Raw genomic sequence first — 288,358 nt, forward strand, 5'->3', positions numbered from 1 at the left:
GCCCTAACACACACCTCACCCATCTAGCGTGTGCCGGGGGGCGATTGTTGTCATGTCTCGAGCGTGAGGAGCGCGGTTCGGCCTGTGTGTGTGTTGACGATGGACGCGCTATCTGCTTGTTTGCTCAGTGTCAAATAGTGTTTGTGCGTTGCGGCGTGGAGATGTTATCTTCATGGCGAAGTTAATTATTAACTCGGTTGCGTCGTTTATCCTGCGTTGCTACCATCCCGTGGGTTGCCGTGTGCGACGTGGTTAATTGCATTTTTTTTGTTGTTGCTGCAAGGTGCCGTGTGCGACGTGGTTAATTGAAAAAAAAATTTTAGGTGTTGTTGCTGCATGGTACGACTGAGTTAATGGTGTGTCTGCCTGCAGCTCTGCTTGCTATTGTGCATAAATGTACGCTTGTGATCGCGATATGCTGACTGCACGTGCTGTTTACACTGTTCTGTACGGATATGGAGTGCGGTGCATTGGTTGACCATTGGGTTCGGGAGTGTTATTAGTTGTGCGTACCTGGTTGGAAATTGGTAAAATTCGGGGGGGGACCCAAAAATGTTGGTTTTTGGGTGTTCATGCACACGAGGTTGCGTGTGTGTTCATAGGTAATTGCGCTTGTTGAGAGAGAGAGGGCGCGCGATGACGCCATTGTTGCTGGCTCTGCTGTTAAGGGTGATGGGGCCATAAATTGCTGCCAAGTGGCGTCGCTCATTCTGTTGATTGCATGCGGTCAGGGATTGCTATGCGAGTTGGTGTGTGTAAGCAATGTGGCATGGTCAAATATGGGTAAAATTCCCCCGATACGACTGCTGTGCGCAGCGAGCTGCGGCTGTGCGTCCTATCGTGGGGGGGTTGTTAAAACGTGACGGGGGCGATGCGTGTTGTGACCCCCAGCAAAGGGCAGCTGGGGTGCACGCACGGGGAAAACTGGCGACGTGGTCACACGTTGGGGCCGCCATTTTGAGTGCGTGCGAGAAATTGCGGGGATGCACTTGGCGTAGGGTGCCGCCATTTTGAGCGCGCGGGAAAAACCTCGGTGGGGCAAATATTTCATCTGTATATGCCTGCCATTGTTGAGTGGGTGATGCACGAGTTGTGGTCACATCAGCCTATGGCTGATGGCTGACCTGACAAGCCCAGAGGCGAGACACTCCGTGGTATGTCTCGAACTAATGGGCCGTGTGCTCATATGGCTCGGGGAGTCGTGGTTCAGTTGTGCGGTGGCAGACTGAACCTGGTGTGCCGGGGGCTCACGGGATTCAGGTGTAGAGGTTCCGTTACGTGGCAGCGAACGGGGTGACCTGGCTAACATGGGGCGGGGATTCCCCTTGCGGGTCCTCCAGCGGGAAGGGCCGCGGACTTGTTCTGCTCTGGGTTAGGGCGTTATTGAATGTGTAGTGGTGATACGCGCTGGGGTAAGGATCGTGTGCCAGCGCGTAGTGATTGGCTGTGTGTGTTGGTGACGCGCGCTGACGGTGAAGGATCATGGGTCAGCGCGGGGTCATGGGTTATGAGGCGGTGATTGGCTGGGTATCGGTGACGCGCGCTGACAGCGAGGGGATCGTGTGGCAGCGCGTGGGGATTGGTCAACTAAGGGGGTGCTCACGTCGCGGTCCGCATACGCTCCATCTCCCGGGAACGGAGGCTATATAAGGCGGTGCGCACAGGCGCATGGGGAGTTGGTGACCAGTGAAGACAGAAGACGGAGGAGGAAGAGATAGGGCCCTGAGGCACCTAGTCCCGCTGTCCTTGTGGGGACCGGGGCCCTGTGTGGCTCAGAGGCGGGACCTTGGGACCCGGGGCCGAACGTCCGTGTGAGGGCCGGCCCGCGGGACCCAGAGGTCGTGACCCACGCCCAAGCTGGGGTGGGTCGGTAGGCTCCACGGACGCTACGGGGCTGGAGTGCCCGTGAGCGTGCACCGTGAGCGTGTAGCGTGAGCGTGCAGCGTGAGCCGTAGTAACCACACGTGTCAAGTGGAATGTGCAGCGTGAGTTGTAGTGACCACACGTGTCAAGTGGAGTGTGTAGTGTGAGAAATAGTGACCACACGTGTTATTGTGGAAAGACAAGATTTAATAAAGTGTGCTACCCGTCAAGTGGTTTCCCGCCGTCATTCCGAATACTTCAACTGGCGTCAGAAGTGAAACAGTCTTCCAGGCATGGATACAAGGAAGACTCATCAGACTCACGGGATTGACCGCGAGGATAACCTCGACGACTCGGGCCAGCTGGCATCAGGGGGAGAGGACGAGGAGATGCCAACGCCGCAGGACCCACCGAGGGCGCCCGACGAGCGGCTGGGGGCTGATGCCGGACTCCGCGAGGCACACTCCCGTCTGGCAGAGCTGCTACTCGCCGCGGCGTCCATCCTGGCGGAGATCACCACGTCGGGAAGAGCGGGGACGTCGGCGGACATTCAACAGGCTCGCCTCACAGATTCCCGCTAAAATGACTTGGCAGTTCCCGCCATTTCAACCACGTGGACATCTTTTGGCGGGAACGGCGAGCAACACGTGGCGGGAGTTCTCCAAGCGCGCCCGCTTACGTCATCAGCGCGCGCTACGGACCGCCATCAGCCACCCGCCATAGGGGCCGCCATCTTGCAGACCGACGGTGCGGCGGAGAGGAACCACGTGGCAGAGGACGACTTCATCTTCCAGCAGCGCCTTCCCACGTTGACAGCCTTCAAGGCGGAAGGCGGGGACTAGGGCGCATTCCAACGCAGGTTTCTGGCGCATCAAGAAATGTCGGCCTGGTCCGATGCTACGGCGCTGCGGGCACTGCCTGCCATGTTGGACGACGACGCGCTCGCAGCCTTCAGGTCCACACAGAGGTCGGACCGCTCCACGCTTAAGGCTGCGTTGGGCCTCATGGCCAAGGTCTATGGACCTCCTTAGGCTTGTCGCCATCAGTTTTACGAGCGACGGAAGGCGGACACGGAGACCGCGCTCGCCTACCGCACGGCGTTGTTGGCTCTCGCCGACGTCGCATTCCCTCGTATGGACGAGGAGGGCCAGGATGCGATGGTCTTGGAGCAACTGCTCAAGTTGGCGCAGGACCTGGGGGTCCCCATCAATACGGCCGACGAAGTCGACATATCTTCATTGCGGGTCGCAACAAGTATACAGGCGTACGAGGTCCTCAAGTGTAAACAGGGGGTCGTCTGCACTGCTGCCGTGGCCTCAGCTCCGGGCCCGGTGGTCACCGAGCCCCAAGTCGTCTGCCCACGGGAGGAGGCGTTCACCGCTGGACGACCGGGGGACTGGAGGTCGGGGGGTCGTTCGCCTCTGCGATCGGCCCGCAAGCTGGAGCAACCGAGACCTCCGACGTCCCTCATCACGTGTTACAACTGCGGCCTCCGGGGCCACGTGGCGTCCGGTTGCCGCGTTCCATGTCAGCGCGCCATGGGACCTCGGCTGGACGACGACCAAGGCCCCAAGTCGTCCCTACTACCCCCGGCAAGTCGCGGCACTTCACATGCTCGGCCTACATGCACGACACACATGGGCCGTCGCTTTGCGGCGGAGGAGCGCCGATTAGGGGTCGGGGATTCGGTTCGGAGAGGGGGGTTCGTGCGGGACCGAGGGGACATTAAATGGTCTGAGTTGGGTCACAGAATAATGGCTGCGTCGGCGGGTTCATCGGTCGTTACGGGATTCATAGACGGGGTCGAGGTCAGGGTGTTAGTGGACACGGGGGCGTAGGCGACTATAATTTCAGACCTCATTTACAACATTCTCCCCGTCCAATGTCGACCTCTGCTTCCGGTGGACGTGCCTTTTTACGCGGCAAATGGGGGCTCTTTGGGCATTGTCGGGCAGATTCGGGCGTCCATTTGCATAGGGGATATTAAATTGTCGGGACCTGTTTTCGTCTCCTCTTCCTTAGTGGTTCCTTGTCTGTTGGGCACAGATTTTTTGGCTAAAATGCCCATTAAAATTCTCATCGATAAACGTTGCATTGAGCTACCATCGGGTCGCCGTATTTCTTTTTTGTCGAATCCTACGGAAATTCGGACGGCGTGCGCTACGATACAAGCGCTGGCGACACAGACCGTGCACGTGCCCCCGGGTTCGCAGATGTTGATTCCCCTCCGGTTGAGGAAGCCATTGGATGGGGAGACCTCGGAACAGGGCGTGCTTTTGGGACCATCAAATAGGGCTGTCGGAGGTCTGGATTTGTCGGTGGCTCACACGTTGGTTCGGGCTGACAAGGACCCGTTCGTTATGGTTCTAAACGCTGGTTCGCGGCCGGCCGTTATTCAGCAGGGCACTGTGCTTGCTCACGCGGCACGGGTCCCTGCGGAAGAGCGCCTTGTTGCGCATGTTGATCCAGTCCCGGCGCAGAAAATTCGATCGGGGGAGGACCTTGAATGGGTTTATTCGCTGTGTGCGGACTCAAAGGATTTGTCAAGGGTACAGTTGGGTGCGCTGCGTGCTTTGCTGATAGAATTATCTGATGTGTTCAGTAGGCACAAATATGACATTGGGTGCACGGACCTGTTGCGCCACCATATTGAAACAGGCGATGCGGCACCGGTCAGGCAGAATCCCTTCCGGCTGAGTCCTGCTGAGAAGGAACACGTTCAGTCGGCCGTCAACGATATGCTGGCGGCCGACATCATTTCGCCTTCTTCCAGTCCTTGGGGAGCACCTATCGTGCTGGTTAAAAAGCAAGAAGGGTCCTTGCAATTTTGTGTAGATTTCCGTCGCCTGAATAAAATCTCCGTGGCTGACGCGTATCCGCTCCCCAGAATGGACGAGTCCCTCGATGCATTGTCTGGTGCGCGATATTTTTCTACTCTTGATTTATTATCGGGATTCTGGCAGCTGCCACTCGACGACGAGTCTAAACCTAAGACAGCATTTCGGACTCCAGGGGGCCTGTTCCAGTTTAACCGGTTACCCATGGGACTTCACTCCGCTACCGCGACGTTTCAGCGCCTTATGGAGTTGGTTTTGTCGGGTCTGCAATGGGATACTTGCTTGATTTACCTAGACGATGTCATTGTTTTCAGTAAAACGTTTGAGGAACACCTCCAGCGGTTGAGAGGGGTGTTCTTGCGGATGCGATCGGCTAAATTAAAGTTTAAACCGGCCAAATGCCACCTTCTTCGAAAGTCCGTGAGATACTTGGGCCACATTGTCGATTCTTCGGGGATCTCTACCGATCCCGCGAAGACGAACTGTGTCAGTTCATGGCCAACGCCCACGTCGGTTTCTGATGTACGCAGTTTCATTGGTTTTGCTTCCTACTACCGCTGATTCGTTGAGCATTTCGCCACCATGGCAAAACCCTTGCACGCTCTAATGGCAAAAGGAGTCAGGTTACTATGGGGACCGGAGGAGGAGGCCGCGTTCTGCTCCCTCCGGGACGCCTTGGTGGGTGCCCCGCCCTTACGTTATCCTGACTTTACAAGTCCCTTTTTGCTAGATACGGATGCTAGCAACACGGGCATTGGGGGGGGTGCTCTCACAGGTCGTTGGGGGAGTCGAACGGGTGGTCGCCTATGGTAGCAGGGTTTTGTCGCCGGCGGGACAGCGCTACTGCGTCACCTTTCGCGAGTTGCTGGCTATTGTTTTTTTTGTACAGCAATTTAGACCGTATCTCTATTGCCGTCATTTTACGGTCCGGACGGACCACGCGGCGCTTCAGTATTCATTGAGGGTCGCCCAACCCTCGGGCCAATTGTCACGGTGTTTGGAAGTCCTCCAGGACTATCAGTTTACGACCACTTACCGTAAGGGGTTGCGCCACACTAACGCGGATGCCCTGTCGCGATTGTCGCCTTGTCCCAAATGTGCGTGCTTAATGGGGTCGGCGCGTTGTAAACCGCCAGCTGCTGTAAGCGTGGGTGCGTTGGCCGCGACCGCGAATGCGCCGATTGGTGACGTTCCCGCTACCCCTGAGGGAGGGGACTCGCTGCTCTCACTGTCTCTGATTGAGTAGGGCCGTCTCCAAATGGCTGACAGCTCCCTGCTAGCGTTGCGTCGCAGGGCGGGGGATCCCGAGGAGGGCCGGAAGCGAACTGGCTCCTGGCTGCTCAAGCAGGGCCTGCTAATGAGATGGGACAATTTGTCCCGGCGGCACGCACTCGTGGTGCCTTCCGCTATGCGGGGAAAAGTTGTTCTGGCCGCACACGAACGCCTCTTGCATTTGGGGGTAAACGAAACGCTTGCTCTGCTTCAGCGTGACTATTATTGGCCGGGGATGAGGAGCGATGTGGTAAATATACTAAAGGGGTGTGTAGACTGCGCCAGACGGAAACCACCGCCCGTGGCGTCAAATCCACCGCTGCAATCTATTCAGGTCTCGCACACTAACGAGCTCGTTGCGCTTGATATTTTGGGGCCTTTTCCAGTCACGCCTAGGGGTAACAAGTACCTGTTGGTTGGTGTGGAATACTTTACCCGGTTGGCCTATGGCGTGGCCACTCGCCAACCAGTCGGCGGCGGCTGTGACGGACGCCTTTGTCCAGGGCTACGTTCTGGACAAAGGGGCTCCCGAACGCTTGCTGACCGACCAGGGAAAGAATTTTTCGAGTAAATTGCTGCAGGAGGTGTGCGACCTTTTGGGTACTAAGAAGGTGCGTACCTCCCCGTACCACCCACAGACGGACGGGATGGTGGAGCGACTCCACAGGACTTTGACTTCTATGCTGTGCCAGCAGGTGTGCGAGGCACATGTTGACTGGGACCTGCAGGTCCCGGGGTCCTCGCCGCGTATAGAATGGCCCCCCATGCAGCAACGGGATTTTCCCCATTTTATCTGATGTATGGTCGGGAGGCCGACGCGCCCATGGAAACTCAGCTGGGTCTTTCCGCGCCACGAACGAATTCAAAATTGGCCGAACATATTACGAGCGCTTGCGTGCATGGAAGGTGTCCGTGCACGACTGGAAACCGGGCGATAGGGCCTGGCTGCACTGCCCTCAGGCACCTTTGGCTACGTCGCCTAAATTGTTGAGGCCATGGCGGGGACCCGTGGAGGTCGTGCGGGTTGCACGCCCCCAGTGTGTTTAGATAAAGTGGGGAAAGTGCCATTGGTACGGCTGAAACCGTTCTCGCCTCCGTATGGCCTCCCTTTGTGTCGTGAGGACCGAGCATGTGACGTGACCGACGACCCGAGGAGGGAAATATCTCCGCCTGATCCTCACATGTCTCCGCCTGATCCGCTCCCAGGTGGCTCGGAATTGACAGCTGCCGACCACCGGCGGCCGGATCCCCGCGACACGGCCAGTCCTTCCAGGCCCGATCCGTGCCTTCTGGGGCTGCCGGAGCCACCAGACGGTCGTCAGCGTCCCGTCCCGTACGATGGACCGGCCAGGCGGACTCGCGCTAAGTCGCGCAACTTTTCCTGACCAACTGAATGATGGGCCGACGCGGCCGGAGCGTCTCGTCACTGCGTTCCCCATCCGCTCGACCGCTCTATCACCCCGGTTGAGGAGCGAGCGGAGGGGGGGATCGATAGTTACAGAGACACTGGACACGTTTTTTTCTTGGAATTGCTTTTATTGTGTTGTTCGTCGGTTTGTACATAGCTTGTTGTCTGGTGTTGTATGTTGTTGTTGACTTTTTATTGTGTTGTTCGTCGGTTTGTACATAGGTTGCTGCCTGGTGTTGTGTCGTTGTGTTGTTGTTGTTGTGTTACGGAGCACACTGGGGGGTGGGGATTTTGCTGTTGTTATTCTTGTTGTTGTTGTTTAGCAGCCAGGCCGGCTGCGAGCTATGTGGGAGGGGGTGATGTAGTGGTGATACACGCTGGGGTAAGGATCGTGTGCCAGCGCGTAGTGATTGGCTGTGTGTGTTGGTGACACGCGCTGACGGTGAAGGATCATGGGTCAGCGCGGGGTCATGGGTTATGAGGCGGTGATTGGCTGGGTATCGGTGACGCACGATGACAGCGAGGGGATCGTGTGGCAGCGCGTGGGGATTGGTCAACTACGAGGGTGCTCACGTCGCGGTCCGCATACGCTCTGTCTCCCGGGAGCGGAGGCTATATAAGGCGGTGCGCACAGGCGCACGGGGAGTTGGTGACCAGTGAAGACAGAAGACGGAGGAGGAAGAGATAGGGCCCTGAGGCACCTAGTCCCGCTGTCCTTGTGGGGACCGGGGCCCTGTGTGGCTCAGAGGCGGGACCTTGGGACCCGGGGCCGAACGTCCGTGTGAGGGCCGGCCCACGGGACCCAGAGGTCGTGACCCACGCCCAAGCTGGGGTGGGTCGGTAGGCTCCACGGACGCTACGGGGCTGGAGTGCCCGTGAGCGTGCACCGTGAGCGTGTAGCGTGAGCGTGCAGCGTGAGCCGTAGTAACCACACGCGTCAAGTGGAATGTGCAGCGTGAATTGTAGTGACCACACGTGTCAAGTGGAGTGTGTAGTGTGAGAAATAGTGACCACACGTGTTATTGTGGAAAGACAAGATTTAACAAAGTGTGCTACCCGTCAAGTGGTTTCCCGCCGTCATTCCGAATACTTCAAATGTATAAGGGAACATTGCCCCGTGGGGGGTTGATGGTGTCTGGCCTTGCCGAGGGATGAACCTTCCCTTGGCTATAAAGCGGCAGACTATAAGATGCTAGTGTGTGTCCATCGCTGATGGGATAGTAAGGGAGGAGCATGGCTGAGTTGTTGCTCGTCCCCGAAATTGCACTAGCCGAGTGTATGGTCAGTGGATGTTGCTGTGGTTGGACGACCACGGTGAGGGTGAAGGCGGGTTAAATGTTACCGCTGGGGAGCGTGGCTCTCTCCACGCGAGGATGTGCTGCTGGGGGGCTTTGTTGAGAGTGACAGTGAGTACATGCTGTGTACGTGAGATGGCTGTGCTGGTCCTCAAGGGAGGACTGCTGGTGGGCAAGAGCAGGATATTTTGTTGTTGTTGTCACGTGTAAATAATATTGTTCTTAAAATGTAAATACTGGGGCATCCATCGCGTCTATTTTGGGTATTTATTGGGCTTTTCCTTAAGCGGGCCGGATTTACATCATCTCCACTACCCTGGGGCCAGGTGGCTGTCGTGTATGACATGCGGATGTGCGTTTTGTTGTATTGTGCCTCAGGGGGTTGGATTCTCCTTCTCGTCACAGATCTTCAGCGCCTGCCACACTGGGTGTTACTGGGCGTGCTAACCGGATGTGGACTTAAAGGAGGAGTTGCTCTCTGACGTTGGACTCGAGCCGAGCGGATGGAACAGCAACACGGACACGCTCTAAGACACCGCATTCCTGGGTTATGCACGTCGGCCGTTCTTGCTTGTCAGTTGCCGTTGTTGTGCATTGTTCCATTCTTAATTCTTGTTGCTTGTTGCGCGGAGGACGGGCCGGTGTTCTGTACTGGATCCTGATCCCTCCCCTTTCGTTACTTGTGTTGTTGTTATAATCTCCGTTGTGTCTGGGGTGATTCCTCATTGTGATGCCTTCGCTCGCATTATTTTGTCCTGTTTTAGCCGAGAACGGCTGGATTTTTCGTTAGGCGGGGGGGGGTCATGTAATGCGAGCGTAAATGGGAAGGCCGGATGTGACGATCCGGGAGGGAGGAGTCAGGGTCACGTGGGGGAGAGGTTATAGGAGAGAGCCCGGAAGACATCTGGGGAGTCGAGGGAGTGAAGAGGCGAGACCACGTTGGGTGGCCGCCGTGCCAGCAGCCACAGGGCTGACAGGATGGCACACCGCCAGGTAGCGGTGTGCGGAGAGAGAGCAGAGTGTGCGGGGCGCACAGGGCGTGCGAGGTTGCACGGGGCTAGCAGAGTGGCTAGCAGGACCGTGCGAGTAGCACGGGGCTAGCGGAGGGCTAGCAGAGGGTGCGAGGTTGCACAGGCAGCAGAGTAGCTGCATAGTGCGCGGGGCGCGAGGAGAGACGACGCTGGGCTGAGGAGGAGGCCAGCGGGGTGCGGAGGAGAAGAACATCAATAAAGGACCAACGGAGAGTGACATCGTGTGCAGGAGTCCTTTATTACATATGTCACTCGATGTTTGTGTGTGTAAGTCAATGCGTATGTGTGAGTCGATATGTGTGTATTAATCCATGTGTGTGTATCTAAAGTAGATGTCTGTGTGTCACATTCCATATGTGTATGTGTGTGTGTGTAGGGCAATGTGTGCGTCAGTCTATGTATGTGTGTGTAAGTCCATGTGTGTGTGTTTTGGTCGATATTTGTGTGTGTAAATACATGTGTGTGTGAGTCCACGTATGTCTGTGTGTGAGTCCACGTATGTCTGTGTGTGAGCCGCTGTATGTGTGTACATCGATATATGTGTTTGTAACTCCATGTGTGTGTGTATCTAAAGTGGATGTCTATGCGTGTGTGAGTCCATATGTGTGTGTAAGTCCATGTGTTTGTGTGTGTGAGTCGATATGTATGTGTGTGTCAGTCCATTGGCGTGTGTATTAGTTGCTTTGTGTGCGTGGCTCCATGTGAGTCAGTGTAAGTCCATTTCTTTGCGTGTCTGTAGGTCCATGTGTGCTTGAATGTATGTGCTTTATTGACCTGGTCAAGGGCCTATGATACCATCAATAGGCCTGGCCTCTGGATTGTTTTTCATGCTTTCGGAGTCCCTCACCCTTTGCTCACGATCCTCAAGGACCTTCATTATGGTGAGCGGCCACGCGTCAAACTACATGGCCGTCAGTCAGAGCCATTATCCCTACACCTTGGGGTTTGACAGGGATGTCCTCTGGCTCCCACATTATTTAACATATATCTTGACCACGTAGTTTATGAAGCCTTCTATGGCTGTACCGGAGGAATTACCATATTGTACAGATACAATGGGAGGCTGACCGATGCCCAGGTGCGGTCAAGGGATGCCTCCCTATTGCTGAACCATGTTATGTATGCCGATGCTCTGATGATTGCTGCCCACTCAGAGGAAGAGTTGGAGGCACTGCTGCTGAACCTGGAGCTTGCCACTAAGAGGTGGGGCCTTACCAACAGCCCCACTAAAACTATGCACCTGCCTGGGTATATTGTACCATCGGCCAATCCACCCCCACAACTCACATTTGGTGATGGGCCAGTTGTGGAGAGAGTGGAGAGTTTCCCATACCTTGGCAGTGTGCTAATGACAGCTCCGGTGTAACAGCAGAGGTCTCACTCCCAATCAGTCGAGCCACATTATCTTTTCATCGCCTGCGTTACGCTGTGTGGAAGCTACTTGGTCTCTCGCTCCGCATGAAGCTCCAGGTCTTTTCGGCTACGGTAATTCCCTCCCTTCTCTACACTTGCGAAACGTGCACCACCCTAATGGAACATATTCGCCGGTTAGAAACATTTAGGCTGGCCTGCTAACGATCCATCCTGGGTTTAACCATATGTGTGTGTGTGCGTCTAAGTCGATGTGTTTCTATGTGTGTGGGTCGATGTCTGTGTGTAAGTCCATGTGTGTGTCTGCCTTTTTCGCCCGGGCAACGCCGGGTACTTACCGCTAGTCTAACCTATAAAAGTAATTTTTTGTCTGTCTGTCTGTCTGTCTGCGTACGCTCACTTGCGGGGGATTTGGCTCTCGAAATGTATTTGCCGGGAGGCACGCCCCTAGCCCCGCGGTGGGAATAGGCATTTCCGTTTTTTCGTCCCTAAACTTTAAAGTGGTTTAATTATCGATTTAGTGCGATTTCTCTTTATTTTTTTATTTACTTTTGCCGACCGGCGCGCGACAAAGCACGCCGTTGCGCATGCGCGAGACGCTGACCAAGGGTTGCCCCTGGCAACGGGCAGCACGCCGTCGCTGCAGGGTGGACGCCATTTCTCACTCGCATTAAAAATATGCACACGCATTAACACGCGACGCTGAGGTAAATTCATCAAAGTTTCACGTCCTCTTATCTCCCCCCCCCCCACCCCAATGTGTGCAATTACTATTATAGGGTCGGTAGATAATAAAATTATAGCGATTAGATAGTATTATTGTAGCGCGGGGGGGGGGGGGGTGTAGCGGCCCAGCCCCCAGCCTCGGCCGTTTGGGGAATCTAGGCGAGGCCGGAGGATCTGCACAGTACTAGGCCTCAACACCCCACTCTTGTCAGGCGACGACTTTGTGCTATAGAGTCGAAATATCCCGAGTTGCCCGGGGCAAAAATATATTTAAAAACTTCTGAAAACTTTAAAACATAACATACCAATGAAAATAAAACTCAGTAAATAAAAATTTAACCCAAGCGCGCCAAGAATCGATTCTTTAGATGTAGACTGTACAAATAGTTATTAAGCTGGGTGAGTGGACTGGCAGTCTATAATGCAAACTGTAGCCTGGTTATTAAGCTTGGTGAGCGTATTGGCAGTCTATAATACAGACTGTAGCCTCGTTATTAAGCTCGGTGAGTGTACTGGCAGTCAGTAATGTAGACTAGCCCGGTTATTAAGCTGAGTGAGTGGACTGACAGTATATATTGTAGACTGTAGCCTGGTTATTAAGTAAAGTGACTGTACTGGCAGTCTATACTGTAGACTGTAGCCTGGTTATTAAGTAAAGTGAGTGTACTGCTAGCCTATAATGCAGACTGTAGCATGGTTATTATGCTGGGTGAGTATACTGGCAGTCTATAACGTAGACTGTACAAAAATAGTTATTAAGCTGGGTTAGTGTACTGGCAGTCAGTAATGTAGACTGTACAAATTGTTATTAAGCTGGGTGAGTGTACTGGCAGTCTATAATGCAGACTGTAGCCTGGTTATTAAGTAAAGTAGCAGGTACCACCACAGTCAGTATGCACTGCTGTAATCATAGCAGGTACCACCACAGCAGTATTCACTGCTGTAATAGCAGGTACCACCACAGTATGTAATGCTTTCATCATAGCAGGTGCCACCACAGTATGTACTGCTGTCATCATAGCAGGTACCACCACACTCGGTATGTACTGCTGTCAATATAGCAGGTATCGCCACAGTATGCACTGCTATAATCATAGCAGGTACCACCACAATATGCACTGCTGTAATCATAGCAGGTATCACCACAGTCAGTATGCACTGCTGTAATCAAAAGCAGGTACCACCACAGTCGGTGTGCACTGCTGTAATCATAGCAAGTACCACCACAGTCAGTATGCACTGCTGTAATCATAGCAGGTACCACCACAGCATGCACTGCTGTAATCATAGCAGGCACCACCACAATACGTACTGCTGTAATCATAGCAAGTACCACCACAGCAGTATGCACTGCTGTAATCATAGCAGGTCCCACCACAATATGTAATGCTGTTATCAAAGCAGGTACCACCATAGTCAGTGTGCACTGCTGTAATCATAGCAGGTACCACCACAGTCAGTATGCACTGCTGTAATCATAGCAGGTACCACCACAGCATGTACTGCTGTAATCATAGCAGGCACCACCACAATATGTACTGCTGTAATCATAGCAAGTACCACCACAGCAGTATGCACTGCTGTAATCATAGCAGGTCCCACCACAATATGTACTGCTGTAATCATAGCAGGTACCACCACAGCAGTATGCACTGCTGTAATCAAAGCAGGTACCACCACAGCAGTGTCCACTGCTGTAATCATAGCAGGTACCACCACAATATGTACTGCTGTAATCATAGCAGGTACCACCACAGCAGTATGCACTACTTTAATAGCAGGTACCACCACAGCAGTATGCACTGCTGTAATCATAGCAGGTACCACCACAGTCAGTATGCACTGCTGTCGTGAAAGCAGGTACCACCGCAGTCAGTATGCACAGCTGTAGTCATAGGATACCACCAGTCAGTATCCACTGTTGTAATCATAGCAGGTACCACCAGTCAGTATGCACTGCTGTAATCATAGCACGTACTACCACAGTATGCACTGCTGTAGTGAAAGCAGGTTCCACCACAGTATGCACTGTTGTAATCATAGCAGGTGCCACCACAGTCAGTATGCACTGCTGTAGTGAAAGCAGGTACCACCACTGTCAGTATGCACTGCTGTAATGATAGCAGGTACCACCTCAGTCGGTATGTACTGCTGTAGTGATAGTAGATACTACTATCGAGTTGGTAGATACTGCTATGTAGAGTTAGTATATATGTAATAAAGCTCGTTGAGGCGACTTCTGGAATCCGTCTTTTATTCAACTTGTATTACAGCTTTCCTTCACGCTGCTGACAGGCAGCGTGAGAGGGACAGATAGAGAGAGAGACACACTGCCACGTGGCAACCCGGAGCCGGGCTCCCGCGTGGCCCCCTTCCTCTGTTCGTTCCCGTTCTGACCACGTGTCGTTCGTCTCCACCCCTATTTAATACCCAGGTCACATTGTACGTTTCCACCAATCCTGGTTAGCCTCTATGGAATATTCCAGAGGCTCCTGGGACCACGCCCCTGATTTTTCTCCCCATTGGCTGTGGCTAAAGCCAGCAGAACCAATCCTCTACAACCAGCTGTCACCTTTCCATTATGTCAGGGCCACGCCCCTAGGCTTCCCCCCATTGGCTATGAACCAGGACTGGCAGAGCCAATCGTTGTAACGAGTTGTAATCCGTCAACGACCCGGATATAACCTCACATTACATCTACTAAAACAGTCAGTATATACCACTACAGTCAGTCAATACTGCTACAGTCAGTATATACTACTATACAGTCAATACATACTGCTACGGTGAGTAGCTACTAGAGTCAGTAGATACTACGTTAGAGTGAGTAGATACTGCTATAGAGTTAGTAGTTACTACTGTTGAGGAGCTGGCGACGACTCACTCAGAGACGGAGGTGAGGTTAAGCGCTTTCACCGTATATTAAAGGGCTACACAAGACACGGGGGGGGGGGGGTGGTGAACCACTTCCACTTCCCAGGGGTTAGGGGGTGTATCCCCCAGGGTAGATAGAACATGACGTTTGAGCCGGGATGGGGGCACTATCCACCGCCGGCGACCGAACCGAATCCGGACGCATTGCGGCCGGCGGACCTCCACAACCTCCACGGGGCCCTGCCAAGGGCGATGCAATTTGGCCGATGTGCCAACGGGGACCTGGGGACAATGCAGCCACGCTTTTGGCCTGCTACCCACGGGAGGCCAGCTGCCTGGTGTTTGGGCAGTCGCTCAATAGCCGCCTGCCGGCTGGCGGAATTCTCGGCAGCGGCCTGTCGCGCCTCGCGCAGCCAGTCTAGCGCGACCTTCAAAGGGGCCGGCACCGCCGACCCCTTCCTAGAGGAGCCAACATCCATCTGGACATGCACCGGGGGCTCCGGTTCCCTACCGTACATCAAATAAAAGGGCGAAAATCCCATGGAGGCATGAGGGGCCAACTGATATGCCGCCAAGACCCCCAGGACGAACAGGTCCCAGTCTGACTGGGACGTGTTCACCTGGTGGCACAGCATGGATGTAAGGGTGTGGTTCAAGCGCTCTACCATCTCGTCTGACTGGGGGTGGTAGGGCGAGGTGCGGATTTTCTTGTTGCCAAGGAGGTCACACACCTCCTTGAGCAACCTAGACGAGATATTCTGCCCCTGGACAGTCAACAATTGTTCCAGCGCGCCCTTGTCAAACAGGTACCCCTGAATGAAGGCCTCAGTGATAGAAGAGGCTGACTGATCGACCAAAGGCCATGCCATGGGCCAACGTGTGAGGTACTCAACGCCCACCAAGAAGTATTTGTGGCCCTGTTGGGATGCAGGGAATGGCCACAAAATGTTGAGTGCCACGAGCTCATTAACGCGAGAAACATGGATGGACTGCAGCGGGGCCCGGTCCCAACGCATGAGGAGTCCGTCATGCATGGCGATCGCCGGAGCAGCCGACGAAACTGAGCTCCGGGCCTTATGCCAGACGTGGCACCGTAGCTTCAGCAGAGAGGAATCCTCCATCTGAAAGCTGGGCCATACCTCCCGGGGGAGTCCAAGGCTGAAATCCGCGGGCGCCGCCACACCTGGAGGGGTGGCCGCCTCGGCCGACGCGACCAACTGGGCCACGACGCCCCCTGGGGCCTTGCAACGGCTAGACCCTAGGGCGCAAGCACACCCACCGCCTGCCGGCAATCGGGATAAACCGTCCGAATTTCCATGCTGTGCCCCCTTCCTGTGGATTACGTCAAAGGGGTAATCCTGTAGCACCTCGAGCCAGCGGGACAGCTGACCCAAGGGCTGACTAATCCTCAGCGAATATTGCAGGGCCGCGTGGTCGGTTCGGACCGTAAACTGCCTACCGTACAAATAGGGCCTATACAACTGAACAAAAAAAAACTATGGCCAAAGCTCCCTCCCGGTCACACAATATCGCTGTTCCGTCGGAGACAGAATGCGACTGCCATAAGCTACCACCCTCACAACCCCGTCGACCACCTGGGCCAGGACAGCCCCAATGCCCGTGTCGCTGGTGGAAAGGGGATGCAGTGGCTTCGCAATTTTCGCAAAATCGCGGACAAACCGGCGATAGCACGATGCGAAGCCGACGAAGCTACGCACCTCCGCGACAGATGTGGGAGTCGGCCACATCCGGACATAAGCCTTTTTATCTGGGTCCGTGGCAACACCTGACGTGCTAACAATGTGTCCCAAATACTTCACCGATGGTTGTAGCAAGTGTCATTTCTGGGGTTAAAATTTCAAGCCAGCAGCACGCACTTTGACGAACACCACCTCAAGGCGTTGCAAGTGCTCGCCAAACGTACAGCCAAAAACAATAACGTCATCCAAGTAGATTAGACAAGACTCCCACTACAGCCCCGCCAAGACCATCTCCATGAGACCCTGGAAGGTGGCTGGGGCCGAATGGAGACCCATAGGAAGCCGATTGAACTCAAACAACCCCTGGGGCGTGCAGAACGCTGTCTTGGGTCTAGAGGCCTCATCCAGTGGCAATGCCAGAAGCCGGAGATCAAATCTAGAGTTGAAAAGAACCGCGTGCCCGAGAGGGCGTCCAGGGAATCATCCATGCGAGGCAATGGATATGCATCAGCCACCGAGATCTTGTTCAATCTACAGAAATCTACGCAGAACCGGAGACTCCCGTCCCGTTTCTTGACTAGCACAATGGAGGCACCCCAAGGGCTAGTAGATGGGGAGATGATGTCCGCCGCCAACATTTCGTCGACAGCCGAGCAGACATGATATTTTTCCGCTAGGCTAAAGCGGTGGGAATTAAGTCGAATAGGGGCCGCGTCGCCCGTGTCTATGTGGTGGTCCAAAAGAGTAGTGCGACCCAGATCAAACTTACTTTGGCTGAACACATCGGTGAACCGCTCGATGAGGTCGCCGAGTTGCCGATGTTCCCAGGAGGACAACGAGGCATTCTCGTCGCACAATGTGGCGATCCACGATGCGTCGGGGTCCCCCGTGCGCATCACGCCCGCCACGACCCCTCCATCCGGGGCAGCGCTCTCGGGTGGAGGAGCCGGGGTCGCGTGCGCCAGGACGGCGCCGGCCGGGACTATGACCGGCGCGGGCCCCGAATTGAGGACCTGCAAAAAAAGGTCCTGGCCCCCCGACACGGCTGTCAAGGCACCCACCAACCCCTTCGTCCTTGAAAAGTAGCTCGACGGGGACAGGGGGATACCCGTCTCCGTGGAGCCCATTTCGAGCGGTCTGCGCAACCTAAGGGTAGCAGGATTTGTGACGCTGGCGGTACGGTCACCGGCGCTTTATTCAAGGCCCGTACACTGGCGACCAAGGGAGACAGGACGGTAGACGATTGTAGGATATGCAGCCGCCTCCCTGACGGCATTTCCACACAGCCCTGGTCAACGAGAATTTGGATGGGCATCCTAGACAAAAAGTCGGTCCCCAAGAGGCATGGCACTGCCAATGTCCTGGAGAGCAAAATAGGCCCGGCCAACTCAATTTCGTCAACCCGAACCAACGCTACAACGTGGCCCAAGATGCCCAAACTGCCGCCGTTCACGGCGACACAAGCCCCTTGAACCGGCCTTAATGGACCAACGCTGTCGGGTACCAGCCCGAAAATGGCCTCAGAAATAATGGTGGATGACGCCCCCGTATCCACCAGGAGGCGAACGTGCACCCCTTGCACGTATCCCGCCACCGCTGAGGAGCCGGCAGCTGCCGCCACCATCCGATGCGCAAGCGCATCCCAGTGGCGGGTCTGTCTGGGCCATTGAGCGGATGATGACGATGGTGCACCCGACCCTTCGAGGACAACCTCATGACGATGGGCCCTAGCCCCGCAAGATGCATGAGGTGAAGGGAGTGGCCACGCAGGTGATGCGTCGCGACTCGCCTGGGGCCCTGGACCCGATGCCGACGAGGGTCCGGGAGAAGGTGGAGACCCTTTCCCGAAGGCCCCCGGGGCATTCAGGCAGCCCTACTCAATGTGGCCCCGCTGACCACAGCGGAAGCAGGCCACCGTGGCCGACTCCTGCGGATGGGAATGTCCCGGCCGCTCCCGCTGCTCCGGACGGCGACCACCCACCCCCCTTCCTCGACGATCGGGCATTGCCAGGGCCGCGAGGGTGTCCTCCCCCTGAGAGGCGGCCCCCCCGCCCGGCGCCAGGACCCCTGAACATGCCGCCATCCGAGGCTGTTGGCGGAGGGAGAGGTGCGCCTGAATGTTTTCGGCGACCGTCAAGGATGTGATCTGCCGATCATTGTTGATCGACAGTGCAATTCCTAGCTCCCTTGCCAGGTCAAGCAGCTTCCCCAAGGCCATAGAATCAAGTACCCTGCCATACAGGTCAGGGAATTCAGCCTGCGCCAGGGCCAAAAGCGAGCAGCGGAAGGCCAGCGGCAGTTCCCCCTCCTCTCGCCGCCGCAGCGAAAACTTCAGCCGCGCGCAGGACGGCGGCTCAAAAACGTTGGCCATTTGGATATTGGCCACCGGGAGCGTAGCCCGATCGGCCAGAGGGATGGACTTGAAGGCCTGCAGAGCCCTCTCATCCAAGCAGGTCGGAAGCGCCGGCAAGGCCTCCTCCATGGACTAGCCAAACGACATGTATGCCGCGTCAAACCGGTCCTGGAAGGCCGACCAGTCGCCCCCTTTCGCGACAAACGGCGCGACGTGGGGTAACCGGTGCAGCCATTGGCCGCGCGGCGCCGCGAGGTATGGAAGCCCAGCGGCACCTGCGGGCCACCCGGCGGAAGCGACGTGGTGCAGCGGTGGCAGCGTTGCGGCACCCGTGGGCCACGCCGGAGATGTGGCAAGCGGCGGGTGTGTTGCGGCACCCCCCGGCCACGCCGGAGACGGAGCGAGTAGCGGCCGCGTTCCGGCACCCGCGGGCCACGCCGAAAAACGCGTCCAAGCGATGTGCAGTTGGGTTCTTACGCTGTGTGCCCGATTTAGACATTGTGGCGACGGTGTAAAACTTCTGACACCAGTTGTTGAGGAGCTGGCGACGACTCACTCAGAGACGGAGGTGAGGTTAAGGGATTTCGCCGTTTATTAAAGGGCTACACAAGACACGGGGGGGGGGGGGTGAACCACTTCCCAGGGGTTAGGGGTCCCGGGCTAGGTTCCACTGGGTCCCGACACAGCCGGCTGCCCTGTGCTGTCTCCTCTGCGCCGGCCGTGGGATCATCCAACACGGCCGACCGAGGAGCACAGCCACGTCCAGCCCTGGCGCTGTGCTATATCCACTATCCCAACCCTCTTGACCCTGGCTCCCCGTTTAACCCTCTCTCGACCCTTGACTCCAGCTATGACCCTGCTTACGTCACGGGGTCCCCCCTTTATCCTCGAGGAGCTGTGTCGTCATGTGCACTGTCCAGCGCGCGTGACCCCACGTCCCGTGACGCCATCGCACCGGGCAGCGCACACGACGCCACTACTCTCCTCTACTCCTCTACGCTACTATAGTCAGTGGATACTACTATAGAGTCAGCAGATACTACTATACAATTAGTCGTTACTACTATAAAGTCGGTAAATACTACTGTAGGCCCAGTAGATAAAACTACGGTAAGTCGTTACTACAATCAGTAAATACTACTACACAGTCAATGGCTACTACTGGCTCAGTAGATACTACTGTACAGTCAGTAGATACTACTACAGAGTCAATAGATACTACTTAATCTGTTGTATGTAGGGTGTGTAGGCACATATACCTACGTGGGGGTAAAGATATTTTTTGAGGGGGGGGGGGGTCCACAATTTTCGGAAACCTTTTACATCAACTATTTACCCCACACTTTTTGTAACTTTTTGGACTTGTGCAAGCCTCTTATAATGAGGCAGAGCCGTGCTCTGTCCACTGCTGCCCTGAGGGACCTCCGCGCTCTCCACTGCTGGCTTGAGGGAGAGCCGCGCTGTTTCCACTGCTGCCGTAAGTGTGCCAGACGCGCTCTCTCCACTGCTGCCCTGAGGGAGAGCCGTGTTCTGTCCACTGCTGCTCTGAGAGCCGCGCTATCTCCACTGCTGCCGTGAGGGAACCAGACGTGCTCTCTCCACTGCTGCCCTGAGGCAGAGCCGTGCTCTGTCCACTGCTGCCCTGAGGGATCCCCGTGGTCTCCACTGCTGGCTTGAGGGAGAGTCGCGCTGTCTCCACTGCTGCCGGGAGGGAGCCAGACGTGTTCTCTCCACTGCTGCCCTGAGGGAGAGCCGTGCTCTGTCCACTGCTGCTGTGAGGGAGAGCCGCGCTATCTCCACTGCTGCCGTGAGGGAACCATACGCGCTCTCTCCACTGCTGCCCTGAGGCAGAGCCGTGCTCGGTCCGCTGCTGCCCTGAGGGAGAGCCATGCTCTGTCCACTGCTGCCCTTGGGCAGAGCCGCACTCTCTCCACTGATGCCCTGAGGGAGAGCCGTGCTCTGTCCACTGCTGCTGTGAGGGAGAGCCGCGCTATCTCCACTGCTGCCGTGAGGGAACCATACGCGCTCTCTCCACTGCTGCCCTGAGGCAGAGCCGTGCTCGGTCCGCTGCTGCCCTGAGGGAGAGCCATGCTCTGTCCACTGCTGCCCTTGGGCAGAGCCGCACTCTCTCCACTGATGCCCTGAGGGAGAGCCGTGCTCCGTCCGCTGCTGCCCCGAGGGAGCCCCGTGCTCTCCACTGATGGCCGCCTTAGGCACGCGCTCCCGGGGTGCGCTCCGTCGCTTTAAGATGTTCTGTGTTTATATTTTGTTTGTTGCGGTTGCACCCAACTCTAGAGACGCATGTCTCACAGGGCTATACCTAAGCAATGTAACTTGAACCCTAAGACCCCTTAAGAGCTTCCAAATTATCCTAACAGTTCTTTCACTGATTAATAAGTCATAGCTCTTAGATGTTAATGTCAATATCACAACTAAAGTTTAGATACATTTTCATTCATTCACATTAAATTGACATCGCGGGATCGTCCAAAAAGGTATGTAGAGTGAAAGTTTTAAGTGAAAGCCGCCCCTCTTATTCGACTTATTAAAAGTCCTGAAGTACAGTGAAGCCGTTCGTATTGTTTTTGAGTTTTGTTTTATTGTAATTCACTATCAGCCATACATCCGATCGTCTCTCAAGCCATTAAGTTAAAATGTAGTTGAAGGTGAGTTCTTTAAAAATGTAATCTGACAAACAATGCACACGGTTACATAGTATGTGGTTGGGGGCGCCGCAGGCTGTGGTTGTTCTGGGGCGCCTCTGAGACCCCCGGTTGTTGGGGGGCGCCATAGGCGCGCCCCAACAACCTAGTATTACTATAATAATGTTTGTGTGCAGATAATAATTCACGTTCATTGTTTAATATTATGAAACAAGTAAGTTGGCAGACATTACAATAATTATGTTTGTGTGAAGATGAAAACTCAGGTTTATTCTTTACTATTATTAAACGAATAAGTTGACAGATGGTCTACTGCCAGTCTGTCATGTGGCCTGCTGCCTGCTGATTAATTTACGTCAGTGCCCTGGCACTTTATTATCTATACTGCTAATTTCGCTTTTGTCCATTATCAGTGTATGCCAGTCTATAATCTGATGCCTGCTTCTTTACCTCACTCAGTGTACTGCCAGCCTTTCATGTCCACTGTGTTCTGCTTTTTCAGCTGCGGCCCGTATTGCCAGCTTTTTATGGCGACTGTACCAATGTTTATGTCATTGAGTCGGCGTACTGGCAGTCTATAATCTATACTGTAGCCTGCTTCTCAAGTTATCTGTGCGTACTGCTGCTCTTTAATGCAGCTTATTTCTTCTATGCATTTCTATTGTTTCGATTGCTCACGTCAAGCTATTTACTTATACGTAATACTGCGATGCTGATTAATATGTTATACTGCTAAATACGTCGGACTTTCTTAGCTACAGCCCATTGCTTTTCGTATATCGTTTTGTTACATTGGTGGGAAGATCACCCATTTTAATTTTGCTGTTCCGCACCTTTACTTTGCACCAAAGCAGGGAGCACGCAGGGAGGTTCAATGCCCCAAATATTGTTCACCTTTCTTTCTTACAATGGATGAGGAAAATTGTGAGAGAGACATTGTTCTTCTTGGTTCTTTCGGTAAAGTCACGTAGAATGGAAATAATAAAATAATGAAAATAAAACAATAAAATAATTCTCACGACGTTTCGGCCACAACGCAAGCAGCCGTCCTCAGGTGAAGAACAGGTCTGTCAGAAAGACAGCGTCTGAATGAACACCACCAGGCTTGGCAGCGTATATTTAAGCTGGGTTGGAGGGGGAAGAGCACCTTGACAAAGGAATTTGCATATCAAGAGGAATTTAGCATATTTATGGGAAATGCAGGTATTTGATTAGTACTACTTATTCCCGTGCATTATGCAGGATTAGCAGCATCAAAGGGAGGGGATATGGGAAATGCAGGTATGTGATTAGTACTACTTATGCCCGTGCATTATGCAGGATTAGCAGCATCAAAGGGAGGGGATATGGGAAATGCAGGTATGTGATTAGTACTACTTATGCCCGTGCATTATGCAGGATTAGCAGCATCAAAGGGAGGGGATATGGGAAATGCAGGTATGTGATTAGTACTACTTATGCTCGTGCATTATGCAGGATTAGCAGCATCAAAGGGAGGGGATGGGGTAGCATTAATAAGGGGAAGTATTGTTAATAGTATGTAGCTGCAGTAACTACCACGTAAACAAATAAAGTATAAACTACATAGTATCATCAGTATACTAAATATACTCTACAATAACAAATAGTATAACATTTATATGCTTAATACAATGTACAAAGTAGTATATAGTATCGTAATTGTATAGTGAATATACAGCAGTGTGATATACATTAGGGTGGGTATAATAATACATAATGTTATATTACAATGTATAAGGTTTAGGGTGGTTTATAGCAATACAGTATATAATTTAATGTTGGGTTTGTCTATGGCAGTATATAGTACGGTGTAGACTCGTGTGATGTAAGAGAATAAAGTTTATATGGAAGCAAATTATATTTTTTACGACGTAGAATTGTAATGTATTACTTACTGTTAGTAACTCAGCTTATTGTAGAGTATATTTAGTATACTGATGATACTATGTAGTTTATACTTTAGTTGTTTACGTGGTGGTTTTAGTTACTGCAGCTACATACTATTAACACTACTTCCCTTTATTAATGCTACCCCTATCCCCTCCCTTTGATGCTGCTAATCCTGCTTAATGCACGAGCATAAGTAGTACTAATCACATACCTGCATTTCCCATATCCCATCCCTTTGATGCTGCTAATCCTGCATAATGCACGGGCATAAGTAGTACTAATCACATACCTGCATTTCCCATATCCCCTCCCTTTGATGCTGCTAATCCTGCATAATGCACGGGAATTAGTAGTACTAATCACATACCTGCATTTCCCATAAATATGCTAAATTCCTCTTGATATGCAAATTCCTTTGTCAAGGCGCTTTTCCCCCTCCAACCCAGCTTAAATATACGCTGCCAAGCCTGGTGGTGCTCATTCAGACGCTGTCTTTCTGACAGACCTGTTCTTCACCTGAGGACGGCTGCTTGCATTGTGGCCGAAACGTCGTCAGAATTATTTTATTATGTTTTCTTTTTATTATTTTATTATTTCCATTCTACGTGACTTTACCGAAAGAACCAAGAAGATGAATCCCTGCAGTCACGAAAGCTTTAAATAGAGACATTGTTCTTCCATACCAACAAAACACCATCGCACGATTTCCTGACAATAACAGAGCATACGATGCCCTACACATTTTCCTGTCGCAAGGCTGAGATGCGTAGCACGTGAAGATTCCTCCAATTACAAAGCTGTAGGGCAAAGACATCCTCACAAAACTGTCTCCTCTAAATAAACTTGTATTCCTTCGTGATCATGGATGGAGGAGGAAACCACATTTCATTGTGCGTCAACCTTTTTCACCAGCATGTTGTCGATGAGTATGCCAACATTGAAAGTGAGCGCCTTCTTTACATTCAACTGAATCAAAACCGCCTGCGTGTGAACAGTATGCTCATCTCTGGGATGCCATCAATGGCGAAGGAGATGCAAACGGTCACAATGTGGGCTGATTAGTTATTTTGCCTTCATCCTTCACAGCTCCACCAAGATACATGCATGAGAAGACTCAGGATGCCATGACGTACATCAGCCAATATGCCACGCCCCATCTCTTCATCACCTTCACTTGCAATCCCAAATGAAAGGAGATCCAGGTTTGCCTTTATCCAAACCAAAAGCCACCAGACAGACATGACATCTTAGCGAGGGTCTTAAAACTCAAAGTTTATGACCTCATGACGCTTATTACGACCAACGAAGGCAGCGTCTTCAGATAGTCAAGCAGTAACTTGCACACCATTGGATGCCAAAAACGTCGTCTTCCTCATGCTCACATTTCGCTATGCATAAGGGAATGCGAGTCACATTCATACATTTATCAGTGCTAAGCTACCTCACCCCCATCAAGACCCTGCCCTTGTTCTAAGTGGTCTGCAACCAAATGGTCCATGTGGCCAGTTCTATCCAAATGCACCATGTATGCAAGACCACAGGTGTACCAAGAGGTATCCATGGAACTACTTGAAAGACACTCAGTCGGTCCATGATGGCTATCCTCTATATCATCACAAAAATACTGAGCATGATGGATTTCAAACTACGCTCACACCTGCCACTAACTTGCTAATTTAAGTTCACAACCGGTGGATCGTTGCCTGCTGCCCTCTCTTCTGCAAGATCTTCCAGGCCCACTTTAATGTGATATTCTGCTATTCTAAAATAAGCCATCAAATATGTTTGCCAATACATTGACAAATGCTCTGACATGGCTGTATTTTCCTTACAAAACAGAGGGCCAAAGTGTGCATGAGCTCTAACTTTTTTTCCAAGGAACATACATCAGCAACAATGAGGCCATTTGCTGAATTATTGCCTTCCCCATCCATGACCGTTTCCCCACAGTCGTCCATTTGGCACTTCACTTCCAAAATGGTCAACGCATCTACTTCACCAACGGAAATGCCCAACTACAGGCCCTGGCTCCACAACATACCACCCTTATGGCGTTCTTTGTTTCGTGATTAAGTGACCCATTTGCTGCCAACCTGCTCAACCATTAAGTTCCCTCTTGCTATACATGGACTGCTAAAAAAAACTTGAAGCGACATGCTGCTGACGGTGAATCGCATGTCTTAGGACGGGTCTACACAGTTCATCCCAACAATCAGCAGTGCTACTTTCTCCTAATGCTTCTCCATGTTGCCAAAGGGCAGTAATCTTTCCAAGACCTCTAAACAGTGGAAGGAGTTGTCTGTCAAACATACAGGGAAGCTTGCAATCTTCGTGCAATTCTTGCACATGATCACCATCTTCATAAAGCTATGACAGAAGCTTCTGTTGGGCAGTCCCCTTTCCAACTGACATTGCTCTTCTGCATACATCTTCAAGTTTGCAGCCCATCTAAACCCATGGGACTCTGGCAAAAATACAAAGAAGGCATGAGTGAGGACATCCTCCACGGAGCTCAATGAGAAAATACAAACCTCGGCGTCAACTTTTCTGATGTCATCTTCAAACAGGCCCTCATCCTCCTTCACGCCAAACTGCACTCCATTGCTGGAAAATACCTCACGTCTATGGGACTACCAACCCCCTACACGAACAACCTGCATGCCTTGCTCAAGAGAACCTACGTGAAATATGCTATTATGCTTTTCAGCTTCTTTAAAAAAATATATGAAAATTAACCAAAGCTGATGCATGCAGAAATTGAAGCGTACACGAAAATCTTGGAAGACGTTGAGACTACACATCGAGTTTTTTTCCCTTAATGCACCTGCCAGTACTGGGAATACCTTTGCTCGCTAAGGCTCGCCAGAGAGAGAAAATTGCTCTAGCTGTGGCATCATCGGGGATTGCGGTGTCAGTCGATGTGTGTGTGCGTTTAGGTCCATGTGTGCGTGTAAGTCGATATGTGTATGTGTTTTTTTTTGCACGGGCAACTCTAGATGCGTGTGTGTATGTCGATGTGTGTGTGTAAGTCCAAGTGTGTGTGTCTTCGTCAATATGTGTGTGTAAGTGCATATGTGTGATTAGGTTGATGTGTGTGTGAGAGTCTACGTATGTGTGTGTGACTTGCTGTATGTGTGTACATCGATTTGTGTGTGTAACTCCATGTGTGTGTATCTAAAGTGGATGTCTGTGTGTGTGTCCATATGTGTGTGTGAGGTGGATGTGTGTGTGTAAGTCGATGTGTGTGCGTCGGTCCATATGTGTTCAGTTCATTTCAGTTCATGCATTAGGTATAGCCCTGTGAGCCATTCGGCTCTTGAATCGGGTGCAACCACAACAAAAAAATGAACAAGAAACATCTTAAAGTGACTAGGCGCAACAGAAAAATCCAGGAAAAAACAGCAAAGTCTTCCAGAAAAAGCGCCGTATATCAATGCTGTGTGAAAAAATCCCAGTGGGATGCATGTCAAATGAAAACAACCATAAGACAATTTAGATTCAAGTTATCATTATAACTCTGTACAACAACAAACAAATATGGCTAATCCAAATCTTTTAGAAATCACCAAAATAAAGCTATAAAAACAACGTAACAGTGATCATAGGAACTGTGATTCAAATTTAACAATAAACGATATACTGTACATAACATGTACGATCAAACTTTGCAGCCATAGCTGGCAGCATGAATCACTCCATAACAGCAGGAGTATCAGTTGGAGTATCAAATATTTTCAATGCACATTTAAAGATCAGCACACTATAATAAAAACTCAAGATCATGCTTTGCAGTGGTCATCCAGAATGATATATTTGATTTCAGGCCACTGAATAGCAGTGGCAGCTAGGGGTGTACAACTTCTCTAGAGAAGTTTTGAGTGAAGATCTCACAGGTCATGATCCAAGTTGCAGGTTTTTGGTATTCCAGACCCTGATGGCATCAATGTGTGTGTATGTCCATGTGTCTCTTAGTCGATATGTGTGTCTTTGTAAGTCCATATGTGTGTGTAAGTCTATGTATGTGTGTGTGTGAGTCGATATATGTGTGTAACTCCATGTGTGTGTGTCTAAAGTCCATGTCTGTCTGAGTCCATATGTGTGTGTATAAGTCGATGTCTTTGTGTGTGTGGGTCAATGTCTGTGTGTGTAGGTCGATGTGTGTGTCTGTATTTCTCGCCCGGGCAACGCCGGGTACTTACCGCTAGTTCCCTTATAAGTTGGGAATTTTTGCCTGTTTGTGTGCAATTATCAGAAATAAAGCATTGTTAGATATATATTCCTTATGTATATCCCTACGTAGTATTTGGGAGATCCAGAACGTGACGGACAGAGAATCGCACATGACCTAGATAGAGATATATATGTAGACTACCCACCGCTGCTGTTCCTGGTTCCTTCTACAATGATGCAGTTTGGTTAAAAAGTTCACTTCTACTGCCGCATTCTGGCTCTTAATTTTGGTAAATGTATATAGCTCCTTAAACAGTGGCATTGATACGTAAAAATGAAGAGGCAAGAATACAGGTGTTAAAATCCTTAAACACCAAATAGAGACCATTTATCAAAAGGCATCAAGTCTGCATTAACCACACAGCATGCTTGGAGTAAAACATGCAAACAAACATGTTCTGGCAGGAATGTATGCATTGTCCTTGAAACTGATTGGATTATATCAGAGACAGCCTTTATGGCCTTGTCTGAACAATGTTGTTAGACCAGAGAACACGAAAAGGCAAACAGCACAAACACAATGCAAATATTCTAGCTGAAAAGCGTAAAGCCTTTTTTACTTATCTTGATACTGCTATAAAGGGTCCCATACATAAAGAATTGAGTTATTAAAAGTGGTGGTGTAGATATGGTGACAGGAGGCCAGGTGGGAGTGTATAATGAGGGGTTGTGGTAGGCCTGGTCGCAGCTGGGGGCGGCGGGTAGGGAGTACCAGTAGGATGGGCAAGGGGAGACGTGATGGGGGTTGTTTGATGGGAGGAACGGAAGCTGCAGGTTGTTATAGTGAAGATGGTTGCTCTGGATGCTGGGAGATGGGTCCAGTGGAGGGGGTCGAGAGAGGCGCAGGAGCTAGAGAGCGAGCCGGGTGAGGGAGGCACAGAGACGGGCCGTAGAGACTGGGAGCGTAAAGGACGGCATGGGACAGAGTCAGATAGACTGGAGTGAGAAGTTGACACAGACAGGGATCCAGCGGAGTTGGGAGAGTAGAGCAGAAGTGTGGGAATCCTTCCGGCCCATTTCCATCCCCGTGGTAGGGGCCCCACAGGGGTGACGTGCAAGCCGTCCCTCGCTACTCCTTCAGCAAAGTCCATTATTTATTAATTTATGTTTATAATTTATTGACTTTGCCATACCATTGGTCAACCACCACACTGCAGGTTCAAAAATACATTGTACACACCCTCCCATCGTTTCTTTTCCCAAGTTATTATTTTCACATTGTTCAGTTCAAGATATGTACGAACTCTCATTCATTTCATCGTCAGCAGCGTTACTTGTCACTGGCCGCTTGCCGTGTTTTGACCTCTAATTCACCATCGTAATGACAACGATTGCCTCGATTGTGCTGTCGGTGACATATCCCCATGCGATTGACCATTTAGATCTCTCGCAGTGCATTACAATCCTCTGTTTTGAGAGAGGCCCACTGAAACATATAAAAAAAATCCCTGCTGAGTTCCATTCACGTGACCTGTCCCTTTAACCCTTTGTGTAAAAGATTGGCCCAGGGAAGCAGATATCACAGCGCTATCTCTGAGAATCGCTTCACTCAACCTCTAGTCCACACAGCAGAGGGCAGAACTTTCCCACCCGCTCTACCACTCAGAGCAACGTTTATCACCTAATAGTCACAACAGTCAGAATTTAGATAAATTGAGGTAAAAAACTAATTTAAGTAATAGGCGTGGTTTTATGCTGTCATTAATGACCGCGTGCATGCTTGCTTGCGTACGTGTATGTGCCTGTGTGTGTGTGCGTTCCCGCTGGCAGGAACTCGTGCACAATGCGCATCAGCAAGGACAACTTCACACGGACCCAGCGCCTCTCTTGTTGCGTGTCCCTGCTCTTCCTCGTCATGATCACCAATGCCATGTGGTTCACGGTGGGGCGCGGCAGCAGTGCCACAGCCCTCCTGGGCAACGTGTTCATCGCGATCGTCAACAGCCTCATCGAAATACCCATCAGCATCCTCATCATCTTCATCTTTCGGCGACAGCGGCCGGCGGGCGAGCGGGCGGGCGGCGAGGGACTGCCGCGCTGGACCATCTACGTAGCATGGGCCCTCGTCTTCCTCGTCATCGTGACGAGCGGCTTCTTCACCGTCCTCTACAGCATGGAGTGGGGGCCCGAGAAGGCCAATCGCTGGCTCGTGCTCTTCCTGATGTCAATCAGCGTCTCCCTGTGTCTGGTGCAGCCCATTAAGGTTCGTGTGCACCTATGAAGGGGTTTGCCTCTCACTCTCCCATCCAACGTGAGTGCTTAATCGAAGTCCCATTCCCTCAACCTCCGGGGACCCGCCTCTCACCCTGCAAACGATGCTCCACTGTGAACCGCATCCGCACTTCTCGCAGGGAGGTCGTGTGCAAAACTGCTCCATAGACGGGCGATTAAAGAATCTCCTACGTGCCCTGCTCTGTTCATTCTCAGGAGGACTGCGTGGAATCAAACAATGACTATCTGTCGATTTATAGCTTTCGTGACTGCAGGGATTCATCTTCTTGGTTATTTCGGTAAAGTCACGTAGAAGGGAAATAATGCAATGCGCTCTCCTCCCCCGGACCCAGCTTAAATATACGCTGCCAAGATTGGGGGTGTTCATTGGGACGCTGTCTTTCCGACAGCTCTGTTTCTTCACCTGATGACGGCTGCTTGTGTTGTGGCCGAAACGTCGTGAGAATTTTTATTTTATTATATATTTATTTATTTATTTTTAATTTTCTCTTCTACGTGACTTTACCAAAAGAAACAAGAAAATGACTATCTCATTCTGAACGAAGACGTCGATTTCCATTTGCTTCGCAACATCTATATGAAAGAATAATCTGATACTTATTGTTGTTCTGTTGTGTATGACAATACGTCCAGGGGCTAGATGGCAATGCCTGTTAGCCATGACGAGAGGGGTTTAGGAAATTCTAGATATGAAGTTTTCGTGACTGCAAGGATCCATACTCTTAGATTTTTTTGGTAAAGTCACGTAGGTAAGAAATTAAATAAATAAATAATGATAACAACTAAATTAAATCACGACGTTTCGAAGGCAACACAAGCCTCCGTCATCAGGTGTGACTGCTCCAGCAAAATTACTGTAGCGTATAAAGAGAGCTATTTAGAGACGCATGTTTAAGTACTAGGGTGGGGAGGAGCCAAGTGGCCGAGGGGGAGAGGGGGCAGTTGGGCAAGGGATTGGCTGAGTTAAGCAAATAGATAAGCATAATTTCCTTTGTGATGCCGGGGGGAGGGTGAGGGTAAGAGGAGCGTCTGTACGTCGGATGGGTGGTGGAAATGGGGGGGGGGGGGGTAGGGGGGACGGGGGAGAGTGGGAGGGGGGGAACAATTTTTTGCGCTATTGAAACACTGTTGTACATCAAATATCTTAGTAATGATGGTGTATAAAGCTGGAAGACTGGAAATATGAATATAACTGTAAGCTATAAGGCAGCTAAAGTTAAACTTGGTAAATTACATCCTTCCAATGATTGCTCTCGGTTGAAGTTATGTCTATGTTTGTGTATCAGGATGACTTCATGGACAAATCTTTGGTAGTATCCAGGAGGCTTGCAGAGTACTTTGGTATCGGAGAACACAATATCACGAGAGCCTGCAGTGTTATAACAGTGGTCATCTACGGCCAAATAATTCGTTCTGCCATGTTTCAAATATGACTTGTGCTCGCGAATGCGGTCATAAATATTTCGTTTCGTTTCCCTGATATAACAATCACCACAGTTGCAACTCAGTTTGTAGACACCAGTAAGTCAGGAATGATATCCTTTGCGGAAGGGATCAGATCACAGATTTTGTGTACTGTACTGAATCGGACCTGGATCTTGTGTTTGTTTAGAATTTTGGAAATCTTTTTGGTAACGCCTGCTATGTATGGCAACGTAATGATTTTGATCGGAGTCTCAGGGGGTTGTTTCTCCACTGTAGGAGAAATAGCTTGGCGAATAGCACGGTCCGAGTATCCGTTCATCTTGAGGGCCAGATGTACATGTTCTAATTCACTGGCCAGGTGGTGTTGGTCAGAGATGCGGTGGGCCCTATGGCATAGTGTTTTGATGAGGGAATTATTTAGTGCCGGATGGTGGTGGGAATCAGGCTTCAGGTAGGAGTCTGTGTGGGTGGCCTTCCTGTAAACAGAATGTCCCAAAGAGCCATTGGGCCTCCTCTCAAACAGAACATCCAAGAATGGTAGCTTGCCATCCTTCTCCACTTCCATGGTGAATTTGATGGATGGGTGTATGGAGTTGATGTGGTCTAGAAATTGGTTCAATGCTGGGAGGCCATGTGGCCAAATGACGAAAGTGTCATCCACATATCTCTTCCACAGGGAAGGACGTAGGGTGGATGTCTGGATGGCATCTGTTTCAAATTTCTCCATGAAAACATTGGCTAACACTGGTGACAAGGGGGAACCCAGAGGGGTACCCTTATTTTGTTTGTAGAAGGTACCATTCCAGGTGAAGTACGTGTTGGTGAGGCAGTGCCTAACCAGCGCAGGGACATCTGGGTTCAGTCCATGTTGGACTAAGTCTTCAATTATTGTTATGGTGTCAGGCACTGGAACCTTGGTGAATAGAGACCACATGAAAGCTGACGAGGACATAATCAGGAGACAGTACAATGTCCTTGACTGGAGAGACCAAGTGAGTTAAGTACTGCTAAGGTGGTCTTGCCAGTGAAGGGCAGCAGAGTATCCGATAGAAAACGGGCTAGTTTGTAGGTAGGTGAGTTGATCGTGGACACGATGGGCCATAGTGGGGTACCTTCTTTATGGATCTTGGGAAGACCATAGAATCTGGGAGGTCTCGCAGCCGTGGGTTTTAGGGAGAGCCGTTTGATTGAGTTGCAGCTGTGGTGACTGTTACATTGGGGAAACGAAACGTCATGTCTCTGATCGTGTCCGCGAGCACAAGTCAGATTTGAAACACGGCAAAATTGAGTCTTCCGCCGTTGCTGATCATTGCTTCAACGTGGTGGGCTCCCATGATATTGTTTTTTCCGAGACTAAGGTGCTCTGCAAACCCTCTGGCTACCATCAAAGGTTTGTATATGAAGCCATTCAGATATACAAACACAGACATAATTTCAACCGTGATGAGGGGTACAAACCTAGTAATCATTGGAAAGATGTTATTAACCATGCAAAAAAGATTTAACTACACATTTTTTGACCATCTTATCTGACAGGCACTATTTTATTTTACCGAGTGTTATCATCCAACACTGGTATAAACATGAGCATTTTCGTTTCTTTTCTATCATATGCATCAACAGTGACAAACATGTCCACGTCGACAACGCCCACGAGCACCTCGTGCCCTCTTTTTGCCCCCCCCCCCTCCCGATACGTTCCATTCATTGGCTACCACATTCTGATAAGCTCCTCCCCCCCTCTCCTCCCCCTTAACTTGTATTTAAGAGCTTGCATCTTGAATCCCTGCCTCACTTGATGCAGCAAATCTGGCTGTGACGGTCCCACCTGATGATGGAGACTTGTGTTGCCTCCGAAGCGTCGTGATTTTATTATTTTATTTTTATTAATTTTAATTTTAATTTCATTTTTTACCTACGTGACTTTACCGAAAGAACTAAGAGTATATATGGTCCATAGTTTGAGATGCATGGCCACAATCACACTCGTGTGGCTTGTCTTTAATGTATCTCTATGAGTTTCATATCACTGAGTATATGTGTCAATGTATCTCCTATGGGTAGCTATGTATCTCTATGGGTCGCTATGCATCTCTATCTATTTCTATATGTCGCTATGTATCGCTATGGCTCACTATGCTATCTATATCTATGGGTCGCTATATGTCTCTATGGACCGCTATCTATCTATATGGGTCGCTATGTATCATTGTCTATTCATGAAGGAGAAGTGCACGCATTGGCCTGTTGATGTTCCGATGCGGCTGATGGTTCCACCAGTGTCTTTGGCGGATGTCAAAGCCGGGTGGTTGCGATGTTTGAGTCTAGAATTACCTGGTTATTGTTGATGTCACTCTTTGTTGTTGTCAGCGTGCAACTTCCCACTGCTGGATGAAGGCCTTCCTCCATTCCCTTGCATTCTTTTCCCCGGCTCCTTCCTGTCCAGTCGTGGCCTCCGAACTGTATGATTTTGTCTCTCACTGCTATCTGCTGGACCATCTTCCTCTGATTCCTTCCCTGTTCAACATCCGCGTTGTCGTTAACTCTGTCTATCTCTCGTCAACTGTTATCATCATGTGTCCTGCCTCTTTCCACCATTACTAAAGGTTCACTCGCCATTTTGAAACCGTTATTTTAGAAACATTCTTAAAATAACATTTTATTTCAGGGCCACACCGTGTATATTATTCATTGCAGTCTCAAACAATGATTCACTCCATCTCTCTGGCCTCTTTATCTCTCTTCTATGAAGAAGGCTCACTGCCCAAAACATCACCTCATATTTAATGTTCCTGTTGAAGGCGGAGTTCTCAAAGAATGTGAGTTTTCATCACGGATCGAGCGCCATTTACGATCTCTCTCTATGTTCGTTTCCCCCTGCCTGCAGCCTAGAATGTAGCCCATCTTGCTAGGTCTAAGAAGCCAAGCAGGCTTTTCCAGCCTGGACAGTGACAGTGCTTATATGCCCCTGCGTCTGTGGCCACCAGCCGCAGCGACCGGCAGGGTGAAGTATGTTCAACTCGCCCCTGCGAGCTGCACGGATTGGGGGGGTGGTCTTTTATCCAGCTAAGGATTGAATAAAGAGTTTTGAACGGACATCCCATGGGCCTTGTTACACGACTCGCACAAATGGCATCACTGAAGTAAAGTAAAAGGATATCTGTAGAGGAGAATGACAATCTTGATTGATTTTTGTTTTCAGGTGTCATTTTTAGCACTCAAAGGCCTCATCACTTCAAGGAGCAAGGAGAGCTATGGTGAAATGGAGCTGCAGCTATTTCTGGAAGAGTGGCATCCGGAAGAGAGAGAAGGACATCACTCGTGGAGCAATGAATCCAGCAGCTCTGGTGAGCGGCGTTTTAATAAGGAAATCACTCAACACAACCTCCATGCCGCATCTCCTCGTGAAAGTGAGGAAAGCCGCAGAGCTCTCCGCCGCATCTTTGCGCCGCACCACGCGTGGATCGCCACCACATCCGAGGTGGAACTGAATCTCAATCTGGTTCTTGAAGAGCTATACACTCTGGCAGAGTCATTATTTCATCGTCATTTAGGTGATATTTTCATCATATGCAGAACTCTTGTATCATCTGCTGCATAACTGGATCAGACGAAACATTAATGCAAGGAATACATATAAAATATATAATAGGCGACGCTTTGGGCAATGGCCCTTCCCAGCGCATAAAGAGCCATTTCCCAAAAAGTTGCATGTTAAATAAAGTATATTTTTTAAGGCCGCGCAGTGTTGCTATCGACACGGAACGTACTGCATTATTGTAAATTTTACTCGTGCACCGCTGCCAACACAGCAGCAGCAGCAGCCTCAAAGCACCCTTTGTTGCAGATGGGACGAGGGTCCTGTACTGGATGAAATAATTTGTTCGAAATGAAATTCAATTCAGTTTCAATTCAGCTCTCCCAGGACGTGGAACGAAATGTTGGACATCATGCCGAGCAATGCGTTGTGCAACCCAAAAATGGAAACGGGTCAGAGAGCTCCCCACAAACACAAACCGCGAGCACAGACACGCAGCAGTCATTAATTTGTGTCGTCAGCCGATTTGCCTTTCTGACCAATACCTCAATTGTAGGGGCCTTTGTCAATCCACTTCTGGACGAGAGTGGCCTCTCCACCACGTGCACGTCGTGCGTGGGGTTATATAGCTCTATACTCTATGGTTCTTTCGGTAAAGTCACGTAGGTATAAAATAAAATAAATTAAATCACGACGTTTCGGACACAACACAAGCGTCCGTCATCAGGTGGAACAACCACAGCAAGAAACAATTGCTGAAGTGGGCAAAAGGGCTGCCGTGATAAGAGCCTATATAGGTAAGAGTGGGGGGGAGGAGCCATGGAGGAGAGATAGAGTGGGGGGATGTGGGGTCGGGGGAGTGGAGACGTTGCTAGGGGGATTAAGAAATGAGCAAGAACAAAATGCCGGGGGGGGCGGGGAGGGGGAAGTGGGCGGGGCTGGGAGTGGGAAGCTGAAGTAGCTGAAGATGCGGAAATGACAGCAACACCATAAAGCAGTTAAGGTTTTACCTGGTTAATAATATCCTTCCAATGATTGCTCAATTTGTATCCATCTTCTCGATTAAAGTTATGTCTATGTTTATATATCTTGATGGCTTTGCAGGAGTGATGTAAGGGTGTTGTCACTCATCATTAAACAGCCTGTAGTTCCACTTACCGTCAATAGAGTGCAGAGGCGTTACCTCGCTAGGGCACATGCCATGGGCCAGAGAGGCCAATAGTGGATTCCAGTAGAACGGATCCTGGGAGACATTCCCCGGGCCCCCGGGTTGGGGGAAACAGGGGGAATGATGTCGCCTGAGAGTGTTCCAGAAGGACGGCGTGGCCAGAGCGGAGCCACCCATGAACCGGTATATATTATCTACACGCCAAAGACTGAAGACCGGGCTGGAGAATAGGACCCTGGACCCCGAGCTCTACAGTCCTTCTAAGGGCTGGAGCTCAGAGAGGCCAGTGATCAGGGGAGAATAGGTCCCTGGCAGAGAGGACCCTGGACCCCAAGCTCTACAGTCCTTCTAAGGGCTGGAGCTCAGTGAGGCCAGTGGTCAGGACCCACGGACCAGGAGGTCAGAGTCAGTTAGCCTCCCCTAGGTCCCAGCCGGAGGACGATAGGGAACGGGTTACCAGGGTAGGTCCCGTATAGTTCGGAGGCCATAGCTCCCTAGGAAGCGGGTGAAGGGACCGATATACCCTTCATGCTAGGGACCCTGTAGTAAAAGACGATAAACAACGTGTGCCTCATAAAGAAGTTTATTCGTCAATATTTACAACACTACAGCTTCATGAACAAACCTTTGATAGTAGCCCGACGGTTTGCAGAGTACCTTGGTCTCGGAAAAAACAATATCATGAGAGCCCACAGCGTTATAGCAATGGTCAGCCACGGCATAAGTATTCGTTCTGCCGTGTTCAGATCTGACTTGTGCTCACGAACACGGTCCGAGATATATCGTTTCCTTTCCCCAATGTAACACTTAGTTTGTAGACTGACATGCAATATCCTAGAGTCAGTTCGGGTTGGTGAAGGCATGGAGCATAGACGTAGGAGCATAGTAAATTACAACAATGAATTGTATTGCTTGCCCTCTGCTGACGACCACATAGCCCCGCAGCAGCCTGCATCCATCTGTACGTGATATCATATTCGACCATTCAAGCACGACCCAAACTCAAACCGGCATTTCTTGTGAGTGACAATGTCCATTCCTGCTGATTTGGAGCAGGGCAGACCAATATGACCCAGCAGCATTTTAGTCGGCAAACAATGTCTGGACTGGTTTGATCTTTAGGTTCTCATCAGCAGATTCCGGATTTTATAATCCAGGACGTATATATTATTATTATCATCATCATCATGCATGGGCAGATAACCCGTAGGTGTCCACTGCACATTTTCACTTGTTTCCACTTTCCTCTGTCTTGTGCCAATATTCTCAAGTCGTGCCACATCTTTCTGGTGCCAATCTCTGATGTAGTCAGAGATTGGAAGTAGTCTTCCTCGCAACAAGGAACAAGCTTAGGTTGTTAGTAAATGTGCGAATACCATCAACGGTTTAATCACAGGCGGCTGCCTCGAGACGAACCCAGGATTGGCGCTGCCACCTCAGGACTCTGACCTCTGAGCCACCCCGGCCACCCTCCAGGTGTCTCCTCATATCCCCATTAGGCCAACAAACAAAATTCCTCTGTGTTTCACTCAGTATTTTCCTGACGATGCCTTCTCCGTGTGACAATGACGCTGCAGCTCCTGCATTGCCTTCCATCAAGACCGGGAGTGCGGCCGCCACCGTGGAACTACAGCGCAGGATTTTCAAGCGCAGACAGGTGTCCTCCTTTCTGCTGGACACTGTGGTACACCTGTGCTACGTGGTGGTGCTGCTGGCCGTGGCCTATGGTGCCAGCGGCGGCAACGCCCGTGAGGCCTTCCTCGTCAAGGATTCCCTGGAGAAGATGATTTCCATGATGGACTTGGACAAGGTGAGGCTGCACTTTCGTTGTTTAATAACATTTACATCACTCTCTCTTGCCCAGATTTGTTTTAACAGTGCCATCGGTGCACCGTCACGAGTCGTTGTTTTTGCTGCCATTGTTGTTGCTGGCCTGTAACCTCCCATTTCTTGGTAGAGGCCTTCCCTTCCAATTTTCTTCCATTCCTCCCTTTCTTTCGTTGGTGCTGCCCAAAAGTGGCCTCGAACGTCGTTTATTTTAACAAAATGAGATAAAGCATAGATTCGGAACTATCGTGCAGAACTACTTCTGAGAACTGCGGAAGGAGATTTCACATATCTACTTCTGAGATCCCGACAAGTGTCCTGTTTAATTCATGTAAGGGGGGCATTTATTTGAACAGAAAGACTCTTTAAGACGTTACATTGAGATAGCCGTGTAGAAAAAGAGAGTCATAATGGCCATGTCACTGCCCTCAGATGACCATGCTAAGATCCAACAAGCCAATTTGCATCAGCCACGATCTATCCACTGCTGGATAACGGTGTCCCCAAGCTGTCGCCATCTATCGTGGTTTTCTCGATACAACATTCCATCTGGCTGTTGCAAATGAGATGATCTCATCGCTCCATCTCCACGGTGGATGTCTTTCAGGGCTATCCCTCTCCTTTGGCTAACACCGTCGTTAGTTTTTCCTTCACCGTCACTATGATTTGCCTAACTTACATTCTCCGATCCATGCATGTGTTTTTGTATGGCACTCAGTGCAATCCCAAGCACCGTGCCTCCATCTGCTTCTTTACACACCTGCGCTCCACCTTCGCACATCAGTATCCGTGCGTCTCTTCCATGTGTTGTGTCATATGCACAGGTCACATCGCGTCATATAAAACAAAAGCACGTGTACATCCTCCCGTAATTTACTCAGGTTCTCAAGGATAAAGAAGCTCTGTTGAGTTGGCGGCAACATTACCGAAGTATCTACACCATTCTAGGTGCGCCTTGAAGCTATGTCAAAGTGTGCATGGGCTTGGAAGCAGAGCCCAGGTGTTATGAGTTAACCGGCTGGGTTGGCTGGCATTTTAGATATCCTTCTCCTTCTTCCCATGTCATGGGTGTTGGACCTCAGAGGTGGCAAACCTCCCATTTAACTATTAAGTAATGTCCTCCACGTTGCCCTCATGACGCAGACACCACAGATATTGTTAACACAGCACATCACAACAAATGCCCAAACCCAAACCATCCCAAATCAGATCACTCTGGATGTCCCTGATCTCAGCAGATTTCTGAGGCTGAGCCGGGTTAAGCCTGATTAGTGATTGGACGGGCGGCCACCAGGGCATGCCTGGTGGTGTAGGCATGGGTCAGGAAATGTCACCGCGTTCATCCTGGTGTAAGTATGTAGTTTTCTCCGGGTCTTTCCCTACCACTTCCCAAACGTACCATCCCAAATCTTGAAACCTAGCGAAAGTTCTTGGGTGAGTAATTGGTGGTATTATATCAGAAATCTGTTTCTGCCCAGTGCCACATTTGGTTTGACGGGAGCTGTTTTAGTTTTGGGCACCCCTCTCTGGAAGTTCAATTCCTTTCCCTTGACTGTTTTACCACCACCCATGCCCGATTCCATTCCACTGTTCTTCCCCTGGGTTACTTCAATTATAGTGTTTACATGTGATCAAAATTGTGTATCTGAAGCAAAGTTAAATTAACAAAACAAGTTTAAATGTTTTCTGCAACTGACAGTAGCACACATAGTGATGCTATGGCTTTAATTACCAAATTACACAATGCAATTTACCAGTATTTGCACTTCTGTCATTATAAAGCAGTACGTATTGTTTATTAGCCGGGTCCTCAATAGCTGAGGCCCTAGGTGGTAACCCCTGATGCCCATAAAAAGTTAACCTGGTGTTGCTCCATGAATGACGTGACGAACCTTGCTACTCTGTTACGCAGGTTTTTGGAACGCAGTCATTCTGGCAGTGGGTCAACACCACTCTGCTCCCTGCACTTTACCCATCCACCTGGTACAATGGACGGAACCTCTCTACCGGAGAGCGGCGATTTACCTCTGACCTCAGCTCCTTCCGTGTTGGCACTCCAAGGCTCCGGCAGAAAAGATTCAAAGCAGGCAAGTCATCGGTGCTTGAAAACCTGCGGGTCGCATGACACTCAGCCAGCACCGCTCAGATCTTGAGTCGAACCCGGGCTTCAGCTGTTCCTCGATTTAGCCGGGTTCTCAAGTATGGCGAGGTTGACCGTCTTTGCCGCTGTCACCAATGACTGCACAAAAGAATCGGGCTGAATTTGGTTTTACACTTAATGCAGCAGAATTCCCACTGAATATTCAAAATGTTAGTTTCTGAGTATCATGCGACATGAGGCGTCCCCGAGTGTGATAGTGGCCACTTGGAATATGGCCTGGTGATGGTCTCCCCTTGGCCATCAATGACTGCTCCATTTCAATTATGAGACTAATTTAATTTAAAAACTGAAATAAACTATTTTTTATTTTATCCCAAAAGAACCACGAAGATATATATTTCTTTTTCAGAAGCGATCTGGCCACAAATGATAGCCCATTGAAGTGGCTTTATAGCAGCCAAATACTCTACATACATCTTTCTAAATGTGGGGAGAAAAACCAGAGGACCTGGAGAAAAATACACGCGACCACGGGAAGAACATGCAACCTCTAAATATACAGACATCATGGTCGGGAACGAAGCCACGGCCTCCAATTATACCAGGCAAGGTAGTTAACATCTCGCCACCACGGCATATAATATATACATTTATATGCGAAGCATGTCAAAGATACTGCTCCGAGTCATGTGGATAATGATGCCTCATGAAGAAGTGACTTCGCAGGTAGTTCTGCGACATTACGTTTGGGCCCCGATTTTTGGGCATGGAGTGATGATCTGTTCGCTGCAGAGATTTGAATTGAAAATGTGATCGCCCGATTTTAATGAAATTTGAGAAAAAAGTTAAATTCACATTGAGGTGGCCATGGAGTCCGTCCTAATACTATTAGAGACACGGAGCAGGCACTGATGAAATCCTATCACTCATGATGAAACCGCGTTCTCAAACGTAGTGAATGTATGCTCTAGGCCTCATTAAGTTGCTGGTGGGTAAAACATATATTTACCTATTCCAAAATTAGTTTAAGTGTTGTGCAATGATAACTGTTTGCAGGGCTGATACGGCTATTTTAATACACAATATACATGAAGGACAAGATCAAAGAGCTCGCATAATGCACATGCATAATGTACGTTGACTCAGTAATCCCCTTCCCCACTTTACGCAAGAGCGCAGAAGCGTGGTCACTACATCTACGCTTCCATATAAGGAACCAAACAGTAAGACTTCTCTACAAATCTGGATGTCGCCTGATGAAGCTAGTTGTAATTACTGGCGAAACGTCGTACTCAGATTGTAAATGTTGTGGCTTGACTCTTCAACACACCGTTGTGCTGTACTAGTGACGAATTGGCATGTTCTGTTTACGTGAGAACCTTTACTAGTTGGCTGTGTCGGGTGGTGGCGGGTTTTAACAACGCATATATATATTTATGCGATCTAACCCAAAAAAATTATTATGGATGATATTGGTCGCGAAAGCCAACGTGTTAAACTGAAGTAATAACTATTTGGCGTTTTGTTTATGTGACAAATCCCTTACTGATTGGCCGTGTTGGGTGGTGGAGGGTTTTGACACATTTATACTTACGCAATATAACTGAAAAACTGTATTATGAGCCTACACTTATCTTCATAACGTCACGAGATCTTTAATGCGCACTGGTGAATCAGACGGCTACACGAGTCTTTTTGTATAAAAAGCACACCGCAGTATTAACCGGGGTTACAGCTGGGCACGAACCGGGATTCTGGGCAACAAGCTGTGAATGCACTCCCGCTCGTCACCGTCATGCACTCACCCAATAAACACGCCAACGTCGTGCCAATGCTGGCATAAGGTTAGAAGCGTTGGCGCAACGTTGGCCCGAAGTTGGACTTCACGTGTCATATTTACTGGGCGCACTCTCTCTCTCGTGGGGCGCTGTGCCAGCAGGGTCTGGTGTGCACAACGGGGCACTGAACCCCCTTGACGCGGGCGTGGAGGGGAGCACGCAGTGGCAGGAAGACTCCTCGATGTACGGCGAGGCCTGGTCACCGTACACGCCCACGCAAGAGGAGATCTCCTCCTTTGCGTCGACCCCCGCATCGTGGTGGAGCTACTTAGACGAGGCTCCGCTGCCACTCGGTACGGGGGACTCCATGCATTCGCCGAGCATGGAACAGGTCCACACGCGCAGCCTCTTGGGTTGCTAATCATCCTGGTTTTCCTGCTGTCCTGGGAAATCTCCAAGGGTTTCCTGGACGTTAAAATTCCACGCTTTTGTCAGCTGTGTAATAACTGAACCTTGCACCCATGAGCACGGCGAAGTAGAGTCATACGACTCCCACGATTCAACACCTTTAACCTAAACCGGACCTTCCGCAGGAGGCATCGCCGAGTACCCGGGCTCGGGCTACGTGGCGACGCTGGGCGACAGCCTCGAAGACGGCGCCGACGTTGTCGCGGGTCTCCGGCGGATGTCATGGGTCGACTCTCGCACCGCGGTCGTCTTCATAGAAGTCTGTGTCTTCAATGCGAACCTCAACCTGTTTACCACCGTCACCATGGCCACCCGCTTTGCTTCCGATGGTAAATGGCGCTCGCAAACAACTCGGGTTGCCCAAAGGCGGTCAGGCGGCTCAGTAGCCACGTCGTCAGCAATCGCTTACTTTGGTCACAGCCTCAGTCCAGTCGACGACAACCTGCAGATTCTCAGTCCAGTCCGAGTCGATGGATTTCGTGGATTCGATCTCCAAGTCTCCTCGACTCCAGCTGCCAAGCTTTCATTCAGACACTCTCCTGAATGTTGGTGTGAGGGGCATTCAATCAACACCCCCCCCCCCAACCAATATTATCAACTTGGCGAATTGGTAATATAATATTTAAAATACAAATATAGCCAATGCCCGTTTCTGGCCTTCCTTAATATACTGCAATCTCTGATAACGCGACTCCAGAGGTAGTTAAATTAGGGTTGATTTCGACGAGGACAATCATTCTTCAAGAATACTCCCTTCATTCAAGATCTTTCTCCCAAGTTATATTCCAATTAAGTTTGCTCAAATAACCTGACACCACCCGATTACCATTCAAATTAGATAATAATCACCATCACGGGTTCCTCTTGGTGCAAATCAAGGGTGCGCTTTATAAGCAGTACACATTGTATAGTTGTACAAATGAGGAGGCCCGCTGCAAGCTTACGGTGAGAACTCTGGTTGCACGATTTGCGTCCCTCATTGCACGTATGCAGATGACGACCTCCCCTCCCACCGAGTCCGCGTCTTCCCCATTCCCCCGGCCTTGTCGTCGTGGCTGCCGGCGTGCGTGCTACTGGTGCTGTTGACGCTGGTGAAGGCGGCGCGCCAGCTCTTCCACTCGCTGAACCGCGACGGCCTGGCCGGCCTGCGCTGCCCAGTGCTGTGGCTCGAGGCGGCCGCCTGCGCCCTGCGCCTGCAGCTCGTCGCCGCGCACTTCCAGTGGGTGGACGCCGCCAAGCGCGCAATCAGCACCATCGCCACTGGCACTGGTGAGCACGAGGTGGTCGCCGTGGGTGCGATGATGGTGGTGACCGTGGGTGTGATGATGGTGGTGGTGGCGGTGGAGAAGGTGGTGGTGCTTTGTGCGCAGCTGGAGCATCAAATAGCTACCTGGTGCATTGCGAATTAAACATCACCACGGGAAAAACAAAGGAGGCCCAGGTGCGGTACTGGCAACCCATCCCCTCGTGTACCTTGCGGGCCTCCATAGGTGCTAGCTCACAGCACTTGCCCAAAAAATATGTTAAGGCTCTAAGTGGGATCTTTGTCTTTGGTAGTCATATGGGGAGTGGTGGTGCATTGATCAGCACACTGCGCTAGCAAACCTGTAACCCGAGTGCGATTCCAATAACCGGAGAATATTTGAACCGGTCCTGTGCCTCCTCTAGGTCAACTGAGCCTCAAATGAGTACCTGATGCAATGTGTAAATATCACCATTGGGGAGATAAAGGCGGCCAGGCGTGGTGCTGGCATCCCACCCCCCGTGTGTGCCGTGCTGGCCGTCATTGGCGCTCGCTTACAGCAATTACCCTAACAGTCTGTCGAAGGTTACACCGGGGGTTTTTGTCTTTGGAAGCCAGATGGTGGTAATGAGATGAAGGGAAGAAGGAAGAAAGTGTTGGCAATGAGTGCAGTGGAATTATTGGCATTTACCTCTTGAAGTACATGAAACAACTCTGACATGCCGATATTTCCGTATTCATAAAAAATGCAGCTGCAGGTGTCATTCAAGTATAAAAGTTACATTTCTATGAAAGGTTCTGGAGCCTAGATTAGTTTAATTGTTTTAAAACACAATTCGACAAATAATTGCATTCAGTAAAAACAATGTTGCCTCTCACCAAATCACCCAAAATGCACTTAATCTCGTCAAACTGCGTTAGCATGGATGGGCGAACAACATTTATAGCAGGGTTGCTAGAGTCTGCGGAGCTACTCGGCTGGTTGTCGAGTAAAATACATCATTTATGTTAACTACCTCACTTGATATACGGGAGGTCGTTGATTCAATACATATCCTGACGCCTGCTATTTATTTGGAGTTTGCATATAGCTCTCTCTCCCCGTGGTCACGTGGATTTTTGGACCGGTCCTCCGGTTTTTCCCTCCACATTTAGAAACATGTGTTTAGAGTATTTGGCTGCTATTAATTTCCACGTGATAAACCACTTTGTTGAGCTATTATTTGTGGCCAGGTCGCTTCTGAAAAAGAGCTACATAGCTCAGTGGGATTTACCTGGTAAAATAAATAGTGTCGTTTACACTGCTAGTATATTAATGAACCATAATTAGGTTCTCTCTACTGCACAGTGGACATTAAAGATCTCGCGAGGTTGGAACAGGGACAGCTGCCACTATGGGTCTCCTTGACTATACTGCAGCAGGGCACAGGACCGGTTTAGATGAGTTTCTTAGTGAGGCACTTTGAGTCGCCGAGGCATTCAAGCACCACCGTACAAGCACGTATCTTGTGCCACCCTTCAAAGCTCTATTCTCCTCTTCTGGCACCGCATTCCTCACCCAAAAACCCGCAGGAGTCTTTACAAGCTTCCAAGAGGTGGCGTTCTACGTCGAGCTGCTCCGCTTCTCTACGGCAACGCTCGTCTTCCTCGCCCTGCTGCGCGTGCTCACCATCGCCGGCGCCACCGTTACCCTCGCCCATCTCGGCCGGGCACTAGCAGTTCGTGTGCGCCGGCTCCGGGGCTTCGGTGCCATCTGTGCCTCCGTGGCCTGCGGCTCCGCGTTCTTAATGTGGTCCCTGCTCGGACACCGCCTCTACCAATTCCGGCGGTTCATTGGTAGCGCCGGCGTCGTCGCGGCTTCACCCACGATCCCAAGTGCCCGGGACCTCGGCAGAATCGCTGGCGCTCCAATGGAAGCTGCAGCGCGGCTGGTGCTGGCATTTGTTTTTCGCCTTTTGATGCCAATGTGCGCGTTTGTGGTTGCAGGGGGAGGGGTGCCATGGGCGGGCGAGGCGGGCGGCTCTGAGGCTGTTGGCGCAAATGACGTGCGGGAATACCTGCGGAGTGTCGCCACGTCTGGCAAGGCCGCCGCGGTGAAATTTGTGACGGCATGCAAAATGCGCATGGGCAGACAGGGCTTGTCAGATTCAGAACTGCTCCCAACCGGAACATCCGAGCTGGACAGGTGTGGGGTCATCAGAGCACGGGAGGTTTTTCCACTGGATATTTACCATGCTGAACCTGAACCGAACCACGCTACGCTGGCCTCACGAGATATTTGAATCCGGCCCAGGGGTGCAGGTGTGGGGCTGATGACGAATTCATTGCGTGCGATGTCAGCACACAACTCAAATACGGCATCGCCACGTCTCAATGCGTTCATTGTATGTGTAGGAGGATCTTAATTGTCACCAAAATGTTGGTCCCTGATTGAAGTGTTCGCTGACAAGTCAGCATTCATTTGTAAGATCAATCTTCACCGATTGTGTTTATCCCCACCTCGCTGCCCTGTACCTCCATCTCACTGAGCAGCTTCATCCAGGCACACGCCCACCACCTGCGGTATTGGCCTACCGTAGAGAGCGAGCAGTGTGGAGGCCAAAAAAAATTCGAATTGCAGCTTCGTATAAATAAACTGCATTGGCCATACTCTGCAACTCTGCGCAGCCAGACCATTGACGAGAAGGGAGGCAGAACTCAACGCAGAGGCATAGCACATCCACGAGAGCAGGAGCAGATCGGTTACACACATGACGTCAGCCAGTAGACTGAGGACACAGCGTCGTCATGTAATCTACACGCGACTCGATTTACATGATGTCGGCAGAATGATCTTGGCTTCTTCAGTGGAAAAACAACCTGGCCCTTTCTGGGCCGTGCTGGACTGGCTCAGCAGGCCTAAAAACACTCATGCTTGGACAAAGTGGGTGTCAGACCCATATTTACTTATTTTAATTCTTGAATAATTAAGCAAAATCAGATAATTACTTATTTCATGGAAAAACTTCTCAAGGATTAAAATCCACTTACAAGAGGTGGCCGGGTTTTCTCAGAGGTCAGAGCACTTAGCTGGTGATGATAAGAACTGGGGATAGAATTGGGTTTTTAACTGAATATATATAGTGAGCCAAACAAATTAACTGGTGATGCTGCTGCATTTGCAGTGATACAGAACACGTGTCAATAACACTATGGCCTTAAATGAAAAAGTAAACAATACGTATGTTGTGCAATGCCCCTTCTTCATAGCACACAGAGGCCAGAGAGGTAACCTCTCCTGTGAAGAAGGGCCATTGCCCCAAACGTTGCCAATTAAAAACTATTTCGTTTAAAGCAGAGTTATTGACGGATGTTTTTTTTTTATAAACGAGTTGTCACACTTTCCCAGGCCACTCTCTTGTGAGAGTGTTTGCCCATAACAATCAAACCAATATTTATGGATATGTCTTAGGTTGATGATATAGGCCCGATCACCAAAACACTCGTTTTGCACTTAATTTGTCTAAGTTCCATCTCTGAGACTAAAAAACATAATTTTGTTGTCATATGATTAACATTACTTTCTATAGCAGGGCAGGTGGGGAAAGTGCTGCCCCCAAGTGCAGATAAGAGGTCACTTGTAGTTATTTCAGAGGGAGCTCTGTGATATCCACTTCCGTGAGCATTTCTCTAACACAGGGTATTTCACTACTCTATCGTTATGTCAATAGGGCAGCCAGTTTTAAATCTAAGCAACTTCAATCTCAAATATCCAACAACTTTTATCGTCAGAATTCCAACAACAGTCCCATGGAAATATACGTGCTCATCAATCTGTAATGGATGATCATAAAAACATCAATGGTCAAATCTCAACATCACGTGGTTAAACCAGAACAATAGGCAACGCCTCAAAATGGCAATATTCGCACAGAATGCGTTCTCATTAAATGCGTATCAAATAGTTCGAAAACGTCAAGGCTGTCTCATAGTAACGCGACCATACACAATTCCCTTATCATGGTGTGTGAGGTATGCAAGCTGAGATCATTCTTGGCCCAAAATCTATACAAGGTACAGTTAAAAATTATGCGTGAGTGTAAAGTTAATGTTTCTTTCTGAGCAATACCTAAAGTCCCACAACGATTTGTAGAACGGCAGGCTTGGTCCACAGCTATAGTGCGCTTGCAGCCTTGCTGCTCGCTGCTGCTTCGCACTGTTTGTGCATCGTGATCGATCTACACTGGAGTGCTCGGGGCTCCCGAGTCAGCACGCTCGTGGTCAGCCATCAGCTGCTGCCATGATCTTGTGCAGGTTATCTTCACGCCAGGCTTGAGCTGCAGTTGGAGTACTGTGTGGCCACTCTGCTCCTCATTCCTTGTCAGCAGCTGCCTGCTTCGGGCGAGCACCCTTGGTGACCTGCCCTCACTCGAGAGGTCTTCTGCTCCTCGCTCACTCTCCAAAACTCATAAAAACTCTTATTATCAGAGTATCAGTCACTTGGACAACATAACTTTCCAGCCTATAGCTTGGACAACATTTCATGCACACTCCATATTGGTGTATAACTATAATCTTTACTTAACTTCTCACACGTCTTGGCTGATCACAGAATTATATGAAAATGCATTCGCACACATCTTAGCTTCTCACAACTCTTAGCTTAGTACAGTACAACTTCTCTAAGTCCTTGACTCTGCAAATTAATCAAAACATAAGGAAAAACGGAGAATAAAAACTTTCAGCGATACTCAGAGTCTGTCAGTGCAGAACTCAACACTTAGCAACACAGAGCCTTCTTCATGGTTCTTTTGGTAAAGTCACATAAAAGGGAAATAATAAAATAATAAAAATAAAACATAATAAAATAATTCTCACGACGTTTCGGCCACAACGCAAGCAGCCGTCCTCAGGTGAAGACCAGGTCTGTCGGGGAGACAGCGTCTGAATGAAACACCACCACGCTTGGAGCGTATATTTAATCTGGGTTGGAAGGGGAAGAGCGCCTTGACAAAAGAATTTGCATATCAAGAGGAATTTAGAATATTTATGGGAAATGCAGAAATGTGATTAGTACTACTTGTGAAATGCGTAGGAAGTGGGCGGGGGGTTTTAAAGTCATATTATGCCCGTGCATTATGCAGGATTAGCAGCATCAAAGGGAGGGGATAGGAGTAACATTAATAAAGGGAAGGAATGTTAATAGTATGTAGCTGCAGTAACTAAACACCACGTAAAAAACTACAGTATAAACTACATAGTATCATCAGTATACTAAACATACTCTCCAATAAGCTGAGCTACTAAAAGTAAGTAATACATTACAATTCTACGTCGCAAAAATATAATATGCTTCCAGCTAAACTTTATTCTCCTACGGGTCTACCCCGTACTATATACTTCCATAGACAAACCCAACATTAAATTATATACTGTACTAGCGGTTAGTACCCAGCGTTGCCCGGGCGAAAAAGGCAGACACATGTAGTTACACACGCAAATCCATTGATACACACACATAGAGTTACACGCACAAATGGACTCACACATACATACATAGACTGAACAACAACAACCGCCATTCGCCACTAAGTGGCGGTGACGTCACAACAACGCTTGTGCCAGGCTATGTGCACCTTGAAGCCATGTGAAGTGTCGAACGCCCGCTGGCAAGAGGTCACAGGGCACAGGTCGACTGACTGAGACGATGCACCACTTGTGGACCCTACTGTGGCAACTTTCTGTGCTTTCGCCACCCGGCGCTCCGCTCATTGTTGTGAGCGTCGCTCCTCCGCCCTCTGTTGTTGTTGGAGGGTGACTGCCTCCAACTGGCCAGTAGCGTCCTTCAGGAGCCTCCTCCACAGTGGCCGATCTTGACACGGCTGGTACCAGTCATCCGCAAGTGGACTCAGCTCCAAGTCCTCCTGTAGCACATCACTTCTCCAGCCCGTGCTGCGCCCGTTTAGCCCCCTTGATCCGGCGGAACAAAAGCTGTTTAGGCATGCGGTGGCTGGCCATGCGGGCTACATGACTCAGGCAACGCAGCCTTGCCTGCAGGAGGTCACCGATGGGACTTTGTCCACATCTTTCAAGGATTTGTGAGCTCCTCACACAATGCAGCCTGGTTAAACCCAGGATGGATCGTAGGCAGGCCAGCCTAAATCTTTCTAACCGGCGAAGATGTTCCATTAGGGGGGTCCAAGTTTCGCAAGCGTAGAGAAGGGGTAGAATGGCCATGGCCGAGAAGACCTGAAGCTTCGTACAGAGTGATAGACCAGGTAGCTTCCACACAGCGTTACGCAGCCAATGAAAAGATACTGCAGCTCGACTGATTCGGCATGAGACTTCTGCTGTTAAACCGGAGCCGGTCATTAGCACACTGCCCAGGGAAACTCTCCACTGTCTCCACAACTGCCCCATCACCAATTGGGAGTTGTGGGGGTGGAGTGTCCGATGGTACAAAATAGCCAGGCAGGTGCTTAGCTTTCGTTGGGCTGATGGTAAGGCCCCACCTGTTGGTGGCAAGCTCTAGGTTCAGCAGCAGCACCTCAAACTCCTCATCCGAGTGAGCAGCCATTAGCAGATCATCGGCATACATAACGTGGTTGAGCAATAGGGAGCCATCCCTTGACCGCACCCGGGCATCGATCAGCCTCCCATTGTATCTGTAGCAGATGGGAATTCTTCCGGTACAGACATTGAAGGCTCGACAAACTACGTGATCCAATGTGGGAGTCAGAAGACATCCCTGTTGCACCCCAAGGTGTAAAGTGAATGGCTCTGACTCACGGCCACGTAGTTAAGATGCGGGGCCGCTCACCATCATGAAGGTCCTTAAGGATAGTGATGAGTGGGTTCGGGACTCGGAAAGCACGAAGAGCAACCTAGAGGCCAGGCCTACTGATGGTATCATAGGCCTTGAGCAGGTCAATAAAGTACACGCATGGACTAAGATGCACACATGGACCTACAGACACGCAAAGAAATGGAGTTATACTGACTAACATGGAGGCATGCACACACAGCGACTAACACACACGCACATGGACTGAGACACACACACACACATATGGACTCACACACACATAGACATGCACTTGAGATACGCACACATGGAGTTACACACACATATCGACGTACACACATACAGCGACACACACACGTACATAGAGTGACACACACATTACCGTACACACACATACACATGTGGACTGTCACACAGACATCCATTTGAGATATACACACATGGATTTGTGTTGTATCTATGCCCCCCTCTTTTTTTACTAAGAATAATTCTGCCAATATATATAATTTTTTTAATAGACACGGGGGAAACTTGGTAGCAAACAAAGACGAGTGAAAAACCCGTTTCCCCACTTACACAACAGATGCGTGCACACCTCGCTTCAAAAGGCCAGAAAGCATGAAAGAGACAGCCATCAAATGTCATAAAACCTCCCCGAATTGCACACAAGAGGAAAAAGGGGGGGGGGAATTGCAAGAGGGTGTTAGGACAATACCGACACTTCAAAAGGCCCCCTCACAATACAAGAAACAGGCACCACAAGACACATATAATTATATTCTTAACGGCTAAAAAAAATTGGCAACAAAGAAGCCAACAGACGGGTTTTGTAGTTAAACAAAATTACCAACTTAGCCATGAAGATTAAGCAAACATTATCTATCCTCACTCCAATTGAAAACCAGACTACACTCTGCACGAGGGGGTCGTGAATCCTCATTTGTTAATTCAATACTGACATTATCTACCTTTAATAATTTTCTACGCGGCCTGACCGAAGCATCAAAGAATAATTATGGCAGTCAGGGTCGCTCCTAAGCCAAAAACAGATTCCCTAGCCCCGGGATATCAGATAAAATAATAACAGGCTAAGTCAAATAATAAGTACGAAATTAGAGTGGATCTCCTAGGAGAGTTAAGGGCGGAGAAGTCTGTCATAATTAACCAACATGCAACACTCCAGGGAAAGGGGGCTCACATCCGTCTTTGTCTTCCCGAGAGGAACGGCCACAGAGCAGGCACAAACAAAGCAGGGAAATGGCCCTCATAAAAGCTCATGGCGAGCGGGCAACAGTTCGAGAAAGGAAATCAACAGATGCCTCTATAAAAAAAATAAAACACACGCGCAGTGGCTCCAACGAAGGAGCACAGCCGTCTTTGTTTCCCCGCAGCACGGACAGCAAGAGTTGCGCACACGAGCCAATAACATTTCCCCATTAAAACAAATCAAACCACGATGGAAATACCGTGAACACAGCTACAACATACCTTGAATCACTTACAATCAAATCCTCCACAGAGGCCGATCTTGACACGGCTGGTACCAGTTATCCGCAAGTGGACTCAGCTCCAAGTCCTCCTGTAGCACATCACTCCATGTCTTCTCCAGCCCGTGCCGCGCCCATTTATCCCCCTCGATCCGGCCGAATAAAAGCTGTTTAGGCATGCGGTGGCTGGCCATGTGGGCTACATGACTCAGGAAACGCAACCTTGCCTGCCGGAGGTCACCGATGGGACTTTGTCCACATCTTTCAAGGATTTGTGAACTCCTCACACAATGCAGCCTGGTTAAACCAGGATGGATCGTAGGCAGGCCATCCTAAATGTTTCTAACTGGCGAAGATGTTCCATTAGGGGGGTCCAAGTTTCGCAAGCGTAGAGAAGGGAGGGAATGACCGTGGCCGAGAAGACCTGAAGCTTCGTATGGAGTGATAGACCAGGTAGCTTCCACACAGCGTTACGCAGCCAATGAAAAGATAATGCAGCTCGACTGATTCGGAGTGAGACCTTTGCTGTTAAACGGGAGCCGGTCATTAGCACACTGGCAAGGTATGGGAAACTCTCCACTGTCTCCACAACTGCTCCATCACCAATTGGAAGTTGTGGGGGTGGAGTGTCCGATGGTACAAAATAGCCAGGCAGGTGCTTAGTTTTGGTGGGGCTGATGGTAAGGCCCCCACCTCTTGGTGGCAAGCTCCAGGTTCAGCAGCAGCACCTCGAACTCTTCCTCCAAGTGAGAGCAGGAGAGAGAACGGAGAGACATAGAGCGCCGTTGATGGCAGATGGCGTGACGGAGCGAATGGGGAGACACGGAGCGGTGATGAGGAGAAGGTGTGGACTTTAAAGAGCAAATAAACGAGAAAGACAACCCGAGTACGAGTCCTACATATATATGTGTGAGTCCATTTGTGCGTGTAACTCTATGTGTGTGTATCAATGGATTTGCGTGTGTAATTACATGTGTGTCTGCCTTTTTCGCCCGGGCAACGCCGGGTACTAACCGCTAGTTAATAATAGAAATGGCACAAAAGTGTTAATGAAACTACTTTAACGTTTACAAACGGAATAGCCTATTCCCACCGCGGAGCTTAGGGCGTGCCGCCCGGCAATTTTTTTTCTACGTGAAGGCCACCGTCCGAGAGCCAAATCCCCTGCAAACGCGAGCGCATGGAGACTTTTATATATAAGAAAGAATGCACGACAGACAGACAGACAAAAAATCCCAAGTGGGCAGTGTGGAACATATTGTTCCTTCCTGTATAAGTAAACCGTGTACAGTATCATCGTGGCATAGTGGTGAGCGCTACAAATACCAGTGACGATTATCTGAACTGGTCCTGGGCCTCCCCTCGGTCGACTCATCCTCAAATTAGTACCTCGTGCAATGTGTAAACATGGCCACTTGGGAGACAAGGGCTGCTGGGCGTTGTGCTGGCCACCACCCACCTCTTCGTGTGCCATTCCAGCCGATTATAGGTGCTCGCTAACAGCACCTGCCCCAAAAGTATGCAGGTAACACAGGAATCAGGATTTTCAACGCACTGTTTGTCACAGCAGCAGCAAGTGGATTGTGCATCTTACTGTGCAAGTGAAAGCCTCCGAACTCCAAAGATCATCAGCACTGCGAGTTTACTGTGAAGAGAGCAAACCGGCACGTACATGATTCGCAAGGCAACTGTTTGCACTGCATCAGTTGTTGAGGGAAGCGTGCACCAGCTCATGAAGGAAACAACATAAATGAAAGTGCATGTTGTGAGTTTAGAACACAGTCAATGAACACTGCGATTTGGGAAAATGAGAGCAACATGCATCTAGCAAAGTCGCTGTGTATTGACAAAGATGGCAATGGATATGGCTTGTCTGACGCACAGTCTGTGGTTTTGAACGTGGTGTATGATGACAATATGCGTAAAACAAAGTCCATGAACGTATTTGAGGTAAATGGGAGATGTCACTTGCATGAAACAGACAATAGAAGGTGGCATAGATGATATTGTTTTCAATGTGTGTATATCGGAGTCTTGACTCTAGTGAGGATGAAGTGAAGCTGTAATTTTTACAGCAGGAGATTGAGAATGTCTTCCCTTTACTTCCAAACTCCTAACTCTTGTATTACGCTTTTTATTGAACCCATAACACAAACACAAGAGGGTAAAGAAATTCACATGTGGATGGAAGCTGTGGCCCTCTGGTCAATTCTCCCCCCAATGGGGGCCGGTTAAGGTTCACGGGGTTTTTTTTTCTTCCAACAGTAGGGTCAAAGATTGGAAGAGGGGGATTAAAGGTGGGAGGAGGGACGGGGGTGAGAGATGGTGGGGGGGGGGATAACGAAATAAAGAACAAGGAAATAAAAAGCACGATTCCTGGTTCTGCCTTTTTCCTTCCTCGGAACAAGTCACTCAGAATGTGATCGTGTGGTTTCTATGGCCCAGTCCTCCTCTAGCCCCTTGCTCACGGAGAATACTCTTTCTCCTTCCAGTCAGGTATTTCATGTTACACGGGTTTCTCAAGGAATGGGGTCTACAGTGAGGGGAAAAAATATTTGATCCCCTGCTGATTTTGTACGTTTGCTCACTGACAAAGAAATGATCAGTCTATAATTTTAATTGTAGGTTTATTTGAACAGTGAGAGACAGAATAACAACAACAAAATCCAGAAAAACGCATGTCAAAAATGTTATAACTTGATTTGCTCCTAATCTCAGCTTGTTACCTGTGAAGTATTCGGAATGACTGCGGGAAACCACTTGACGGGTAGCACACTTTATTAAAACTTGTCTTTCCACAATAACACGTGTGGTCACTATTTCTCACACTACACACTCCACTTGACACGTGTGGTTACTATTTCTCACACTACACACTCCACTTGACACGTGTGGTTACTACGGCTCACGCTACACGCTCACGGTACACGCTCACGGGCACTCCAGCCCCGTAGCGTCCGTGGAGCCTACAGACCCACCCCAGCTTGGGCGTGGTTCACGACCTCCGGGCCGGCCCTCATACGGACGTTCGGCCCCGGGTCCCAAGGTCCCGCCTCTGAGCCACACAGGGCCCCGGTCCCCACAAGGACAGCGGGACTAGGTGCCTCAGGGCCCTATCTCTTCCTCCTCCGTCTTCTGTCTTCACTGGTCACCAACTCCCTGTGCGCCTGTGCGCACCGCTTTATATAGCCTCCGCTCCTGGGAGACGGAGCGTATGCGGACCGCGACGTGAGCACCCCCTTAGTTGACCAATCCCCACGCGCTGCCACACGATCCCCTCGCTGTCAGCGCGCGTCACCGATACCCAGCCAATCACCGCCTCATAACCCATGACCCCGCGCTGACCCATGATCCTTCACCATCAGCGCGCGTCACCAACACACACAGCCAATCACTACGCGCTGGCACACGATCCTTACCCCAGCGCGTATCACCACTACATCACCCCCTCCCACATAGCTCGCAGCCGGCCCGGCTGCTAAACAACACAACAACAACAACAACAATAGTAACAACAACAAAATCCCCACCCCCCAGTGTGCCCCGTAACACAACAACGACAACACAACGACACAACACCAGACAACAACCTATGTACAAACCGACGAACAACACAATAAAAAGTCAACAACAACATACAACACCAGACAACAAGCTATGTACAAACCGACGAACAACACAATAAAAGTAATTCCAAGAAAAAAACGTGTCCAGTGTCTTTGTAACTATCGATCCCCCCCTCCGCTCGCTCCTCAACCAGGGTGATAGAGCGGTCGAGCGGATGGGGAACGCAGTGACGAGATGCTCCGGCCGCATCGGCCCCTCATTCAGTTGGTCAGGAAAAGTTGCGCGACTTAGCGCGAGTCCGCCTGGCCGGTCCATCGTACGGGACGGGACGCTGACGACCGTCTGGTGGCTCTGGCAGCCTCGGAAGGCACGGATCGGGCCTGGAAGGACCGGCCGTGTCGCGGGGATCCGGCCGCTGGTGGTCGGCAGCTGTCAGTTCTGAGCCACCTGGGAGCGGATCAGGCGGGGACATGTGAGGATCAGGCGGAGACATTTCCCTCCTCGGGTCGTCGGTCACGTCACATGCTCGGTCCTCACGACACAAAGGGAGGCCATACGGAGGCGAGAACGGTTTCAGCCGGGAGGGGTGGACGTACCAATGGCGCTTTCCCCATTTTATCTGAACACACTGGGGGCGTGCAACCCGCACGACCTCCACGGGTCCCCGCCATGGCCTCAACAATTTAGGCGACGTAGCCAAAGGTGCCTGAGGGCAGTGCAGCCAGGCCCTATCGCCCGGTTTCCAGTCGTGCACGGACACCTTCCGTGCACGCAAGCGCTCGTTGGCGATTTGGCGAGACCTCCAATTAAGCCGTGCGGCCGCCCGTGACTCGGTCAGCTTAGCAATGTTAAATTTAATATGTTCGGCCAATTTTGAATTCGTGCGTGGCGCGGAAAGACCCAGCTGAGTTTCCATGGGCGGGTCGGCCTCCCGACCATACATCAGATAAAATGGGGAAAATCCCGTTGCTGCATGGGGGGCCATTCTATACGCGGCGAGGACCCCCGGGACCTGCAGGTCCCATTCAACATGTGCCTCGCACACCTGCTGGCACAGCATAGAAGTCAAAGTCCTGTGGAGTCGCTCCACCATCCCGTCCGTCTGTGGGTGGTACGGGGAGGTACGCACCTTCTTAGTACCCAAAAGGTCGCACACCTCCTGCAGCAATTTACTCGAAAAATTCTTTCCCTGGTCCGTCAGCAAGCGTTCGGGAGCCCCCTTGTCCAGAACGTAGCCCTGGACAAAGGCGTGCGTCACAGCCGCCGCCGACTGGTTGGCGAGTGGCCACGCCATAGGCCACCGAGTAAAGTATTCCACACCAACCAACAGGTACTTGTTACCCCTAGGCGTGACTGGAAAAGGCCCCAAAATATCGAGCGCAACGAGCTCGTTAGTGCGCGAGACCTGAATAGATTGCAGCGGTGGATTTGACGCCACAGGCGGTGGTTTCCGTCTGGCGCAGTCTACACACCCCTTTAGTATATTTACCACATCGCTCCCCATCCCTGGCCAATAATAGTCACACTGAAGCAGAGCAAGCGTTTCGTTTACCCCCAAATGCAAGAGGCGTTCGTGTGCGGCCAGGACAACTTTTCCCCGCATAGCGGAAGGCACCACGATTGCGTGCCGCCGGGACAAATTGTCCCATCTCATTAGCAGGCCCTGCTTGAGCAGCCAGGAGCCAGTTCGCTTCCGGCCCTCCTCGGGACCCCCCGCCCTGCGACGCAACGCTAGCAGGGAGCTGTCAGCCATTTGGAGACGGCCCCACTCAATCAGAGACAGTGAGAGCAGCGAGTCCCCTCCCTCAGGGGTAGCGGGAACGTCACCAATCGGCGCATTCGCGGTCGCGGCCAACGCACCCATGCTTACATCAGCTGGCGGTTTACAGCGCGCCGACCCCATTAAGCACGCACATTTGGGACAAGGCGACAATCGCGACAGGGCATCCGCGTTAGTGTGGCGCAACCCCTTATGGTAAGTGGTCGTGAACTGATAGTCCTGGAGGACTTCCAACCACCGTGACAATTGGCCCGAGGGTTGGGCGACCCTCAATGAATACTAAAGCGCCGCGTGGTCCGTCCGGACCGTAAAATGACGGCCATAGAGATACGGTCTAAATTGCTGTACAAAAAAAACAATAGCCAGCAACTCGCGACGGGTGACGCAGTAGCGCTGTTCCGCCGGCGACAAAACCCTGCTACCATAGGCAACCACCCGTTTGACTCCCCCAACGACCTGTGAGAGCACCCCCCCAATGCCCGTGTTGCTAGCATCCGTATCTAGCAAGAAGGGACTTGTAAAGTCAGGATAACGTAAGGGCGGGGCACCCACCAAGGCGTCCCGGAGGGAGCAGAACGCGGCCTCCTCCTCCGGTCCCCATCGGAACTTGACTCCTTTTGTCATTAGAGCGTGCAAGGGTTTTGCAATGGTGGCGAAATGCTCAACGAATCGGCGGTAGTAGGAAGCAAAACCAATGAAACTGCGTACGTCAGAAACCGACGTGGGCGTTGGCCATGAACTGACACAGTTCGTCTTCGCGGGATCGGTAGAGATCCCCGAAGAATCGACAATGTGGCCCAAGTATCTCACGGACTTTCTAAGAAGGTGGCATTTGGCCGGTTTAAACTTTAATTTAGCCGATCGCATCCGCAAGAACACCCATCTCAACCGCTGGAGGTGTTCCTCAAACGTTTTACTGAAAACAATGACATCGTCTAGGTAAATCAAGCAAGTATCCCATTGCAGACCCGACAAAACCAACTCCATAAGGCGCTGAAACGTCGCGGGAGCGGAGTGAAGTCCCATGGGTAACCGGTTAAACTGGAACAGGCCCCCTGGAGTCCGAAATGCTGTCTTAGGTCTAGACTCGTCGTCGAGTGGCAGCTGCCAGAATCCCGATAATAAATCAAGAGTAGAAAAATATCGCGCACCAGACAATGCATCGAGGGACTCGTCCATTCTGGGGAGCGGATACGCATCAGCCACGGAGATTTTATTCAGGCGACGGAAATCTACACAAAATCGCAAGGACCCGTCTTGCTCTTTAACCAGCACGATAGGTGCTCCCCAAAAACTGGAAGAAGGCGAAATGATGTCGGCCGCCAGCATATCGTTGACGGCCGACTGAACGTGTTCCTTCTCAGCAGGACTCAGCCGGAAGGGATTCTGCCTGACCGGTGCCGCATCGCCTGTTTCAATATGGTGGCGCAACAGGTCCGTGCACCCAATGTCATATTTGTGCTTACTGAACACATCAAAGAATTCTATCAGCAAAGCACGCAGCGCATCCAACTGTACCCTTGACAAATCCTTTGAGTCCGCACACAGCGAATCGACCCATTCAAGGTCCTCCCCCGATCGAATTTTCTGCGCCGGGACTGGATCAACATGCGCAACAAGGCGCTCTTCCGCAGGGACCCGTGCCGCGTGAGCAAGCACAGTGCCCTGCTGAATAACGGCCGGCCGCGAACCAGCGTTTAGAACCATAACGAATGGGTCCTTGTCAGCCCGAACCAACGTGTGAGCCTCCGACAAATCCAGACCTCCGACAGCCCTATTTGATGGACCCAAAAGTACGCCCTGATCCGAGGTCTCCCCATCCAATGGCTTCCTCAACCGGAGGGGAATCAACATCTGCGAACCTGGGGGCACGTGCACGGTCTGTGTGGCCAGCGCTTGTATCGTAGCGCACGCCGTCCGAATTTCCGTAGGATTTGACAAAAAAGAAATACGGCGACCCGATGGTAGCTCAATGCAACGTTGATTGATGAGAATTTTAATGGGCATTTTAGCCAAAAAATCTGTGCCCAACAGACAAGGAACCGCTAAGGAAGAGGAGACGAAAACAGGTCCCGACAATTTAATATCCCCTATGCAAATGGGCGCCCGAATCTGCCCGACAATGCCCAAAGAGCCCCCATTTGCCGCGTAAAATGGCACGTCCACCGGAAGCAGAGGTCGACATTGGACGGGGAGAATGTTGTAAATGAGGTCTGAAATTATAGTTGCCGACGCCCCCGTGTCCACTAACACCCTGACCTCGACCCCGTCTATGAATCCCGTAACGACCGATGAACCCGCCGACGCAGCCACTATTCTGTGACCCAACTCAGACCATTTAATGTCCCCTCGGTCCCGCACGAACCCCCCTCTCCGAGCCGAATCCCCGACCCCTAATCGGCCCTCCTCCACCGCAAAGCGACGGCCCATGTGTGTCGTGCATGTAGGCCGAGCATGTGAAGTGCCGCGACTTGCCAGGGGTAGTAGGGACGACTTGGGGCCTTGGTCGTCGTCCAGCCAAGGTCCCATGGCGCGCTGACGTGGAGCGCGGCAACCGGACGCCACGTGGCTCCGGAGGCCGCAGTTGTAACACGTGATGAGGGACGTCGGAGGTCTCGGTTGCTCCAGCTTGCGGGCCGATCGCAGAGGCGAACGACCCCCCGACCTCCAGTCCCCCGGTCGTCCAGTGGTGAACGCCTCCTCCCGTGGGCAGATGACTTGGGGCTCGGTGACCACCGGGCCCGGAGCTGAGGCCACGGCAGCAGTGCAGACGACCCCCTGTTTACGCTTGAGGACCTCGTGTGCCTGTATACTTGTTGCGACCCGCAATGAAGATATGTCGACTTCGTCGGCCGTGTTGATGGGGACCCCCAGGTCCTGCGCCAACTTGAGCAGTTGCTCCAAGACCATCGCATCCTGGCCCTCCTCGTCCAGCCAACAACGCCGTGCGGTAGGCGAGCGCGGTCTCCGTGTCCGCATTCCGTCGCTCGTAAAACTGATGGCGACAAGCCGAAGGAGGTCCATAGACCTTGGCCATGAGGCCCAACGCAGCCTTAAGCGTGGAGCGGTCCGACCTCTGTGCGGACCTGAAGGCCGCGAGCGCGTCGTCGTCCAACATGGCAGGCAGTGCCCGCAGCGCCGTAGCGTCGGACCAGGCCGACATTTCTTGATGCGCCAGAAACCTGCGTTGGAATGCGCCCCAGTCCCCGCCTTCCGCCTTGAAGGCTGTCAACGTGGGAAGGCGCTGCTGGAAGATGAAGTCGTCCTCTGCCACGTGGTTCCTCTCCGCCGCACCGTCGGTCTGCAAGATGGCGGCCCCTATGGCGGGTGGCTGATGGCGGTCCGTAGCGCGCGCTGATGACGTAAGCGGGCGCGCTTGGAGAACTCCCGCCACGTGTTGCTCGCCGTTCCCGCCAAAAGATTTCCGCGTGGTTGAAATGGCGGGAACTGCCAAGTCATTTTGGCGGGAATCTGCGAGGCGAACCTGTTGAATGTCCGCCGACGTCCCCGCTCCTCCCGACGTGGTGATCTCCGCCAGGATGGACGCCGTGGCGAGTAGCAGCTCTGCCAGACGGGAGTGCGCCTCGCGGAGTCCGGCATCAGCCCCCAGCCACTCGTCGGGCGCCCTCGGTGGGTCCTGCGGCGTCGGCATCTCCTCGTCCTCTCCCCCTGATGCCAGCTGGCCCGAGTCGTCGAGGTTATCCTCGCGGTCAATCCGACAAGTCTTCCTTGTATCCATGCCTGGAAGACTGTTTCACTTCTGACGCCAGTTGAAGTATTCGGAATGACGGCGGGAAACCACTTGACGGGTAGCACACTTTATTAAAACTTGTCTTTCCACAATAACACGTGTGGTCACTATTTCTCACACTACACACTCCACTTGATACGTGTGGTTACTATTTCTCACACTACACACTCCACTTGACACGTGTGGTTACTACGGCTCACGCTACACGCTCACGGTACACGCTCACGGGCACTCCAGCCCCGTAGCATCCGTGGAGCCTACAGACCCACCCCAGCTTGGGTGTGGGTCATGACCTCTGGGTCCCGCGGGCCGGCCCTCATACGGACGTTCGGCCCCGGGTCCCAAGGTCCCGCCTCTGAGCCACACAGGGCCCCGGTCCCCACAAGGACAGCGGGACTAGGTGCCTCAGGGCCCTATCTCTTCCTCCTCTGCCTTCTGTCTTCACTGGTCACCAACTCCCTGTGCGCCTGTGCGCACCGCCTTATATATCCTCCACTCCCGGGAGACGGAGCGTATGCGGACCGCGACGTGAGCACCCCCTTAGTTGACCAATCCCCACGCGCTGCCACACGATCCCCTCGCTGTCAGCGCGCGTCACCGATACCCAGCCAATCACCGCCTCATCACCCATGACCCCGCGCTGACCCATGATCCTTCACCGTCAGCGCGCGTCACCAACACACACAGCCAAATCACTACGCGCTGGCACACGATCCTTACCCCAGCGCGTATCACCACTACACCTGTATAAAAGACACCTGTTCACAGAAGAAATCAATCAATCAGATTCCAAACTCTCCACCATGGCCAAGACCAAAGAGCTCTCCAAGGATGTCAGGGACAAGATTGTAGACCTACACAAGGCTGGAATTGGCTACAAGACCATCGCCAAGCAGCTTGGTGAGAAGATGACAACAGTTGGTGTGATTATTCGCAAATGGAAGAAACACAAAAGAACTGTCAATCTCTCTCGGCCTGGGGCTCCATGCAAGAGCTCACCTCGTGGAGTTGCAATGATCATGTGAACGGTGAGGAATCAGCCCAGAACTACACGGGATGATCTTGTCAATGATCTCAAGGCAGCTGGGACCATAGTCACCAAGAAAACAGTTGGTAACACACTATGCCCGTGATCACGTGGATCGCGCACGTTATCAAGCGGATCGTGCCCGTCATAACACGGAATCGCCCATTATAACCTGGTTTTTGAGCGGTCGAGAATTATCTACTTTCTTGAGCTGCGAGGATGAGTGGTGTGATACAATACACAGAATGATACAACAACGCTACATACCCTCAGTTATTTGTCCCGCCATCTCACTGAATGTGCGTAGTACATCATATCTCGCTGAACTGTATCGTTATGTTATTTATGGGGTTTTGTTTTTACTCCACACTTTTTTCGCTTAATGTGGCACTTCTCAGGAACGCATATACCGTTTTAAACGAGGACTTCCTGTATTATTTATTTAACTTTCTTTGTTTTTGCTTTCATCGTTTTGTGTGAGCCAGGTCACTCTTGTGCATGAGACACCTACCCTGGCCTCTCCCAGTTAGTTCAACAACATCAAGGTGAAACCTGGTTAGTTTGATTTGTGACCTTTGCAAAGATCATCAGGGTAGGAACTGATCTGGGAAACTGGTCCTATATCTCCTATCTTGACAAAACTGCACTGACCAGCGTGGTGAAGTATGGCCAAACAACCCACACGACTGAGAAGGCAATGGAGGGACTTCATAGTGTTTTGAACTGACAAAGCGCTGTAATAATGAACTGTAATTAAATACGGACAGTTCCAGACTTACGAACGTGTTCCTTTCCTGAGACCCATTCGTAAGTATAAAGGTGTGTAAATTGGAAGACAATAATGCACTGTATTTAAATGCCCAGGCGGTCACTGTGTAATAACACGCTGGAGACGGCTTGTGGAATCGGTCCTTTTATTTCACTTCTTGCAGTTCACAAACACTCCCCGTTGCTGGCAGGCAACGAGAAGCGGGCAGACAGCTACCAGAGACACACCGCCACGTGGCACCCGGAGCCCCACTCGCGCGTGGCCCCTCTCTCTCTTCGTTCCGTGTCTGACCACGTGTCTCTCCTCTCTCCCCTTATTTAATGCCTGGGTCACGTGGTACACTCCAGCCAATCCTCAACAGCCTGCGCCGAATGTTCTAGATCGCCCATCAACTCCCGAGACCACGCCCCTGACTTGTCTTCCCATTGGCTGAGGCCAAGACCAGCGAAACCAATCACCTAGCTGACATCCCATGATCACGCCAAGGCATGCTCCCAGGCTCTCCCCCCATTGGCTGTAAAGCGGGACCGGCAAAGCCGATCACCACGTGAATCCGACATAGGCTCTTATTACAACTGTGATAAAATGTGGTACGGTTCAACAAAAAAAGGAAACATAGTTAAACTCATAAATAAGAAATATTGTACATTTGCATGTAATGTAATAAATACTGCATAGTAAAACAAACAATAAATAAAGTAACATGAAACGAACAAAAACATTGGCTTAAAACTTTCGTGTCTGCAGGATTTCATATCCTTTGGTTCTCTCGGTAAAGTCACGTAGATAGAAGAAGAATAATAATAAAAATAAAGTTAATACAAATAAAAAATGAACATAAAATACTAATGTAGACTGTAGCCTGGTTATTAAGTTTGGTGAGTGTACTGGCAGTCTATAATGTAGACTGTAGCCTGGTTTTTAAGCTTGGTGAGCCTATTGGCAGCCACTGGAGCTACGCACTTTTAAATCATCTAGATTGACAAACTAATTTCTTTATAACTTCTTTTTGTGTTTAATTTGTTGTCCTGCACCTACAATTAGCACAGTTGGCTACATACATTGCGAAAGACCTTCAAAATACATACATACGAGAATATGACTTTATAATGTATTATCTATGTGCTATGAATAAGGGACATTGCCTGAAATATCACCCATTGTATATATATTTTGTTCCTATCAATGCTACGGTGTTATTGACGAATTTGCTTGAGTTTTTATATTTACACTTGCTGTATGCAGTATCATCAGAACCACATGTTTAGTTTCTTAAGAGCTGCCTTCTTTAACTGGCGTGTGCTCTCTCGTTCACACGTTCCTCTGTGCATGGTGATGCTTTTCCAATGCATTTGTCAATGTCTATATTTGTTAATCCATGTCATTGTGAGTTGTATGCACTGATTAATAATATTCTTCTTTCAGCACATACCCAGTGAACATGGAACAGTTCCAATCCCATGCCAACGTTGGGCAAACGTTGGCATTTTTACAGCGTAGTTTGTTTTAATTACTAAGCTCAGTTGACCAAACAAGGACATTTGATTTCATAGATTTTCTCCTGGTCACATTAAATAACTGGGTTTACAAAGTCACCGCATTCTCCAGCAGTGTTCTCTCTCACAGCTCTCTTCAATTATTCAGCGATCTCGTCTTTGGGTGACTTCTGTGTCTCGCTCATTTCTATATTGAGCCGAACTCCGTTGCCGTGTGCCGAGGAAGACGACAGCACAATCCGCATTTTGCGGACACGCGACACTCCTGTTGAAACAAGAACGCTGCTGTTGTACACAACGCACCCTAAAACAATGCCTTCGAATGTACATACAAAATGTGTGTACATATGAAATGAAAACCACAATAGGCGTCAATTTAGTTTTACAATGGAAAACCACAGTAAACTTTGCTGATTCCTTCCGCACGTTAATTAATGTTGACAATATTGCCGTGGTACACAATGCATGACCTGTCAGTCATATGTGGTCAGTTCATCTTCACGTCAAAAGCCCCCAGCAACCAAACGGGCAGATGGAAACACGTCAAGAATTAATGCGTCCATTGTTCCAGATTGTTACAGAATATTGACTGAGAGCTCAGCATGACAGAGGGGGGATTATCTGACTATAGCCGCGCCCTTAAGGCGCCGTGAAGCGCCGAGTATATAAACTTAGCGGGCTCCAAGCCCTGACAGGTCACCTCCTTGCGGGTCACATCTTGTTGCCTCTTCCGTGCTCCCGTGAAGGTTCACGTAAAGGTTCATGTCAAGGTACGTCGTCGCCAAATTGTGTTGAAACCGGCACCAGATTGGTGCCGTAGGCTTTCAGGATCGACTTTCATGACTCGTGACGCGTGTCCTTTGGACTCGATCTTCGTGTAGGTTTAATGCCAAATTTCAACTAAAATTATCAGGCATGAACATTATTTCCTGCAGTTGCAGTTCAACGGTTGTTGTGGCGATGACGTGATCAGCAAATGTGAGATGGTTAAAATTTTACTCCGTTGATGTTTACGCCTTTAACTCGCTAACCCAATTTTCAGAAAACGTCTGATGATGTTGCTCACTCCTCCTACTCCTCCTCACCACTCCTTTTTTTAGTGATCAGTCCCAGGTTTGTTCGCAGATCGTGAGCTCCATTTGGTCATCATTTTTGGATTTTTTTGCTTTTTTTTGCAGGTGAGTGTCCGTTACTTTGGACTAAAAATTTAAATGTGCTCATAAAGTAAACAGAGTGGTGTGTAACTGACCAGATCCCTGTTGGCTAGTACCGAGCACACGGGGCCCTCCACCACACATTGCTCCACGGAAGGTACCCGGTGACCCTGTTGAGATGGGTGTGTCAGAACTCCAGCCACACTCTTGCGGAGAACAGGGCCCTAAAAATTCCCGGGAGGTTTGGTTGAGTGGTTCCCACCCACCGACGCCATTCTTGCCCTGTAAATCGCCAGCTTGGTGTAACTCATCAGAGTACTAACAAGTCCGTCCCGCCGTTTGTCATCTATGCCTCCTCTCTGGCCAAAAGACGAGCATTGTGGGGGAGAAGTGCAGGTTGAATCTCAGTAGGATGTTCCACAGGAGCTTGAAAAGTGAGTCGAGAGCTTGCACTGGGTGTACAGGTGCGCGACCGTTTCCACCTGCTCCCCACAGAGAGAGCACTGAGGTTTGGTGTCCGTAAAGTTGGCTCGGAAGGCGTTGGTGGTGATGTTGCCGTGGGCTCGGCTCCAACTTAGGTCCCCGTGACTTGTAGGATGGCTTGCAGTAGAAGACCCTCCACAGAGGCTTCTCTTGGACCTCGCAGGACAGAGTCTCTCTCCAGGCGTGGTCCTTGTGGGTCCTAGTTGTGGATCTCAGAAAAAATCAGAACACTGTCAAATAACCACATAAACATCCCTAAGAATGTAAACACCTAGACCTCCACCCATACGAACTGATCCCGAGTACAAAACGACAGCCAATGTCAGGATTGACTCGTGAAATATATAATTGTGTATGTTTCAGCATGTTCCGTATAACAACAAAGTACATTTGCAGAAAGGTATATAACCTATTTCGGGGCAGTTAGGGTTTGCTTGGCTGCACTTTTTTACGTAACACCGCGGAATTTTTGCTTCCTCTGCACTCGCAGAGCAATACAACTTTCTCGCAAGTGCTGTGTTGTGAGCCCACAAAGCCGTAGACGGATGGGACTCCTCGGCTTTCTTCCCATTGTGCTCTCCATCCTGCACCTCATTTGTGCCTTGGAATCCATGTCCGTGAGTGATGACACGGACTACGGTGGCCTGGTGTTCACGTACACGAGCGACGGTGAGTGGGGGACCCACCACTGAGACTTTTTTTTTTAGAACACCTCCACGTATTTTGTCGAAGGACGAGAAAAGTCCACTGTCATAAACGCAACGGAATTGAACGCAGACGCAATCAGGAGATGTGATGGGTGGTTCAGAGGTCAGGGTGCTGAGCTGACACCCCTGGAAGTGGGGTGTGAGTCTGGGTTAGAGACGCCCGCGACTAAACTATGTTGATGGGCACAGCCCGGTCAGCAACAGCTGTACAAAGAAGACATCGCATACAACTTGGTTCAGTAATTAAATTGGCGACATTCCTGCTCGGAGAACTAAAATTACGAGCGGAAGAATTGTGGTGGGAAAGTGCCATCCCACACTATTGACCAAAGGTCATTTGAAGGGATCTCAGTGGTAGCTCTGCAATGTCCACTTTTCGGAGCCGCTGCCTATTACTGAGGCTTGCACTGGGATACAATTTAACACGTAGGCTTTTGCAACCAGTCTTATTCATAATACAGTTTTTTGGGTTAGATCGCGTTATTTATCAATGTGTCGCAACCCTCCACCACCCCACATGGGCCATCAGTAAAAAATGTGACACGTTGACAAAATACAAATAGTTCACTACTTTAGCCCACCGGTGTGTTGAAGAGTGAATCCACAACATTTACAAACAAAAATTGAGTACGACGTTTCACTGGTAAGTACATCCAGCATCATCGGGCAATTTGCCAGAATAGTGAAGCCCTCCGCCTGCTCCCGGTCTTAAATAGAGTAGCAGGGTGACGTCATCATTTAGTCCATTCAGGTGCAGTGATTTTAGGTGGAGAGGGGCGGTATTGTAATTATAAAATAGATTAGTAATCAGTCAATTGTTATGATTAGTAATCAGTTGTAGATTAGTAATTAGTTGTAATGTGTATTATTTAACAACTGAACCTAATTACGATTTGAAGCTTTCGTGACTGCAGGAATCCATACTCGTTGGTTCTTTTGGTAAAAGTCACGTAGGTAGAAACAAAATAAATCACGACGGTTCGAACGCAACGCCAGCGTTCGTCTTCAGGCTATTATCGCCTGAAGACGAACGCTTGCTTTGCGTTCTTAAGGCTAATGGTTACTCCGACTACACAATCCGCAAAGCTATCACTCCAACCATCAAGAAGGATCCTGTTGAGGAGCCTTTCAAGACCATCACCTTACCCTACATTGCTGGGGTCACAAAAAAGATCTCCAAAATCCTGATTAAACACAAGATCCAGGTCCGATTCAACACAGTACATAAAATCCGTGATCTGGTCCCGTCTGTAAAAGATGTGGTTCCAGACATACAGTACGCTGGCGTCTACAAACTAAGTTGCCTCTGTGGTAGCAGTTACATTGGGGAAACCAAACGACATGTCTCGGACCGCATCCATGAACATAAAGCAGACCTGAAACACAGTAGGACAAACACCTCAGCCGTGGCAGATCACTGTTACAACTCAGTGGGCTCACACGACATTGACTTCTCCAAGACAGAGGTTCTCTGCAAGCCATCTGGCTATCATGAGAGATTCGTTCATGAGGCGATCCACATATACAAACACAGAGACAATTTCAACCGAGAAGATGGATTCTGGCTTAGCAATCATTGGAAGGACGTAATAAACCATTTCGGATCTTAACTGATTGTGTTCACGTTTACGGTGACTTTCAGACCGCATTCCACTCACTGGCATTGTATTCACCGTAGGGAATGGATTCTTTGCTCCGCTGCAAGTTTCCCCTCACCACTCACCCATTGACACGACGGTCAATGGTACAGTGTATGATAACAAATAGTATAACATTTATATGCTTAATACAATGTGAAAAGTAATATATAGTATCGTAATTGTATAGTAAACATATAGCAGTGTGATACACATTAGGGTGGGTAGAATAATACATAGTGTTATATTAAAATGTATAAGGTATAGGCAGTTTATACTTTAGTTTTTTTATGTAGTTAATACTTTAGTTTTCTACGTGGTTGTTTAGTAACTGCAGCTACATACTATTAACATTCCTTTCCTTTGTTAATGCTACTCCCTGCACCCTCCCTTTGGTGCTGCTGATCCTGCATGATGCATGGGCATAATATGACTTTGAAACCCCCCCACCCACCTCCTACGCATTTCCCATGAATATGCTAAATTCCTCTTGATATGCACATTCTTTTGTTAAGGTGCTCTTCTTCCACCTCCAACCCAGCTTATATATAAGCTCATAGCTTGGCAGTGTCTCATTCTTCACCTGAAGACGGCTGCTTGCGTTGTAGCCGAAACGTCGTGAGAATCATTTTATTTTATTATGTTTTATTTTTATTATTTTATTACTTCCCTTCTACGTGACTTTACCGAAAGAACCAAGAAGATGAATCCCTGCAGTCACGAAAGCTTTAAATCGAAATTTACTATAACCTGCCATCCAGTTCACCATGGAAATGGAGGTGAATAACACACTCCCGTTCCTAGATATTTTGCTTGGACATGGCCTAAATGGCAAAATAACACAGCGTTTACAGAAAGCAAAAGCACACTAATGCCTATCTGAATGCAGTTTCACATCATCACCCAGCTCAGAAATCCTCTCTTATCAAGACGCTCATACATCGGGTTAAAACAGTGTCAGATAGCGAAAGTCTAGTGAGAGAGATTAAACATTTTAAAGTATCACTACGACAGATTGGCTACAATAATGCTCAAATTAACAGAGCACTGAATGCCAAATCACGATCGCAAAGCAACACTGCTCAAAGTGATCAAATTGTTAAAACAATTAAAATACCATATATCTCAGGAGTAACTGACAAATTATCCCGTGTTTTGCAAATGCAAAACATTAAAGCAAGATTTGGTAAAGTACACAAAATAAAAAAACTAGTTTCTTGCACTAAAGACGAATTAACTAAATTATTAACAGAATATGTATATCGGATTAATTGTTTATGTGGCAGATGCTATATTTGGCAGACGGGACGTAACATCAGCGTAAGACTAAAAGAACACCAAAGAAATATAAAATTATCTCAAACACAACTGTTGGCAGTGGCAAAACATGCTTGCCAACAAGGCCACACAATTGATTTTGATAATGTTGAAGTGTTGTGTAAGACTAATTATTACTTGCCAAAACTAATTAGAGAATCAATTGAAATTGAGAGAAATACAAATAACTTTAATTGCTGTGACAGCTACAGGCTTAGTGCGGCCTGGAAGCGTATTATTAAATAATACATGCTACAATTACAATTCCTTATAGGGGAAACATACTTATTAACTGAATACGAACGTAGTATATAATTACAATAACCATCTCCCCCCCCCCTTCCGACCCCTTTGATTTCTGCACTTGCTGTTGTACTCATCTACAACTGATTACTAATCATAACAATTGACTAATTACTAATCTATCAAATAACTGCATCTGAATGAGTTAAATGATGACGTCACCCTGCTGCTCTATTAAGACCGGGAGCAGGTAGAGGGCTTCACTATTCTGGAAAATTGCTCGATGATGCTGGATGTAATTACCAGCGACACGTCGTACAATTTTTTTTAAATGTTGTCAATTCACTCTTCAACACACCGGTGGGCTAAAATAGTGAACTATTTGTCTTTTGTCAATATGACACAGTTTTACTAATTGGCCGTGTCGGGTGGTGAAGGGTTGCGACACATTTATAAATAATGCGATCTAACCCAAAAACCTTTATTATGGGATAAAATTGGTGAAAAAGACAAAAATAACAATAGATAGACAACCAAAAACACAAACAGCCTTTGTCCTGTAGCTACACACCTAGACTGTGTCCTGAGCTGTCCTACGCGAGTTTTAAACTTTAAGACAAAAAAGGCTTCAAAGGGATTTTTAGGAGCACTCCAGTGATTTTGAATCTCAAAGTCATTCTTATTTTCCCAAAGTTAATGGTAATCGTGCTGGGTGCGGAGAGCACCAACTACTGTGCCACTGCTCCTCGGAGACCCCTTCATTGGGTATGGCTACTCATCAGGAACGTCAATTGCTGTGCTCCTTATTGCATGAATACTGTCAGGAAACTAAATGAAAAGGGTCCCCGATAATCGGGGACAAAGACATTTTGCAAAAACGGACGATCAGATTCTCGCGGCCCTTGTATGGTGATGTGTGTCATGGTATCTTTATACCAGGGCCACTTTATTGGGAGTATTACAAGATAATTTGTTTAACGTCTCAAGATTTATTTCACAACTCAAGATACCATACACAGACAGTATCACATTCGCATCATGTAGATGGCAACGTGTACAGTTTATGTGTTTGAATATTAGCTGGCTTTAAACAATAAATTAAATAATAGCATACGACGTTTCGATTGCAACACAAGCAATCATCATCAGGTATAAATGAAATAGCAACAAAAAATCTAACCAGAAAACTATAGACAGACATATAAGCAGACAGATATCACCAAGATACATAGAGAGAGTAACACAAGTACAGAGAGGGGGATCGTCTCTGTGGGGTGGCCTTAAATAGACAGAGGGGGGCGGAGGCAGAGAGAGGGAGGGGTTAGGGAAAAAATGTACATGTCAATGAGTACGAAGAGACGCGTAGTAAAGTAAGAGAGAGGGAGAAAGAACACACTAAATTAAATAACCTAGCAAAATATCGAAATGTCATGTAATACAACAGAGAGTCGGTCACCACACACTTAACGCATAGCCTGGTCGATTACGTATTTCAAAGATTGCTAAGTTAGAATTCAAGTGTGAAAATTCTAAAGAAAGACAAAACATAAAAACAAGAGGAACGGAAACACACAGACAGAGCAGAGCATAAGAACGACAAAAAACGAGTGTAGACAGAAAAAAGTACACTAAATATACATGCAGAGAGAGAGAACAAAAAACCCAGAGAGAGAGAAAAAGGTAAACTTGGAACTTCTCCGTAGAAGTGGTTCAATCTTAATTTTGGAGCTTTCGTGACTGCACTAATTATTATTTGGTTCTTTCGGTAAAGTCACGTATAAAGATAAAATAATAAATTAAATAGTAGCATACGACGTTTCGATTGCAACACAAGCAATCATCATCAGGTATAAATGAAATAGCAACAAAAAATCTAACATTTCGATATTTTGCTAGGTTATTTAATTTAGTGTGTTCTTTCTCCCTCTCTATTACTTTACTACGCGTCTCTTCGTACTCATTGACATGTACATTTTTTATCTAACCCCTCCCTCTCTCTGCCTCCGCCCCCCTCTGTCTATTTAAGGCCACCCCACAGAGACGATCCCCCTCTCTGTACCTGTGTTACTCTCTCTATGTATCTTGGTGATATCTGTCTGCTTATATGTGTCTATAGTTTTATGGTTAGATTTTTTGTTGCTATTTCATTTATACCTGATGATGAATGCTTGTGTTGCGATCGAAACGTCGTATGCTATTATTTAATTTATTATTTTATCTTTATGCGTGACTTTACCGAAATAACTATTAGAATAATTCCTGCAGTCACGAAAGCTCCAAAATTAAGATTGGCTTTAAACACTTGGCTACATAGAGAATTGCAGACCTTGGGTAATTGTGGGTAGCAGCTGGCTCAACTGCCTGCTGCCTTTCCGCTCGTATCTGGTTCCTCAGCAATTGTGATATGCAATGCAAATGAACGACGACGCTATTATTGGTATCATCATCATCATCATTATACGAGAGAAGAGGTATTCAAAGGCAGAAGAGAATAGGAAAGTATTGAGCCCCAAGTTGAATAAGGTCAGGAAGATGACAGCACGGATGGCTGGGGGGAGGGAGTTATATATTGTGTTGACTGGCAACCTATTTGTCCGTGCTCACAGATGCCAGAGCTGTGCAAGCGGTCATGTTCCACTTCAACTTGAACCACACTGTGACCACGCACTTCCCAACCGTCTACTCCGAAAGAGCCTGGCAAGCCACAGGTATCGTGCGCCACACGAGGAGCCATGTCCTAAACACAGGGTCATTTTCTATGAACGTCTGGTGGTTCAGCAAGCATTGACTCAAGCAAATCTAACTCTGCTGATTAGACAGCATACGTCTATGCTGGTCCAGTTTTCTGAATAAGGAATCAACGCTGCTGAAATTGTGCACTCCCAGAAAGCCCGTGTGTGGCTGATGGGCTGTGTGAGAAATACGTTAATTTTATGTTTAAAGCGGAGAGATGGATATCTTGCAGGAAGACATATTGCCCGCTTATCTATCTTGTGTAGCCCAGAGGTCACGTGAAGGGAATCTCAGAAGTAGCTCTGTGACATTTGCTTTGGTGGGCCCTTCGCTAACAAGCAGAGAGGGTTCCACTTGCTCCCCACAGGAGTTCCGTATGGATTCTTCCCCTGCAGTGACATCGGAGGCAGGATCGCCATGGAGTTGGGAGGAAAGACGATGTGTGTGTTTTTTTTTCAACACTCACATGGGCTTTATTCGTAAGTCAAGACAAAACTGAATGTCAAAAACTGCTGGTAAAAAATTTGACACATTTGGCAACATTATGGAGTTTCCACTAGTGACGATATAAAGTTAGCTCCAGGAGTGACGGCATCTCTTTAAAGGTAGAACTCCAGTTGATCTTAACCTATCAACAATAACGTAGTTGATGGGAGTATGGATAAGAGTCACGAAGAAGCTGATGAAGCCCATGATGGCAAAGCCAACTTCCGTTGCTGTTGCGATATTTTGAAACTCTCTTTGCGGTCGGGCTTTGGCGTACTGCCTGGCGGGCTCCAGGAGCGTCATCAGCTGCTCCACGATGGATTTGTCTTAACCTGGCCCGAGTCTCTCAATACCTGGAGCCTCTCAGCATCTCCTTCTTGGCGGGCCGCACTCTTGACGTGCTCTTTCAAACACTTCACTTGAGACGACGTGTTTTTTTTATCTGTATTAAATCTGCTCTGTTCCAGACTCCACATGGGTTCATCGCAACCTGTCTCTGCCCTCCCTGAATACTACTTGTGTATTCTTCTGGGCTGCAGTCACCATTGACGACTGGACTCGCTTTTTGACGGACAACGGATCGGCTTGTGGTGAACAGCAGCACACGTACACTGTACACAAGGCCATGCGTTGCGAATGATCGTTGCCGCACGAGTGAGCCATCGTCATTAGCAACAACAAGGGCCGTGATCCACCCACTGCTGGATGACAGCCCCTGCCCCTCCCACGTGTTACTCCGTGGTGGTCATTCTAACGGGCGTGGCCCCTCCTTGGGCTGCCGTTCTGTCGCCAGCCTCGTGCGTTGACCTTCACCCTTCATGCCCATGACGCGTCCAGCCCACGCCCCCTGACTTATCATCATCGTCCTTCCCCTGCACCTCCGATTAGCAGAGTTGGCTACATACGACGTGAAAAAAGTTCACCGTCCACACATACATAACAGTTTGGATAATGATGTCATGAACCTGCGTATACTGTCAAATTCATGTTTCTCTTTTGGTCTCTCAATTTTATTTCAAGCATGCACCTTTGCATGCTTTTTGGGCACTTTTAAAATTTTCATTCTGTATTTTCATCAATAACAGTGTATCTGAACCTCGTCACAGCAGGAAGTATGTACTGATGAAAAACTTCAAGAGATAACATAGCAAACCTATATAATTCAAAAATTCAACTCTTAGTCAACAACATACTCCACTATATCCCATGATATTTAGTCAGAGCAATGAAGGCAATGTACAATTAAAGCAACTCCATTATTCAATGAGCATTCATTACAATTAATAGGATGGGAATATGGCATGAGGTGCGACTGTTTAGAATACCGCGCCACCACAGCCTGGACCAGATGGGGACATTTTTATTGTTTATTCATCAAATTATTTTCCTTGTCTTCTACAAGGAAATTTGCGATAGCTACCACCTCATATTCTAGAATGCGCTGGAATCGTAGTCACACCGCCCCCTACAAATAACTTTGGATTCATTGAATCTTATTTTTTTAACATCCCTTATTCAACTCATCACTGTAAAACTTTACTCAAAAACCGGATATTACCCTCTCCCAATTTTGAGGGGGCACTCATTGGGCCGAGCTAATCTACTTAATATTTACTACGTTTAGTTTACCAAGTAAGGCCCACCGAGCTAGTGAGCTCTTTTTCAGACGCGACCTGCCCACAACATTTATAGCAGCCAAATACTCTAAAACGCATGTTTCTAAGTGTGAATAAAAACCGAAGGACCCGGAGTAAAATCCACACAACCTGCGGGAGAATACGCACACTCAAAATATACAGGCGTCAGGGTCGGGATTGAACCCACGACCTGAATACCATGCGCAGTTTTTGATATCTCGCCACTGCAGCGCCCCTAAGATGCGCGCACACTCATTGCAGCCTACGGCCTCCCCACAGCGTTCTTTCCCAATCACAAATTCTCAGATTCCTGGGTTGCTCCATAGTACCAACGTGCATGCTACCCAAGACAGATCACATCACATGGTTCTAATTTTTTTCGTGTTCACGCGATAAAGACTCCTGGAATTTCATCGCTGTTAACATGTCCCTATTAACTCATCCACCTTTTTCACAATGTGGTCTTACATTTTCGATTCAGCATGATTATTTCACTGGCAATTGTATTTTACATGTAACCTTGCTTGTATATAGTTTTCGTGCAATTATCACCTGAAATCAATGGTAACATTTCCATTACTTAATTATACTTATGAACGTTTTTTCATCGTAGAATTTCCCAAGCTAACTTTCGTTATGGACAATGTGCTTAATTTGATGTTTATTCCATTAATGCAGTATTTATTATTTATCCTGTAACATCGTTGTCTGTGTTCTGATTCATATCCAGTTGTCTGCTATGATCTCTATCTGGCTGTCTCTGCTATGATCTCTATCTGTTTGTGTCTGCTATGATCTCTATCTGGCTGTCTCTGCTATAATCTCTATCTGGCTGTTTCTGCTATAATATCTATCTGGCTGTTTCTGCTATGATCTTTATCTGGCTGTCTCTGCTAATGATCACTATCTGGCTGTATTTGCTATGATCTCTATCTGGCTGTATCTGCTATGATCTCTATCTGTCTGTGTGTGCTATGATCTCTATCGGACTGTCTCTGCTATGATCTCTATCTGGCTGTCTCTGCTATGATCTCTATCTGGCTGTCTCTGCTATGATCTCTATCTGGCTGTGTCTGCTATGATCTCTATCTGGCTGTTTCTGCTATGATCTCTATCTGGATGTCTCTGCTATGATCTCTATCTGGCTGTCTCTGCTATGATCTTTATCTGGCTGTCTCTGCTATGATCTCTATCTGGCTGTCTCTGCTATGATCTATATCTGGCTGTCTCTGCTAATGATCTCTATCTGACTGTCTCTGCTATGATCTCTATCTGGCTGTTTCTGCTATGATCTCTATCTGGATGTCTCTGCTATGATCTCTATCTGGCTGTCTCTGCTATGATCTTTATCTGGCTGTCTCTGCTATGATCTCTATCTGGCTGTCTCTGCTATGATCTATATCTGGCTGTCTCTGCTAATGATCTCTATCTGACTGTCTCTGCTATGATCTCTATCTGGCTGATCTCTGCTCTGATCTATATTTTTCCGTCTCTGTTATGATCTTTATCTGACTGTTTTTGCTATGCTCTTTCTATGGCTGTCTCTGCTATGATCTCTATCTGACTGTCTCTGCTCTGATTTCTATTTGGTTCATCACGGTACTTTATTGTCTATGTTTCGCTCGAGTAATTTTGGAGACGCTGATCACTCTTGAATCATACACTTATACTGGTCTCTTGAGTTCCAACGAGGTAAAAAAAGACATTTGAATATGCGTGTTAATTATTTAATAAAATATGAAACATCTTTGGTGGTGTTAGTACGTAGACGGTGGACAGGTCTAGTAGCGTGAAAATGACACGAAGTTTGAGAATCGCCGGTCTAATGAGCTCGCGTTTAATTGTGTCACTTCAACAATCATTAATTATTTAATAGTGGGAGTCTAGGTATTGATCTCATTAATCTGTATTGAAAAAACTGTCATCTGCATCTGCTCATGCAGCAAACAGCATACAGCAGGAGCTTGGAAGTAGAATATCATCTTTACCTGATGAATTATCTGATGGTGAGTAATGGTATACAGTATTTCATCTTCACAATCTTCTTCTTTCTCATGGACATTGAAAAAAGCATCGGACTATAATTGTACTTTAAATTATGGAAGCCATTCCACGGCATCATCTGGGGTGGTAGCTGAGTGGCGTAGTCTGCTTGTTCCACCAGAACACGTGTGGTTGTATTGGGGTAGTCATCAGTGATGAACGCCTGATGAATTGCAACTCACCGCATACACAGTTTGCTGGGGTCCCTGACCGTTTATGGAGCTAATATCCACACCTCCCCATGTATTTGGCTGTTGGAACGCGGTTGAGAGTGGTCACCACTGTCGTTGTGAGAGCAGAGAGAAACCAGGAATGTTTCTCCACTAGGTCTTTAAGGAGGGTCTTGTTTGGGACACCACTTGTTCCATCGTGTCTTACACCAACAGGTAGCACAGATATCCTTTTCGGCTGACAGAAGAGTAGGCTAGGCATGTGTCCAAAAAGGACGCCTTGATTTCAACTGGAAGGAGAGTTACAGTGTGATTTGATAACAATGATGTGAGGGGGGGGGGAGATTTGGACTTTCCAAGATCTGATTGCGATCCCTTAAGAGTTGCAGCAGCGGTGGGGATGTCCGCGAGCGCTGGCAGCCGATTGTAGGAGTTGCTCTCCGCACACGGAAATGGCAGCAGCATTGATTTGAGTCGAACCTGGCAGTCACAGCCGCTGGACCAGATGGGCACGGTGCGAGTGCTCTGTCGTGGAATGGATCAGGGCCTGCGTTTATATCCAAAGGGTTCCGGCAGCGACGAATGATGTTGGCCTTTGGATTCCGTCTCCTTTGCTGGTGGATTAGTCTCAAAATGTGTTATACCAGAGGATGCCTTATGGCTCCAAAGAAAGCTGTCTCTGGTGTTGACCAATCAGTTTAAAAGACAATGCATATATTATCAGAGTATGTTTTTTGTTTACATTCTAACCACAAGTATTGTGGTTAATGCAGACATGATTCCTTGTTAAAGGTTTCAGTTTGGTGTTTTAACATCTTAACACCTAAATTTCGATTTAAAGCTTTCGTGACTGCAGGGATTCATCTTCTTGGTACTTTCGGTAAAGTCACGTAGAAGGGAAGTAATAAAATAATAAAAATAAAAGATAATAAAATAATTCTCACGACGTTTCGGCCACAACACAAGCAGCCGTCCTCAGGTGAAGACCAGGTCTGTCGAGGCGACAGCGTCTAAATGAAACACCACCACGCTTGGAGCGTCTATTTAAGCTGGGTTGAAAGGGGGGGGGGAAATGCGCCTTGACAAAAGAATCTGCATATCAAGAGGAATTTTAGCATATTTATGGGAAACGCAGGAATGCGAATAGTGCTAATTTGTGAAATGTGTAGGAGATGGGCGGGGGGTTTACAAAGTCATATTATGCCTATGCATTATGCAGGATTAGCAGCATCAAAGGGAGGGGGTAGGGGTAGCATTAATAAAGGGAAGGAATGTTAATAGTATGTAGCTGCAGTAACTAAACAACCACGTAAAAAGCTAAAGTATAAACTACATAGTATCATCAGTATGCTAAATATACTCTCAATAAGCTGAGCTACCAACCGTAAGCAATACATTACAATTCTAGGTCGCAAAAAATATAATGTGTCTGTGTCTATATATATGGATGGCTTCATGAACGAAACTTTGTTGATAGCCACTGTGTTTGCAAAGTACCTTCGTCTTTGAGAAATCAATTTCGTGTGAGCTCACTGCATTAAAACAATGATCAGCCACGGCCGAGGTATTGGTCCTACCGTGTTTCAGATCTGCCTTATGTTCACGAACACTGTATGAGACATATCTCTTAGTTTCCCCAATGTAACTACTGCCACAGACACAGCTTAGTTTGTAGACGCCGGAATATTGCATGCCATGGATCAAATCCTTCACAGATGGGATCAGATCACGAATTTTATGTACTGTGTTAAATCGAACCTGGATCTTGTGTTTGTTCATGATTTTGTAAATCTTATCGGTGATCCCTGCAATGTATGGCAATGTGATGGTTTTGATTGGGTCCTCAGATGGTTCTTTCTCACTGGTTGGGTGATTGTAGTCTGAATATCCATTCATCTTGAGAGCTTGGTGTAGGTATTCCAGTTCACTGGCTAGGTGATGATCGTCAGAAATACATCGAGCCCTATGGTGTAGAGTTTTGATCAGGAAATTCTTCTGGGATGGGTGGTGGTGGGAGTCAGGTTTTAGGTAGGCATATGTATGGGTAGCTTTCCTGTAGACAGTGTCCCATTGAGCCATCTGGTCTCTTTTCGATTAACCCATCCAAGAATGTTAACTTGCCATCCTTTTCCACCTCCATTGTGAATTTGATGGCTGGGTGTATGGAATTGATGTGGTTGAGGAATTGGTTTAGAGCTGGTCGGCCATGTGGCCATATGACGAACATGTCATCTACGTATCTCTTCCAAAAGGACGGACGTAGTGTGGATGCCTGGATGTCACCTGTCTCAAAATTTTCTATGAAAACATTAGCTACAACTGGAGATAAGGGGTACCTTCAACTTGCTTGTAGAATGTTCCATTCCAGGTGAAGTAAGTGTTGGTGAGGCAGTGTCTCACCAGAGTCGGTACATCAGCATTCAGTCCTTGTTGGACCAATGGTGTCAAGCACGTGAACTTTGGTAAACAAAGAGACCACAACGAAACTAACGAGCAAATCACATGGAGATAGTGAGATGTCCTTAATTAACGATACAAAGTGAGCTGAGTAAAGTACAGCTAAGGTGGTCTTACCAGTGAATGGTTGTAAGGTCTCAGACAGAAATCGGGTTAGTTTGTAGGTGGGTGAGTCGATGGTGGAGACGATAGGACGAAGGGGTGTCCCTTCTTTATGGATTTTTGGTAAGTCATACAATCTGGGTGGTCTAGCAGCAGAGGGTTTTAAGAAGTTCAGTGGAGACACTCTCTCCTCTGGGTTTAGAAGACACTTTCTCACGTGCGTTGAAGAGGTTTTGACATAACTAATCTTGCTGTATAAATATCCTCATTTGTCAATATTTGTTTTTCTTACTCAGATGATGTAATTTCACTGTTATTGGATTATGGACGCATCCTGCAGCAACCTTGTGAAATCGAAAGCTCCATGTCACTCCAAGGTAATTGTGGAATGAAATGACCTTGAAATAAAACTCTCATTTTCGCACAATATTTATGTGGTCTATATTATAATCAGGCGGCGGTGGCTATGCACATGGCCTGTTGAGCATTAGTCATATCCTAGCTCGCCAGAAGGGGCTACAGCAAATGTGGACCCGACCTCTTCCATCTTTATGGGATAGAGTGTTACCCTCTCGCACGAGTGGGTTTTCTCCAGGTGCATCGATTTTCGCCCGGGTGCAAACACTGATTAAATGTTCGATAACACCTTCATATATAGAGGACCGCAGAGCGTGGACAATAGTTGGTGCTGGTTCACAGAGTGGCTGCCTTCCTGCTTGTCTGTAGTTCCTCCCCGAACCTCTGAGCCGTTCTCTCTCGACAAAAGTGATTATTGTGCTGCATGTTACAAGTTTAAACTATATACACTTATATTGAACCTGGCTGAGTTCAATCCTGGCTGGGACTAACATCAGCAGTGGCATTATATGTCAACCGATCCCTGCACCAATCCACGCCGACGAGCACGGTGAAGCACAGATCTAACAACTCACATGGATGGCACGACATGGTGTCCTTCATCCAGCAGTGCTTTGACAAATGGCTGTGAATGTAAATGACAGCGGTGCGCCACGTCGTCAATTAGCTTGAGTTGCCATTGCGTGAGGTGTGCGGAGTGTCCCCCATGTGAAGCCACCTTAACGCGCTTTTTCATTCCCTCCCTCCCTGCCAGTTACTCTGAACGCCTCGTTCGACAGAGTCGCGATCATACGTATGATTAACACTACCACAGATACTTTCGATGCACTACTCCTTTCTGGGAATCTCTACGAAGTTCTTTCATGTAGCTCCAACTATAGTTGCGTCCTCAAACTTTCCTACAATCAGCCAAGTGGTGACGGTGCCGCAAACTCTACGACGATGGATTTAGAACACTTTATGACCTTATCGGTCGCCTACGTGAATGACTGGCAAGTGGATCTATCCTCGCCCTCCATTGTCATCATATACATCCACCGCAGTGTCAAGAACCCTGCTGTTAAAAGTCTTCAACGCAGTAAGTACAGCTCCATGCACTTAGCCAACACCGCTGGGATCCTGGGTTCGAATCCGGGATTTCAGCCGTCTATGATCGAACTGGGTTTCTCTGTCAAGCTGGGTCAATCTTCCCTGCTACACTAAACCAAAAAAACTCACCCTGTGCCCCCGGTGTGTGGGAATGCATTACAGCTGAGAGAGAATTCACACTCCCTTGCTTATGTAGTGACGACAGGGACGGTCGAGCTTGATGCAACACCCGTTTATTAACACTTACGTAGGTACAACATATAACTGAAGAGATAGCGGCCTCTTCACCCGTTTATTAACAGTAAGCACTCCCAGGCTAGCTGCCACCCGTCCTCTCAAGGAGACTACCTGATCTGGCCCTGGCTAGGCACAGATCCCGACTACCAGGCACACGAAGTCGGCCCTTAGAAGGACGTCGACCTTCGCGGCTCTGGAGTCGCACCACTGGCTTGCTCTAGTCGGCCCTTAGAAGGACAGCGACCAGAGGAGTTCCAGGGACTAGCTAGCTGGCCTTCAATCTTCACTGGTTCTTCATCTTGACCCGTTCCCAACGTCTGCCTCGAGCTCTCTGGCTCTCCGCTTTTTATACCAACTTGCCACCGAGGGGCGGGGCTGTATGGGATCACAGCATCCTCCCACAGCCCCCCAGGGTGGTAACCGTTTGTGGATGTGGACACCCCTGTGTAACCGTCCGTTTTCCTTCGTAACACCCCTACACTTATACCAATCTTAAGGACAAGGAAATCAAGTGGCACTGACATAATCCGTACAAGAATTTCCCAAACTGCGTGAGTGTCTCCACGTCTGTCTCCGTGTCTGCCTGTGTGTGTCTCTGTGTCTATGGGGAGCTGTGGCGCAGTGGTTATCGCGTTGCACTAGGAAACCGTCGATCCGACTTCGATTCCCGCTCACGGCCAACATTTGTGATGATTATCTGAACCGGTCCTGGGCCTCCCCTATATCGGTTCAGCGTCAGATGAGTACTCGGTACAGTGTGTAAACATCGCCACTGTGGAAACAAAGGCGGCCGGGCGTGGTGATGGTCTCCCACCCCCTCGTGTGCCGTGCTGGCCTACATATGTGCTCTCTAACAGAATTTGCCCCAACAGTCTGTTAAGGCTTTGTATTTGTTTGCCCAACTGCTCATGCGAGGGAGTTGAAAGGGCCAGGGGTGGGGGCTGATGGCAGTCTGCTTCCGTGCTGTGCCAGGGCGACCGATTGAGGGGGGCGGGAGGTGAGGGGTGGGGTCTTGAGGGTCTTTCCTCTCCAAAAACTCACAAAATAATTCCCAGCACACCTGGTGGGCCACTGCTCACCGCTTTCGAAGTACTGCTCCAGTTTATAGTGATCTGGTTCAACTCTTCATGCATTTTTATTGATACCTGAATTTGGCACATCTCACCCTGAGCACAAAAGAAAAACAATCTGTTGTATTGCTACTTGATGCTTACTCTTGTAGAGTCCGTTCCCTAACGTGAGCTGGCATTTCCAATGGCATTGTTTTGTCTAAAGACATGATGTCTGCAGAGACATGCACACTGAAAGGGAGTTACACGATTTCTTATCAACAACTACCCCCCATCACCAACCAAAACCTCAACAATGTTCTTCATCACTGACTCAAGTCCCCACCCCTTTCTGGGATCGCACTGCGGTCACCATCCTAGAATCTCACCCAGATCCAGAAGAATGCTGATGGTGAACACAGTGGAAAAGAGCTGACATCCAGAATTAACACTTCATTCAAGACCCAAACATCGCCCCTCCTAGCTTTCGCCATTCCTCCAATATACTGGTGTAGCCATCAACCACATCAGAACTTCAACAGGCCGATTGCGCACATCTCCTTCACGCATGTAAAATGAAAGCCAGGCCACATCAGTGCGATTGTGGCCATGCAACCCAAACTATGGCCCATATAGTAAACCCCTATAGTCTTCACTCCTTCATTGGACTAGGAACAGCAAAACGATGCAAACTCTCTCCTGTAGCCCTCTCGTGGCCAGCAGCAAACCTTGACATTGGCACCGATCTCCTCAAGGTATCGCTGCTGCCATCATGCACAATAATACAATATGCAGTACCAGTGAGCAGTTCTGGGCTGTCACCAGACGTAGGGCCCAAGTATAGAAAATTATCTTAAGATAACTCATACATTTGGCAGGCAAATATTTTAACTAGACAATATGTAATGCGGGCGTAAGCGACCTTCCGGATGTGACGTCACGGGGGGTGGAGTCATGTGACGTGGGTGGAAGGTTCGGGTCCTTAAGCGGGTAAACCGGAAGGGGAAGGCAGTCGGGGTGTGAGCGGAAAAGAGTGAGGCCACGCGGGCGAGTGAGAAGAGGGGGGGCACCGACGGCCATCGGGAGCCAACCCCGAAGACAAGAGGAAGCTGCGGAGTGGTGTGCAGCTGCAGAGGAGACAGCCAGAAGGGCTGCGTGTTAGAGGCAGCGGTGTGGCTGCCAGGAGGAGCTGCGGAGAGAGAGAGAGACAGCACGAGGCTGTCAGAGCTGCGGAGGGAGAGAGGGAGACAGCACGAGGCTGTCAGAGCTGTGGAGAGAGAGGAGTTGCAGCGAGTACAGCCAAGGGGGGCTGTGTGAGAGAAACAGCAGCGGGGCTGCTGTTGTGGATCGGGCCGACATTGGAGTCAGCACCGTGGAGAAGCTACAGAGTAAAGACAGCCGTGTGGGTGTACAGCACGAACCGAATAAAGGACACTGAGCCAGACATCGTGGTCCAGTCGTTTATTACACTGGTGTCGGAAGTGCAACGGCATGTCGAAACAAGTGAGGAAGAAAGTTAATCCGGCGCCTGCATCGGCTTCTTCGTCCGACGACGACGAACTCCCTCCAACCACGGATCCTGTTGGGGTGGTGGAGGAGAGCCCGGCTGAGGCGACCACGGGAACGGGAGTGGAGGATGTTGGCGCGGTGGCGGGTCCGTCGACATCATCAGACGCGGATCAACGATGGCAAGCGATGGCGGTACAACTGGAGGCACTTAAGGACGTCCTGGCGCATCTATGCCATCTCGTCGCGCCAGGGACGATGGATGATGAAATTGGTGCTCCGCGGGCCGCCACGTTGCCTGTCCTGCCGCCGCCATTGCCCACGCGGCAAGAGGCCGCCATTTTGCGCGCTCCGTGGCGCCAAACCGCCATCTTGGCCACGCCGCGGGCCGACGCCATTTTGAATTTGCCATCACAACCACCACCATTGGAAGACGGCGGGAAGAGGAGTCGGAGTCGCCACCTTACAACGGTTAAAGAATTTTCCGTCGGTGGGGACTGGAGCGCGTTCGCCTGCCGCTTCTTGGCGGCGGTACGCACAGCAAGATGGACCGATGCGGAGGCTTTGGAGGTGTTGCCGACTCTCCTGGACGACGAATCTGTCCGATTCTTCCGTTCCATAACGACCGATAAGAAGGCAACTTTATGTGGTGTTTTTCAAGAAATGGCCGATGCTTATGAGCCACCAGATGATGCGCATCGGCGATTCGCTCAACGACAACGAGCACCAGAGGAGTCGCCCGTGGCGTTCAGGGGTGCGGTGCTGGAGCTGGCCATGGCAGCTTATCCTGAGACGCCACAGGACCTGCTCGAGCCTCTCATATTAGGGAAAATGTTGGAGCTGTCTCGGGATCTAGGGATCCCCATGCCTGTGTGTGGGCATGAGAAGCTAACTTCCCGGACGGCTGCTAAGTGTCTCGATGCGCAATTCAACCTCCGTCGCTGGAAACAAGTGACGGCGTGGACGGGGGGGCCCGTCAAAGAAGGGGATGCGCTGGGGTGGAACCCTGCGCAGGCTGTCTATGTTCCGGATGACCGGGGCCCTCAACAACTGACGGCCGCCTCCGCTCCATGGACGGGACGCGGCGGGCCGAGACCGCGCGCGGCGCTACCAGAACGGGGCCGTCAGGAGGCGAGGCCTGCGCTTCGGCGCAACGAGGCCGAATGTTTCCGCTGCGGGCGTAGGGGCCACTACGCCAGAGACTGCTGGGCCCGCTTCCCGGCTCCGCCGCAGCAGGAGGCCTCGGCACCGGTCAAGTCGGCTAAAGTTTCTCCGAAACAGGCATGTCGGCACGCACCAGACACTCGGCAAGGCTTTACACCTCACCCATCACCGTCGTTGCGCCATCCTAACGTTGTGGTTAAAGCATGCCCTTCGACGGGGCCTTGTCGCTCGGTCACGCAGTGGCGCAAGTTGGCACGGAGAGTCGTCGCGGCCGCTACGGGCTCGTCCACTGTACCGGGGTCTGTTGCTGCTGACTCTCCCCTGCCTGCGTCCATTGATCTTGCTAGAGCGCCTGTCGTACCTGTTCCAGACAGGCCGGCCGTGACATTGCGGGGGACGAGGGGCCCTGCTCGGAGGACGCCTGCCAGGTCTGCGGGACCTTCGAGCCCTGCAGCCCTTCCGACCCAGCTGCGGGCACGGTCACAGGACAAGCCCAAGACTAACTCTTTAGGGACACGGGACGTCGGTGGACTTCCAGCTGCGACAGGGGGATTACCCCCTGTCATTCCTCGACTTTCATCGCGTTCCCGTTCTGCGAGTGGGCCGCCGACCGTCCGGGACGGGCCGGCGACCCGCACACGTTCCAAATCGCTTACGTTTCGTTGATTGTTGCTGTCTTGTTATTTTTTTTTTCTTACAGTTGTATTTATTGCATGCTTTTTGTACGTTCGTTGATGTTAATTGCGTTGTTGTTGTTGTTCTTGCTGTTACATTGTATGCTTAGTGTCCTTTAGGGGGGGAAGCTCGGTTCGCCGCATTACGATTTGCTATTGGTCAGCCGAGGTCGTCTGGGATTTTTCTACGGGGGAGGGTGGTGTAATGCGGGCATAAGCGACCTTCCGGATGTGACGTCACGGGGGGTGGAGTCATGTGACGTGGGTGGAAGGTTCGGGTCCTTAAGCGGGTAAACCGGAAGGGGAAGGCAGTCGGGGTGTGAGCGGAAAAGAGTGAGGCCACGCGGGCGAGTGAGAAGAGGGGGGGCACCGACGGCCATCGGGAGCCAACCCCGAAGACAAGAGGAAGCTGCGGAGTGGTGTGCAGCTGCAGAGGAGACAGCCAGAAGGGCTGCGTGTTAGAGGCAGCGGTGTGGCTGCCAGGAGGAGCTGCGGAGAGAGAGAGAGACAGCACGAGGCTGTCAGAGCTGCGGAGGGAGAGAGGGAGACAGCACGAGGCTGTCAGAGCTGTGGAGAGAGAGGAGTTGCAGCGAGTACAGCCAAGGGGGGCTGTGTGAGAGAAACAGCAGCGGGGCTGCTGTTGTGGATCGGGCCGACATTGGAGTCAGCACCGTGGAGAAGCTACAGAGTAAAGACAGCCGTGTGGGTGTACAGCACGAACCGAATAAAGGACACTGAGCCAGACATCGTGGTCCAGTCGTTTATTACAAATATATGGCATGAGAGAAGGCGAATTGTAAGTCAAAGCCATCGTGAGATCGTAACCGTCCCTGAGGCAAGAGCCGTTGATTAGGAAAACGTCATCCTACTGCAGCAGCCCGTGGGTTTCCTGGGAAGACAAAAACTTCCATCCCACATGGTCATTGTGACATTATCTCTCCGTGAGTGTAAGCAGGTCTGTGGCTGAGGAAAGTATATGAATGTTATACGTTGATTATATGAGTGAAGTTAATCATATTAAAGGTGGTGTCAATGTTTTTCATTATTATTTTTCTCATTGTGATATTAAGTATCACCGGCTACTTTAAACCTACACGTGGTCCTGACCACAATTGTTACATTACTACGACGTTGTAACGTGCCATGGACTCATTTGAGGATGCACGAGAGTTTTTTTGGCTGGACAACCTGAGGTTGGTTCTAGATTTGAAGCTTTAGATTTGAAGCTTTCGTGACTGCAAGGATTCATATTCTTTAATTTTACTTTTATTAATTTAAAATTTTTACCTACGTGACTTTACCGAAAAAACCTAAGAATATGAACCTAGGGTTGCGTTCGCTGCCCACGTGACTTTTAGCCATGGCACGTGACCGGTATCGCAACTCCCCGAGCACCCAGTGCCAGTGCTTGAATACAGACGCCTCGAGGTGCTGGCTCAAGGGCCTGCCAGGCATTGGCTTCCCAACTGACAGTCAATGCAACGTTCTTGTTGTTTTGCAGGTCCTGACATCCGTAACATGGGCTGCCTGTGTATCAATAAAGATTTGCCATTAGGTAGAGAAAGATTGTGTGTAACACTCGGCAGCGCACCGTCATTGATCAAACTAAAGCGCATGGATGCTTGCACCGAGCCCTTTGCGCACAAGGCAAATCGGACGCTGCAGCACGTGCTCAGTGGAAAATGCCTCACGCTTTCCTCAACATTGGGCTTGAGCTTCGATGATTGCTCATTCGCCAGTGCTGTTATATTCCAGCGCCAGGCAATCAAATTGTGGAGGTCTTTGCCAAGCAGCGATTACATCTGCGTGAAAAGTGACGGTGAAACTCTCCAGCATGGCACGTTCAAGGAGAGAGCTCGCTTCTTCTTCAGCACAGGTAAATACTTTTGCATAGACCAACTCTGTCATCTCTTATACCGCTCTTCCACTGGCACATCCGAGCTTCATGGTCCAGGTGGTTTTTCATTGACTATTTGCTGTGCCAGACTGTAAACACACTGTGATACGCTGGCCTCAAGACATATACATGTGGCTGGGGCTTAACGGGGCCAGGGGTGGGGCTAACGATGCATGTGTTGTGTGCGAACGTCAGTCAGTACACTCGGACACAGTGTCACCGCATCGTCCAAATGACTCGTTCGTTACTTGAAAAGTTGACAGCACACAAATGGCTGGGCTTTTTAAGTGGGAAAATAACCTGGTGCCGTGCCTCCTGAGCTATGCCGGGCTGGCTCGACACTGGCCCAGCGTGGCACGATAGTACAGCAGAAAAGAGGTGATAGAAAAACGTTGGCCGGGTATACATCCTCAGATATCGCTCGCCACTGCTGTTAGCCATAGGCAATGAATCAAACTCAGGTCAGCAAGTTAATGTCTCAGTGTTTAAAACCATTGTGTAACCACTCCCAACAACAATAGTAATTTGTGAGAGCCACTATCTCTGATACAATCCGGTGACCATCAGAGTTGTGTGGAAACTCATGGCCAAACAAAGTAGATCTTAATCTTGATGTGAAAAAAACCTGCTGGGGATTAAATCTTGACTTAAAGCGTTCGTGTCTGCAGGAATTCATATTATTGAGTCTTTCGGTAGAGTCACGTAGATAGGTTCAGAGAAAATAACAAAAATAACAAAGAAAACTTCGACGTTTCGATCGCAACATAAGCGGTCGTCTTGAGGAAAATGGGGGTTAGCTTCCAAGGCAAACTTTTTATAAAGGTTTGAAATAGTCGTAGCCCAAATGTCAGCAGCCAATGATAATGTAAGTGCTGGACAGCCAACCCGACGGTGGTTGGTTTTTCACCAAAGGGCTGCCAGGTGAGAATTAGCATGTTAAAGAGAGTTTAGCATGTTAATGGACGATCGCAGTGCCGCAACCAAAGGGTCAGCGCGCGAAGTGACTGTGAAAGCGCAAGTTTGAAATGGGCGTAAAGCACAACTAACATCGGAAGGTGGTAGGATGGGAACATCATAGCCAATTATGACTGAAACTGGTTGATAACGTCCTTCCAATGTTCAGTTTGTACCAATTTTCTCGGTGGAAATTGTGTCCGTGTCTATATACAGTATATGGATGGCTTCATGAAGAATCTTTGTTGATAGCCAGTGGGCTTGCAAGAAGAAGCCAGATCCACACATCAAAAAATTAGACGTGGACAAGACTGTTATTAATCAGAGTAACAGTCCAATTTCAGACAGCCTAAAATCGGTTCTAGCCAAAGGGTTGAATTTCGCAGTCACCCCTAAACGCATCCCAGTTGATGATATCATTGCTCTCTTGAGCAGGGGGACCTTGTGGGCGCTAAAGGATTTCAGTCCTTCACAGCGTAGTGTGTTACCAACTGTTTTCTTGGTGACTATGGTCCCAGCTGCCTTGAGATCATTGACAAGATCCTCCCGTGTAGTTCTGGGCCGATTCCTCACCATTCTCATGATCATTGCAACTCCACGAGGTGGTATCTTGCATGGAGCCCCCGGCCGAGGGAGATTGACAGTTCTTTTGTGTTTCTTCCATTTGCGAATAATCGCAACAACTGTTGTCACCTCATCAAGCTGCTTGGCGATGGTCTTGTAGCCCATTCCAGCCTTGTATAGGTCTACAATCTTGTTCCTGACATCCTTGGAGAGCTCTTTGGTCTTGGCCATGGTGGAGAGTTTGGAATCTGATTGATTTATTCCTTCTGTGAACAGGTGTCTTTTATACAGGTAACAAGCTGAGATTAGGAGCACTCCCTTTAAGAGTGTGCTCCTAATCTCAGCTCGTTAACTGTGTAAAATACACCTGGGAGCCAGAAATCTTTCTGATTGAGAGGGGGTCAAATACTTATTTCCCTCATTAAAATGCAAATCAATTTATAAAAATGTTAACATGCGTTTTTCTGGATTTTCTTGTTGTTATTCTGTCTCTCACTGTTCAAATAAACCTACCATTAAAATTATAGACTGATCATTTCTTTGTCAGTGGGCAAACGTACAAAATCAGCAAGGGATCAAATACTTTTTACTCTCACTGTATATATAGACACATACACAATTTCAACCGAGAAGATGGGTAAAACTGAGCAATCATTGGAAGGACGTTTTCAACCAGTTTCAGTCATAATTGGCTATGATGTTCCCATCCTACCACCTTCCGATGTTAGTTGTGCTTTACGCCCATTTCAAACTTGCACTTTTACAGTCACTTCATGTGCCGACACCTTTGTTGCGGCGCTGCGATCTTCCATTAACATGCTAATCTCTCTTTAACATGCTAATTTTCACCTGGCAGCCCTTTGATTGGTGGAAAACCAACCAACGTCGGGTTGGCTGTCCACCACTTACATTATCATTGGCTGCTGACCTTCGGACTACGCCCATTTCAAACCCTTTCAAACAGTTTGCCTTGGAAGCTAACCCTAATTTTCCTGAAGACGACTGCTTGTGTTGCGATCGACACGTCATAGTTTTTGTTGTTGTTTTGTTATTTTCTTTGAACCTATCTACATGGTTTTTACCGAAAGACCCAAGAATATGCTGGGGATTCCCCGTTGGGTTTTTCTGTTGATGATAAATGTTTAGCATGATCAACACAATGTCGCATATTTGACCCATTACACATCTGATCTCATCAATTAACCAGCGCAAGATTTGTGCAGATGGTGTACAACTCGTATTCTATAGATGTTCACTATCTGACTATACCTCAAACACCGTATTAGAAGCTTGTTTTGAATAAAATGTGGAGGACATCAGGGCTTTCGGGCGATGACAGATGTCTGCAAAAACAAAGTTCTGTGAAATGTATTATTCTATTGCTGTTCGAAGGGATCTCATTGCCGTGAAGTCACCCTACTCCTACTCTTCCGCATGCACTCTCCCCCATCCACAATTACCATCACTACCCAAACCAGCCCCATCCCGTGTTTGTCCAGGGGAGGGGCCTACAAAGGTAAGGGTGGGATCTAAAGAATAAGGGGCCAGACCTAAACAAAGGAAAGGTGTACAGCCCGAAGATACAGGGTCCTTATTCAGGAAGCGGTTGGGGCCTGATCAAGAAGTGGTGGGGCCTAATTGGCAAGGGGTTTGGCCTAATGAATGAGTCGGTAGAGAAAAATGAGGAAGAAGGCGGGGACTAAAGAGGAAGTGAGAGGCCTATAGAGGTTGAATTTCCTGTTAATTTAACGTAATGGAAGCATAGAATTAAATGCATGCAGCAGACAGCAGCAGAATAACTTTAGTGCTGCAGATCTGGGCACAGTCCAACGAGTATGTTATATTGTAAATCTATTCACGTGTGAATACACCCTCTTTATATATTTTAAATGTCCATGAACACAAAATAACTTGAGATCTGTCAACACTGGTGTATTAATGAAATATTCAAATATTTGTTGTTGGGGCAATTTTTTTTGTATATCACCAATTATATTATAACTTTGCTGTTCTTGCCTTTTGAACATATGCTTTCCCACCTCTGGCTACCATTTAATCGATGCACATTGCCTAATTACCAATCTGTCTACCTATCTACCTACTCACCTGAGGGCACAGCCACATTTTAGAAGTTGGGGGCACCCACGAATGGTTCCTGGTGATTACCGGTTCGACGACACAATCTGTCAAGTTCCGACCCCATTTTATGACTAACAAAAGTTATACTAAAACTAATGTATATAATTCTGCTTGCTTATCCAGGAAAGCCTCACTGAGTCTCAAGACTCTAACAGGAGGGTCTTGCCAAGTGTTTATGCAGAGGAGAGCGATGTTGCTGCTCTGCTTATAATCACAAATGAGGAATTTGTAGGTAGATTTTCAGCATTGAGACACTTGGCCAATACCAGTCACACTGTCTATGGCTTTAGCCATGGGAGGAAAGCGGTTAATCCAGAGGGAACTACGCAAAATAGGGGGATATCATACAAACGGAATTTACTCACACACACTCATACTCTCACACGCATGTTGCAGAACAGAGGGAGAACAAACTCTCCGCAAAAGGCACCTGATTCGGGAAATTAACCCAGGCTCTTCTTTCTGTGAGGCACAATTGTTACCTCTTTGCCACTGTGCCAGCCTGCTGCCCTAAATTGTGACCTATGCAAATACTGAGCCGACTATTCACGTACTCCTTTGTATTTAATGGTTCCATCAACGAGCATAATCTATGTCGTCTTGTTGAATGAAGAAAAATGCAAACTCAATTACAATCCGAACCCCAATTATACAAAGACTATTGTCCAAAATACTGCAGTTGTCTTCTAGCCATATTTGAAATATTTGGGGTAGTCTGGACACCCACAAAGCCCGGAGTGGTTGCACCCCTGTACTCACCATATTCCTACCTGCCCACCTACTCTCCCTGCTTAGAATACTCAAATCCTGTCGGGATGGAATCGAAGTTTTTACCAAATGCCTTCATCCGAGCCTCGTCAGAATTCAGCAAAGCACTGGGCGCAGGCGAGGCCAGGCTGGGCAACCTTGGCGGATTTTGGAGACCGGCCATCGATGCCGGTTCCTACATCGAGGTGGATTTTAAGACGCCCGTAAATGTGACGGGCGTGATTCTGCAAGGATCTAGCCCAGAGATCGACTTTGTCCAAAAGTGGGAACCCTCGTGGGTCACGTCTGTGATATTCAGTGCTTCCAATACCAGCGTGTTCAAGGATATACAGGTGACATAAGTTATCACTGATACAGTGTGCTGCATATAAATGTAAGGAAAACTGTTCATGTTTCAAGTGGTTCACGTGAAAATGGCAAATTTATCGCTACATCATAGAAAGGCATGCATCAACTCTAGAGGCATTGATCTGTAGAGCATTCCAGGCAAGCTATACACCAGGATATTAATACGTAGGATAAAGAATAAGACAAATTGAGTAATAGTGAATTAGTGTCGATGAGACAAAAGAGGGCTGTAGTAATCATAGGTTTATGGTAAGTGAGCTGATTGAGTCGGGTTGTGAGTATAGGGAGGATCTTCGGGTTTACTTTGTAGGCTTTAAGCAGGCGAATTACTCTTGTGTGAAGGGAGGGAGGGTGTGGGAACGGCTCTATTATGGCATCTCAGGTAAGAGAGGTCAGCTGCTTAAAAACTTGCATGATGGTACTCAGGCCTCTTGTTCGAATAGGAGAGACATCAGAACGGATTGATGTTGTTGCTCCAGGTGTCCACCGAGGTTGTATATTGCCTCCTACGTGATAGACTATACATTCAGAACGCGGTCATAACAGTGGAACATTCAGGCACCAATGCAGATGAGATGAATGTGCAGAACTTAAAATGCAGATGACACGGGTTCATTGGTTTGTGCGTGGGCATGGATACCACTCAGACTGGACACTCAGAAGCTCTTCCTAAGGCAAATCTGATTGCAGCAGTTATTAACGTGGCCACTTTGGTACGCTCACAATTTCCGGTAGGTGGAAAGAAGGATCCCGTAGCAGAGGACTTTGTGACTTGGGCAGTAATGTGAACAGTGCAGGGGTTGTCAGAAGGAGGTCGAGAGATACAATTATTATTCTCGCAGGCGAGTTTCTAGATCGGCTGTGGAAACCGCTTTTAAAAGTGAAAGGATACGTTTGTAGAGAAAATGAGATTCATGAAGACAATGCCATCATCTGTATGCTGTATGGGTCAGAGGGCTGAGCTCTGTGTAGCTCCTCAAGACAAGATGTGCATTTGAGCACAGATATCTGAGATGGACACGAGGAAGGTTGTTTCAAAGACAAGATAAGCGATGCACAAGTCCCGAAGGGATCATACCAAGTACTTAAAGTGTTTGTGTGTAATTGTATCAACCTTGCTTAAACTACCATTTAATGATTTTAATCACCATTAACGATGAACCATACCTTTGTGATCACGCAGTGCAGTGCATTTTTATTATTTTGGGGTATTTGCGTTGATATTTCCGAATAACCATTTGCACTTTGTGATGTTCTCAATATTAGAAAAAAATTATGCCAAATTATAGGAGTGAAAATAAATATAAACACGGAACCTGAAGCACACAGTACTGCCTGACATGTATGTAATATATCCGTGCAGTTAACGATCAAAGTAATAAAAAAAAACTTTCCCTCCAATTTTCTGGGCGTCAAACAAACCCCCGTCATTTCTGGGATGCAGTAAATCTGACTTTGTTATTTTTACGTCAGGCTGTGTATCAGGTGCACGCTTCTACAGGTTTGCTGTAATTGTTGCTTTTTTCCATTGCATGAACACCTCTCTGTGTGTGACAAACAGGTGAGCAGCGTCGATCTTGACGAGTACAGGAAAGTGAAGATCTACTTTGCCAATATGACATGCGCGACCATTTTACGATTAACTCTGAATTCGTCGCATGGAAACGTCTCTCTCCGATTTGAGGTGCTCGCAAACTACCACAAAATTAACACCACCTTAATAGACTATATCCCAATCGACACTAACGGATCGATAAAGTTCTTCGCCAACAACACCTTCAGCAACCTCGCCTGCTACTGGTGGGATATCAGCAACGTCAGCAAAATCATGATCGGCCACGCGCTCTGCGACTACGTGTGCGACTGCAGCGCTAAAAGGTTCCCTTTGCAAAACGACTTGGAGTTCGTGTACACATTCCCGCTCCTCGGTTTATACAACGTTACTGTCACCGAGCTGGTGCCCTTAGCCTCCACGACGTATGAGCGCATGGAGGTCGCTGTGAACAGCAGGGGCTGCAAGACCCTGTCGGTAAACATCGACGACAACAGCGTGAGCCTTGCGAGAGCACGGACCGTTTCTCGTAAAGACGCCCTCGTACGTTTAGCGACGTTATACGGCTTCTGCATCCGTGCGCAGATGTACTTTTTCGATTGGATCGCAACCGACCTCTCCAAGGGCTCGTCCAGGCAGCTCAACGCCACGTCGAGGTACGTTAGGTTCCCGCCAAACTTTTTCAGTCCTGGGCAGTTCTCAGTGACGGCAAAGGGAAGATACATCGGGAACTTCTCACTGGAGAAATCGAGCACCATCTATATCAACGTGCCAGCCTCTCAGCTCGTTGTGGCGTTCCGCGGAGCAGACACTCGGGTTGTGGGCAACGACCAGGACCTCGTGGTTGATGCCGGAGAATTTTCATATGACCCCGATGATGACATTCTGCCCGGAAACCTGAGCTTCGCCTGGAACTGCTCGGCCACCCCAGCAGGATGCGGAGACGGCACCGTCACCAACGGCTCCATGTTCATCGCTAATGCGAGTGCCCTGATCGTGGGTTCCACGATGTCCATCACAGTCACCGCTACTAAGGGAAACAAGACGGGATCGGCAACGCAGATAATTAGAATCACCAGCGACTCACCGCCGGATATTTACATAAGGTTAGCTATCACGTTTTGTGTGCTGCCTGTGGTATTCGTGTCAACAAAAAAAAATCGAGGTGGCCACGTGGATCAAAGGGATACTGCTACGCCAGGGTACCAATCTGACACTGTTAAGCTCTGGGTGCAAATATATGTATTCTTGAAACTATTCTAAATTTGGAACGTGTCACTGCCATACCATATCTGCTTAGTCTCATAGAGAGAGAAGGACTCGGCACGAGAGACAGGCAAGCAGGAAGGCAGCAGCCATGCGATGAGCTGGCGCCAACTATTGCCCAAGCTCTGTGGTCCACAATATATGAGGATGCTGTCAGCTAAGTAATGCATGTTTACACGTGGGAGGAGACTTGAGCATTTGGAGAAAACCCACGAATGCGAGAAGGCAACACTATCCCATACAGATGGAAAAGGTGGAGTCCAGATATTTGCCATACTGCCGTCTCCTGGCGAGCCAGGGTATCGCAGGGTATCACACCACCTTGAACCGAATGACCTTAACCTGTACCCAAGTACAGTGCACTGTTAACAAAAGGACTGCAATTGGTAACCGCTCATCAAAATGTCCAGCATTCAAATTATTTTGTTAAACCAGAAGAAAACTCAAGAGACTAGGATGAGTCTAATTTCAAGAGTGACCCGAGTAATTTGTCTGCCAGTAAAGGGGCGATTATTCCTGCTATGTGTGTGCAATCCCAAATGCATAATTTGTGGTAAAATCAGAATATGGCAAATTTGGACCCTGCTCTTGTGTATCACATCATGGGATCTTGTAACCTCCACTGTGAAACAGGTGCCACATAGTATTATCCTGGTTATTGCACCCGGTAGTGATAATCGGTTGATCAATATCACCAAAGGCACATTGCCCTCACAGTACAGGCAGATGGTGCTTAGCGCTGAAGATGCATTCCTGGAGTAGTGAGCGCTCATCAAATCAGCATTAAAGGGGTCATCATACCGTTGTTTCCATGGGGGTGCGTTCCCGACATTGTTATTTCTTATATATGAGCAATGTATGAGGGCTTCATTGGGATATTGGTAATAGCGCAAATAATAATACAGATGGCAAACATTATTTGAGAATTCAATAACATCAATATTATGTACTGTACTCACAAGTGCATCTTCCTACAAAACAGTGGAGGGAGACGAGCTTTGAGGAACTACTACTGGGAATATGGTGTGTTTTTTTTAACTAGCAAGCGTGGCTTGGACCACAGCATACTGTAATAATATTTAATAACAAATTAATTGTTCAATATGTAATCGTGACCACATACAGGCTTGTCTCGCTTAGCGAGCGTTCTTTTTTCGAGAATTCGCTATAACGTGCAATCTGAATTTAGACCCATTTGTTTTAAAAACGAGAAAAAAATGTCACTTGGCAAGCAGAGACCGATCGATCGAATGTCCCCCGTGGGCTGTCAGGAGGTGCACGGCGGCCCGTATCTGTTTGTTTACCAAATTGTATAGGTACACTAATTCCCAAGCTTGAGCAAGCAGCAAAAAATAGCAAGAACTGTCCCAGACCACACCAAGATCACACACAATCCCTCCATAAAATGCACTAACAACTTCTACCCTACAAACAACATAAATTCCAGGCACCTGCGAGAACTAAGTGGTACATTTGATGTTTTGTTACTTTATTTGAAAGTTACGATTTGTATTTCTCGCATTAAAAAGTCGTTAAAGAGTGGAACATTTTGGGGTTGAAACGTAGTTCAGATTTTAATATGGGAGTAAGTCAATGGGAAAACGAGTTTTTCCTCTCGAGCAATTGTCTCGGAACGTATCTCGCTCGTTCAGTGAGACGCGTATGTGTCGTGACAATCTAATTTGTAGAAGGCGGGGTGCTGATTCGCTCAGCGCGTTCGTCGCTTTCATTGGTCAAGCGATTACATGCAAAGATGGTGGCTGAGTACATGTTCTCGGCTAACGCTTCTTGAAAGAGTGCAGTAAAGTCGAATATGTTTTGACTCTTTTTTTCGGAAAAAAATGTTTCTCCCAAAGAGCGCTATAAGGAATCAGCATTTTACGGGGTCGCACTAATCGATGTCTGCCTGTACAAGGTAATCGTATCTCTCACAGCATCCTCCATGCGTCCAGCATCTTCGCGATTTGGTACAACCCCTTTTAGCAATCCCGGGGCACTTACAGCGGCACAATGGCTGGGTACAGAGAGTTCCAAACCAATTGGGGCAGCAGAGGAGAAAGAGCAACTTCCTAAAGGCAAAGGTTAAATGGATGTACATGAATGTACATCTGCCACGACGCGGATGTGGGGCTGAATTATTTCTTGAGACCATACAATTGATGATAATCATGTTAATTATGATTAACACATTTAATGCAAGTTTGGATGAAAAACCTTTGCGAACAGATATTGATCCTAAGCATTTCATGCAAGCAGCCAAATAAACTTTGGGATGCAACTCAACTAAAATTAGCAGTATGCTGAGTCCTTGTCTCACTTCGCTCAGATGCATCCACAACTGCAAGACCAAGACCGCAGTAACTCATCCATTGTCTCTGATGGCCGTGTGTTTGAACTGCAAGGCCAGTGACGTTGTGACATACGGGTGGAAGCTGTATGATCATGGAGTACTTCAGAGTTATTTACACACGCTCACAGACACAGGTAATCCCCACCCTCTGTGCGTCTCAGTAGAGACACTCTCCGACTGTATCTCAGTAGAAAAATTCTCCCTCTGGGTCTCAGTAGAGACATTCTCCCTCTCGGTCTCAGTAGAGACACTCTCCGTCTGTGTCTCAGTAGAGACACTCTCCCTCTGGGTCTCAGTAGAGACACTCTCACTCTGTGTCTCATTAGATACACTCTCCCTCTGGGACTCATTAGAGACACTCACTGTGTCTCAGTACAGACATTCTCCCTCTGTGTCTCAGTACAGACATTTTCCCTCTGGGTCTCAGTAGAGACACTCTCCCTCTGGGTCTCAGTACAGACACTCTCCCTGTGGGTCTCAGTACAGACACTCTCTCTCTGTCATAGTAGAGACACTCTCCCTCTCGGTCTCAGTAGAGACACTCTTCCTGTGGGTCTCAGTAGAGACACTCTCCCTCTGGGTCTCAGAAGAGACACTCTCCTTTATAATTGTGTGCTCTTGTATTTCCCTTCAGGTGTCCTTTCTAGTGGCCTGGAAGTGAAGAGTAATTCATTGGGTAGTGGACTTGTCCTAGTAATCAAAGTGGAAGTCACAATCTCGAGAAGGTCTTCAACTGCCGAGTTTAACTTGACAACAAACTTCCCCCCTCACGCTGGCAGCTGTCATAACAAAGAAACAGAAGGTGCGTGTGTGCTTGTGTGCGTAGCTGACAACACGCCCCGCTGTACACCTGGTGACCTGAATTTTAATTACACTCAAGGCTGAGATCAGTGGAAATACTTAAACCTGTCGATAACCTCCCTGTAAGGTTGACTTGGCTGACTGTTCCTGCAGGCATCGCCAGCATGACACTCTTTACGATCATATGCGATGGCTGGCTGGATGAGGGTGACGCGCTGCTCCAGAATAACGTGAAAGATCTGGATCTGGGATTCTTCTACCAGGTGTCCACGTTAGAAGGGCAGCGTGAACGTATTGTGCACACGAGCTGGACTAAAGATATGCAAAATATCCTCCTTCCGGTCGGCGATCCACTCAACGATTACTGTCTCCCGCTGATCGTCTATGTCTGTGACATCTACACAGACTGTTTCATCTGGCATTTATCCGTGAAGGTTGGTGCTGAACTAAGCCTCTAGGATTCACAGCTCAACCAACTCAAAGCGGTCAATGACACGTCATGAAAATATATATCTGTATCGTTAAAAATTACATCACAGCAAGTACAGCTAACACTTATCACCTTATTGCACTTGGGCACCAGCAGTGTGTTAAATTGGCAGAGTGCTCTGCCATGGTGCTCCTAAAAGGCGGAATGTAGCTCTTATTGAACGGTGGGTGATGTAATGCACACACTCAGCCAATGATTGCGCCTGTTCTGTCTGTGAACCGAGCATTCATAGGAAGCTACGGCGCCTTTGATTGGCAGAATTCTGACATGCCAAACTAATACTCTTTGGTTGTTTCGGTAAAGTCACGTAGAAATAAAAAATAAATAAAATAAAAATTAAAATATTTATTTTATTTATTTTTTATTTCTACGTGACTTTACCGAAAGAACCAAAGAGTAATTCCTGCAGTCACGAAAGCTCAAAATCAAGTTTGATGCCAAACTAATGTTCAGTGACGCAGCTTCCAAAACCATTAGCCCCTTAGAGGTGAGTCAAACGTGTCATTAGATTCGCTACCACCCGACATAGCCAATTAGTAAGGTTTGTCACGTAAACAAAACATGCCAATCAGTAACCAGTTCAGCACACTTGTGTGTTGGAGAATAAACCCACAACATCTAAAATTCGAGTACGACGTTTCGTCAGTAATTACAACCATCATTATCAGGCGACAGCCAGAGTTGTGGAGAAATCCTGTTAATCATCCCACCCGCCTATGGCCTTCCCAGCTGATTGGCTCACAAGTTACGACCGAAACAGGAGGATTTCTCCATTACTTTGGCTGTTGCCTGATGATGCTAATTGTAATTACTGGCAAAACGTCGTACTCAGATTGTAAGTGTTGTGGGTTTACTCTCCAACACATCGGTGTGTTAAACTAGTCACGAATTGGCATGTTTTGCTTGCGTAACAAACCTTACTAATTGGCTGTGTTGGGTGGTGGCGGGTTTATCGACACATTTATATTTATGCGACCGAACCCAAAACAATCCCTTCATTATGAATAATTTTGGTCGCGAAAGCCTACTACGTGTTAATTAGAAGAGACACAATACATCTAATACTCTGCTGTATAAGAAACGTATATTACAACTGTTTAACTGCACGATTGGAACTGTCAAAGAAGAAATGTTGAATAATGGACGATACGTTTCTTTGATACCCTGAATAGCCAAGCAGTGCTGATGATTTCCACGTGTGATTAATATTGACGCAGGTCCACCCGCCGGATATGAGTGAGTTCGAGAACTTAACCAGCAACATCGCACTGCCCGACGGGATGTTATGGATGTCAATTGCAACCAGCAACAGTAAGATAGCCGTAGAAGCGATGCAGACCTACGCTACACTATTGTCGGCGCAGAACGACACGTCCACACAGCAGGTGAGCCAGTTTCACTGGCATCTGGGAAGACAATGTTCCGATATTCACAAGGGATCTCTGTCTTATTGGTTCTTTCGGTAAAGTCACGTAGAAGGGAAATAATGAAATAATAAAAAGAAAACATAATAAAATACAATTCTCACGACGTTTCGGCCACAACACAAGCAGCCGTCCTCAGGTGAAGACATAGCTGTCTGAAAGACAGCGCTTCAATGAACACTGCTAAGCTTGGCAGCGTATTTTAAGCTGGGTGGGAGGAGAAAAGCGCCTTGACAAAGGAGTTTACATATCAACAGAATAATTTAGCATTGAATAAGCTGTGTTAATGTGAGAGAATTAGCAGGATGTTAAAGTCATAAATTAGCATATAACTGGGAGATTAGCATGATGTTAACGTGAGGAATTAGCATGTAACTGGTCACGGAAGTGGCTATGTTAAAGTCAGAGTTTACATATCAACAGAGGCATTTAGTATATTGACGCAAAAGAACTGCAACCACCCACTATCATACAATAAACCGATGTGAAAGAACTAAATATAAACTACATCAATATAATAAATATACTCAATATAATCTCCAATAAGCTGAGCTACTAACAATAAGTCATTATACATTACACTTCAATGTCGCAAAAAATATTATAATTTGCCTCCATCTTATCTTTCTTCTTACATCACACGACTATACACCGTATTATAAAGTGCCATAGACAGACCACAACATTGAATTATACACTGCGTTACTAAAGACTATAATAATATTAGACTTGTAATATTACACTATGTATTATTCTACCAACCCTACTGTATACCACACTGCTGTATATTCACTATGCTATTATGATACTACATATGACCTCATTAATTATATTAAACATTACACTGTTATACTATTTATTATTATTGTGATTCGGTCCGAGACATGTCGTTTGGTTTCTTCAATGTAACTGCTACCACAGAGGCAACTTAGTTTGTAGATGCCTGGGTACTGTATGTCTGGAACCACATCTTTTACAGACGGGACCAGATCACGGATTTTATGTACTGTGTTGAATCGGACCTGGATCTTGTGTTTATTCAGGATTTTGGAGATATGTTTTGTGACCCCCGCAATGTAGGGTAAGGTGATGGTTTTGAATGGCTCCTCAAGAGGATCCTTCTTCATGGTTGGAGTGATGGCTTTACGGATTGTGTAGTTGGAGTAACCATTAGCCTTGAGAGCTTGGTGTAGATGCTTGAGTTCACTGGCCATGTGTTTCTGGTCGGAGATGCATTGGGCTCTATGGTGTAGAGTCTTGATGAGGGAATTCTTCTGGGATGGATGGTGGTGGGAATCCGGTTTTAAGTAAGCATCCGTGTGGGTAGCTTTCCTGTAGACAGAGTGGCTCATTGAACCATCAGGTTTCCTTTTAATTAGGACATCCCAAAAGGGTAGCTTGCCATCCTTTTCGACTTCCATGGTGAATCTGATGGCTGGGTGTATGGAATTGATGTGGTCGAAGAATTGGTCTAGAGCCGGCCGGCCATGTGGCCAGATGAAAAGTGTAATCCACGTACCTCTTCCATAAGGTCGGGCGTAGAGTGGCAGTCTGGATGGCGTCAGTCTCTAATTTCTTCATGAAAACGTTGGCTACAACCGGAGATAGGGAGGAGCTCATTGGGGTGCCCTCAGTTTGTTTGTAGAAAGTTCCATTCCAGGTGTAGTATGTGTTGGTTAAGCAGTGTCTCACCACATCGGATTGGGAACATGTAGACAATATGACTGCCTCTTCAGCTGCCACTATATCGACCAAATGTAAGGACAACTTGATTTCCAAATTTAACGCAGTGTATAATTCAATGTTGGGGTCTGTCTATGGCAGTTTATAATACGAGGTATAGTCGTGTGATATAAGAAAAAAGATTAGATGGAGGCATATTATAATAATTTTTGCGACATTGAAGTGTAATGTGTAATGACTTATTGTTAGTAGCTCAGCTTATTGGAGATTATATTGAGTATATTGATGATATTGATGTAGTTTATATTGTAGTTTTTTATCGGTTCACTATATTATAGTCATTATATAGTGTATTGTATACCCAGTTACTTAATGTTAATATCTCAGCTTATGAGAATATATTACATTGATTACACTGGTCAACAACAACAAAAATTCTGGCCTGGACTTTTGCAGCTGTTTTAGACTTTCAGGGTGCTGATTCCAAATCTGATCTCAGATTTGCTCTATCACATCTCATTTTATGCTATTGGCATACCCCATTTTCATTGATTTTACCTGACTTATGATTGCAAGTTGTTGCGAGTCAGTGACTGCTTTAGTGTTCAAATATGGTGCTGTATTTTTAGGATAGTGTGTTTATAATAACATTTTATGTAGATGTCCACATTTATTTAATATTTTTCTTCTGCAGTTTTTATTGAAAATGCAATATTTGATATCTCAAATACCTGATGTGATAGACAAAAATTACCTTAAAACCATTGGAATACCTTATGCCAGAAAAAGTGTGTTGACCAGTGTTATATTGATGTAGTTTATATTTAGTTCTTTCACATCGATTTATTGTATGATAGTGGGTGGTTGCAGTACATTAGCGTCAATATACTAAATGCCTCTGTTGATATGTAAACTATGACTTTAACATAGCCACTTCCGTGACCAGTTACATGCTAATTCCTCACATTAACATCATGCTCATCTCCCAGTTACATGCTAATTTCTGACTTTAACATCCTGCTAATTCTCTCACATTAATAGAGCTTATTCAATGCTAAATTATTCTGTTGATATGTAAACGCCTTTGTCAAGGCGCTTTTCTCCTCCAACCCAGCTTAAAATACGCTGCCAAGCTTAGCAGTGTTCATTGGAGCGCTGTCTTTCAGTCAGCTCTGTCTTCACCTGAGGACGGCTGCTTGTGTTGTGGCCGAAACGTCGTGAGAATTTTACTTTATTATGTTTTATTTTTATAATTTTATTATTTCCCTTCTACGTGACTTTACCGAAAGAACCAAGAAGATGAATTCCTGCACTCACGAAAGCTTTAAATCGAAATTTAAGGGATCTCTGCTTTAAAGTGAATAATTAATGGCTTTGATATTCCTCAAAGATACTTCTGTAACCATCAACCCCATCAGATCATCAACAGGCTGATGCAGATATGTGCTTCATGAATGGAAAATGACAGACAGGCCACAGGAGTGCGATTGTGGCCATGCAACCAAAACTATGGACTATATAATAAACCATTGTAGTCTGTGCTCCTTCATTAGAAGAGGGACAGCAAAACAATACAGCACAACCTCGACATTGGCATCATGCTTCTTCCATTCGCAATTACAGAATATGTGTTTAACCTGGCCTGTTTCTTCCTGCTTTTTTCCATGTTGTAGACTACTTCACACAATCTGTTATTGGCCATGTCCAAGTCAACGGGTCAGTTCTACATACCTGTGGACATACTTCAGTACTCGGGCACAGTCGCGACTCTCACCAGGAACGTCGCGGTCGTGAACCAATCACTGTGGGTGAGTAAGTAAGTGGCATATTACGGACAAGAGCTGACACGCAGAAAAACGCTCTCCCGTGTAGCCCACACAAGGCTCTCGGGGCAAGTGCTCTGAGTGAGCAGCATCCATGAAGGCTGACATGGTTCACCTGTAACAGGATGGTGTGGCCATCGTCATACCCCCGGTGCTCCTTTTTGAAGCTGAGTCAACTCACGGGCAGGCCAAGAACTGGTTCATATTTTTCTTCATCGCTGTTGGCCGTGAGCGAGAATCGAACACAGGTCACCTGGAGATGATAGCGCTAACCAAGACACCACCTATACTCTTTGGTTATTTCGGTAAAGTCACGTAGGTATAAAATAAAATGAATTAAATCACGACGTTTCGGGCGCTATACAAGCGTCTGTCATCAGGTGGGACAACCACAGCAAGAAACAATTGCTGAAGTGGGCAAAAGGGCTGCTGCAACAAGAAACTATATAGGTAAGAGAGGGGGGAGGAGCAAAGGGGGGAAAGATAGAGAGGGCAGGGGTGTGGGGTAGGGGAGTGCTGCGAAAACGTTTTGAGGACGAGCAGACAATGCTGGCGGGGGAGGTAAGTGGGCAGGGCTGGGGGTGGGGAGCTGAAGCAACAAAAACAAAATGCCAGGGGGGGAGGGAAGTGGGCGGGGCTGGGAGTGGGGAGCTGAAGCAACAAAACAAAAATGCCGAGGGGGTGGGGAGTGAGTGGGGAACTGAAGCAACAGGAGATGCGGAAATGAAGGCAACACCATAAAGAAGGTAAGGTTTTACCAGGTTAATAACATCCTTCCGATGATTGCTTAATTTGTATCCATCTTCTCGGTTGAAGTTATTTCTGGATGGCTTCATGAACAAACCTTTGATAGTAGCCCGAAGGTTTTCAGAGTACCTTGGTTTCGGAAAAAAACAATATCATGAGAGCCCACAGCGTTATAGCAATGGTCAGCCACGGTGGAGGTATTGATTCTGCCATGTTTCAGATCCGACTTGTGCTCGCGAACACGGTCTTAGACATGTCGTTTCGATTTAAAACTTTCGTGACTGCAGGGATTCATCTTCTTGGAATCTTTAGGTGAAGTCACGTAGAAGGGAAATAATAAAATAATAAAATAAAACATAATAAAATAATTCTCACGACGTTTCGGCTACAACGCAAGCAGCCGTCCTGAGGTGAAGAATGAAACACCACCAAGCTTGGAGCGTATATTTCAGCTGGGTTGGAGGGGGAAGAAGAGCGCCTTGACAAAATAATTTGCATATCAATAGGAATTTAGCATATTTATGGGAAATGCGCAGGAGGTGGGCGGGGGATTTCAAAGTCATATTATGCCCGTGCATTACGCAGGATTAGCAGAATCAAAGGGAGGAGATAGGGGGAAGCATTAACAAAGGGAAGGAATGTTAATAGTATGTAGCTGCAGTTACTAAACCACCACGTTAAAAACTAAAGTATAAACTACATAGTATCATCAGTATACTAAATATACTCTCCAATAAGCTGAGCTACTAACAGTAAGTAATACATTACAATTCTCTGTCGCAAAAAATATAATATGCTTCCAGCTAAACTTTTTTCTCTTACATCACACGGGTCTACCCCGTACTATATACTACCATAGACAATCCCAAAATTAAATTATATACTGTATTACTATACACACTCTATACCTTCGACTATAATATTACCATAAGTATTATTCTACCCACCTTACTGTATACCACACTGCTGTATATTCGCTATACAATTACGATACTGTATATTACCTTATACACTGCATCAAACACTACAATTTTATACTATTTATACAATCTGCTATACACTATACCATTGACCGTCGCGTGAAAGATACTAAGAGGAAGCAACGAAACATGTCAATGGGAGAGCAGCGATAGGAGAGCCGCAGCAGAGCAAATAATCCATTCTTGTGGAGAACACAAGATACACAGTCAATACCAGTGAGTGGACTGCGGTCTGAAAGTCACCGTAAACGTGAAGACAATCAGTTAAGATCCGAAATGGTTTATTACGTCCTTCCAATGATTGCTGAGCCAGAATCCATCTTCTCGGTTGAAATTGTCTCTGTATTTGTATATGCGGATCGCCTCATAAACGAATCTCTCATGGTAGCCAGATGGCTTGCAGAGAACCTCTGTCTTGGAGAAGTCAATGTCATGTGAGCCCACTGAATTGTAACAGTGATCTGCCACGGCTGAGGTGTTTGTCGTACCGTGTTTCAGGTCTGCTTTATGTTCACGGATGCAGTCCGAGACATGTCGTTTGGTTTCTCCAATGTAACTGCTACCACAGAGGAAACTTAGTTTGTAGACGCCAGAGTAATGTATGTCTGGAACCACATCTTTTACAGACGGGACCAGATCACGGATTTTATGTACTGTGTTGAATCGGACCTGGATCTTGTGTTTAATCATGATTTGGGAGATATTTTTTGTGACCCAGCAATGTAGGGTAAGGTGATGGTTTTTAAAGGCTCCTCAACAGGATCCTTCTTGATGGTTGGAGTGACGGCTTCACGTACGTTTTGAGTTCACTGGCAATGTGTTCCTGGTCGGAGATGCATTGGGCTCTATGTTATAGAGTCTCGATGAGGAAGTTCTTCTGGGATGGATGGTGGAGGGAATCCGGTTTTAGGTAAGCATCCGTATGGGTGGCTTACCTGTAGACAGAATGGCTCATTGAACCATCAGGTCTTCTTTTAATTAGGACATCCAAAAAGGGTAGATTGCCATCTTTATCGACTTCCATGGTGAATCTGATGGCTGGGTGTATGGAATTGATGTGGTCGAGGAATTGGTCTAGAGCAGGCCAGCCATTTGGCCAGAAGACAAAAGTGTCATCTCCGTACCTCTTCCATAAGGTCGGGCGTAGAGTAGCAGTCTGGATGGCGTCAGTCTCAAATTTCTCCATGAAAACGTTGGCTACAAACGGAGATAGGGGGGAGCCCATTGGGGTGCCCTCAGTTTGTTTGTATAAAGTTCCATTCCAGGTGAAGTATGTATTGGTTAAGCAGTGTCTCACCAGGGGGGGTACCCCAGTATTCAGTCCTTGATGAACCAAGTCTTCAATGATTGCGATGGTGTCAGGTACAGGAACTTTGTGAATAAGGAAACCACATCAAAACTGACAAGCAGGTCATCTGGGGACAGGGAAATTCCGTTGATTGTCGATACCAGGTCAGTAGAGTTTAGTACCGCAGAGGTGGTTTTTCCAGTGAAAGGCCGCAGGATTTCAGACAAAAAACGAGCCAGTTTGTAAGTGGGGGAGTTGATAGTAGAGATGTAGTGGTGGTATTGACGTGCGCCGACTGTGACAGTGATGGATCACGGGGCGGCGCGGGGTGCGGGGTTGGGCACGCGTTGTGGGCGTGGTGTGGACGCGCGCGCCGGGAGTGACAGATGACGGGGCGGCGCGGAGTGAGTGGTGAGGCACGATGAGATGTGGGAAAAGAGGATCGTAGCCAGCGCCCGGTGATTGGTCGAATAAGTGGGTGCTCGCAGCGACGTCCGCAGGTGGGGTATAAAGGGGGACGCGCGAGAGCACTCGGGGAGAGTTACCCAGTTGAAGACCCGAAGACGGAGCTGAAGACTTAGTCGCCGAGTAGCTAAGTGGATGTTGGTCATCCGAGTAGCTCAGTGGGCGTTAGTCGCCGAGTAGCTAAGTGGATGTTGGTCATCCGAGTAGCTCAGTGGGCGTTAGTCGCCAAGTAGCTAAGTGGGTGGTTGTCACCCGAGTACTAAGTGGATGTTGGTCATCCGAGTAGCCCAGTGGCGTTAGTCGCCGAGTAGCTAAGTGGATGTTGGTCATCCGAGTAGCTCAGTGGGCGTTAGTCGCCAAGTAGCTAAGTGGGTGTTTGTCACCCGAGTACTAAGTGGATGTTGGTCATCCGAGTAGCTCAGTGGGCGTTAGTCGCCAAGTAGATAAGTGGGTGTTTGTCACCCGAGATACAAAGTAGGTGTTAGTCACCTGTAACCAAGTTTGATAAAATAAAGAGTGTGTTACCCGTGAAGTCGTCTCCCGCCGAGTTACTACATTACAACTGGCGTCAGAAGTAAACCTGTCTTCAAGAAGTATGGACACAAGGAAGACTACCCGTACCCACGAGCGAGGTCGGGATGACGACGGCGTACCGGGGACACCGACCTCGGGAGTAGAGGACGAGGAGTTGCCGCCGATGCAGCACTTCGCGGTGATGGCCGACGCTCCGCTTGCCTCCGACACCAGCCTCCAGGACGCGCACTCCCGGTTGGCGGAGTTGCTACTCGCCGCCGCCGCTGTCTTGGCCGACATCTCCGTTCCGGCGAGCGGAAAAAACGGCTGCGGGGGTCGTGGAGGAAGCGACGTTGGAGGATTCCCGCCAAAAGGCGCTTCGCGCCAAAAGTCTGGAAGTTGCCGCCGTTTTTGGGGGGCCGCCACCGATTGGCGGGAAAGACGGACGCCACGTGGCCGGACACCTCCGCGCAGCGCAGCCCACGTCATCAGCGCGCGCCGGAGCCCTCCATTTTGCGCCTGACAACCGAGCCGACATTTTACACAACTCCAGCGGAGCGCGGGAAAATCTCTCCGACGTCGACGACGATCGGGTCCTCCAGCAAAGATTGCCCGCGCTGTCGGCGTTCAAGGCGGATGGGGGCGACTGGGGAGCCTTCCAACGAAGGTTCCTCGCTCATCAGGAGATGTCGGGGTGGTCCGACACCACTGCCCTGCGTGCGTTGCCAGCGATGCTTGACGACGACGCGCTTGCAGCCTTCACATCTGCTGCAAGGTCGTCCCGCTCTACGCTCCAGGCCGCACTACACCTGATGGCGAAGGTGTTCGGGCCGCCCTCCACGTGTCGCCACCAGTTCTACGATCGGCGGAAGGTGGCTGGGGAAACGACGCTAGCCTACCGCACGGCACTACTCGCCTTGGCGGACGCAGCTTTTCCCCGCATGGATAAGGAGGGGAAGGACGCCATGGTGACGGAGCAGCTGCTGGTGTTGGCCCACGAGTTGGGGGTCCCCATCAACGTGGCAGACGAGATGGATATCTGCTCCCTGGCGATCGCCACGAGCATTCACGCGTACGAGGTCCTCAAACGCAGGCCGGGGGTCGTCTGCAATTTGGCGGGGAACGCGGTACTGGCAGCCACGATCGCCGAACCTCAGCCAGCTGCGGTGCAGGAGCAGGCCTTCGCTGCATCGCGTCCGGGGGAGTGGAGAACGGGAGGTCGTTCGCCCACACGTTCGCCCCGCAAGCTGGAGCAACCGAAACCTACGACGTCCGTCGTCTGTTACAACTGCGGCCTTCGGGGTCACGTCGCAGCCGGGTGCCGGGCCCCGCGTCAGCGCGCCACAGGACCACGTCGGGACGACGACCAGGGCCACAAGTCATCCCAACAAAACCCGGTGCCTCGGGCTTGACGGCTGCTGACCGTCGAGAGCCTGAACCCCGGGGCACGCACGAGTCCTCGATGCCTGGCCGATGTCTTCCTGAACCGCCGGCACCACCGGACGTTCAACCGCGTCTGGTGCCGTACGACGGACCGGCAAGGCGGACTCGGGCTAGGTCTCAACAATTTTCATGAAGACGGTTTTTTTTGCGCTACACCGAGCTCGCCCGGTGTTCCCCTCTGCCGGGGTAATGTCCCGTTGTAGGGACGCTCGGAAGAAAAGGGGACACTGCACGAGTCGAAAAAAAAAAAAATTTCCATTTATTTTTTTTTTGCATACACATTGCTATTGTCACTCGCCGGTTTGTATATATTGTTCTATTGTCGCGGTGGCATTGGTTGAGGGTTGCGGATGGTAGTGTTCGCGTCGTGTTGTGTTGTTAGCTTAGTTGTTGTTCTTGTTGTTGTGTTGTGTTACGGGGCACACAGGGGGGGTTTGTATATTTTTATAGCAGCCGGGGCGGCTGCGAGCTATGTGGTAGGGGGTGATGTAGTGGTGGTATTGACGTGCGCCGACTGTGACAGTGATGGATCACGGGGCGGCGCGGGGTGCGGGGTTGGGCACGCGTTGTGGGCGTGGTGTGGACGCGCGCGCCGGGAGTGACAGATGACGGGGCGGCGCGGAGTGAGTGGTGAGGCACGATGAGATGTGGGAAAAGAGGATCGTAGCCAGCGCCCGGCGATTGGTCGAATAAGTGGGTGCTCGCAGCGACGTCCGCAGGTGGGGTATAAAGGGGGACGCGCGAGAGCACTCGGGGAGAGTTACCCAGTTGAAGACCCGAAGACGGAGCTGAAGACTTAGTCGCCGAGTAGCTAAGTGGATGTTGGTCATCCGAGTAGCTCAGTGGGCGTTAGTCGCCGAGTAGCTAAGTGGATGTTGGTCATCCGAGTAGCTCAGTGGGCGTTAGTCGCCAAGTAGCTAAGTGGGTGGTTGTCACCCGAGTACTAAGTGGATGTTGGTCATCCGAGTAGCCCAGTGGCGTTAGTCGCCGAGTAGCTAAGTGGATGTTGGTCATCCGAGTAGCTCAGTGGGCGTTAGTCGCCAAGTAGCTAAGTGGGTGTTTGTCACCCGAGTACTAAGTGGATGTTGGTCATCCGAGTAGCTCAGTGGGCGTTAGTCGCCAAGTAGCTAAGTGGGTGTTTGTCACCCGAGATACAAAGTAGGTGTTAGTCACCTGTAACCAAGTTTGATAAAATAAAGAGTGTGTTACCCGTGAAGTCGTCTCCCGCCGAGTTACTACATTACAGAGACAATGGGACGAGGAGGTGTATCTTCTTAATGTATCTTTGGCAGGCCATATAATCTTGGTGGCCTGGCTGCAGAAGGTTTCAACAAGAACTGTTTGGTTTGATCAATTAATGCGGTTGAATCAGAAGCATTTTGTTGGTTTTAATGACGAGGCTGTTGGTGGGGTCTCTTTATTTTTAAATCCTTTATATTAAGTTCGCTTGCTTGCTTAGGACCGTGCAAATCTTTCGGTCGTTTTTTAACCCACTTCCCGTGATCCAATCGAGCTGACATTTTGCACACAGACTCGTTGTGCGTGACAATGCATTTTCGTGAAAAAAAATTCCAAAATTTTACACTGTTTAGGGAATTTTTTTTAAATATTTAATTACCAATTGTTTAATGCTGCCAGACAATCATCTGACCCATAGGTGGCAGCCATCTCAAGCCAGATGACGAGAGGACTCTAGCCGCCCCGATGCCACGCATATAAAGGATTTATAGTGAAAAACTTTGTTTTTACGGGTTAATTTTTGTATAGCTGCCATCGTTGAGTAGTTCTTGAATTTAGTTGTTGTATTCTATTTTGTCTATGATGACAATGGCATTGCCTTTGTCGGCTGAGAGGATGACAATGTCATCCCTCTTTTTTAATTGAGCTAATTCAAAACGTCGTGATTTTTGTTTTTATTTTATTTTACTTTCTACGTGACTTTACCGAAAAAACCTAAGAAGAAGATAATTCAAAACGCTCATCTTTGCTGATGTTACTAGCTGGAATCTTAGCGTTTTTGAGGGTTGCAGCGATTTCAGATCTTGCTACGTCTGCATCGATGTGACCCAGGTCCTTGAGAGCTACATCTACTCGGGCAATGATATCATTAACTGGTATGTGTCTAGGTGTGACAGCAAAGTTTTGTCCTTTAGCTAAAACGGATTTCAGACCATCAGAAATAGAACTGTTACTGCGATTAATTACGACTTTGTTAACGTCTAGCTTTTCAGTGTGTGGGTCTGGTCTCTTATTTGAGAGGCGGTTGAATTTGGAAATCAAGTTGTCCTTACATTTGGTCGACATAGCGGCAGCTGAAGAGGCAGTCATATTGTCTACATGTTCCCAATCCGATGAGGACATTGTTTCAGTCAAAGATAAGTGTGATTTGTAGAGTGTCTTGTCTAACTGATCTAGTTCGGTGCGCATAAGTCTGATTTTCTCTGAGATAAGAGCTAAGCTAGTTCTAGACAGAATTCGTTTAGCATTAGAAGAAGTTACAGCAGCAGAGGTTCGTGTGAATGCGATTGATGAATCCCTGCAGTCACGAAAGCTTTAAATCGAAATTTAACCGCCACTACGGGGTGGGATTCCATAAAACTTTAAGATCCTTCAACAAGCTCCGGGATAAGAAGGCTCAGCTAATCGAGTCTCTCACCTTTCTGAAGAGATGCCGCGACTCTAAGGTAATACCAATCGCATTTACACTAACCTCTGCTGCTGTAACTTCTTCTAATGCTAAACGAATTCTGTCTAGAACTAGCTTAGCTCTTATCTCAGAGAAAATCTGACTTACGCGCACCGAACTAGATCAGTTAGACAGACACTCTACAAATCACACTTATCTTTGACAGCAACAATGTCCACATCGGATTGGGAACATGTAGACAATATGACTGCCTCTTCAGCTGCCGCTATGTCGACCAAATGTAAGGACAACTTGATTTCCAAATTCAACCGCCTCTCAAATAAGAGACCGGACCCACACACTGAAAAGCTAGACGTTAACAAAGTCGTAATTAATCGCAGTAACAGTCTATTTCTGATGGTCTGAAATCCGTTTTAGCTAAAGGACAAAACTTTGCAGTCGCACCTAGACACATACCAGCTAATAATATCATTGCCCGAGTAGATGTGGCTCTCAAGGGCCTGGTCACATCGATGCAGACGTAGCAAGATCTGAAATTGCTGCAACCCTCAAAAACGCTAAGATGCCAGCTAGTAACACCAGCAAAGATGAGCGTTTTGAATTAGCTCAATTAAGAAAGAGGGATGACATTGTCATCCTCTCAGCCGACAAAGACAATGCCACTGTCATCATGGACAAAATAGAATACAACAACAAAATTCAAGAACTACTCAACGATGGCAGCTATACAAAAATAAAAAGAGACCCCACCAACAGCCTCGTCATTAAAACCAACAAAATGCTTCTGATTCAACCGCATTAATTGATCAAACCAAACAGTTCTCGTTGAAACCTTCTGCAGCCAGGCCACCAAGATTATATGGCCTGCCAAAGATACATAAAGAAGATACACCTCTTTGTCCCATTGTCTCTACTATCAACTCCCCCACCTACAAACTGGCTCGTTTTTTGTCTGAAATCCTGCGGCCTTTCACTGAAAAAACCACCTCTGCGGTACTAAACTCTACTGATCTGGTATCGACAATCAAGTGAATTTCCCTGTCCCCAGACGACCTGCTTGTCAGTTTTGATGTGGTTTCCTTAATCACCAAAGTTCCTGTACCTGACACCATCGCAATCATTGAAGACTTGGTTCATCAAGGACTGAATACTTGGGTACCCCCCCTGGTGAGACACTGCTTAACCAACACATAATTCACCTGGAATGGAACTTTCTACAAACAAACTAAGGGCACCCCAATGGGCTCCCCCCTATCTCCGGTTGTAGCCAACGTATTCATGGAGGTAATTTGAGACTGACGCCATCCAGACTGCAACCCTACGCCCGACCTTATGGAAGAGGTACGTAGATGACACTTTTGTCATCTAGCCACATGGCCGGCCTGCTCTAGACCAATTCCTCGACCACATCAATTCCATACACCTAGCCATCAGATTCACCATGGAAGTCGAAAAAACATGGCAATCAACCCTTTTTGGATGTCCTAATTAAAAGGAGACCTGATGGTTCAATGAGCAATTCTGTCTACAGGAAAGCCACCCATACGGATGCTTACCTAAAACCGGATTCCCACCACCATCCATCCCAGAAGAACTCCCTCATCAAGACTCTATACCATAGAGCCCAATGCATCTCCGACCAGGAACGCATTGCCAGTGAACTCAAACACGTACGCCAACCTCTTGAGGCTAATGGTTACTCCGACTACACAATCCGCAAAGCCATCACTTCAACCATCAAGAGGGATCATGTTGAGGAGCCTTTCAAAACCATCACCTTACCCTACATTGCTGGGGTCACAAAAAATATCTCAAAAATCCTGATTAAACACAAGATCCAGGTCCGATTCAACACAGTACATAAAATCCGTGATCTGGAACCGTCTGTAAAAGATGTGGTTCCAGACATACAGTACCCTGGCATCTACAAACTAAGTTGCCTCTGTGGTAGCAGTTACATTGGAGAAACCAATCGACATGTCTCAGACCGCATCCGTGAACATAAAGCAGACCTGAAACACGGTAGGACAAACACCTCAGCCGTGGCAGATCACTGTTACAATTCTTTGGGCTCACGTGATATTGACTTCTCCAAGACAGAGGTTCTCTGCAAGCCATCTGGCTACCATGAGAGATTCGTTCCTGAGGCGATCCACATATACAAACACAGAGACAATTTCAACCGAGAAGATGGATTCTGGCTCAGCAATCATTGGAAGGACGTAATAAACCATTTCGGATCTTAACTGATTGTGTTCACGTTTACGGTGACTTTCAGACCGCGTTTCACTCACTGGCATTGTATTCTTTGCAGGGAATGGATTCTTTGCTCTGCTGCAAGTCTCCGATCACTACTCTCTCATTGACATATTTCGTTGCTTCCTCTTAGTATCTTTCACACGACGTTCAATGGTACAGTGTATAATAACAAATAGTATAACATTTATATGCTTAATACAATGTACAAAGTAATATATAGTATCGTAATTGTATAGTGAATATACAGCAGTGTGATACACATTAGGGTGGGTAGAATAATACATAGTGTAATATTACAATGCATAAGGTTGAGGGTGGTTTATAGCAATACAGTATATAATTTAATTTTGGGTTTGTCTATGGCAGCATATAGTACGGTGTAGACTCGTGTGATGTAAAAGAATAAAGTTTAGATGGAAGCATATTATATTTTTAACGACGTAGAATTGTAATGTATTACTTACTGTTAGTAACTCAGCTTATTGTAGAGTATATATAGTATACTGATGATATTATGTAGTTTATACTTTAGTTGTTTACGTGGGGGTTTTAGTTACTGCAGCTACATACTATTAACACTCCTTCCCTTTATTAATGCTACCCCTATCCCCTCCCTTTGATGCTGCTAAGCCTGCATAATGCACGGGCATAAGTAATACTAATCACATACCTGCATTTCCCATATCCCCTCCCTTTGATGCTGCTCATCCTGCATAATGCACGGGCATAAGTAGTACTAATCACATACCTGCATTTCCCATAAATATGCTAAATTCCTCTTGATATGCAAATTCCTTTGTCAAGGCGCTCTTCCCCCTCCAACCCAGCTTAAATATACGCTGCCAAGCCTGGTGGTGTTCATTCAGACGCTGTCTTTCTGACAGACCTGTTCTTCACCTGAGGACGGCTGCTTGCGTTGTGGCCGAAACGTCGTGATAATTATTTTATTTCTTTATTTTTATTATTTTATTATTTCCATTCTACGTGACTTTACCGAAAGAACCAAGAAGATCAGCAAAGCTGTTTCTCCCACAATGGAGAAACAACCCCCTGAGACGCCGATCAAAACCATCACGTTACCATGCATAGCAGGTGTGAACAAAAAGATTGCCAAAATCTTAAACACAAGATCCAGGTCAGATTCAGTACAGTACACAAAATCTGTGATCTAATCCCATCTGTGAAGGATGTCATTCCTGACTTGCAATACCCTAGAGTCTAAAAACTAAGTTGAATCTGTGGTGATTGTTACATTGGGGAAACGAAACATCATGTATCTGATCGTATCCACGAGCATAAGTCAGATCTGAAACACGGCAGAACTAATTCCTCCACCGTTTCTCCGAGACCAAGGTGCTCTGCAAGCCGTCTGGCAACCATCAACGATTTGTCCATGAAGCTTTCCAGATATATAAACATAACTTCAACCAAGAGGATGGACACAAATTGAGCAATCATTGGAAAGATGTTATTAACCAAGTACAATTTAACTGTTCATAGTTGTTCCATCTTATTATCGGGTACTAGTCTATTTTACCGAGTTAATTGCATCCTCAGTGTTTAGCAGTATGGCTATATTTTTGTTTTAAGCGCCATAATCTGTTTCGGCTGCAATCGTTGTCGGTGCTTTGCTCTCCCTCTCTCCCCCTTCATCCCCCCCCGCGCACCTCCACCGCATCCTTTTACTTCTAGCCCCGCCCACTCCCTCCCCCCCACCTGCCCAGTCTCACATCCCAGTCCCGATCGCACAAGCAACGCTCCCCTTCCCCTTATTCCCTCCCCCCCCACCGCCTTCTCTGAATTATATAAACCCCTTGACTCCGGCCTCTCTCCCACTTCAGTAAAAAAATATTGATGTGGTTGTCACACCTGATGATGATTACTTGTGTTGCAATCGAAACATCATGATAAAATGTATTTATTTATTATTTTTTACTTTTAATAAACTTTTTCACCTACGTGACTTTACCAAAAGAACCAAAGAGTATGGATCCTTGCAGTCACAAAAACTTCAAATCTACATTGGCATTGTTGCTGCAGTGGCATTGTTGCTGCATTGGCATTGTTGCTGCATTGGCACTCGTGCATCGCCCATTCCCCTGATGCTGGTGATACATTTGGGCTACACCCATCCCCAAACCTGTATACACAGTTTGCCTTTAGAGGCTGACTCCTTTGCCTGATGACGACCCCCTTGTGTTGCAATCGAAACGACGTGATTTGTTTTATTTTATTTCTGTGACTTTATCGAAAGAACCAAAGAGTATAAATGTGAAGTAGTTAAATTAACAATTTATTATTGTTATATTATTACACTGATTGTGGCGCCAAAACATGCATCTGCGCATGCGTGGAAACGCTGACTTGTGGTTGTCCCAAGCAACGCACACCTGAACAGCGGGGATGGGGGAGAAATTATCATTCACGTTCAAAATGCAAAAAGAAATTGCACAACACTGAGGTAAATTCTGAACAGCGTGATGTCCTCTTCTTTCCCCCCACCCCAATGTGTGCAGTTACTACGATAGAGTCGGTAGATACTGCTATAGTCAGTAGCTACTACTACTGTAGAGAGGCCAGGGGGTGGTGGGGGAGGGGTAGCAGCCCAGCCCCAGCTGGCCAAGGTGCCACCTCGGCCAGCTGGGCAACTTTAGCCGAGGCCGGCGACACTCCGCGGCACTAGGCCTTACCATGGCACTCTGTAGGGTTAGTAGATACTGCTATAGAGTCGATAGATACAATTATAGAGTCAGTAAATTCTACTACAGTCAGTAGATACGACTATAGAGTTAGTAGATACTGCTTTAGAGTCAGCAGATACTGCTATAGAGTCGGCAAATACTACTATAGAGTTAGTAGTTACTACTATAGTCAGTGGATACTACTGTTGAGGTGCAAATGATGACTCGGAGGCAGATCTTCGTGTAAGGGCTTACGCCGGTTATTTATTAAGTATTTAGGTAACTTCCCCAGGGGTTGGGGTTGTTGTATGTGTCGGGTTATGAAATTTTGATGAAAATAATAAAAATTAATAATTTTCCGAAAAATGCGCAAATCGCATTAATTATGTTAATGTGTGTATTAACATGCATAAATTATGATAATGTGTGTAATTATATGCATAAATTATGATAATCGCGGAGATAAGCGTAGTAATTTATGCGGATGCTTGCGATTATGTTACTGTGAGCAGTTATGATAATTAGGCTTAGCTTCGTTTATCCATTGTTATATCAATCAGGATAATACGATTATCATCGATTACACGTTTACCGATTATCTTAGTGTGTGTTATGATATTTTAGGTCTCCATTTTCATATCTCATCGCAGGATACAGTTATCAAGAATAAGATAGTTTTGCATGGACTTGGAAAGAAGCACTCGAACAGTTGGTGTTAAGCAATTTTATTCTAAACAAGCACATGACACTCTCTTATCCGAAAGCAAGTATACGTCAATAAATTCATGGACAAGATTATGCAGTAACGAAAATGAATGACTAAAACATTTCTTATTCATGTAACTCGACGACAGCAACTGCTTTGCACGATCCGTTGATATTGAACGCACCACCTCGAAATGGCAACCCTTTTTGAAACGCAATGACGATTTTTTCTTATTCGTGTGCGTGCTGTGTGTGCGTTGTCCCCTTGTAATATTAATTAAATCTTAGAGCCGGGAGTTGTGTCGTTAGCTTGTGTGGTGTGGGAGGATACGAACAGCGGCCAGAAGTTTTCTCTGGGTTGGACGTGGCCGCCGCTCTGCTCCTGCTGCTCCCTCGCTCGGCGTGTCTCGGCTTGTGCGCTCTCTCTCTCTCCACTGCTGGACGACGAGTTGGCACGACGCTCGGTGACGCCCGGTGACGTCCCGAGTCGTGCTGCTCTTGCGCTCTCTCTCCCTCTACTGCTAGATGACGAGGTGGCACGACGCTCGGTGACGCCCGGTGACGTCCGAGTCGTGCTGCTCTTGCGCTCTCTCTCCCTCTACTGCTAGATGACGAGTTGGCACGATGCTGTCCTTGAAGATGCTCGGTCGCTCGTGGCGCTCGGTGGCGCTCGATGGCGCTCGGTGGCGCTCGGTGGCGCTCGGTGGCGCCCGGTGGCGCCCGGTGGCGCTCGGTGGCGCTCGGTGGCGCTCGGTGGCGCCCGGTGGCGCCCGGTGGCGCCCGGTGGCGCCCGGTGGCGCTCGGTGGCGCTCGGTGGCGCTCGGTGGCGCTCGGTGGCGCTCGGTGGCGCTCGGTGGCGCTCGTTCGGAAGACTTTGACTCTCTTTCTCCACTGCGGGATGACGAGTCGGTTTTGGTTGATGCTGGTTGATCTGGGTGTGTATTAGACACACGGCGCATTCGATGGCGCTGTCCTCTTCCTCACAGCCGTTTGACCAGGCTTTCTCCACTGCTGCGCGCTCTCTGCTTTGCTCGCTTGGTCGACGCTTGGCGATCTCCGCCCTTTTACAGGTTGATTGCTTGTCGTCGCTCGTCACTCTCTCTGCTCCGTGCTTCCCTTGTTCGTGCAGCTGCCAGCTTCACTCGCACTTAACTTCGTTCTGCGAGAAGCGACACCTGCTATCGGTGTTTCGTTTCCTCACGACGCTCCGCCAGCCGGAGCACGGCTGAAACCCAGCCCCGACCCAGGTTGAACTCAGACTTCTGCGACTCGAACGACCCTTCCTCGTTCCATCACTTCTCGAGGCACGATCTGCCCCCGCTCTCTTGCGAGCCCTGTCGCAACGCTGCGTCGCAAGCCGAGTTGCGAGACCGAGCACGATTCGACCCAGACTGCCTGTTCGCTGTGTGCGCCCGTGCCTAACTCAAAACGTGACTCCCCTCTGCGCATTCCTTGCGAGCGGGCAACAAAACACAAACAGAGCGAGAAAAAGCAGACACCCCCGCGACTCCTCCTCGCGACCTTTCCTAACCCTCCAAGCATTCATGGGCCATCTGTTTGTGCTGCGGGGAGATAAAGACGGCCGTGTCTAACTCAAAACGTGAGCACCCTCTCCTCTCTCCGCGTCTCTTGCGAGAGAAAACAAACAATGTCAGCACAAACCCCCCCCCCCTTGTGACCTTTTTGCTCCCTCCTTGCTTGCCAGACCCCGCTGGAAGACAAAGGTGGCTGAGGAGATGTTTGTAATACATTTATGTGGTCCTGTGTGTTACATTTATTCTTGAATTATATTTTATGAGTTCCTTCGGTCTTAGTATCGTGGTTATCATTCGTCTATGTTTAATGAATATTCGTAATGATCCTCGTCACATTATTATTTTGGGGCTTCGCCAAGTTTAGTTCTCCAGAGATTGGTGTTTTATTCTGAGTTATATTTTAATGTCCTGAGGTTAAATGTAACTATGTTTCCACTTAAGCTTCCTGGAATTCGTACTCTTTAGTTTTTCGGAATGTCATGTAGATAGGAAACATATAATTCTAAATAATATGTATGCGGTGAATACGAGTAATATAAGATAATTACTAAAAAAAAACTTATGGTTTGTTGGTTAATTCTATTTGTTAAGTTTCTACTTTTCGGTTAGGAAAACGTTAAGAAAACGCGAGTGGCAACCGTTATTATCCTTTACTCTGCTCTGCACCCCCTCCGTGCATCTCAAGATGTTTTGGGAGTTCAGGTCATCGATCTTTGTCCATCTGGATGTCTCTGACCTCTCTTGTGACCGACTTCTTACCAGTTTAATCGCCGTTTCACAGATTCCTGGTGTGCTTGTAGTTGGTTGTTTTCATTATTTAATTTAAAAAAATATATATAGATATAATAAAAAATATATATTATTTTTTTTCTTAATTATTCTTAATATTAATAACGGAAAACAGGGCATAGATACAACAATCCGCCCTTTTAAAAATGATCAGTGGTTGATTCGGCCACTTTTTTCGTTATAAATCCATCAGCCGCCCTCACTCTCGGCGGTTATTTCTCACAACGCGCGCGTATGTATCACAATCTTAACATGGTTACATTTGAAATAAGCAAAGAAATAAAACAAAACGTTAAACATCAACACCACAAGTTACATTGATTCTCAACCATCATAACTACGGCGGATATTAATTTTGTTTTTGTTTTTGTTAACATGGTTACATTTGAATTAAGCAAAGAAAATAACAACACGTTAAACATCGATATCACAAGTTACATGGTTCTCATACATCATAACTCCGACGAATATTCATTTTTGTTTTTGCTTAACATGGTTACATTTGAATTAAGCAAAGAAAATAACAACACGTTAAACATCGATATCCCCAATTACATAGGTTCTTATATATCATAACTCCGACGAATATTCATTTTTGTTTTTGTTAAATCCTGGGAAATGCTAGGTAGCGGTTTCGAACGCATTTATGCGTTACCTTCCTCATGTTTCCTGGTTTACCACTTATCACTTTGATAATTCGATCACGGTTTTCGGGTTCGTTTTTGTAGTTTCCTCTCTCACTCTCTCGCGTCGTGGGAGTGTGTGGTGAAAAATTGTGCTGCACATAATCAGAATTCGCGCACACAACCCACTTTGACACTTGGTTCGTGGCATTCGCTCTCTCTGCGATTACATGCACATTTGCCGAGTCAGTGTGTCGATTTAATTCTGTGCCTCGTAATGTTGTCCTCTTTGTTTTTACGAGTGTGTTAGATTTCAACACCATTCCCGATACGTCATGGACATTCGTCTCCATTTCAGCACTCCGATCCACATTAATTTTGATTTCATTTGGGTATTTTCCATTCAGAGGCTCACGCCTGTACTTCCCAGGGTGGGTCTCTGTGTTCCCTCTCCCTGCACTATTATCACTCTCTTTTGCGACGCGTGGCACTGTTTTCCCTGTGCGCTCTGGTTTTCCTCTGTCTTTGCTGTCTGTTATCTACTGTCCGATCACACTTCAATTCAGCCCTGTCCTTGCATTCGATTTGCGCGTCATTTACGGGAGCACTGTCCGCGTTTCTTACCGCATCGTATGCATTTGATGTTTCCCGGTTGTGGTGGTATTTGCCCGCCCTGTCACTTGCAGCCTGCTTGTATTTCCCAATGAGGCCAGGGTTTAACAAAACTTCAGCGTGCGTGGCGCGTATGGGCTGCTCGCTCTCAATCACTGTGGGTGGTTCATCACGTATTTGGACCGCATTCTGTGTTATTCCTCTATTCCCTCCTGGTATAGCCGGTGGAGAAATTGGTCGGAATTGGACCGATTGTGTTTGATCTCCCATCCTGCGATTCTCGTACATTTTTGGCCCAGTGTTACTCCCATTTGGGTGCCAAATTTTTCCTGGATCGTTACTTTGCCATTTTTGTGGGAAATTTTGACCTTGCGTATGTCGGGGCATGGGGTGTTGATATGATTCTGCCCTTGGTCTCCACATTCTGCGATTCTCCTGAATGTTCGCCTCCGTACCTCCGTAGTCTGTGTACCACCTTCTCGCTGGATGGTTATCTCGCCATCTTTGTGTGTAATTTCGACCTTGCGTGTGTCGTGGCATGGGGTGTTGATATGGTTCTGCTCTGAACCTCCCCCTGCGATTCTCCTGAATGTTCGCCTTTGTGCCGCTCTCATTCTCGCGCCCCCCTCTCTCTGGGTTATTTTGCCATGTGTGCGTGCGTCTTTGCTCCTCCCTGCATTGTGGGACTGCTCGGTGAATTTTTTTTTTTTCTGAGAGGCTGGGTTCCTTATCCCTCTCCCTGTGTTCTGGACCCGAATTATGATTCTTAGCTCTGTATAACCATGCCATGTACGCCTTGCTCTCTATGCGGCATAAGGATGCGGTTTCTGGATTCAAAACCATTCTCACCCTTTCGGTAATCTCTGGGCTCAAGGATTCAAAAAACATAATTTTGAACATTTTATCTCCTTCGTGGTATTGATTCACATCGCCTGCGTAATACGCTCTTTTAAATTGTACGAGGTAGTCACGTGGATCTTGGTCCATGCCCTGGGTCATCGATTTTACAGCATAAAACCCTTCAGTGAGTGTCGAATATTCTCCAAACTTCCGAATCACTGCCAGGCTCAGTTGTTTAAAATCATTTCTAACCTTGTGTGGTAGTGAATTTACCCATGGGATAGATTCTTTATGTAAGCTCCGTTTCAACAAACTCGCTTTTTCATCCCGTCTCCTCAGCCCTCTAATCATTGCCTCCTCTTCTACTGTTGCAATATGTGTGTGTATATCCATAGACTGATTGTGTGGGTCAAAATCGGGAATTCTGACTAGAGCCTTGTCCATCAATTTAAGGGTTTTACTGTTGAATAAGTATTCCGAAAGTTGATCGCCGTCAGTGTCATCATAAAACAAGTTATCATCAGGCAATCTGTCACTTTGGTCTGTGCTGTGTCGCTCGTGTTTCAGCGGCGTGCATTTTTTGTGTGCGCGCCCAGTGCTGTGTCGCTCGTGTTGCCATTTCCCTTCAGTTTTTGCCTCTGCCCTTAGTGGAGCATGTCCAGTCGACTTTACTTTAACATTTTGCCTCCCTCTATCTGTGAAGTTGTCAGTCTCACATGTTTTTGTTTGCATATGTATCTCTCCCTCCCTTCTCTCGAATTGTGAGGGTTTCCCTTTGTCAAGGATTTTTTGTTCGATATCCATAATTTTTTTTGCGATCAGTCCCTGGACTCTGTCCACGTACCCAAGAGTGTGATTTACTGTTACTTCCATATTTATTCTGTGGATCAACGTCTGTGAGTTTCGCTGGTGTCGTGAGCACTGATTTCTCCTCCCTTACGATGGTGTGAGGACATTTTTCCTCGTTTATTAGAGACGATTTCTCTCCTGTTTCCTTTCCGAATTTTTCTTCATTCCACAATCCCTGTCTGTATGCCTGTGTGAAAAGGAATGAGTCCTGTCCTGCCTTCTCTGCAGCTTTTGCATCGTGTTCGCCTTCGTTACATTTTATCCAGTCAATTAGTTTCCCCCGAGGTGTGTTCGTGTTATCGATACAGCTCCCTTCCCATATGTCTCTCTGACTGTACTGCTTTGTAACAGATCGGTTGGTACGTTTTAATACAAGCTCCCAGTATTCCGTAATCCATTCAACAATTATTCTTAATCCTATCATCTCAAGTGGCAGGAGTTACTTTGACCTTTCCTTTCAGAGTGCATATAAAACAATTATCTCACAGAGTGTGGTCAGTTTGACTCGAGCTATTCTGTAATTTTCCGATTCAGAGTGCGTACCTCTAACACCATTTATCACAGGATGCAATCGGTTTGATACGATATTATCTTAATTCCACTGTCTCTGTTTCAACCTGCTATTCTGGGTTTCAACCTTAGAGGGCGTTTTTTTTTGTTTTTGTTTTACGCCCGTTTACAATCCCATGCAATGTTCGATCCCGATATTCTGGTTAACACGTAGTGATTCATTCCATCATCCATGCAAAACACTGTCTGCGAGAGATCCCGGACGAGCCACCCATTATTTTGTATGTGTCGGGTTATGAAATTTTGATGAAAATAATAAAAATTAATAATTTTCCGAAAAATGCGCAAATCGCATTAATTATGTTAATGTGTGTATTAACATGCATAAATTATGATAATGTGTGTAATTATATGCATAAATTATGATAATCGCGGAGATAAGCGTAGTAATTAATGCGGATGCTTGCGATTATGTTACTGTGAGCAGTTATGATAATTAGGCTTAGCTTCGTTTATCCATTGTTATATCAATCAGGATAATACGATTATCATCGATTAAACGTTTACCGATTATCTTAGTGTGTGTTATGATATTTTAGGTCTCCATTTTCATATCTCATCGCAGGATACAGTTATCAAGAATAAGATAGTTTTGCATGGACTTGGAAAGAAGCACTCGAACAGTTGGTGTTAAGCAATTTTATTCTAAACAAGCACATGACACTCTCTTATCTGAAAGCAAGTATACGTCAATAAATTCATGGACAAGATTATGCAGTAACGAAAATGAATGACTAAAAATACTTCTTCATTGGCGTGATTATGCAGTTAACGAAAATGAATGACTAAAACATTTCTTATTCATGTAACTCGACGACAGCAACTGCTTTGCACGATCCGTTGATATTGAACGCACCACCTCGAAATGGCAACCCTTTTTGAAACGCAATGACAATTTTTTCTTATTCGTGTGCGTGCTGTGTGTGCGTTGTCCCCTTGTAATATTAATTAATTCTTAGAGCCGGGAGTTGCGTCGTTAGCTTGTGTGGTGTGGGAGGATACGAACAGCGGCCAGAAGTTTTCTCTGGGTTGGGCGTGGCCGCCGCTCTGCTCCTGCTGCTCCCTCGCTCGGCGTGTCTCGGCTTGTGCGCTCTCTCTCTCTCCACTGCTGGACGACGAGTTGGCACGACGCTCGGTGACGCCCGGTGACGTCCCGAGTCATGCTGCTCTTGCGCTCTCTCTCCCTCTACTGCTAGATGACGAGTTGGCACGACGCTCGGTGACGCCCGGTGACGTCCGAGTCGTGCTGCTCTTGTGCTCTCTCTCCCTCTACTGCTAGATGACGAGTTGGCACGATGCTGTCCTTGAAGATGCTCGGTCGCTCGTGGCGCTCGGTGGCGCTCGGTGGCGCTCGGTGGCGCTCGGTGGCGCCCGGTGGCGCTCGGTGGCGCCCGGTAGCGCTCGGTGGCGCCCGGTGGCGCTCGGTGGCGCTCGGTGGCGCTCGGTGGCGCCCGGTGGCGCCCGGTGGCGCTCGGTGGCGCTCGGTGGCGCTCGGTGGCGCTCGGTGGCGCCCGGTGGCGCCCGGTGGCGCCCGGTGGCGCTCGGTGGCGCTCGGTGGCGCTCGGTGGCGCTCGGTGGTGCTCGTTCGGAAGACTTTGACTCTCTTTCTCCACTGCGGGATGACGAGTCGGTTTTGGTTGATGCTGGTTGATCTGGGTGTGTATTAGACACACGGCGCATTCGATGGCGCTGTCCTCTTCCTCACAGCCGTTTGACCAGGCTTTTTCCCCTGCTTCGCGCTCTCTGCTTTGCTCGCTTGGTCGACGCTTGGCGATCTCCGCCCTTTTACAGGTTGATTGCTTGTCGTCGCTCGTCGCTCTCTCTGCTCCGTGCTTCCCTTGTTCGTGCAGCTGCCAGCTTCACTCGCACTTAACTTCGTTCTGCGAGAAGCGACACCTGCTATCGGCATCGGTGTTTCGTTTCCTCACGACGCTCCGCCAGCCGGAGCACGGCTGAAACCCAGCCCCAACCCAGGTTGAACTCAGACTTCTGCGACTCGAACGACCCCTCCTCGTTCCATCACTTCTCGAGGCACGATCTGCCCCCGCTCTCTTGCGAGCCCTGTCGCAACGCTGCGTCGCAAGCCGAGTTGCGAGACCGAGCACGACTCGACCCAAACTGCCTGTTCGCTGTGTGCGCCCGTGCCTAACTCAAAACGTGACTCCCCTCTGCGCATTCCTTGCGAGCGGGCAACAAAACACAAACAGAGCGAGAAAAAGCAGACACCCCCGCGACTCCTCCTCGCGACCTTTCCTAACCCTCCAAGCATTCATGGGCCATCTGTTTGTGCTGCGGGGAGATAAAGACGGCCGTGTCTAACTCAAAACGTGAGCACCCTCTCCTCTCTCCGCGTCTCTTGCGAGAGAAAACAAACAATGTCAGCACAAACCCCCCCCCCCCCCTTGTGACCTTTTTGCTCCCTCCTTGCTTGCCAGACCCCGCTAGAAGACAAAGGGGGCTGAGGAGATGTTTGTAATACATTTATGTGGTCCTGTGTGTTACATTTATTCTTGAATTATATTTTATGAGTTCCTTCGGTCTTAGTATCGTGGTTATCATTCGTCTATGTTTAATGAATATTCGTAATGATCCTCGTCACATTATTATTTTGGGGCTTCGCCAAGTTTAGTTCTCCAGAGATTGGTGTTTTATTCTGAGTTATATTTTAATGTCCTGAGGTTAAATGTAACTATGTTTCCACTTAAGCTTCCTGGAATTCGTACTCTTTAGTTTTTCGGAATGTCATGTAGATAGGAAACATATAATTCTAAATAATATGTATGCGGTGAATACGAGTAATATAAGATAATTACTAAAAAAAACGTATGGTTTGTTGGTTAATTCTATTTGTTAAGTTTCTACTTTTCGGTTAGGAAAACGTTAAGAAAACGCGAGTGGCAACCGTTATTATCCTTTACTCTGCTCTGCACCCCCTCCGTGCATCTCAAGATGTTTTGGGAGTTCATGTCATCGATCTTTGTCCATCTGGATGTCTTTGACCTCTCTTGTGACCGACTTCTTTCCAGTTTAATGGCCGTTTCACAGATTCCTGGTGTGCTTGTAGTGGGTTGTTTTCATTATTTAATTGAAAAAAAAATATATAGATATAATAAAAAATATATATTATTTTTTTTCTTAATTATTCTTAATATTAATAACGGAAAACAGGGCATAGATACAACAGGGTCCTACACTAGGTCCTTCACCCGGACCTTCACTCTGTCTGTTCCTTAGCTCGGATAGCTCCCGGGCTCTCTCCTTTGAGTCAGATCGAGGGATCAGCCAACACCGACCGATCAGGGAGAGCAGCCACTTCTATCGCTACCGCCGGCTTCTCTCCAGACTCCTTGAGCCCTACCCCTGGCTGGCTGAACCGTTCACCTTCCCGGGCTCCCACAGTGACCCCGTTTTCGTCACGGGGTCTCCCTTAAGTACCTAGAGGAGACATGACGTCATTGCCCCGCCAAGCCCGCATGACGTCACGTCCCATGACTCATCACACCGGAAGGCGCGCTTGACATCACATCCCATAACGTCATCGTACCGGAAGGTGGTTAGGGGCGCAGGCCCCCCGCGATCTAAAAAAAACATGTAAAATGTTTTGGTCCCCTTGGTGAGTAAAGCAAGCACCTCCGACCAGGGGGTTCGGGGGGGGCGGTTGCTGTAAGCCTTTGCGTGTCATCTGCTGGCCTTCGCGTGTCGTCTGCGGCTTTCGCAAAAACCGCGATGGGAAAAGTTGCGATGCAAAAGGGCTGACTGTACTATAAAGTCGGTAGATACTACTTTAAAGTCAGTAGCTACTACTACAGTCAATAGATACTACTACCATCAGTAGATACCGCTATGGTCAGTATATACTGATGCAGAGTCAGTAGATACGACTATAGAGTCAGTAGATACTACTATAGTGGCTGCAGATACTACTAAAGTGTGATGTACACAGGCACACGCACACTATGGTGGAGGCAACACTTTTATTACACAACTTTCCCAACGAGGTAACTCTATCCCCTCGGGTTTTATAGTAAAGTGTGCCTACCCTATCGCTAGGTGAGTGCAGGTTAAATATTTGACTGGGTCAGCCAGAACACATGCTGCTGACCCACGATGCCGAGCCGAAGATTGAAGATCAAAGAAATTGGAGACCCCAGATCGATCCCCCAGACGAGCCCCGATCCCTCGTGGGGCTTCCCCTTTTATTCCCTTGGCCCGGTCACGTGTCCCTCCAACACCCGACGGTACAGTGTATTGACAGTATATATCACTACACTACTATAGAGTCAGCAGATACTACTGCAGTCAGATACTACTATAAAGTAAGTAGATACTACTATGCAGTCAGTAGATACTAGTGTACTCAGTAGATACTACTGTACAGTCAGTAGATACAACTGTACTCAGTAGGCACTACTGTACAGTCAGTAGAGACAACTACAGAGTCAGCAGTTGACACTATAGAGTCAGTAAATACGACTATAAAGTACTTCCTGCCAGTTGCACGATACATATCTCATAGCATTGCTATATATTTGGGCTAACCATAGCCTCAACCCAGTTACCCATCACTCCAAAAATCTTTACTCTATTAAATTATTCGCCATTCCAGCTCAGTGTAGAATGGAAATAATAAAATAATAAAAATAAAACATAATAAAATAATTCTCACGACGTTTTGGCCACAACGCAAGCAGCCGTCCTCAGGTGGAGAACAGGTCCGTCGAGAAGACAGAGTCGGAATGACTCACCCCAGGATTGGAGCGTCTATTAAAGCTGGGATGGAGGGGGGAAGCGAGCCTTGACAAAATAATTTGCATATCAAGAGGAATTTAGCATATTTATGGGAAATGCAGATATGCGATTAGTACTACCTGTGAAATGCGTAGGAGGTTTGGCGGGGGGTTTGAAGTCATTATGCCCGCGCATTATGCAGGATTAGCAGCATCAAAGGGAGGGGATAGGGGGTAACATTAATAAAGGGAAGGCATGTTAATAGTATGTAGCTTCAGTAACTAAACCACCACGTAAACAACTAAAGTATAAACTACATAGTATCATCAGTATACTAAATATATTTCGATTTAAAGCTTTCGTGACTGCAGGGATTCATCTTCTTGGTTCTTTCGGTAAAGTCACGTAGAAGGGAAGTAATAAAAAAATAAAAATAAAACATAATAAAATAATTCTCACGAAGTTTCGGCCACAACACAAGCAGCCGTCCTCAGGTGAAGACCAGGTCTGTCGAGGCGACAGCGTCTAAATGAAACACCACCACGCTTGGAGCGTCTATTCAAGCTGAGTCGGAAGGGGGGGGGGGGAAACGCGCCTTGACAAAAGAATCTGCATATCAAGAGGAATTTAGCATATTTATGGGAAATGCAGGAATGCGACCAATGCTACTTGTGAAATGCGCAGGAGGTGGGCGGGGGGTTTTCAAAGTCATATTATGCCCATGCATTATGCAGGACCAGCAGCATCAAAGGGAGGGTGTAGAGGTAGCATTAACAAAGGGAAGGAATGTTAATAGTATGTAGCTGCAGTAACTAAACAACCACGTAAAAAGCTAAAGTATAAACTACATAGTATTATCAGTATGCTAAATATACTCCCAATAAGCTGAGCTACTAACCGTAAGTAATACATTACAATTCTAGGTCGCAAAAAATATAATATGCTTCCAGCTAAACTTTATTCTCTTACATCACACGAGTCTACACCGTACTATATACTGCCATAGACAAACCCAACATTAAATGATATACTGTATTACTATACCTTGAAATATTACACTATGTATTATTCTACCCACCCTACTGTATATCACATTGCTGTATATTCACTATACAATTACGATACTATATATTGCTTTGTACATTGTATTAAACATTACAATTTTATACTATTTATTATTATACAATCCGCTATACACTATACCATTGACCGTCGCATGAAAGATACTAAGAGGAAGCAATGAAATATGTCAATGGGAGAGTAATGGTCGGAAACTTGCAGTGGAGCAAAAATTCCATTCCGTGCGGAGAATACAAGATATATGGCTCGTTTTTTGTCTGAAATCCTACGGCCTTTCACTGGAAAAACCTCCTCTGCAGTACTAAACTCTTCTGATCTGGTATCGACAATCAATGGGAGTTCCCTTTCCCCAGACGACCTGCTTGTCAGTTTTGATGTGGTTTCCTTATTCACCAAAGTTCCTGTACCTGACACCATCGCAATCATTGAAGACTTGGTTCATCAAGGACTGAATATTGGGGTACCACCCCTGGTGAGACACTGCTTAACCAATACATACTTCACCTGGAATGGAACTTTCTACAAACAAACTAAGGGCACCCCAATGGGCTCCCCCCTATCTCCGGTTGTAGCCAACGTTTTCATGGAGAAATTTGAGACTGACGCCATCCAGACTACCACTCTCCGCCCGACCTTATGGAAGAGGTACGTAGATGACACTTTTGTCATCTGGCCACACGGCCGGCCTGCTCTAGACCAATTCATCGACCACATCAATTCCATACACCCAGCCATCAGATTCACCATGGAAGTCGAAAAATATGGCAAGCTACCCTTTTTGGATGTCCTAATTAAAAGGAGACCTGATGGTTCAATGAGCCACTCTGTCTACAGGAAAGCCACCCATACGGATGCTTACCTAAAACCGGATTCCCACCACCATCCATCCCAGAAGAATTCCCTCATCAAGACTCTATACCATAGAGCCAAATGCATCTCCGACCAGGAACACATTGCCAGTGAACTCAAACACGTACACCAAGCTCTTAAGGCTAATGGTTACTCCGACTACACAATCCGCAAAGCCATCACTCCAACCATCAAGAAGGATCCTGTTGAGGAGCCTTTCAAAACCATCACCTTACCCTACATTGCTGGGGTCACAAAAAAGATCTCCAAAATCCTGATTAAACACAAGATCCAGGTCCGATTCAACACAGTACATAAAATCCGTGATTTGGTCCCGTCTGTAAAAGATGTGGTTCCAGACATACAGTACCCTGGCGTCTACAAACTAAGTTGCCTCTGTGGTAGCAGTTACATTGGAGAAACCAAACGACATGTCTCGGACCGCATCCGTGAACATAAAGCAGACTTGAAACACGGTAGGACAAACACCTCAGCCGTGGCAGATCACTGTTACAATTCAGTGGGCTCACGTGATATTGACTTCTCCAAGACAGAGGTTCTCTGCAATACATCTGGCTACCATGAGAGATTTGTTCATGAGGCGATCCACATATACAAACACAGAGACAATTTCAACCGAGAAGATGGATTCTGGCTCAGCAAACATTGGAAGGACGTAATACACCATTTCGGATCTTAACTGATTGTGTTCACGTTTACGGTGACTTTCAGACCGCGTTCCACTCACTGGCATTGACTATATATCTTGTATTCTCCACAGGGAATGGATTCTTTGCTCCGCTGCAAGTCTCTTGATCACTACTCTCCCATTGACATATTTCGTTGCTTCCTCTTAGTATCTTTCATGCGACGGTCAATGGTATAGTGTATAGCGGATTGTATAATACTAAATAGTATAAAATTGTAATGTTTAATGCAATGTACAAAGTAATATATAGTATCGTAATTGTATAATGAATATACAGCAATGTGATATACAGTAGGGTGGGTAGAATAATACATAGTGTAATATTACAATGTATAAGGTATAGGGTGGGTATAGTAATACAGTATATCATTTAATGTTGGGTTTGTCTATGGCAGTATATAATACGGTGTAGACTCGTGTGATATAAGAGAATAAAGTTTAGCTGGAAGCATATCATTTTTTTGCGACATAGAATTGTAATGCATTACTTACTGTTAGTAGCTCAGCTTATTGGAGAGTATATATAGTATACTGATGATACTATGTAGTTTATACTTTTGTTGTTTACGTGGTGGTTTAGTTACTGCAGCTACATACTATTAACATTCCTTCCCTTTATTAATGTTACCCCCTACCCCCTCCCTTTGATGCTGCTAAGCCTGCATAATGCATGGGCATAATGACTTCAAACCCCCCGCGAAACCTCCTACGCATTTCATAGGTAGTACTAATTGCATAACTGCATTTCCCATAAATATGCTAAATTCCTCTTGATATGCAAATTATTTTGTCAAGGCTCGCTTCCCCCCTCCATCCCAGCTTAAATAGACGCTCCAATCCTGGGGTGAGTCATTCAGACTCTGTCTTCTCGACAGACCTGTTCTCCACCTGAGGACGGCTGCTTGCGTTGTGGCCGAAACGTCGGGAGAATTATTTTATTGTTTCATTTTTATTATTTTATTATTTCCATTCTACGTGACTTTTCCGAAAGAACCAAGAAGATGAATCTCTGCAGTCACGAAAGCTTTAAATCGAAATTTAAAGGGGAGGATCTAAAACTAAATGAGCAGTCCTTTAAAAAGTCAGGTCTTCTCGTTGCGACCGAGTGTGTAGCAAAGAGAAGGCATCATGCCAGGTGGTGGTCAAAGGATTAAGAGCGGAGCTTATAGGTCAGTTGTCAATTGAGGAAAGAAGGAAAGGCGAGGTGTGGTGGCATCGACAGCACTCACTATGATCATCTCTGAACCTTAACGTTTGGTGTGTATTGGTTTCTATTTTCCTGAAGGATGCTCTGGGGAAGAGTAACCTCTTTGTTGCCGAGACTCTTGGTAATGGGTTGTCATCCCTGAGCAACGTCATCAATGTATCGAAAGGTGAGGTCCATATCCTCTTGTACATTGGGAATGTTATCAATTATTTCCCTCACACTGCCATGGGTCATTGCGGCCTTAAAGCTGAGGAAAGGCTGATTTCGGTGGGATGGTTTGTAAATGTAATGCGGATGTGATATTGCTCCATTTGTGCCGGGCGTCAAATGTTAAAACGATTATACTATTGCAAGGCAAACAAACATGCTCTGATTATATAAATGCATTGTATTTTATACTGATTGGTCGACAACAGAGACAGCCTTCTTTATGGCCTTGTCTCACCAGTAATTAGACCAGAGAACACCAAAAGTACTAAGGCAATACAAGAACCAAAGTATTAATAGCTCGGGTTGAGCAGCTATATCTATGGGACCTTTTGGTAGTGTAATAAACCTTCTCGAGACGGCTTCTGGAATCAGTCCTTTATTTTCCACTTTCACAGTTTACACACACACTCCCCATTGCTGGCAGGCAACGGGAAGTGGGCAGACAGCCAGCGAAGTCGCACCGCTCACGTGGCACCCAGAGCCCCGTACGCGCGTGGCTCCTGCTCTCTTCGTTCCCAGGTCTGCTCCCGACTCCTCCGTCTCTCCCCCTCTTAACCCCTCGGTGACGTGGTACCCCTAAGCCAATCCTCAGTAGTCAGCATCGAACGCTCCAAATCACTCCCCGTCAACTCCCGGGACCACGCCTCTGATCCGGCTTCCAATTAGCTGAGGCCAAGATCGGCCAAGCCAATCACCTTAGCTAACATGCCGTGATCACGCCGAGACCATGCTCCCGGGCTCTCCCCTCATTGGCTACAAAGCGGGATCGGCAAGCCGATCGCCAAGTGAGTCATACATGGCTGTTATTACATCACCCTCCCCCCCCGGTGAAAAAATCAGCCGTCTCGGCTGGGAAAAGGGTGATTAGCCGATTCCATAAAATTGCTTATTAGGGCGCCAAGGCAGCATTTAACAATAAAGGGTGAAATGGCGTCAATGCGCCGAACAACACTTAAAAACAGAATCACCCATGAGCAACCAGACATACATTAGGGCGCCCCTGCAGCGCGGTAACGACAGGGAAGGGACAGCAAGACAATCAGACGCTAACGAAACGGGAGAGATTCAGATCGCGTACGCGACGCGGGACCTTCTCCGCTTTCTGCGTACGGTCGCCTTGCCGCCGGTTCGACAGGAGGTGGTAGGCGTGAAGAAGAAGATTGTTCGTTTTCGGTCATGTCCAGGGAAGGTCCCGTTGGAGGGGGGACAGCGGGGGCTTCATCAGCCCTCAAAACCTGTTCATCTGCCGGGTGTTCGATTTGTGCTGACTCGCCGGAGGGTGTCGCGGCTCCGCGGCCGGTGGAGGAGATGGAGGCCCCCTCGGCGGAAGTGGCGAAGGCAGAGGTCGGCAGCGGCAGTCGCGGGCGAAATGGCCTCGTCGGCCGCACTTGAAACACGTGGCCGTCGTCGGCCGGCGGTCGGTCAACTCGGCCCCCGCATGTGGATGGCTCGCATAGTCACCACGCTGATCGCGCAGCCGCCGTCTCGGAATCCCGTGCGGAACAGCAGCAGCCAGCACCTCGTCATCGCCAGAGTCGTCGGAGCAGTGGACGACCCGTCGTGGAGACCACCCCAAGGGTGGGCCGTCGATCTCGGGTTACCCCGTCCACGCGCCATCTGGTCCCAGCGCTTGATGTTAAACTTAGCGTCCAGGCAGAGCGCCACCCATTGCGATGTGAGCGGTTCGTGGCCGCATACCGGCAGCAAAATGTTGAGCTCCTGGGACAGCTCCAGCATATGGGAAAGGATGAGAGGATCCAGATGATCGGCCGTCGCGTCGGGGTAAGCGGCCATGGCCAGCGCCATCAACGCCCCCCGATAAGCCAAAGGCGACTCCTCCGATCCTCGGCGACGTGACATACATTTTTTAGTGGCTGCTGTCGGCGGGTCGTAGAACTCCGCCATCTCTGTGAAAGCATCACGAAGCGTCTTCTTCTTGGACGCCGGGATGGAGCGGAAGACCCCCAGAGAAACATCATCGAGCAGTGTAGGTAGCGCTTCCAGCGCCTCCGTCCATCGCACGGATCTGAAGGCCGACTCGAAGCTCCACGTAAAAGCACTCCATTCGCCCCCGGCGATAAATTCCTTAATCTGTGGAAGGCGATGTCCGAGTTGGCAGGCAGATGCCGCGGGCATCTCCGATATTGTTTCCCGCGTTCCACCTGTCGCAGTCAAAATGGCGTCCAGCAGCCGCGTGGTGGCAGCTTCGCACAAAATGGCGCCCAACGGCTCCGGTGCTGCCGCTCCGCCCAAGATGTCGGCCTCTTCCCGCGTGGCAGGAGCAGTGGCGGACGCAGATTCCTGGGCAGGATCTCGATCCGCGGCGTTAAGCTGGCCTGCTATCTGGCGACCCACGGCTGGTGAGGATGCTACCGCTGTCACCAAACTCAGCAGAATTGTGCGTAATGACTCGATCTGCTCCGCCATCAGCCGCCATCCGTCCTTCGCCCCTGAGGTGGTCGTATCTTCACCCTGTCGGCGTTGAGAGGCGTCGAGGAGAGTAGCAGCAGCCGGCGGCAGAGGAGTTGTATTCCCCAACAGACCATCTTCGTCCGTCTCGACATCTTCCTCCGACGGAGGCTCGGGTGGGTTCTTCTTTCTGAGGTGCTTGGACATCTTGAAGATCGTCCAAACGGTCCCAGAAGAACTTCTGACACCAATGTAATAAATCTTCTCGAGATGGCTTCTGGAATCAGTCCTTTATTTTCCACTTCCACAGTTTACACACACACTCCCCGTTGCTGGCAGGCAACGGGAAGTGGGCAGACAGCCAGCGAAGTCGCACCGCTCACGTGGCACCCAGAGCCCCGTACGCACGTGGCTCCTGCTCTCTTCGTTCCCAGGTCTGCTCCCGACTCCTCCGTCTCTCCCCCTCTTAATCCCTCGGTCACGTGGTACACCTAAGCCAATCCTCAGCAGTCAGCGTCGAACGCTCCAGATCACTCCCCGTCAACTCCCGGGACCACGCCTCTGATCCGGCTTCCCATTAGCTGAGGCCAAGATCGGGGAAGCCAATCACCTTAGCTAACATGCCGTGATCACGCCGAGACCATGCTCCCGGGCTCTCCCCTCATTGGCTACAAAGCGGGTTCGGCAAGCCGATCGCCACGTGAGTCATACATGGCTGTTATTACACTAGTATCAAAATTATGAGAACAGATTTTTTTAAATATACTTGCAATAAAAGTCCCATAGATGTAAAAAAATTGCCAAATTAGAACATAGCCAAAATGACGCTAAGAATTTAAAAACAATGAGGTGGTCTCACGGCTAAGAGTTTAAAGCGCTGAGCTGGAACGGCTGACTTCGAAGTGAGGCTATTGGCTGCCTGTGGTTAAATTTGGTTTTCGGGTGCAGTGAGTTGATGGCCTTAGCCCGGTCACCATTTACCCCACATACAAACCCCATCACGTTACGTTTTTGCTCCATTTTAAACTGGCTTCATTCTAACTTTGAGAATGAAAAAGATTGGTTTAACTTTCGTACAATGAATATTACTGTCGTAAGCATTATGAGCGCCATTGTGTAGGCTAGAGGTCACTTGAAGGGATCTCAGCAGCAGCTCCTTGGCAACTACTTCTATGGGCCATTATCTAACACGAAGGGTTGCACTGCTCCATGACAGAGATACAAATGGATTCTTTGCCTTGTGAAATGACAACTATAGCACAATCGAGATACAAGTTGGGAAAAGGAACAACACAGATGAAATAATGTATTAGCATTGACAAATGTCCTTGGTAACCTGGCCATCGATTGCCAATTTTGACAGATCTCACGGAAACGGTTGGCAATCTCTTGGACTCGTCACATATCACGACACAAGCCAGCCTCAGCGACACCTCGGAACAAGTACCCTTCATGTCGTTTTGGCACATTATATTATTGTTCACACGCTGCATGCACACGTGTTGTACACACATTGTTATTCACATGCTACATGTGTTGTACCGGGTATTCCCATGCAGTCTCTATTCAAAGTAATAACCAAGGTCAACACTGATGGGGCGGTGACGTGGCCTAGCAGTAGGGCATTCACCGCTTGTTGCAGAGATTTACGGTTCGAGTCCAGCGGCTGCCCTGATTAATAATGTGGGTGCAATAACCGCCATAATAATACAATGCACTTACCGCTTCATATTGGACGTTAAAATCCCATGACGTCATTCACAAGGCCATCGTGTTAGGGTGTCCGGCTCCACGTTTGCCAAATTCGAAAATTTTACACCGCAAATTACTCAATTGGGATTACCCAAAGTAGCATTCATCACCCCTCTACTGGCAGACTGATGCCCTGGGTCACTCTTGCGAACGAGAGCATGCTCGTTTTTTTAGTTCTCACCTAAAACCTATTAAACTTGAAAATTTTACTTGGGACACTTGCTTAAATTAGCACTGTGAGCATTCTCCACATAATTTTTCATCTGACAACAAGAAGGCATATAATGAGTAGGCAGTTATGCTCATGGTACGCACATTAAACGGCACGTGTTATAGTCATGTATGGTAAGCATCGCTTGAGCCTGTACACTGCATGGATGGGTGGCAGCAATGCGTGGCGATCGGTTATGGGCCACGTGGTTTTGTTGTGGGCATCAGGGGATGACTACAGAAACCCCACCGTTGTCTCTGCTCGCCACGCGTCACCCTGGCATGGCTGTTCAGACCACAGCGGGTGTTGCGATGATTGAAGACGTGCGGCGTACTTTGTGTAGCGGCAGGCTTGGATTGGCACTGATCGTTTCCAATAGCTTTCTGTCGGATGTAAGGGGGAGCAATGTTACTCAGGGTTGGAATCCATGGTAGAGGGTTTGGTCAAAGAGTTCCAGAGATGATGCACACAGCTGCTTATTAATATAAATTAAGGCTTCCATTTTGAAGCCCCCCCCCCCTCCTCCTCCTGCCACGCTTCCTCCTTTTCCTCCTTGAGTCTATGTTTCACATCTGTTCTTTTACAGGCCATGAATCTGTTCAAGCTTGCATACAAAACCATACAGTCCTTCGGGAATGCTGTCAATACGCAGCAGATGCCTGGCACGCCGGCCAGAGAGATGGAGCACAAAAACCTCTCCGTGACCCTGGTGACGGCCAGTCATGCAGACACGGCTGATATAAATGTAACAGGGAAGTACGGAGACGTCGCCTTCGACCGGAACCTCTGCGACCCCAACAACACGGAAAAAGTGGCCTTGCAGGTATGCATCGCCACGCGCCCCTTTCTCACCGATTGACTGCCCGCACTGGGGCCGTTGCCGAGCCAGCCTGTGTGCAGCTCTGGAGGCGCGAGGTTGATTTCTCCACTGGAGAATCCGAGTGACACAGTGCGTGCTGATCGGCATTGCGAGCGGTGGACGTGTCAATTTAGTCACTCTGCCTGGCCTCCATTTGACCCCCGTACAAGACTCAAGGTGATTTTTGAGGCTGGAATAGCACGGGTTTGGTTCCGGCTTGGTATGGAAAATATAAGAGTGGAAAACCACCTTGGCTTGGATGTATCAGTAGATAAAGGGGGTAACTACCCCAGTTCGCCCAGGATAGTCTTGCTGATTCTCACTACTCATTATCATTCTCGCATTGCTAATCAATCATCAGAAAAGCTTAGTTTTCTGTTTTATGTCGATATCTTGCTCTGTAACGTTTATCACCGCTCCTACCGCTGCACATGACACAAATTCTGTTTAAATTGGAATCCTGTTACTGCTGTCACATTTGGGGTGCAGCACCCAGTTCCTATCTTGCTGCTGCACCGGATAGGACTCAGAGTGAAGTAGTTATGGCGAATGATGTTCCAGCATTCGCCGATATACTACGACCTTTCGCTCACCGGCAGTCAATTGTCCTCCTAATTACTTTGCTATTGCTACTAGCAAGGTGGTTACTGTTCCCGTGAACTTCACTCGTAGATTTTTCCACCAATTATGAAGACTGTCTACCATATTCTATGGTTACTCTTTGGTTCTTTCGGTAAAGTCACGTAGGTAAAAAAAAAATAGATCACGACGTTTCGGTCGCGACACAAGCGGTCGTCATCATGTGGAAAAAATTGAGGATAGCTGCTGAAGCAGACTGTTTTAAAGGTTTGAAATGGGTGTAGCCAAAGGGTCATAAACAAAGTGGCCTGGGCTATTTATATCAATGTGAAAAATTAGCATGTTAATGTATGATCGGAGGGCGACCTACACAACAAGGGCACGGAAGTGGCTGTGTTAATGTGAGAGATTAGCATGTTAATGTAAGATCGGAGAGAGGCCTACACGCAGAGGGCGCGGAAGTGGCTATGTTAATGTAAGAGATTAGCATGTTAATGTAAGATCCGGGAGTGGCATCTAAGACGGTGACGCGGAAACATCACAGCCAGTTATGAACGAGGGACAACACCACATCGAGGGAAGGAGAGAGAGACACACACCGAGAGGCATACCCACAGAGAGAGAGAGAGAGACACACACACAGCGATACATACACAGAGAGACACATATAGAGAGACACACAATGACAGAGAGAGACACACACACAAAGAGACACAGAGAGAGAGAGACACACACACACAGAGACACATAGAGAGACACACCGAGAGAGACAGAGAGAGAGAGACGCACAGAGAGAGGCACACACAGATATAACAACAACAACAACTGCCATTTGCCACTAAGTGGCGGTGACATCACCACGACACTTGTGCCAAGCTATGTGCACCTTGAGACCAGGGCTGCGTTGGCATGCCTAAACAGCTTTTGTTCGGCCGGATCCAAGAGGCTAAACGGGCGCGGCACGGGCTAGAGAAGAGATGGAGTGATGTGTTACAGGAGGATGTGGAGCTGAGTGGACTTGCCGATAACTGGTACCAGCGGTGTCAAGATCGGCCTCTGTGGAAGAGGCTTGTGAAGTACACTACAGGGCAGTTGGAGGCAGTCGCCCTCCAACAACATCGGAGGGCGGAGGAGCAACGCTCGCAACAATGAGCGCAGCACCGGGTGGCTAAAGCACAGCAAGTTGGCACAGTAGGGGGCACAGGTGGTGCATCAGCCAGTCATCTCAGTCAGTCATCTCAGTCAGTCGACCCGTTTCACCTAGGTCTGCCCCATGACCTCCTGCCAGCGGGCGTTCGACACTTCACGTGGCCTCAAGGTGCATATAGCTTGGCACAAGCGTCGTGGTGACATCATCGCCACTTAGTGGCGAATGGTCGTCACGAAAGCTTCAAATAAAGATATTCTATGGTTATTTCGGTAATGTCACGTAGATAAAATAGATACATTGAGCTCTATGGTGTAGTATTTTTGATGAGGGAATTCTTCTGGGATGGATGGTGGTGGGAATTAGGTTTTAGGTAGGCGTCAGTATGGGTTACTTTCCTGTAGACAGAATGGCTCATTGAGCCATCTAATCTCTTTTTAATTAGGACATCCAAGAAAAGTAGCATGCCATCCTTTTCTACCTCCATGGTGAATTTGATAGCTGGGTGTATGGAATTGATGTGGTTGAGGAATTGGTTTAGAGCCGGTCGGCCATGTGGCCAGATGACAGACGTGTCATCTATAGACCTCTTCCACAGGGATGGCCATAGAGTGGATGCCTGGATGGCGTCCATCTCAAAATTTTCCATGAAAACATTGGCTACAGCCAGAGATAAGGGAGAACCCATTGGGCTGCCTTCAGTTTGTTTGTAGAATGTTCCATTCCAGGTGAAGTATGTGTTGGTGAGGCAGTGTTTCACCAGGGCTGGTACATCAGCATTCAATCCTTGTTGGACCAAGTATTCAATGATTGCAATAATATTGGGCACAGGTACTTTGGTGAACAAAGAAACTACATCGAAACTGACGAGTAAATCATCTGGGGACTGAGATGTCTTTAATTGACGATACCAGGTGAGCTGAGTTAAGTACAGAAGAGGTTGTCTTACCAGTGAATGGCTGTAAGGTCTCAGGCAGATATTGGGCCAGTTTGTAGGTGGGTGAGTCAATGGTGGAGACAATGGGACGGAGTGGTGTACCTTCGTTATGGATTTTTAGTGAGCCATATAATCTGGGTGGTCTAGCAGCAGAATGTTTCAAGGAAAACCGTTTGGTCTGTTCAATTAATGAAGCTGAATTAGTGTTGATACTCTTCGTTGTTGTAACTACCATCATTAAGTAGGTCCTGATATTTGTTATTGTACACAGTTTTATCCATGATGAGTGGCATTGCCCTTGTTGGCTGAGAGGATGATGATATTATCCCTCTTTTTCAATTGAGATAACTCAAACTGCTCATCCTTACTGATGTTGCTGACTGGTATCTTAGCGCTTTTGAGGGTTGCAGCGATTTCAGATCTTGTCACATCTGCAGCGATGTGTCCCAAACCCTTAAGAGCTACATCGACCTGGGCAATGATGTCATCCACTGGTATGTGTTTGGAGGTGACTGCTAAGTTGAACCCTTTAGCCTAAACCGACTTTAGACCATCGGAAATAGGGCTATTACTCAGATTGATAACAACCTTGTCAACGTCTAACTTTTTAATGTGTGGATCTCGTTTATTCTTGGAAAGGAGGTTGAACTTGGAAATCAGGATATCTTTACATTTAGCTGACATTGTAGCGGCTGATGAAGCAGTCATGTTATCTACATGTTCCCAATCAGATGTAGACATTTTTTCCGTCAATGACTAATCAGTCTGACTGGTTCGTCTCGTCTACACTGTGGCAATCAACCATTGTGCAGGTCACAACTCAGAAATCCACCCACTCACCACCCTGCAGGTTATTATTTATTGCACTGCTCCATTTTTGAATTCCTTCCCATCGTCTCTCTTCCTGACCGCTTATAATTCTTTTCTCTATACAATAATCTTGTCAACATTGATCTATTCGCAACTTTGATAGCGCTTTTTGTTGCTGACCGCGTGATGTTGGGCCTGTGGTCAACAATCGTGTTAAAATTAAAGTTGCAGTAAAACGTCACTTGTAAGGCGTCACAAATCCGCCCTAACCAACTGAGGGCACACACCCAGTGCAGGTACACGGCTGAAGATGTTTATGCATCCAACCTTTCAACACACGGAGGAGTGCGCACTCATATATATGTTATAGATGTTCACATATCTGACTATACGTCAATATAAATGAGCAAAATGCCTATACATGTGTAAACGTACTTATAGTATTCAAAACGCTCATTGCGATTGTTCATTCCATCTTCAAACTATTATTACATTGTCTGCCAGCCGAGTTAAATAAACTCCTGATTCTTTATTATATTCCTCTTATCTATAAGAGGGCGACCATAAGACCTCGAGTAACTGCTGCCTGCGCTCAGTTGGTCTCTTTCAGGGCAGACCCGTTCGTGTGGAGCCCCACAGATCGGCTAGAGTCGTCCGTCATCAACGTCAAGCTGACCGGAAGCATCGCCTCAGCCTTGCCTTCCGCCACGATCCGCCTGACAAATCCCTCGGCGCCGAAAACATTAACGATCAACAGCACCTGCCGAGCCAGCGTGTGCCTGCAACAACGGAAGTTCACTGTCAGCACACAAGGATCGATGATCGCTCTCAAGATCCTGTCGACGACCGTTCACCAGATGCTGGAGATATTCGTCGCATTCCGACAACCAGTTTCTCTCGAGCCGCCAAACTACAGCTTCAGTTTCTCGATGAACGAGTCGCAACAGCTCAGTAAGAATGTGGATCAAATGACACCCATGAGGTTTGTCATCCCAGGAAATTCCACTCAAGCTGGCGACTACTACATGTGCTTTAAATTTCCAGGTTTGTATCATCGATCATGCGACGGCTGTTCTTTGATAGTTCGCGCTTGCTCTCTCTCTCTCCTTCATTTGCTCACTCCCACCTGCTCGCCCACATAACTCTGCGCTCTGAGATGCTTGTTACGTTATGGGGACATACAAATGTTGAGTTATTGCTGTTAACCCAACTATCAACACTATGGGCATAATCATTAACATAAATTCAACGTGCGTGATTAAATAATGGTAATCCGATTACATAAAAGAAAACCCAAAACTATTTTATGGTCTTACTGGCAAATGCATGAGATAGCTCGACACAGCCGTTATCATGTTGGGCAGCAGAGGGCAGTACATCATAACCCATTGTTATGTACTTCTGTGCTCCCGTGTCTAAGCATCACCGTTTTAACCAATGGGTAGCAAGCGTCATAGTAAAGTACGGTCAACTTAACCCCCACAGCCCGCACGGCATCAGAAGTGGATTGACAACAGGGCTGTGAAGATGCATTAAAAAATGTTAATCCTTGGGATGTTAGGCAGTCCCCCTTTAGTGTTGTACAGGTTGCTCTGCTGACGCTTATTGGCGCAGCAAGATAGACCTGCAGACAGACCTGCAAAGAGACCTGCAGCCTCAGCGAATCCTCGCTTGGAGCCTGAGTACACAAAAGGCTCTTAATATTTCGATTTAAAGTTTTCGTGACTGCAGGGATTCATCTTCTTGGTTCTTTCGGTAAAGTCACGTAGAAGGGAAGTAATAAAATAATAAAAATTAAACATAATAAAATAATTCTCATCACGACGTTTCGGCCACAACGCAAGCAGCCGTCCTCAAGTGAAGAACAGGTCTGTCAGAAAGACAGCGTCTGAATGAAAACCACCAGGCTTGGCAGCGTATATTTAAGCTGGGTTGGAAGGGGAAGAGTGCCCCGACAAAGGAATTCGCATATCAAGAGGATATGCGAATTTACGTGGTGGTTTTAGTTACTGCAGCTACATACTATTAACACTCCTTCCCTTTATTAATGCTACCCCTATCCCCTCCCTTTGATGCTGCTTATCCTGCATAATGTACGGGCAAAAGTAGTACTAATCACATACCTGCATTTCCCATATCCCCTCCCTTTGATGCTGCTAATCCTGCATAATGCAGGGCATAATTAATACTAATCACATACCTGCATTTCCCATATCCCCTCCATTTGATGCTGCTATTCCTGCATAATGCACGGGCATAAGTGGTACTGGTCGCATACCTGCATTTCCCATGGGTATGCTAGATTCCTCTTGATATGCGAATTCATTTGTCGGGGCGCTCTTCCCCTTCCAACCCAGCTTAAATATACGCTGCCAAGCCTGGTGGTTTTCATTCAGACGCTGTCTTTCTGACAGACCTGTTCTTCACCTGAGGACGGCTGCTTGCGTTGTGGCCGAAACGTCGTGAGAATTATTTTATTATGTTTTATTTTTATTATTTTATGGCTCTTAATATTGTCCATAAATTCGGTGGCTACGATTTTACTATTATCATGAATGTCATAGGAGAAGACGTATTGCAAGGCAAAGTCGTCGTGAGATCGTAACCCTCCCTCTGGCAAGAGCCATCGCTTGAAAAACGTCATCACTCACCGCAACAGCCCATGGGCTGCCAGAAAGACAAACCTCCCATCCCACATGGTCACTGCGACATCCTCACTCCGTGTGTTGAGGCCGCTCCATGGCTGAGGCGAGTAAATTTTAATGGTTATGTTGATAATTTTATCAATGTTATTAAATGCTATTATTATCGACTTGTAAGATTTCTCACGACTTCATGTAGGCCCAATTTTTTGTAACATTTACTGAGTTACGCAAAATCTTGTAAACCGAACGTATGACATTTTAATGTCAATACGCATTCCCTGCTCAGGCCTTTGGTTAAAGATAATTGAGCTTCATGGGAAGAGAAACTACAGATGGTGAGCAGACTAGGTAATACTTTGGACTGCTGCGAATAGAAAATGATTGCCACCCCACACCTGTGTGAGTCAAAAACCACTTTCATATATTTATGTGCAAACTGTACGCGACCTCACATACATGGCGCTCCCATGCAATGTTTACAGCCGGGACAATTGATCCACTAATCTATTAAACATGATAATGGACCCATTTTCTTTCACGGAGATTACACGGGCTGTTTGAAAAATAGTGGCAGCCCCCACATCCTGCCTTCTGAAGGCAGGAAATCCCCTACAAGCTACGGCGTGGCCGATGATATCGATGACGTCACTAAGCATCTGCCGTCACCTCCAGTCCAGGGGCACACTTTTTCTTCCCAACTGTTTTCGTGTTATCCAATTGGTCGGGTAATAGAGCGGAGAGTCAATATTGTGATGAATAGTATTTTGTTGGGGTAAGATCGAATAAATACAATGTCCATAGTAAACTTTTCTCGACCGGACTAAGCAAGTTAATAGATTTGTCACGTAAACAAACTTGACAACTTTACATGCTGTGAGATTACTGTCCAACAAACTGGTGAAGTGCTGAAGCAGTAATAAATTGGCACGTTTATTCACTTGACAAATATATTACTTGGCTCTCGGGCAGAGGGGGATTCACAAAACGCGTTGCATTTACGCTATCTGGCATATACAACTAATGTATGAATCGGTAAACCAACCACTTAAATAGATGGATAGCCCAGCTGGAGCTTCATGTTTCATTGCCATGAAATAAACATTTCTACCACCATTGGCTCATGGACCTATATCTTATTTGGCCGATGAATGAAAATCTAATTTTGTGTCATTGCAATGAACATCGGACCCTCGTTTGCTTTTTTCCTGCTATATATTTATTTTTAGCTATGTAAGTGTTACCCAATGAGTTGTATAATCGAACCAAATAATTTGTAGTCTTTTACTTTAATCATCCGATAGCTCAACTCTAGTGACGTTGCAACGGAGAAGCGCCATGTTTTACAGAGCATACTCGAAGGTCTGCTGACCATCCCCAAAAGCAGGACTGGTGCTGGCTGAGCTTCAATATGAAGCATTCACACTCCCTCTACTTACAGCAGTCAGCTGAAGGCTCCCTCTATCTACAGTAGTCATCTGGTGGCTCCCTCTACCTACGGCAGTTATCTGAAGGCTCCCTCTTGCTACAGGAGTCAGCTGAAGACTCCCTTTAACTACAGTAGTCAGCGGAAGGCTTCCTGATACCTACAGCAGTCAGCTGAAAGTTTCGCACTTCTTTTTCAGGCCGGTGCATGAAAAACTGGGAGCCAGTGCTTTGCGCCTCCAAGTTTGCGATGCAACAACGACTTTGTCTGTTTCACAGAATTTATGGATTTTTATTTTTGTTATATGTTGCTTTACCTGTGCCCTTATATGTCCAGGCTCAAACGTAACCATGGTCACAGTGATGACTCTAACTGTGACCCGCTGCAAAATGAAAAACGACATAGGCGGCTCGTGGGATCACCACTCGCTAGAGGTGAGCCCACGGTCACCCGTGTCCGTAGTTTTGTCGGCTCTTGCCATTTCACCGAACTCCATTACTGTGTCCCACGCACCCGGAATTCTGTCACTATACAAATGTCCCCGGTTACTCATCCGTCCACAAATCACACTTTTATAATAAATAGTCAATTATATACGATAATTTACTTTCCAATTGACATGTACTGTTTTCTGTTTCCATATTCGTGTAATAACCACCCTAAATCTGTTTAATGCGTTTGTAGCTTAATTTTACTAAATATCGGTTTTAATATAATTTGTTCTAGCCAAATTTACAATGCTGTTCAGGGAACTAATTATATATGCACGCCACATCCATCACACCTTGTTTTGTCATTGCTGTGATATGTTCAACGGTGTATGGTAAAATCGGCACGCCGCTCGCTGTGTTGCCAGACACATGACAGCTCCACCGAAAATTTCATCACGTGTGTGGTGGACTTGGCGTCTCAGAACTTGCGCTCTGCGAGTGGAGGAATCGCGATGTTCATTGGGGCGCAGGTGTATGTCCCCCCCAACGTCATCCACTTCGACACGGTCTTCTCCAAATTCGACCTTGTGGGAAACGGAGCCGTGTTTGGGACGATACTCGCGATCCTGGCCGCGTACGCCCTCGCCATACTTCTGACTCGCAGGGCGGACAGGAGAGACGCCCTTAAGGTCTGGGCACACCCCTGCACAACAACAATAAGAGTAACGCAGGCGAGATTGTGATTACACTTTTAAACTATTGTTGGGGCGGTGACGCACAGCATCAATGCATTTTCCGCTTGTTGTGGAGGTTCGCTGCCTTGATCATTACTGTGGTTTATTAACAAATCACAGTGCACATTAAAGATCCCGTTGATGTTATATGGCAAAAGAGTAGGCCATAGATAGCAATTATAACCTCCTCCTGCAAACACTTGGCAGGACCCTCCCTAAAAAAGGGTCATGAGAATTAGTAAAGCTTTGATGCGTAAACAAGCGTAACAATACCAGTAAGTGCAACAAGTCATGTTTAACGAATGGTACACAGAAGGAGTCCATATCACAGAGCTATTGTAAAAAGCCAAAATATTTGCAATGTGGGCAGAAAATTATGATTTTCACAAATGCTTCATGGGGGGTATCAGGACAGCCTTTTTAAAATGGGGAATGTCACCGTGTGTCTTATCACTTGCAGTGGATGGTGCTCCCTATCTCCGACAACAGCAGCAGCTACAGTTACACGTACCTCATGTCGGTGACGACCGGAATGAAATGGGATGGAGGGACCAAGTCCAAAGTGTTTTTCACAATCTACTTTGAAGGAGGCAACACTGGCATACGTATGATGCAGAATGGTGTATATGATGTACGGACACTGTCGTTCTATTTGCAATAGATTGCGTATTTCATTTTATTTGTATATGTTAGTCTCGAGAAACGATATGGTCTGTGGCTGCATCTGCAGCACGAAAGCTATCGCTGCTTGAGCATGTATTTGATTCTATTTTACGTATTGAATTTTAGCATTTGCTTACCTTTCCTATACTTGGCACTCCTATAGTTTTTTGTATTGTTGTTGGAACTTTCTGACTCGCCCCAACTGGACATCTGGGGAAAAAAACTTCATAGCTGATCGGATTTCTCCAGGATAAATATAGATTCTGACTTTGACTTTAATAGCTTTAAATCAATATGGAAGTGCACCTTTTCCAGCCCCACCCCTTCCTATTTAGGCCCCACTCCTTCTTCTGTAGGCCCCACCTCTTACTTATAAGGCCCCACCCCTTCATTAGGCCCTTCTCCTTTGTGATTAGGCCGCATCTCTTTCGGCTCTGTGCCTTTCCTTTTTAAGACCCACCCATTGTTTTAGGCCACACCTTTTTCTGTTTAAACTGCACCCCTTTTTGCTCTGGGAACACACTGTGTTGGGTTGGCTGAGGCAAGGGTGGGCAGGCTCAGTAGAGGTAGGGGTTGAGCAGTTTCACAACTACGACCAAAATCCCTTAGAGCAGCAATATAACAGGTGAATGTTGTGCTGCTCCCTTTGTCTCTTGGGCCTTGCCACTGAGACCACGCATTCAGGGCGTCCATCACTGTGCTCCTTTTGTTTCTCAAGTTGAAAAACTGAATAATTGACAAACATGTAGCAACACAGCAATAGCGGCACAATAATAATTAATGCTCTTTCAATAAATAAAGTAATGGTATAATACAACTTATTGAAGATACTAAGAGCAGTGGAAGAATGTATCCATGCTGTCCCAAGCATACATTAAATACATTAAACATAACACATACTGTACTTTAATGTCACATACATTATCACCTACACTCAAGCATTGAAACACTCTTGCACTAGAAAGCGTATGCCTTAACTATTTCTTACGCATTAAACACACATTAATACCTACATCCTTACATTCAACCAGACTTAACATGTACTGTATGTACACATATACACTTGTACATTTCTTACAAAACACGTTATTCACACAGAGGCAGGGATTTCTCCATATAGCCTATACAGGCTGTTGGAGAGAGTGCTGCCAGCGTGTGCTTATGTAGTGTCATTGATGGCACTATAGTAGCGATAATACAGTGTGAGTGGTACTATATGTGCGTAGCCTCTCCCTGGCACCTGAGTGAGCATACCAGGGAAGGGGCTGAGTAAACACGAGGGGGCACGTGACCGGATGAGGTGGTAACGAGGACCAGGGAGAGGATGAGAGGAACACCTGATGTGGGTCCTGAACCGTCGCGAAGGATCGGGAAAAGAGGTGTGGCCAAGGGCGGGGCCTGGCCACGCCGCAGGGATAAAAGCCGAGCCTCGGGGGGGACCGGGGTTGGTCCTGGCTGAGAATAAACCTCCGTCGTCATGGGCCTCGGGCTCCAGGCTTCGCGCACATGGACCAGGCAGCGCATTGGCTGTCCTGGTCCGGTTTAGTAGTTGTCCTATCCAGTGTATTATAGCCATCTCCCCCAAGTGCATATAACTAGTATAGGAACGGTGGGTTATCACCTTTATGTCGTTACCCCGTTAGTATTAGGAGTTAATATAATGTTAGTTAATAAAATGTGCTGCCTCCAAGTTCAAGTGTGCACCTCGATTGAACCCATTTAAACTGGTGTTAGAAGTGGTTAAATTTTCTAACAAATTAGCCCTAAATTAGGTGATATGTTCACGCGTCTGAAAAACTCACAAAGACAGCTTCAGACGACGACGATGACGACAAGGGGACTCCACCACAGACAGCCCCAGGGATGGCAACCCCGGAGAGAGGGGGAGAGGTGGTGCTACCTGCGGAGCAGCGGGACTACCACCACGTCGCCGCTTCACCGCCACCAGGGAGACAGCTCTCCGCGCTTGCCTCGCTGAACTGCTGGAAGCGGTGGCTGCACTTGTCGCCGATTTCGACCGAGAGGAGCCGGCGATGGAGGTTGCAGCCCCAGGGTCGCGGGATTTGGAAGCAGTCGCGCGCGCGAAACTTCCACCATGCACAGCGCGCACGCGGCCGCCATTTTGGCAGTCGCGTGGGAAGAGGAGCCTGCACAAATTTGACTTCCTGCCAAAACCGCCAATAGAGATCCTATCATCCAAACACCGGCTCCCATTCGTGAAGGAGTGCACAGCTGCAGGAGGAAATTGGGAGCCATTTCGGCAGTGCTCCACTGCAAACTGTGAGTTGGCGGGCTGGACGGAGGAAGAGGCGCTGAGAACGCTCCCCACCATCTTGGATGACGACGCATTGGCGGACTTTTATGCCGTCCCGTCAGCTGAGAGGGCCATGTTGTTGCTGGCCTTTGCACAGATGGCGGCGATCTACGATCTTCCATACAATGTCCGTCACAAGTTCGCTGCGCGAAGGCGAGGGGAGGCCAAGATGCCTCTTGCCTTCCGCAGCGCACTGTTGTTGCTGGCACAAGCAGATTTTCTCAAGATGGAACAAGCTGGCTTGGACTCGTTGGTATTGGAATGTATGCTGGCCTTGGAGAAAGAATTTAACGTCGTCCTGCCAGCAACGAAAGACGACAATATATCGTCTCTCAAGATTGCTCGGTGCATTCAAGTGCATTTCAATTTGAAACGGCGTACGCAAGTGGTAGCGTGCACCGCACCCTGAGGTGTTCAGTGCAACTGAAGATGGTGATCCCGCTCAAGCCTGTGCTTCGGTCGATGATGGCGGTTGGCGGAGAGGTGCCTCAGAGCGACGGGGAGGAGCGGCTCCATCCTCTGCAATAATTTCGGCCTGCCGGGACACATCTCGACAGGGCCATCGCTGTCATCTCCGTGGACATCCCCAGCTCTGCATGGTCCTAAGGCGAGTCGTGGCACACCACACACTCGGCCCTTACAACTATCTCACTCATCCCGCTCGGTTGTCGGTTCACGCTTGCTCGTTGCACGCTCTAGTCGGGATGCGGAGCGGGAGAGTTCAGTTTTTCCGGGAGATGGCTGGCCACACCGTCCTGGTCAGTGGTCGGAGTTGGCTCACCGTGTGGTCGCCGCGGCAGCGGGATTGTCGGCCGTTATTAGGAAAGTACACGGGGTAGAGGTACTGGTGCTCATCGACACCACAGCATCCGCTACAATTATTTCAGAATTAATTTTTAACATGACTCGGAACCTTTGTCCAGTCACAGCTCCATGCTTTGCCATGAACGGCAGCTCCCTCGGAAATATTGGTCAAATAACGGCAATGGTGTGCATCGGTGACATTCAATTGACGGGGTCGGTCTTAGTTTCGACATCCCTTGATGTACCGTGTTTGTTGGGCACCGACTTCTTGGGGAAAATGCCCCTTAAAGTTTTAGTGGATCAAGGATGCATTGAATTTCCATTGGGATGCCGCATGGCCTTTTTGTCTTCACCCACTCGATTGTGCTCGGTTAATGCCACGGATCGGGCGCTAGCGACAAAGACTGTCACCATTCTATCCGGCGCTCAAATGTTGATTCACTTGCGGCTGCGGAACCAACTTGATAAATCGGCGACCGCCAAAGAGATCCTGCTCACACCTTCTAATAAAGCGGCTCGGGGTCTAGCGCTCGTGGGTGCACAAACACTGTGAACCCTTCATTCAGGTCCTGAATGCGGGGTCGGGCGCTTCTGTATGCAGGCAGGCACTGTATTAGTCCACGCGTCCGTCGCGGCTTGCGCGGGTGACTTCGTTGAGGAAGTAGGGGTCGCGGCGTCCACGGAGCAAGGGTTGAAGGATAATGGGAGTTGGATGGAGAACCCAGATTTGTCAGATGGCCAGAGGTCGAAGTTTCGCTTGCTTTTGGTTGAATTTGCCGACGTTTTCAGCAAAAGCAAATATGATATCGGCCGCACCATTCTTTTAAGCCACCATATTGACATGGGTGGCGCTGCTCCCGTCAGAACCCTTACAGGTTAAGCCCCACAGCAAAGGACCATGTACGATAGGCGGTCAACGAGATGTTGGCCGCCGACATTATCTTTCCATCAAATAGTCCATGGGGCGCTCCCATTGTTCTTGTTAAAAAGCAAGACGGAACATCTTTTTGGTTCTTTTGGTAAAGTCACGTAGAAGGGAAATAATAAAATAATAAATAATGAAATACAATTCTCGCGACGTTTTGGCCACAACGCAAGCAGCCGTCCTCAGGTGAAGAACAGGTCTGTCGGAAAGACAGCGTCTGAATGAACACCACCAAGCTTGGCAGCGTATATTTAATCTGGGTTAGGGGAGGAAGGGCGACTTGACAAAACAATTTGCATATCAATAGAGGAATTTAGCATATTTATGGGAAATGCAGATAAGGGATTAGTCACTACCTGTGGAATGCGTAGGAGGGGGGGTCTCAAAGTCATATTATGCCCTGCATTATGTAGGATTAGCAGCAACAAAGGGAGGAGGTAGGGTTAGCAGTAATAAAGGGAAGATATTTTAATAGTAAGGAGCTACAGCAGCCAAACCACGTAAAAAACTAAAATATAAACTACATCAATATCATCAATATGCTAAATATACTCTCCAATAAGCTGAGCTACTAACAGTAAGTCATACATTACAATTCTATGTCGCAAAAAATATAATATGCCTCCAGCTAAACTTTTTCCTTACATCACACGGATCTACCCCGTACTATATACTGCCATAGACAAATCCAACATTCAATTATATACTGTATTACTATACACCACCCTATACCTTAGACTATACATTGTAATATTACACTATGTATTATCATACCCACCCTACTGTATACCATACTGCTGTATATTCACTATACAATTACAATACTATATATTACATTATATTAAACATTACACTTTTATACTATTTATTATTATACAATCTGCTATACAAGATGGAAGTTTGCGGTTTTGTGTCGACTTCCATAAATTAAATTAAACATTTCCGTGGCAGACGCGCATCCTATCCCGTGAATGGATGACTCGTTAGATGCGTTGGCAGGAGCGAGTTATTTCTCCACTCTTGACCTGCTATCGGGCTTCTGGCAATTGCCCTTGGATGATGCCTCGAAACCAAAAACTGCTTTCCGTACGCCACAAGGGTTGTTCGAATTTAACCAGCTCCCTATGGGCCTCCACTCGGCTCCAGCGATGTTCCAACGGCTCATGAAGCTGTTTTTGGCGGGCCTCCAGTGGGATTCTTGCTTAATCTATCTAATCGATGTGATTGTTTTTAGTCGCACGTTCGAGGAGCACTTGAGATGGCTACACATGGTTTTTAATAAAATGCGGGCAGGGAACCTCAAATTCAAGCCACAAAAATGTAATTTGCTACAGAAGTCGGTGCAGTACCTGAGGCACATCGTTAGCAGGTCGGGAATAGCCACTGATCCGGATAAGACTGCATGCATGTGCACTTGGCCGACCACCAAGACGGTGGGTGAAGTACGCAGCTTTATCGGGTTCGTGTCTTAGTACCACTGCTTTGTGCCCAGGTTCGTCACCATCCCTAAACCTCTTCATGCCTTGACAACCAAAGGTCAGAAATTTTGATGAGGGGAGGAGGCCGCGTTTGTCGCGCTCCGGGATGGCCTGTTGAATCCCCCTCTTGTCCGACACAGACGCCAGCATTACTGGAATTGGTGCAGTGCTGTCACAGGTCGTAGACGAGGTGGAAAGTGTCGTGGCATACAGCAGTAGAGTGTCGTCCCCGGCCGAGCAGCACTACTGCGTCACACACCGGGAATTGCTGGCCATTGTGTTCTTTGTACAAAAATATCGGCCGTACCTCTACGGGAGGACCTTTGAGAAGCGTTCTGATCACACCGCCCTCCAGCATGCACTTCACATTTAACAACCATCCGGCCAGCTATCCTGATGGTTGGAGGTCATCCAGGACTATTCGTTTAATATTTCTTACCAAAAGGGTGTTCGGCACACGAATGCGGACGCACCGTTGCAGTTACCACCACGCAACGAGTGTGCATGCCTGTCCGGTTCGGGGCACTGTAGGCCGGCTGCCGAGGCAGTACCTCCGACCATTGTAGTATCCGCAGAGGTTCCGGACCGTGACATTGAAGGAGGTCATAGTGCGTGTGATGCCACCCTCAGCCTAGACCACGTGGAGTGGGGACGCCTCCAGGCGGAGGACGCCTCCTTGTTAAAACTGCGACATCGTATCCAGGATGCAGGGGTTAGGGTGAACCAATGTGGGGTTGCCCCTTTCATCCTGAAAGAAGGGTTGTTTTTTTGGCCCGGGGTGGTGGGGGACGTTGCCAATGTGCTTAAGGAGTGTGTGCAATGCACTCATTGCAAACCCCGTCTAAATTGGGCTGTCCGCCCTTGCAATCCAAGTATCCCGCCTAAACGAACTGGTTGCACTTGACGTTCTCAGGCCCTTTCTGGTCACGCCTCAGGGTAATAAGTACTTATTGGTAGGCGTTGAGTACTTTCCCCACTGGCTAAAGGCCTGGCCACTCCCCAATTAGTATGCTGGGGTTATCACTGAGGTGTTCCTCCATGGTTATGTGTTGGACTAGGGGGCCCCAGAACGCCTCCTCACTGATCAAAGCAAAACAATTTCCTCCAAATCACTAAAAGAGGTGTGCGACTTGTTTTGCACAAAGAAAGTTCGGACGTCGTCCTATCATTCCCAGATGGACGGGATGGTAGAACAACTGCATAGGACTCTTACCTCCATGTTTAGTCAGCAGGTCAGTGAATCCCAAAGCGACTGGGACTTACATGTCCCCGGGGTCCTCGCGGCCTACCGGATAGCCCCTCATTTCCACTTGGTACTCGCCGTTTTTTTTAATGTATGGGAGGGAGCAGGACCCCCCTATTGATGTCCAACTACACATGGGGCCGGGAAAAGTCAGCGGTAACATGCCTGCGCCCATGCGCCTTACTCTTCAAAGGGTGTCAGAGGCGTGGGAGGCGTCATAGGAAAATTCGGCCTTACGGCAAATCGGCCAATGAGCGCTTGAGGGGACTCTGTCTATCAGACAAGACTTGGTTGCCAGGTGACCAAGCTTGGCTACACTGCCCTGAGGTTCCAATTGGTACACCGCCCAAATTATACTAACCTTGGCAAGGGCCGGTCGATATGATTCAGGCCAATAGGCCACAGTGTGTGAAAATTCGGTTCAGTCACCGGTCTTGGTTTGTACACCCGTCGCACCTTAAGCCTTTTGTGCCTCCTTCTGACATTCTTTCATCTCCATTGCATAAGGGCCGAGTGTCGGATGTGCCCAGTGAGCTAGGGCACGCGTCCGCTGAGGTGGGTCCTCTGGGGAGTTCTGCCATTCCACCTACAGGATTAAAGTGCTTGATGCCTCCGATGTCGCTGGCTGCACTGCTCCCGGACAGTTGGAGGAAGGTGGACCGACCGTCGCCCATACATTTTACGCCAGTCTTTGCAGGAAATAAGAGCAACAACACGAGGGGAGACAGAGAGAGAAAACACACTTAATAAAAACAAGCTTAGTAAAATTTGGAAATGCAATGCAACACAGAGTCGGTCAACACACAATTAGCGCAAAGCCTGGTTGATTATGTTCTTCCAAAGATTGCTAAATTAGAAGTTAAGTGTGACATTTTGAGATAGACAAGACAGACACAAAGACGCAAAGACAGACACACAAGCAGAGAGAGACAACACAGAGACACACAGAGAGAGAAACCAAACTGCAGGATATATTCGAGAGACAACACAGAGACATACACGAAAGCTCCAAATCAAGTGTGAACCACCTCTACGGGGAAGTTTTAAGTTTGTTTTCTCTCTCTCTGTGTCTCTGTGTTGTCTCTTTCTACTTGTGTGTCTGTCTTTGTCTCCATGTCTGTGTCTTGTCTCTCTCTCAAATTTCACACTTGACTTCTAATTTAGCGATCTTTGGAAGAACGGAATCAACCAGACTATGCGTTAATTATGTGTTGACCGACTGTCTGTGTTGCATTGCATTACATTTCCAAATTTTACTAAGTTTTGTTTTTATTAAGTGTGTTTTCTCACTCTCTAGCTGTGTCTCTGTGTTGTCTCTCCAGTATTTCCTGCAGTTTGGTGTATCTCTCTGTGTGTCTCTGTGTTGTCTATCTCTGCTTGTGTGTCTGTCTTTGCGTCTCTGTGTCTTGTTTCTCTCTCAAAATTTCACACTTAACTTCTAATTTAGCAATTTTTGGAAGAACGTAATCAACCAGGCTATGCGTTAATTGCCTGTTGACTGACTCTCTGTGTTGCATTGCATTTACAAATTTTACTAAATTTGTTTGATTTAGCGTGTTTTTTCTCTCTCTCTCCCCGTCTTGTTGCTCTTATTTCCTGCAGTCACAAAAGCTCAAAATCTCTCATTGACATGCTAATTTAACTACCCCCCCTCTCTCTCTCTGCACCCCTCTCTCTATTTAAAGCGTCAACACAAAGGCGTTGTTTATCTGTGTGCCTATGTGTGTGTATCTCTCTCTGTATCTCTGTGTTATCTCTCTCTGCGTATGTGTCTGTCTGTGTCTCTGGTTCTGTGTTTCGTGTCTCTCTCAAATTTAGCAATCTTTGTAAGAACATAATCAACCAGGTAGGGTGTTGAATGTTATGTTAGCCGACTCTCTGTGTTGTATTATATTTCTAAGTTTATTAAGTTTGTTTTCTCTTTCATTTGTACCTGATGATTTATTGTCTTGCAATCGAAACGTCGTATGCAATTATTTAATTTATTATTTTCTCTATCTACGTGACTTTTAACGAAATAACCAAAGAGTAACTTTCTCAGTCTTTACAAATTTGTGGTTCGTCTGTTTTTTCAGTTTTTATTTTTTTTAATCTGCGTTGATTGTCCACTTCATGCTGCGTGTGACCCTCCCCAGCATTGTTTTGTATGGCTGTGGCCCTCTATCTTTTTGGATTGTCCATTGCCTCTGCTCATTTCTGCCTGATTGGTTTATCGAATTTCATTAGTAGATTCATGTATATGACGACAGCAGTCTGACATTACGATGGCTGCTAACTCTATAAATGTATTATTGAGTTTGCGCTCTGTTTTTCAATCGCATGATGCACAGTTGTCCCGACTCTGTCATTCCCTGGGTATTCTCAGGCGATCACCCTATGTTCAATATGACGCTAGTCGTAGCAAAACCATCAGTTCACTTGCAAATCAGGTCATAACATAGATATGTTGTCATAGCCCCACCATTTCCATTGGTACATCTTCCGTTCATTGCCCATTGGGGCCTGTTCAACGATCACCATTAAAGGGTCCCATAACTGGTGTACTCATTTAGCATTACTTAATGTACGTTCCATCACAAGTAAGGCATTTGCGGTGAACTAACTTATCACAGACCAGTGTCTTGACTTACTATGCATATGCCTCTTTACTATTTTTCACTGAATGAGACGACTCCATCTGGTTTTTCTTTTTGTGAGAATCCACAAAGAGAATCCACGTTCATCAGGTGGCCTGGCTTTATTTCATGCAAATTCTGAATTTGTTAAATCTGTCCCATTGCCAACCTTCCCGTCGTTTGAGCACCTCGCATTAAATTGGAGGTCAATTTGTACCCAGCCAGCATTGTTAATATTGCTCTATCACCCTACAAGGTTAATTTCCACTTTCCTTTCAGAGTTCTCGGAGTTCCTCTCAGTGGTGTGTGTTCGTTCTGAACGGATTCTCATATTTGGTGACTTCAATGTTCAAGACACACAGACAGAGCAAAATATAAGAACGACAAAAAACGAGTGGAGACAGAAAACATACACTAAATACACAGGCAGAGAGAGAAAACAAAAAACCCAGGTATCTTGGTGATATCTGTCTGCTTATATGTCTGTCTATAGTTTTCTGGTTAGATTTATTGTTGCTATTTCATTTATACCTGATGATGATTGCTTGTGTTGCAATCGAAACGTCGTATGTTATTATTTAATTTAATATTTTATCTTTATTCGTGACTTTACCAAAAGAACCAAAGAGTAATTCCTGCAGTCACGAAAGCTCCAAATTCAAGATTGAACCACTTCTACGGGGAAGTTCCAAGTTTATCTTTTTCTCTCTCTCTTGGTTTTTGGTTTTCTCTCTCTGCCTGTGTATTTAGTGTATTTTTTTCTGTCTCTACTCGTTTTTTGTCGTTTTTATGTTCTGCTTTGTCTGTGTGTCTCCGTTCCTCTTGTTTTATGTGTTGTCTTTCTTTGGAATTTTCACACTTAAATTCTAACTTAGCAATCTTTGAAATACGTAATCGACCAGGCTATGTGTTAATTGTGTGTTGACCGACTCTCTGTGTTGTATTACATAACATTTCGATATTTTGCTAGGTTATTTTATTTAGTGTGTTTTTTCTCCCTCTCTCCTAATGTTCAAGCTTGCGTACTTTACCAGGCATTCTTCGTATTCATTGACATGTTATTTTTTTCTCTAACCCCTCCAACTCTCTCTGCCTTCTCCCCCCTCTGTCTATTTAAGGCCTCGCCACAGAGTCAATCTCCCTCTCTGTGCCTGTGTTACTCTCTCTATGTATCTTGGTGATATCTGTCTGCTTATATGTCTCATAATCAACGATTTTTGGGTTTAGATCGCGTTATTTATAAATGTGTCGTAACCCTCCACCACCCGACACGGCCAATCAGTAAAAAAAAAGTGTCACGTTGACAAAAGACAAATAGTTCACTGCTTTAGCCCACCGGTGTGTTGAAGCGTGAAACCACAACATTTACAATTTGAGTACGACGTTTCGCTGGTAATTGCATCCAGCATCATCGGGCAATTCGCCAGAATGGTGAATTGTCTGATGTATGTCTGTCTATAGTTTTCTGGTTAGACTTTTTGTTGCTATTTCATTTATACCTGATGATGATTGCTTGTGTTGCAATCGAAACGTCATATGTTATTATTTAATTTATTATTTTATCTTTATACGTGACTTTACCAAAAGAACCAAAGAGTAATTCCTGCAGTCACGAAAGCTCAAAATTCAAGATTGGTCTCATAATTGGTGTACTCATTTAGCATTACTTGATGTACTTCCATCACAAGTAAGGCATTTGCGGTGAACTAACTTATCACATACTCTTAGTTTTTTCGGTAAAGTCACGTAGGTAAAAAATTAAATTAAAATTAATAAAAGTAAAAGAATAAAAATCATGGCGTTTCGGAGGCAACACAAGCTTCCGTCTTTAGGTGAAACCGTCACAGCAAATATCTGTATCAAGTGAAGAGGCACGACCTTATATACTGGTTAAGGGGGGAGGAGCCAAGATGGGCCGCGAGAGAGGAGGAGTTGTGAGATGGTCAGTACTGCTGCTGGAACTGAGCCTTTGTAATGTAGATGGCGGAAGTAGATAAGCCAGCTAGGATTAAGCTGCCTTTTGTTATGCTGCTGGGTGGGTAAAATTAATTCACTACCCATGTGGTGTTAATCAGAGACGCAATGATCCAATGAATGGAAACGCTGGGGATGTTAACACTCGGTAAAGTAAAATAGTGCCTGTCCGATAAGATGGTCCAAAAATGTGTAGTTAAATCTTTTTTGCATGGTTAATAACATCTTTCCAATGATTACTAAGTTTGTACCCATCATCACGGTTGAAATTATGTCTGTGTTTGTATATCTGAATGGCTTCGTGTACAAACCTTTGATGGTAGCCAGAGGGTTTGTAGAGCACCTTAGTCTCGGAAAAAAACAATCTCATGAGAGCCCACTGCGTTGTAGCAATGATCGGCAACGGCGGAAGATTAAATTTTGCCGTGTTTCAAATCTGACTTGTGCTCGCGGACACGATCAGAGATATGTCGTTTCGTTTTGCCAATGTAACAATCACCACAGCTGCAACTCAGTTTATAGACTCCAGGGTATTGCAAGTCAGGGATGACATCCTTCACAGATGGAATTAGATCACGGATTTTATGTACTGTACTGAATCAGACTTGGATCTTATGTTTGTTTAGAATTTTAGAGATCTTTTCGGTCACGCCAGTTATGTATGGTAACGTGATAGTTTTGATCGGAGTTTCAAGTGGCTGTTTCTGTATGGTGGGAGAAACAGCTTGGCGGATGGTGCGGTCAGAGTATCCGTTCATCCTGAGGGCCCGATGTACATGTTTTAATTCACTGGCCAGGTGGTGTTGGTCAGAAATGCCATGAGCTCTGTGGCATAGCGTTTTGATGAGATAATTTTTTTGAGATGGGTGGTGGTGGGAATCAGGTTTCAAGTAGGAATCTGTGTGGGTGGCTTTCCTGTGTTCCTTTCAATGGTGTGTGTTTGTTCTTAACGGATTCTCATATTTGGTGACTTCAATGTTCATGATGATACACCATTCAAACCTCATGTTAGGGACTTTTCTGCCATCCTTGACTGTTGGTTTCATCCATATTGTCAAACAGCCAACACTGTCTGACGTACATACTTTTATTTGGTTTGTTCTCTTGGGCTTTCACTATCTGAACTGACTGATCGTTGTTCCTCTTTGGTATATCCCTGTTCCCTCCTGGTCCTTTTGTTAAACATCGAATTTCATTTACCAAAATTATATCTATGACCCCGGCCTCTCTCACAGATACGCGATTGAGTTCTGCAATAGCTAATGAGTGTGAGCTTCCCGTTGAAGAGGCTGCTCAATTATATAACTGTACTGTCAGAGATCCTGGATCATCTGGTTCCCTTCCAAACCCATTGTATATCTTCCCATCGCCCTTCACCATGGTACACTGCAAAATTCAGGGCACAAAAAATAATACGTGTTTGGAGAAAGTCCGGCTTCACTATTTATCATCAAATATTTAAAGAACAACTTCGCACTTATCACAAAAACATTGTATTGGCTGAATCCTCCTACATTGCTGGCTGCATTACAGATAGCGACAATCATCAGACCTTATTTTCCTGTATCAGTCAACTTTTCAATAAGGAAAAAATGAAATCTCCCACTCCTCCGCTTATTTCTGTACTAAAATTCAAGTGTTTTTTCAGGGTCAAAATGAATGTCACTTCCCTCTGTTCCCTCTCTTTTCTACTTGCCTCCAGCTCAGTTCGAGGGCATATTATTAACCCAGTTTTTCCCATAATTTCAACTGTGGAACTCATTTCTTTAATTGCTGTCTCTCCACCTACCAGCTGTCCACTTGATCCCTTCCCTTCAAGGCTGTTATGTGACTATTCCGTCATACTGAGGCCGTTTATCCTCAATATTTTCAATGGGTCCCTAAAAATCAGCACAGTTCCTGACTGCTGCAGTCACCCCACTTTTATAAAAGCCGGGTCTTGATACCGAACTTCCAGAAAATGTCCACCCAATATCTAACCTTCCATATTTGTCTAGAATTCTAGAACGAGCTGTGGTCACTCGTTTACAGAGGCACCTGGCATCAAACGATTTATTTGACCACTTTCAATCGGGGTTCAGACTTGCGCACAGCACTGAGACTGCCCTGGTAAGGGTGGACAATGATTTACTTTGTCAGCAGATAAAGGCTTTGTCAGCCTCCTCATTTTGCTCGATATGAGCATGGCATTAAACTCCATTGATCACGGGGTTCTCCTTGAGCGATTGGAAGTTTCAATGGGGATCTCTGGCATAGCTTTATTGTGGTTACACTGATTTGAAGCTTTCGTGACTGCAGGAATCCATACTCTTTGGTTCTTTCGGTAAAGTCACGTAGGTAGAAAATAATAGATCACGATGTTTCGATCGCAACACAAGCGATCGTTATCAGGTGAGACAATTACAGCAGGAAAATTGCTGAAGCAGGCGAGAGAGCTGCTGTGACAAGAGGTTATATAGGTCTGAGCTGGGAGCAACCCAAGGGTAAGTGGGCGGGGCTAGAGATGGAAGAGAGAGGGGACGGAGCAGCAAGATCGGTGGGAGGGGGCGAGTGGGACAAGGGGGGAGAGAGAGCTGCCGCTACAGGAGTAAGTGATCGGCGACAAGGGGAGATGGGGGGGGGCAGAGATAAGAGAGGGGAGGCAAGGGGGGGAGATAGAGGGGTGGGGCACAGATAATCGGTGGTAGGAGGAGAGAGAGGCTGTGTTAGTGAATGTGGCTCAGAGCGTCGGGAATAGCTGTTAACATAGGCAGGCAGGAAGGGTGACATCACCACCAGTTATGATTTAAACCGGTTATTAACGTTCTTCCAATGATTGCTCAGTTTGTATCCATTTTCTCGGTTGAAATTGTCTTTGTGTTTATATATTTGGATGGCTTCATGGACAAATCTTTGAAGGTAGCCCGAAAATTTGCAGAGTACCTTGGTCTCAGAAATAAACAATGTCGTGTGAGCCCACTGTGTTAAAACAGTGAACAGCTACGGAAGAGGTATTGGTTCTGCCATGTTTCAAATCTGCTTTGTGTTCACGAACACGGTCCGAGACATGTCGTTTCGTTTCCCAAATGTAACTGCTACCACAGACAACTTAGTTTGTAGACACCAGGGTATTGCATATCAGGAATCACATCCTTCACAGATGGGATCAAATCACGGATTTTGTGTACTGTGTTGAATCTAACCTGGACCTTGTGTTTATTCAAGATTTTGGAAATATTTTTTGTAACACCTACTATGTATGGCAAGGTGATGGTTTTGATTGGATCCTCAGATGGTTCTCTCCCCATGGTTGTGGATACAGCTTTGTGGATTGTGCGGTCTGAATATCCATTCATCTCGAGGGCTTTAGTGTACGTGCTCAAGCTCACTGGCTAGGTGGTGCTGGTTGGAGATGCAACGGGCCCTATGGTGTAGTGTTTTGATGAGATAATTCTTCTGGGCTGGATGGTGGTGGGAATCAGATTTTAGATATACATCCATGTGGGTGGCTTTCCTGTAGACAGTGACCCAATGAGCCATCGGGTCTCTTCTCGAATGGCAGCTTGCCATCATTTTCCACTTCCATGGTGAGTTTGATGGATGGGTGAATAGAATTGATGTGGTTGAAAAATGGGTGCAGTGCTGGCTGGCCATGTGGCCAGATGACAAACGTGTCATCTACGTATCTCTTTCACAAGGAAGGACATCGGGTGGATGTTAGGATGGCATCTGTTTCAAAATTCTCCATGAAAAGATTTAAGGGGGAACCCATTGGGGTACCTTAATTTTGTTCGTAGAATGTGCCATTCCAGGTGAAGTAAGTGTTGGTAAGGCAGTGCCTCACCAAATGTGGTACATCCGGATTTAGTCCTTGTTGGACCAAGTCTTCAATGATTGCAATGGTGTCAGGCACAGATACCTTGGTGAACAGAGATACCACATCGAAACTGACAAGTAAATAATCTGGAGACAATGAGATTTCCTTGATTAGAAAAACCAAGTGAGCTGAGTTAAGTACAGCTGAGGTGGTCTTGCCCGGGCCAGTTTGTAGGTGGGTGAGTTAATGGTGGCTTGTGTTGCGATCAAAACGTTGTGATCTATTATTTTCTACCAAAGAGTGTGGTTCCACTCTTACTTACAGAATCGTAGGTACTTTGTCACAAAGGATGGCTTTAAGTCACAAATTCGACCGGTTTTCTGTGGTGTTTCGCAGGGATCTGTGCTTGGCCCATCACTTTTTGGTATCAACATGGCACCATTGGGTGTTTTGCTCCAATAGTTTGGCTTATCCTACTATTGCTATCCAGCTGATACTCAAATGTACCGTATATTCAATTTGGATCAGACTATACAACAGCATCGTTTGCGCTATCTGCATCACGAACAGTAGTCATTCATGGATGCGCCAACACTTTTTGCTACTAAATGACGACAAGACCGAAGCCATATTCGTCAGCTCCCCTCTGCATCTTTCTAAAATTGATTCACCTTATTTGTTGATTGATGGTCACGATGTTAGTCCCACTTGGGAGGTCAGAAACCTTGGTATTCAGTTTGGCCAATCATTGTCCTTTGAGGGACATATATCTAAGGTGGTTAAAATGTGCTTTTTCCACCTCAGAAATATTGCCAGAATCCATCGCTTCCTGTCACCTGCTGACCTGGAGAGACTGGTTCAAGCTTTTGTGTTATCACGACTCGACTACTGCAATGCCTTACTGGTTGGGATACTGAGCAAAATACTTCGCAGTCTCCAGCTTGTTCAGAATGCAGCTGCAAGAGTGCTTACATGTACACCATTCTATGAACGCATTACACCAGTCCTCTTATATCTTCATTGGCTACCGGTCAAATTCCATGTGGATTTAAAATACTGCTATTTACCTAAGTCTTTAAAAGGGCTCACCCCAAATTACTTGCAGCAACGAATACATTGATATATTCCATCAAGGTACTTAAGATCTTCTTATCTCCAACTGCTCAGCACTCCCAGATCTAGGTTGTGCTCTTTTAGTGATCGGACTTTTGTTAGCGTGGCACCCACGCTATGGAACGTCTTGCCACTTGAAATCAGGCAATCAGAGTCGGTAGATATATTTAAGTTTGCTTTGTAAACCCAGCTCTTTAAAGTGGCCTACCTTCTTTAGTTTGGTCGGTTGCCCTGGTTCTGTTTTTGTTTCCTGCTTTTCATGCCTTCGCATTGGGATCTTATTGTAATACGATAGTTAACCGATGGTTGCCGATCGGTGGGATAGGCTCCGCCGCCTCGGTCATCAGCCAATCAGAGGGATGCGCCAAAGTTCAAGGGTGGAGCTCAATGGCTCTTTTGGGTAACCAGCTAGAAGGTTCGTTAGGGGGCGTGGATGTAGGCGGGGCTTGGTGACGTACATGAAGGGTTATAAGGGGAAGCCAGAAGGGGCTCAAGATCAGTGTGTGGAGTCTAGAGGCGAGACCATGTCTCGCGCCTCTGGAACGCCAGGGGCCACGTGGCAGGCCAGAGGCTGTCTCCTTGCACATCATCTGCCAGCAGCGTGCAGGAGCCGGGGGAAGTGTGAGCGGCCCGTATGCGGAGCGACAACACCTTAAGCGTAGAAAAAGAGTGGAGCGGTGTCGAAGGGAAGAGAAAACGGAGCTGTTCAGCCGTCGAGAAATAAATAAAGAAAACACAAACTACAGATCGTCATCGACGTGGCTTATTACAAGTGGTGTCAGAGTGACTCTTGAATTCGGATGAAGCAGGCACTGCTACAATGTCCAAGCATCTCAAGAAAAGGAACCCACCTGTGCTGTCCTCGGATGACGATGACGACTCGCTCAACCAAGACATACCGACCCCGGGTGCCACGGACCCAGTTACGCAAACTGTGGCTGGCTCAGCCAAGGTGCAGGGCAAGAACGTCGGAGCAGAGCCATCACCACCTCCGGCCACGGACGACGCCTGGCGGCAGGTAGTGGAGCAGATCGATTCTCTTCAAGCGGTTCTGCTCAACCTCGTCACCTCATCTGCGGTGCCGGGGTGGCCGCAAAAAATGCTACCGAGCAGAGACGAGCAGGGCTCCCTTTGGGGGGTCTCGGAGGGTCCCCTCGTGTGACAATCAGCCGCCATGGCGGTCTCGGAGGGGCCGTCCACCATTGCGGCCACGGCGGCCGCCACATGGCGCGAAGCCGCCTTCTTGGGCGCAGCCACGAGTGCGCGGTCTGAGGCCGCCATTTTCACAGAGCCGCGTAGCGCGTGGCTGGCGGAGACGACATCGCTCAAGGATAACGGTGTGGCGCGCAGCCATTGCCTTCCCAACATTAAAGAATTCAACACAGACGGCGACTGGAGTGCTTTTACTTGGCGGTTCGAGTCTGCTTTCCCTTCGGTGCGGTGGACGGAGGAGGAGGCGTTGGACGCCTTATCTACGTTTCTGGACGACTTTTCGTTGGCGGTGTTCCGATCAATTCCCTCGGAAAAGAAGAAGTCGCTGAAAGATGCACTCGCCGAGATGGCGGAAGTTTATGAACCGCCATCTGACGCTCAGAGGAAGTTCATGCATCATCGCCGGGGGGCCAACGAGTCTCCCCTTGCCTATCGTGGCATGCTGTTAGTGCTTGCAATGGCCGCCTACCCTGACTCTACGCCCGATATACTAGACCCTCTGATTGTGGTGAGGATGCTGGAGATATCTAAAGAAATGGGTATCTCACTGCCGGTGTGTGGCCACGAGCCGCTGACGTCCCGGTGGGCCGCCAGGTGCCTCAACGCCAAGAACAACTTACACCATTGGGCGCAGATGGCCGCCTGGACGGGAGACCCCACCAAGGATGGCGAGCCATTGGATGGGCTCCATCTCGCGTGGTCCACATTCCAGATGACTGGGTGAATGAGGATCTGGCAGCAGCCGCGCCTCACTGGGTGTCGCGACAGTGGCCGATGATGCATCAGGACGAAACCCCGACGCCGCACGGGGATGGCGATGGGGCCGCCTGGCGGGCTGGGACGACGTGCTTCAAGTGTGGCCAGATGGACAACTTCGCACGTGACTGTCGGAGTCGTCTCCATCCTCTTCCACCTTCCGCGACTCCATCGTCACCATTGACGGACTGTAACCACGGCCCAAAAATTGGTCCTCCACGGTACCGAGCACTATACAGGGGGTGGACGTTCGGATTTTGGTGGACACCGGAGCATTGGCGACTATTATTTCCGACGTCATCCTCCACCTCCTGTCTATTCCGGCTTCGCGTGTGCATTTAGCTTTTGACGCATGTATTGCTGCTAATGGGGGTAGTATGGGTATCATCAAACAGGTGGAGATTCATGTCGCCATTGGTAATGTAGCCACGTCGGGGACGGTTTTGATTTCACGATCATTGGTGGTGCCCTGCTTGTTGGGCACCGACTTTCTTTGTAGAATGCCCGTTAAAATCATTGTTGATCAAGGCTGTTCGGAACTGCCGGAAACACGGAAAAAATGTTTTTGCCGTCTCCGTTGGGTCATCCATTGCCATGCCTTGCCATGCAGGTGCTTGCAGATGTCACAGTGGAGATTCCGCCTGGCACACAAATGTTCGCCCCATTACATTATCGCAAACCTTTCGAGGGAGTTAATGGGGTGGCTGGTGTGCTGCTACCCCCGTCTAACACCATTGCCAAGAGTTTTTCTCTTGTGGCTGTGCAGACAATTGTCCGAGACGGCCATGCCCCATTCTTGCAAGTTTTAGACGGGCCCGGAGGGCGTAGTGGTCCCGGCTGGTGGTCTTGGCTCACTTCACTACTGCGTTCACAGACTACGAGGAGGGTCCTTCGCATGATATGGCCGCAGGGGTGGTCAACGGTGCTGGTTCCAATGATCGGAACCCATATCGCATGAGTCCCTCGGAGAGGGACCATGTGCGTGGCATGGTGAACGAAATGCTCGCCGCTGACATAATTTCGCCATCGAATAGCCCTTGGAGCACTCCTGTTGTGCTTGTTAAAAGGAAAGATGGTAGCCTCCAGTTTTGTGTTAATTTTCGTAGACTGAATAAGGTGTCCGTGCAGACGCGTACCCTCTGCCACAAATGGACGATTCCCTTGATGCTTTGTCAGGACCTAAATTCTTTTCCACCCTCAATCTTTCATCAGGCTTTTGGCAGCTGCCTCTCGATGACGCGTCCAAGCCGAAGACAGCATTTCGTACGCCTCAAGGCCTGTTTGAATTTAACTGCCTTCCTATGGGCATGAACGCTGCTCCCACCACGTTCCAGGATTTGATGGAGCTGGTTTTGGCTGGGTTGCAATAGGACACATGTCTCATATACTTAGAGGATATCATTGTGTTCAGTCGTACATTCGAGGAACACCTTCAATGGTTGAAGGCTGTTTTCAACAGAATGCGGTCCGTTAATTTTAAATTCAAGCCTAAAAAGTGTCATCTTCTGCAACGGTCCATGCATTACCTGGGTCACATTGTCAGCTCAGACAGCATCACCACGGACCCGGACAAAACCTCTTGCGTCCGTGACTGGCCAACCCCCACCTCTGTGGAGGAGGTACGTCGATTTGTCGGGTTCGCGTCCTACAACCTTCGTTTCATTCAAAATTTTGCCACCATTACTAGGCCTCTGCACATCCTGACGGGAAATAATGGAGATCCGAAGAGGAGCTGGCATTTCGAACCCTCCGGGATCGATTGGCGTCCGCACTAACACTCAATTATCTGGACTTTTCATTGCCCTTTATCTTGAACACTGACGCCAGTGATACGGGCATCAGCGCCATTTTGTCCCAGCATAAAAATGGCGCGGAAAGGGTCGTGGCGTATGGTAGCAGGGTTCTCTCTCTGGCGGAGACTCGTTACTGTGTTACGCGCAGGGAGCTATTGGCGATCATCCATTTCGTTCGCCAATATCGCCCTTACTTGTATGGCGGGAAATGTATTGTGTGTACTGGCCACGCCGCCCTGCAATACTCGTTAAAGATTGAACAACTACCTGGCCAGCTGTCACGATGGCTTGAGACGTTGTAGGAGTTCTCCTTTGACATATGCTACCATAAGGGTACTCGACACGGTAATGCGGACGTGCTCTCCAGGTTGCCAGGGGGCTCCCCTTGTGCATGCGCGTCTGGCACTAATCAGTGCACTATTCTTCCTCAGCCCCCTCGGCACGTCATGTTCGCGGTGGCACTCCATGGACCATGCCGGGCCGGGGCTGGCCGACAGTGCGTTGAACCTGCCGCGGTCGGTATGGATATGCGAGCAGCTTTTGGATTGCTCGTTAGTTTCGCTGCGTGGTCGAGCTAACGGATCGCGGACAGCCTCGTCCAAAAACGACTCACAACAGGCTACCTTCCAGGATGGCCTGTTGATGTGGAGGGATGACCTGTTGATCCGTTGGCGCCTGGTGGTTCCCGTCGCGCTTCGGCATGAGCTGATTCGGGCACTGCACGCCGAAAAATTGTTGCATCTCAGCATGCAGAAAACCTTACTCACGATGCAATGAGATGACGGAAGATGTTGCCAAGGTTATTCAGGCGTGCCCCAAATGTGCTCGGCGGAAACCTCCACGCAAGAAATATATTCTGCCCTTACGATCGATTAAGGTTACGTTAATTAATGAGCTTGTGACTCTTGCTATCCTCAGGCCATTCCCTCCTTCCGCCAGGGGTAACAAATTCCTGTTGGTGGCGGTGGAGTATTTTTCACGTTGGCCGATGGCTTGGCCCATGCCCGATCAATCGGCGGCGTCCATTACGGATGCATTCTTCAACGGTTATGTGATGGACAAGGGCGCGCCAGAACGGCTGCTCACAGACCAGGGCCGGAATTTCTCATCCAAATTGCTGCGTGACGTGTGCGATGCCTTGGGCACCAAGAAGATACGCACTTACCATCCGCAGACAGATGGGATGGTGGAGCGGTTGAACCGTACCTTGTCTATATTCTTGGGTTTTTTCGGTAAAGTCACGTAGGTAAAAATTTAAATTAATAAAAGTAAAATAAAAATAAAATAAAAATCACGACGTTTCGGAGGCAACACAAGCTTCTGTCTTCAGGTGGAACCGTCACAATACATTTGCTGTATCAAGTAAATGAGAAATTCCAAGAGATCCGACCCCGTATATATACTGGTTGAGGGCGGAGGAGCCAGGGCAGGCCCCTGGATAGGAGTTTTTTTTATTATGGTAAGGTTGGGGCGGCTAAAGCTACGGCTAGTCTACGTAAAAAAGGACTGCGCCTTTGTTATGTAGACTGGCTGAGAGGGGGGGGGGGGGGGGTGCCAGAGTTGTTAAAGTGCAGCTGCTGCTAATGGGACTGAGCCCCTGCCATGTAGATGGTTAAAGCAGAAAAGTAGGTCAGGAAGAAACAGCCTCCTGCTATGTTGCTTGGTGGGTAAAACTTAAAGCAGGAAACCAGCGTGTGAAAAAAGAAGCTAAACTTGATAAAAACAAAACTGGCTGTCTATCAGTAAACTGTACAGTAACTAAAGAATAGTTGTCTGTCAAATAAGATGGTCCAAATATGTGTAGTTAAATCTTTTTTGCATGGTTAATAACATCTTTCCAATGATTACTCAGTTTGTACCCATCATCACGGTTGAAATTATGTCTGTGTTTGTATATTTGGATGGCTTCGTGTACAAACCTTTGATGGTAGCCAGGAGGTTTGCAGAGCACCTTGGTCTCAGAAAAGACAATTTCACTTTTCAATGAGTATATATACGGGGTCGGATCTCTTGGAATTTCTCATTGATACAGCAAGCGTGCTGTGACGGTTCCACCTGAAGACGGAAGCTTGTGTTGCCTCCGAAACGTCGTGATTTTTATTTTATTTTACCTTTTTATTTTACTTTTATTAATTTTTATTTTTTACCTACATGACTTTACCGAAAAAACCCAAGAATATGAATCCTTGCAGTTAATTCTAGATTTGAAGCTTTCGTGACTGCAAGGATTCATATTCTTAGGTTTTTTCGGTAAAGTCACGTAGGTAAAACATTAAAATTAATAAAAGTAAAATAAAATAAAAATCACGACGTTTCGGAAGCAACACAAGCTTCCGTCTTCAGGTGGAACCGTCACAGCCCGACAGCTGTATCAAGTAAATGAGAGATTACAGGAGATACCACTCTGTATATATAATAGTTGAGGGGGGGGGGGAAGGGGCAGGGATGGCCCACTCTTTATTATTATGGTAAGGTGCGGTTTGAGACTATGAATAGACTGCATAACAAAAGACTGAGCCTTTATTATGGAGAGGTTCGGTTTGTGACTACGCCTAGCCTACATAATAAAAGTGTGAAAAAAGAAGAAAGCTAAACCTGGTAGAAAGCTAAACCTGGTGAAACAACTGGCTGTCCATCAGTAACCTGCAATAGTTTTCTGTCAAATAAGATGGTTCAAATAAGTGTAGTTAAATATTTTTTTTTGCATGGTTAATCACATCTTTCCAATGATTAAAGGTGCGGCTTAAGACTATGAATAGACTGCATAACAAAAGACTGAGCCTTTATTATGGAGAGGTTCGGTTTGTGACTACGCCTGGCCTGCATAACAAAAGTGTGAAAAAAGAAAGCTTAACCTGGTAGAAAGCTAAACATGGTAAAACAAAACTGGCTGTCTATCAGTAACCTGTAATAGTTTTCTGTCAAATAAGATGGTCCAAATAAGTGTAGTTAAATCTTTTTTGCATGGTTAATCACATCTTTCCAATGATTACTCAGTTTGTAACCATCATCACGGTTGAAATTATGTCTGTGTTTGTATATTTGTATGGCTTCGTGTACAAACCTTTGATGGTAGCCAGGAGGTTTGCAGAGAACCTTGGTCTCGGAAAAGACAATTTCATGAGAGCCCACCGAGTTGTAGCAATGATCGGCAACGGCCGAAGAATCAGTTCTGCCGTGTTTCAGATCTGACTTGTGCTCGCGGACACGATCAGAAACATGACGTTTCGTTTCTCCATTGTAGCAATCACCACAAATGCAACTCAATTTGTAGACTCCAGGATACTGTAAGTCAGGAACGACATCCTTCACAGATGGAATCAGATCACGGATTTTATGCACTGTACTGAATCGGACTTGGATCTTATGTTTGTTTAGAATTTTGGAGATCTTTTTGGTCACGCCTGCTATGTATATGGTAACGTGATAGTTTTGGTCGGAGTTTCACGTGGCTGTTTCTGTGTGGTGGGAGAAACAGCTTGGCGGATAGTGCGGTCAGAGTATCCGTTCATCCTGAGGGCCTGATGTACATGTCTTAATTCACCGACCAGGTGGTGTTGGTCAGAAATGCAATGGGCTCTGTGGTATAGCGTTTTGATGAGATAATTCTTTTGAGATGGGTGGTGGTGGGAATCCGGTTTCAAGTAGGAATCTGTGTGAGTGGCTTTCCTGTAGACAGAATGTCCCAAGGACGCAGGGTGAATGTCTGGATGGCGTCTGATTCAAACTTTTCCATGAACATGTTGGCTATGACTGGTGACAAGGGGGAGCCCATAGGGGTACCCTCATTCTGTTTGTAGAAGGTGCCATTCCAGGTAAAATAGGTGTTGGTGAGGCAATGCCTAACCAGCGCAGGTACATCAGAATTCAATCCATTTTGGACTAAGTCCTCAATTATTGTTAGGGTGTCCGGTACTGGGACTTTGGAGAACAGAGATACTACATCAAAGCTGACGAGGATGTCATCAGGAGATAGTACCATGTCCTTAACCATAGAGACTAATTGGGTTGAGTTGAGTACTGCCGAAGAGGTCTTGCCTGTGAAGGGGAGCAGAGTATCTGATAGAAAACGGGCTAGTTTGTACGTAGGAGAGTTTATCGTCGACAAGATGGGTCGTCGCGGGGTGCCTTCTTTATGGATTTTGGGAAGACCATAGAGTCTGGGAGGTCTAGCCGCCGATGGTTTTAGAGAGGGACGTTTGCTTGGTTCGATTAGGGAAGTCGAACTCGTGATGATACTGTTGGTTTTTGTCGTTAGGCTTTTAGTGGGATCGTTTTTAATTTTGGAGTAACTCCCATCATTAAGAAGGTCCAGGATTTTGTTGTTGTATGAATTTTTATCCATGATGACCGTGGCATTGCCCTTGTCTGCCGAGAGGATGACTATATCATCTCTCTTTTTTAGGTCCGCGAGTTCAGAGCGTTCGTTTTTGCTGATGTTACTAGTGGGTTTCTTGGCATTCTTAAGAATAGTAGCTATTTCAGCTCTTGCTACATCCGCATGGATGTGTCCTATGCCTCTGAGGGCTACATCAATCTGAGAAATCATATCCTCTACTGGTATATATTTAGGGGTGACGGCGAAATTTAGTCCTTTGGCCAGTACCGTTTTTAGATTGTCAGAAATTGGGATGTTACTCTGATTAATCACGGTCTTGTTAACATCCAGCTTTGCGATGTGTGGCTCTGGTTTCTTCTTAGATAGGAGGTTGAATTTAGAAATCAGGTTAGCTTTGCATTTGGCTGACATTGAGTCAGCAGAAGCAGAAGTCATGTTATCAACGTGGTTCCAATCGGAAGGTGACATTTTTTGTGTTAACATTAAATGTGTTTGTAAGAGAGTCTTGTCTAAATTATCGAGTTCAAATCGGAGTAACCTTATTCTCTCCGAGATTAGTGATAGGCTAGCTTTAAATAAGATCTGTTTAGAGTTCGGTGAGGACACAGCAGCGGATGTGAGTGTGAAAGCGATGGGTATTACCTTGTTATCTCGGCATCTCTTGAGGAAGGCCAGCGTCTCGAGAAGCTGTGACTTCTTGTCTCGTTGTCTGTTAAAAACTCTAACAGATAGGTGGAATTCCTCACCGTAGAGGGCATTAATTCTTCTCAGTCTTTTGTTATGCAGTCTCTTCATAGTCTCAAGCCGCACCTTTAATCATTGGAAAGATGTGATTAACCATGCAAAAAAGATTTAACTACACTTATTTGAACCATCTTATTTGACAGAAAACTATTGCAGGTTACTGATGGACAGCCAGTTGTTTCACCAGGTTTAGCTTTCTACCAGGTTTAGCTTTCATCTTTTTCACACTTTTATTATGTAGGCTAGGCGTAGTCACAAACCGAACCTCTCCATAATAAAGGCTCAGTCTTTTGTTATGCAGTCTATGCATAGTCTCAAGCCGCACCTTTAATCATTGGAAAGATGTGATTAACCATGCAAAAAAGATTTAACTACACTTATTTGAACCATCTTATTTGACAGAAAACTATTGCAGGTTACTGATGGACAGCCAGTTTTTTCACCAGGTTCAGCTTTCTACCAGGTTTAGCTTTCTTCTTTTTTCACACTTTTATTATGTAGGCTAGGCGTAGTCACAAACCGAACCTCTCCATAATAAAGGCTCAGTCTTTTGTTATGCAGTCTATTCATAGTCTCAAACCGCACCTTACCATAATAATAAAGAGTGGGCCATCCCTGCACCTTCCCCCCCCCCCCCCCTCAACCATTATATATACGGAGTGGTATCTCCTGTAATCTCTCTTTTACTTGATACAGCTGTCGGGCTGTGACGGTTCCACCTGAAGACGAAAGCTTGTGTTGCTTCCGAAACGTCGTGATTTTTTATTTTATTTTACTTTTATTAATTTTAATGTTTTACCTACGTGACTTTACCGAAAAAACCTAAGAATATGAATCCTTGCAGTCACGAAAGTTTCAAATCTAGAATTCGTACCTTGTCTGCCATGGTTTGTCACACGGTGAGCGGAAAGCAGGCTGATTGGGACCTTCACATTCCTGGCGTACTGTCTGCATACCGTATGGCCCCCCATGCAACTATGATATATTCACCGTTCTTCCTCATGTACGGTCGGGAGAATGTGCCGCCGATTGGCGTGCAGCTGAGAGCGCCCGCGCTGACCCTACCGGAACATGTCTGCGATTCGGTTCACCATGTCACAGAAGCACGTGAGGCAGCAAGGATTGCTACAGCCAAGACCCAGGCCCGTAATGAGCGGTGCGCTCGTCGGTCGCGACGCGACATGCCATGGGCTGGGGGCGACCGGGCCTGGCTTCATTGCCCCCAGGTGCCAGTGGATACTTCTCTCAAACTGCACAGGCCGTGTCATGGGCCTGTTGAATTGATGTAAATACGCAATCCTCAATGTGTACGTATCTGGGCGGGTTCGCGCAGTTGGTACTTCCACATTTCGCGATTGAAACCCTTCTTTGCTCTGCGAATTGATCCTTCATCCCCATTGCCTACCCTGCCGGGGTCTGATGCATCCGATGTGCCACCTCGGTTGCCGGTTGATCCCCAGAAGGGGCCTGTTTTGCCTCCCACAGACTCACAGGCTCTGAACGCCCCGGCTGCTGCCGACAGCCCCACTCCCGCTGCCACTTCCTCCGCCGCTGCGGATGCTGGATGTTCCACTCTTCCGCCTCCTGTTGCGTCACAACTAGCGGAGCCTCATGCCGCTGTTGGGGATGGACCGGCGTCGCGTACACGTTCCAAATCTGTTCCCTTTCATTGAAAATTTTTCTGACTTATCTTGCATAGTGCATTTGTATGCATCTCATCATTGTTGCTGTGTTGTGTTATGATTGTTCTTCTTACTTGCCTTGCGTAGTGCTTTCATAAGGCACCTTGTTTTATTGTTGTTGCTGTTGCGCTGTTCCTTGTTCTCAGTGGCTTTCGTATTGCGCACTACTTCATTCCTAGCCGGGACGGCTAGCCTTTTACACCGGGGGGGGGGGGGGGGGGGGGTAATGTAATACGAGAGTTAACCGACGGTCGCCGATCGTTGGAATAGGTTCCGCCGCCTCGGCCATCAGCCAATCAGAGGGATGCGCCGAAATTGAAGGGCGGAGCTCAAGGGCTCTTGTGGGTAACCAGCCAGAAGGTTCGTTAGGGGGCGTGGCTGTAGGCGGGGCTTGGCGGCATACGTAAAGGGTTATAAGGGGAAGCCGTAAGGGACTCGAGGTCAGTGTGTGGAGTCTAGAGGCGAGGCTATGTCTCGCACCTCTGGAACGCCAGCAGCCACGTGGCGGGCCGGAGGCTGTCTCCTTGCACGCTGTCTGTCAGCGGCGCGCAGCAGGAGTGGGGGGAAGTGTGAGCGAGTCGTGCGCGGAGTGACAACACCTTATGCGTAGAACAAGAGTGTAACGGTGTCGAAGGGAAGAGAATGCGGAGCTGTCCAGCCGTCAAGAAATAAATAATAGAGAAGACACGAACTAAGATCGTCGTCGAAGTGGTTTATTACACTATGATGGTATGTGCTTTATAAATTGAAGTTATTATTCAATACATTAACAGTACAGGTTGTACTGTACTCTATTCCAATGGTAAATGAGCCATAGCTTTTATAGCTCAACGTTATAGGAGTTTGAAATCATTTAACCTGCAACACACAGACGCACAATATTCGCTCACTTTCATAGAGAGAGAATGATTCAGAGCTGCAAGGAATCGTGGACAAGCGGGAGCTGATGCCTACAAATACTAAAGCTCTGCAGTCCTCTATATATCAAAGTGTTATTGATCAATTTGTAATGCGAGCCAGGAATGAGGGGGCGGAGTCTGGGTCACGTGAGGAGAAGGAGGAGTCAGGGTCACGTGGGGGAGAGGATTTAGGGGAAGAACCGGAAGGGGTCGAGAAGGAGTAGAAACAGGAGGAGGCCACGCTGGGCCGTGGCGAGAGAGTGGCGAGATTGCCACGTGGTGGAAGGCCGCGGCACCGTCAGCCAGCGGCACCGTCAGCCAGCGGCGTACGTGGGCACAGCAGAGCTAGTGGGTGAGAGCGAGTGGAGTGTGGGAAGCTAGCCGGGAGCGAAGGCTAGCAGGGTGTGCGGGGCACGCCGAGCAGCGGTGTGGCTGCAGAGCGGAGCAGCGGTGTGGCTGCGGAGCGGAGCAGCGGTGTGGCTGCGGAGCGGAGAAGCGGTGTGGCTGCAGGGTGCGCGGAGGAGGTGGCACGAGTCTGAGCGAGGACCCGAATAAAGGACAACAGAGATCAACACTGTGAAGGAGTCATTTTATTACAAATTTAAGAGTGTTTATATATGGGAGGAAACCGGAGCACTGGGAGAAGACCCATATGAAATGTTGGTAAATTCACTGGGACACCCTGTGGAATAGCGACAGTTTGATATTAAGAGCCAAAATCAATTTTTTCGCAAAAGAGAATTTATTGATGATGATGGTCTCCTGATTTTTCCGCCCAGGAATTTCCACCCGGTGTCACGAGAGCATTCATTGTCTCGATCCCGCGATGTTATGGACGAGCAAAGGCCATGGAAGTTTGGCTCGATAGCTCGGAGCTCAGCGACGACCACAGCTGGTTCCTCAACGAAGTCCTGCTGTACGACATCGAGCAGCACACCACGTAGGTGGCCTCATCAGCGGGGTGCAGGGCGGGGTACAAAGATGGAAAAGGTTTGGAAGGATCCAGTGTCGTTTTGGGAGTGAACATTGAAGCTATGAAAAATAAAAATAGGTTTTGCCCTTCCTACCAGTAAAATGCCTGTTGACATGTTCAAACACCAAATAATTACTTATTGCAAGGAATAAAGTCTGCATTAACCACACGTACTTGTGGCAAAGACATGCAAACATGCTGTGATAACATATCCATTGTCTTTGTAATTGATTGGCCTACACCAGAGACAGCCTTCTTTATGGCCCTGTCTCACCAGTATCAGACCAGAGAACACCAAAAAGTGAACAATACAAAGAAACATTGGAACCTGACTGCATCGTTCCAGAAGGAACTCGGGAAAAGTCTAGCGGCCGGGAGCCCATGTACAATAATACCCAGATTTACGCCTTCCCGTTCTACGTACTTCGGCAATAACGTACTCAACTTGTCGATACCCAATCCCGTTTTACGTACTGTGGTACATTGGCGTAATGTATTCGTAATTTATTAACTTGACCACTCGGAACCACGTTGTTTACACTGCATGCACCAGGAGACACGCAAGCGTTGGCGTCCCTGACTGGCTGTCGTCTCTTTCATGTGTACACGTACTCTCAATATTTTTTCCCCCCACATACCGTATTGATGGCGACTATGTTTATACAAGTGTAAACTATTTTATATGATAAAAAAAACTAATAATACATATAGTATAATAGACAAGGTAATATATCTTTATATATCAACAATATACACTTTTTAAACCAATGGTTGTAGAGTATAGATGCACAATAGGTAACTGAACATCCTTTCTTTAGGTTTTGTACCACGAGTTCTTGTGTGTAGTGTGTCAATAGTGCATGACGAACCGAGGCATAGTTACTAAATTTCAAATTGTATTCTAGATCGAGTTATTGTCCTTTCTGTCACTGTTAAGCACTTAAAAAAACATCCGCTTTGGTGTCTTTTAAAATATATTGAAGGAATTGCATTGCAGAGAAAATGTATCCTAACTCCTCACTCTCCCATATAAAAAAATGTAGCAACCAACACAGGCCACCTGCGTTTCGCATGGTTGTCTACGTGCGGTATGAAAGAAGTTCAACATACATACATGCCTTTGGTGGGCAGTTATCTTAATATGTAAATGCTCAGTAATTTATGTCCACTCTAATTCAAAGTGAATTTCAATAAATAAATTACTATTTTTGTCACGAGAGTAAAGCCTAGCCAGCTGGACAAACAGCGAGAAGCACTGTTTCGGGTATCCGAAAAGTCCAGTTTGAAGATAAACGTAATTGTAAACAATACTACAATAAAGCGTAATATAAAATGCGTGTAAAAAGTTGTAAGATAAAACGTAAAAAACATTTATGTTCCTTAAAGGCTAGGAGATAAATAAACATACCAAAATACAAAAACTACTGTGACATATATTGCCTGTGTAGTGCAGTGCACGGTTATGTTCTCACCACTGCTCTGCGCAGATTTTTTTTCTGCAAAGTGAGAAGAGAGAGAAGTACCTCGGTGAACGGAGCCTCTTGGCGTGAAGCTCCATTAGAACCAAATGATATATCTTCAGAAATTATGCAAAGTGAATAAGAAGAGTAAATGTTTAACGCCGCTCGTACCCTGTAAACACAGCCGAGTGAAGTTGTCTCAGTTGTTAGCAGCCAAATAGCGAAATGCTTATTGGCGAGCCTCCCTCGTGTTGGTAACATATTATTGTGTTCTTTGCTGTGATCAAGGGACTGTGTTACCCCCATAATGTAATCCAAAGACCAGCTAGCGCGCGTGACCTTCGCTGGGCTAAACGTGCAACATAAATCCATCGTTTTGGAAATGAAACGCAGATCATAAGGAGGGCAGAGGCCGGGGAAACGAAAAGTTAAGTGGCGCGTTCGTTAGGGTTAGCGCAGTCCATCCTAAAGATCGTTTTAAAGCAAGAAGACAAAGTAACAGCTACCGCGCAGCAATATTTTCCTATTGCACCCCCTTCTCTAAGGTCATGGAACGCATCCCAATCCCTCACTGTTATATCTACCTCTAGTAAACGAAGTTTATGAAATGGACGATGACGTCATTGAACCCCTTGCTCTTCGTTAACCGAGGTGTTACTATAATGAGTTGACACAAAAGTGCATCACCGGATCATCTGACGCTGCAGGTTCTTCTTTATCTTCAATGCGTGGCTCTCGGTCCTGTATGGCGATGGAAGCCTCTCTCGGCGCACGGACTCTGCGCCGGGACACAGCATCACAAGTTGGTCACGGCTGCTCACGCAGTCTTTCAAGAAACACTTCTCTGACGACTTCCTATGGTAGGCAGGGGTGGGAAAGCAAAAAAAGGAACGACTGCTGGATGTGGCCTGCACCACCCCAAATCACCACTCTAGGGCTGGATCATACCAACTCAGCCTGAGCGCAAGGGGGGCGGAGGACATGAGCATTGCCTTATAAGTTAGGAATTTTTTACTGCTTCTGGGCAATTATCAGAAATAATAAAGCATTGTTAGATATATATTCCTTATGTATATCCCTACGTAGTATTTGGGAGATCCAGAACGTGATGGACAGAGAATCGCACATGACCTAGATAGAGATATAGATGTACACTACCCACTGCTGCTGTTCCTGGTTCCTTCTACAATGATGCAGTTTGGTTAAAAAGTTCACTTCCACTGCCACATTCTGGCTCTTAATTTTTGTAAAGGTATATAGCTCCTTAAACAGTGGCATTGATACGAAAAAATATAGAGGCAAGAATACAGGTGTTAAAATCTTTAAACACCAAATAGAGACCAGTTATCAAAATGCATCAAGTCTACATTAACCACACAGCATGCTTTGAGTAAAACATGCAAATAACCATGCTCTAGTATGAATGTATGCATTGTCCTTGAAACTGATTGGATTAAATCAGAGACAGCCTCCTTCATGGCCTTTTCTGAACACTGTTGTTAGCATTATGACTGCATTATGACTGCAGGTATTGTGGTCTATGCAAACATGACTCCTTGTAAAAAGGTGTCAGTTTTGTTGCCAGATAGAAGGGTAAAAAAACAATTACCATATTTTTTACTGGCAAATGAGGTTCCAATGGTGTAAATGCTTACCCTGAGCTTTCATACTCTGATGGTGCATTGTCTGAGTTGTGCGCCTTTTGGTATCATCTGGTCCAACCCATGTGAGATTGGGTTTTAGGAAAGTTGTCTCGGGTGTGGACCAATCAACTTCAAGGACAGTGCACATTATCAGAGTTATGTTTTTGTTTGCATTATGACTGCAGGTATTGTGGTCTATGCAAACATGACTCCTTGTAAAAAAGGTGTCAGCTCTGTTGCCAGATAGATAGAAGGGTAAAAATAAATTATCACTGTTGTTAGACCAAAGAACACGAAATGGCAAACAGCACAAACTCAATGCAAATATTTTAGCTGGAAAGCGTAAAACTTTTTTCATTTTCTTGATACTGGCATAAAGGGTCCCACACATAAAGAATGGGGTTATTAAAAGTGGTGGTGTAGATATGGTGACAGGAGGCCAGGTGGGAGTGTATAATGACGGGTTGCGGTTGGCCTGGTCGCAGCTGGGGGCCGCTGGTAGGGAGTACAAGTAGGATGGGCAAAGGGAGACGAGATGGGGGTTGTTTGATGGGAGGAACGGAAGCTGCAAGTTGTTATAGTGAAGATGGTTGCTCTGGATGCTGCAGTGGGAGATGGTTCCAGTGGAGGGGAGCGAGAGAGGCGGAGGAGCTAGAGAGCGAGACTGGGCATAGCCGGGCGAGGGATGCACAGAGAGGGGCCGTAGAGACAGGGAGCATAAAGGACGACATGGGACAGAGTCAGATAGACTGGAGTGAGAAGTTGACACAGACAGGGATCCAGCGGAGTTGGGAGAGTAGAGCAGAAGTGTGAGAATCCTTCTGGCCCATTTCCATCCCCGTGGTAGGGGCCCCACAGGGGTGACGTGCAAGCCGTCCCTCGCTACTCCTTCAGCAAATCCCATTATTTATAAATTTATATTTCTAATTTATTTACTTTGCCATACTGTGTTCAACTACCACACTGGAGGTTCAAAAATAAATTGTAAACGCGCTCCCATCGTTTATTTTCCTAAGTTATTATTATAACATTGTTCAATTCAAGATATGTACGAACTCTCATTCATTGCATCGTCAGCAGCGCTGCTTGTCACTGGCCGCTTGCCGTGTTTTGACCTCTAATTCTCCATCGTAATGACAACGATTGCCTCGATTGTGCTGTCGGTGACATTTCCCGATGCGATTTGCCATTTCGATCTCTCGCAGTGCATTACAATCCTCTGTTTTAGAGAGTGGCCCATTGAAACAGATATATAAGAAAATCCCTGCTGAGTTCCATTCACGTGACCTTTCCCTTTAACCCTTTGTGTAAAAGATTGGCCCACGGAAGCGGATATCACAGCGCAATCTCTGAGAATAGCTTCACTCGACCTCTGGTCCACACAGCAGAGGGCAGAATATTCATCACCGAATAGTCAAAACAGTCGAAATTTTTATAAATTGAGGACAAAACCAAATTTAAGTGATTGGCGTGGTTGTATGCGGTCATTGATGACCGCGTGTTTGCTTGCGTGCGTGTGCGGGTCTGCGTGTGCGTGCCTGTGTGTGTGTGCGTTCCCGCTGGCAGGAACTCGTGCACAATGCGCATCAGCAAGGACAACTTCACACGAACCCAGCGCCTCTCCTGTTGCGTGTCCCTGCTCTTCCTCGTCATGATCACCAACGCCATGTGGTTCACGGTGGAGCGCGGCAGCAGTGCCACCGCCCTCCTGGGCAACGTGTTCATCGCGATCGTCAACAGCCTCATCGAGATCCCCGTCAGCATCCTCATCATCTTCATCTTTCGGCGACAGCGGCCGGCGGGCGAGCGGGCGGGCGGCGAGGGACTGCCGCGCTGGACCATCTACGTGGCATGGGCCCTCGTCTTCCTCATCATCGTGACGAGCGGCTTTTTCACCGTCCTCTACAGCATGGAGTGGGGGCCCGAGAAGGCCAACCGCTGGCTCGTGCTCTTCCTGATGTCAAGCAGCGTCTCCCTGTGTCTGGTGCAGCCCATTAAGGTTCGTGTGAACCTTTGTAGGGGTTTGCCTCTCACTCTCCCATCCAATGTGATGCTTAATCGAAGTCCTATTCCCTCAACCTCCGGGGCCCCGCCTCCCACCCTGCGAGCGATGCTCAACTGTGAACCGCATCCTTACTTCTCGCAGGGAGGGTGTGTGCACAACTGCTGCATAGACGGACGATTAAATAATCTCTGACGTGTGGCTGCGTAGCAGCAAAGCGATCATGTCTTGCTGTGTTCATTCTCAGGACTGCGCGGAATCAAACAATGACTATCTCATTCTGAACGAAGACGTCTATTTACGATTGCTTCGCAACATCTGTATGAAATAATAATTCATCTGATACTTATTGTTGTTCTGTTGTGTATGCCAATACGTTCAGGAGCTAGATGGCAATGCCTGTTAGCCATGACGAGAGGGGTTTAGGAAAGTTCGTGTAGTTTTGCTGTTCCTCCTCCATTGAAGGAGTGCAGACCACAGTGGTTTACCATATGGTCCATAGTTTGGGTTTCATGGCCACAATCACACTCGTGTGGCTTGTCTTGAATGTATATCTTTATATATCTACGAGCCTCTATCTCTGTGTCTCTATGGGTTTACTATATGGCCCATAGTTTTTGTTGAATGGGCAAAATCGCACAAACGTGGGTTGTCTGTAATGTATATCTATGCGTCTCATATCACTGAGTGTCTGTATCAATGTATCTCCTATGGATTTCGATTTAAAGCTTTCGTGACTGCAGGGATTCATCTTCTTGGTTCTTTCGGTAAAGTCACGTAGAAGGGAAGTAATAAAATAATAAAAATAAAACATAATAAAACAATTCTCACGACGTTTCGGCCACAACGCAAGCAGCCGTCCTCAGGCGAAGAATGAAACACCCCAAGCTTGGAGCATATATTTAAGCTGGGTTAGAGGGGGGGAGGTGGGAAGAAGAGCGCCTAAACAAAATAATTTGCATATCAAGAGGAATTCAGCATATGGAAAATGTGTAGGAGGTGGGCGGAGGGGGGGGTTCCAAATCAATACTATGCCCGTGCATTATGCAGGATTAGCAGCATCAAAGGGGGGGGGGGGGGAGCATTAACAAAGGAAAGGAATGTTAATAGTATGTAGCTGTAGTTACTAAACAACCACGTAAAAAACTACAGTATAAACTGCATAACAAACTAAAGTATAAACTACATAGCATCATCAGTAAACTTACTATACTCTACAATAAGCTGAGTTACTAACAGTAAGTAATACATAAAAAAAATTCTACATTGTAAAAAATTATATAATATGCTTCCATCTAAACTTTATTCTCTTACATCACACGCGTCTATACCGTACTATATACTTCCATAGGCAAAACCAACATTAAATTACATACTGTATTGCTATAAACCACCCTATACCTTATACATTTTTAATATAACACTATGTATTATTCTACCCACCCTAATGTGTATCAAAATGGTTTATTACGTCCTTCCAGTGATTGCTAAGCCAGAATCCATCTTCTCGGTTAAAATTGTCTCTGTGTTTGTAAATGTGGATCGCCTCATGAACGAATCTCTCATGATAGCCAGATGGCTTGCAGAGAACCTCTGTCTTGGAGAAGTCAATGTCATGTGAGCCCACTGAGTTGTAACAGTGATCTGCCACGGCTGAGGTGTTTGTCCTACCGTGTTTCAGGTCAGCTTTATGTTCACGGATGCGGTCCGAGACATGTCGTTTGGTTTCCCCAATGTAACTGCTACCACAGAGGCAACTTAGTTTGTAGACACCAGGGTACTGTATGTCTGGAACCACATCTTTTACAGACGGTACCAGATCACGGATTTTATGTACTGTGTTGAATCGGACCTGGATCTTGTGTTTAATCAGGATTTTGGAGATCTTTTTTGTGACCCCAGCAATGTAGGGTAAGGTGATGGTCTTGAAAGGCTCCTCAACAGGATCCTTCTTGATGGTTGGAGTGATGGCTTTGCGGATTGTGTAGTCGGAGTAACCATTAGCCTTAAGAGCTTGGCGTACGTGTTTGAGTTCACTGGAAATGTGTTCATGGTCGGAGATGCATTGGGCTCTATGATATAGAGTCTTGATGAGGGAATTCTTCTGGGATGGATGGTGGTGGGAATCCGGTTTTAGATAAGCATCCGTGTGGGTGGCTTTCCTGTAGACAGAGTGGCTCATTGAACCATCAGGTCTCCTTTTGATTAGGACATCCAAAAAGGGTAGCTTGCCATCATTTTCGACTTCCATGGTGAATCTGATGGCTGGGTGTATGGAATTGATGTGGTCGAGAAATTGGTCTAGAGCAGGCCGGCCATGTGGCCAGATGACAAAAGTGTCGTCTACGTATCTCTTCCATAAGGTCGGGCGTAGAGTGGCAGTCTGGATGGCGTCCGTCTCAAATTTCTCCATGAAGATGTTGGCTACAACCGGAGATAAGGGGGAGCCCATTGGGGTGCCCTCAATTTGCTTGTAGAAGGTTCCATTCCAGGTGAAGTATGTATTGGTTAAGCAGTGTCTCACCAGGGGGGGTACCCCAGCATTCAGTCCTTGATGAACCAAGTCTTCAATGATTGCGATGGTGTCAGGCACAGGCACCTTGGTGAACAAGGAAACCACATCAAAACTGACAAGCAGGTCGTCTGGGGACAGGGCAATCCCCTTGATTGTTGATACCAGGTCAGTAGAGTTTAGTACTGCAGAGGTGGTTTTTCCAGTGAAAGGCCGTAGGATTTCGGACAAAAAACGAGCCAGTTTGTAAGTGGGGGAGTTGATAGTAGAGACAATGGGACGAAGAGGTGTATCTTCTTTATGTATCTTTGGCAAGCCGTACAATCTTGGTGGCCTGGCTGCAGAAGGTTTCAACGAGAACTGTTTGGTCTGATCAATTAATGCGGTTGAAGCAGAAATGATGTTGTTGGTTTTGGAGACGAGGCTGTTGGTGGGGTCTCTTTTTATTTTTGTATAGCTGCCATCGTTGAGTAGTTCTTGAATTTTGTTGTTGTATTCTATTTTGTCCATGATGACAGTGGCATTGCCTTTGTCGGCTGAGAGGATGACAATGTCATCCCTCTTTTTTAATTGAGCTAATTCAAAACGCTCATCTTTGCTGATGTTGCTAGCTGGCATCTTAGCGTTTTTGAGGGTTACAGAGATTTCCGATCTTGCTACGTCTGCAGCGATGTGACTCAAGCCCTTGAGAGCTACATCTACTCGAGCAATTATATCATTAACTGGTATGTGTCTAGGTGTGACTGCAAAGTTTAGTCCTTTAGCTAAAATGGATTTCAAACCTTCAGAAATAGGACTGTTACTGCGATTAATTACGACTTTGTTAACATCTAGCTTTTCAATGTGTGGGTCCGGTTTCTTGTTTGAGAGGCGGTTGAATTTGGAAACCAAGTTGTCCTTACATTTAGTCGACATAGCGGCAGCTGAAGAGGCAGTCATTTTTTCCACATGTTCCCAATCCGATGTGGACATTGTTGCACTCAAAGATAAGTGTGATTTGTAGAGTGTCTTGTCTAACTGATCTAGTTCGGTGTGCGTAAGTCTGATTTTCTCTGAGATAAGAGCTAAGCTAGTTCTAGACAGAATTCGTTTCGCATTAGAAGAAGTTACAGCAGCAGATGTTAGTGTAAATGCGTTCGGTATTACCTTAGAGTCGCGGCATCTCTTCAGAAAGGTGAGAGACTCGATTAGCTGAGCCTTCTTGTCCCGGAGCTTGTTGAAGGATCTCAAAGTTATGTGGAAACCCTCCCCGTAGAGGCGGTTAAATTTCGATTTAAAGCTTTCGTGACTGCAGGGATTCATCTTCTTGGTTCTTTCGGTAAAGTCACGTAGAAGGGAAGTAATAAAATAATAAAAATAAAACATAATAAAACAATTCTCACGACGTTTCGGCCACAACGCAAGCAGCCGTCCTCAGGCGAAGAATGAAACACCCCAAGCTTGGAGCGTATATTTAAGCTGGGTTAGAGGGGGGGAGGTGGGAAGAAGAGCGCCTAAACAAAATAATTTGCATATCAAGAGGAATTCAGCATATGGAAAATGTGTAGGAGGTGGGCGGAGGGGGGGGTTCCAAATCAATACTATGCCCGTGCATTATGCAGGATTAGCAGCATCAAAGGGGGGGGGGGGAGGGGGGGAGCATTAACAAAGGAAAGGAATGTTAATAGTATGTAGCTGTAGTTACTAAACAACCACGTAAAAAACTACAGTATAAACTGCATAACAAACTAAAGTATAAACTACATAGCATCATCAGTAAACTTACTATACTCTACAATAAGCTGAGTTACTAACAGTAAGTAATACATAAAAAAATTCTACGTTGTAAAAAATTCTATAATATGCTTCCATCTAAACTTTATTCTCTTACATCACACGCGTCTATACCGTACTATATACTTCCGTAGGCAAAACCAACATTAAATTACATACTGTATTGCTATAAACCACCCTATACCTTATACATTTTTAATATAACACTATGTATTATTCTACCCACCCTAATGTGTATCAAAATGGTTTATTACGTCCTTCCAGTGATTGCTAAGCCAGAATCCATCTTCTCGGTTAAAATTGTCTCTGTGTTTGTAAATGTGGATCGCCTCATGAACGAATCTCTCATGATAGCCAGATGGCTTGCAGAGAACCTCTGTCTTGGAGAAGGCAATGTCATGTGAGCCCACTGAGTTGTAACAGTGATCTGCAGTACTAAACTCTACTGACCTGGTATCAACAATCAATGGGATTGCCCTGTCCCCAGACGACCTGCTTGTCAGTTTTGATGTGGTTTCCTTGTTCACCAAGGTGCCTGTGCCTGACACCATCGCAATCATTGAAGACTTGGTTCATCAAGGACTGAATGCTGGGGTACCCCCCCTGGTGAGACACTGCTTAACCAATACATACTTCACCTGGAATGGAACCTTCTACAAGCAAATTGAGGGCACCCCAATGGGCTCCCCCTTATCTCCGGTTGTAGCCAACATCTTCATGGAGAAATTTGAGACGGACGCCATCCAGACTGCCACTCTACGCCCGACCTTATGGAAGAGGTACGTAGACGACACTTTTGTCATCTGGCCACATGGCCGGCCTGCTCTAGACCAATTTCTCGACCACATCAATTCCATACACCCAGCCATCAGATTCACCATGGAAGTCGAAAATGACGGCAAGCTACCCTTTTTGGATGTCCTAATCAAAAGGAGACCTGATGGTTCAATGAGCCACTCTGTCTACAGGAAAGCCACCCACACGGATGCTTATCTAAAACCGGATTCCCACCACCATCCATCCCAGAAGAATTCCCTCATCAAGACTCTATATCATAGAGCCCAATGCATCTCCGACCATGAACACATTTCCAGTGAACTCAAACACGTACGCCAAGCTCTTAAGGCTAATGGTTACTCCGACTACACAATCCGCAAAGCCATCACTCCAACCATCAAGAAGGATCCTGTTGAGGAGCCTTTCAAGACCATCACCTTACCCTACATTGCTGGGGTCACAAAAAAGATCTCCAAAATCCTGATTAAACACAAGATCCAGGTCCGATTCAACACAGTACATAAAATCCGTGATCTGGTACCGTCTGTAAAAGATGTGGTTCCAGACATACAGTACCCTGGTGTCTACAAACTAAGTTGCCTCTGTGGTAGCAGTTACATTGGGGAAACCAAACGACATGTCTCGGACCGCATCCGTAAACATAAAGCTGACCTGAAACACGGTAGGACAAACACCTCAGCCGTGGCAGATCACTGTTACAACTCAGTGGGCTCACATGACATTGACTTCTCCAAGACAGAGGTTCTCTGCAAGCCATCTGGCTATCATGAGAGATTCGTTCATGAGGCGATCCACATTTACAAACACAGAGTCAATTTTAACCGAGAAGATGGATTCTGGCTTAGCAATCACTGGAAGGACGTAATAAACCATTTTGATACACATTAGGGTGGGTAGAATAATACATAGTGTTATATTAAAAATGTATAAGGTATAGGGTGGTTTATAGCAATACAGTATGTAATTTAATGTTGGTTTTGCCTATGGAAGTATATAGTACGGTATAGACGCGTGTGATGTAAGAGAATAAAGTTTAGATGGAAGCATATTATATAATTTTTTACAACGTAGAATTTTTTATGTATTACTTACTGTTAGTAACTCAGCTTATTGTAGAGTATAGTAAGTTTACTGATGATGCTATGTAGTTTATACTTTAGTTTGTTATGCAGTTTATACTGTAGTTTTTTACGTGGTTTAGTAACTACAGCTACATACTATTAACATTCCTTTCCTTTGTTAATGTTCCCCCCCTCCCCCCCCCCCCCCTTTGATGCTGCTAATCCTGCATAATGCACGGGCATAGTATTGATTTGGAACCCTCCGCCCACCTCCTACACATTTTCCATATGCTGAATTCCTCTTGATATGCAAATTATTTTGTTTAGGCGCTCTTCTTCCCACCTCCCCCCCTCTAACCCTGCTTAAATATACGCTCCAAGCTTGGGGTGTATCATTCTTCGCCTGAGGACGGCTGCTTGCGTTGTGGCCGAAACGTCGTGAGAATTGTTTTATTATGTTTTATTTTTATTATTTTATTACTTCCCTTCTACGTGACTTTACCGAAAGAACCAAGAAGATATCTCCTATGGGTCGCTATGCGTCTCTATCTAGCTCCATTTGTCGCTATGTATCGCTATGGCTCGCTATGCTATGTATATCTATGGGTCGCTATGTATCTCTCTATCGTTCGCTTTGTATTTCTATGCGTCTTAATGTATCTCAATGGGACTCAATGAGTGCATCTTTTTGAGCATTTACCAGTATGAGTATGTATCTCTGAGTTTTTTATCTCTAGATTGTATCGCTATGAGTCTGTCTCCATGTATCTCAATGGGTTTCTATGTATCCATGTCTCTATGGGTTTTACTATATGGTCCATAGTTTGAGTTGCATGGCCACAATTGCACTGCTGTGGCTCGTCTTTCATTGTCTATTCATGAAGGAGAAGTGCACGCATCGGCCTGTTGATGTTCCAATGCGGCTAATGGTTCCACCAGTGTCTTTGACGAATGTCAAAGCCGGGAGGTTGCGATGTTTAAGTCTCGAATTACCTGGTTATTGTGGATGTCACTCTTCGTTGTTGTCAGCGTGCAACTTCCCACTGCTGGATGAAGGCCTTCCTCCATTCCCTTGCATTTTTTCCCTCGGTTCCTTCCTGTCCAGTCGTGGCCTCCGAACTCTATGATTTTGTCTCTCACTGCTATCTGCTGCACCATCTTCCTCCGATTCCTTCACCTGTTCAGCATCCGCGTTGTCGTTAACTCTGTCTATCTTTTGTCAGCTGTTCTCACCATGTGTCCTGCCTCTTTCCACCATTACTAAAGGTTCACTCGCCACTTTGAAATCGTTATTTTAGAAACATTCTTAAAAAAAAAAGATTTCAGGGCCACACCGTGTATATTATTCATTACAGTCTCAAACGATGATTCATTCCATCTCTCTGGCCTCTCTAGCTCTCTTCTATGAAGAAGGCTCACTGCCGAAAACATCACCTCATATTTAATGTTCCTGTTGAAGGCGGAGTTCACAAAGGATGTGTTGAGTTTTCTAGCGCCATTTACGATTGCTCCCTAGGTTCGCTTCGCCCTGCCTGCAGCCCAGAATGCAGCCCATCTCGCTCGGTCTAAGAAGCCAAACAGGCTTTTCGAGCCTGGACAGTGACAGTGCTTATATGCCCCCGCGTCTGTGGCCGCCACCTTCGTTCACCAAACCGCAGCGACCGGCAGGGTGAAGTATGTTCAACTAGCCCCTGCGAGCCGCACGGCATGGGGGGTGGTCTTTTATCCAGCGGAGGATTGAATAAAGAGTTTCGAACGGACAACACATGGGCTTTGTTACACGATTCGCACAAATTGCATCACTGAAGTAAAGTAAAAGGAAATCTCAAGAGGAGAATGACAATCTTGATTTGAAGCTTTCGTGACTGCAGGAATCCATACTCTTTGGCTCTTTCGGTAACGTCACGTAGGTAGAAAAAATAATAGATCATTGACGTTTCGATCGCAACACAAGTAACCATCTTCAGGTGAATAAGTATAACCAGTAAAAACAAAGTTTTTCACTATAAATCCTTTATATGCGTGGCGGCGAGAATCCTCTCGTCCTCTGGCTTGAGATGGCTGTCACCTATGGGTCAGATGATTGCATTGCACCATTAAGCAATTGGTAATTAAATATAATACTTTTGTCACGCACAACGAGTCTGTGTGGAAAATGTCAGCTCGATTGGATCACGGGAAGTGGGTTAAAAAACGACCGAAAGATTTGCACGGTCCTAAGCAAGCAAGCGAACTTAATATAAAGGATTTAATAAAGGATTTAAAATATATTCGCCTGTGGAGGACGCGGGGATCGATCCCGCGACTTTTGTCATGGGAAGCGAGGGCGCTACCAACTGCGCTACTCCGCCAGGGCCTGTGGTGGTGTTACGCTCTGGGCTCCTACACTGTGACGTTCAGCCAAAGCCATGAATGAGTTCTATTTGAATAAATGTAAAAAAATATATTTGCCTGTGGAGGACGCGGGGATCGATCCCGCGACCTTTGGCATGGGAAGCGAGGGCGCTACCAACTGCGCTACTCCGCCACGGCCTGTGGAGGTGTTATGCTCTGGGCTCCTACACTGTGACGTTAAGCTAAAGCCATTAATGAGTTCTATTTGAATAAATGTTAAATACATTTTGTTTGCCTAAAAAGTGTACAATTTTGGGGAAAAAATTTCACGGACAATAATTGTCTTGCACAACGAGTCTGTGTGCAAAATGTCAGCTCGATTGGATCACGGGAAGTGGGTTAAAAAACGACCGAAAGATTTGCACGGTCCTAAGTAAGCAAGCGAACTTAATATAAAGATTTAAAAAGAGGGGGAATCTGCTGATGCAGGCTGTTTATAAAGGTTGAGAGATGGGCGGGACAGCTCATCTCAATGTAGGAGCGAGCAGGAGAGAGCGAGTAGGAGAGAGAAATTTGCTTGTAAATGTAAGGAGAATGACACTTGATTGATTTTTGTTTTCAGGTATCAATTTTGGCACTCAAATGTCTCATCACGTCAAGGAGCAAGGAAAGCTATGGTGAAATGGAGATGCAGCTATTTCTGGACGAGTGGCACCCGGAAGAGATAAAAGCACATCACTCGTGGAGCAACGAATCCAGCGGGTCTGGTGAGCGGCGTTTTAATAAGGGAATCACTCAACACAACCTCTATGCCGCGTCTCCTCGTGAAAGTGAGGAAAGCCGCTGAGCTCTCCGCCGCATCTTCGCACCGCACCGCCCGTGGATCTCCACCACATCCGAGGTGGAACTGAATCTCAATCTGGTTCTTGAAGAGCTATCCACTCTGGCAGAGTCATTATTTCATTGTCATTTAGTGATATTTTCATCAGATACAGAACTCTTGTATCATCCGCTGCAGAACTGGAGGAGCCAAAACATTAATGCAAGGAATACATATAACATATATAATAGGCGACGTTTTGGGCAATGGCCCTTCACAGCGCATAAAGAGCCATTTCCCTAAAAGTTACATACTAAATAAAGTATCTATTTTAGGCCGCGTAGTGTTGCTATCGACACGGAACGTACTGCATTATTGTAAATTTTACTCGTGCACTGCTGCCAACACAGCAGCAGCAGCGGCAAAGAACCCTTTGTTGGAGATGGGACGAGGGTCCTGTACTGGATGAGATAATTCATTCTAAATTAAATTCAATTCAGTTTCAATTCAGCTCTCCCAGGACGTGGAATGAAATGTTGGACATCGATATGAACAACGCGTTGTGCAACCCGAAAGTGGAAACGGGTCAAAGAGCTCCTCACAAACACAAACCGCGAGCACAGACACGCAGCAGTCGTTAATTTGCGTCATCAGCCGATTGGCCTTTCTGACCAATACCTCAATCGTAGGGGCCTTTGTCAATCCACTTCTGGACGAGGGTGGCCTTTCCACCACGTGCACGTCGTGCGTGGAGTTATATAGCTCTATACTCTTTGGTTCTTTCGGTAAATTCACGTAGGTATAAAATAAAATGAATTAAATCATGACGTTTCGGGCACAACACAAGCGTACTTTATCAGGTGGGACAACCACAGCAAGAAACAATTGCTGAAGTGGGAAAAAGGGCTGCTGTGACAAGAGCCTATATAGGTAAGAGTGGGGGGAGGAGCCAGGGAGGAGAGATAGAGAGGGGGGGGTGTGGGGTCGGGGAGGTGGAGACGTTGCTAGGGGGATTAGGAAACGAACAAGAACAAAATGCCGGGGGGGGGGGAAGTGGGCGAGGCTGAGAGTGGAAAACTGAAATAGCTGGAGATGCGGAAATGAAGGCAACACTATAAAGCAGTTAAGGTTTTACCTGGTTAATAATATCCTTTTAATGATTGCTCAATTTGTATCCATCTTCTCGGTTGAAGTTATGTCTATGTTTATATATCTGGAAGGCTTCATGAACAAACCTTTGATAGTAGCCCGACGGTTTGCAGAGTACCTTGGTCTCGGAAAAAGAACAATATCATGAGAGCCCACAGCATTATAGCAATTGTCAGCCAAAGCGGAGGTATTCGTTCTGCCATGTTTCAGATCTGACTTCTGCTCGTGAACACGGTACGAGCTATGTCGTTTCGTTTCCCCAGTGTAACACCCCCCACAGGTGCAACTTAGTTTGTAGACTCCAGGATATTGCATGTCAGTCTATGTGACTATGTGACTATATATACCTATGTGACTTTACCGAAAGAACCAAAGAATATAGAGCTATATAACCCCACGCACGACGTGCACGTGTCGTCAGAGATTGGCACGAGGTCTTCCTCGCAACAAGGAACAAGCTTAGGTTATTGGTAAATGGGCGAATAGCATCAACGATTTAATCACAGTCGGCGGCCTCGAAATGAACCCAGGATCTTGGTGCTGCCATCTCAGGACTTTGACCTCTGAGCCACCCCGGCCACCCTCCAGGTGTCTCCTTAAATCCCCATTAGGCCAACGAACAAAATTCCTTTGCGTTTCGCTCAGTATTTTCCTGACGATGCCTTCTCCATGGGACGATGATGCTGCAGCTCCTGTATTGCCTACCATCGAGACCGGGAGTGCTGCCGCCACCGTCGAACTCCAGCGCAGGATTTTAAAGCGCAGACAGATGTCCTCCTTTCTGCTGGACACTGTGGTACACCTGTGCTACGTGGTGGTGCTGCTGGCCGTGGCCTATGGTGCCAGCGGCGGCAACACCCGTGAGGCCTTCCTCGTCAAGGATTCCCTGGAAAAGATGATTTCCATGACGGACTTGGACAAGGTCAGGCTGCGCTTTCGTTGTTGAATAACATTTACATCACTCTCTCTTGTCCAAATTTGTTCCAAAAGTGCCATCGGTGCACCATCACGAGTCGTCGTTTTTGCTGCCATTGTTGTTACTGGCCTGTATCCTCCCACTACTAGGCAGAGGCCTTCCCTTCCAGTTTTCTTCCATTCCTCCCTTTCCTTCGTTGGTGCTGCCCAACAGTGGCTTGAGATAAAGCATCGATTCGGAACTCTCACGCAGAACTACTTCTGAGATCCGCGGAAAGAGATTTCACATATCTACTTCTGAGATCCCTACAAGTGTCCTGTATAATTCACGTAAGGGGGGGCATTTATTTGAACAGAAAGACTCTTTAAGATGTTACATTGAGATGGCCGTGTGGCAAAAGAGAATCATAATGGCCATGTCACTGCCCTCAGATGACCATGCTAAGACCCCACAAGCAAATTTGCATCAGCCACGATCTATCCACTGCTGGATAACGGTATCCCCAAGTTGTCGCCATCTATCGTGGTTTTCTCGATGCAACATTCCATCTGTCTGTTGCAAATGAGATGATTTAATCGCTCCATCTCCACGGTGAATGTCTTCCAGGGCTATCCCTCTCCTTTGGCTAACACCCGTCGTTAGTTTTTCCTTCACCGTCACTATTATTTGCCTTACTTACATTCTCCGATCCATGCATGTGTTTCTGTATGGCACTCGGTGTAATCACAAGCACCATGTCTCCATCTGCTTCTTTACACACCTGCGTTCCACCTTCGCACATCAGTATCCGTGCGTCTCTTCCATGTGTTGTGTCTTATGCACAGGTCACATTGGGTCATATAAAATAAAAACACGTATGCATCCTCCCGTAATTTACTCAGCTTCTCAAGGATAAACAAGCTCTGTTGAGTTGGCGGCAACATTACTGAAGCATCTACACCAGGCTAGGTGCACCTTGAATCTATGTCAAAGTGTACATGGGCTTGGAGACAGAGCCCAGGTGTTATGAGTTAACCGGCTGGGTTGGCTGGCATTTGAGATACAGTGAGAGAAAAAAGTATTTGATCCCCTGCTGATTTTGTACGTTTGCCCACTGACAAAGAAATGATCAGTCTATAATTTTAATGGTAGGTTTATTTGAACAGTGAGAGACAGAATAACAACAACAAAATCCAGAAAAACGCATGTCAAAATGTTATAAATTGATTTGAATTTTAATGAGGGAAATAAGTATTTGACCCCTCTGCAAAACATGACTTAGCACTTGGTGGCAAAACTCTTGTTGGCAATCACAGAGGTCAGACGTTTCATGTAGTTGACCACCAGGTTTGCACACATCTCAGGAGGGATTTTGTCCCACTCCTCTTTGCAGATCCTCTCCAAGTCATTAAGGTTTCGAAGCTGACGTTTGGCAACTCTAACCTTCAGCTCCCTCCACACATTTTCTATGGGATTAAGGTTTGGAGACTGGCTAGGCCACTCCAGGACCTTAATGTGCTTCTTCTTGAGCCACTCCTTTGTTGCCTTGGCCGTGTGTTTTGGGTCATTGTCATGCTGGAATACCCATCCATGACCCATTTTCAATGCCCTGGCTGAGGAAAGGAGGTTCTCACCCAAGATTTGACGGTACATGGCCCCGTCCATCGTCCCTTTGATGCGGTGAAGTTGTCCTGTCCCCTTAGCAGAATAACACCCCCGAAGCATAATGTTTCCACCTCCATATTTGACGGTGGGGATGGTGTTCTTGGGGTCATAGGCAGCATTCCTCCTCCTCCTCCAAACACGGCGAGTTGAGTTGATGCCAAAGAGCTCCATTTTGGTCTCATCTGACCACAACACTTTCACCCAGTTGTCCTCTGAATCATTCAGATGTTCATTGGCAAACTTCAGATGGGCATGTATATGTGCTTTCTTGAGCAGGGGATCCTTGCGGGCGCTGCAGGATTTCAGTCCTTCACGGCGTAGTGTGTTACCAACTGTTTTCTTGGTGACTATGGTCCCAGCTGCCTTGAGATCATTGACAAGATCCTCCCGTGTAGTTCTGGGCTGATTCCTCACAGTTCTCATGATCATTGCAACTCCACGAGGTGAGATCTTGCATGGAGCCCCTGGCAGAGGGAGATTGACAGTTATTTTGTGTTTCTTCCATTTGCGAATAATCGCACCAACTGTTGTCACCTTCTCACCAAGCTGCTTGGCGATGGTCTTGTAGCCCATTCCAGCCTTGTGTAGGTCTACAATATTGTCCCTGACATCCTTGGAGAGCTCTTTGGTCTTGGCCATGGTGGAGAGTTTGTAATCTGATTTAGTGATTGCTTCTGTGAACAGGTGTCTTTTATACAGGTGTAATAATCCTTCCAGAGACGGCTTCGGAATCGGTCCTTTTATTTTCCACTCCACAATACACTTGCTCACTCACTCTCCGTTGCTGGCAGACAACGGAGAGAGGACAGACCCCGCACTAAGTCCCCACCGCGCACGTGGCAACCCCAGCCCCCGTCCGCGCGTGACCCTGCTCTCATCAGTTCCAGTCTGCTCACGATCGTTCCCCTCCACTCGCTCTTAATACCTTCGTCACGTGGTTCCCCCAGCCAATCGTACATGGACAGCTTCGACCATTCTCGATGGTTCCCTGTCAATCCCGGGACCACGCCCCTCATCCGGCTCCCCATTGGCTGGGGCCCCAAATGGCTAGGCCAATCACTCCTGATGACCTGTCGTGATGACGCATGGGCCATGGTCCCTATCTCAACCCTTATTGGCTACAAGCAGGACCGGCAAGCCAATCCCCACGTGAACCCTCTATGGCTGTTATTACATCACCCCCCCCCCCCCCCCCCCCCCGGTGAAAAAATTTAGCCATCTCGGCTGGGAAAAGGGTGAAGAACCAATTCCGCAACATCTTATTAGGGCACCAAGGTGTGTTTAACAATTTGAGGGTGAACCGGCGTTCCCGCGCCTAACAACATTTAAAACAGTCACCCATAATAATAAAAAAAATCACAACATACATTAGGGCTCCCCTGCAGCGCGGTAACGACAGGGAATCAGCGAAACGATCAAACGTTAACGAAACGGAAGAGATTTCGACCGCGTACGCGACGCGGGACCCTCTCCGCTCCCAGCGCAAGGTCGCTTTGCTTCCGGATGGATAGGAGGTGGCAGGCTCGAAGAAGAAGTCGGTTGGTGGTGCTTGGTAACGTCCAGGGCGGGCCCCGTTGGAGGGGGGGCAGCGGGGGCTTCCTCAGCCCTCAGAACCTGTTCATCTGCAGGAGGCACAACACAATCCCCCCTGGGATCAACGGGCGTGTCCAGCGGCGTAGTCGGCCCAGCAGAACCCGGCAGGTCAGCTATTGGGGATGAAGGACCGACACACGCGTCAACATAGGGTTTAAGTCGCGAGGAATGAACATACCACCGACGTTTGCCGTATTGAACGCGGATACTTTGCGAGTTTCGAACGTCTACAAGCGTCACAGGCCCCCGCCATGGCCTGTGCAGTTTAGGGGATGTGCCCGCTGGTACCTGGGGGCAGTGGAGCCACGCCAGGTCTCCCACTGACCAAGGCATGCGAGTATGCGATCGACGCGCGTACCGTTCGTTTCTTGCCTGAGCACGGGCCGTCGCACACCGGGCAGCCTCTCGCGCTTCCGTTACTCGTTCAAGCGAGTCACGCACGTGGTCAGGCAGGGAGCGGGATGGTTGTTTACTCGGCGTACCCAGTTGTACATCGATGGGTGGAACATTTTCACGGCCATACATAAAAAAAAACGGTGAGTATCCCATGGACGTGTGCGGAACCATGCGGTATGCCGCCAAGACGCCTGGTATGTGCAAGTCCCAATCGGTTTGCTTTTCACTGACCGCGTGACAAAGCATAGCGGAAAGGGTACGATTGAATCGTTCCACCATACCATCTGTTTGTGGATGGTATGGGGAGGTGCGAACTTTCTTTGTACCTAGCGCGTCACAAACTTCCCTAAGCAATTTAGAGGAGAAATTCCGGCCTTGATCTGTGAGCAGCCTTTCAGGTGCCCCCTTGTCCATGACATACCCGTTCAAGAAAGCGTCGGTGATGGACGCTGCCGTTTGGTCGGGCAGAGGCCAGGCCATCGGCCATCGAGAAAAATATTCCACCCCGACCAGAAGGTATTTATTGCCCCTAGCCGACGGGGGAAACGGCCCCAGAATGTCGAGAGCCACTAATTCGTTAATACGGGACACTTCAATGGAACGCAACGGTGGTACATAGCGGCTCCGAGGCGGCTTCCTTTTCGCACAGTCATGGCACGAGCGGACAAAATCATTGATGTCCGCCGTCATACCGGCCCAGAAAAAATCCTTTTGCATCGCGGCCACAGTCTTTTGGACGCCAAGGTGCATCAACTTATCAGCGTGCAGAGCACGGAGCAGGTCGTAGCGCAGCGAAGTAGGCACCACCAAGCGTGGTCGGTCAGACACCCCATCGGTACACATTAGCAATCCCGACTTACCCCGGAACATCTGCCACTTCCAGCCCGCCAATTGCGATTTCTGTTTCCCAACCAATTTACGTAGTGGAGACAGCGAGGCATCGGCCTCCTGCTCGCGCAACCAGACCGCGTGCGGCAGCTGTAAGGTGTCATCGGTGTCCACCGACACCTGCTGGTCCTCCTCTTTCGCTTTCGCCCCTGTGTCGTCCTCATTCGCTATCGCCCCCATAACCGGGCAGGGCGACGTGGGCGGTGTGGCGCAGCGGTGCGTGCCCGTCAGGCAAGTGCACGGAGGAACGGGTGGCAGCCTCGAGAGCGCATCAGCGTTCGCATGACGGGCTCCCTTTCGGTACGTTATATCGAAGGAAAATTCCTGTAACGATTCCAACCACCGGGCCAATTGGCCTGACGGCTGATCCAATTTGAGGGAATATTGCAAAGCCGCATGATCAGTGCGGACCAGGAATTTTCGTCCATACAGGTACGGTCGGTACAATCGAACAAAATGGACAATTGCCAAAAGTTCCCGCCTTGTCACGCAATATCGCGTTTCCGCAGGGGACAGAACCCTGCTGCCATACGCCACCACTCTCTCAACCCCATCCTTACGTTGCGACAAAACGGCCCCAATGCCGATATAACTAGCATCCGTATCAAGGATGAACGGCTGTGAAAAATCTGGGTAATCTAACGTAGGCGCCGTGGCGAGGTGGTCCCGAAGTGCCATAAAGGAACTTTCTTCCTCCGCCCCCCATTTAAACCTTTGATTTTTGCCAGTCAGAACGTGTAATGGTTTTGCCAACGTCGCAAAGTTCTTAACGAAGCGGCGATAATAGGAAGCGAATCCAATAAACCGCCGAACATCACCCACCGAAGTGGGTGTGGGCCACTCACGTACACACTTCGTTTTCAGAGGGTCAGTGGATACGCCGTCCGAACTGACAATATGACCCAGATAACGGACGGACTGTTGCAGGAGGTGGCATTTCTTCGGTTTAAACTTAAGGTCAGCCGCCCGCATTCTTTGAAAAACTGTCTCAAGGCGTTGGAGGTGTTTCTCGAACGTGCGGCTAAAGACAATTATATCGTCTAGATATATGAGGCACGTTTCCCACTGCAGTCCCGCCAACACCAACTCCATGAGCCGCTGAAACGTGGCCGGAGCCGCGTTCAGGCCCATCGGCAACCGATTAAATTCAAAGAGGCCTTGCGGCGTGCGGAATGCCGTTTTGGGTTTTGACTCATCATCGAGGGGAAGCTGCCAGAAGCCCGAGGACAGGTCAAGGGTGGAAAAGAATTTAGCACCCGATAAAGCATCCAATGAGTCATCCATCCTCGGTAAGGGGTACGCGTCCGCTACCGAGATTTTGTTCAACCGGCGGAAATCAACGCAAAACCTCGTACCACCATCTTTTTTCTTAACCAAAACGACGGGTGCGCCCCAAGGACTATTGGATGGCGAGATAATATCCGCCGCCAGCAATTCATCTACCGCCCCACGCACGTGTTCCCTTTCCGCCGGGCTCATGCGGTGAGGGTGCATACAGACAGGTGGCGATGCACCGGTTTCAATATGGTGCCGGTTTCAATGGACAAAAGCGATGTGCGTCCGAGGTCCAAATCATTCCTGCTGAATACATCAGCGTACTGCAGCAACAGCGAACGCAAGGTGTTCCTATGTTCATTTGACAAGGAAGAATTCTCTCCGCATAAATCCGCGATCCAGCGTTCTTGTGAACGATCATGCGGAGACCCATCAGCAGGCATCCGAGCACGCGGCGGTTTTTCACAAGAGGCGAAATCGGTAGTGGCGTGAGTCAGCACCGATCCCTCCGGAACAACAACGCGATCAGGTCCCCCATTCAAGACCTGTATGAAAGGTGCCTGACCTGGGCGCACAATCGTTTGTGCCGCCGCCAAAGAAAAGGATTTAGATACGGAATTCGATGGGGATAATAGCACGCCTTTCGCCCCCCTTCCCATTTGAAGCGGTTTTCGGTAACGTAGCGGAATGAGCATTTGCGCTCCCGATGGAACTTCCACCGTAGCCGCAACTACAGCAGTAACTGCGTTACCTGTAGGCGCCTTGGCCAGCAGGGAAGGCAGGAACGCCATCCTACGACCCCCCGGCATTTCCAAACAGTCCTGGTCGACCCGTATTCGCAACGGCATCCGGCGTAGGAAATCCGTCCCCAACAAGCATGGAACAGCTAGCGAGCGAGAAATTAACACAGGTCCTGCGGCGGTAATATTTCCGATAGCGATGCGCACATCCACCTGTCCGCAGATACCCATGCTCCCCCCATTGGCGGCAACACACGCATCATTAACCTTGCGTATTCTCGACGCAGGAATGGACAACAAATGAAAAATTACATCCGAAATGATGGTAGCCGATGCGCCAGTGTCCACCAAGATACGGACGTCAACGCCGTCGATGGTACCACGTACCGTCGACGAGCCCGACGCCGCAGCCACAATCCTGCGAGCCAATTTCTTCCACTGTGTAGCAGAGCGTGTCAATGGAGCAGGAGAAGTAAAATCGGCCTTAGGAGTGTAAGAATGAGTGCGAGTGGATGAGTGATGTGACACGACCTGCCGGGTGTCCGATTTGTGCCGACTCGCCCGAGGTTGTTGCAGTTCCGCGGCAGGTAGAGGAGATGGATGTCCCCTTGGCGGAGAAGGCGACAGCAGAGGTCGGCAGCGGCAGTCACGGGCGAAGTGGCCCCGTCTGCCACACTTAAAACACGCGGCCGACGTCGGCCGGTGGTCGGACGACCCGGCCCTCGCACGCGGTCGGGCCGTGTAGTCATCCCGCTGGTCACGCAGCCGCCGGCCCGGAATCCTACGCGGGACAGCAGCAGCCAGCATGTCGTCGTCGCCCGAGTCGTCGGAGCAGTGGACAACCAGTCGCGGAGACCACCCCAGAGGCGGCCCGTCGATCTCGGGTTTCCCCGTCCACGCCGCCATCTGGTCCCACCGCTTGAGATTAAACTTGGCGTCCAGGCAGCGCGCCACCCACCGCGATGAAAGCGGTTCGTGGCCGCACACTGGTAGAGAGATGTTGAGCTCCTGAGACAACTCCAGCATGCGGGAAAGGATGAGTGGATCCAAATGCTCGGCCGTTGCGTCGGGGTAGGCGGCCATGGCCATCGCCATCAACGCCCCCCGATAGGCCAACGGCGATTCCTCCGGTGCCCGGCGACGCGACATAAATTTTCTGGTGGCCGATGTCGGCGGGTCGTAAAATTCTGCCATCTCTGTGAACGCATCCTGCAGTGTCTTCTTCTTGGACGCCGGAATGGAGCGGAAGACTCCCAGAGACACATCATCGAGCAGCGTAGGTAGCGCTCCCAGCGCTTTTTCCTCCGTCCAGTTGACGGATCTAAAAGCCGACTCGAAGCGCCACGTAAAAGCACTCCAATCGCCCCCGGTGATAAATTCTTTTATTTGTGGAAGGCGATGTCCGCGGTGGCAGGCGCGTGCCGCGGGCGTCTCCGGCCACCGTTCCCGCTCCCCGCTCGGAACAGACAAAATGGCGTCCGGCGGCCGCGTGGTAACAGGCGCGCCCAAAATGGCGGCCGACGACTCCGGCGCAGCCGCCCCACCCAAGACGACGGCGTCCTCCCGCGTGGCAGGAGCAATGGCGGGTCCCGTTTCCATAGCAGGACCCCTTCCCGCGGCGTCCAGCTGATCGGCGATCTGGCGACCCACGGCTGGTGAGGACGCCACCGCGGTCACCAGGCTTAGCAGAATTGCGCGCAAAGACTCAATCTGCTCCGCCATCAGCCGCCATTCGTCTCTCGGTCCTGCGGCGGTCGCATCTTCCCGCGGTCGACGCTGAGAGGCGTCGAGGCGAGCGTCGTCAGTCGGCGGCACCAGGGCTGTAGCTCCCAACAGCTCATCTTCCTCCATCTCGGCCTCTTCCTCCGACAGAGGCACGGGCAGGTTCTTTTTTCTGAGGTGTTTAGACATCTTGACGATCGTCCAAACAGTCGCAGAATTACTTCTGACACCAGTGTAATAATCCTTCCAGAGACGGCTTCGGAATCGGTCCTTTTATTTTCCACTCCACAATACACTTGCTCACTCACTCTCCGTTGCTGGCAGACAACGGAGAGAGGACAGACTCCGCACTAAGTCCCCACCGCGCACGTGGCAACCCCAGCCCCCATCCGCGCGTGACCCTGCTCTCGTCAGTTCCAGTCTGCTCACGATCGTTCCCCTCCACTCGCTCTTAATACCTTCGTCACGTGGTTCCCCCAGCCAATCGTACATGGACAGCTTCGACCATTCTCGATGGTTCCCTGTCAATCCCGGGACCACGCCCCTCATCCGGCTCCCCATTGGCTGGGGCCCCGAATGGCTAGGCCAATCACTCCTGATGACCTGTCGTGATGACGCATGGGCCATGGTCCCTATCTCAACCCTTATTGGCTACAAGCAGGACCGGCAAGCCAAACCCCACGTGAACCCTCTATGGCTGTTATTACACAGGTAACAAGCTGAGATTAGGAGCACTCCCTTTAAGAGTGTGCTCCTAATCTCAGCTCGTTACCTGTGTAGGGGTCTTACGGAGGGAATATGTGTCGAGCTGATATGTATGGGATCCAACGGGAAACTAGCACAGTGGGCGGGGCTACGTCAGTGCACGGGCAGGTGCCCTCTACGACGTCCGCGCTTCGGACGTTACGATCCCCCGGGGCCCCACCCCTCAGGGAGGGGGATGTATAAAAGGGGAATGTATCGGGGGGCTAGGGGGAGTTGGGTTAGCTAAGAAGAGAAGACGGAAGACGTCCCAGATAGAGCCCTGGTCTCCCCCTGCTACGCCGTCCTTGTCAGGACCGCGCAGGCTCGAGCCAGTGGCGTGGTGCCAGAGCCAGGGTTGGTCTGGACTCTGAGTACCGGGCCCGACTGACCAGTGTCGGGCCAAGATAGCCTCCCCTAGTCCACGAGAGGAGGACTCTGAGGCAGGCTAGGGTTAGCTAGGAGAGGTGTCCCCAGAAAGACGGGTGAGGGGGCCGATACCCCCTCAAGTGTGTATGTCACGACGGTTGTTGTAATAAAACTCAGTGTGCCTCAACCCCGGGTGTCGACCTGTATTCGACGGTACTACATCTGGCGTCAGAAGTAAACAACGAACATGGACACGCGCCGAACAGCTCGGGCCGGGGTGCAGGAGGCGGAGGACACCGTGGGAAGTGCGGTACCAGAGACGGCTGAGGGGGCCAACGAGCAGCCGGGACCGAATGCGTCCTTACCGGGCCATCGGGAGGAAGGGGAGTCGCTGTCCGACGGGCTGCGGCTGGCGCACGCGAGGTTGGCGGAGCTGCTATACGCTGCTGCCGCCACACTCGAGACCATCACTCGGCTGGGGGCTGCTGGACCACCGCGAGGCGAGGACAGCCGACGGCCGTTGCACCTTCCCGCCATTTCTAACGACGGCACTTTTGAAAGTCCCGCCATCGCCGCAGCAGCTGCCGAGGGCGTGGCCAACCTCAACTTGGGGTCCGACATCGACTCCGCTGGAGCTGCCGCGTCACCGCCTTCGGACGGAGCGTCACTATCTGCGCGACAGGCGATTACAGCTGCCGTTCGTGCTGACGCTCGGCCGAGTCGCGGGGACATCAAAGTGCGGCCCTCCACGGCGGTCGCGGCACTACACCAAAGACTACCCCCGCTGAAGGAGTTCGTGGCTGAGGAGGGCGACTGGGGGGGATTTCAGCGGCGCTTCCTCGCGCATCAAGAGATGGCGGGGTGGTCAGACGACGAAGCCCTCTGTGCACTACCGGCGCTCCTTGACGGCGACGCCCTCGCCGCTCTTACGTCCGCATCGAGGGACGAGCGCTCTACTCTTCAGATGGCGCTGCAATTGCTGGCTGGGGTTTACGGACCATCGGCCGAGTGTAGGCAGCGATTCTACGACCGCCAGCGGGGTGCGAAGGAGTCGCCCCTCGCCTACCGTACCAGCCTTCTGGCGCTCGCAAAGACGGCCTTCCCTCGTATGGATGACCAAGGCGTCGACGCCATGGTCACCGAGAAGATCCTTCTGCTGGCGGACGACCTGGACGTCGCCATCGTCGCGCAGGAGGACGTGGAGATGGGTTCCCTCCAAGCGGCGCGCCTCCTCCACGCCAACCTCCTGTCGCAGCGAAGGAAGGCCAGCAGGGCAGCTGCCGGCCGTACGGTGGCTGCCGTCACCTCACCGACGGAGGAGGTCTACGCCGCCGACTTCCGACAGCAGCAACGGATGGGAGCGCGGGCGGACCGGGATGGCCCGACCCGCCCCGACCGCCCGTCTTCACCATCTGCGCTCCCGCGCTGCTATAACTGCGGCGTCCGGGGCCACGTCGCCTTGGGGTGCCGTTCCCCTCGACAGCGGGGGACGACGCCTCGCCGGGACGCCGGCCCTCCTCCTCCTCCTCCCAAGCTCCACCGACATGACCCGGCGAGTCGCGGCACCCCACATGTTTGGCCAAAGCACACACCCGTTACACATGTACACACCGCAACGAACGGGGGGCCAACATTGCACACCATGGGGCCAACACGAACCACTATGGGGACCAAATTCGAACCAGCCCAGTGGTCCGTGTTGGCCCATCGCGTTCTAGCTGCGCCGTCGGGCTCGTCGGCCGTAGTAGGGTATATTGACGGGGTCGAAGTGCGTATCCTCGTCGATACAGGTGCGTCGGCAACCATCATTTCGGAACTAATATACAACATTCTCCCTGTCCAAAGTCGTCCCTTGCTACCGGTTAATGTGCCATTCTACGCTGCTAACGGGGGCTCACTGGGTATCATGGGGCAGATTCGCGCGCAAATTTCGATCGGTGATATTAAATTGTCCGGCCCTATTTTTGTGTCCTCCTCGCTGGCGGTTCCGTGCCTGCTGGGGACGGATTTCTTGGGCAAAATGCCGATTCGGATCATGATTAATCAGGGTTGCATTGAACTCCCGTCGGGACGGCGGATGGCGTTTTTGCCTTCCCCTACTACGGATCGTTCGGCGCTCGCGACGGTACCCGCGTTTGTAGTTCAGACGGTTCGCGTGCCGCCAGGGGCACAAATGTTGGTACCCCTGAAGCTTCGTAGGCCCTTCGCTAAGGGTGTTGGGGACCAGGGTGTCCTGCTCGGCCCATCTAGGGCTGGGGTTAGCGGGCCGCATTTGATTCCCGCTCAGACCATTGTAAGGGGGGACGGGGACCCCTTCATCGCGGTCCTCAATGTGGGGTCGCAGGCCGTGGTAATTCCCCAGGGGACCGTGCTTGCTCACGCAACGCCGGTGCCCTGTGAGGAGTCTGTCGCAAATCACGTGCATGCTGCCACTCTGCCGACTCCACATTCGGACACCGATGAAGGGTGGCTTGAGGCGCTTTGTGCGGGATCGACGGACCTGTCGGATGTAGAGCGTCAAAAACTTAGGACACTATTGCGCGAATTCGCCGATGTGTTTAGTCAAAACAAATTCGATCTGGGCTGCACCCAATTGCTGCGTCACCATATTGATACTGGTGACAGCGCGCCCATACGCCAAAATCCCTTCCGGCTGAGTCCCGCCGAGAAGGACCATGTCAAATCGGCTGTTGATGACATGTTAGCCGCCGATATCATTTCTCCCTCTACCAGCCCGTGGGGAGCACCGATCGTTCTGGTAAAGAAACAGGATGGATCGTTGCGGTTTTGCGTCGATTTTCGCCGCCTCAACAAAATTTCCGTTGCTGACGCATACCCGCTTCCCCGTATTGATGAATCACTCGACGCCTTGGCGGGGGCGCGATTCTTCTCCATATTGGATTTGCTTTCGGGATTCTGGCAGCTTCCTCTGGATGATGAATCTAAGCCTAAAACCGCTTTCCGTACGCCACATGGTCTCTTCCAATTTAACCGGTTGCCGATGGGATTACACTCGGCGCCGGCGACTTTCCAGCGATTGATGGAATTGGTTTTGGCTGGATTGCAGTGGGATTCGTGTTTAATCTATTTGGACGACGTTATCGTCTTTAGCAGAACATTCGACGAGCATCTCCAGAGGTTGCGGGCCGTTTTCCTCAAAATGCGGGCTGCTAATTTGAAATTTAAACCCCCAAAAGTGTCATTTATTGCGCGAATCGGTACGTTATTTGGGGCACATCGTAGGGCGCTCGGGTATTGCTACCGATCCCGCCAAAACGCAGTGCGTCAGCTCCTGGCCGACTCCCACCTCGGTGGGAGAGGTCAGGAGCTTTGTGGGTTTCGCGTCATACTACCGACGTTTTGTCGCGGACTTTGCCACCATTGCTAAACCCCTGCACGCTTTGACGTCAAAGGGGGTCCGTTTCCATTGGGGACAGGAGGAGGAGGCTGCGTTTCGCTCACTTCGGGACGCTCTGGTTAATGCCCCTCCCCTGGTTTATCCAGATTTCTCAAAACCCTTTGTGCTCGATACTGACGCGAGCAACACAGGTATTGGGGGCGTGCTGTCCCAGGTGGTCGAGGGCGTCGAACGGGTGGTCGCGTACGGTAGCCGAGTGTTGTCTCCGGCGGAGCAACGATATTGTGTCACGCGTCGGGAACTGCTGGCAATTGTCTACTTCATCCAGCAGTACCGGCCGTATCTGTACGGACAGTGTTTCACCGTCCGTACAGACCATGCAGCGCTACAGTACGCCCTGCGAGTCCAACAACCATCGGGACAATTGTCTCGATGGCTGGAGGTTCTCCAGGATTTTGATTTTCAGACCACGTACCGTAAGGGCGTTCGCCACACCAACGCGGACGCCCTGTCACGCATGCCGACCACCCCCGAATGCGCATGCCTCCTGGGGTCGGGTCGGTGCAGGCATCCTGCTGAATTGCCTGTCCCGGTCTTGGCGGCTGCTGATGACGCAGCATCAATGACTAATTCTATCGCACAACAGGGTTCTGATTCCCTGTTGGGGTTGCCTGCTACGGAATGGGGCCGGTTGCAAATGGAAGATACTTCCCTCCTTGCGTTGCGCCGCCGCGTCAGGGACCGGGGGCGGGGGAGGGGTGATGCCGACGCATGGGAAATGCTCGGTGGGTTGTTAATGCATTGGGACGGGAAATCCCATCGCCACCGGCTAGTGGTCCCTTCGGGGTTACGGGGTAGGGTGGTGTGGGCCGCTCACGAGCGCCTCCTCCACCTGGGTACCCAAAAGACCCTGGCCTTGCTCCAACTTGATTTCTTTTGGCCGGGCATGACAAGGGATGTCGGGGATCTGTTAGCATCGTGCCCTAGATGTGCGCAGCGAAAACCACCAGCGAAGGAGTCGAACCCGCCCCTGCAATCTATCAGGGTTTCCCGGGTGAACGAACTCGTCGCGCTGGACATTCTAGGACCGTTCCCCGCCACCCCTAGGGGAAATAGGTATTTGCTAACCGGGGTTGAATATTTCACGCGCTGGCCTATGGCCTGGCCCCTGGCCAACCAGTCGGCGGCAGCCATCGTGGAGGCCTTTGTCCAGGGATACGTCCTTGACAAAGGTGCTCCCGAGAGGCTGCTGACCGACCAGGGTAAAAAATTTTCAAGCAAATTGCTCAAACAAGTCTGTGACATCCTTGGCACTAAAAAGATTCGCACCTCTCCATATCACCCACAAACCGACGGGATGGTCGAGCGGTTGCATCGTACCATCACGTCGATGCTGTCGCAGCACGTTTCTGACTCACAGACGGATTGGGATTTGAAAATTCAGGGGGTCCTGTCAGCATACCGGTTGGCCCCCCATACTGCGACGGGATTTTCCCCCTTTTTCCTTATGTATGGCCGCGAACCGGAGCCACCTGTTCAGGCCCAACTGCAGATCCCGGCGCCGCAAGGAAAAACTCAATTGGCCGAACACGTTAAATTCAACCTGGAAAAATTAACGGAGGCTCGGGATGCTGCCATGCAAAATTCTGCCAGGCGGCAGAGGGCTAATGAGCGCCTCAGAATGGGTCGCGCGCATGTAATACAGTGGAAGCCGGGGGACAGGGCGTGGTTGCACTGTCCCCAGGTACCGCTCGCGTCCTCCTCTAAACTGCTGAGACCGTGGCGGGGTCCCGTCGAGGTGGTTGAGGTCCTGAGACCTCAGTGCGTGCGCATTCAATGGGGGAGGCGCCGGTGGTTTGTACACCCTGCCAGGCTAAAACCCTTCGTTGCGGTGCGAGATCCCACTACACACGCGCGTGGCCAAGCATGTGGGGGGGCGTCCGACTCAGAGGGGTCTTCTCCGTTGCTCCCGCCTAACGTGCTGCCGGCTGTCCCACCCCCAGGCGCACCGGGAGTGACGGGCTCACGCCCGACGACCCCCGCAGGTGATGCTGAGGGTCTTGCGACGTCGGCAACAGACTCGCTCTGTGATGAACACCTGCCGGCCAACGACCTGCCGGCCGACGACCTGCCGGCCGCGCCTGTCCCGTGTGACGGGCCGGCGGCGAGGACGCGCGCAAAAATGCGCAGACTCTTGTGAAAAAAAAGAGAGAAGAAAAAAAAAAAAAAAATTTTTTTTGAGTCTTTTGTGGTTTCTCTTTCCGGTGTACATTCGCATGTTGTGCTCACGGTGTGGGGCGTCCGTGCTGTGTTCCCGGCACGTGCCGCGCTGCGTTGTACGATTATTGTGTTGCGTGTGTTGTGTGTGTTGTGTGTGTTGTGCGTCGTCTGTGGGGGGGCTGGAGGGGGACTCCAGGTAAAGATACACGTGTATATACGCTCGTCCTACGGTTTTCGTATTTATTCGCGGGGGGGGTTCGTCGGATTATTTTTTTCTTTCTTCCTGTTGTTCTGCTCGTTGCGTTATTGTTGAAAAAAAATTAGGCACACGCTGGGGTATCGAGGGCTGAATAAACTTTTATTGTCGATGTTGCAGCCGGGACGGCTGCGAGCTGTACAGGGGGGGGTGATGTAGGGGTCTTACGGAGGGAATATGTGTCGAGCTGATATGTATGGGATCCAACGGGAAACTAGCACAGTGGGCGGGGCTACGTCAGTGCACGGGCAGGTGCCCTCTACGACGTCCGCGCTTCGGACGTTACGATCCCCCGGGGCCCCACCCCTCAGGGAGGGGGATGTATAAAAGGGGAATGTATCGGGGGGCTAGGGGGAGTTGGGTTAGCTAAGAAGAGAAGACGGAAGACGTCCCAGATAGAGCCCTGGTCTCCCCCTGCTACGCCGTCCTTGTCAGGACCGCGCAGGCTCGAGCCAGTGGCGTGGTGCCAGAGCCAGAGCCAGGGTTGGTCTGGACTCTGAGTACCGGGCCCGACTGACCAGTGTCGGGCCAAGATAGCCTCCCCTAGTCCACGAGAGGAGGACTCTGAGGCAGGCTAGGGTTAGCTAGGAGAGGTGTCCCCAGAAAGACGGGTGAGGGGGCCGATACCCCCTCAAGTGTGTATGTCACGACGGTTGTTGTAATAAAACTCAGTGTGCCTCAACCCCGGGTGTCGACCTGTATTCGACGGTACTACACCTGTATAAAAGACACCTGGGAGCCAGAAATCTTTCCGATTTAGAGGGGGTCAAATACTTATTTCCCTCATTAAAATGCAAATCAATTTATAACATTTTGACATCTGGATTTTTTTGTTGTTATTCTGTCTTTCACTGTTCAAATAAACCTACCATTAAAATTATAGACTGATCATTTCTTTGTCAGTGGGCAAACGTACAAAATTTAGCAGGGGATCAAATACTTGTTTCCCTCACTGTATCCTTCTCCTTCTTCCCATGTCATGAGTGTTGGACCTCAGAGGTGGCAACCCTCCCATTTAACTATTATGTAATGTCCTCCACGTTGTCCTCATTACTCAGACACCACAAAAATTGTTAACACAGCACATCACAACAAATGCCCAAACCCAAAACATCCCAAATCAGATCACTCTGGATGCCCCTGATCTCAGCAGATTCTGAGGCTGAGCCGGGTTAAGCCTGATTAGTGATTGGACGGGCGGCCACCAGGGCGTGCCTGGTGGTGTAGGCATGGGTCAGGAAATGTCAGCGCGTTCATCCTTTTGTATGCATGTAGTTTTTCTCTGGGTCTTTCCCTACCACTTCCCAAAGTACCATCCCAAATCTTGAAACCTAGCGAAAGTTCTTGGGTGAGTAATTGGTGGTATTTTATCAGAAATCTGTTTCTGCCCAGTGCCACATTTGGTTTGACGGGAGCCCGGTGGTGTTTTAGTTTTGGAAGTTCAATTCCTTTCCCTTGACTGTTTTACCACCAACTATGCCATATTCTATTCCACTGTTATTCCCCTGGGTTACTTCAGTTATAGTGTTTAAATGTGATCCAAATTGTGTATCTGAAGCAAAGTTAAATGAACAAAACTAGTTTAAATGTTTTCTGCAACTGACAGTAGCACACATAGTGATGCTATGGCTTTAATTACCAAATTACACAATACCATTTACCAGTAGTGCACTTCTGCCATTAAAAAGCAGTAAGTATAGTTTATTAACCGGGCTCTCAATATCTGAGGCCCGAGGCGGTAACCCCTGATTCCCATAAAAAGTGAACCTGGCCCTGTTGCTGCTCCATGAATCACGTGACGAATCTTGCTACTGTGTCACGCAGATTTTTGGAACGCACTCATTCTGGCAGTGGGTCAACACCACTCTGCTCCCTGCACTTTACCCATCCACCTGGTACAACGGACGGAACCGCTCTACCGGAGAGCGGCGATTTACCTCTGACCTCAGCTCCTTCCGTGTTGGCACTCCAAGGCTCCGGCAGAAAAGATTCAAAGCAGGCAAGTCATCGGTGCTTTAAAACCTGCGGGTCGCATGACACTCAGCCAGCACCGCTGAGATCTTGAGTCGAACCCAGGCTTCAGCTGCTCCTCGATTTAGCCGGGTTCTCAGGTGTGGCGAGGTTGGCCATCTTTGCCGCTATCACCAATAACTGCACAACAAGAATCGGGCTGAATTTGGTTTTACACTTAATTCAGCAGAATTCCCACTGAATATTCAAAATGTCAGTTTCTGAGTATCATGCGACATGCGGCGTCTCCGAGGGTGATAGAGGGCACTTGGAATATGGCCTCGTGATGGTCTCCCCTTGGCCATCAATGACTGCTCCATTCCAATTATGAGACTAGTTTAATTAAAAAATTAAAATAAACCATTTTTATTCTTTTACCCCATAAGAACCACGAAGATATATATATTTTTTTTTCAGAAGCGATCTGGCCACAAATGATAACACATTGAAGTGGCTTATGAGGTGGAAATTTATAGCAGCCAAATACTCTAAATGCATGTTTCTAAATGTGGAGGGAAAAACCAGAGGACCTGGAGAAAAATCCATGCGACCACGGGAAGAACATGCTAACTCCAAATATACAGACATCAGGATCGGGATCGAAGCCACTGCCGCCTCCATTTATACCAGGCGAGGTAGTTAACATCTCGCCACCACGGCATATAATATATGTATTTATATGCTTCAGACAAGAAGTGCGAAGCATGTCAAAGATACTGCTCCGAGTCATGTGGATAATGATGCCTCATTAGGAAGTGACTTCGCAGGTAGTTCTGCGACGTCAAGTTTGGGCCCCGATATTGGGCTGATACGGCTATTTTAATGCATACAATAGACAGGAAGGACAAGATCAAAGGGCTCACATAATGCACATGCATGATGTACGTTGACTCAGTAATCCCCTCCCCCTCCACTTTGCGTAAGAGCGCAGAAGCATGGTCACTACATCTACACCTCTATATAAGGAACGAAAAAGTAAGACTTCTCTACAAATCTGGCTGTCGCCTGATGAAACTAGTTGTACTTACTGGCGAAACCTCGTACTCAGATTGTAAATATTGTGCCTTGACTCTCCAACACACCGGTGTGCTGTGCTAGTGACGAATTGGCATGTTCTGTTTACGTGACAACCCTTACTAGTTGGCTGTGTCGGGTGGTGGCGGATTTTAACAACACATTTATATATTTATGCGATCTAACCCAAAAAAAACCTCTTATGGATGATATTGGTCGCGAAAGCCTACGTGTTAAACTGAAGTAGTAACTATGTGGCGTTTTGTTTACGTGACAAATCTCTTACTGATTGGCCATGTCGGGTGGTGGAGGGTTTTGACACATTTATACTTATGCAATCTATCCGAAAAACTTTGTTATGAGCCTACACTTATCCTCATAACGTCACGAGATCTTTAACGTGCACTGGTGAATCAGACGGTTACACGAGTCTTTTAAAAAAAATAAGCACACTGCAGTATTAATCGGGGTTACACTGGTCACGAACCGGGATTCTGTGCAACAAGCTGCGAATGCGCTACCGCTCGTCACCGTCATGCACTCACCCAATAAACACGCCAACGTCGAGCCAATGCTGGCATAAGGTTAGAAGCATTGGAGCAAAGTTGGCCCGAAGTAGTACTTTCCATGTCGTATTTACTGGGCGCTCTCTCTCTCTCTCGTGGGGCGCTGTGCCAGCAGATTCCGGTGTGCACAAGGGGGCACTGAACCCCCTTGACGCGGGCGTGGAGGGGAGCACGCAGTGGCAGGAAGACTCCTCGATGTACGGCGAGGCCTGGTCACCGTACACGCCCACGCGAGAGGAGATCGCCTCCTTTGCGTCGTCCCCTGCATCGTGGTGGAGCTACTCAGACGAGGCTCCACTGCCACTTGGTATGGGGGACTCCATGCATTCGGTTTTCCTGCTGTCCTGGGAAATCTCCAAGGGTTTCCTGGACGTTAAAAGTCCACGCTATTGTCAGCTGTGTAATAACTGAACCTTGCACCCATGAGCACGGCGAAGTAGAGTCATACGACTCCCACGAATCGACACCTTTAACCTAAACCGGACCTTCCGCAGGAGGCATCGCCGAGTACCCGGGCTCGGGCTACGTGGCGACGCTGGGCGACAGCCTCGAAGACGCCGCCGACGTCATCGCGGGTCTCCGGCGGATGTCATGGGTTGACTCTCGCACTGCGGTCGTCTTCGTAGAATTCTGTGTCTTCAATGCGAACCTCAACCTGTTTACCACCGTCACCATGGCTACCCGCTTTGCTTCCGATGGTAAATGGCGCTCGCAAACAACTCGGGTTGCCCAGAGGCGGTCAGGCGGCTCAGTAGCCACGTCGTCAGCAATCGCTTACTTTGGTCACAGCCTCAGTCCAGTCGACGACAACCTGCAAATTCTCAGTCCAGTCCGAGTCGATGGATTTCGTGGATTCGATCTCCAAGTCACCTCGAGTCCAGCTGCCAAGCTTTCAGTCAGACACTCTACTGAATGTTGGTGTTAGGGGCATTCAATCCACCACCCCCCCCCCCCCCCAACCAATATTATCAACTTGGCGAATTGGTAAAATAATATTCTTATATACAAATATAGCCAATGCCCGTTTCTGGTCTTCCTTAATATACTGCAATCTCTGATAACGCGACTCCAGAGGTGGATAAATTCGGGTTGATTTCGACAAAGACAATCATTCTCCAAGAATACTCCCTTCATTCAAGATCTTTCTCCCAAGTTATATTCCAATTAGGTTTACTCAAATAACCCGACACCACCCTCCTGGCATGATAACAAAGCCCCCAATCCAGCGTTGGACTGCCACATAACATGCATTAGGAACGGCTTGTGTTTCCTGTGGAACTGATGTGTTATTGCGCTCTTACCATTCAAATTCGATAATAATCACCATCACGGGTTCCTCTTGGTGCAAATCAAGGGTGCGCTTTATAAGCAGTCCACATTGTAAAATTGTACAATTGAGGAGGTCCGCTGCAGGCTTACAGTGAGAACTCTGGTCGCACGATTTGCGTCCCTCACTGCACGTGTGCAGATGACGACCTCCCCTCCCACCGAGTCCGCGTCTTCGCCAATCCCCCGGCCTTGTCGTCGTGGCTGCCAGCGTGCGTGCTACTGGTGCTGTTGACGCTGGTGAAGGCGGCGCGCCAGCTCTTCCACTCGCTGAACCGCGACGGCCTGGCCGGCCTGCGCTGCCCAGTGCTGTGGCTCGAGGCGGCCGCCTGCGCCCTGCGCCTGCAGCTCGTCGCCGCGCACTTCCAGTGGGTGGACGCCGCCAATCGCGCAATCAGCACCATCGCCACTGGCACTGGTGAGCACGAGGTGGTGGCCGTGGGTGCGATGATGGTGGTGGTGGCAGTGGAGAAGGTGGTGTTGCTTTGTGGGCAGCTGGAGTGTACCGGTTAGGGCACTGTGCTGAGGTGGCCAGAGTTCGATAACCAGTCGTAGTCAACACCGGTGATGAATATTTGAATGGGTCCTGGGTGTCCTTAAGTGAATTCAGCCTCAAATAACTACCTGGTGCATTGCGAATTAAACATCACCACGAGGGAAACAACGGAGGCCCAGGTGCGGTGCTGGCAACCCACCCCCTCGTGTACCTTGCGGGCCTCCATAGGGCATTGCTAGCAGCACTTGCCCCAAAAGTATGTTAAGACTTTTAAGGGGATCTTTGTATTTGGTTAACTGAGCCTTAAATGAGTACCTGATGAAATGTGTAAATATCACCATTGGGGAGATAAAGGCGGCCAGGCGTGGTGTTGGCCACCCACCCCCCTTGTGTGCCGTGCCGGCCTTCATTGGCGCTCGCTAACAGCAGTTACCCTAACAGTCTGTTTAAGGCTACGAACGGAAGAAGGAAGAAAGTGTTGGCAATGGTTCCAGTGGAATTATTGGCATATACTTCTTGAAGTACACGAAAAAAACTCTGACATGCCCATATTTCCATATTAATTAAAAATGCAGCTGCAGGTGTCATTCAAGTGCACAAGAGTTACATTTCTATGAAAGGTTCTGGAGCCTAAAAAAAAACACAAAATTCGATAAATAATTGCATTCACTAAATACAATACTGCCCCTCACCAAATCACCCAAAATGCACTCAATCTCGTCAAACCGTGTTAGCATGGATGGGGGAACAATATGTATGGCAGGGTTGCTCGAGTCTGCAAAATTACTCGGCGGGTTATTGAGTGAAATACGTAATTTATGTTAACTACCTCACTCGTTGGTTCAATCCATATACTGACGCCTGATGTTTATTTGGAGTTTGCATATATTTCTCTCTCCCCGTGGTCACGTAGGTTTTTGTACGGGTCCTCCGGTTTTTCCCTCCACATTTAGAAATATGTGTTTAGAGTATTTGTCTGCTATTAATTTCCACGTGATAAGCCAATTTGTTGAGCTATTATTTGTGGCCAGGTCGCTTCTGAAAAAGAGCTACATAGCTCAGTGGGATTTACCTGGTAAAATAAATAGTGTCGTTTACACTGCTGGTATATTAATGAACCATAATTAGGTTATCTCTACTGCACAGTGGACATTAAAGATCTCGCGAAGTTGGAACAGAGACAGCTGCCACTATGGGTCTCCTTGACTATACTGCAGCAGGGCACAGGACCGGTTTAGATGAGTTTCTTAGTGAGGCACTTTGAGTCGCCGAGGCATTCAAGCACCACCCGACAAGCACGTAACTTGTGCCACCCTTCACAGCTCCAGTCTCCTCTTCTGGCACCGCATTCCCCAACCAAAAACCCGCAGGAGTCTTTACAAGCTTCCAAGATGTGGCGTTCTACGTCGAGCTGCTCCGCTTCTCTACGGCAACGCTCGTCTTCCTCGCCCTGCTGCGCGTGCTCACCATCGCCGGCGCCACCGTTACCCTCGCCCGTCTCGGCCGGGCACTAGCAGTTCGTGTGCGCCGGCTCCGGGGCTTCGGCGCCATCTGTGCCTCCGTGGCCTGTGGCTCCTCGTTCTTAATGTGGGCCCTGCTCGGACACCGCCTCTACCAATTCCGGCGGTTCATTGGTAGCGCCGGCGTCGTTGTGGCCGCACCCGCGATCCCAAGCGCGCGGGACCTCGGCAGAATCGCCGGCGCTCCAATGGAGGCTGCGGCGCGGCTGGCGCTGGCATTCGTCTTTCGCCTCTTGATGCCGATGTGCGCGTTTGTGGTGGCGGGGGGAGGGGTGCCATGGGCGGGCGAGGCAGGCAGCTCCGAAGCTGTTGGCGCAAGTGACGTGCGGGAATACCTGGGGAGCGTCGCCACGTCTGGCAAGGCCGCCGCGGTGAAGTTTGTGACGGCATGCAAAGGGCGCATGGGCAGACGGGGCTTGTCAGATTCAGTACCGTTTCCAACCGGAGGATCCGAGCCGGACAGGTGTGGGGCCATCAGGGCACGGGTGGTTTTTCCACTGGATATTTATCATGCTGAGCCTGAACCGAACCACGCTACGCTGGCCTCACGAAATATTTGAATCTGGCCCAGGGGTGCAGGTGTGGGGCCAATGAGTAGTTCATTGCATGCGATGTCAGCACACAACTCAAATATGGCGTCGCCACTTCTCAATGTATTCATTGCATGTGTAATTGTCACCAAAATGTTGTCCCTGATTGAAGTGTTCGCTGACAAGTCAGCATTCATTTGTAGGATCAATCTCCACCGATTGTGTTTATCCCCACCTCACTGCCCTGTAGCTCCGTCTCATTGAGCAGCCTCGTCCAGGCACACACCCACCACCTGCGGTATTGGCCGACTGTAGAAAGCGTGCAGTGCGGAGGCTAAATATTATTTATTTCGTATTGCAGCTTCGTATAAATAAACTGCACTGGCCATACTCTGCAACTCTGCGCAGCCAGACGATTGACGAGAAGGGAGGCAGAACTCAACACAGAGGCATTGCACATCCACGAGAGTAGTAGCAGATCGGTTACACACATGACGTCAGCCAGTAGACTGAGGACATAGCGTCATGTTATCTGTGCCCGACTCGATTTACATGATGTCGGCAGAATGATCTCGGCTTCTTCAGTGGAAAAACAACCTAGCCCCTCCTGGGCCGTGCTGGACTGGTTCAGCAGGCCAAAAAACCCTGATGCTTGGACAAAGTGGGTGTCAGACCCATATTTACTTATCATTTAAATTCTTGAATAATTAAGCAAAATCAAATAATTACTTATTTCATGGAAAAACATCTCAAGGATTAAAATCCACTTACAAGAGGTGGCCGGGTTTTCTCAGAGGTCAGAGCACTTAGCTGGCGATGTTAAGAGTTGGGGTTAGCATTGGATTTTTAACTGAATATATAGTGAGCCAAACAAATTAACTGGTGATGCTGCTGCATTTGCAGTGATACACAAGCCCAAATATCAAAACACGTGTCAATAACACTATGGCCTTAAATGAAAAAGTAAACAATACGTATGTTGTGCAATGCCCCTTCTTCATAGCACACAGAGGCCAAAGAGGTCACCTCTCCTGTGAAGAAGGGCCATTGCCCCAAACGTTGCCAATTACAAACTCTTCCGTTGAAAGCAGAGTTATTGACGAATGTTTTTTGTTTAATGAATGAGTTGTCACTTTCCCAGGCCACTCTCCTGTGAGAGTGTTTGCCCATAACAATCAAACCAATATTTATGGATATGTCTTAGGTTGATGATATAGGCCCGATCACCAAAACACTCGTTTTGCACTCAATTTGTCTATCTAAGTTCCAGCTCTGAGAATAAAAAACATAGTTTTGTTGTCATATGATTAACATTATTATTTGTTTCTTTCGGTTAAGTCACGTCTAAAGATAAAATAATAAATTAAATTAAATAATAGAATACGACGTTTCGATTGCAACACAAGCAATCATCATCAGGTATAATGAAATAGCGACATAAAATCTAACCAGAAAACTATAGACAGACATATTAGCAGACAGATATCACCAAGATACATAGCGAGAGCAACACAGGTAACAGAGAGGGGTGATCGTCTCTGTGTGGTGGCCTTAAATAGACAGAGGGGGGGGGCGGAGGCAGAGAGAGGGAGGAGGGTTAGAGAAAAAAATTAGCATATCAATGAGTGGTCAACAGACGTGGTGCTGCGAATGCGATGGCACGGCAAGCAAGCCTGAAAATCAGGAGAAGGACACACTAAAATTAAATAACCTAGTAAAATATCGAAATGTAATGTAATACAACACAGAGGGTCGGTCAACACACAATTAACGCATAGCCTGGTTGATTACGTATTTCAAAGATTGCTAAGTTAGAATTTAAGTGTGAACAATCTAAAGAGAGGACACAGGCAGAGAAAACAAGTCGCCAGAGAGAGAGAAAAAAGATAAGCTTAAAACTTCCCCGTAGAAGTGGTTCAATCTTAATTTTAGAACTTTCGTGACTGCAGGAATTATTATTTGTTTCTTTCGGTTAAGTCACGTCTAAAGATAAAATAATAAATTAAATTAAATAATAGAATACGACGTTTCGATTGCAACACAAGCAATCATCATCAGGTATAATGAAATAGCGACATAAAATCTAACCAGAAAACTATAGACAGACATTAGCAGACAGATATCACCAAGATACATAGCGAGAGCAACACAGGTAACAGAGAGGGGTGATCGTCTCTGTGTGGTGGCCTTAAATAGACAGAGGGGGGGGGCGGAGGCAGAGAGAGGGAGGAGGGTTAGAGAAAAAAATTAGCATATCAATGAGTGGTCAACAGACGTGGTGCTGCGAATGCGATGGCACGGCAAGCAAGCCTGAAAATCAGGAGAAGGACACACTAAAATTAAATAACCTAGTAAAATATCGAAATGTAATGTAATACAACACAGAGGGTCGGTCAACACACAATTAACGCATAGCCTGGTTGATTACGTATTTCAAAGATTGCTAAGTTAGAATTTAAGTGTGAACAATCTAAAGAGAGGACACAGGCAGAGAAAACAAGTCGCCAGAGAGAGAGAAAAAAGATAAGCTTAAAACTTCCCCGTAGAAGTGGTTCAATCTTAATTTTAGAACTTTCGTGACTGCAGGAATTATTATTTGTTTCTTTCGGTTAAGTCACGTCTAAAGATAAAATAATAAATTAAATTAAATAATAGAATACGACGTTTCGATTGCAACACAAGCAATCATCATCAGGTATAATGAAATAGCGACATAAAATCTAACCAGAAAACTATAGACAGACATATTAGCAGACAGATATCACCAAGATACATAGCGAGAGCAACACAGGTAACAGAGAGGGGTGATCGTCTCTGTGTGGTGGCCTTAAATAGACAGAGGGGGGGGGCGGAGGCAGAGAGAGGGAGGAGGGTTAGAGAAAAAAATTAGCATATCAATGAGTGGTCAACAGACGTGGTGCTGCGAATGCGATGGCACGGCAAGCAAGCCTGAAAATCAGGAGAAGGACACACTAAAATTAAATAACCTAGTAAAATATCGAAATGTAATGTAATACAACACAGAGGGTCGGTCAACACACAATTAACGCATAGCCTGGTTGATTACGTATTTCAAAGATTGCTAAGTTAGAATTTAAGTGTGAACAATCTAAAGAGAGGACACAGGCAGAGAAAACAAGTCGCCAGAGAGAACAAATAATAATTCCTGCAGTCACGAAAGTTCTAAAATTAAGATTGAACCACTTCTACGGGGAAGTTTTAAGCTTATCTTTTTTCTCTCTCTCTGGCGACTTGTTTTCTCTGCCTGTGTCCTCTCTTTAGATTGTTCACACTTAAATTCTAACTTAGCAATCTTTGAAATACGTAATCAACCAGGCTATGCGTTAATTGTGTGTTGACCGACCCTCTGTGTTGTATTACATTACATTTCGATATTTTACTAGGTTATTTAATTTTAGTGTGTCCTCCTGATTTTCAGGCTTGCTTGCCGTGCCATCGCATTCGCAGCACCACGTCTGTTGACCACTCATTGATATGCTAATTTTTTTCTCTAACCCTCCTCCCTCTCTCTGCCTCCGCCCCCCCCCCCCTCTGTCTATTTAAGGCCACCACACAGAGACGATCACCCCTCTCTGTTACCTGTGTTGCTCTCGCTATGTATCTTGGTGATATCTGTCTGCTAATATGTCTGTCTATAGTTTTCTGGTTAGATTTTATGTCGCTATTTCATTATACCTGATGATGATTGCTTGTGTTGCAATCGAAACGTCGTATTCTATTATTTAATTTAATTTATTATTTTATCTTTAGACGTGACTTAACCGAAAGAAACAAATAATAATTCCTGCAGTCACGAAAGTTCTAAAATTAAGATTGAACCACTTCTACGGGGAAGTTTTAAGCTTATCTTTTTTCTCTCTCTCTGGCGACTTGTTTTCTCTGCCTGTGTCCTCTCTTTAGATTGTTCACACTTAAATTCTAACTTAGCAATCTTTGAAATACGTAATCAACCAGGCTATGCGTTAATTGTGTGTTGACCGACCCTCTGTGTTGTATTACATTACATTTCGATATTTTACTAGGTTATTTAATTTTAGTGTGTCCTTCTCCTGATTTTCAGGCTTGCTTGCCGTGCCATCGCATTCGCAGCACCACGTCTGTTGACCACTCATTGATATGCTAATTTTTTTCTCTAACCCTCCTCCCTCTCTCTGCCTCCGCCCCCCCCCCCTCTGTCTATTTAAGGCCACCACACAGAGACGATCACCCCTCTCTGTTACCTGTGTTGCTCTCGCTATGTATCTTGGTGATATCTGTCTGCTAATATGTCTGTCTATAGTTTTCTGGTTAGATTTTATGTCGCTATTTCATTATACCTGATGATGATTGCTTGTGTTGCAATCGAAACGTCGTATTCTATTATTTAATTTAATTTATTATTTTATCTTTAGACGTGACTTAACCGAAAGAAACAAATAATAATTCCTGCAGTCACGAAAGTTCTAAAATTAAGATTGAACCACTTCTACGGGGAAGTTTTAAGCTTATCTTTTTTCTCTCTCTCTGGCGACTTGTTTTCTCTGCCTGTGTCCTCTCTTTAGATTGTTCACACTTAAATTCTAACTTAGCAATCTTTGAAATACGTAATCAACCAGGCTATGCGTTAATTGTGTGTTGACCGACCCTCTGTGTTGTATTACATTACATTTCGATATTTTACTAGGTTATTTAATTTTAGTGTGTCCTTCTCCTGATTTTCAGGCTTGCTTGCCGTGCCATCGCATTCGCAGCACCACGTCTGTTGACCACTCATTGATATGCTAATTTTTTTCTCTAACCCTCCTCCCTCTCTCTGCCTCCGCCCCCCCCCCCCTCTGTCTATTTAAGGCCACCACACAGAGACAATCACCCCTCTCTGTTACCTGTGTTGCTCTCGCTATGTATCTTGGTGATATCTGTCTGCTAATATGTCTGTCTATAGTTTTCTGGTTAGATTTTATGTCGCTATTTCATTATACCTGATGATGATTGCTTGTGTTGCAATCGAAACGTCGTATTCTATTATTTAATTTAATTTATTATTTTATCTTTAGACGTGACTTAACCGAAAGAAACAAATAATAATTCCTGCAGTCACGAAAGTTCTAAAATTAAGATTGAACCACTTCTACGGGGAAGTTTTAAGCTTATCTTTTTTCTCTCTCTCTGGCGACTTGTTTTCTCTGCCTGTGTCCTCTCTTTAGATTGTTCACACTTAAATTCTAACTTAGCAATCTTTGAAATACGTAATCAACCAGGCTATGCGTTAATTGTGTGTTGACCGACCCTCTGTGTTGTATTACATTACATTTCGATATTTTACTAGGTTATTTAATTTTAGTGTGTCCTTCTGATTTTCAGGCTTGCTTGCCGTGCCATCGCATTCGCAGCACCACGTCTGTTGACCACTCATTGATATGCTAATTTTTTCTCTAACCCTCCTCCCTCTCTCTGCCTCCGCCCCCCCCCCTCTGTCTATTTAAGGCCACCACACAGAGACGATCACCCCTCTCTGTTACCTGTGTTGCTCTCGCTATGTATCTTGGTGATATCTGTCTGCTAATATGTCTGTCTATAGTTTTCTGGTTAGATTTTATGTCGCTATTTCATTATACCTGATGATGATTGCTTGTGTTGCAATCGAAACGTCATATTCTATTATTTAATTTAATTTATTATTTTATCTTTAGACGTGACTTAACCGAAAGAAACAAATAATAATTCCTGCAGTCACGAAAGTTCTAAAATTATGATTAACATTACTTTCTGTAGCAGGGCAGGTGGGGAAAGTGCTGCCCCCAAGTGCAGATAAGAGGTAACTTCCGTGAGCCATTCTCTAACACAGGGTATTTCTCTACTCTATCGTTATGTCAACAGGGCATCCAGGAAAAAAATTGGGGGAAAAGGCCAAATAATATTTTTTTGTTTATATTACCAAACGAACGAGATTGCAGTATAACATCTAAACGTGATTTACTTGGGTTAGTCATCATTAGCCAGTCTCCATTTCTAGATGGAGGCACCCCTCATGGTCCAGTACCATCTCTCTCACCCCTGCACATTAACCAATCTCATCACTCCATCTCCACGGTAGTCAAACTCTTGGATGCGTTCTTTCCTCCGGCAGTCGCCTCACAGCAAGCGCCTGATTTCAATTCCCGACCCTGGCTCCTGTCTGTGCAGAGTTCTGCATGGGTTTCCTTATAACTTCTCCGGTATCCTCCTGTAGCGAATAAAAAAACAATACTATGTAACCAGTATTGGCCAATCATCCCGATGTTGTACATATTGTGATTTAAAATTAATAATGATAAAAAATGAAATGTTTTTTCGGGGTATGTAAAACCAATTGTGATAATATCAATGATTCTCGCTTCAACATTTATGAATCACGCTTTAACATTATGATTCTTGCTTTAACTTTTATTAGTGTAATTATATCAGGTCTCGGGATTCAGATCTCACCGCAGGATACAGCTCGTCATTACGACAATGATGCACGAATTTAGGAAAGGAGCTCTTGGAAACCTGTTTTAAATCTAAGCAACTTAAATCTCAAATATTCAACAACTCTTATCATCAGAATTCCAACAACAGTGCCCATGGAAATATACGTACTCATCAATCTGTACTGGATGATCATAAAAGCATCAATGGTCAAATCTCAACATCACTGGTTAAACCAGAACAATAGGCAACGCCTCAAAATGGCAATATTCGCACAGAATGCGTTTTCATTAAATGTGTATCAAATAAATTTCGATTTAAAGCTTTTGTGACTGCAGGGATTTATCTTCTTGGTTCTTTCGGTAAAGTCACGTAGAAGGGAAATAATAAAATTAAAACATTGCATTTATTTTATTATTTTAATTTTTATTATTTTATTATTTCCCTGGGACTTGAGGTATTGTTTAGAATAAAAACATTAACTTTACATTTATGCACAGTTTTTAACCGTACCTTGTATAGGTTGTGGGCCAAGAATAATCTCAGCTTGCATACCTCACACACCATAATGAGGGAATTGTGTATGGTCGCGTTACCATGAGACAGCCTTGACGTTTTCTATTTGATACGCATCTTCTTGGTTCTTTCGGTAAAGTCACGTAGAAGGGAAATAATAAAATAATAAAAATAAAACAATAAAATAATTCTCACAACGTTTCGGCTGCAACGCAAGCAGCCGTCCTCAGGTGAAGAATGAAACACCACCAAGCTTGGAGCGTATATTTAAGCTGGGTTGGAGGGGGAAGAGGAGCGCCTTGACAAAATAATTTGCATATCAAGAGCAATTTAGCATATTTATGGGAAATGCGTAGGAGGTGGGCGGGGGGTTTCAAAGTCATATTATGCCCGTGCATTATGCAGGATTAGCAGCATCAAAGGGAGGGGATAGGGCGTAGGATTAACAAAGGGAAGGAATGTTAATAGTATGTAGCTGCAGTTGCTAAACCACCACGTAAACAACTAAAGTATAAACTACATAGTATCATCAGTATACTATATATACTCTCCAATAAGCTGAGCTACTAACAGTAAGTAATACATTGCAATTCTATGTCGCAAAAATATAATATGCTTCCAGCTAAACTTTATTCTCTTACATCACACGGGTCTACCCCGTACTATATACTGCCATAGACAAACCCAACATTAAATTATATACTGTTTTACTATACACCACCTTATACATTGTAATATTTCACTATGTTTTATTCTACCCACCCTACTGTATATCACACTGCTGTATATTCAGTATACAATTACGATACTATATATTTATACATTGTATTAAACATTACAATTTTATACTATTTATTAGTATGCAATCCGCTATACACTATACCATTGACCGTCGCATGAAAGATACTAAGAGGAAGCAACGAAATATGTCAATGGGAGAGTGGTTGTAGGAGACTTGCAGCGGAGCAAATAATCCATTCCCTGTGGAGAATACAAGATATAGAGTCAATGCCAGTGAGTGGACTGCGGTCTGAAAGTCACCATAAACGTGAACACAATCAGTTAAGATCCGAAATGGTTTATTACGTCCTTCCAATGTTTGCTGAGCCAGAATCTATCTTCTCGGTTGAAATTGTCTTTGTGTTTGTATATGTGGATCGCCTCATGAACGAATCTCTCATGGTAGCCAGATGGCTTGCAGAGAACCTCTGTCTTGGAGAAGTCAATGTCATGTGAGCCCACTGAATTGTAACAGTGATCTGCCACGGCTGAGGTGTTTGTCCTACCGTGTTTCAGGTCTGCTTTATGTTCACGGATGTGGTCCAAGACATGTCGTTTGGTTTCTCCAATGTAACTGTTACCACAGAGGCAACTTAGTTTGTAGACGCCAGTGTACTGTATGTCTGGAACCACATTTTACAGACGGGACCAGATCACGGATTTTATGTACTGTGTTGAATCAGACCTGGATCTTGTGTTTAATCAGGATTTTGGAGATCTTTTTTGTGACCCCAGCAATGTAGGGTAAGGTGATGGTTTTGAAAGGCTCCGCACCCCGCTGGCCTCCTCCTCGGACCAGCATCGTCTCTCACGCCTGGCCACGCGCACTCCCTTCCTCCTCAGCTCCTCCACTCGTCCTTCACCCTGCTGATCCTGACAAAGGACCAGCGTCTCCTCCCCCCCGTGCCACGCACGGCCTGCTAGCCCCTCCGCTAGCCCCATGCACCCCGCATGCTCCGCTAGCCACTCCGCTAGCCCGTGCACCCCGCACGCTCCGCTAGCCACCCCACTAGCTCCGTGTGCCCCGCACACTCTGCTGGCCACCCCGCTGGCCCTGTGTGCCCTGCACACTCTGGCCGACGGTGCGCCAAGCCCCCATCAGCCACGTGGCTGATGGCGCGGCGGCCCCCCAACGTGGTCCCACCTCTTCACTCCATCGACTGGCCCTGATCTCTTCTGGGCTCCCTCCTATAACCTCTCTCCCACGTGACCCTGACTCCTCCCTCTCGGATCGTCACATCCGGCCTTCCCATTTATGCTCGCATTACAATAGTATAAAATTGTAATGTTTAATACAATGTATAAGGTAATATACAGTATCGTAATTGTATAGTGAAAATACAGCAGTGTGGTATATAGTAGGGTGGGTAGAATAATACTTGGTAATATTATAGTCGAAGGTATAGAGTGTGTATAGTAATACAGTATGTAATTTAATGTTTGGTTTGTCTATGGTAGTATATAGTGCGGGGTAGACCCGTGTGATGTAAGGAAAAAAGTTTAGCTGGAAGCATATTATATTTTTTGCGACATAGAATTGTAATGTATTACTTGCTGTTAGTAGCTCAGCTTATTGGAGAGTATATTTAGTATACTGATGATACTATGTAGTTTACACTTTAGTTTTTTTTACGTGGTGGTTTGGCAACTGCAGCTGCATACTATTAACTTTCCTTCCCTTTGTTAATGCTACCCCCCTATCCCCTCCCTTTGATGCTGCTAATCCTGCATAATGCACGGGCATAATGACTTTGAAACCCCACGCCCACCTCCTACGCATTTCCCATAAATATGCTAAATTCCTCTTGATATGCAAATTATTTTGTCAAGGCGCTCCTCTTCCCCCTCCAACCCAGCTTAAATATACGCTCCAAGCTTGGTGGTGTTCATTCAGACGCTGTCTTTCCGACAGACCTGTTCTTCACCGGAGGACGGCTGCTTGCGTTGTGGCCGAAACGTCGTGAGAATTATTTTATGATGTTTTATCTTTATTAATTTATTATTTCCCTTCTACGTTACTTTACCAAAAGAACCAAGAAGATGAATCCCTGCAGTCACGAAAGCTTTAAATCGAAATTTATACATGCTTGTCCCAGACCGTATGGTGTAATAGTAATTGTTAATAAAAACATGCAAAATAGTCAAATTAAACCTTTTGACCTGAGCTGCATCATCATGTAACAGTACATTCAATAATTAAGTTAGCGTTTAATACCATGATATTTAAGAATATTCACATGCAGTGTGTTGTATATATTCGGTCTTGAAAAATAAACAAATAATAAAAATGAAATGAAAATGGAAAAATGCGTGATTTATCGAAATTATGCTTATTTATGTAATTACTAGCGGTTAGTACCCGGCGTTGCCCGGGCGAAAAAGGCAGACACACATGTAATTACACACGCAAATCCATTGATACACACACATAGAGTTACACGCACAAATGGACTCACACATATATATGTAGGACTCGTACTCGGGTTGTCTTTCTCGTTACGTTTATTTGCTCTTTAAAGTCCACACCTTCTCCTCATCACCGCTCCGTGTCTCCCCATTCGCTCCGTCACGCCATCTGCCATCAACGGCGCTCTATGTCTCTCCATTCTCTCTCCTGCTCTCCCAGAGTCCGTCACTCCGCTGCTACCCTATTCTGTATCTCTCCGATGCACTTCTAACACTGCTACCACTCACTCTACGTTCTCTTACTACCGAACTCTGTCCTATCTCTCTCCACTGCTACCGTTATCGTATCTTCTCCACTTACTCCTGCTCCTCGCTATCCCGGGCACCATCACTCCAACTCCTATCCAGACTCCAGCTCTAACCAAGACTCCCGTCTCTCTCTTGCGCTGTCTTTTATCCTCGTATCAATTAGTCCCTATTAATTATCTCACCCCACGCTTTACCCCTCGCCCCCAGGCCCCCAGCCTCATGTGGCCTTGTTATTCCCACCTGAGCGACGCCAGTCATTAAGCAATCACCCTCTTAGCCAATCACCGGCCTGTGTCCTCGGTTACCCCTAACACCTGTCACCCATCTTAACGACGTCCTCCTCACGCCCGACAACAACAACCTCGTCCTCAAATACCCCTATTGTACACTGCTCACTTGCATAGCAACAGACCAACAGAATGCGTGGCGCGGCATATTCCAAGTCCTACATATACATAGACTGAGCAACAACAACCGTCATTCGCCAACGCTTGTGCCAGGCTATGTGCACCTTGAGGCCACGTGAAGTGTCGAATGCCCGCTGGCAGGAGGTCACGGGGCAAACCTAGATGGCACAGGTCGACTGACTGAGACGACTGGCTGATGCACCACCTGTGGCCCCTACTGTAGCAACTTTCTGTGCTTTAGCCACCCGGCTAAAGCACACACCCTCCGTTGTTGTTGGAGGGTGACTGCCTCCAACTGGCCAGTAGCGTCCTTCAGGAGCCTCCTCCACAGAGGCCGATCTTGACACGGCTGGTACCAGTTATCCGCAAGTGGACTCAGCTCCAAGTCCTCCTGTAGCACATCACTCCATGTCTTCTCTAGCCCGTGCCACGCCCATTTAGCCCCCTCGATCCGGCCGAACAAAAGCTGTTTAGGCATGCGGTGGCTGGCCATGTGGTCTACATGACTCAGGAAACGCAGCCTTGCCTGCCGGAGGTCACCGATGGGACTTTGTCCACATCTTTCAAGGATTTGTGAGCTCCTCACACAATGCAGCCTGGTTAAACCCAGGATGGATCGTAGGCAGGCCATCCTAAATGTTTCTAACTGGCAAAGATGTTCCATTAGGGGGTCCAAGTTTCGCAAGCGTAGAGAAGGGAGGGAATGACCGTGGCCGAGAAGACCTGAAGCTTCGTATGGAGTGACAGACCAGGTAGCTTCCACACAGCGTTACGCAGCCAATGAAAAGATAAGCTCGACTGATTCGGAGTGAGACCTTTGCTGTTAAACCGGAGCCGGTCATTAGCACACTGGCAAGGTATGGGAAACTCTCCACTGTCTCCACAACTGCCCCATCACCAATTGGGAATTGTGGGGGTGGAGTGTCCGATGGTACAAAATAGCCAGGCAGGTGCTTAGTTTTGGTGGGGTTGATGGTAAGGCCCCCACCTCTTGGTGGCAAGCTCCAGGTTCAGCAGCAGCACCTCGAACTCTTCCTCCGAGTGAGTAGCAATTAGCAGATCATCGGCATACATAACGTGGTTGAGCAATAGGGTGCCATCCCTTGACCGCACCCGGGCATCGATCAGCCTCCCATTGTATCTGTAGCAGATGGGAATTCTTCCGGTACAGGCATTGAAGGCTTGACGAACTAAGTGGTCCAAATATATGTAAAATAATGTGGGAGCCAGAGGACATCCCTGTTGCACCCCAAGGTGTAAAGGAAATGGCTCTGACTCACGGCCACGAGGTTAGACGCGGGGCCGCTCACCATCATGAAGGTCCTTAAGGATGGTAATCAGTGGGTCAGGGGCTCGGAAAGCACGAAGAGCAACCCAGAGGCCAGGCCTACCGATGGTATCATAGGCCTTGAGCAGGTCAATAAAGCACACGCATGGACTAAGATGCACACATGGACCTACAGACACGCAAATAAATGGAGTTACACTGACTAACATGGAGGCATGCACACACAGCGACTAACACACACGCACATGGACTGAAACACACACACACATATGGACTCACACACACATAGACATGCACTTGAGATACACACACATGGAGTTACACACACATATATGGATGTGTAGAGGTGTAATTGTGTATGGGCACGGATGGCTAACAAACACAAGGGGCGTGGTTAGGGCCGTACACAGAGGAGGTGCTCACACCGACGTCCGCACCTGCATCCCCCACGTGCCCCTCCCGGGGGCCGAGTGCTATAAAAGGTGGTGAGCCGGAGGGCTCGAGGTCGAGTATTAGCTTTAACCAGCGAAGAGTGAAGACCAGCTAGAATAGGCCCCGGAGCTCCCCTGGCTCGCTGTCCTTGTCAGGGCCGACCAGGGCAAGCCGGTGGCGTGGCCCCGAGAGCCCAGACTGACGTTCTTATAAGAGCCGGTCTGGAGACTCAGGGTGCCGGGATCCCAGCTTGACCAGGGCTGGGATAGGTAGCCTCCCCTAGCTCCGTAGTGGAGGACTCGGGCGTAGGTTAGCGGGGTTAGACGTTGTGTCTCCCTGTTAGACGAGTGAAGGGGACGATACCCCTTTAAGTGCTGTGTGTACCCGTTACTGTGCACAAGTTGGTGTTAATAAATAAGTGTGCCTCCGACCCCGTCGTCCAAGCCTCTTGCAACTTACTACATCTGGGGTCAGAAGTGATCGTGCAACAATGGACACACGAAGGACGACACGTACCAGGGAGTTGGAGATGGAGGACACCTCGGCCGACTCGGCACCAGAGATGGCCGAGGTCGGATCCGAGCAGCCGGGGCCAAGTACACCCGCGCCGCTGTGACAGGAAGGGTGGGATGCGTCGGCCGACGGACTTCGGCTGGCTCACTCCCACCTGGCGGAGCTGCTCTACGCTGCGGCTGCCACGTTGGAGGAGATCACGCAGCTGGGGGCTGGAGGGGCTGCGCGGGACGACGACGGCAGCCGTCGCGCGGCGCCGTTTCCCGCCACCCCGACGCGGCTCGCACTCAAATTTCCCGCCATCGCTACAGTGGGTGCAGAGGGCGGGGCCGGCCCACGTCAGGTGACCGCCGAGGGCCAAGCAGAAGCCGTGACGTCATCGACACCGGCCAGCGCGTCAACAACGGAGCGACCGGCGATGCCATACGCTCGGCCCGCCCACACTGTACCGAGTGCCGGGAACGACGGAGCGCGATCCGCAGCCACGGACGTCGCGTTACAGCAGCGACTGCCGCCTCTCAAAGAATTCGTGGGCGCGGACGGGGACTGGGGCGGCTTCAAGAGACGGTTCATCGCTCATCAGGAGATGGCGAACTGGACGGACGCCGAAGCACTACGCGCGCTGCCGGCGATGCTGGACGACGCCCTGGCTACCCTCACCTCGGTGCCTAAGGAAAAGCGCGCCACGCTGCACTTGGCGCTGCAGCTGCTGTCAGCTGTCTACGGGCCGCCTTCAGACTGCAGGCAGCTGTTCCACGATCGTCATCGGGGCGCCAACGAATCGCCTCTGGCTTTCCGGACGGCTCTCCTGGCCCTGGCGAAGGCAGCTTTTCCGCGGATGGACGAGGAGGGAGTGGACGCTATGGTGGCAGAAAAGCTGTTGCTACTCGCGGACGAGCTGGACGTCGCCGTCTTGGCTCAAGACGACACAGAGATGTCTTCCTTGCTGGTCGCGCGCCACATCCACGGGGGCTTGCGGTCCCTGCGTCGCAAGGCCGCCAAGGGGGTGGCCGGCCATGCCATGGCGGCTACCACCCTCCCATCGGAGGAGGTCTGCGGGGTGGAGCGGCGGGGGGAATGGAGATCGGCGGGACCACAGGCTTGGAACGGACCGAGCCGCCAGGAGCAGCCCAGGCCATCCGGGGCGCTCACACGCTGCTACAGCTGTGGCCTTCAAGGCCACGCAGCTTCAGGATGCCGGGCTCCTCATCAGCGCAGGGCGACACCTCGTCAGGACGCCGCGCCACCTCCACCCAAGCTCCAGCAGAGAAATACGGCGAGTCGTGGCACCTCACACGTTTGGCCCATGCACACATCTGTCACACACTCACTCGCTGAAACAAACAGGGCTCGAAATTCGCCAGGCATTGCGTCAGATTGTTCGGAAATGCGGCGAGCGCTCCAACTGGGCCAGTGGTCGGAGCTCGCCCATCGTGTCGTTGCAGCGTCGGCGGGGTCGGCGGTCATGGTCGGTCACATAGATGGGGTTGAGGTGCGGATTTTAATTGACACGGGAGCATCGGCGACCATTATATCTGATTTGATTTATAACATCCTTCCCGTTCAAAGCCGTCCTTTGCTCCCCATTGACGTGCCATGCTATGCTGCTAACGGGGGCTCGCTGGGCATCATTGGGCAGATCCGCGCCAAAATTTGCATTGGGGACATTAAATTATCCGGGCCTGTATTGGTTTCCTCCTCGCTGGCGGTTCCGTGCCTGTTGGGGACGGATTTCTTGGCCAAAATGCCTATCCGTATATTGATCGACCAGGTGTGCATCGAACTCCCGTCGGGCCGACGTGTAACATTTTTGTCTTCCCCCGCCACGGAGCGTCGGGCATTTGCGACCGTGCAGGCGCTCGTGGCGAGAACTGTACGCGTGCCCCCGGGAGCTCAGATGCTCGTCCCTCTTAGGTTACGTCGGCCGTTTGCTGAGGGGGTTGCGGATCGGGGGGTCTTGTTGGAACCATCTCGAGCCGGGGTCAATGGACTTGATTTGATAGCGGCTCAGACCATGGTGAAAGGGGATGGGGACCCCTTCATTGCAGTCCTTAATGTGGGGTCGCGAACGGCCGTGGTTCCTCAAGGGACGGTGCTTGCACACGCAACGCCGGCACCCTATGAGGAACCTCTCGTGGGTCAGGTGGGCACCGATCCTCCGTCGCGACCACATTCGGACTGTGATGATGGATGGCTGGATGCGCTTTGCGCGGGATCAGTGGACCTGTCCGACTCGCAGCGTGCACAGCTGCGAGTTCTCCTGAAAGAATTTGCCGACGTTTTTAGTCAACACAAATTTGATATTGGTTGTACTAAATTGCTGCGACACCACATTGACACGGGTGACAGTGCGCCAATCCGCCAAAATCCCTTTCGGTTGAGTCCCGCCGAAAAGGATCATGTCAAATCGGCCGTTGACGACATGCTAGCCGCCGATATCATTACCCCTTCCAACAGCCCGTGGGGCGCACCGATCGTTTTGGTGAAAAAACACAACGGCTCACTGCGGTTTTGTGTCGACTTTCGCCGGTTGAACAAAATTTCAGTAGCCGACACGTACCCGCTTCCTCGAATGGATGAGTCACTTGATGCCTTGGCGGGGGCGCGATTCTTTTCCACCCTGGATTTACTTTCTGGATTCTGGCAGCTTCCTCTGGATGACGAATCTAAACCTAAGATGGCTTTCCGTACACCGCACGGCCTTTTCCAATTTAACCGCTTGCCAATGGGCTTACATTCTGCGCCGGCAACTTTTCAGCGGTTAATGGAACTGGTCTTGGCGGGCTTGCAATGGGATTCGTGTTTAATTTACTTGGACGATGTCATCGTCTTTAGCAAAACATTCGATGAACACCTCCAGAGGTTGCGTGCTGTTTTTCTCAAAATGCGGGATGCCAATTTGAAATTTAAACCGCAGAAGTGCCATTTGCTCCGCGAATCGGTGCGGTATTTGGGTCATATTGTTGGTCGCTCGGGGATATCCACCGATCCCGCCAAAACGGAATGCATCAGCTCCTGGCCGACTCCCACCTCGGTGGGGGAGGTCAGGAGTTTCATTGGGTTCGCGTCGTACTACCGACAGTTTGTGGCTGACTTCGCTACGATCGCGAAACCCTTGCATGCCTTGACGTCCAAGGGAGTCAGGTTTCGTTGGGGGCCGGAGGAGGAGGCTGCTTTTCGCTCCCTCCGGGATGCCCTGGTGGGGGCTCCGCCGTTGAATTATCCCGATTTCTCACAACCCTTCTTGCTCGATACAGACGCAAGTAACACGGGCATTGGGGGCGTGCTGTCCCAGCTCAATGGTGGTGTAAAGCATGTGGTGGCTTACGGTAGTCGGGTGTTGTCTCCGGTGGAACAACGGTACTGCGTTACCCGTCATGAACTATTGGCCATCGTTTATTTCATTCAGCAGTACCGCCCGTATCTGTACGGTCGACGTTTCACCGTCCGTACAGATCATGCGGCGCTGCAGTACGCCCTGCGGATTCAACAACCATCGGGACAGTTGTCTCGATGGTTGGAGATTCTCCAAGACTACGACTTTGTCACCACATATCGTAAGGGCGTCTGCCACACGAATGCTGACGCTCTGTCGCGGTTGCCGCCCACTTCGGAGTGCGCTTGCCTCTCGGGTTCGGGGCGTTGTAGGCCCCCGAACGTGACCACAGATTCGGTCCTTGTGGCCGCCGCCGATGCGCCTTCAACTTCGGGTCCTATCGAGCAAGAAGGGAGGGATTCCTTGCTGGGGTTGTCCGTTGCGGAGTGGGGACGCCTCCAAATGGAGGACACCTCCCTCCTCGCTCTGCACCGTCGCATCGGGGGGGTTGGTCAGGGGGCGGCGAACGTTGACTCGTGGGGGTTGTTCCAGGGGCTTTTAATGCACTGGGACGGGAAATCCCGCCGCCAACGGCTGGTGGTGCCTGCAGCATTGAGGGGTAAAGTGGTGTGGGCTGCGCATGAGCGGCTCCTGCACTTGGGGATTCACAAGACCCTTGCCATGCTCCAGCTCGATTTCTTCTGGCCGGGCATGGCAAGGGACGTGGGGGATCTCCTGGGGTCATGCACTCAATGCGCGCAGCGGAAGCCACCAGCAAGGGGGTCCAACCCTCCGCTGCAGTCCATAAAGGTTTCCCGAATTAACGAGCTCGTTGCTCTGGATATTCTCGGGCCATTTCCCGCTACACCCAGGAGAAATAGGTACTTATTGACAGGGGTCGAATACTTCACAAGATGGCCCATGGCCTGGCCCCTGGCCAACCAGTCGGCAGCAGCCATCGCGGAGGCCTTTGTCCAGGGCTACGTCCTCGACAAGAGTGCTCCGGAACGGCTGCTGACTGACCAGGGTAAAAAAATTTCGGGGAAACTCCTCCGCGAGGTGTGCGACCTCTTGGGTACGGAGAAAATTCGGACCTCCCACATATCACCCACAAACTGACGGGATGGTGGAACGGCTGCATCGGACTATCACGTCCATGCTGTCCCAGCAGGTATCGGAATCACAGACAGATTGGGACCTTCGCATTGCGGGTGTGTTGCAAGCCTACAGGATGGCTCCCTATGCGGCCACCGGATTTTCACCTTTCTTTTTAATGTATGGCCGCGAGGCTAACCCGCCTGTGACGACTCAGCTGAAGCTCTCTGCGCCTCAGGCGATGTCTAAATTGTCCGACCACGTTAAATTTAACATCGGGAAATTAACAGAGGCGCGGGAAGCGGCCGTGCAAAATTCTGAACTCCGCCAAAAGGCGAATGAGAGGCTTAGGCTGGGGCGGGCACATGTGTTCCAATGGAAACCGGGGGACAGGGCATGGTTGCACTGTCCCCAGGTGCCACTGGCGACCTCGTCAAAGCTGGTGCGGCCGTGGCGGGGGCCCTTGGAGGTCATACAGGTCTTGCGGCCGCAATGTGTACGCATCAAGTGGGGGAAACGTCGGTGGTACGTGCACCCCTCCAGGTTGAAACCGTTCATTGCGCCGCCCCAGGGTTCTCACACACACACGCATGGCCAAACGTGTGAAGGGTCCGCCGACTCCCCGGCTTCGCTGCTTTCGCCTAACCTGACACTGACTGTTCCATCTCCAGGTGCACCAGGAGTGACGGGTCCACGACCGGGGGTCACTCAGCAGCGAAGCCGGACACTCTCGCACCCAGACTGTCGGCACCCGCCACTGGGCGAGCCGGGGCGGGCCCTTGTGACGGGCCCGCCGCGAGAACGTGCGCTAAAACGCGCAGACTTTTGTGAGGTCGGCCGTTGGGGGGCCTTTGCGGAAGGGGGGGGCGTCCGGAGTGCGTGTATATATGTTGGTTTTGCGGAATGGGGTATTTATTCAGGGGGGGTGCGTCGGGTTGTTTTTTTCTGTTTCCTGTTGTTATTGTTGTTGTTCTTGTTAAAATTATGCGAGGCACACACGGTTTTGGGGGGGGGATGCACCTTTATTGTGATTTTGTTGCAGCCGGGGACGGCTGCGAGCTGTACAGGGGGGGGGGGGGGGTGATGTGGAGGTGTAATTGTGTATGGGCACGGATGGCTAACAAACACAAGGGGCGTGGTTAGGGCCGTACACAGAGGAGGTGCTCACACCGACGTCCGCACCTGCATCCCCCACGGGCCCCTCCAGGGGGCCGAGTGCTATAAAAGGTGGTGAGCCGGAGGGCTCGAGGTCGAGTATTAGCTTTAACCAGCGAAGAGTGAAGACCAGCTAGAATAGGCCCCGGAGCTCCCCTGGCTCGCTGTCCTTGTCAGGGCCGACCAGGGCAAGCCGGTGGCGTGGCCCCGAGAGCCCAGACTGACGTTCTTATAAGAGCCGGTCTGGAGACTCAGGGTGCCGGGATCCCAGCTTGACCAGGGCTGGGATAGGTAGCCTCCCCTAGCTCCGTAGTGGAGGACTCGGGCGTAGGTTAGCGGGGTTAGACGTTGTGTCTCCCTGTTAGACGAGTGAAGGGGACGATACCCCTTTAAGTGCTGTGTGTACCTGTTACTGTGCACAAGTTGGTGTTAATAAATAAGTGTGCCTCCGATCCCGTCGTCCAAGCCTCTTGCAACTTACTACAGATGTACACACATACAGCGACTCACACACACACACACACACCGACTCACACACAGCAATACGTGGACTCACACACACATTGACGTAAACACACATATGTACTTACACACACACATGGACTTACACGCACACAAATGGACTGACACGCACACTTGGACTGACACACACACATAAACACTTTGACATACACACACACATGGGGCGTTGTCTGTTAGAAAAAGACAGACACACACATGGAGTTAAAGACACGCATGGCTCTACACGCACACACACATGGACTCAAAGACACACACATTTACGGGCACAGCAATCCCCGATGATGGCACAGCTATCAGTATGGCAGTACTACGTATGAGGAAATAGCGTGATGTGAGCGATGGAAACAAAATAAATTTATTGAAGAAATAATCAGAAATCACAGACTGGCAGTAGACCGTGGCAGCGTCATAAAAGACAGCAAAAAAAGGGAAAAATGAGCAACCTAAAAATCCAAAAGGAGTTTTGTGCACTCAAACATAATTATTGTAACATGTCAACTTGTTTCATAATGGTAAACAATGAAACCTGAGTTGTTATCTGCACACAATATCTGGCAAGGGATTTGTTTAATAATAATAAGCAATGAACGTGATTAATGATCTGCACACAAACATTATTATTGTAATGTTTGTGAACTATTGTGTTTAACAATAGTAAACAATGGACTTGAGTTGTTAGCGTTAGAAGTGTAGGGGTGTTACGGAGGGGCTGTATACATAGGATCACACGGGAAACAAACACAGTGGGCGGGGCTTCGTTCTTATAAGAGCCGGTCTGGAGACTCAGGGTGCCGGGATCCCAGCTTGACCAGGGCTGGGATAGGTAGCCTCCCCTAGCTCCGTAGTGGAGGACTCGGGCGTAGGTTAGCGGGGTTAGACGTTGTGTCTCCCTGTTAGACGAGTGAAGGGGACGATACCCCTTTAAGTGCTGTGTGTACCCGTTACTGTGCACAAGTTGGTGTTAATAAATAAGTGTGCCTCCGACCCCGTCGTCCAAGCCTCTTGCAACTTACTACATCTGGGGTCAGAAGTGATCGTGCAACAATGGACACACGAAGGACGACACGTACCAGGGAGTTGGAGATGGAGGACACCTCGGCCGACTCGGCACCAGAGATGGCCGAGGTCGGATCCGAGCAGCCGGGGCCAAGTACACCCGCGCCGCTGTGACAGGAAGGGTGGGATGCGTCGGCCGACGGACTTCGGCTGGCTCACTTCCACCTGGCGGAGCTGCTCTACGCTGCGGCTGCCACGTTGGAGGAGATCACGCAGCTGGGTTCTGGAGGGGCTGCGCGGGACGACGACGGCAGCCGTCGCGCGGCGCCGTTTCCCGCCACCCCGACGCGGCTCGCACTCAAATTTCCCGCCATCGCTACAGTGGGTGCAGAGGGCGGGGCCGGCTCACGTCAGGTGACCGCCGAGGGCCAAGCAGAAGCCGTGACGTCATCGACACCGGCCAGCGCGTCAACAACGGAGCGACCGGCGATGCCATACGCTCGGCCCGCCCACACTGTACCGAGTGCCGGGAACGACGGAGCGCGATCCGCAGCCACGGACGTCACGTTACAGCAGCGACTGCCGCCTCTCAAAGAATTCGTGGGCGCGGACGGGGACTGGGGCGGCTTCAAGAGACGGTTCATCGCTCATCAGGAGATGGCGAACTGGACGGACGCCGAAGCACTACGCGCGCTGCCGGCGATGCTGGACGACGCCCTGGCTACCCTCACCTCGGTGCCTAAGGAAAAGCACGCCACGCTGCACTTGGCGCTGCAGCTGCTGTCAGCTGTCTACGGGCCGCCTTCAGACTGCAGGCAGCTGTTCCACGATCGTCATCGGGGCGCCAACGAATCGCCTCTGGCTTTCCGGACAGCTCTCCTGGCCCTGGCGAAGGCAGCTTTTCCGCGGATGGACGAGGAGGGAGTGGACGTTATGGTGGCAGAAAAGCTGTTGCTACTCGCGGACGAGCTGGACGTCGCCGTCTTGGCTCAAGACGACACAGAGATGTCTTCCTTGCTGGTCGCGCGCCACATCCACGGGGGCTTGCGGTCCCTGCGTCGCAAGGCCGCCAAGGGGGTGGCCGGCCATGCCATGGCGGCTACCACCCTCCCATCGGAGGAGGTCTGCGGGGTGGAGCGGCGGGGGGAATGGAGATCGGCGGGACCACAGGCTTGGAACGGACCGAGCCGCCAGGAGCAGCCCAGGCCATCCGGGGCGCTCACACGCTGCTACAGCTGTGGCCTTCAAGGCCACGCAGCTTCAGGATGCCGGGCTCCTCATCAGCGCAGGGCGACACCTCGTCAGGACGCCGCGCCACCTCCACCCAAGCTCCAGCAGAGAAATACGGCGAGTCGTGGCACCTCACACGTTTGGCCCATGCACACATCTGTCACACACTCACTCGCTGAAACAAACAGGGCTCGAAATTCGCCAGGCATTGCGTCAGATTGTTCGGAAATGCGGCGAGCGCTCCAACTGGGCCAGTGGTCGGAGCTCGCCCATCGTGTCGTTGCAGCGTCGGCGGGGTCGGCGGTCATGGTCGGTCACATAGATGGGGTTGAGGTGCGGATTTTAATTGACACGGGAGCATCGGCGACCATTATATCTGATTTGATTTATAACATCCTTCCCGTTCAAAGCCGTCCTTTGCTCCCCATTGACGTGCCATGCTATGCTGCTAACGGGGGCTCGCTGGGCATCATTGGGCAGATCCGCGCCAAAATTTGCATTGGGGACATTAAATTATCCGGGCCTGTATTGGTTTCCTCCTCGCTGGCGGTTCCGTGCCTGTTGGGGACGGATTTCTTGGCCAAAATGCCTATCCGTATATTGATCGACCAGGTGTGCATCGAACTCCCGTCGGGCCGACGTGTAACATTTTTGTCTTCCCCCGCCACGGAGCGTCGGGCATTTGCGACCGTGCAGGCGCTCGTGGCGAGAACTGTACGCGTGCCCCCGGGAGCTCAGATGCTCGTCCCTCTTAGGTTACGTCGGCCGTTTGCTGAGGGGGTTGCGGATCGGGGGGTCTTGTTGGAACCATCTCGAGCCGGGGTCAATGGACTTGATTTGATAGCGGCTCAGACCATGGTGAAAGGGGATGGGGACCCCTTCATTGCAGTCCTTAATGTGGGGTCGCGAACGGCCGTGGTTCCTCAAGGGACGGTGCTTGCACACGCAACGCCGGCACCCTATGAGGAACCTCTCGTGGGTCAGGTGGGCACCGATCCTCCGTCGCGACCACATTCGGACTGTGATGATGGATGGCTGGATGCGCTTTGCGCGGGATCAGTGGACCTGTCCGACTCGCAGCGTGCACAGCTGCGAGTTCTCCTGAAAGAATTTGCCGACGTTTTTAGTCAACACAAATTTGATATTGGTTGTACTAAATTGCTGCGACACCACATTGACACGGGTGACAGTGCGCCAATCCGCCAAAATCCCTTTCGGTTGAGTCCCGCCGAAAAGGATCATGTCAAATCGGCCGTTGACGACATGCTAGCCGCCGATATCATTACCCCTTCCAACAGCCCGTGGGGCGCACCGATCGTTTTGGTGAAAAAACACAACGGCTCACTGCGGTTTTGTGTCGACTTTCGCCGGTTGAACAAAATTTCAGTAGCCGACACGTACCCGCTTCCTCGAATGGATGTCACTTGATGCCTTGGCGGGGGCGCGATTCTTTTCCACCCTGGATTTACTTTCTGGATTTTGGCAGCTTCCTCTGGATGACGAATCTAAACCTAAGATGGCTTTCCGTACACCGCACGGCCTTTTCCAATTTAACCGCTTGCCAATGGGCTTACATTCTGCGCCGGCAACTTTTCAGCGGTTAATGGAACTGGTCTTGGCGGGCTTGCAATGGGATTCGTGTTTAATTTACTTGGACGATGTCATCGTCTTTAGCAAAACATTCGATGAACACCTCCAGAGGTTGCGTGCTGTTTTTCTCAAAATGCGGGATGCCAATTTGAAATTTAAACCGCAGAAGTGCCATTTGCTCCGCGAATCGGTGCGGTATTTGGGTCATATTGTTGGTCGCTCGGGGATATCCACCGATCCCGCCAAAACGGAATGCATCAGCTCCTGGCCGACTCCCACCTCGGTGGGGGAGGTCAGGAGTTTCATTGGGTTCGCGTCGTACTACCGACAGTTTGTGGCTGACTTCGCTACGATCGCGAAACCCTTGCATGCCTTGACGTCCAAGGGAGTCAGGTTTCGTTGGGGGCCGGAGGAGGAGGCTGCTTTTCGCTCCCTCCGGGATGCCCTGGTGGGGGCTCCGCCGTTGAATTATCCCGATTTCTCACAACCCTTCTTGCTCGATACAGACGCAAGTAACACGGGCATTGGGGGCGTGCTGTCCCAGCTCAATGGTGGCGTAAAGCATGTGGTGGCTTACGGTAGTCGGGTGTTGTCTCCGGTGGAACAACGGTACTGCGTTACCCGTCATGAACTATTGGCCATCGTTTATTTCATTCAGCAGTACCGCCCGTATCTGTACGGTCGACGTTTCACCGTCCGTACAGATCATGCGGCGCTGCAGTACGCCCTGCGGATTCAACAACCATCGGGACAGTTGTCTCGATGGTTGGAGATTCTCCAAGACTACGACTTTGTCACCACATATCGTAAGGGCGTCTGCCACACGAATGCTGACGCTCTGTCGCGGTTGCCGCCCACTTCGGAGTGCGCTTGCCTCTCGGGTTCGGGGCGTTGTAGGCCCCCGAACGTGACCACAGATTCGGTCCTTGTGGCCGCCGCCGATGCGCCTTCAACTTCGGGTCCTATCGAGCAAGAAGGGAGGGATTCCTTGCTGGGGTTGTCCGTTGCGGAGTGGGGACGCCTCCAAATGGAGGACACCTCCCTCCTCGCTCTGCGCCGTCGCATCGGGGGGGTTGGTCAGGGGGCGGCGAACGTTGACTCGTGGGGGTTGTTCCAGGGGCTTTTAATGCACTGGGACGGGAAATCCCGCCGCCAACGGCTGGTGGTGCCTGCAGCATTGAGGGGTAAAGTGGTGTGGGCTGCGCATGAGCGGCTCCTGCACTTGGGGATTCACAAGACCCTTGCCATGCTCCAGCTCGATTTCTTCTGGCCGGGCATGGCAAGGGACGTGGGGGATCTCCTGGGGTCATGCACTCAATGCGCGCAGCGGAAGCCACCAGCAAGGGGGTCCAACCCTCCGCTGCAGTCCATAAAGGTTTCCCGAATTAACGAGCTCGTTGCTCTGGATATTCTCGGGCCATTTCCCGCTACACCCAGGAGAAATAGGTACTTATTGACAGGGGTCGAATACTTCACAAGATGGCCCATGGCCTGGCCCCTGGCCAACCAGTCGGCAGCAGCCATCGCGGAGGCCTTTGTCCAGGGCTACGTCCTCGACAAGAGTGCTCCGGAACGGCTGCTGACTGACCAGGGTAAAAAAATTTCGGGGAAACTCCTCCGCGAGGTGTGCGACCTCTTGGGTACGGAGAAAATTCGGACCTCCCACATATCACCCACAAACTGACGGGATGGTGGAACGGCTGCATCGGACTATCACGTCCATGCTGTCCCAGCAGGTATCGGAATCACAGACAGATTGGGACCTTCGCATTGCGGGTGTGTTGCAAGCCTACAGGATGGCTCCCCATGCGGCCACCGGATTTTCACCTTTCTTTTTAATGTATGGCCGCGAGGCTAACCCGCCTGTGACGACTCAGCTGAAGCTCTCTGCGCCTCAGGCGATGTCTAAATTGTCCGACCACGTTAAATTTAACATCGGGAAATTAACAGAGGCGCGGGAAGCGGCCGTGCAAAATTCTGAACTCCGCCAAAAGGCGAATGAGAGGCTTAGGCTGGGGCGGGCACATGTGTTCCAATGGAAACCGGGGGACAGGGCATGGTTGCACTGTCCCCAGGTGCCACTGGCGACCTCGTCAAAGCTGGTGCGGCCGTGGCGGGGGCCCTTGGAGGTCATACAGGTCTTGCGGCCGCAATGTGTACGCATCAAGTGGGGGAAACGTCGGTGGTACGTGCACCCCTCCAGGTTGAAACCGTTCATTGCGCCGCCCCAGGGTTCTCACACACACACGCATGGCCAAACGTGTGAAGGGTCCGCCGACTCCCCGGCTTCGCTGCTTTCGCCTAACCTGACACTGACTGTTCCATCTCCAGGTGCACCAGGAGTGACGGGTCCACGACCGGGGGTCACTCAGCAGCGAAGCCGGACACTCTCGCACCCAGACTGTCGGCACCCGCCACTGGGCGAGCCGGGGCGGGCCCTTGTGACGGGCCCGCCGCGAGAACGTGCGCTAAAACGCTCCGTAGTGGAGGACTCGGGCGTAGGTTAGCGGGGTTAGACGTTGTGTCTCCCTGTTAGACGAGTGAGGGGGACGATACCCCTTTAAGTGCTGTGTGTACCTGTTACTGTGCACAAGTTGGTGTTAATAAATAAGTGTGCCTCCGACCCCGTCGTCCAAGCCTCTTGCAACTTACTACAGATGTACACACATACAGCGACTCACACACACACACACACACCGACTCACACACAGCAATACGTGGACTCACACACACATTGACGTAAACACACATATGTACTTACACACACACATGGACTTACACGCACACAAATGGACTGACACGCACACTTGGACTGACACACACACATAAACACTTTGACATACACACACACATGGGGCGTTGTCTGTTAGAAAAAGACAGACACACACATGGAGTTAAAGACACGCATGGCTCTACACGCACACACACATGGACTCAAAGACACACACATTTACGGGCACAGCAATCCCCGATGATGGCACAGCTATCAGTATGGCAGTACTACGTATGAGGAAATAGCGTGATGTGAGCGATGGAAACAAAATACATTTATTGAAGAAATAATCAGAAATCACAGACTGGCAGTAGACCGTGGCAGCGTCATAAAAGACAGCAAAAAAAGGGGAAAATGAGCAACCTAAAAATCCAAAAGGAGTTTTGTGCACTCAAACATAATTATTGTAACATGTCAACTTGTTTCATAATGGTAAACAATGAAACCTGAGTTGTTATCTGCACACAATATCTGGCAAGGGATTTGTTTAATAATAATAAGCAATGAACGTGATTAATGATCTGCACACAAACATTATTATTGTAATGTTTGTGAACTATTGTGTTTAACAATAGTAAACAATGGACTTGAGTTGTTAGCGTTAGAAGTGTAGGGGTGTTACGGAGGGGCTGTATACATAGGATCACACGGGAAACAAACACAGTGGGCGGGGCTTCGTGAGTGCACGGGGAGGTGCTCTCAACGACGTCCGCACAGGGCAGCCTGGGGGGCTGGCCCCACCCCTCAGCGGGGGGTTTTGGTATAAAAGGGGATGAGCCGGAGAGCTCGGGGTACAATGTTAAAGCTAAACCAGTGAAGACCGAAGATCGTCTAGCTAGAGCCCTGGACTCCCCTGGGTCGCCGCCCTTGTCAGGGCCGCGCAGGACCGAGCCAGCGGCGTGGTCCCGAGAACCAGAGCTAGTGCTCTGGGACTCCGGGTACCGTAGCCCGACTTACCAGTGTCGGGCCAGACAGCCTCCCCTAGCCCGTTAGTGGAGGACTAGGAGGTAGGTCAGAGATAGCTAGCAGTGTATTCCCAGCTAGCCGGGTGAGGGGGCCGATACCCCCTCCAGTGTTGTATGTCCGCAGTTGTGACAACTGTTGCGGAATAAATACGTGTGCCTCAACCCCGGCGTCCAAGAGTCCTCAACGATATTACATCTGGTGACAGAAGTGAACGACCACGAACATGGACACCCGCCGGACAGCTCGAGCCGGGGTACCGGAGGCGGAGGACACCGCTGAAATTGTGGAGCCCGAGACGGCTGAAGAAGGCATCGAGCAGCCGGGCCCGGACGCATCCTTACCGCAGCATCGGGATGAAGGGGAGCCGTCAACAGACGGACTGAGGCTGGCTCACGCGAGACTGGCGGAGCTGCTGTACGCTGCTGCCGCCACGCTCGAACACATCACACGGCTGGGGGCTGGTGGACCGCCACGGGGCGAGGACAGCCGACGACCGGTGCGCCTTCCCGCCATTTCGATGGCGCACCACTTTGAAAATCCCGCCATCGCCGCAGCTGCTGTTGAGGGCGTGGCCGGGTTGGGCAGCGAGTCCAACGGCGGGCATACAGTACCTGCCGCGTCATCACCAACGGACGGCACGTCACCACGGGTGCGACCGGCGATGCCATCGGTTGTTCGAGCCGCGGCACAGCCGGGTGGGGGAGACGGGGGAGTGCGACCTTCCGCGGCAGCCGCCGTGTTACATCAGCGGCTACCTCCACTCAAAGAATTTGTGGGCGAGGAAGGCGACTGGGGCGGCTTCCAGCGGCGCTTCCTCGCTCACCAGGAAATGGCGGAGTGGACGGACGCCGAGGCTCTCCGCGCGCTGCCGGCGCTCCTCGACAGCGACGCCCTCGCCGCTCTTACATCGGCGCCGAAGGACAAACGCTCCACGCTACAGATGGCGCTGCAGTTGCTGGCTGCAGTCTACGGACCATCGTCGGAATGCAGGCAGCTCTTTTATGATCGCCAGCGGGGTGCAAAGGAGTCGCCCCTGGCGTACCATACGAGTCTCCTGGCGCTGGCGAAGACGGCCTTCCCACGAATGGACGACGAAGGCGTGGACGCGATGGTAACGGAAAAGATCCTCCTGCTGGCGGACGACCTGGACATCGCCGTCGTTGCACAGGAGGACACAGAAATGGGTTCCCTCCAGGCTGCGCGGCTCCTCCACGCCAACCTGCTGTCGCAGCGACGGAAGGCCAGCAGGGCAGCGGCCGGGTGTATGGTGGCTGCAGCCACCCTCCCGGCGGAGGAAGTTTGCGCCATCGACCACCGACTGCAGCAGAGGGTGGGAGTACGGGCGGGCCGGGATGGATTGAGCCGCTCCAACCATCCGTCATCGCCGCCTGCGCTCCCGCGCTGTTACAACTGCGGCATCCGGGGCCATGTCGCCTCGGGGTGCCGCTCTCCTCGGCAGCGCGGGACGACGCCTCGACAGGACGCCGGCCCTCCTCCCAAGCTCCATCAACATAACCCGGCGAGTCGCGGCACCCCTCATGTTTGGCCCACGCACACACCCGTCACACACTCGCACACCGCAACGAACGGGGGGCCGACATTGCGCACCGTCGCGCCAACACGCACCACTATGGGGACTCAGATCGAACCCAGGCAGTGGTCCGTGTTGGCCCATCGCGTTGTGGCTGCATCGTCGGGGTCGTCAGCCGTGGTGGGGCACATTGACGGGGTTGAGGTGCGCATCCTGGTCGATACAGGAGCATCGGCGACCATCATTTCGGAACTGATTTACAATATTCTCCCTGTCCAGAGCCGTCCTTTACTGCCTGTTAACGTCCCATTCTATGCTGCTAACGGGGGCTTACTTGGCATCATTGGACAGATTCGAGCACAAATTTGTATCGGTGATATCAAATTGTTCGGCCCGATTTTTGTTTCCTCCTCGCTGGCGGTTCCGTGCCTGCTGGGGACGGACTTCTTGGGCAAAATGCCGATTCGTATTTTAATAGACCATGGCTGCATTGAGCTCCCGTCTGGACGATGCATGGCGTTTCTGCCGTCCCCTACTGCGGCTCGGACGGCGTTCGCGACGGTACCGGCGTTCGTCGTTAAAACGGTTCGCGTACCGCCGGGGGCACAAATGTTGGTGCCTCTCAAAGTTCGTCGGCCCTTCGCTAAAGGCATTGGGGACCAGGGAATTCTGCTGGGGCCATCTAGGGCCGGGGTTAGCGGACCTCATTTCATTCCGGCCCAGACCATCGTAAAAGGGGACGGGGACCCTTTCATTGCGGTCCTCAATGTGGGGTCGCAGACAGTGGTGGTTCCTCAAGGGACCGTGCTTGCTCACGCAACACCGGTGCCCTGTGAGGAACCTGTCGCGAATCACGTAGGCACTGTCCCTCTGCTGCATCCACATTCGGACACCGATGAAGGGTGGCTCGAGGCGCTTTGTGCGGGATCGACGGACCTGTCGGATTTAGAGCGTCAAAAGCTTAGGACACTGCTGCGTGAATTTTCCGACGTTTTCAGTCACAAAAATTCGATTTGGGCTGTACCCATCTGCTGCGTCACCATATTGATACAGGTGACAGCGCGCCAATACGCCAAAATCCTTTTCGGTTAAGTCCCGCCGAAAAGGACCATGTCAAATCGGCTGTTGATGACATGTTAGCCGCCGACATCATTTCTCCCTCTACCAGCCCGTGGGGAGCGCCGATCGTCCTGGTTAAGAAACAGGATGGCTCGTTGCGGTTTTGCGTCGATTTTCGCCGCCTCAACAAAATTTCTGTTGCCGACGAATACCCGCTCCCACGGATTGACGAATCGCTGGACGCCTTGGCGGGAGCGCGATTCTTCTCCACATTGGATTTACTTTCGGGATTCTGGCAGCTTCCTCTGGACGATGATTCTAAGCCTAAAACTGCATTCCGTACACCGCAGGGTCTCTTCCAATTCAACCGGTTGCCGATGGGACTCCACTCAGCGCCGGCGACTTTCCAGCGATTGATGGAATTGGTTTTGGCTGGATTGCAATGGGACTCGTGCTTAATTTATTTGGATGAAGTTATCGTCTTTAGCAGAACATTTGACGAGCATCTCCAGAGGTTGCGGGCGGTTTTCCTCAAAATGCGGGCTGCTAATTTGAAATTTAAACCCCAAAAATGTCATCTGTTATGCGAATCTGTGCGTTATTTGGGACACATCGTTGGACGCTCAGGTATTGCTACTGATCCCGCCAAAACGCAGTGCGTCAGCTCCTGGCCGACTCCCACCTCTGTGGGAGAGGTCAGGAGTTTCATTGGATTCGCGTCGTATTACCAACGCTTTGTCGCGGATTTTGCGACAATTGCAAAGCCCCTACACGCTTTGACGTCAAAGGGGGTCCGCTTTCATTGGGGACAGGAGGAGGAGGCTGCTTTCCGCTCCCTTCGGGACGCTCTGGTTAAAGCTCCTCCCTTGGTTTACCCCGATTTTTCTGAACCCTTTGTGCTCGACACCGATGCGAGCAACACAGGTATTGGGGGCGTGCTTTCCCAGGTGGTTGACGGCGTGGAACGGGTAGTCGCGTACGGTAGTCGGGTGTTGTCTCCAGCGGAGCAAAGATATTGTGTCACCCGTCGGGAACTGTTGGCAATTGTCTATTTCATCCAACAGTACCGCCCATATCTGTACGGTCAGTGTTTCACCGTCCGTACAGATCATGCGGCACTACAGTACGCCCTGCGAGTTCAACAACCATCGGGACAATTGTCTCGATGGTTGGAGGTTCTCCAGGACTTTGATTTTGAAACCACGTACCGTAAGGGCGTGCGCCACACCAATGCGGACGCTCTGTCGCGCATGCCAACCACCCCCGAATGCGCATGCCTCCTGGGGTCGGGTCGTTGCAGGCATCCGGGTGAAATATCTGTTCCGGTCTTGGCGGCCGCAGACGACGCAGCATCAATGACGAATTCGATCGCACAACAGGGATCAGATTCCCTGTTGGGGTTGCCTGTCACTGAATGGGGGCGCCTACAGATGGAGGATACCTCCCTCCTCGCGTTGCGTCGTCGCGTCGGGGATGCTGGGCGGGGGAGGGGTGATGCCGACGCATGGGAAATGGTCACGGGTCTGCTGATACATTGGGACGGGAAATCCCATCGACACCGCTGGTGGTCCCTTCTGGGTTACGGGGTAAGGTGGTGTGGGCCGCTCATGAGCGCCTCCTCCACCTGGGGACCCAAAAGACCCTCGCCTTGCTCCAGCTTGATTTTTTTTGGCCGGGCATGACAAGGGATGTCGCAGATCTGTTGGGGTCATGCCCTCGGTGTGCGCAACGGAAACCACCAGCACGGGAGTCTAACCCGCCTTTGCAGTCTATCAGAGTCTCCAGAGTCAACGAACTTGTCGCGCTGGATATTCTGGGCCCATTCCCCGCCACCCCCAGGGGCAATAGATATTTGTTGACCGGGGTGGAGTACTTTACGCGCTGGCCTATGGCCTGGCCCCTGGCCAACCAGTCGGCAGCAGCCATCGTGGAGGCCTTTGTCCAGGGATACGTCCTGGACAAAGGTGCTCCCGAGCGGCTGCTGACCGACCAGGGCAAAAAATTTTCCGGCAAACTGCTCCAACAAGTCTGTGAGCTCCTGGGCACGAAAAAAATTCGTACCTCTCCCTATCACCCGCAAACTGACGGGATGGTCGAGCGTCTGCACCGAACCATCACGTCCATGTTGTCACAGCAGGTTTCGGACTCACAGACCGATTGGGACCTGCAAATTCAAGGGGTCCTGGCAGCATACAGATTGGCCCCCCATGCGGCAACGGGATTTTCCCCCTTCTTCCTCATGTATGGCCGCGAACCTGACCCACCTGTTCGGGCCCAGCTGCAGATCCCCGCGCCGCAGGGTAAAACTAAATTGGCCGACCATGTTAAATTTAATCTTGCGAAATTAACAGAGGCACGGGATGCTGCCATGCAAAATTCCGACCTACGTCAGAAAGCTAATGAGCGGCTCAGACTGGGTCGCGCGCACGTGCTACAGTGGAAGCCGGGGGACAAGGCATGGCTGCACTGTCCCCAGGTTCCACTCGCGACCTCCTCTAAACTGGTGCGGCCGTGGCGGGGCCCTGTCGAGGTGGTTGAGGTTTTGCGGCCTCAGTGCGTACGCATCAAATGGGGGAAGCGCCGGTGGTTTGTGCACCCCTCCAGATTGAAACCCTTCGTTGCGGTGCGAAGTCCCACTCCACACACGCGTGGCCAAACATGTGGGGGGTCGACCAACTCAAAGGGTCCGTCTCCGCTGCTCTCGCCTGACGTGTTGCCGGCTGTCCCGCCCCCAGGTGCACCAGGAATGACGGGCTCACGCCCGACAACCCCTACGGGGGATGCCGAGGGTCTCGCGACATCGAGAGGAGACTCACTTGGAAATGGACAGTTGCCGCCCGACGTCCCGCCATCCGGGGTTGCCCCGTGTGACGGGCCTGCTGCGAGGACGCGCACAAGAATGCGCAGACTCTTGTGATGCACAAAAAGAAAAAAAAGAAAAAAAAAATCTTTTTCACATGTTATGTTCACTGTGTGCGGCGTCGGTGGTGTGTTCCAGGCACATTGGATTGTACGTATGTTGTGTTCACTGTGTGCTGTGTGTGTGCTGGGGTTCCCTGCAAATTGTATATACGTTGGTTTTACGGAATTCGTATTTATTCGGGGGTGCGGTGCGTCGGGTTATTTTCCCTTCTTGCTTTTCTGGTTCTTGTTGTTGTTCTCGTTCGCGTTATTGTTGAAAAAATTGCGAGGCACACGCGGGGTAGAGGGGTAAATAAACTTTTATTGTCGTTTGGTGCAGCCGGGACGGCTGCGAGCTGTACAGGGGGGGGTGATGTAGGGGTGTTACGTAGGGGCTGTATACATAGGATCACACGGGAAACAAACACAGTGGGCAGGGCTTCGTGAGTGCACGGGGAGGTGCTCTCAACGACGTCCGCACAGGGCAGCCTGGGGGGCTGGCCCCACCCCTCAGCGGGGGGTTTTGGTATAAAAGGGGATGAGCCGGAGAGCTCGGGGTACAATGTTAAAGCTAAACCAGTGAAGACCGAAGATCGTCTAGCTAGAGCCCTGGACTCCCCTGGGTCGCCGCCCTTGTCAGGGCCGCGCAGGACCGAGCCAGCGGCGTGGTCCCGAGAACCAGAGCTAGTGCTCTGGGACTCCGGGTACCGTAGCCCGACTTACCAGTGTCGGGCCAGACAGCCTCCCCTAGCCCGTTAGTGGAGGACTAGGAGGTAGGTGGGTGAGGGGGCCGATACCCCCTCCAGTGTTGTATGTCCGCGGTTGTGACAACTGTTGCGGAATAAATACGTGTGCCTCAACCCCGGCGTCCAAGAGTCCTCAACGATATTACATCTGGTGACAGAAGTGAACGACCACGAACATGGACATGCGCCGAACAGCTCGAGCCGGGGTACCGGAGGCGGAGGACACCGCCGAAATTGTGGAGCCCGAGACGGCTGAAGAAGGCATCGAGCAGCCGGGCCCGGACGCATCCTTACCGCAGCATCGGGATGAAGGGGAGCCGTCAACAGACGGACTGAGGCTGGCTCACGCGAGACTGGCAGAGCTGCTGTACGCTGCTGCCGCCACGCTCGAACACATCACACGGCTGGGGGCTGGTGGACCGCCACGGGGCGAGGACAGCCGACGACCGGTGCGCCTTCCCGCCATTTCGACGGAGCACCACTTTGAAAATCCCGCCATCGCCGCAGCTGCTGTTGAGGCCGGGTTGGGCAGCGAGTCCAACGGCGGGCATACAGTACCTGCCGCGTCATCACCAACGATATTACAGAAGCAAGGAACTTTGTACTTACCATAGCCATGTTGAGGCCTTGTGCCATGCGTAGCCCCCGTCCTGGCCTACATTAGCGAGGCGGCGGAGTTGGCACATTGCCAGGCTAGGGGCTGGGCCGATACCCCCCCCAGCATCCCCCGCGCGTGCAAGAATAATGGTATGTAAGCACTAAAATATTATTATCTACGGAGTCTGTACTATGAATTGGACGCATCGTGTTAAGGGGGGGCGAAGAGGACATGACACTAAATTTCGATTTAAAGCTTTCGTGACTGCAGGGATTCATCTTCTTGGTTCTTTCGGTAAAGTCACGTAGAAGGGAAGTAATAAAATAATAAAAAACATAATAAAATAAAATAATTCTCACGACGTTTCGGCCAGCTACGTACTATTAACATTCCTTTCCTTTGTTAATGCTACCCCCCTTCCCCCTCCCTTTGATGCTGCTAATCCTGCATAATGCACGGGCATAATATTAATTTGAACCCCCCCGCCCACCTCCTACGCATTTTCCATATGCTAAATTCCTCTTGATATGCAAATTATTTTGTCAAGGCGCTCTTCTTCCCCTCCAAACCAGCTTAAATATACGCTCCAAGCTTGGTGGTGTTTCATTTTTCACCTGAGGACGGCTGCTTGCGTTGTGGCCGAAACGTCGTGAGAATTATTTTATTTTATTATGTTTTATTTTTATTATTTTATTACTTCCCTCCTACGTGACTTTACCGAAAGAACCATGAAGAGGACATGACACTGTGAAGGAATATCTGCAGCGTTATGTGTCTATGTGTTGACTGTAAAACGCGTAAAAGGAAATGTCCCCGTGAGCTCGAGCTAACGCGCATCACTTGGTAGGGTCCGCCCCCCCCCCACGCAATTGGCGTCACTTGGTAGGGTCGATGGCGCGCAATAAGTAAATAATTAATAATAGAAACGGCACAAATATGTTAATTAAACTCCTTTAAAGTTTACGGATGGGAAAACTGAATAGCTTATTCCCACCGCGGGGCTTAGGGCGTGCCGCCTGTAATTTTTTTTTCTACGTAAAGCCCACCGTCCGAGAGCCAAATCCCCGCAAGCGCGAGCGCGCGGACACTTTTATATATAAGAAGAAAAGAAAGAAGAAGAACTAGCGGAAGTACCCGGCGTTGCCCGGGTGAAAAATATATTTCTTAAAAACCTTACATATATATACACAGATACTAAGGTATTGTCAAAGCCCGGTGGGCCGTTTGTACATTTCTCCACCAACAAATATATAAGAGGCTTGCACAAATCCAAAAAGTTGTAGAAAGTGTAGGGTAAATAGTTTATGTAAAAGGTTTCCGACAATTGTGGACCCCCCCCGCTCAAAAAAAATCTTTACCCCTCGTAGGTATATATACTAACAACACCTTACATTCAACAGAGGAAGTGGTATCTATTGACTCTGTAGAAGTATCTACTGACTGTACCGTAGTATCTACTGAGCCAGTAGTAACTACTGACTGTATAGTAGTATTTAGTGACTGTAGTAACTACTGACCATAGTAGTATTTACTGGGCCTGCAGTAGTATCTACCGACTATATAGTAGTAACGACTAACTGTATAGTATCTTCTGACTGTATAGTAGTGTAATAAAGGACTCTTCCACTGTGTCTGTCTCCGTTGTCCTTTATTTGGGTTCGTACAACTTCGCCCCGCACGGCGCCTCGCTCAGAGCTTTCTCCACCTTCCGCTCGGCAGCCCGTCTGCTGCCGTCGCTCACGTAGCCTTTTCCCTGGCTCCCGATGCAGCTCCGCTGCTGGCTTTCCTCTCAGCTTCTTCGCCCGGTCTGCAGCCTCTCAGCTGCTCTCTCCGCAGCCCCACTGCGGCTCTCCGTCTTCCCCGTGCCCGGACACTGCTGGCCAATGGTGCCGAGTCCCGTCCTGTGGTAATCACGCCACCTTCCACACCCTGCCCTGCGTGGCCTCCTCCCGTTATTATTCTTACACTCTCCTCCCGTCTCTTCCGGTTCCCGCCCTTAAGAGCTCTCCCTTCTCCCCACGTGACCCAACTCCTCCCCATTGTTACGTCATATCCGCGAGGCCGTTTACGCCCGCATTACAGTAGTATCCACTGACTATAGTAGTAACTACTAACTCTATAGCAGTATCTACTCACTCTACAATAGTATTTACTGACTAGTAGCTACTCACTGTGGTAGTTTGTACTGGCTGTAAAGTAGTATATACTGACTTTAGCAATATTGACTGACTGTAGTGGTATATACTGACTGTTTTAGTATCTACTAACTTTATATAGCAGTATCTACCAACTCGATAGCAGTATCTACTATCACTACAGCAGTGTATACCGACTGAGGTGGTACCTGCTATCACTACAGCAGTGCAAACTGACTGGTGGTACCTGCTATGATTACAGCAGTGCATAGTGACTGGAGGTACCTGCTATTACAGCAGTGCATACTGCTGTATTGGTACCTGCTATGATTACAGCAGTGCATACTGCTGTGTTGGTACCTGCTATGATTACAGCAGTGCATATTGTGATGGTACCTGCTATGATTACAGCAGTGCATACTGCTGTGGTGGTAGCTTCCATGATTACAGCAGTGCATACTGACTGTGGTGGTACATGCTATGATTGCAGCAGTGAACACTGCTGTGGTGGTACCTATGACTACAGCAGTGCATACTGATGTGGTGGTACCTGCTATGATTACAGCAGTGCATATTGTGGTGGTACCTGCTATAATGAGAGGAATACATATTGTGGTGGTGGTACCTGCTATGATGACAGCAGTACATACCGAGTGTGGTGGCACCTGCTATGACGACAGCAGTGCATACTGTGGTGGTACTTACTATGATAGCAGTGCATACTGTGGTGGTGGTGATACCTGCTCTGATGAGAGCAGTACATACTGTAGTGGTGGTACCTGCTATGATAACAGCAGTGCATGCCGACTCTGGTAATATCTGCTATGACTACAGCCGTGCATATTGTGGTGGTACCTGGTGTGATTATAGCAGTGCATACTGCTGTGGTGGTACCTGCAATGATAACAGCAGTGCATACTGACTGATGGTACCTGCTATGATGACAGAAGTGCATACCAACTGTGGTGGTACCTGCTATCACTACAGCAATGCATACTGTGTTGGTACCTATGATGACAGCAGTACATTCCGAGTGTGGTGGTACCTGCTGTGATGACAGCAGTACATACCAAGTGTGGTAGTACATATACAGTAATCCCTCGCCACTTCGTGGTTCAAGTTTCGCGGCCTCAGTACATCGCGGATTTTTCGAACTGATTTAAAGGCCTCATTATACCTGTGCAGTAACACCATCATCATCATTCATCATCACATTCATCGAACTGCACAGGTCTGTCATCGTCGTCATTGTCAATGTCATTGTCGTCGTCGTCATTACTGGAGTCAAGTCTCAAAATACTACTGTCATTGGTGAGTGTAGAACACCATAATACGTATCGTATGAGAGAGAGAGAGAGATAATGTATAATATTAAGGTTTTATAATTAAATAGATTTAAGTAAAATATGTATATAAAATATAAATATACATATTTTAAACATTCTGGTACCCACACACACATATACGGAAATTCTTAGGGGGCCAACCCTACATCGCGGATTTTGACCTATCGCGAGCGGTTCCGGTCCCCTTTAACCGCGATAAACGAGGGATCACTGTAGTACATACACGATGAGAGCAGTACATACTGTGGTGGTGGTACCTGCTATGATTACAGCAGTGCATATTGACTGTACTCACACCTCACCCTCACCACTCCCAACTCACCCTTACCACTCACACCTCACCCTGACCACTAACCCTCACTCTCCCTCACCATTCAGCTTCACCACTAACCTTCACCATTCAGCCTCACCACTCCCCACTCTCCCTCACCACTCACTCTCACCATTCACCCTCACTATTCAGCCTCACCACTCACTCTCACCACTCACCGTCACTACTCACCACTCATCCTCACCAATCACTACTGACCAATCACCACTCACCACTCACCCTCACCACTCTCCACTAACTCTCACCACTCAACCTCACCACTCATCCTCACCACTCACCCTCACCACTCAGCACTCACCCTCACCACTCACCCTCACCACTCACGATCACCACTCACCCTCACCACTACCCACTCACTAATCACCACTCACAACCGCCACTCACCCTCACCACTCACTCTCACCACTCACCCTCACAACAACCACTCACCCTCACCACTCACCCTCACCACTCACCCTCACCAATCACCACTCACCCTCACCACTCACCACTCACGCTCACCCTCACCACTCAGCCCTCACTAATCACAACTCACAACCGCCACTCGCCCTCACCACTCACCACTCACCACTCACCCTCACCACTCACCATCACTACTCACCACTCATCCTCACCAATCACACCCTCACCAATCACCACTCACCCTCACCACTCACCACTCACGCTCACCAGTCACTACTCACCCTCACCACTCACCACTCACCAACACCACTCACGCTCACCACTCACGCTCACCACTCACCCTCAACACTCACCCTCACCACCACCACTCACCCTATTCCCGCTTTAAAAACCTGCTTACGTGTTGCCAAGTATGCTTAACATTTCGAACAGACACACACATTCACTAATTAAGCTTTTGACATTTAACATACAAAACGTCAGCTTGTACTACTGTCACCATAGCAGGTACCACCACCACAGTGATGGTGAGTGGTGAGGGTGAGTGGTGAGCGGTGAGGGTGAGTGGTGAGGGTGAGTGATGAGGGTGAGTGGTGAGGGAGAGGGGTGAGTGGTGAGGGTGAGTGGTGAGTGGTGAGGGTGAGCGGTGAGGGTGAGTGGTGAGGGTGAGGGTGAGTGGTGAGGGAGAAGGGTGAGTGGTGTGGGTGAGAGGTGAGTGGTGTGGGTGAGTGGTGTGGGTGAGTGGTGAGGGTGAGTGGTGAGGGTGAGTGGTGAGGGTGAGTGGTGAGGGTGAGTGGTGAGGGTGAGGGTGAGTGGTGAGGGAGAGGGGTGAGTGGTGTGGGTGAGTGGTGTGGGTGAGTGGTGAGGGAGAGTGGTGAGCGTGAGTGGTGAGGGTGAGTAGTGAGTAATGAGGATGATTGGCGAGGGTGAGTGGTGAGGGAGAGGGGTGAGTGGTGAGGGTGAGTGGTGAGGGAGAGGGGTGAGTGGTGAGGGTGAGTGGTGATGGGTGAGGGTGAATGGTAAGTGTGAGTCGTGAGGGTGAGTGGTGAGCGTGAGTGGTGAATGGTGAGAGTGAGTGGTAAGTGTGAGTGGTGAGGGTGAGTGATGAGGTTGAGTAGTGAGAGTGAGTGGTAAGGGTGAGTGGTGAGTGGTGAGAGGTGAGTGGTGAGTGGTGAGGGTGATTAGTGAGTCGTGAGTGGTGAGCGTGAGTGGTGAGCGTGAGTGGTTAGTGGTGAGGGGTGAGGAAGAGTGATGAGGAAGAGTGGTGAGGAAGAGTGGTGGTGGTGAGGGTGAGTGTTGAGGGTGAGTAGTGGTGGTGACGGTGAGGATGATTGGTGAGCGTGAGTGGTGAGGGTGAGTGGTGAGGGTGAGTGGTGAGTGGTGAGAGTGAGTGGTGAGTGGTGAGGGTGAGTGGTGAGGGTGAGTGGTGAGGGTGAGTGGTGAGGGAGAGGGGTGAGTGGTGTGGGTGAGTGGTGTGGGTGACTGGTGAGGGTGAGTGGTGAGCGTGAGTGGTGAGGGAGAGGGGTAAGTGGTGAGCGTGAGTGGTGAGAGTGAGTGGTGAGGGTGATTGGTGAGCGTGAGTGGTGAGGGGTGAGTGGTGAGGGTGAGTGGTGAGGGAGAGGGGTGAGTGGTGAGTGGTGAGGGTGAGTGGTGAGGTTGAGTCGTGAGGATGAGGGGTGAGCGTGAGTGGTGAATGGTGAGAGTGAGTGGTGAGTGTGAGTGGTGTGGGTGAGTGGTGAGGGTGAGTGGTGAGCGTGAATGGTGAGGGAGAGGGGTGAGTGGTGAGCGTGAGTGGTGAGAGTGAGTGGTGAGGGTGCGTGGTGAGCGTGAATGGTGCGGGAGAGGGGTGAGTGGTGAGGGTGAGTGGAGAGGGAGAGGGGTGAGTGGTGAGTGGTTAGGGTGAGTGGTGAGCAGTGAGGTTGAGTCGTGAGGGTGAGTGGTGAGCGTGAGTGGTGAATGGTGAGAGTGAGTGGTGAGGGTGAGTGGTGAGGGTGAGTGGTGAGGGAGAGGGGTGAGTGGTGTGGGTGAGTGGTGTGGGTGACTGGTGAGGGTGAGTGGTGAGCGTGAGTGGTGAGGGAGAGGGGTGAGTGGTGAGCGTGAGTGGTGAGAGTGAGTGGTGAGGGTGATTGGTGAGCGTGAGTGGTGAGGGGTGAGTGGTGAGGGTGAGTGGTGAGGGAGAGGGGTGAGTGGTGAGTGGTGAGGGTGAGTGGTGAGGTTGAGTCGTGAGGATGAGGGGTGAGCGTGAGTGGTGAATGGTGAGAGTGAGTGGTGAGTGTGAGTGGTGTGGGTGAGTGGTGAGGGTGAGTGGTGAGCGTGAATGGTGAGGGAGAGGGGTGAGTGGTGAGCGTGAGTGGTGAGAGTGAGTGGTGAGGGTGCGTGGTGAGCGTGAATGGTGCGGGAGAGGGGTGAGTGGTGAGGGTGAGTGGAGAGGGAGAGGGGTGAGTGGTTAGGGTGAGTGGTGAGCAGTGAGGTTGAGTCGTGAGGGTGAGTGGTGAGCGTGAGTGGTGAATGGTGAGAGTGAGTGGTGAGTGTGAGTGGTGAGGGTGAGTGGTGAGGTTGACTAGTGAGAGTGAGTGGTGAGGGTGAGTGGTGAGAGGTGAGCGTGAGTTGTGAGCGTGAGTGGTTAGTGGTGAAGGGTGAGGAAGAGTGATGAGGAAGAGTGGTGAGGAAGAGTGGTGATGGTGAGGGTGAGTGTTGAAGGTGAGTGGTGGTGGTGAGGGTGAGGATGATTGGTGAGCGTGAGTGGTGAGGGAGAGGGGTGAGTGGTGAGGGGTGAGTGGTGAGGGAGAGTGGTGAGGGTGAGTAGTGGTGGTGAGGGTGAGTAGTGAGTGGGGAGGGGTGAGTGGTGAGTGGTGAGGGTGATTAGTGAGGGGTGAGTGGTGAGGTTGAGTGGTGAGCGTGAGTGGTGAGGGTGAGTGGTGAATGGTGAGGAATAGTGGTGAGTTGTGAGGGTGAGTGGTGAGTAGTGAGGGTGATTGGTGAGGGTGAGTGGTGAGTAGTGAGGGTGAGTGGTGAGGGTGAGTGATGAGGGTGAGTGGTGAGTGGTGAGGGTGAGTGTGAGTGGTGAGCGTGAGTGGTGAGAGTGAGTGGTGAGGGTGAGTGGTGAGTAGTGAGGATGATTGGCGAGGGTGAGTGGTGAGCGTGAGTGGTGAGGGAGAGGGGTGAGTGGTGAGGGTGAGTGGTGAGGGAGAGGGGTGAGTGGTGAGGGTGAGTGGTGAGTGGAGAGGGTGAGTGTGAGTGGTGAGCGTGAGCGGTGAATGGTGAGAGTGAGTGGTAAGTGTGAGTGGTGAGGGTGAGTGATGAGGTTGAGTAGTGAGAGTGAGTGGTGAGGGTGAGTGGTGAGTGGTGAGAGGTGAGTGGTGAGTAGTGAGGGTGATTAGTGAGTAGTGAGGGGTGAGTGGTGAGGGGTGAGTGGTGAGCATGAGTGGAGAGCATGAGTGGTTAGTGGTGAGGGGTCAGGAAGAGTGATGAGGAAGAGTGGTGAGGAAGAGTGGTGATGGTGAGGGTGAGTGTTGAAGGTGAGTGGTGGTGGTGAGGGTGAGGATGATTGGTGAGCGTGAGTGGTGAGGGAGAGGGGTGAGTGGTGAGGGGTGAGTGGTGAGGGAGAGTGGTGAGGGTGAGTAGTGGTGGTGAGGGTGAGTTGTGAGTGGTGAGGTTGATTCGTGAGTAGTGAGGGGTGAGTGGTGAGGGTGATTAGTGAGGGGTGAGTGGTGAGGATGAGTGGTGAGTGGTGAGTGTGAGTGGTGAGGGTGAGTGGTGAATGGTGAGGAATAGTGGTGAGTGGTGAGGCTGAGTGGTGAGTAGTGAGGGTGAGTGGTGAGGGTGAGTGGTGAGTAGTGAGGGTGAGTGGTGAGGGTGAGTGATGAGGGTGAGTGGTGAGTGGTGAGCGTGAGTGGTGAGAGTGAGTGGTGAGGGTGAGTGGTGAGTAGTGAGGATGATTGGCGAGGGTGAGTGGTGAGCGTGAGTGGTGAGGGAGAGGGGTGAGTGGTGAGGGTGAGTGGTGAGGGAGAGGGGTGAGTGGTGAGAGTGAGTGGTGAGGGTGCGTGGTGAGCGTGAATGGTGCGGGAGAGGGGTGAGTGGTGAGGGTGAGTGGAGAGGGAGAGGGGTGAGTGGTGAGTGGTGAGGGTGAGTGGTGAGCAGTGAGGTTGAGTCGTGAGGGTGAGTGGTGAGCGTGAGTGGTGAATGGTGAGAGTGAGTGGTGAGTGTGAGTGGTGAGGGTGAGTGGTGAGGTTGACTAGTGAGAGTGAGTGGTGAGGGTGAGTGGTGAGAGGTGAGCGTGAGTTGTGAGCGTGAGTGGTTAGTGGTGAAGGGTGAGGAAGAGTGATGAGGAAGAGTGGTGAGGAAGAGTGGTGATGGTGAGGGTGAGTGTTGAAGGTGAGTGGTGGTGGTGAGGGTGAGGATGATTGGTGAGCGTGAGTGGTGAGGGAGAGGGGTGAGTGGTGAGGGAGAGTGGTGAGGGTGAGTAGTGGTGGTGAGGGTGAGTAGTGAGTGGTGAGGGGTGAGTGGTGAGGGTGATTAGTGAGGGGTGAGTGGTGAGGTTGAGTGGTGAGTGGTGAGCGTGAGTGGTGAGGGTGAGTGGTGAATGGTGAGGAATAGTGGTGAGTTGTGAGGGTGAGTGGTGAGTAGTGAGGGTGATTGGTGAGGGTGAGTGGTGAGTAGTGAGGGTGAGTGGTGAGGGTGAGTGATGAGGGTGAGTGGTGAGGGTGAGTGGTGAGTGTGAGTGGTGAGCGTGAGTGGTGAGAGTGAGTGGTGAGGGTGAGTGGTGAGTAGTGAGGATGATTGGCGAGGGTGAGTGGTGAGCGTGAGTGGTGAGGGAGAGGGGTGAGTGGTGAGGGTGAGTGGTGAGGGAGAGGGGTGAGTGGTGAGGGTGAGTGGTGAGTGGAGAGGGTGAGTGTGAGTGGTGAGCGTGAGCGGTGAATGGTGAGAGTGAGTGGTAAGTGTGAGTGGTGAGGGTGAGTGATGAGGTTGAGTAGTGAGAGTGAGTGGTGAGTGGTGAGTGGTGAGAGGTGAGTGGTGAGTAGTGAGGGTGATTAGTGAGTAGTGAGGGGTGAGTGGTGAGGGGTGAGTGGTGAGCGTGAGTGGTGAGCATGAGTGGTTAGTGGTGAGGGGTGAGGAAGAGTGATGAGGAAGAGTGGTGAGGAAGAGTGGTGATGGTGAGGGTGAGTGTTGAAGGTGAGTGGTGGTGGTGAGGGTGAGGATGATTGGTGAGCGTGAGTGGTGAGGGAGAGGGGTGAGTGGTGAGGGGTGAGTGGTGAGGGAGAGTGGTGAGGGTGAGTAGTGGTGGTGAGGGTGAGTAGTGAGTGGTGAGGTTGATTCGTGAGTAGTGAGGGGTGAGTGGTGAGTGGTGAGGGTGATTAGTGAGGGGTGAGTGGTGAGGATGAGTGGTGAGTGGTGAGTGTGAGTGGTGAGGGTGAGTGGTGAATGGTGAGGAATAGTGGTGAGTGGTGAGGCTGAGTGGTGAGTAGTGAGGGTGAGTGGTGAGGGTGAGTGGTGAGTAGTGAGGGTGAGTGGTGAGGGTGAGTGATGAGGGTGAGTGGTGAGTGGTGAGCGTGAGTGGTGAGAGTGAGTGGTGAGGGTGAGTGGTGAGTAGTGAGGATGATTGGCGAGGGTGAGTGGTGAGCGTGAGTGGTGAGGGAGAGGGGTGAGTGGTGAGGGTGAGTGGTGAGGGAGAGGGGTGAGTGGTGAGGGTGAATGGTGATTGGAGAGGGTGAGTGGTGAGCGTGATTGTGAGTGGTGAGAGTGAGTGGTAAGTGTGAGTGGTGAGGGTGAGTGATGAGGTTGAGTAGAGAGAGTGAGTGGTGAGGGTGAGTGGTGAGTGGTGAGAGGTGAGTGATGAGTGGTGAGGGTGATTAGTGAGTAGTGAGGGGTGAGTGGTGATGGGTGAGTGGTGAGCGTGAGTGGTGAGCGTGAGTGGTGAGCGTGAGTGGTTAGTGGTGAGGGGTGAGGAAGAGTGATGAGGAAGAGTGGTGAGGAAGAGTGGTGGTGGTGAGGGTGAGTGTTGAGGGTGAGTAGTGGTGGTGAGGGTGAGGATGATTGGTGAACGTGAGTGGTGAGGGTGAGTGGTGAAGGTGAGTGGTGAGGGTGAGTGGTGAGTGGTGAGGGTGAGTGGTGAGGGTCAGTGGTGAGGGTGAGTGGTGAGGGAGAAGGGTGAGTGGTGTGGGTGAGTGGTGTGGGTGAGTGGTGAGCGTGAGTGGTGAGGGAGAGGGGTGAGTGGTGAGGGTGAGTGGTGAGGGAGAGGGGTGAGTGGTGAGTGGTGAGGGTGAGTGGTGAGTGGTGAGGTTGAGTCGTGAGGGTGAGTGGTGAGCGTGAGTGGTGAATGGTGAGAGTGAGTGGTAAGTGTGAGCGGTGAGGGTGAGTGGTGAGGGTGAGTGATGAGGGTGAGTGGTGAGGGAGAGGGGTGAGTGGTGAGGGTGAGTGGTGAGGGTGAGTGGTGAGGGTGAGTGGTGAGGGTGAGTGGTGAGGGAGAAGGGTGAGTGGTGTGGGTGAGTGGTGTGGGTGAGTGGTGTGGGTGAGTGGTGAGCGTGAGTGGTGAGGGAGAGGGGTGAGTGGTGAGGGTGAGTGGTGAGGGAGAGGGGTGAGTGGTGAGTGGTGAGGGTGAGTGGTGAGTGGTGAGGTTGAGTCGTGAGGGTGAGTGGTGAGCGTGAGTGGTGAATGGTGAGAGTGAGTGGTAAGTGTGAGCGGTGAGGGTGAGTGGTGAGGGTGAGTGATGAGGGTGAGTGGTGAGGGAGAGGGGTGAGTGGTGAGGGTGAGTGGTGAGGGTGAGTGGTGAGGGTGAGTGGTGAGGGTGAGGGTGAGTGGTGAGGGAGAAGGGTGAGTGGTGAGGGTGAGTGGTGAGGTTGACTAGTGAGAGTGAGTGGTGAGGGTGAGTGGTGAGAGGTGAGCGTGAGTTGTGAGCGTGAGTGGTTAGTGGTGAAGGGTGAGGAAGAGTGATGAGGAAGAGTGGTGAGGAAGAGTGGTGATGGTGAGGGTGAGTGTTGAAGGTGAGTGGTGGTGGTGAGGGTGAGGATGATTGGTGAGCGTGAGTGGTGAGGGAGAGGGGTGAGTGGTGAGGGAGAGTGGTGAGGGTGAGTAGTGGTGGTGAGGGTGAGTAGTGAGTGGTGAGGGGTGAGTGGTGAGGGTGATTAGTGAGGGGTGAGTGGTGAGGTTGAGTGGTGAGTGGTGAGCGTGAGTGGTGAGGGTGAGTGGTGAATGGTGAGGAATAGTGGTGAGTTGTGAGGGTGAGTGGTGAGTAGTGAGGGTGATTGGTGAGGGTGAGTGGTGAGTAGTGAGGGTGAGTGGTGAGGGTGAGTGATGAGGGTGAGTGGTGAGTGGTGAGGGTGAGTGGTGAGTGTGAGTGGTGAGCGTGAGTGGTGAGAGTGAGTGGTGAGGGTGAGTGGTGAGTAGTGAGGATGATTGGCGAGGGTGAGTGGTGAGCGTGAGTGGTGAGGGAGAGGGGTGAGTGGTGAGGGTGAGTGGTGAGGGAGAGGGGTGAGTGGTGAGGGTGAGTGGTGAGTGGAGAGGGTGAGTGTGAGTGGTGAGCGTGAGCGGTGAATGGTGAGAGTGAGTGGTAAGTGTGAGTGGTGAGGGTGAGTGATGAGGTTGAGTAGTGAGAGTGAGTGGTGAGTGGTGAGAGGTGAGTGGTGAGTAGTGAGGGTGATTAGTGAGTAGTGAGGGGTGAGTGGTGAGGGGTGAGTGGTGAGCGTGAGTGGTGAGCATGAGTGGTTAGTGGTGAGGGGTGAGGAAGAGTGATGAGGAAGAGTGGTGAGGAAGAGTGGTGATGGTGAGGGTGAGTGTTGAAGGTGAGTGGTGGTGGTGAGGGTGAGGATGATTGGTGAGCGTGAGTGGTGAGGGAGAGGGGTGAGTGGTGAGGGGTGAGTGGTGAGGGAGAGTGGTGAGGGTGAGTAGTGGTGGTGAGGGTGAGTAGTGAGTGGTGAGGTTGATTCGTGAGTAGTGAGGGGTGAGTGGTGAGTGGTGAGGGTGATTAGTGAGGGGTGAGTGGTGAGGATGAGTGGTGAGTGGTGAGTGTGAGTGGTGAGGGTGAGTGGTGAATGGTGAGGAATAGTGGTGAGTGGTGAGGCTGAGTGGTGAGTAGTGAGGGTGAGTGGTGAGGGTGAGTGGTGAGTAGTGAGGGTGAGTGGTGAGGGTGAGTGATGAGGGTGAGTGGTGAGTGGTGAGCGTGAGTGGTGAGAGTGAGTGGTGAGGGTGAGTGGTGAGTAGTGAGGATGATTGGCGAGGGTGAGTGGTGAGCGTGAGTGGTGAGGGAGAGGGGTGAGTGGTGAGGGTGAGTGGTGAGGGAGAGGGGTGAGTGGTGAGGGTGAATGGTGATTGGAGAGGGTGAGTGGTGAGCGTGATTGTGAGTGGTGAGAGTGAGTGGTAAGTGTGAGTGGTGAGGGTGAATGATGAGGTTGAGTAGAGAGAGTGAGTGGTGAGGGTGAGTGGTGAGTGGTGAGAGGTGAGTGATGAGTGGTGAGGGTGATTAGTGAGTAGTGAGGGGTGAGTGGTGATGGGTGAGTGGTGAGCGTGAGTGGTGAGCGTGAGTGGTGAGCGTGAGTGGTTAGTGGTGAGGGGTGAGGAAGAGTGATGAGGAAGAGTGGTGAGGAAGAGTGGTGGTGGTGAGGGTGAGTGTTGAGGGTGAGTAGTGGTGGTGAGGGTGAGGATGATTGGTGAACGTGAGTGGTGAGGGTGAGTGGTGAAGGTGAGTGGTGAGGGTGAGTGGTGAGTGGTGAGGGTGAGTGGTGAGGGTCAGTGGTGAGGGTGAGTGGTGAGGGAGAAGGGTGAGTGGTGTGGGTGAGTGGTGTGGGTGAGTGGTGTGGGTGAGTGGTGTGGGTGAGTGGTGAGCGTGAGTGGTGAGGGAGAGGGGTGAGTGGTGAGGGTGAGTGGTGAGGGAGAGGGGTGAGTGGTGAGTGGTGAGGGTGAGTGGTGAGTGGTGAGGTTGAGTCGTGAGGGTGAGTGGTGAGCGTGAGTGGTGAATGGTGAGAGTGAGTGGTAAGTGTGAGCGGTGAGGGTGAGTGGTGAGGGTGAGTGATGAGGGTGAGTGGTGAGGGAGAGGGGTGAGTGGTGAGGGTGAGTGGTGAGGGTGAGTGGTGAGGGTGAGTGGTGAGGGTGAGGGTGAGTGGTGAGGGAGAAGGGTGAGTGGTGTGGGTGAGTGGTGTGGGTGAGTGGTGTGGGTGAGTGGTGAGCGTGAGTGGTGAGGGAGAGGGGTGAGTGGTGAGGGTGAGTGGTGAGGGAGAGGGGTGAGTGGTGAGTGGTGAGGGTGAGTGGTGAGTGGTGAGGTTGAGTCGTGAGGGTGAGTGGTGAGCGTGAGTGGTGAATGGTGAGAGTGAGTGGTAAGTGTGAGCGGTGAGGGTGAGTGGTGAGGGTGAGTGATGAGGGTGAGTGGTGAGGGAGAGGGGTGAGTGGTGAGGGTGAGTGGTGAGGGTGAGTGGTGAGGGTGAGTGGTGAGGGTGAGGGTGAGTGGTGAGGGAGAAGGGTGAGTGGTGAGGGTGAGTGGTGAGGTTGACTAGTGAGAGTGAGTGGTGAGGGTGAGTGGTGAGAGGTGAGCGTGAGTTGTGAGCGTGAGTGGTTAGTGGTGAAGGGTGAGGAAGAGTGATGAGGAAGAGTGGTGAGGAAGAGTGGTGATGGTGAGGGTGAGTGTTGAAGGTGAGTGGTGGTGGTGAGGGTGAGGATGATTGGTGAGCGTGAGTGGTGAGGGAGAGGGGTGAGTGGTGAGGGAGAGTGGTGAGGGTGAGTAGTGGTGGTGAGGGTGAGTAGTGAGTGGTGAGGGGTGAGTGGTGAGGGTGATTAGTGAGGGGTGAGTGGTGAGGTTGAGTGGTGAGTGGTGAGCGTGAGTGGTGAGGGTGAGTGGTGAATGGTGAGGAATAGTGGTGAGTTGTGAGGGTGAGTGGTGAGTAGTGAGGGTGATTGGTGAGGGTGAGTGGTGAGTAGTGAGGGTGAGTGGTGAGGGTGAGTGATGAGGGTGAGTGGTGAGTGGTGAGGGTGAGTGGTGAGTGTGAGTGGTGAGCGTGAGTGGTGAGAGTGAGTGGTGAGGGTGAGTGGTGAGTAGTGAGGATGATTGGCGAGGGTGAGTGGTGAGCGTGAGTGGTGAGGGAGAGGGGTGAGTGGTGAGGGTGAGTGGTGAGGGAGAGGGGTGAGTGGTGAGGGTGAGTGGTGAGTGGAGAGGGTGAGTGTGAGTGGTGAGCGTGAGCGGTGAATGGTGAGAGTGAGTGGTAAGTGTGAGTGGTGAGGGTGAGTGATGAGGTTGAGTAGTGAGAGTGAGTGGTGAGTGGTGAGTGGTGAGAGGTGAGTGGTGAGTAGTGAGGGTGATTAGTGAGTAGTGAGGGGTGAGTGGTGAGGGGTGAGTGGTGAGCGTGAGTGGTGAGCATGAGTGGTTAGTGGTGAGGGGTGAGGAAGAGTGATGAGGAAGAGTGGTGAGGAAGAGTGGTGATGGTGAGGGTGAGTGTTGAAGGTGAGTGGTGGTGGTGAGGGTGAGGATGATTGGTGAGCGTGAGTGGTGAGGGAGAGGGGTGAGTGGTGAGGGGTGAGTGGTGAGGGAGAGTGGTGAGGGTGAGTAGTGGTGGTGAGGGTGAGTAGTGAGTGGTGAGGTTGATTCGTGAGTAGTGAGGGGTGAGTGGTGAGTGGTGAGGGTGATTAGTGAGGGGTGAGTGGTGAGGATGAGTGGTGAGTGGTGAGTGTGAGTGGTGAGGGTGAGTGGTGAATGGTGAGGAATAGTGGTGAGTGGTGAGGCTGAGTGGTGAGTAGTGAGGGTGAGTGGTGAGGGTGAGTGGTGAGTAGTGAGGGTGAGTGGTGAGGGTGAGTGATGAGGGTGAGTGGTGAGTGGTGAGCGTGAGTGGTGAGAGTGAGTGGTGAGGGTGAGTGGTGAGTAGTGAGGATGATTGGCGAGGGTGAGTGGTGAGCGTGAGTGGTGAGGGAGAGGGGTGAGTGGTGAGGGTGAGTGGTGAGGGAGAGGGGTGAGTGGTGAGGGTGAATGGTGATTGGAGAGGGTGAGTGGTGAGCGTGATTGTGAGTGGTGAGAGTGAGTGGTAAGTGTGAGTGGTGAGGGTGAGTGATGAGGTTGAGTAGAGAGAGTGAGTGGTGAGGGTGAGTGGTGAGTGGTGAGAGGTGAGTGATGAGTGGTGAGGGTGATTAGTGAGTAGTGAGGGGTGAGTGGTGATGGGTGAGTGGTGAGCGTGAGTGGTGAGCGTGAGTGGTGAGCGTGAGTGGTTAGTGGTGAGGGGTGAGGAAGAGTGATGAGGAAGAGTGGTGAGGAAGAGTGGTGGTGGTGAGGGTGAGTGTTGAGGGTGAGTAGTGGTGGTGAGGGTGAGGATGATTGGTGAACGTGAGTGGTGAGGGTGAGTGGTGAAGGTGAGTGGTGAGGGTGAGTGGTGAGTGGTGAGGGTGAGTGGTGAGGGTCAGTGGTGAGGGTGAGTGGTGAGGGAGAAGGGTGAGTGGTGTGGGTGAGTGGTGTGGGTGAGTGGTGTGGGTGAGTGGTGAGCGTGAGTGGTGAGGGAGAGGGGTGAGTGGTGAGGGTGAGTGGTGAGGGAGAGGGGTGAGTGGTGAGTGGTGAGGGTGAGTGGTGAGTGGTGAGGTTGAGTCGTGAGGGTGAGTGGTGAGCGTGAGTGGTGAATGGTGAGAGTGAGTGGTAAGTGTGAGCGGTGAGGGTGAGTGGTGAGGGTGAGTGATGAGGGTGAGTGGTGAGGGAGAGGGGTGAGTGGTGAGGGTGAGTGGTGAGGGTGAGTGGTGAGGGTGAGTGGTGAGGGTGAGGGTGAGTGGTGAGGGAGAAGGGTGAGTGGTGTGGGTGAGAGGTGAGTGGTGTGGGTGAGTGGTGTGGGTGAGTGGTGAGGGTGAGTGGTGAGGGTGAGTGGTGAGTGGTGAGGGTGAGTGGTGAGGGTGAGTGGTGAGGGTGAGTGGTGAGGGTGAGGGTGAGTGGTGAGGGAGAGGGGTGAGTGGTGTGGGTGAGTGGTGTGGGTGAGTGGTGAGGGAGAGTGGTGAGGGAGAGGGGTGAGTGGTGAGGGTGAGTGGTGAGTGGTGAGGGTGAATGGTAAGTGTGAGTCGTGAGGGTGAGTGGTGAGCGTGAGTGGTGAATGGTGAGAGTGAGTGGTAAGTGTGAGTGGTGAGGGTGAGTGATGAGGTTGAGTAGTGAGAGTGAGTGGTGAGGGTGAGTGGTGAGTGGTGAGAGGTGAGTGGTGAGTGGTGAGGGTGATTAGTGAGTAGTGAGGGGTGAGTGGTGAGCGTGAGTGGTGAGCGTGAGTGGTGAGCGTGAGTGGTTAGTGGTGAGGGGTGAGGAAGAGTGATGAGGAAGAGTGGTGAGGAAGAGTGGTGGTGGTGAGGGTGAGTGTTGAGGGTGAGAAGTGGTGGTGACGGTGAGGATGATTGGTGAGCGTGAGTGGTGAGGGTGAGTGGTGAGGGTGAGTGGTGAGTGGTGAGAGTGAGTGGTGAGTGGTGAGGGTGAGTGGTGAGGGTGAGTGGTGAGCGTGCGTGGTGAGGGAGAGGGGTGAGTGGTGAGCGTGAGTGGTGAGAGTGAGTGGTGAGGGTGAGTGATGAGGTTGAGTAGTGAGAGTGAGTGGTGAGGGTGAGTGGTGAGTGGTGAGAAAGTGAGTGGTGAGTGGTGAGGGTGATTAGTGAGTAGTGAGGGGTGAGTGGTGAGCGTGAGTGGTGAGCGTGAGTGGTGAGCGTGAGTGGTAAGTGGTGAGGGGTGAGGAAGAGTGATGTGGAAAAGTGGTGAGGAAGAGTGGTGGTGGTGAGGGTGAGTGTTGAGGGTAAGTAGTGGTGGTGACGGTGAGGATGATTGGTGAGCGTGAGTGGTGAGGGTGAGTGGTGAGGGTGAGTGGTGAGTGGTGAAAGTGAGTGGTGAGTGGTGAGGGTGAGTGGTGAGGGTGAGTGGTGAGGGTGAGTGGTGAGGGAGAGGGGTGAGTGGTGTGGGTGAGTGGTGTGGGTGAGTGGTGAGGGTGAGTGGTGAGCGTGAGTGGTGAGGGAGAGGGGTGAGTGGTGAGCGTGAGTGGTGAGAGTGAGTGGTGAGGGTGAGTGGTGAGCGTGAGTGGTTAGGGAGAGGGGTGAGTGGTGAGGGTGAGTGGTGAGGGAGAGGGGTGAGTGGTGAGTGGTGAGGGTGAGTGGTGAGTGGTGAGGTTGAGTCGTGAGGATGAGGGGTGAGCGGGAGTGGTGAATGGTGAGAGTGAGTGGTGAGTGTGAGTGGTGTGGGTGAGTGGTGAGGGTGAGCGTGAATGGTGAGGGAGAGGGGTGAGTGGTGAGCGTGAGTGGTGAGAGTGAGTGGTGAGGGTCAGTGGTGAGCGTGAGTGGTTAGGGAGAGGGGTGAGTGGTGAGGGTGAGTGGAGAGGGAGAGGGGTGAGTGGTGAGTGGTGAGGGTGAGTGGTGAGCAGTGAGGTTGAGTCGTGAGGGTGAGTGGTGAGCGTGAGTGGTGAATGGTGAGAGTGAGTGGTGAGTTTGAGTGGTGAGGGTGAGTGGTGAGGTTGACTAGTGAGAGTGAGTGGTGAGGGTGAGTGGTGAGGGTGAGGGTGAGTGGTGAGGGAGAAGGGTGAGTGGTGTGGGTGAGAGGTGAGTGGTGTGGGTGAGTGGTGTGGGTGAGTGGTGAGGGTGAGTGGTGAGGGTGAGTGGTGAGTGGTGAGTGGTGAGGGTGAGTGGTGAGGGTGAGTGGTGAGGGTGAGTGGTGAGGGTGAGGGTGAGTGGTGAGGGAGAGGGGTGAGTGGTGTGGGTGAGTGGTGTGGGTGAGTGGTGAGGGAGAGTGGTGAGGGAGAGGGGTGAGTGGTGAGGGTGAGTGGTGAGTGGTGAGGGTGAATGGTAAGTGTGAGTCGTGAGGGTGAGTGGTGAGCGTGAGTGGTGAATGGTGAGAGTGAGTGGTAAGTGTGAGTGGTGAGGGTGAGTGATGAGGTTGAGTAGTGAGAGTGAGTGGTGAGGGTGAGTGGTGAGTGGTGAGAGGTGAGTGGTGAGTGGTGAGGGTGATTAGTGAGTAGTGAGGGGTGAGTGGTGAGCGTGAGTGGTGAGCGTGAGTGGTGAGCGTGAGTGGTTAGTGGTGAGGGGTGAGGAAGAGTGATGAGGAAGAGTGGTGAGGAAGAGTGGTGGTGGTGAGGGTGAGTGTTGAGGGTGAGAAGTGGTGGTGACGGTGAGGATGATTGGTGAGCGTGAGTGGTGAGGGTGAGTGGTGAGTGGTGAGAGTGAGTGGTGAGTGGTGAGGGTGAGTGGTGAGGGTGAGTGGTGAGCGTGCGTGGTGAGGGAGAGGGGTGAGTGGTGAGCGTGAGTGGTGAGAGTGAGTGGTGAGGGTGAGTGATGAGGTTGAGTAGTGAGAGTGAGTGGTGAGGGTGAGTGGTGAGTGGTGAGAAAGTGAGTGGTGAGTGGTGAGGGTGATTAGTGAGTAGTGAGGGGTGAGTGGTGAGCGTGAGTGGTGAGCGTGAGTGGTGAGCGTGAGTGGTAAGTGGTGAGGGGTGAGGAAGAGTGATGTGGAAAAGTGGTGAGGAAGAGTGGTGGTGGTGAGGGTGAGTGTTGAGGGTAAGTAGTGGTGGTGACGGTGAGGATGATTGGTGAGCGTGAGTGGTGAGGGTGAGTGGTGAGGGTGAGTGGTGAGTGGTGAAAGTGAGTGGTGAGTGGTGAGGGTGAGTGGTGAGGGTGAGTGGTGAGGGTGAGTGGTGAGGGAGAGGGGTGAGTGGTGTGGGTGAGTGGTGTGGGTGAGTGGTGAGGGTGAGTGGTGAGCGTGAGTGGTGAGGGAGAGGGGTGAGTGGTGAGCGTGAGTGGTGAGAGTGAGTGGTGAGGGTGAGTGGTGAGCGTGAGTGGTTAGGGAGAGGGGTGAGTGGTGAGGGTGAGTGGTGAGGGAGAGGGGTGAGTGGTGAGTGGTGAGGGTGAGTGGTGAGTGGTGAGGTTGAGTCGTGAGGATGAGGGGTGAGCGGGAGTGGTGAATGGTGAGAGTGAGTGGTGAGTGTGAGTGGTGTGGGTGAGTGGTGAGGGTGAGCGTGAATGGTGAGGGAGAGGGGTGAGTGGTGAGCGTGAGTGGTGAGAGTGAGTGGTGAGGGTCAGTGGTGAGCGTGAGTGGTTAGGGAGAGGGGTGAGTGGTGAGGGTGAGTGGAGAGGGAGAGGGGTGAGTGGTGAGTGGTGAGGGTGAGTGGTGAGCAGTGAGGTTGAGTCGTGAGGGTGAGTGGTGAGCGTGAGTGGTGAATGGTGAGAGTGAGTGGTGAGTGTGAGTGGTGAGGGTGAGTGGTGAGGTTGACTAGTGAGAGTGAGTGGTGAGGGTGAGTGGTGAGAGGTGAGCGTGAGTTGTGAGCGTGAGTGGTTAGTGGTGAAGGGTGAGGAAGAGTGATGAGGAAGAGTGGTGAGGAAGAGTGGTGATGGTGAGGGTGAGTGTTGAAGGTGAGTGGTGGTGGTGAGGGTGAGGATGATTGGTGAGCGTGAGTGGTGAGGGAGAGGGGTGAGTGGTGAGGGGTGAGGGGTGAGTGGTGAGGGAGAGTGGTGAGGGTGAGTAGTGGTGGTGAGGGTGAGTAGTGAGTGGTGAGGGGTAAGTGGTGAGGGTGATTAGTGAGGGGTGAGTGGTGAGGATGAGTGGTGAGTGGTGAGCGTGAGTGGTGAGGGTGAGTGGTGAATGGTGAGGAATAGTGGTGAGTTGTGAGGGTGAGTGGTGAGTAGTGAGGGTGATTGGTGAGGGTGAGTGGTGAGTAGTGAGGGTGAGTGGTGAGGGTGAGTGATGAGGGTGAGTGGTGAGTGGTGAGGGTGAGTGGTGAGTGTGAGTGGTGAGCGTGAGTGGTGAGAGTGAGTGGTGAGGGTGAGTGGTGAGTAGTGAGGATGATTGGCGAGGGTGAGTGGTGAGCGTGAGTGGTGAGGGAGAGGGGTGAGTGGTGAGGGTGAGTGGTGAGGGAGAGGGGTGAGTGGTGAGGGTGAGTGGTGAGTGGAGAGGGTGAGTGTGAGTGGTGAGCGTGAGCGTTGAATGGTGAGAGTGAGTGGTAAGTGTGAGTGGTGAGGGTGAGTGATGAGGTTGAGTAGTGAGAGTGAGTGGTGAGGGTGAGTGGTGAGTGGTGAGAGGTGATTGGTGAGGTTGACTAGTGAGAGTGAGTGGTGAGGGTGAGTGGTGAGAGGTGAGCGTGAGTTGTGAGCGTGAGTGGTTAGTGGTGAAGGGTGAGGAAGAGTGATGAGGAAGAGTGGTGAGGAAGAGTGGTGATGGTGAGGGTGAGTGTTGAAGGTGAGTGGTGGTGGTGAGGGTGAGGATGATTGGTGAGCGTGAGTGGTGAGGGAGAGGGGTGAGTGGTGAGGGGTGAGGGAGAGTGGTGAGGGTGAGTAGTGGTGGTGAGGGTGAGTAGTGAGTGGTGAGGGGTGAGTGGTGAGTGGTGAGGGTGATTAGTGAGGGGTGAGTGGTGAGGATGAGTGGTGAGTGGTGAGCGTGAGTGGTGAGGGTGAGTGGTGAATGGTGAGGAATAGTGGTGAGTTGTGAGGGTGAGTGGTGAGTAGTGAGGGTGATTGGTGAGGGTGAGTGGTGAGTAGTGAGGGTGAGTGGTGAGGGTGAGTGATGAGGGTGAGTGGTGAGTGGTGAGGGTGAGTGGTGAGTGTGAGTGGTGAGCGTGAGTGGTGAGAGTGAGTGGTGAGGGTGAGTGGTGAGTAGTGAGGATGATTGGCGAGGGTGAGTGGTGAGCGTGAGTGGTGAGGGAGAGGGGTGAGTGGTGAGGGTGAGTGGTGAGGGAGAGGGGTGAGTGGTGAGGGTGAGTGGTGAGTGGAGAGGGTGAGTGTGAGTGGTGAGCGTGAGCGTTGAATGGTGAGAGTGAGTGGTAAGTGTGAGTGGTGAGGGTGAGTGATGAGGTTGAGTAGTGAGAGTGAGTGGTGAGGGTGAGTGGTGAGTGGTGAGAGGTGAGTGGTGAGTAGTGAGGGTGATTAGTGAGTAGTGAGGGGTGAGTGGTGAGGGGTGAGTGGTGAGCATGAGTGGTGAGCGTGAGTGGTTAGCGTGAGTGGTTAGTGGTGAGGGGTGAGGAAGAGTGATGACGAAGAGTGGTGAGGAAGAGTGGTGATGGTGAGGGTGAGTGCTGAAGGTGAGTGGTGGTGGTGAGGGTGAGGATGATTGGTGAGTGTGAGTGGTGAGGGAGAGGGGTGAGTGGTGAGGGGTTAGTGGTGAGGGCGAGTGGTGAGCGTGAGTAGTGGTGGTGAGGGTGAGTAGTGAGTGGTGAGGGTGATCCGTGAGTAGTGAGGGGTGAGTGGTGAGTGGTGAGGGTGATTAGTGAGGGGTGAGTGGTGAAGATGAGTGGTGAGTGGTGAGTGTGAGTGGTGAGGGTGAGTGGTGAATGGTGAGGAATAGTGGTGAGTGGTGAGGCTGAGTGGTGAGTAGTGAGGGTGAGTGGTGAGGGTGAGTGGTGAGTAGTGAGGGTGAGTGGTGAGGGTGAGTGATGAGGGTGAGTGGTGAGTGGTGAGCGTGAGTGGTGAGAGTGAGTGGTGAGGGTGAGTGGTGAGTAGTGAGGATGATTGGCGAGGGTGAGTGGTGAGCGTGAGTGGTGAGGGAGAGGGGTGAGTGGTGAGGGTGAGTGGTGAGGGAGAGGGGTGAGTGGTGAGGGTGAGTGGTGATTGGAGAGGGTGAGTGGTGAGCGTGATTGTGAGTGGTGATGGTGAGTGGTAAGTGTGAGTCGTGAGGGTGAGTGGTGAGCGTGAGTGGTGAATGGTGAGAGTGAGTGGTAAGTGTGAGTGGTGAGGGTGAGTGATGAGGTTGAGTAGAGAGAGTGAGTGGTGAGGGTGAGAGGTGAGTGGTGAGAGGTGAGTGGTGAGGGTGATTAGTGAGTAGTGAGGGGTGAGTGGTGAGGGGTGAGTGGGGAGCGTGAGTGGTGAGCGTGAGTGGTGAGCGTGAGTGGTTAGTGGTGAGGGGTGAGGAAGAGTGATGAGGAAGAGTGGTGAGGAAGAGTGGTGGTGGTGAGGGTGAGTGTTGAGGGTGAGTGGTGAGGGTGAGTGGTGAGTGGTGAGGGTGAGTGGTGAGGGTCAGTGGTGAGGGTGAGTGGTGAGGGAGAGGGGTGAGTGGTGTGGGTGAGTGGTGTGGGTGAGTGGTGAGGGTGAGTGGTGAGTGTGAGTGGTGAGGGAGAGGGTTAAGTGGTGAGCGTGAGTGGTGAGGGAGAGGGGTGAGTGGTGAGGGTGAGTGGTGAGGGAGAGGGGTGAGTGGTGAGTGGTGAGGGTGAGTGGTGAGTGGTGAGGTTGAGTCGTGAGGGTGAGTGGTGAGTGTGAGTGGTGAATGGTGAGAGTGAGTGGTAAGTGTGAGTGGTGAGGGTGAGTGATGAGGTTGAGTAGTGAGAGTGAGTGGTGAGGGTGAGTGGTGAGTGGTGAGAGGTGAGTGGTGAGTGGTGAGGGTGATTAGTGAGTAGTGAGGGGTGAGTGGTGAAGGGTGAGTGGTCAGCGTGAGTGGTGAGCGTGAGTGGTGAGCGTGAGTGGTTAGTGGTGATGGGTGAGGAAGAGTGATGAGGAAGAGTGGTGAGGAAGAGTGGTGGTGGTGAGGGTGAGTGTTGAGGGTGAGTAGTGGTGGTGACGGTGAGGATGATTGGTGAGCGTGAGTGGTGAGGGTGAGTGGTGAGGGTGAGTGGTGAGTGGTGAGGGTGAGTGGTGAGTGGTGAGGGTGAGTGGTGAGGGTGAGTGGTGAGGGAGAGGGGTGAGTGGTGTGGGTGAGTGGTGTGGGTGAGTGGTGAGGGTGAGTGGTGAGCGTGAGTGGTGAGGAAGAGGGGTGAGTGGTGAGCGTGAGTGGTGAGGGTGAGTGGTGAGCGTGAGTGGTGAGGGAGAGGGGTGAGTGGTGAGGGTGAGTGGTGAGGCAGAGGGGTGAGTGGTGAGTGGTGAGGGTGAGTGGTGAATGGTGAGAGTGAGTGGTGAGTGTGAGTGGTGAGGGTGAGTGGTGAGGTTGATTAGTGAGAGTGAGTGGTGAGGGTGAGTGGTGAGAGGTGAGCGTGAGTTGTGAGCGTGAGTGGTTAGTGGTGAAGGGTGAGGAAGAGTGGTGAGGAAGAGTGGTGATGGTGAGGGTGAGTGTTAAGGTGAGTGGTGGTGGTGAGGGTGAGGATGATTGGTGAGCGTGAGTGGTGAGGGAGAGGGGTGAGTGGTGAGGGGTGAGTGGTGAGGGAGAGTGGTGAGGGTGAGTAGTGGTGGTGAGGGTGAGTAGTGAGTGGTGAGGGGTGAGTGGTGAGTGGTGAGGGTGATTAGTGAGGGGTGAGTGGTGAGGATGAGTGGTGAGTGGTGAGCGTGAGTGGTGAGGGTGAGTGGTGAATGGTGAGGAATAGTGGTGAGTTGTGAGGGTGAGTGGTGAGTAGTGAGGGTGATTGGTGAGGGTGAGTGGTGAGTAGTGAGGGTGAGTGGTGAGGGTGAGTGATGAGGGTGAGTGGTGAGTGGTGAGGGTGAGTGGTGAGTGTGAGTGGTGAGCGTGAGTGGTGAGAGTGAGTGGTGAGGGTGAGTGGTGAGTAGTGGGGATGATTGGCGAGGGTGAGTGTGAGTGGTGAGGGAGAGGGGTGAGTGGTGAGGGTGAGTGGTGAGGGAGAGGGGTGAGTGGTGAGGGTGAGTGGTGAGTGGAGAGGGTGAGTGTGAGTGGTGAGCGTGAGCGGTGAATGGTGAGAGTGAGTGGTAAGTGTGAGTGGTGAGGGTGAGTGATGAGGTTGAGTAGTGAGAGTGAGTGGTGAGGGTGAGTGGTGAGTGGTGAGAGGTGAGTGGTGAGTAGTGAGGGTGATTAGTGAGTAGTGAGGGGTGAGTGGTGAGGGGTGAGTGGTGAGCGTGAGTGGTGAGCGTGAGTGGTGAGCGTGAGTGGTGAGGGGTGAGGAAGAGTGATGAGAAAGAGTGGTGAGGAAGAGTGGTGATGGTGAGGGTGAGTGTTGAAGGTGAGTGGTGGTGGTGAGGGTGAGGATGATTGGTGAGTGTGAGTGGTGAGGGAGAGGGGTGAGTGGTGAGGGAGAGTGGTGAGGGTGAGTAGTGGTGGTGAGGGTGAGTAGTGAGTGGTGACGGTGATTCGTGAGTAGTGAGGGGTGAGTGGTGAGGGTGATTAGTGAGGGGTGAGTGGTGAGGATGAGTGGTGAGTGGTGAGTGTGAGTGGTGAGGGTGAGTGGTGAATGGTGAGGAATAGTGGTGAGTGGTGAGGCTGAGTGGTGAGTAGTGAGGGTGAGTGGTGAGGGTGAGTGGTGAGTAGTGAGGGTGAGTGGTGAGGGTGAGTGATGAGGGTGAGTGGTGAGTGGTGAGCGTGAGTGGTGAGAGTGAGTGGTGAGGGTGAGTGGTGAGTAGTGAGGATGATTGGCGAGGGTGAGTGGTGAGCGTGAGTGGTGAGGGAGAGGGGTGAGTGGTGAGGGTGAGTGGTGAGGGAGAGGGGTGAGTGGTGAGGGTGAGTGGTGATTGGAGAGGGTGAGTGGTGAGCGTGATTGTGAGTGGTGATGGTGAGTGGTGAGGTTGAGTCGTGAGGGTGAGTGGTGAGTGTGAGTGGTGAATGGTGAGAGTGAGTGGTAAGTGTGAGTGGTGAGGGTGAGTGATGAGGTTGAGTAGTGAGAGTGAGTGGTGAGGGTGAGTGGTGAGTGGTGAGAGGTGAGTGGTGAGTGGTGAGGGTGATTAGTGAGTAGTGAGGGGTGAGTGGTGAAGGGTGAGTGGTCAGCGTGAGTGGTGAGCGTGAGTGGTGAGCGTGAGTGGTTAGTGGTGATGGGTGAGGAAGAGTGATGAGGAAGAGTGGTGAGGAAGAGTGGTGGTGGTGAGGGTGAGTGTTGAGGGTGAGTAGTGGTGGTGACGGTGAGGATGATTGGTGAGCGTGAGTGGTGAGGGTGAGTGGTGAGGGTGAGTGGTGAGTGGTGAGGGTGAGTGGTGAGTGGTGAGGGTGAGTGGTGAGGGTGAGTGGTGAGGGAGAGGGGTGAGTGGTGTGGGTGAGTGGTGTGGGTGAGTGGTGAGGGTGAGTGGTGAGCGTGAGTGGTGAGGAAGAGGGGTGAGTGGTGAGCGTGAGTGGTGAGGGTGAGTGGTGAGCGTGAGTGGTGAGGGAGAGGGGTGAGTGGTGAGGGTGAGTGGTGAGGCAGAGGGGTGAGTGGTGAGTGGTGAGGGTGAGTGGTGAATGGTGAGAGTGAGTGGTGAGTGTGAGTGGTGAGGGTGAGTGGTGAGGTTGATTAGTGAGAGTGAGTGGTGAGGGTGAGTGGTGAGAGGTGAGCGTGAGTTGTGAGCGTGAGTGGTTAGTGGTGAAGGGTGAGTAAGAGTGGTGAGGAAGAGTGGTGATGGTGAGGGTGAGTGTTAAGGTGAGTGGTGGTGGTGAGGGTGAGGATGATTGGTGAGCGTGAGTGGTGAGCTTGAGTTGTGAGCGTGAGTGGTTAGTGGTGAAGGGTGAGGAAGAGTGATGAGGAAGAGTGGTGAGGAAGAGTGGTGATGGTGAGGGTGAGTGTTGAAGGTGAGTGGTGGTGGTGAGGGTGAGGATGATTGGTGAGCGTGAGTGGTGAGGGAGAGGGGTGAGTGGTGAGGGGTGAGGGGTGAGTGGTGAGGGAGAGTGGTGAGGGTGAGTAGTGGTGGTGAGGGTGAGTAGTGAGTGGTGAGGGGTAAGTGGTGAGTGGTGAGGGTGATTAGTGAGGGGTGAGTGGTGAGGATGAGTGGTGAGTGGTGAGCGTGAGTGGTGAGGGTGAGTGGTGAATGGTGAGGAATAGTGGTGAGTTGTGAGGGTGAGTGGTGAGTAGTGAGGGTGATTGGTGAGGGTGAGTGGTGAGTAGTGAGGGTGAGTGGTGAGGGTGAGTGATGAGGGTGAGTGGTGAGTGGTGAGGGTGAGTGGTGAGTGTGAGTGGTGAGCGTGAGTGGTGAGAGTGAGTGGTGAGGGTGAGTGGTGAGTAGTGAGGATGATTGGCGAGGGTGAGTGGTGAGCGTGAGTGGTGAGGGAGAGGGGTGAGTGGTGAGGGTGAGTGGTGAGGGAGAGGGGTGAGTGGTGAGGGTGAGTGGTGAGTGGAGAGGGTGAGTGTGAGTGGTGAGCGTGAGCGTTGAATGGTGAGAGTGAGTGGTAAGTGTGAGTGGTGAGGGTGAGTGATGAGGTTGAGTAGTGAGAGTGAGTAGTGAGGGTGAGTGGTGAGTGGTGAGAGGTGATTGGTGAGGTTGACTAGTGAGAGTGAGTGGTGAGGGTGAGTGGTGAGAGGTGAGCGTGAGTTGTGAGCGTGAGTGGTTAGTGGTGAAGGGTGAGGAAGAGTGATGAGGAAGAGTGGTGAGGAAGAGTGGTGATGGTGAGGGTGAGTGTTGAAGGTGAGTGGTGGTGGTGAGGGTGAGGATGATTGGTGAGCGTGAGTGGTGAGGGAGAGGGGTGAGTGGTGAGGGGTGAGTGGTGAGGGAGAGTGGTGAGGGTGAGTAGTGGTGGTGAGGGTGAGTAGTGAGTGGTGAGGGGTGAGTGGTGAGGGTGATTAGTGAGGGGTGAGTGGTGAGGATGAGTGGTGAGTGGTGAGCGTGAGTGGTGAGGGTGAGTGGTGAATGGTGAGGAATAGTGGTGAGTTGTGAGGGTGAGTGGTGAGTAGTGAGGGTGATTGGTGAGGGTGAGTGGTGAGTAGTGAGGGTGAGTGGTGAGGGTGAGTGATGAGGGTGAGTGGTGAGTGGTGAGGGTGAGTGGTGAGTGTGAGTGGTGAGCGTGAGTGGTGAGAGTGAGTGGTGAGGGTGAGTGGTGAGTAGTGAGGATGATTGGCGAGGGTGAGTGGTGAGCGTGAGTGGTGAGGGAGAGGGGTGAGTGGTGAGGGTGAGTGGTGAGGGAGAGGGGTGAGTGGTGAGGGTGAGTGGTGAGTGGAGAGGGTGAGTGTGAGTGGTGAGCGTGAGCGTTGAATGGTGAGAGTGAGTGGTAAGTGTGAGTGGTGAGGGTGAGTGATGAGGTTGAGTAGTGAGAGTGAGTGGTGAGGGTGAGTGGTGAGTGGTGAGAGGTGAGTGGTGAGAAGTGAGGGTGATTAGTGAGTAGTGAGGGGTGAGTGGTGAGGGGTGAGTGGTGAGCATGAGTGGTGAGCGTGAGTGGTGAGCGTGAGTGGTTAGTGGTGAGGGGTGAGGAAGAGTGATGACGAAGAGTGGTGAGGAAGAGTGGTGATGGTGAGGGTGAGTGCTGAAGGTGAGTGGTGGTGGTGAGGGTGAGGATGATTGGTGAGTGTGAGTGGTGAGGGAGAGGGGTGAGTGGTGAGGGGTTAGTGGTGAGGGCGAGTGGTGAGCGTGAGTAGTGGTGGTGAGGGTGAGTAGTGAGTGGTGAGGGTGATTCGTGAGTAGTGAGGGGTGAGTGGTGAGTGGTGAGGGTGATTAGTGAGGGGTGAGTGGTGAAGATGAGTGGTGAGTGGTGAGTGTGAGTGGTGAGGGTGAGTGGTGAATGGTGAGGAATAGTGGTGAGTGGTGAGGCTGAGTGGTGAGTAGTGAGGGTGAGTGGTGAGGGTGAGTGGTGAGTAGTGAGGGTGAGTGGTGAGGGTGAGTGATGAGGGTGAGTGGTGAGTGGTGAGCGTGAGTGGTGAGAGTGAGTGGTGAGGGTGAGTGGTGAGTAGTGAGGATGATTGGCGAGGGTGAGTGGTGAGCGTGAGTGGTGAGGGAGAGGGGTGAGTGGTGAGGGTGAGTGGTGAGGGAGAGGGGTGAGTGGTGAGGGTGAGTGGTGATTGGAGAGGGTGAGTGGTGAGCGTGATTGTGAGTGGTGATGGTGAGTGGTAAGTGTGAGTCGTGAGGGTGAGTGGTGAGCGTGAGTGGTGAATGGTGAGAGTGAGTGGTAAGTGTGAGTGGTGAGGGTGAATGATGAGGTTGAGTAGAGAGAGTGAGTGGTGAGGGTGAGAGGTGAGTGGTGAGAGGTGAGTGGTGAGGGTGATTAGTGAGTAGTGAGGGGTGAGTGGTGAGGGGTGAGTGGGGAGCGTGAGTGGTGAGCGTGAGTGGTGAGCGTGAGTGGTTAGTGGTGAGGGGTGAGGAAGAGTGATGAGGAAGAGTGGTGAGGAAGAGTGGTGGTGGTGAGGGTGAGTGTTGAGGGTGAGTGGTGAGGGTGAGTGGTGAGTGGTGAGGGTGAGTGGTGAGGGTCAGTGGTGAGGGTGAGTGGTGAGGGAGAGGGGTGAGTGGTGTGGGTGAGTGGTGTGGGTGAGTGGTGAGGGTGAGTGGTGAGTGTGAGTGGTGAGGGAGAGGGTTAAGTGGTGAGCGTGAGTGGTGAGGGAGAGGGGTGAGTGGTGAGGGTGAGTGGTGAGGGAGAGGGGTGAGTGGTGAGTGGTGAGGGTGAGTGGTGAGTGGTGAGGTTGAGTCGTGAGGGTGAGTGGTGAGTGTGAGTGGTGAATGGTGAGAGTGAGTGGTAAGTGTGAGTGGTGAGGGTGAGTGATGAGGTTGAGTAGTGAGAGTGAGTGGTGAGGGTGAGTGGTGAGTGGTGAGAGGTGAGTGGTGAGTGGTGAGGGTGATTAGTGAGTAGTGAGGGGTGAGTGGTGAAGGGTGAGTGGTCAGCGTGAGTGGTGAGCGTGAGTGGTGAGCGTGAGTGGTTAATGGTGATGGGTGAGGAAGAGTGATGAGGAAGAGTGGTGAGGAAGAGTGGTGGTGGTGAGGGTGAGTGTTGAGGGTGAGTAGTGGTGGTGACGGTGAGGATGATTGGTGAGCGTGAGTGGTGAGGGTGAGTGGTGAGGGTGAGTGGTGAGTGGTGAGGGTGAGTGGTGAGTGGTGAGGGTGAGTGGTGAGGGTGAGTGGTGAGGGAGAGGGGTGAGTGGTGTGGGTGAGTGGTGTGGGTGAGTGGTGAGGGTGAGTGGTGAGCGTGAGTGGTGAGGAAGAGGGGTGAGTGGTGAGCGTGAGTGGTGAGGGTGAGTGGTGAGCGTGAGTGGTGAGGGAGAGGGGTGAGTGGTGAGGGTGAGTGGTGAGGCAGAGGGGTGAGTGGTGAGTGGTGAGGGTGAGTGGTGAATGGTGAGAGTGAGTGGTGAGTGTGAGTGGTGAGGGTGAGTGGTGAGGTTGATTAGTGAGAGTGAGTGGTGAGGGTGAGTGGTGAGAGGTGAGCGTGAGTTGTGAGCGTGAGTGGTTAGTGGTGAAGGGTGAGGAAGAGTGGTGAGGAAGAGTGGTGATGGTGAGGGTGAGTGTTAAGGTGAGTGGTGGTGGTGAGGGTGAGGATGATTGGTGAGCGTGAGTGGTGAGGGAGAGGGGTGAGTGGTGAGGGGTGAGTGGTGAGGGAGAGTGGTGAGGGTGAGTAGTGGTGGTGAGGGTGAGTAGTGAGTGGTGAGGGGTGAGTGGTGAGTGGTGAGGGTGATTAGTGAGGGGTGAGTGGTGAGGATGAGTGGTGAGTGGTGAGCGTGAGTGGTGAGGGTGAGTGGTGAATGGTGAGGAATAGTGGTGAGTTGTGAGGGTGAGTGGTGAGTAGTGAGGGTGATTGGTGAGGGTGAGTGGTGAGTAGTGAGGGTGAGTGGTGAGGGTGAGTGATGAGGGTGAGTGGTGAGTGGTGAGGGTGAGTGGTGAGTGTGAGTGGTGAGCGTGAGTGGTGAGAGTGAGTGGTGAGGGTGAGTGGTGAGTAGTGGGGATGATTGGCGAGGGTGAGTGTGAGTGGTGAGGGAGAGGGGTGAGTGGTGAGGGTGAGTGGTGAGGGAGAGGGGTGAGTGGTGAGGGTGAGTGGTGAGTGGAGAGGGTGAGTGTGAGTGGTGAGCGTGAGCGGTGAATGGTGAGAGTGAGTGGTAAGTGTGAGTGGTGAGGGTGAGTGATGAGGTTGAGTAGTGAGAGTGAGTGGTGAGGGTGAGTGGTGAGTGGTGAGAGGTGAGTGGTGAGTAGTGAGGGTGATTAGTGAGTAGTGAGGGGTGAGTGGTGAGGGGTGAGTGGTGAGCGTGAGTGGTGAGCGTGAGTGGTGAGCGTGAGTGGTGAGGGGTGAGGAAGAGTGATGAGAAAGAGTGGTGAGGAAGAGTGGTGATGGTGAGGGTGAGTGTTGAAGGTGAGTGGTGGTGGTGAGGGTGAGGATGATTGGTGAGTGTGAGTGGTGAGGGAGAGGGGTGAGTGGTGAGGGAGAGTGGTGAGGGTGAGTAGTGGTGGTGAGGGTGAGTAGTGAGTGGTGACGGTGATTCGTGAGTAGTGAGGGGTGAGTGGTGAGGGTGATTAGTGAGGGGTGAGTGGTGAGGATGAGTGGTGAGTGGTGAGTGTGAGTGGTGAGGGTGAGTGGTGAATGGTGAGGAATAGTGGTGAGTGGTGAGGCTGAGTGGTGAGTAGTGAGGGTGAGTGGTGAGGGTGAGTGGTGAGTAGTGAGGGTGAGTGGTGAGGGTGAGTGATGAGGGTGAGTGGTGAGTGGTGAGCGTGAGTGGTGAGAGTGAGTGGTGAGGGTGAGTGGTGAGTAGTGAGGATGATTGGCGAGGGTGAGTGGTGAGCGTGAGTGGTGAGGGAGAGGGGTGAGTGGTGAGGGTGAGTGGTGAGGGAGAGGGGTGAGTGGTGAGGGTGAGTGGTGATTGGAGAGGGTGAGTGGTGAGCGTGATTGTGAGTGGTGATGGTGAGTGGTGAGGTTGAGTCGTGAGGGTGAGTGGTGAGTGTGAGTGGTGAATGGTGAGAGTGAGTGGTAAGTGTGAGTGGTGAGGGTGAGTGATGAGGTTGAGTAGTGAAAGTGAGTGGTGAGGGTGAGTGGTGAGTGGTGAGAGGTGAGTGGTGAGTGGTGAGGGTGATTAGTGAGTAGTGAGGGGTGAGTGGTGAAGGGTGAGTGGTCAGCGTGAGTGGTGAGCGTGAGTGGTGAGCGTGAGTGGTTAGTGGTGATGGGTGAGGAAGAGTGATGAGGAAGAGTGGTGAGGAAGAGTAGTGGTGGTGAGGGTGAGTGTTGAGGGTGAGTAGTGGTGGTGACGGTGAGGATGATTGGTGAGCGTGAGTGGTGAGGGTGAGTGGTGAGGGTGAGTGGTGAGTGGTGAGGGTGAGTGGTGAGTGGTGAGGGTGAGTGGTGAGGGTGAGTGGTGAGGGAGAGGGGTGAGTGGTGTGGGTGAGTGGTGTGGGTGAGTGGTGAGGGTGAGTGGTGAGCGTGAGTGGTGAGGAAGAGGGGTGAGTGGTGAGCGTGAGTGGTGAGGGTGAGTGGTGAGCGTGAGTGGTGAGGGAGAGGGGTGAGTGGTGAGGGTGAGTGGTGAGGCAGAGGGGTGAGTGGTGAGTGGTGAGGGTGAGTGGTGAATGGTGAGAGTGAGTGGTGAGTGTGAGTGGTGAGGGTGAGTGGTGAGGTTGATTAGTGAGAGTGAGTGGTGAGGGTGAGTGGTGAGAGGTGAGCGTGAGTTGTGAGCGTGAGTGGTTAGTGGTGAAGGGTGAGTAAGAGTGGTGAGGAAGAGTGGTGATGGTGAGGGTGAGTGTTAAGGTGAGTGGTGGTGGTGAGGGTGAGGATGATTGGTGAGCGTGAGTGGTGAGGGAGAGGGGTGAGTGGTGAGGGGTGAGTGGTGAGGGAGAGTGGTGAGGGTGAGTAGTGGTGGTGAGGGTGAGTAGTGAGTGGTGAGGGGTGAGTGGTGAGTGGTGAGGGTGATTAGTGAGGGGTGAGTGGTGAGGATGAGTGGTGAGTGGTGAGCGTGAGTGGTGAGGGTGAGTGGTGAATGGTGAGGAATAGTGGTGAGTTGTGAGGGTGAGTGGTGAGTAGTGAGGGTGATTGGTGAGGGTGAGTGGTGAGTAGTGAGGGTGAGTGGTGAGGGTGAGTGATGAGGGTGAGTGGTGAGTGGTGAGGGTGAGTGGTGAGTGTGAGTGGTGAGCGTGAGTGGTGAGAGTGAGTGGTGAGGGTGAGTGGTGAGTAGTGGGGATGATTGGCGAGGGTGAGTGGTGAGTGTGAGTGGTGAGGGAGAGGGGTGAGTGGTGAGGGTGAGTGGTGAGGGAGAGGGGTGAGTGGTGAGGGTGAGTGGTGAGTGGAGAGGGTGAGTGTGAGTGGTGAGCGTGAGCGGTGAATGGTGAGAGTGAGTGGTAAGTGTGAGTGGTGAGGGTGAGTGATGAGGTTGAGTAGTGAGAGTGAGTGGTGAGGGTGAGTGGTGAGTGGTGAGAGGTGAGTGGTGAGTAGTGAGGGTGATTAGTGAGTAGTGAGGGGTGAGTGGTGAGGGGTGAGTGGTGAGCGTGAGTGGTGAGCGTGAGTGGTGAGCGTGAGTGGTGAGGGGTGAGGAAGAGTGATGAGAAAGAGTGGTGAGGAAGAGTGGTGATGGTGAGGGTGAGTGTTGAAGGTGAGTGGTGGTGGTGAGGGTGAGGATGATTGGTGAGTGTGAGTGGTGAGGGAGAGGGGTGAGTGGTGAGGGAGAGTGGTGAGGGTGAGTAGTGGTGGTGAGGGTGAGTAGTGAGTGGTGAGGGTGATTCGTGAGTAGTGAGGGGTGAGTGGTGAGGGTGATTAGTGAGGGGTGAGTGGTGAGGATGAGTGGTGAGTGGTGAGTGTGAGTGGTGAGGGTGAGTGGTGAATGGTGAGGAATAGTGGTGAGTGGTGAGGCTGAGTGGTGAGTAGTGAGGGTGAGTGGTGAGGGTGAGTGGTGAGTAGTGAGGGTGAGTGGTGAGGGTGAGTGATGAGGGTGAGTGGTGAGTGGTGAGCGTGAGTGGTGAGAGTGAGTGGTGAGGGTGAGTGGTGAGTAGTGAGGATGATTGGCGAGGGTGAGTGGTGAGCGTGAGTGGTGAGGGAGAGGGGTGAGTGGTGAGGGTGAGTGGTGAGGGAGAGGGGTGAGTGGTGAGGGTGAGTGGTGATTGGAGAGGGTGAGTGGTGAGCGTGATTGTGAGTGGTGATGGTGAGTGGTAAGTGTGAGTCGTGAGGGTGAGTGGTGAGCGTGAGTGGTGAATGGTGAGAGTGAGTGGTGAGGGTGATTAGTGAGTAGTGAGGGGTGAGTGGTGAGGGGTGAGTGGTGAGCGTGAGTGGTGAGCGTGAGTGGTGAGCGTGAGTGGTTAGTGGTGAGGGGTGAGGAAGAGTGATGAGGAAGAGTGGTGAGGAAGAGTGGTGGTGGTGAGGGTGAGTGTTGAGGGTGAGTAGTGGTGGTGAGGGTGAGGATGATTGGTGAACGTGAGTGGTGAGGGTGAGTGGTGAGGGTGAGTGGTGAGGGTGAGTGGTGAGTGGTGAGGGTGAGTGGTGAGGGTCAGTGGTGAGGGTGAGTGGTGATGGAGAGGGGTGAGTGGTGTGGGTGAGTGGTGTGGGTGAGTGATGAGGGTGAGTGGTGAGTGTGAGTGGTGAGGGAGAGGGTTAAGTGGTGAGCGTGAGTGGTGAGGGAGAGGGGTGAGTGGTGAGGGTGAGTGGTGAGGGAGAAGGGTGAGTGGTGAGTGGTGAGTGGTGAGGGTGAGTGGTGAGTGGTGAGGTTGAGTCGTGAGGGTGAGTGGTGAGTGTGAGTGGTGAATGGTGAGAGTGAGTGGTAAGTGTGAGTTGTGAGGGTGAGTGATGAGGTTGAGTAGTGAGAGTGAGTGGTGAGGGTGAGTGGTGAGAGGTGAGTGGTGAGTGGTGAGGGTGATTAGTGAGTAGTGAGGGGTGAGTGGTGAAGGGTGAGTGGTGAGCGTGAGTGGTGAGCGTGAGTGGTGAGCGTGAGTGGTTAGTGGTGATGGGTGAGGAAGAGTGATGAGGAAGAGTGGTGAGGAAGAGTGGTGGTGGTGAGGGTGAGTGTTGAGGGTGAGTAGTGGTGGTGACGGTGAGGATGATTGGTGAGCGTGAGTGGTGAGGGTGAGTGGTGAGGGTGAGTGGTGAGTGGTGAGGGTGAGTGGTGAGTGGTGAGGGTGAATGGTGAGGGTGAGTGGTGAGGGAGAGGGGTGAGTGGTGTGGGTGAGTGGTGTGGGTGAGTGGTTAGGGTGAGTGGTGAGCGTGAGTGGTGAGGAAGAGGGGTGAGTGGTGAGCGTGAGTGGTGAGAGTGAGTGGTGAGGGTGAGTGGTGAGCGTGAGTGGGGAGGGAGAGGGGTGAGTGGTGAGGGTGAGTGGTGAGGGAGAGGGGTGAGTGGTGAGTGGTGAGCGTGAGTGGTGAGTGGTGAGGTTGAGTCGTGAGGATGAGGGGTGAGCGTGAGTGGTGAATGGTGAGAGTGAGTGGTGAGTGTGAGTGGTGTGGGTGAGTGGTGAGGGTGAGTGGTGAGCGTGAGTGGTGAGGGAGAGGGGTGAGTGGTGAGCATAAGTGGTGAGGGTGAGTGGTGAGCGTGAGTGGTGAGGGAGAGGGGTGAGTGGTGAGGGTGAGTGGTGAGGCAGAGGGGTGAGTGGTGAGTGGTGAGGGTGAGTGGTGAATGGTGAGAGTGAGTGGTGAGTGTGAGTGGTGAGGGTGAGTGGTGAGGTTGATTAGTGAGAGTGAGTGGTGAGGGTGAGTGGTGAGAGGTGAGCGTGAGTTGTGAGCGTGAGTGGTTAGTGGTGAAGGGTGAGGAAGAGTGGTGAGGAAGAGTGGTGATGGTGAGGGTGAGTGTTGAAGGTGAGTGGTGGTGGTGAGGGTGAGGATGATTGGTGAGCGTGAGTGGTGAGGGAAAGGGGTGAGTGGTGAGGGTGAGTGGTGAGTGGAGAGGGTGAGTGTGAGTGGTGAGCGTGAGTGGTGAATGGTGAGAGTGAGTGGTAAGTGTGAGTGGTGAGGGTGAGTGATGAGGTTGAGTAGTGAGAGTGAGTGGTGAGGGTGAGTGGTGAGTGGTGAGAGGTGAGTGGTGAGTGGTGAGGGTGAATAGTGAGTAGTGAGGGTGAGTGGTGAGGGGTGAGTGGTGAGCGTGAGTGGTGAGCGTGAGTGGTGAGCGTGAGTGGTTAGTGGTGAGGGGTGAGGAAGAGTGAAGAGGAAGAGTGGTGAGGAAGAGTGGTGATGGTGAGGGTGAGTGTTGAAGGTGAGTGGTGGTGGTGAGGGTGAGGATGATTGGTGAGCGTGAGTGGTGAGGGAGAGGGGTGAGTGGTGAGCGTGAGTGGTGAGGGTGAGTGGTGAGCGTGAGTGGTGAGGGAGAGGGGTGAGTGGTGAGGGTGAGTGGTGAGGCAGAGGAGTGAGTGGTGAGTGGTGAGGGTGAGTGGTGAATGGTGAGAGTGAGTGGTGAGTGTGAGTGGTGAGGGTGAGTGGTGAGGTTGATTAGTGAGAGTGAGTGGTGAGGGTGAGTGGTGAGAGGTGAGCGTGAGTTGTGAGCGTGAGTGGTTAGTGGTGAAGGGTGAGGAAGAGTGGTGATGGTGAGGGTGAGTGTTGAAGGTGAGTGGTGGTGGTGAGGGTGAGGATGATTGGTGAGCGTGAGTGGTGAGGGAGAGGGGTGAGTGGTGAGGGGTGAGTGGTGAGGGAGAGTGGTGAGGGTGAGTAGTGGTGGTGAGGGTGAGTAGTGAGTGGTGAGGGTGATTCGTGAGTAGTGAGGGGTGAGTGGTGAGGGTGATTAGTGAGGGGTGAGTGGTGAGGATGAGTGGTGAGTGGTGAGTGTGAGTGGTGAGGGTGAGTGGTGAATGGTGAGGAATAGTGGTGAGTGGTGAGGCTGAGTGGTGAGTAGTGAGGGTGAGTGGTGAGGGTGAGTGGTGAGTAGTGAGGGTGAGTGGTGAGGGTGAGTGATGAGGGTGAGTGGTGAGTGGTGAGCGTGAGTGGTGAGAGTGAGTGGTGAGGGTGAGTGGTGAGTAGTGAGGATGATTGGCGAGGGTGAGTGGTGAGCGTGAGTGGTGAGGGAGAGGGGTGAGTGGTGAGGGTGAGTGGTGAGGGAGAGGGGTGAGTGGTGAGGGTGAGTGGTGATTGGAGAGGGTGAGTGGTGAGCGTGATTGTGAGTGGTGATGGTGAGTGGTAAGTGTGAGTCGTGAGTGGTGAGCGTGAGTGGTGAATGGTGAGAGTGAGTGGTGAGGGTGATTAGTGAGTAGTGAGGGGTGAGTGGTGAGGGGTGAGTGGTGAGCGTGAGTGGTTAGTGGTGAGGGGTGAGGAAGAGTGATGAGGAAGAGTGGTGAGGAAGAGTGGTGGTGGTGAGGGTGAGTGTTGAGGGTGAGTAGTGGTGGTGAGGGTGAGGATGATTGGTGAACGTGAGTGGTGAGGGTGAGTGGTGAGGGTGAGTGGTGAGGGTGAGTGGTGAGGGTGAGTGGTGAGGGTCAGTGGTGAGGGTGAGTGGTGAGGGAGAGGGGTGAGTGGTGTGGGTGAGTGGTGTGGGTGAGTGATGAGGGTGAGTGGTGAGTGTGAGTGGTGAGGGAGAGGGTTAAGTGGTGAGCGTGAGTGGTGAGGGAGAGGGGTGAGTGGTGAGGGTGAGTGGTGAGGGAGAGGGGTGAGTGGTGAGTGGTGAGGGTGAGTGGTGAGTGGTGAGGTTGAGTCGTGAGGGTGAGTGGTGAGTGTGAGTGGTGAATGGTGAGAGTGAGTGGTAAGTGTGAGTGGTGAGGGTGAGTGATGAGGTTGAGTAGTGAGAGTGAGTGGTGAGGGTGAGTGGTGAGTGGTGAGAGGTGAGTGGTGAGGGTGATTAGTGAGTAGTGAGGGGTGAGTGGTGAAGGGTGAGTGGTGAGCGTGAGTGGTGAGCGTGAGTGGTGAGCGTGAGTGGTTAGTGGTGATGGGTGAGGAAGAGTGATGAGGAAGAGTGGTGAGGAAGAGTGGTGGTGGTGAGGGTGAGTGATGAGGGTGAGTAGTGGTGGTGACGGTGAGGATGATTGGTGAGCGTGAGTGGTGAGGGTGAGTGGTGAGGGTGAGTGGTGAGTGGTGAGGGTGAGTGGTGAGTGGTGAGGGTGAGTGGTGAGGGTGAGTGGTGAGGGAGAGGGGTGAGTGGTGTGGGTGAGTGGTGTGGGTGAGTGGTGAGGGTGAGTTGTGAGCGTTAGTGGTGAGGAAGAGGGGTGAGTGGTGAGCGTGAGTGGTGAGAGTGAGTGGTGATGGTGAGTGGTGAGCGTGAGTGGGGAGGGAGAGGGGTGAGTGGTGAGGGTGAGTGGTGAGGGAGAGGGGTGAGTGGTGAGTGGTGAGCGTGAGTGGTGAGTGGTGAGGTTGAGTCGTGAGGATGAGGGGTGAGCGTGAGTGGTGAATGGTGAGAGTGAGTGGTGAGTGTGAGTGGTGTGGGTGAGTGGTGAGGGTGAGTGGTGAGCGTGAGTGGTGAGGGAGAGGGGTGAGTGGTGAGCATAAGTGGTGAGGGTGAGTGGTGAGCGTGAGTGGTGACGGAGAGGGGTGAGTGGTGAGGGTGAGTGGTGAGGCAGAGGGGTGAGTGGTGAGTGGTGAGGGTGTGTGGTGAATGGTGAGAGTGAGTGGTGAGTGTGAGTGGTGAGGGTGAGTGGTGAGGTTGATTAGTGAGAGCGAGTGGTAAGTGTGAGTGGTGAGGGTGAGTGATGAGGTTGAGTAGAGAGAGTGAGTGGTGAGGGTGAGTGGTGAGTGGTGAGAGGTGAGTAGTGAGTGGTGAGGGTGATTAGTGAGTAGTGAGAGGTGAGTGGTGAGGGGTGAGTGGTGAGCGTGAGTGGTGAGCGTGAGTGGTGAGCGTGAGTGGTTAGTGGTGAGGGGTGAGGAAGAGTGATGAGGAAGAGTGGTGAGGAAGAGTGGTGGTGGTGAGGGTGAGTGTTGAGGGTGAGTAGTGGTGGCGAGGGTGAGGATGATTGGTGAACGTGAGTGGTGAGGGTGAGTGGTGAGGGTGAGTGGTGAGGGTGAGTGGTGAGTGGTGAGGGTGAGTGGTGAGGGTCAGTGGTGAGGGTGAGTGGTGAGGGAGAGGGGTGAGTGGTGTGGGTGAGTGGTGTGGGTGAATGGTGAGGGTGAGTGGTGAGTGTGAGTGGTGAGGGAGAGGGTTAAGTGGTGAGCGTGAGTGGTGAGGGAGAGGGGTGAGTGGTGAGGGTGAGTGGTGAGGGAGAGGGGTGAGTGGTGAGTGGTGAGTGGTGAGGGTGAGTGGTGAGGTTGAGTCGTGAGGGTGAGTGGTGAGTGTGAGTGGTGAATGGTGAGAGTGAGTGGTAAGTGTGAGTGGTGAGGGTGAGTGATGAGGTTGAGTAGTGAGAGTGAGTGGTGAGGGTGAGTGGTGAGTGGTGAGAGGTGAGTGGTGAGTGGTGAGGGTGATTAGTGAGTAGTGAGGGGTGAGTGGTGAGTGGTGAGCGTGAGTGGTGAGCGTGAGTGGTGAGCGTGAGTGGTTAGTGGTGATGGGTGAGGAAGAGTGATGAGGAAGAGTGGTGAGGAAGAGTGGTGGTGGTGAGGGTGAGTGTTGAGGGTGAGTAGTGGTGGTGATGGTGAAGATGATTGGTGAGCGTGAGTGGTGAGGGTGAGTGGTGAGGGTGAGTGGTGAGTGGTGAGGGTGAGTGGTGAGTGGTGAGGGTGAGTGGTGAGGGTGAGTGGTGAGGGAGAGGGGTGAGTGGTGTGGGTGAGTGGTGTGGGTGAGTGGTGAGGGTGAGTGGTGAGCGTGAGTGGTGAGGAAGAGGGGTGAGTGGTGAGCGTGAGTGGTGAGAGTGGGTGGTGAGGGTGAGTGGTTAGTGGTGAGGGGTGAGGAAGAGTGATGAGGAAGAGTGGTGAGGAAGAGTGGTGGTCGTGAGGGTGAGTGTTGAGGGTGAGTAGTGGTGGTGAGGGTGAGGATGATTGGTGAACGTGAGTGGTGAGTGGTGAGGGTGAGTGGTGAGGGTGAGTGGTGAGTGGTGAGGGTGAGTGGTGAGGGTCAGTGGTGAGGGTGAGTGGTGAGGGAGAGGGGTGAGTGGTGTGGGTGAGTGGTGTGGGTGAGTGGTGAGGGTGAGTGGTGAGTGTGAGTGGTGAGGGAGAGGGTTAAGTGGTGAGCGTGAGTGGTGAGGGAGAGGGGTGAGTGGTGAGGGTGAGTGGTGAGGGAGAGGGGTGAGTGGTGAGTGGTGAGTGGTGAGGGTGAGTGGTGAGTGGTGAGGTTGAGTCTTGAGGGTGAGTGGTGAGTGTGAGTGGTGAATGGTGAGAGTGAGTGGTAAGTGTGAGTGGTGAGGGTGAGTGATGAGGTTAAGTAGTGAGAGTGAGTGGTGAGGGTGAGTGGTGAGTGGTGAGAGGTGAGTGGTGAGGGTGATTAGTGAGTAGTGAGGGGTGAGTGGTGAAGGGTGAGTGGTGAGCGTGAGTGGTGAGCGTGAGTGGTGAGCGTGAGTGGTTAGTGGTGATGGGTGAGGAAGAGTGATGAGGAAGAGTGGTGAGGAAGAGTGGTGGTGGTGAGGGTGAGTGTTGAGGGTGAGTAGTGGTGGTGACGGTGAGGATGATTGGTGAGCGTGAGTGGTGAGGGTGAGTGGTGAGGGTGAGTGGTGAGTGGTGAGGGTGAGTGGTGAGTGGTGAGGGTGAGTGGTGAGGGTGAGTGGTGAGGGAGAGGGGTGAGTGGTGTGGGTGAGTGGTGTGGGTGAGTGGTGAGGGTGAGTGGTGAGCGTGAGTGGTGAGGAAGAGGGGTGAGTGGTGAGCGTGAGTGGTGAGAGTGAGTGGTGAGGGTGAGTGGTGAGCGTGAGTGGGGAGGGAGAGGGGTGAGTGGTGAGGGTGAGTGGTGAGGGAGAGGGGTGAGTGGTGAGTGGTGAGCGTGAGTGGTGAGTGGTGAGGTTGAGTCGTGACGATGAGGGGTGAGCGTGAGTGGTGAATGGTGAGAGTGAGTGGTGAGTGTGAGTGGTGTGGGTGAGTGGTGAGGGTGAGTGGTGAGCGTGAGTGGTGAGGGAGAGGGGTGAGTGGTGAGCGTAAGTGGTGAGGGTGAGTGGTGAGCGTGAGTGGTGAGGGAGAGGGGTGAGTGGTGAGGGTGAGTGGTGAGGCAGAGGGGTGAGTGGTGAGTGGTGAGGGTGAGTGGTGAATGGTGAGAGTGAGTGGTGAGTGTGAGTAGTGAGGGTGAGTGGTGAGGTTGATTAGTGAGAGTGAGTGGTGAGGGTGAGTGGTGAGAGGTGAGCGTGAGTTGTGAGCATGAGTGGTTAGTGGTGAAGGGTGAGGAAGAGTGGTAAGGAAGAGTGGTGATGGTGAGGGTGAGTGTTGAAGGTGAGTGGTGGTGGTGAGGGTGAGGATGATTGGTGAGCGTGAGTGGTGAGGGAGAGGGGTGAGTGGTGAGGGTGAGTGGTGAGTGGAGAGGGTGAGTGTGAGTGGTGAGCGTGAGTGGTGAATGGTGAGAGTGAGTGGTAAGTGTGAGTGGTGAGGGTGAGTGATGAGGTTGAGTAGTGAGAGTGAGTGGTGAGGGTGAGTGGTGAGTGGTGAGAGGTGAGTGGTGAGTGGTGAGGGTGATTAGTGAGTAGTGAGGGGTGAGTGGTGAGGGGTGAGTGGTGAGCGTGAGTGGTGAGCGTGAGTGGTGAGCGTGAGTGGTTAGTGGTGAGGGGTGAGGAAGAGTGATGAGGAAGAGTGGTGAGGAAGAGTGGTGATGGTGAGGGTGAGTGTTGAAGGTGAGTGGTGGTGGTGAGGGTGAGGATGATTGGTGAACGTGAGTGGTGAGGGTGAGTGGTGAGGGTGAGTGGTGAGGGAGAGGGGTGAGTGGTGTGGGTGAGTGGTGTGGGTGAGTGGTGAGGGTGAGTGGTGAGCGTGAGTGGTGAGGAAGAGGGGTGAGTGGTGAGCGTGAGTGGTGAGAGTGAGTGGTGAGGGTGAGTGGTGAGCGTGAGTGGTGAGGGAGAGGGGTGAGTGGTGAGGGTGAGTGGTGAGGGAGAGGGGTGAGTGGTGAGTGGTGAGGGTGAGTGGTGAGGTTGAGTCGTGAGGATGAGGGGTGAGCGTGAGTGGTGAATGGTGAGAGTGAGTGGTGAGTGTGAGTGGTGAGGGAGAGGGGTGAGTGGTGAGCGTGAGTGGTGAGAGTGAGTGGTGAGGGTGAGTGGTGAGCGTGAGTGGTGAGGGAGAGGGGTGAGTGGTGAGTGGTGAGGGTGAGGATGATTGGTGAGCGTGAGTGGTGAGGGAAAGGGGTGAGTGGTGAGGGTGAGTGGTGAGTGGAGAGGGTGAGTGTGAGTGGTGAGCGTGAGTGGTGAATGGTGAGAGTGAGTGGTAAGTGTGAGTGGTGAGGGTGAGTGATGAGGTTGAGTAGTG

The 288,358-nt window shown here is 49.8% G+C and overlaps 1 protein-coding gene across 1 annotated transcript; it reads left to right on the forward strand.

The window, feature by feature from the left end:
- Positions 1-91,589: 91,589 nt before the first annotated feature.
- LOC144735478 (uncharacterized) lies at positions 91,590-215,302 on the forward strand. Its single transcript, XM_078617878.1, has 22 exons — positions 91,590-91,874; positions 93,452-94,427; positions 98,013-98,122; positions 99,567-99,734; positions 103,130-103,264; positions 131,477-131,564; positions 135,381-135,460; positions 136,567-136,803; positions 140,909-141,356; positions 144,717-144,814; positions 145,237-145,500; positions 146,006-146,176; positions 174,675-174,835; positions 177,036-177,188; positions 179,538-179,970; positions 189,074-189,218; positions 191,110-191,342; positions 208,363-208,537; positions 210,244-210,435; positions 210,623-210,826; positions 211,597-211,872; positions 213,321-215,302. Exons 1-22 carry the CDS (start codon positions 91,590-91,592, stop codon positions 214,028-214,030), a joined length of 5,742 nt encoding a protein of 1,913 aa, XP_078474004.1. The 3' UTR covers positions 214,031-215,302.
- The last annotated feature ends 73,056 nt before the right edge of the window (positions 215,303-288,358 follow it).

Source organism: Lampetra planeri, chromosome 55, assembly GCF_965212315.1.
Source record: "Lampetra planeri chromosome 55, kcLamPlan1.2.h2, whole genome shotgun sequence".
In the NCBI taxonomy this organism is placed as follows: domain Eukaryota; kingdom Metazoa; phylum Chordata; class Hyperoartia; order Petromyzontiformes; family Petromyzontidae; genus Lampetra; species Lampetra planeri.

Excerpts from the sequence above, each read along its gene's own strand:
- LOC144735478 (XM_078617878.1), top strand. The coding sequence starts at position 91,590 with ATGGAATCGAAGTTTTTACCAAATGCCTTCATCCGAGCCTCGTCAGAA. Across the intron at positions 131,565-135,380 it reads CGTCATCAATGTATCGAAAG|ATCTCACGGAAACGGTTGGC; the intron begins GTGAGGTCCATA and ends CAATTTTGACAG. Across the intron at positions 211,873-213,320 it reads CACCATCGCCACTGGCACTG|GAGTCTTTACAAGCTTCCAA; the intron begins GTGAGCACGAGG and ends AAAAACCCGCAG.